The 288,358-nt window shown below is 39.4% G+C and overlaps 2 protein-coding genes across 6 annotated transcripts; one reads left to right on the forward strand and one right to left on the reverse strand.

The window, feature by feature from the left end:
• Positions 1-25,202: 25,202 nt before the first annotated feature.
• On the reverse strand, positions 25,203-26,954 carry LOC309882184 (C2 calcium-dependent domain-containing protein 4C-like). Its single transcript, XM_082768999.1, has 2 exons — positions 26,838-26,954; positions 25,203-26,631 (listed from the first exon to the last, which is right to left on the reverse strand). Exon 2 carries the CDS (start codon positions 26,575-26,577, stop codon positions 25,276-25,278), a length of 1,302 nt encoding a protein of 433 aa, XP_082625125.1. The 5' UTR covers positions 26,578-26,631; positions 26,838-26,954; the 3' UTR covers positions 25,203-25,275.
• Positions 26,955-57,180: 30,226 nt separating this feature from the next.
• Positions 57,181-231,172, forward strand: TLN2 (talin 2). 5 transcript variants are annotated; one of them, XM_082769058.1, is made up of 59 exons: positions 57,181-57,215; positions 89,617-89,715; positions 112,627-112,709; positions 127,550-127,720; positions 130,545-130,642; positions 130,917-131,046; positions 132,364-132,516; positions 133,420-133,562; positions 135,046-135,173; positions 139,584-139,647; positions 141,841-141,945; positions 144,198-144,353; positions 145,232-145,333; positions 148,566-148,642; positions 150,322-150,502; positions 152,312-152,425; positions 153,117-153,225; positions 153,897-154,105; positions 154,606-154,704; positions 155,549-155,716; positions 157,188-157,482; positions 158,779-158,945; positions 159,897-160,025; positions 161,411-161,524; positions 163,378-163,491; positions 164,884-165,018; positions 165,978-166,106; positions 166,719-166,821; positions 168,630-168,838; positions 169,559-169,678; positions 170,726-170,923; positions 172,825-172,964; positions 177,497-177,590; positions 179,349-179,438; positions 180,620-180,742; positions 182,000-182,143; positions 182,330-182,491; positions 183,587-183,727; positions 184,879-185,060; positions 186,198-186,330; positions 187,273-187,374; positions 187,472-187,642; positions 188,695-188,841; positions 189,456-189,557; positions 190,939-191,058; positions 192,731-192,877; positions 194,215-194,381; positions 196,067-196,250; positions 198,357-198,482; positions 199,725-199,841; positions 202,235-202,420; positions 207,480-207,587; positions 212,080-212,185; positions 214,316-214,440; positions 220,474-220,599; positions 223,751-223,813; positions 223,929-224,111; positions 228,282-228,407; positions 229,329-231,172. In XM_082769058.1, the coding sequence occupies exons 4-59, from the start codon at positions 127,585-127,587 to the stop codon at positions 229,455-229,457; spliced, it is 7,629 nt and encodes a 2,542-aa protein (XP_082625184.1). In that variant the 5' UTR covers positions 57,181-57,215; positions 89,617-89,715; positions 112,627-112,709; positions 127,550-127,584; the 3' UTR covers positions 229,458-231,172. The 5 variants fall into 5 exon arrangements, with proteins under 5 accessions (XP_082625184.1, XP_082625182.1, XP_082625185.1 ...); XM_082769056.1 differs by lacking the exon at positions 57,181-57,215 and adding an exon at positions 57,363-57,470 and having other exon boundaries at positions 89,614-89,715; XM_082769057.1 differs by lacking the exon at positions 57,181-57,215 and adding an exon at positions 57,422-57,470.
• The last annotated feature ends 57,186 nt before the right edge of the window (positions 231,173-288,358 follow it).

Below are 288,358 nucleotides of genomic sequence, written 5' to 3' on the forward strand. Positions count from 1 at the left end.
ACCACATATTCCGCAGCCCTAAGCACCAGCATTCAATAATCAAGCTATTTATAGATTTAGCCTTATTTCATAAGCTTGCCTTTCTCTTGGAGCCATTAACCCTCTGAACAGTCAACATACGTGACTTAGAAAGGTTCAAGGTTGTGGATAGGAATTGAATTGTAAGTTGTATGTATTTCAAGCTGTCCCTTATCAAAAGGAAGTAAAAGCTATGCAACAATACCTAATAAAAATAACAACATAGCAACTACTTTTCCAGATTTATTTTTTTTAGGTGAAAGGTAGTACTTGGCAGATGAGAAAGAAATGAACAGCCACTGCTTGTTTTTCTTCTAGGTCTTTATTTTTGACAGCAGCAAACCATATGTACTTTTTTTTTTCCCCTGTTGTTACTGTAACGCAGAAGCACTCTGTTAAATATTAAACATGTACATGAATTAAGCACTCATATGCTGTGCTGCAGGAGTCTGTAGAAATCAATGAGGTGATCTAGACTATTTGAATGACAAATCTTCTGGCTTACGCATTTTAAGAATTCAAAATAGCAATTCTGAACTGCAGACGCACATCAAAAGCCCTGTCTCCCTACACTTTATACCAAATCCTAGTCATGTAGACAGGCTAACTGCATGAGTACAGGGATCCATCTGAATTCCACAGCTAGATCAAAAACCTGTCACATTCAAACATTTACTATTTACATCTCAGGTTAAAAGTCATTTAAAATATCAAACTAAATGTTTTTCCTCCAGGTGAAACCTCTGAAGGAGTAGTGTCCAGCACAAATATCTTTTAGTCTGTCTCCCAATATTGACCTTGTTCAGCTCCTATTTGCCTTTATATAATACCAAATAATGTCCTGGTTAGGTATCTATGTATTTTCCCCAACAATAAACATTTCTCTTGCAAGTCTGGGAATTAGACAGTCATTCTCATTTCAAACTTTTAAAAAATTATATTATTTCCTCTAAAATGCACAGATGAAGATCTAAGCTGGATTTAAATTAGACACTGGCTAGTTCCAAAAATAGGCTAGTTCCAAAAGTCCCATTAAATGGGAAGAGATTAGTAAGAATAGAACAGCCAACCCTCACTGTAAAAACTGAAGACTAACAAACATGTAAGACATCTTCTGATCCTCTGAACTGAACTAAGCTTTTTATTTGCTTGAAGAATATTTTGTGCTCTCTCACAGAGAAGCCGGAGTCAGCATGGAGACACATGGCCTCTAAGCAAAGTTGAATTCTTGAGCTGGCAAACTGCTGCAGGAAGCAGTGTGCTCTGCTTAAAACCAAGCTGGCCACATGTAAGTAGTGTGTGATTGACCACATAACACACATTGTCCACTTTCACTTTACAAGAAGAGTTATGATTCAAGCGCTTGCCTTTATGGCAACTAGCAGAACAGGTTCTGCATTCGGTATTTTGGCGTAACTGCACAGGAGTAACACACAAACCAGAACTGTGGTATTGCAATTGCCTGATCTGCAATAAGTCTCATTCCCTGTAGAGGCTGTTGGACCTGTGAAACTGATAATTGCTAGCAGAAAATTCCCAGGGGTAAAAATGGGAGCCTCAGATTTTACGTCCAAAGTGCAGACCAGGTATGATATACAAAGCTTTCATGAGTTGAATTTTGCCACCATCCTACCTCTGAAATTTGTCAGCAGCATAAGAGGCAACCCACCAAAGTTTAGAAAGTTCCTTACACTATCCTAAACTTCATGTGTGCTGTATGTACACCTTTGCCATTAAAATAATCGAATTTGAAGATGATGCTACTTCTGAGAATAAGAAAATATTTGAAATAAGTGGAGTCCTAACCTTTTCCATAACATGACAGTTTTGCTCATAACTACATCAAATTTTACCTACTTCAAGCATTTACAATTCTGAGAAACACCATTTTAAATTTTATCTGTCTCCAGGATAGAGCTCTCCAGAAGCAGATAAAAAGGCTTCCTTAGCACTTAGGTACTAAAGGTGGTAAGCACTGAAGCTTCCCGTCACCCAAATCCCTGAACTCTAGTTGGCATTTGTCAACATAGGTATCATCTGTTAGAACTAACATCACCTGATTTCCAATATCACTATAACAAGACAGTCTGTAAGAGCAGTCGTATTTCTTACCTAATGCCCTCAGTCAGCTGCTTTTACCACTGAGGTAAAAGTTAGGCAGGAAGGAAAACACTGAGCAGATGGGTATGTTTACTGGGGAGTTAAACTGTGGTCAGAAGCACCACTTACAATATTTCTGGGAATTGGTGTAGTCAGGAAAGTATAAAAGCATATTATAATTAATAACTGTATCAGCCAGCTCAGTCTTGAATGTGTTTGTCAGGTTGTGATCAGAAAACTTTTTTTTTCCAATTTGTCTTTAATAATTAATACAATAATTAACACCAATTTTTACTTATGAGATAGTTTGAAAAACTCTTTTTACTGAACATTTGAGAAGTACTGAGAATATTTAACTGTCCAATGCTAGTTTGTGAACTAAAGTAGATCAAATTCCAAAATACAACCTTTTTACATACTGTAAAGATAAGAGTTGGCAACTCAGACACAATTCCAACATTTTAAGAAATCAATTTAGTGGTTTTTTGCTTGTTTGTTTGTTTTACCAAAGATAATGAGCATTCAGATTACCCATAAATTGTAAAATTTGGGTGGATGCAGAAGAACTATTTCCTTGAAAAATAGATTTGGCATGTAAGTTATTGTATGTTCTCCAAAAAAAAAAAAAAAAATGTTTCCAGTCATGTGGATTCTCATTATATAACAGGTGATTATGCATTTTAAAAGACAGATGGATCCTTTGTAAGGTTTTTTCCTTGGCATAGGGTGATCAAGGTCAGTTCTGAATGAGACTCATGTCTAAAGATTTCCCAGTTGAAAAGTACTGATTCACTCAGTTCGTGTCCGGAGTGCACAAATAACTTTACTGTCATCCAGTGCAATAATGTACAAGGAAGATCAGACAGTGCTGGTTTGTATAGGAACTCATCATTCACAGAAAAATGAACCCCTGTTGTTTAAATTGAGACCAAAAAAGAGACATCTGAATGTAGGCTGTGTTAACACACTGTTGTTAGTCTTAAGGCTGGTCCAGAAACTGACCTCATTGCAAAACCCTTTGCAAGCTTTGTGTTCACGTGGGTAAAGGCAGGTAATAATTAAGAAGAGTAAACAATAGCTCCACAAATGCAATGAAATTTTAAGGAGAAAGCGTTGAAGCAGAAAACTACAGAAGGCCTGCTTAGATCTCTGTAGTTCCTCAAGATTATCTAAACAGGCTTTATCTTTCAGGCAATGTTCTTTGCTCCATGAATCCTGGCACTAGTAATCCCCAGGTTGTTAAAGCCCTCTATTACTGGTAGGTCTTTACCAGCAGGAAACAACTCCTCTTTCAATCACCTGATGCAAAATTAACACATAGCAATTCTTCTCTTTGTTGGACACACACTGTGATTACACACTGTACTAGCTTTATGATTTCATAAACTAGTGAGCTAAGCCAATATAATCGGTCACACACTGATCTAATCTCGGTAGCCGTTTTGGTTTGATTATAATATTGTTCATTTTAAGTTCATAGTAGTTGAGTCTATGTAATGTGCTTCTGTGATGTTAATATTTACTTATCTATTTAAAACAATAAAATCAGAAAAAGCACACAGAACTAGACTATGCCTTTGTAGCCCTTTACAGGTACCTCATGTAACACAAATTAGGACTTTTAAAAACAAAGGCCTTTATTAGAGAAAGCCACCTCTTATCAAGAAAGATGAATTTATCTGATAGTATGATCAGAGGAGACATGATCATATCTTACCGGAGAAGAATAAAAGAGCATGTCTGGATTAGTCTAGCAAATGGAAGGGTGATAAGGATACGGTTTTTCTTCACACCCGTTCACAAGTGCTATGGAGGGAGAAGAGCTGGAGAGTCCAATGCTGCCAGCTGTCAGAGATTGACCATGGGTGAAGTTGAGGAGCATACCTATCCAAAAAACGAGGCTCTAGACAAATTTTATAGTAGGGCAACACCTAAAAATCTGCAAAAATGTGACTGCTCAACAACCAGGTCTACATATCCGGTGTTTCTGAATGTGTTAGCAATTTTTTTCTCTATTGATCTTGTCAGTGTTGTACACCTGATACAGACATAAATTTCCCTGGAGATATCAGATAAATTGTCATGCTTTTTTATTAACTTGAATTAAAAATGTAAAAAAGTCTTTTTCTGTCACCAAGTAAGATTAAAAATTGTTTCTTCTCCCAGGAAGCAGATCAAAGGCTTTTTGAAAGAAGGGGAGTACTTCCTGAATGGTTCAGGTGCATAGCAACGTGATGTAATTCATAACATAAAAGCAATTTCTGAATGTTCCTCTTATCCTGGTGCTTGGCAGGAACTGTATTTCACTGGCAATTGGTAAGAGACATGCAACTGCTGTGAAAGGAATAAGTTCCTTTAAAAAGATACGTTTGGACTAATCAATGAATAAGATTTTTAAGTGGCATGACTGATGAGATAAGTCTTAAAATAAGATATTTTTACATGTGTTCAATGTAGAAGGATGCCCACAAGTGCCAGATGTACTGTTACATACAAGAACTTCAGTTTTGGTTTTGTGTCACAGACTTGTCTTACATCTTCATCAACATATGACAGGTTTGTCATATTGTGCTCTGATTGCCTTCCCTTCACTGTGTGCTCAGGTTTGTCCCAAAGTTTCAGTCATGAAGACTTTCTGTTTCTGCTGCATTAGGATTGCTGGACCTGCATTTCCTGAAAGGTCCTTAAAAGTAACTCTTTTGCTAATGCAAGCAGAGACAGTCTAGTACCAAATATTTTTTTAGACCCTGATAAGCAGGGTTGTCTCAAGTTTAGACAATTGAGAGGGTTAATTTCGGCTTTCACTAATGATGTTCTGAAATTATTTCTGTGCAGTAATACCTAGTCTCAGTTATGGGCTCTTAATTCTGGGCCAACACAACATTGAGCCAGCTTCTTCAGTCTGGGAACTTGTTAGTGCAAGCCTATTGCCTGTGTGCATAGGACAACTCATAATTGCTTTGTACCTTGAAGGTGTTTATATCCTGCTTGCAGCGCCTCTGTGTGGTAAAATATGCCCAAACAAAGTGACCAAGAGAAAGAGGAGGACACCACCAGTATGCCAAAAACACCAGCATGGAGAGGCTGCCGGATGAGATGTCTTTCTCTGAATGACAGGAGAAATGACATGTTCAGCATTTAAGCAAGGAAGAATCATAGAATCAGAGAATGGCTCGGGTTGGAAGGGACTTTAAAGATCATCTAGTTCCAACCCCCCTGCCATAGGTAGGGATGCCACCCATTAGATCAGGTTGCCCAGGGCCTTGTCCATCCTGGTCTTGAACACCTCCAGGGATGGGGCATTCACAGCTTCTCTGGGCAACCTGCTCCAGTGCCTCACCACGCTCCGAGTGAAGAATCTCCTCCTAACCTCTAATCTAAATTTACCCTCTTTTAGTTTAAAACCATTCCCCCTGTACTGTCATTACCTGACTGAGCAAAAGGTTGCTCTCCGTCATTTTTATAAGCCCCCTTTAAGTATTGAAAAGCTGCAATGAGGTCACCCCAGAGCCTTCTTTTCTTTAGGCTGAACATCCCCAGCTCTCTGAGCCTTTCTTTATAGGAGAGGTGCTCCAGCCCTCTGATCATCTTCAAGGCCCTGTTAGTGCTTTGTTACACACAGATAGATTGCCTCTAGATAGAAAAAGCAAAAGCTGTTCACTTGTAGAAAATATTGAGGTAAGCAAACAAACAAAACCACACCATTCACATCTCTTTCCATCTGAATATTAAGCTTTATGGTTTATCAAGGCCACTAGCAGCAAGTTACTCCCTCCTCATAGCTGGCATTACAGGACATGGAAGCACAGCTCAGGAATGCTGCCAATGGTCAGCAGTTAGAAGGTTAAAGTGGTAGCTGCTGAAGTGTAATTCTGCTTTTCAAGGAGCAGCACTCTTATTTCCTTGCTTTATCCATAACACTCCTTAACTTACCTGTGTGGCTATGTTAAGTTAGTCACATCTGTCCACAAGCCAAAGGGAAACAGAGATTGATGTTTCATGTCAGACAGAAGCTGAATCATTGCCTAAACCAACATAAATTAACTGCTCTATAATCTCTCAGTAAATTAGTTTTACCTTTTCATGGCATGAGGAAATGCCAATAAGCTTAGAGACAGGAATCTGAAAAAAAAAAAAAAAAAAAAAAAAGGCATCAGCACAATCATATCATTTGCTTAACATAGTAGGAGGTAAAATTCAAGGACTACTAGCAGTCATAATTTAATCATTTTCCCCTCTCTTTTGTCCATAAATTGGATTTGAGAAACTAAATGAGTGTGTGTTGCCTGCAGACATTCTTTGCTAACACCAACATCCTTCAGAATAGCATGGGAAACTTCTGTCCCAGAAAAGACCTGGATGTTTCTCACTACGGTTGGAATGGTTGATATTATTCTTTTGAAATAGTTTGTTTTAGAAATTAACTTTCAGAAAACACACATTTAAAAAAAAAAAAAAAAAAAAAAAAAAAAACTATCGACCTTGAATATTTTATCCTCAAAATCGATAAACTGTTTTTGCTGCTTGAAAAACTACTACTGTTTCATTCGTTCCCTTCCCTTGCCTGGACCACTGCAGCTGTGGTCCTTCCCAAATCTCCCTTGCTTTTCCTCATGTCCCAGTTTGGCTCTCTGCCCTGCTCCTCCTCTCCTTTTGTCTTCTCCAAGCCCCAGTTCTTTCAGCTGTTTTCCTGCTGACTCTTTGGCCAGATGAACTGGTCCTCCCAGCCACAATCAGCATACCACTATCATCAGCCACTCCTGCAGGGGCTGTCATGTCCTGCCACCTCCCCAGGGCAACCCATCAGCCTCCCTCCCTCCCCTTGGCCTTCACTCCTCCTCCTTCTTACACATCCTGCAGGAGGATCAATGCAAGTTCTGAAAAGACGAGCTCTGTGCTGGAGCCAGAATAGCTTTGTTGTGGGAAGTCTGACTCTGCTTGTATCCAGGGACTGAATCAAGCTTAATGGCTCTGCAGAGTTCATGCACGCCCAGCTTTATCAAAATAGCAAAACGTAGTTTTGTCAGGCATGCACAAGCCAGACAAGACATACTGAGCTTTTGGCAACTAAGATCTACGTCTGCATGGACAGTGTGCAAGTTACAATTTATCAAGGCTTTCTAACTTGCACAAGAGCATTGAGAGCCTGCTACAAGAGCCATGCCAATGCTGTATTTGAACCATTTTCCCAAGCCTTTGGTGGCAAGAATCAAAAAACAAGGTCTCATTCCTAAGACTGGTCATTAGGCTGTGCCTTTTTATCAGTGTTTCTCACTAAATGGTAGCCTGGGCTAAGCATACAGGCTAGAAAACTTAAGGCTAAACACTTAGAGTTTGGCAAAGTTACATGACTGAAATCCCGCTCTTATGACAGGAAGTGTCAAGCAACCTGAGCAACTAAGTGAGGAGATACACTTGTAATCAGCTTCCTAATGTTTCTGGTACCAGTACATTACCTTTCCTGCTCTGAAGCCATTTTTCAAGGAAAGTTATAAAAAGACTCTATTTTCGTAGGTTATGTTTTCGCATTATTATTACAGCTGTTTAGACCATTATACGTTCACTTGTTGAAAGGACATTAAATGAGCTTCACAAATATTTAATCTAGCTGCAGCACAACTTAAGTTTACTTCTCTTTCTGTAAAGAACTAATAGCCATGCCTGGTGGTTGCTGTAGTTACCCCTTACTGGAAAAGCACCCAGGGTGCTCTTCCCTTTGGGTCTAAAACTTCCTTCCTGGAGCTTTGTGTCAACTGAAACATTAACTGTAAATTTTTAGAGGGTAAATCTACTACAGCCAGGCTATTTCACTGAAAGGTTTCTATGCAAGGTTTTTTTCTCCTAATACTACCATGGAGTGCTGAAATAGTAACTCTGTGAAGTTCACATTTATTATTGCATATACACTGAAATGAAAGCTCATAGACTGTGTATAATTGGAGATATATATTTTCCCTTTTATTCTTGTCTTGTGAATTCTGTTAAAGCTGGTCAAAAACAAACTGGAAGGCATCAGCAAAATAAATCAAGGCATCAGCCAAATAAAACAAACTTGTTTTATTTGTTTGCTGTTTTTGTTTTACTTCCAACAATGACCACTCAAAGAGGGATGATTAATTGTTTTCTAGGTTGTAAGGTATCACGTTTCTCCTCTTGTTCAGCCTTAATTAGATTGTTGAATGTTGCTCTCTGGCTATTTGCATTTGTGTGACTGAAAATGAGCTCTCTTCTTCAACAGCTGGTGGTATTTCAGCAGGGAGGCAGTGTTCCACTGTGCAGCGCCAGCCCTGTAATGCTGAAGATGTGCCAGACTTTTCGATAAAAGGGACCTTGTTCTGCTTCAGCTTCATCCTTGTCCAGCATCATGCTGTGACACTTGGAGATCTTCCAAGAACTTGTGTCACAGGCCCTGCTAGAGCAGAAGCCAAAGTAGCCCAACTACTACACAGCTTTTGTGCTGTAACTGAGCTTTTCCCATGCATGCCTATTTAGGAAGTTACTACTGAATATGAAAAAGGCATTTAAAGCATCTCCATCCAGAGGCACGTCTGAAATGGATGTGGTTTTTTTTTTCCACTACTAAATTTAAGTGAAGAAGAATATAATAGAGGAAGAAGCAGGAGATGAAATTTGGTTTGGGAGAGTACCAAGGAAGGAGGAAAAGGTAAGCAGCACTTAACAGATACGACATGCTTGTTAAGCTGTGTTAAACAGCTTCTCTACTTCACTAAGCCGAGCCATACTTGTTCATCTATGTTGTTTCAGAAGCTACAACTAGCATCTCCTGAACAGGTCACATAAAGATGGAGATGCCCTTCATGAAATGCAACCGTGAGACTCCAGCTGCAGGGCCAAAGCACTACCTGCTGCACAAGTTTATCTGAGAATAAATAAGATAGGTATGCAAAAAAATACTGATCAGATAATAGAGAAAAAGTGATAAAGAAAGGTATGAAACTCCTTCCATACCAGAAATAGTATAGAGTTTCTCAGCCTGGAAAACACAACAAATGATAGAATAGACTTACAAAAAAAATCACAGGAGGCAGTGAGTAAGGAACAATTGTTTACTGTTTCTTCCAGTGCAAGACCTGCAGATTGTTAAATGAAGTTAATAGCAAGTTCAGAAGAAGGGGAGGCATTTCTTCCATGTAATATGCAGCTAAGGTATGGAACACTTTGCTACAGGAAATTGTGAATGCTGTATGTTTACATTGATTCCAAAACCTCTGCAACAAATTCATAGAGGAGAAACCTGTTAGGCACTATTAAATACAAGGAGACAGGCTGCAGTTCAGGAAGACCTGAAGCAGCCTAAGCTGTGTCATCTGGGCCATTTCATCTGAGCTGCTCTCATATTCCTTCTTAGCCAGCCCCTACTGCAATGTCCTCCATCAACACAATATTGTGTTAGAATAGCTTTGAGTTTGACCAGGTATGGCCATTTTTATTTTCTGGCACAGCTGCTTTGCTTGCAGGACCATAATGGAGGACCCTGGAGGTCTTTAAAAGACATTTAGATGTAGCACTTAGAGATATCGTTTAGTGGAGGACTTGTTAGTGTTAGGTCAGAGGTTTGACTAGGTGATCTTGGAGGTCTCTTCCAACCTAGATGATTCTGTGATTCTGTGACAATCATTTGTGGGCCATGTAGCTGCTTCAGTTGGCAGTACAGCCAGCAGAGCACACCACCACCCTGTTGCTCTTGGGCTGTCTGTCCGGTAAAAACTAGTTTGCCTGTGCTTTGAGCCCACCACACCTATAGATATGGAGAGCCAAATTTAACCCTACTGCTCTGTTTATTTACAGTAATTTGCTCAAACGTGGACTTTCACCATTAAAACATACCAGCATGAATATGCATGTAGTAAATACCAGTCAAAAAGTAAATTAGCAAGATGCCAGCTACCTTATCTCTCCTCTTCATTTACATCGTGACTTATCACAGTTGACATTTCAGTAAGGCTGTAGTAGCAGATCTGAATTTGAACATTCATAAGGGGAAGATGTAATACACTGGCTTTGATGTCAATAGAATGTCAGTCTCTGTCTACTTTGTTCAGACTGAACTTAATTGCAGGAACTGCATTAATAGTCAACATAAGCCATCTGTTTAAACATGTGTGTTTTGGAAAGAACTGCCATGTACAATAAACACACTTGCTGTAATGACTCATATATCTGTTTATGTGAAATGCAGATTTGTCACTTTCCCTCAAAAAAACATTAAATTACAGGTTAAAAGCATTTTTATAACAAGTTCATTTGTTTACGTGGCAGGTCTGATGGTACAACAGTTTTGATGCAGCCTGGGAAATGTGTTAACTGTGGGGCTGCTGAACCTAACTGTCAGACTTCCCTCAAGAACCTCAGTCAAACTGCACCAAGAAGTGTCATGGAGTTCCCTGGCTGAGAGGCACATAGAGGTATGTTTGCAAAATGTTCTTCAATGCATTTGACCAGGGTGCACATGGAGGAGGGACACTACTGCCTATGTCTGATGCAGCAGTTAACTCTAAAACATCCCAAATAAGCCTGGTGTAGCTGACAGCCTGGCTTGGCAATGTCTGGAACTGCTGTGGGCCTGTGAATAAGCTACCTTCATAAGCATTACACTGATGTTCAATCACTGATCTCGCGTGGGGGAATCTGTTTGCCTCTGCTTTGAAGACTGAAGCTGCCTTGAGCAGCTGACACAACACCTGAGCAATTACATGCTAATATAGGAAAAGTCAGAAATACATGTATTCAGCCTCACATTTCATCAGTCAGAAAAACACACTTTCATCCCCTTGTTCTTCCTTGTAAGTATATATTAGATGTTACTTTTAAGAGTGAAACAACATGCCATTAGGTATTGCTTCTGGTGTCATTTCTAAGTTAGCTTTGTTAAATTAATCATGATAATGCACTGGTGCCTGGACTTCTTCAGCAGCATCATAAGTGATGAATCAACCTATTCCATGCACACTGAGCAGGGATGCAGAGCCTGGATGCATGCTTCCCACTCACATGTACAGAGTAGGGTTCTGCTACGTTTATCAGTCACAGATATGCAAAATAATTGTGGGTGGCAGTTTAGAGGGGAGGCTCAGAAAGTGGGTGGCGAAAGAAACATTTAGTAAAGGCACATAGTGAACCAGCAACTCCATCAGCTTTTCTCCATGCGAAGTTAGCCTGTCAGTACTATGGCCCTGCTTTTTTTTTTTTTTTCCTAGAACTCTTTTAAATTCATGGGAGATATAAAGAGGCCTAATTTTATTTCCTTAAACTTGCTATTGCATGGACTACTTGTTCCAATGGGGTGTAATATTTCATTAAATGAAGAGGATAACAATTATGTTTTAAGATGTACTCTAATATCAACGGTTTCCTTGTTAAATGTTTTGTGCTTCATATACCTGAGGGATCCCCTATGTAGGGGATTTTGTTAATGTTTATATTTCTGTGAGTTGGAAGTCGACTTGTTGTGCAAGAAACCTGCAGGTGTCTTTGCATGATGTTCTGTGTTTCTCTACTCTCCGTTTGCATCTTCTTACCTCTCCTGTCTTTTGTGGTTTACAGAAATTTTGGTAGCATGGACCTGTATGGGTTGAGCTGTATTTATGTAGCTATCAGAAATCTCCTAGCACCTACCACTACTCAGTGTATAAGAGCATTGCCAACAAGTCATGTTGCAGTGCGTTGCCAACTCTTTCCAAAGCAAATGATTGTTACACACATCTTCAACATCAGTTACCAGGGCAACATGGGGCACTTACGTGACAATCCAGTAGTTTTACATAGCCCAAAATGCTCCCGTCATTAAAAATTAATCCAATTGGGGCTGATCCCCAGCTTTCCTTATGATGTATCTCCTAGAAAACAATCTTCCATTTAGGTCTTTTAAAAAATTGTTTCCAAGAGAACAATATACTCTGAGATATTACATGTTTTGTCTCAAGACCCAATCCTCCATTCAATAGGCCTAGATTTCTGTTGCTGCTTCTTTTATTTTATTGTATTTTCATAGCTAAGTTTTCTTGGGAGACCTATAGAAACCCATGCTGCTTTCTGTTTGTCTCATGGTCTATACAACGTGATAGGTGAAAATAGCGTAATATTCAGGTTACTCAGCCCAATTTATCCACTTAAGTCTACATACACAGATGGCACAGAACAACTTCAGATTACTGCTTTCCTGCATACAGCCCACAGCTGAAATGTCCAGCCTCTTCAGATAACCCTCACGTAATGAAATGGGAAAGGAGAAGAGGCACACTGAGGCAGATGTAGAAGGCTGTATGGTATCAGAGGAAGAGGGACTGATGGAAATTAAAGAGGAGATGGTGAACTTTGTCTCCAGTCACACAAGGGAAGATAGTCATTACCGCTACTACCACTAACTCAGTTTTGCTTCTTTTATAATAAAAAGAATGGTACTCAAATGGCAGCTGTAGGCCTGATATACTAGAGAGCATGGTAAACTGAAGTTTCCCTTCAGAGGTATCCTGGGCAAAAGTTTCTCTTCAGACTTTACTGTATCACATGTAATAGTAATGCATGTTTATGCAGTAAATTGCTTTGCACTGAGGGCTCTGAGTCACTCCTCAAAATGCATCCAACAACTCCTGTCTTCCCTTTTAAACTGCTGTCACTCTGGGTTATTGAAACAGAATTCAGGAAAGTGCTGGGGGAGCAGGGAGCTGGGGATGGGGAGAACTTTCCTGTTTTTGTATCCGTCAGACAAGAACCTAATTACAGAAGTTGTCTAATGGAATTCAAAACATATTGACCTAGTTAATAGGCTCCAGCTACCAAAGACCTCTAAAAATTAAGAGAAGCCTTTTTTCCAAGTAGCTTCTCAAAATCTTACAGCAAGTAAAATTCAAGAAGCAGGATCATAAATGGTACCGTGATTACAAGGAAAACTGTTTCTTCTCTGTTGGGAATAAAGAAAATAATAAAGAGAACAGGTAGGCACAGTAAAATTCTAAAGGGTTTTTTTCACTCTCAACTCTTTAAAGAAAACTCAGGTCTGGTCACTTAAAAAAAAGTCTTGTCCCGTTCTCTGTATTTGTCAACATTTCTATATCTTAACTTTGAAAGCCATTCTATTCAATTTAGATAAAAGTGGTTTCTAAGTGCAGATGAGGGATGGGTTCTTTTTTTTTTTTTTTTTTTTTTGTATTTTTCACTTTAACAGAGGTGTGCTTTTATCACATACTGCAAGTCTTTTTATCCTTTGAGGCCTTAGTCCTGCAGTCTGTGCAGTAAAAGATCTTGTTAATTTAAGCACAATGAACAGCGAGAAATGAGCCATGGCTGAATCCCATGCTGTGCACTGGTAATTTATCAGAAAGGAATGTCGTCTGCCTTGTCAAATTACTTTCTTCAATGTACTTGAAGTAGGGGAGATGCTGGTCTCAGAGGAGCTGAGGGTCAAAGGTTCTATCAGGGAAGAGTCCATCTCTTCTGTCTTTACAACTAAAACACAAAATAAGCTGTAACATCCGAGATGAATGTTCAAGTACTTGGTCTGTAAGGAGGTAACAGAGCCGAAGGCATAGGCAAAGTAGAAATGTACCTATGACAGTAGCATACTACCTGCTGTGGCAAGTCTCTCAGGAGGAAGAAAGAAAAAAAAAAAAAAAAAATACAAAAACCCAAACCAACCAACAGAAACAAACACCGTGTGCTGTAGCCTTCTCAGGGAGAGAGGTATTGGCACAGGGAGCAATCATCTCTTCTGCATCAGTCAGTCATTTTATTTTATCAGGGATTTGTAAAACCAGAGATATTGTGTTAAATAGCTTGAAGCAGTCTGCACAGTGAAGTATTTCATTTTCTATGCAAGTCAGTCTGACCATTAGTAAAGAGAATAATTTTTAGACTTTTAAGCCTATCTCCGATGTACAACGTGTGAAGTTTCTAACGAGAAAAAGTACCAGGTCTATATTACTATATACCAATATTGCCCTTGTATTGTAGCTTTAGGTTTAATGTAAATCAACAGTCTGCATGCTTGGCATCAAAGCTCACACTTAGATTTACTCCAGGTACTCTGATATTACCAGTCCTGTCTTTGCGTTGGAACTGATGACTGGAAACAATCAGATTTGTGATGTCAGTGCTGTGCTGCATCACCTGCAAGGCATGACATGTTTCATAGCACAATTGGAAGTGACCCAGTTCTAGTAACCCATGGGTAAAAATACATTGTCTGGAACTGCATAGTTCTGGAGCAAAAACAATACTGCCAAAGGCAAATAAAGCACTTGCAAAGAGGCCAAACAATTTAGGAGAGAGTAGGGAGATGGACACATGGAAACAGATAAAGGAACACAGACTTTCAGTTCTGTCCTTATCCAAAAAAGATTTATGGCAAAGAGGACGCACCAGAGAGAAGTTTACTGTGAGCAATGGAGAGAGGTGGGAGAAAATAAAACATTTCCAGGAGAGAAGAGTCAGCAAAAATAGGGAAGTGATGTGCTAAAAATCTGAGATAAAGACTCAGAGGGTCTGACCTTTGCATCAGCGACAGCTGACAAAAGAACAAGGTATGAGCTCATAATACATTGGTTAAGAGTGCACTGCAACACAGTTATGCCATTACAGAATTTACCCTTGAAATATGTACCGGTTTGTCTACAGAGTTTTCTGTTTATTATGAATAATTTAATTTAGTATCCATTGCTTTTAAGCTTGCCTGCTAATCCTTCAATAGCAGCTCCTGCTACAGCCTGAAGGGCAGCAGCAATTGCAATTTGTGGCTGTTCAGTGTCCCAGGAGAGATCTGGGCTGGCTGTATAGAGAGGGCTTCTTCTGCTGTTAGTATGCCAGGAAGCACTGCCTCTGGCCCAGCCAGTGCATTCACTGAAAGGGTCCTTTCTTCTATTCCATTTATTTTGGTCAAACAACAGAAGTTTGATTATATTTCTTAGGAAACTGTTACTGAAATAGGTTATAATTTACATATATTTCTTGCAGAATGTTCTCTGTATTTTTGCCTCTATAGTCCAGAGCTAAAACAGGACCTAGGCATGTTATTCAGGTGCATTTCTTAAAATTAAATCTGTGCATAGCTCATGCGTATGAGCTCTTCAACACAGCAAATATACCAAGAACCACAGGAACCACCTGTGTTGGAATAAGGTCTGTAGGCATAAACCACCGGCCTCAATTTTAGACTGCAGAGATGAAATGTTAAAACAGTAAAGTCAGTCTTAAAATGTAGATACTTTAAACTGTTCAGATATGTGTATATTTACACCCATCAGAAATTCACAGCATGGAGAAACTTATATCCCATGCTGCCCCATATCAGCACTAAAGGTGCACTAAGGTCTTAGAACTTCTTGGTGACATATTTACTTTTATTATCAAATACAGCTCATCACTAGAAACACACAACTTAAAATATTTTGATTCTTTGCAAACCACAATCAATCCAAATAGCTCAAGGTCTTTGTTGACTTTTCCGTACAGAATGCAAACAAACATCGGCAACAATTTTTAGTGTTTAGTACATCAGTCTGATTAACCTCTCTACTGTGCTTCATTTTTGTATCTTTCTTCGTAGATTTAGCAGTGCCCCATTGTTGGAAAATGCCTGTTTTTAATAAGAAACAAGACTATTAGCTGTACTGGAGTCTTATGATGGGACATATTTTACTGCTTTTGTATTTCAGTTGTAAACATGAAGTTTACAGTGGAATAATGGAAGGGGAGGCTTTTATACTGTAATGTTTCTCACAAGAATAATGTGCAAAGCTTTCTGCTTTTTGGATTTTAAGACTTAAATTTTACACTGAAGACATTACATCTCTTTTGGGTATTACAAGTAATTTTCTAACTCAGCATTTGTGACATTTTCCTGAGATTCCCTTTACACATAATGTAAGCAGGATCAGGCCAAAAATATCTGTATTCCTTTAACAAAGTCAAGATGGATGAGACATCTTACATTAGATTTCTGGCATTAGCAAACATACAAGCAAAACACATCCAGGAAAGTCACACCTTCTGCCTTTGAAAGGTGAAAGTGACTAAAAGCAATGATGGAGGGGGCAAAGAAGACAAAGCCAGACTCTTCTCAGCGCTATGCAGTAAAAGGACAGAAAGAAGTGGGCACAAACTGAAGTACAGGAAGTTCCGTCTGAACATAATAAAACACAAAAGTGGTCTGAAAGTGGTCAAACACTGGGATAGGTTGCCTAGAAAGGTTGTGGACTCTCCATGCTTTGGAGGTGCAACTGAATATGGTCCTGAGCAACCTGTTGTAGCTGACCCTGAGCAAGGGGTTAGATTAGGTCTTTAGGTCCCTGCCAGCCTCAACTATTTTGTGATTCTGAAGCTGGCAAAAAGTCAATGCCATAGCAAGGACTGATCTTCATTAGAAATGAGAGTTTACCTATTAATAAGTTGTTATCAGGAGAAAGTGAATTCTAAACATTATCCAGACTTCAAATAATATTTATTTGCTACAAGAACACTGAGTGGAAATACAAATAAGTGAAGCAGATTAGTTCCATACTGATAATCCTAGTTTCACATTTGGTTTTACACTTTATCAGTTTCTCCTACAGTAATTTCCCTCATGGTATGCTGAATTTCAACCTTTAAGAAGGTCCCACAAAGCAAGTATCCCTTTGTTTTCCTTTGCATTCATGCAGTTGTCAAGTGCTCTGCTCCCATGGGCTGTTCGACATTAAAACCTCATCTTCTGTACCCATATTGTAACTTGTTGGCATGGCAGATCATTCCTGCCAGCTGGAACATATCTATTGTCCAGTAACTTCCATCCAGTCCCATTCCTGAGAGAAACTTAACTCATTCATTGCTAGCAAAGTATCTTTAAAGCAGACGTCTAAATGAAGCCACGTGTATTTGTAGGACAATACAGAAATATTCCAGACTCACATAATCCTTCGGGTCCACATTTACTAAAAGTGCCCAATCCTTCCCAGTAGAAATATTTAGGACAAGTCTTAGGAAACTCATTATTGAATTAGATTTGTACTCAAGTCTTACACAGACTTGGATAATGTCTGGTGCTCCCAGTGGATTAGGAATAACTCTCAATTTTACCAGCTTTTTCACATTAATGGTTTTGTTTCAGGTTCCTATGGATGAGGCACATACTCCAGCATCCTGATACAAAGGCAGCTGGGTGAATAAGTGACAGATCTGCAGAATAGTTTAGGAACTTTTCTGAACAGAAATCAGAAGTTTAAAGATGTAACATGATTTCTCAGCTACATCACATTCTCTGTCAGGGCACTGGGATAATCGCCCTATCTGAGGAAACATTTCTGGAGCCAGTTTTGCACCTACTTAGATATTCTTCTTTACAGCACCCCACAGGACAACACCTCCACTCCCAACCCAACCACTCACCATCACCAACAGACTACACGTGACAGATAAACAATACTTCCCCCTGGCTGTGCCAAGGACTTTGTTGTCTTGGTTGACAACAGGATTAACTATTGCTCCACCACTCTCTCCCAGGTGAAAAAAGACTGATTATCTCTGAGGGAAAGGAGACTATAGAGGTGTTTACCTGGGAACTTGGTAATTAGGAAGCATGATTCATACTCCGAAGTGTATGCATCTCTTTCCCCGTAATTCCACTGCATGCAGCTTCTCATAACCTTAATAGAGTTTCATAACAGTGTCTCAAATCTTAGACAGACAAACCTGTACCACTGAAGAAGCTTCATTTCAAAAAGTCAGTTACACACTTCATGTAAGGTTAGGAAAATGCATCACCTAGCAGATCACCTACACACACAGGACAAAGGCAGCCACTGGACAAATTTGCAGTACATATCAGAGCCACGTAAATGCACCTTGCAGCTATAGGTTATAGTTAGCTCAAACAAGGTCAGTAAGTTGTTATGTTTGGCAAGATTTGTGTCCTGGATCTTCCCTGTGACACCACGTGAGCCTCTTAGGAAGTGACACTCCCTGCTGAAGGTCACCTTTACTTCTAACAGCCCCTTCCCCTGAGAACACAAGGGGCACAAATTCCAGGTGCAACTCTTTTGTGGCATCAGATGAGACTATCTTGCACTGCTCAGCTATCCACAAAAAAGTAGCTTTCCTTGTGCCCAGCAATAAGCCAAGAGACTGACAACGAGCAAGTATTAACAACTGTGGATGTGAGGCTACAGCCCACTGAGCAGAGGGCACATTGCCACACTCCTTCCTGGTTTGTGCTTCAGGCACGCTTCTGCCCTGCTGTCTGCAAGGGATGAATTCAAAGTCTGTTTTAGCTGTTCCAAGATGTGAGGCAATGAATATCGAGTACAAAGCTGGGCTAACCAAGCTTAGATCACATCTCTGAAAAACCCCAACAACAATTTCAGACTTTTCTGTTAAAGATCATCTGTGGAGGCTTGGCTCTTCCTGCAGCCCATGCCACCACCACTACCAACCCCAACTAACTGATCCAAATCTGCCTAACCAAATTACTGTCTTGGATCAGCTTCAACACTTTAGGCAAAATAATTAAGGCTGTGAGATTCAGCATTGACCACAGCTGCTCTTTCATCATCACTGAGAATGCTTCTGCTAACACTCAGCAAGAGCTATTTGCATTCAGCAAGCCCTAACAGGTGATTTGCCCACCTGGGCTTCAGCCTCAGCTTCAGCACAGCTCAGCAGTCCCTACAGGCTGGGCATCAGGTTATGTGGAGCCCTTTTTTAACATCAAAGTTTTGTCACACCAAGTAGGTGTGGGAGCAGTGCTGGGGTCTCCAGCTTAGCTGTAGCTCTAGCATCCAGAACAGCAAAAGCCAGCTGTGCCTACTGCCCAACTCCCTTCCCAAAATTAGATGACTGGGATGCCAGCAGAAAGCTAATCTGGCAGGCACAGCTCTGCTATGGGCAAGGGGCTGCTAGAATGGCTCAAGCTAAAGTGCACTCAGCCAGCGTATCATCTAGAACCACAGTTACATAAATAATATGGTGAAATCAGAGAAACCTCGGACAAACTTAGGCTGCCTCTGGCATTTCAAGATAACGTCTGTTATTGTTATTGTTTTTACTGGGATGATAAATTGAGGTTTATTGCTTGCTGGAAATCACTAATGGTTAGGACAGGAAGGTTTGACCAAAAACAGAGCAAAGATTGAAGTTAGATGGTTTCAGTTTATGGAACTGTGCATTTTGATAAGGGGATGACAGAAATAATGATGGGAATTTGAGCAGCACCACTCTGAGCTACCCCTTCTCATCCTTCAGCTCTTCATGTGAGAAAATGAGCACTTTTAATATGAACCTCTTACCCAAGTGTTCTTCTCAGTGTGTTTCTCATCTATTATGTCAAGGCAAGGAAAGGCTCATCCTTACAGGCAGCTGAGGAACCTGGTGAGACAGCCACAAGTAACACACAACAGCACTTAGGGTTATGCAAACATTGGAAAACTATACTTGTGTGACCTCCTGGACTTCACAGCAACAGTTTAAACAGGCTGTGACCTGCTTCCCTGTACGTGGCTCCTCAGCTAAGCAATGTAGTGAAGACACAGAACTTTGGCTGGCCCTCTTACTTAAAAACAACAACAACAACAACAACAACAAAAACCAACAAAACAAAAACAACAACAACAACAAAAAACACACTACTCTTTTGTTACTTGCAGTGAGAAAAAGCCACAGCCTTCACATTTACCTTGTGTTCTTTCAAATGCTTCCTGATTTTGCCCTGAAGAGGCTGAGAAATGCAAGTGGAGAAATCATTTAGCTTTAACAGATAGGAAATGAGCTGGAAAATCTTGTTCACTGTTTTCTGTCCAGTACATGCAATGCTTGGCAAGGTCAGGTTCTCACTGTACCACTCAGGATAGCTAATTTTGTAGCATGACAACATTTATGGCCAGAAATAGAAAAGGAATAGCAGAGGGAATTAAAAAAAATATCAGAAGACATAGCTGTTTGGTCACTTGTGGTGGTATCAAGGAAAAAAGAAGCTGTCATTTCTTTTAATTCATTTGTTAGACCATTCTTTTCGTCTTTGGGACTGTGTTCAATTTCCAGTTGCCAAATACCACCAGCAATGTGAGCTGTAGCCATTTCTGTTCCTCACAGGAGCACAGAAGTTCTGGAAGATCTTTTCCTCTGATAAGGATTCCCTGAATGCGAAGAAACTGGCAGCATAAAGCATGACTTCCATAGCAATCCCAGTGGATGCAGACACGAAGGACCAATACAGAAACCCAAAGCAGCCCCTGTCTGCAGGCAATGCGCTTCTGTGCACAGACAAGGCTGAGTTCTGGCTTCAGTCATCTGCAGCTCTATCCCCTCCTGCCACCTGGGTTTTCTGTCAGTCCCTTTTCTGCACAGTACATCAGTTCACAGACACTTCTGCAACATTCAACTTCCTTTTACCTCCACTGTGATAAAGGATCTTCCAGAAAGATTTAAAAAGGGAAAAAAAAAAAGATCTTTTTTCTAACACACTGTTAATAATGTTAATATTTCTAGAGTACATTTCATTGACAATCAGCAGTAAGTCTGTACTGAAATGCCATCTTATTTTAAAATGCAGGCAGAATCTTGTGGGTTTGTGTGTGCATGTGTGTGTGTGTGTGCGTGTTCAGAACACATAATGATGGAAGACAGATAGCATTTAATTATGCCATTCATTTTGTGAGCGCAAGGCTGCTGTTTGTTTTAATCAAACATCCTGCTACAAAAAGCCATCAATAGATGTGACTCATTACCTTTCCTACCTTGTCCAAATATTGTGCCCAACAATTTGGCCCCCGAAGCAAGCTGGAGGACCTCTGACCTAGATGCAGGACAAGTGGGCAACTCTGAAGCAGGTGGTAGGTGCTGGAGAGCACTGGGACAGCCCAGCGAGCACACGGACTGCGGCACGAGGTGCCAAGCAGTCCTGAGGAGAGCAATCCTATTTACATAGATACCTCCGGGACAGCTACCCTAGCATGGGGGAAACAGCCTGGCAACATGAAGATAGGTTTTGCAAAGATTTGTACATTTGTTAAGCTGTTCTTTTTTCCTCAGTTTTCTGAGGAAAATTAAAGTTACTTCCAGCAATTACTAGTTAGGTGAAATCAGAAGAATTTCTGCCCATGAGACCCCACCATACTTTCAGTCTTTCATCACAGCCACTGTAGTGGACTGGAAAAGCTGAGGGGCTGCCTCCTGAAAGAGCTTCTTCTGTGAAGGGCTTGGAGACAGCGGGGGTGCCATTTCCAGCAGTGCCTTTCCAGAGCCGGTCTGAAAAACAGGAGCAGCTTAGAACAAGTGGTGCAATACATGGAATGTGATACTGCAGTCACTGAGCCGCCTAATCCCTGATCTACACATCTGTCCTCTTAGGCTTTTGAGGTCATAGATATTTGCTTCCCTCGGTGTTATTCCTGAACTTTACGTGAAAAGCAGCATGGTTATAGGGACTGTTTTACCCTACTGTACTTCAGTATGTTGCACCACAGAGTGGAATCTGCACAGATTTGTTTCCGGACCTTGGATTTATAATCAGAAGAATGGCATCAAAATAAAGGAAAACATAAGACTTTCTTTGTGGTAACATTTGTCCCCAACCATTTGAAGAGGCATGCCTAAAATAACTCTATTTGAAAAGGCCAGCACAATAAGTACTTCCCGTGCAGCAGAAACAGATAATATTTGCTTAGCAAAACAGGAGTCCAGGACCTTGGCAGAAAGAACTTCTTTTCTCAAATATTTGTAATTCTTTTAAAACACAATGTTACCAGGTGATCTTCTGGCCATCCAGCACCACTGAACAGCACTGACCAGACTACCCACAACAGGAGTTCTGCTTGAGAGAGACATTTAGGGTAACACATTTTATATGTGGTATTTAAAAGTTAAAAAACGTCTGAATGGGGTATTTCTTCACTCTGAGGAGTTGTTTTCTAGTGCCAGGAGGTGGATTTTCTTTCTGCTGTTGACTCTCATATCAGCACTGAAGCATCATGAGTCTTTTCCAGGTTGAAGTATCCGGTTGCCTTCTTGTTTGCTTATGCAGGTGTTTTACGTAATAGCCCCAAGACAACAGACGCTATTGGAAAGCAGCTGCAGCATAGGCAGTGTTGTACAGTTCACCATTTACAGTTCAATTGACCTCTAAGAGCATAAGAAAATAAGTCTTACAATATTTGATATTAAGGCAAATCAAACTGTTCAAGTTGTATTATGGCTTTGCATTGCTAACAAAAACAGTGCCCTGATAGGCAACACTCCAAAGCTCAGAAGTTATCGAATACCCCAAAATGTAAAAAGATCAAATAAACCCTGGGGAGGAGAGAAAGGGGAGAAAGGGAACAAAACTCCTTTCCTTGCAGCATTACACTCATACTTAGTCCTGAGTCTGACTAATGAAGCTGAATAAGTATTTTTAGTTCAAAGTTCTCGTATGAGAGAAGAAAATTATCAAAGAAAAACTGAAGTTACATTATTTACCAGAGAAACACAGGCAAAGTCCAGCTGTCCCTCCCAAGCTTAAACTCTGCCTTTGAATTAGGTCTGCAAGTCTGCTGCTGCTGTCAGCTAAAGGAGCAAGTCATCCCCTAGCAGGCAGGTCTGTCATCAAACCTCTGTAAGGAGACTTTCTCAGAAATTAGTCATTTTTAAAAAGCATTAGAAACAGCTCAATTCTCTTTCAGCTGACCAGAGACAAAGAATTTTCCTCTCCAAATACCTGACTAGATGAACTGGAAATTTATTTTCCTAAGGGAGGGCTTTCTCCAAGGACTTAACTCCTTCCCTGCAAGATGATGGATGAGACTTTACAACCACCTGTCTTTGATGCCAGAAAATACGCTATGCCCATTCACCTGGGGAAGAGAAGATTCAGGAGAGATCTCATAATTGCATATATTGGGCTGATGGGCAGCAATAAAGAGGACGCTGCTCACAGCAGCAGTCAGGGGATTCAATCTCCAGAGGCCCCTTTTCAGCTCAGCTGATCGGTCGTTCTGCATCCCTGTCACAGGGCAGGTAGATAGATACATGCTGTAGCGTGACTGTGCATGAACCTCTGAACTGTTCTCCTCTGTATATCTCAGCCTCTTTCTCCATGTGGGTATACCTGCAAAGAAACCTTAAGGACTAAAATTGTGATGGTGGATGAGTGATCAGCCTGAAGCAGAAGCATTTGACTTCCTATGGGGAACTCCATATGATATGGGAGAACTAGGAAGAAATGTCTCCTTTGTAAGTCAGTTTGTCATGCAATGACCATTTAAAAAGGCTTCATTTCATTTGCAGCACTCTTAATTCTTCCTTGAAGTCACACTTTTTAATTTCACATCTCCCCACTACCTTTGTATTTTTTCTTATAGTCAGTTTGCCCAGATTCAGGGATACAGGTGACAGTGTCACCTCCTGCTGCACAAACATGTATTAGTACATTTAATTCTCTCCTTTAGCACAAAGGAATTATTACTACATTTGGTTTTAATCAGCTTCTGGGAATATACTCAGCCATTCCCCTGTGCAAGTTGTGCTTTGTACGAGGATTCTGTTTTAAACATCTCACATGACATGGATCAAGGACTAACAATGAGTATTTCTGACCACTCATCATCACATCACAGTTAACATCCTTTGGGCTTTTTCTGCAATACCAAGGAAGAAAATCCTTCCTGGGGTGGTAAAGCCTGAAAGAGAATCAAATGTTTAGGTGACCAAGCAATACCACAACCTCCCATGAATAGGCTCATGGTTTGCAGGCAGTTATACTCCTGCCAGAATAGGGCAGGGGAGGATCTACTAGAAATCCTTTCGAAAGAGCCTTAAAGCTGTTGATTTTGGTAGACACAATGCCCTATTTCTACAGCCTCACAATCAACTCCGAAAAAACAACAACCCTTCCTTTTCTGTGCCCCAGGCCTGTGTGGACTGCTCCCCCATTAAGGCTTATCTACCTTTCATATAATAAAGCCTGCAGCTTAATCAAGTGAGGCAGCAACAGGCCTGGATTTCCAAGATTGAGCTTCTGTCTCCTTACACTTGCACAGCTGCAGTTTCTACAAGTTTATTTGTTCCACCGAGCTCCCGGTTCACCAGACCCAAAAAAAAAAAAAAAAAAAGCAGGGGGGAGGGAGCCTTCAAGCATGCAGAAGCTCTGTACCTTTGTGATTCTCATGACATTGAGACAAGCACTTCAGCCACTCACCATTTGCTGGTACAATATGGAGAAAGATTATCCTAATTTTACCATAGTGCCTTGAACAAGGTACATAACAAGTCATTAGCTGAACCAGGAATTCGACCTGAAGATCCAAAGCTATCTTTTACCCATTCAGCACTGATATCCTATCTGCCTCAGTTGAAGAAAGGATGCAATAGCTGAATTACTGAGGGTCATAGCTCCAGGGTACATTCCCGACCAAAACATAATTACCTGGCAACTTCATCCTGGCAGCTGCAAAATCAACCACGGGAAAGAAAGGTAAATGAAGATATTAACGGTGCTACAGCGATCACCCTCTCCATAGTGACGCAAGGCAGGAGCCACCTGACTGCTTAGTGTTGACAGTACAGGTCTGTGAGAGAAAGAGCCGAGCCTGCAAGCAGTGACTTTTAGCTCGTGCTCAGCAGAAGCTGATCTTGTTATCCTCAAAACACGGAAAACTGCTAATGCCTGCTTTGGGAATACAAATCATCCTCCCACTTCCTAGGAGAGTGGCTGTTTCCTAAGCAAACCTTTCTCTCCCTCCCCAAACACAGGGCACATTAAACCTTCCTTTCTGTAAATGAGTGCTGTTTAAACGGTCTATTTAACTAATGTAATACCTAGGAGCTGTGAGAGTTCAGCGCCTACTGTGTGCACATGCCACGTACGTGCTTAGGGACCAGAGGGAGTGAAAAACAACCCTCCCACCCCCTCAAAGCCATATACCAAACAGCTTGGACTTGGTAACTGCTTGATGTTTTATCCTAAAGGCAAACTAGCACTTCTCTCCCCTCCTCCACCTTCACAAGCAGATTTGTTCCACAGCCACCTTTGAATTTAGCACCAAATGCCTTACAGAGCTTGAAGTGTTAAGTAAAATAAGGCACAACAGCATGAGAGCAATACCGAACACCACAGTGCTTTGAAGTACTGTTTAACAAAAAGAACCAAAACTTTATTCAGTACAAAACTTTCAGAATACAAAATAACCATTTGAAGTATTACAAGGACAACATGCTCATTAAAGACACTTCCCGTTCTCCTAAGGTGTAATCCCGTTTCATACTGCACCCTTTGTTTGTTGCTTTCATCCTCACAGAGAGGCTGTGAAGCTCTTCTTCTGTAACACCATCAAAAAAGAAGTCCTCATTGAAGATGGGATTCCTGCTTCTCTTTATAACAGTGCTTCTCTGCTTCTGTGTTTTCCCTGGTACCAGGGAGAAGGTGATGCAACAGTTTATGTTTTTGGGGTCTACAGAGTCATCATATAAACCTTCTGCACTGATCAGGCGGATCCGCAGCCTTTCGTTTTCTGAGCAGTACTCAGCTGACAGCCTCAGCATGCCTCCCTTGTCCATTAGCACTGTGCTCTCTCCCACCAGTCTCTCCCGGCTGTGGGTAAGGTCCAGGGGAAAGATGGGAGAACAGGACATGCTAAAGCTCCGCGTGGCAAGCAGCCCCTCTGAGGCCCGCCTGATGGCACTGGGGCTGTTATCAGTGGAGCTGCTCTCCTCTGTAGACAGAGAGTTGTTCCTGGCCATGCTGGATTTGTTCTTGGCTTTCAATGCTCGGCAGAGCAATCCCTCTTGGCTTCGTGTCTTGACCAAGGAGCAGGGTTTGGGAGGCGATCTGCTGAGAAGTGGGGAGCTGAAAGGAGAGGAGTCGCTGGAGGAGGCAGTATCACTGTCGCAGGCACTTTGCCTCTGCAGGGAGAGGTGCTTAGGAGGCAGCCTTACAGAAGCAAAGCTGATTGCAATAGGATTAGACATATTCCCTTTGCCACTGAAAGTGTTAGCTCTGGACCGAGGCAGCATCAGGCCGGGCAGAGCACCACATGTGTCACCATGGAAGATCGACTCCTTTCTCCTGGTGTGGGGACTCTCCAGCAACGTACAGAAGCCGTAGGAAGTGGGGGCTCTGGGGAAGTGAGGCAGGGAGAGTGCCGCCTGGGACTGTGGGTCTGAGTTGGTGCTTTCTTCCTCCAGGGTTGGGATCTCTTCAGCACTTTCCACCTGGATGAGATGAGGCAAAGAAGAGCTGGAGCTGCAATCAGAGGCATTAAGATCTGTGTCCTCCGAACCGTGGTGTTGGTGGGAGCCAGGGCCCTTTGCAGGAACAGAGGTGGCCAGCCTGGGGGGGATGCAGAATTCCGGGATTCTGTCCGGGGTGAGCACGTTGGGAAAAGCAGCAGCCCCCAGGCGGCCTTTTTCTAGCACATTGTGGCCAGGAGGCAGTCCCAGGAAGGCAGGGCAAGGGAGGCTTCTGCTTTCATGGGATGCTCTGATCTTTTCCAAGAACCACATCGCTGTAGCCAGCCTGAGCGCCCTCGGAGGGAAGAGCCGAAAGCACAAATCCACCTGCAGACACAGGAACACGAAAGTACGTGAACGCCTTCCTCGGATGCACAACAGCAAAGGGGGCGGCGGGGACACCGCGAGCGGCAGGACCGGCACCGGCGCAGCGCTGCAGCAAGCGGATGGCGCCGAGAGGGCGAAACGAAGCCACTCGGGAGACCCCACGGCAGCGAGCCCTGTCTGAGAGCAGGGCAGAGCTCTGCACGTACCTTGCCGAGGGAAGCCGCGCCCCGCAGCCCGCTCCTGCCGCTGCCGCTTCCCCGCACCGGCCGCCGGCCCTTTTCTAGCGGCGCCGGGCGCCTCCCACCGCGCCACCGGCGGAGGGAGGGAAGGAGGGAGAGGGGGCGGCAGCCCCAGCCCCAGCCTCAGCTCCAGCCTCAGTCCCAGTCCCAGTCCCGTCCCGTCCCTGCTCCGCGCTCCCAGGGGTGGCCAAACCCGGCTCCGGAGCCAGCCCCGCAGCGCGGGGCCCCTCGTCCTTGCCCTACCGCCGGCGACCCGAGGTATTAACTAACAAACCCGGGACAAAGGCGAGATTGTCTCACTGCTCCTTTTCTTCTCGAGATCCTGGCGGTTGTCCAGCGTGAGAGCAGTAGGAAGCGTGGATTGCAGTTTTGCAAGCTCATTTGAAAAGAACTTGGTCTCTTTTCTGCATCTGGATATGTGCCCCCCTCTCCTTGTTATCTACAAAGAACATGAGACGACCAAGCCCCAACCCAGTGTCCTATCACTGATGCTGAGCAGCAGCAGAAATGGGCATGCACGCGAAAAGAGGAGAAAGACGAGGCAAAGGAACGCTCTGGCAGGTCACCTTGAAATGGAGTATCTCCAAAGCGCAGGCATGCATGACCCTTAACAGACACTGCACAGAGTGGGTGGGATCCATGAACTTTCCCAGCACAGCTCTGTGGTGCAACAGGGCACAAACAGGCCTCTGCAAACTCTAATTTTGCTGCAAGCTGTTAATAGAAACCTTAACAGCAAAACCAAAGCAACCTGCCAGAGAGGTCAGCCGAATACTCAGTTGAAGCTGTATGCCTGTAACACACTGACAGTAGACAATTTTGTCTTTCCTTTTCTCCCTGAAGAGCTGAAGTTCATGTTTACTCAGTGCTTGGAATAGACTGGATATGCTCAGACGAAGCAAATCTAGTGGGTTTCAGGGGCAGGGAACATTTTGAACCTGCTGAAAGGTCTAGATAGGAATGCACACATTCTGGGGCTGTGCCTTGTCTCTCCTGCTTGTTTTACAATTGAACTTCACTTTTATAGTAGTCCTCTAGGGGTTTAAATGAGGGACAAAAATCTACCATGCTTTGTAGGAGAGTTGAGGACACCCCAAAACGTCCTAATAATGTTTCAATTGTTAGTGTTTCTGCAGTTTACTTCAGTGGGCTTGTGTTGTGAGTGTGGTTCAAATCATCTCCGACCGAACTGAGAGGCTTGGAGGGGGGCTGGCCCTTTCCCCAGCTAATGGGACTTTTTGGTGGCATGGCAGGAGAAGACAGGGGCATGGCTCCTCCAGGAAGCAAAGCTGTGGGGCGCACACTGGAACTGCTTCAGACCAGGCAATATGGTCCTATATGTGTCACACCTTACGTACCATGTAGTTTCTGCAGAGTGAGCTGCTTCCCAACGTGCACACCTCTGCTTTTAATAACAACAAAAGATTGGCTTCTAAAAATGGAGAAAAATTAAGGAATTGGAGATTTTTAGTAGGAACGTTATTACTTCCAGTGGTGGTTCACACACATTGTCCTGATACAGCAAGTACAGCAGCTAGCATCAGGCAGCAGTGACAGAAAGTAGCCACCCTGTTTTAGGTATTTACTTTCCACTTAGTCTCTTGAGGTTTCCTGTACACCCAGTGGAAAATCCCTCGGGTTTCCCTGAATTCCCCCTTCCCCTAAGGCCTGCGCATTACAGCCATTTGGCAGATGGCTGGCGTGCTGGGAGCTCGGCAGCGCTGGAGTGCTCGTACATCCCCCCTGGAAAGAGGCACTCAAACGGATGATTAGCTCTTTAGCTTCCTGCGTTCAAAAGCTTCTCCTTTCCTTGATTAGTTTCAGACCGTAATTAAAAACCGCTGCCAACGAGGCTTCCTGTTGCTATAGCGAATTTCTGCAGCGAGCCACTCTCAGGCCGGAAGGGATGCGGCTGGGGCTCGGCTCTACCGCAGCTCCCGGCCCGCTCCCTGCTGACCCGCGGGGCCCGGGGGCTGCGGGAGCCGTGCCGGGGTTGGGGGGGGTTGGGGGGCGTCTCCCTCCCGGGGAGGGGTCTGGGACCCGCCGGCTCCGTGCCCGCCCCGAGCCCAGCGAGGGACCGGCCCCGAGCCCCCCCTGGTGGCCGCCTCGGCCTTCCCGTCTGCCTGCCCAGCTCCCTCAGGGGCTGAGTCGGGACTTGGCTTGCCCCTGGTTGCAGTCTGCTGCAAGCAACAGCAGCGTGCTGCTTATTTATTAAAAAATAAAATAAAATAAAAAATGGTGCCTCTACACCCTCCCACACACAAACTACGCAGCCTCTCCTATACCTGTCAGGGGAGGAGAACAACATCACCCTGCACAACTGCAAGGCCTGTGCAGTGCAGCTGTTTCGGTCCCAGATAACTGCTGGAGTAATGACAGAAATTCAGAACTGGTTTCCCAATCTCCATTGCTGGCAGTGATCGGTTCCAGGGGCTAGGTCCTCGCAGCGTGCAGGGAAAACTGATCCGCAGGGGTAGGCAGTGGGGCACGGGGAGCGACAGGAGGCCTCGCGCAGCAGGTGGGCAGCAGGGATGGGGAGTTCCCCTCGCAGGGGCTCAGCACGGCCACCTCCTTCACACCCCTGGGGAGGGGCTGAGGTGGGCTCCCCGCAGAAGGCATCAGAGCCCATGGAAAGCTGAGCTTGCTCACCACTCAGGCTCTGTCCTTCCTGCTCAGCATGTCCAGTCAAGATGAGTGGGAAGTGAAAGAAAAACTTCTGCTCAGCTGTAAATAGGGAATGTGCAAGGCAGGCACAGATGAGGGAACACAACATCTAACATTCTTAAAGCAAGAGAAATGGCTTAGTACATTATATTACCTCACATGATATATGTAAAACTTCCCCAGGCTTCTGTAAGAATAAATAACCCCATTCAGTTTTATTTTCCTAAAGAGAACAGCCATCATCCAGCTGTAGTTTCCTGAAAAAAGCCTCAACAGACTGAGGCACTTACATTTTTTTTCAGAGATCAATATGGGAAGCAAATATTTAGCACATTGATTCATTCCTGTCATTTTGACATAGGTGAAAGATAGCTACTAGCAGTCTGCTCACCATTTCCAGCTTAAGTCACTCCGCATAGCTTACATAGATAGTAATGCAGAGTAGTTACAGAGGTCCAGAAAATTTCACCTGAAAACTTGATCTTTCTTCTGTTATTTAGTATCTTGGAACAGCTGTTATTTTACCTCATCAGCAAAGGCCGATTCCCATACAGTTTTCTAAGATGTGTCTGTGCTCCTCTGAATGCGTGAATGAAACAACGGATGACTGCATGCTGCTTGGCAGCAAGAGCACATGAGTGGCAGGGCCTTCAGGCACATAGGGACTTTATGCAAAGTATCTCAAGTGCCTAGTATAATTCTCCTCCTGAAAGGCAAATCTGCTAGGTTGAACTGAAGAATTCTTTCTTTGTCGCATACTAGATGGTCTTGTGAAGAGAAGCTAACACTTGCCATGCAGAATCCAAAGAGATTTTGCTACCCCTAGTTCCACTGCTACTGAGCTCGGTCTGAAATATAGTACTATGTGGGAATCTAACCCCATGTTGCTTTAAATGCTTTCCATGTTTAAAATGGAAATACACTGAATTCCAGCCAGTACCTACTTCATATTTATTTCAAATCTGAAAACATTTTCATTGTTTTGTACACATTTTATTTCTGTTCCCTGCATACATTCCAGGATTTAAGTCCCCATAAGACAAAACAGTTTCTAGGTTGAAACACTTCAGATAAAAACATGGTGTCCAAGTCCATTAAAATTCAGATGCTAACTATAGAAAAGCCAATCATCAAAACAAGTCAAGGAAATGTTTTCCTTCACAACAATTTGTCTTTGGTGCCAAAGAATAGGTGAGCTGCTCTAGTCTGTTTTCTCTCTCACAAATTTTAACATGAAGGTAGAGTAACTTTCACTAATTGCAATTTCCGTGCTCAGCTGTGTAAAGGAACTCTCAAAGCAGGCATGAATATGTATAAAGCTGGAAGAAAAAAAGATAATTCCCCTTTTCATTAGAGCTTTTAAGTTGGTCTTGCATTTTCTGTGTTCAAGCAGCCTACCAGTAACGACTACCATCCCTTCTGAAATTGCTTGTCTTCTTTGAAGCTTAAATGGGAAATATTTTATTCCATTCTTCCAAACACTAATAGAAGTTGAACTACAAACATGCACCAGTAAATAATGTTGATTTCTGATTAGCTTTGATTACGTTGGTGCTACTATATGAATATTTAGCACTGATTTTACCTGAAATCATAAAGAATACTCAACACAACTCCAAAGTACACCCACATCACTTGTCAACAGTCAGTAATTGTACCCATTTGAAACCTTTTGCCTAGATTTTATTCTATTTGTGAAGCATAGAAAACAATATACTATCTTACTGTGGAAATTTAGTTTCCATAGCCATCACTAACAAGAGGGAACACTTCTGGCATGGAGCAAGTTCTACCATAGGAACAGAGCTGGTCACAGAGAAAGGCAAATCGCTGGCTTTGCTTGCATTGACCGAATAATCTGAAAGTAGCTGGATGTGAAAATTAATTCTTTATTATCATTGTCCTTGCCCTCAGAAAACATTTAAAAGCTTTCATTTAAATTAACACATCATTTATTAAAGTGCCTACAGGCAATAAAGCCTGTGGAGCAGGCAGGCTTTTGATGGTAAATTATTTTTTTCAGTATTCCCTATGTCTCTACAAGGTCCATACCACCATATCAAAACTAACAAGATGAGCAGATTCTGAATACACATTCTTTTCTGAGTGAGTCATCAACCTCTTACAACAAGGAGATGAGATATTACATCTGAATTCCTTTAAATTTAAAGAAAGAGATGGCTTGGGGATTATAGAGAAAGCATTATAAATATGTAGCAACTTTATAGACCTTAAACAGGAACTAAAAATTTTATATCAACCATTCAATGAACTGGAACATGCTTATACGAAGTAGCAGGTTATCAGACTTGTCTCCTGTCCAATGAAAATAACAATTATGTATCCTGGGAAAAGCTCTGTGAAACATTCCTGGTGAAAGCTGGAAGCATTGAATATTCTAGTAAAACACCAATAAAAAAATAAACTCAGCCTAGCGTATACCAATATTGTTGAGGGAAAAAAAAATCTATAACTCTGCAACTATCTTGGGATCTAAAGAATTACTTAGATTCAAAAATGGATATTTGTTGTCTGAGTCTGATTGATCAAGTTAAATTATTTTCTATTGTTTCTATGACAATATATTTCCTTGAATTAATAAGATGTTTCTCTGCTTACTGTTCAGCTGTAGTTACAGTGTTGTGGCCAACACAGTACTAATGAGCAACCCAACAGCCCAGAGTGCTGTTACACACAAAGACCACTTCAGACATTAATGGAAAAACACTTGCATCTTTCATGCCAGTAGCATCTAAAGAGCTCAAGACTGCCAATAACTTTGTCAGGTAGACTTGCAACGCGATAGGAAAGGCTGGAACTGGAAAATGTTTTAAAGGCTATCAGCATCATGAAAATATATCACACAACAGGTACTTCATTATTTGCACTTCTCATGCCTGTAGTGAAACAAGCTTCACTGCTCAATTCAGCCAATTACCTGGAAAAGCAAGCTTCTGCACACAGATGACCAGGATAAAATTCAATAGCAGAGCATAATGGATTTCCCAGCACCATCAGAGGGTTTGACAGGCACCCAATCAGCCTGTGCAGCTTAGGTACACTGATGAAAGGATCTTAAAAGCAGCTGGAACTAGTTTGAGGATAGAAGAAGATAGGGGACAGAGAGAGATTATTTAATTGAAGGAATGATGGGCAGGATGACTCAGTTTGTTCTGCTTGCTTAAAAAAAAAAAAAAAAGGGGGGGGAGGGAGAGAGGGGACTTTGAGCTCGGTTGCTCTTGTGCAACTTCAGATGGGGCTTGGTAAATTGCTGCTCTATTTATTTGAGGGATTCCAGAGGAGATCAGTAGTGCCCCTGTATCTGAGGCCACCATTCTGAAGGGTGACACAGGAGTATCTGATACTTCTCCCAGGAATTATATTGTCAGTATGGTTAAATGATGTCTGATCGGGAAAGCAGGCACAACTGCAGAGAATGGAAATAGATTATCTTCTAGAAAAAAAAGATCTACAATCCACAAGTTACTCTGTACATGCCCCCAGTTCTCCAGTTCTGAAACCAACAGCTGCAGAGCTGGGTGGATTGGCCATACATTCGGGCTCACAGGTCCTGGAACACCAAAGCTACTGAGGAACAGGAGATGACAATGATGTGTTGTCAAGAGAGACAGGGCATGCTAGAATATGCTACAGCTCATCTTGTAGTAGTGACAATTTAACATCAGTAGCTGGAATTAATGAGCACAAATAAGTCACATTCCAAAGTAGTGGTCTGGGATGTAGAGGCTTACCTTAAAAGCAGTGGTGAGGCAACACTGCCATCCCTGCCTGGGCTTTCTGTCACCCAAATTCACCAGGCTTGATCTGTCTATTTCATGGCTATTTCAGAGCTTTCCTTCCCGAGACCTAGATTCCTTGTCTTGCATTGACTTGACCTTTGGGTTGTTTTTTCCCTTTAGTACAAATATCTAGCCTGGTTTCAAGGCAGGCTTCTCTCTCCACTAGGCCAGGTGAATGCTTCTAAGGATTTCCTGAAAAAGTCCCCTAAACTGGTCATCTCTTTTCACAGGAGCGTGTTCTGTTACAGTAGTAATGACCACCATTCATCTCATGGCTCTGAAGACCTATTATGCTGTGACTTGTACCTGGATATGCCACAGCGCATGACATCTGAGAGTTACAACTCACATTTCCCTCAGAGTAAAAAATAAAATAAAGTTGGGCAGTCCAACTTTATCTAATAATTCTTCATTTCAGATTCCCTTCTTGGAAACACAATCATAAAATATCCAAGCACTTCATGCAGCTGTCTCTGTCCTGGTAATGTTGACAGAAAAACATTGCCTGCACTTTGGCCCAAAGCTCACCATGAAATAACACTAAGTTAATGCTCATGTATTCTAAAAGAATTTATTGCACTTAAAGGCTATACTGACACCTGTAAGGCAAATAACACATTCAGCAAAACTATTCTCTGTACCCTCTTTGTGCTCTAAACAAACTTAAAGGTGAAAGAATAAATATATTTATTCTGAATTTTAGACTTAGTAACACAAGATTCCAACAAACTTAGTAAAACTTCAGTAAGAAGTTCAGTAATGGTCACTTCTATCATGGACTTACAAAAAATGCAAGATTGAGAAAGAGAAGGGGGGGGGGAAAGAAAGGAAAGATTTAGTAGCCTAGCACACAGCCCAGCACTATGCTTGTCCAGATCAATCATTGACATCAGTCAGAGGGCAAAACATTCACCAAAAATATCAAATTTCAGAAAAGCTATGGATTTATATGCTGATTTATTGATATGTTGTTTTAGTCCTCCAAAAAGGACTGTAATAGTCAGCAGTTAACTACTACATTAACCAGGCATTATGATGTCGCTAATTGTTCTTTGGAAGAAAAGTTGCCAGGATTTATCTGCTTGTCTTCTTCATTTAAGACTTAAGGCTCAAGTTGCCAAATTAGACACAATGCCCTATGGCCCACGACTTGCACAAAAAGTAATACCAAGAGCGTCCTGTCTGATTGCATCACACCACGCTCTGAAAGTCATCCAGAAACCCACAACAAGGCGATTTGGATTCCCTGTATGTGGAGAGATTGATCTATGTGCAGCAAAGGATTTACTGGCAGGTTTTATTAAACAGTTCTCAGTAACCTACATACATACTGTCCTCTCCTAAAGAGCACAGATCAGAAACAGCCTTAAACAGAAGGGAGGAAGGATTAGTTCTCTAATGCACCTGAAACACAGGTTCTTGGGGCTTCCTGGCTGTTTGCAGTATGTCCTGCAGGTACAGTACGTATAAAGCTTAAAAGCACTAGGTGACGTTGCTGTGTTGGAGCAGCAGCCTGCTAGTACAAACAAGGCTCATGAGAATGAATGAGACATCTAGCCAAGGCCATTTCAAAAAGGATAACTTACCTTGTCAAAACATGCTACCACTTGATTCAGAGCATTTAATGTTTTGAAAAACAGGTGTGTTGGCAGACATCCCTTTCCTCTCATGCCACAAGCTACAAAGACTGTCAGTGAGCAAGGAGAGTTTCTAGGTTCAGCTATGCCAACACCAAATGCAGTTGCCTACAGGCCACACACTGACACAGCTCCAAGGAGCCAGGCTGTGGAAGCACCCTGGGCATTCCCAGGGCATTCCTTCCCCAGCCCCCACCCAGCCACACACTGCAAGGGGAGGCATCAGGGAGCAACTCCCAAATTTTGGGGGGGAGAATTCTGATGGGGAGCTGTCAGGTAGATGGCTCCTATGACATAGGCACAGGGGTACATCAAGGATGCAAGAACAGCCTGCAAATAGTGCGTGCAAACATGGATTTCAGAGCCTGGTAGTGCAAAAGCTATTTTTGCAGAATACTAATTACATCTGTATTTTGTGCTGTTTAATTATACAGCATCGAACAGATTTCTCAGGGACAAATGCTGAGTTGAAGATGTGCTATTTAAGACACAGAGAAGCACTTTTTAAGCAGGAAGAGATTTTAAAGGCAGAGCTGTCTCCCTCCTTTCCAGATCCTATGTGGTGAATGCCTAGTTGCTTGTATCAGCTTTCCCCTAGACTTCATTTGATGCAAAATTTGACTTGGAAATATTCCTTCTTTGGAGAAGGTTAAGACAGACAGCCAGTCCAGGCAGCTTCACTTAGACCCTGCAAGTAGAATATTAAATAGAAAGCTTATGAATAACAGAAGAGTATTCTAGAATTATATTTAAGTGCAATAGATTTCAGTGGTATCACTAATCAGCAACACCTAATTAGAGACATACTGCTTTTAAACTGCTTACTGCTTCAGAAAATGTTTGAAACAAGCCACCTACTCCTAGCTCTTGCATTTGATTCTAGCATGAGTCATCACTGTTGTTTTTGAATCTACACCCCATAGACTGGCCTCTCCCACAGGGAAAATGTTGGAGATGCTGAAGAAAGAAATAATTGAAAGAGATTATACCTGGAGTTCTTCCCAAACTGATGGATGCCCAGTGCAATAAGGAATGTTACTGTTTTCTTACACCTATGGCATTTGACCTGTCAAATCTAGACTATGCTCTTTCTTGCTCACTCCATCTATTTTGCAGCAGCCGGTCCATTGACAGAATACCAACAGCAGGTGACAGAGCTTTGCCACAGAGTACCTGAATACAAGTCCTCTTTGTGCTGAAAGTGTCAGCTCATCCAAGATCTGTGTCACTGCAAACCTTTTCATTTTCCTTTTCTATATGCATCATTCATCATGCAACAGCAAAGGTGATGAGAAGAGTAAATAACCTGGTTTATATTTTGTAAGAGTAAATAACTTGGTTTATTTTACCAAGCTGTGACCTGTCAGGAAATGAGAAAATTCCACATGCAAAAGACTTTCAAACCCAAGATGACCAAGTAAACTACAAGCTTCTAAGATGTGTTTTGCTCTCCAATATGCCTGTGTGATTCCACAGCCTGTAGCACAAGCGTATAAAAGCTTACTGGCTTAAATCTTTTATCTAATGTGTGGCCAGAACCACATATTAGATAAATAGTAGCTCAAAGCTTGGGTCCTGTACAAGTCTGAGATACCTGGTATTTTCCCATCAGGTAGGCAGCTAGGGAATTGGTCAGAACTCTATCCTCCTTTGTTGACAGGTATCATCCTGTACAACCCCTTTTTCCCCTGCCTCTCTGCATGAGCTGTGAGCCAAATAGAGGCTGGCCAGATGTTAATTGCTGAAAACATGGTGTAAAACAGGAAAACAACATAGTTAAAAGGATTCTGCTCTTCAGTGTTAATGTTGTTCTACAAAGCATTTTTTCCCCCTTAACATCATTTTCCCTTGCATCTTTTAACAAAGCTTCTGCCATCTGAATGAATTCAGCACTTTAAGAAAGTTGGAAGGCTGGCAATTACTACCTAAACCAATGCATTTTTTCCACTTACAGCAGGTTTTGTTTGTTTGTTTGTTTTTTATTTTAATTATTATTGCTTTATTTATTTACCATTTGAGTTCTCACCAGCAGTTCCTTGTTTTGGAGACCACACAGAGAAAAACACTGAAAACTAGACCCTCTGTCTCAGTCTGTCCTCTGCACTTCTGTGCACAAAGGAAGGACATTGCTTTCTAAATTTTATTTATGCATGAAATGCAACTGGGTTGCATTTCAGCAGCTGTACTGTGGTTTTCTGTACACCAATTTGTTGTGTTTCTGCAATGAGAAGAGTGTTCCACATTTTTACTTCCCACCTAAAAACCAGGGCCTGCTAAGTCCTTGACCCTGTAAACCTTCATCCAGATCATCCATGATTACCTCACATATGCCAGAGCTCCTTATGCCCACAGACTACTTGGAGAACAGAAGTAATTTTGAATATCAGTGGTAGAAAAAACAAAGCCATTAATGAAATTGATACCAGTAAGTAGAATCTGATTTCAGGAACCACTAAAGAGTCCTATAGACTTCAGGTGACTTTGGGAGAAGGCTCAGGATCTAATGGAGGTGCTGTTTGTGGTCCTAGGAAAGAAAAGAAGAAAAAGTGACATTTTTATTATCAGGAGGCGATTATCAGGAATTTCATTTAACAGAAAACTAGAAGAAAGTCACAGGATACTGTCATAATACCCAAGAAAAGTTTTGCGGGATTTTGCTGCTCCTCTCCTCTCCTAAATCCTTGTGGGAAATAACTGCCATTAATGATTTATCACCAGAAAAGTAGCAAAATGGGTTAAAAATGTTTAAAGAACAACACTGGTTCTCAGCAGTGAACAGGAAGAGTATGAGAAAAGCAGGGATATTCTCTGAACAAACTGCTTCCAAGTCAGGGAATCCATAGGCATAAGAGAACAAACAGCTTAAGTACCCCTCCCAAACACAAAGCGTTTAACATATGGCCAGATATTACTATATAAAGAAAAACAAGCTATTGCTGTCATGCATTCCCACTGGGAAAAGTAGAAACAGGCTCATGTGACCATAAGGGATTCTCTGGCCCTTGGTAAGAATTGTTGCATGGTGAGGAGCTTCGCTTAAGAGGGGAGGACGCAATAAAACCCTTGGTTGTTTAGCTGCCTCACCCCCTCAAGCAAGTCTCAAGTCTGAACCCAGCCTGAGCCTCCTCCCCTGCCCCTGGGGGCTGGCAGCCTCCCTGCTGGAGCAGGCAATGGGGACCACATGGCACTGGGAACCCTCCCTCTCCACCCAAAACGCTTAAGAGAAAACAGGCTGCAATTTGCTTGCCATGCATGTTTCACACTACCCAAAAGCATGGCAGAACCAAATGCTTCAGCTGTTGGGATCTGCTTTTTGCTGCCCATACATGGAAATTAAAAAGCAATTTCCTCTGTTTTGTAACACCTGCAAGTATCTTTTGCCATTTGTTCTTGTCGTGGTTTAACCCGGCCGGCCCCTAAACACCACACAGCCGTTCGCTCACCCTCCCCCCTCCCTCTCTAGGGTGGGAGAGAGAAATGGAAAGTGAAGCCTGTGAGTTGAGATAAAGACAGTTTAATAAGACAGGAAAATAATAATAACAATAATAATAATAACAATAATAATAATAGTACAATTATGATAATAGTACTACTAATAATAATGTGTACAAACAAGTGATGCACAATGCAATTGCTCACCACCTGCTGACCGATGCCCAGCCTAACCCCGAGCAGTCCAGCCCCCTCCCCCGGCTAGCCACCCCTATATATTGTTTAGCATGACCCCAGATGGTATGGATACCCCTTTGGCCAGTTTGGGTCACCTGTCCTGGGTCTGTCCCCTCCCAGCTCTTGCTGCATCCCCAGCCTGCCTGTTGGCAGGACAGAGCAAAAGGCTGAGATGTCCTTGGCTTGGTGTAAGCACTGCTCTGCAACAATTAAAACATCGGGGTGTTATCAGCACTCTTCTCATCCTAAGCCAAAACATAGCATTCTACCAGCTACTAGGAAGAAAATTAACTCTGTTCTAACTGAAACCAGGACAGTTCTTACTAAAAATAAGAAATGCAACAAAAGATGAGGAAAATGTTTTTCCAACATCAGTTTTATAGGAACTGCATGGAGAAGAAAGATGGGATATCAGGGAATACCTTTTCCAACCCATACTTATGGGAAGCACAGTGATCAATGGCACCGCCTCAGAGCTGAGTGGGAAACCAGACAGGTGATCCAGCAGGTTTGTAATCGCTCATTCAGGTGGGAGGAAAGTATGAAAAACTTCCTGGTCAGCAGCTTTGCACTCTCTCATCTATTTGGATGCAGATGCTCAGTCATGGGTACATGTGAGTACAGGGAGGGCAGAGGCAGCCCCTCCCTGGAGGCTGTGGGGCTGGAAACACCTGGCAGTTGTTTCAATACCCAAGAGAAAATCCCATCTGTGGCCTCCAGGACAGAGACCACTTTGAGTCAGTGCTGGAGCCATGTCTACCTCATCAGCATTCCTCAAGCAGTATGGCCAGGATCAGAAAGCCATGAGCTTGTTTCTGCTGCTTTTAAGTAAGGAAATTGAAGGCCAGCAAATTCACAGGCACCAGCAAGTGTAGCTCTGGCTTCTGATAGTTCTAGCTTTGAGCTGCATAGCAGCAGTAATCTCACTCTGCATTGTTTGCTCTTCACTGTGATCAGTTGGAAAGAACAATTAAAATATTATACTCACCAATTTACTGCTCGTTGCTTTAGGAAAGTTGTTCAAGTGGAAGCATTTGACAGCAGACAAAGTGGCAGCCAGGCCAGAGAAGCTTCAGTCCCCAAATACCTGACTGGTTTTGCCCATTCAGAGATCAGCCTTTTCAGGCAGTCTGAAGTCATTAACAGCTACCCCACCTCACCTGTCAGCAATTCAGCCCTTAGATTTGTCAAATCCTCTTTGCAACAACCCACTTAAGCTCTAAGAACATAATACAAATCTCTTCTGCTTTCTGTTATACCAAAGCCCCTTCGGAGTTGTGTAGAGACCTCGCCTTACTCTAGCCTTAGGTCAGTTTTGTGAAGAAAATCTGCAAAATGAAATATGGGTTTGTATGTCTTGTTAGCTTTGCCCTGGACAATCATTTACCCTAGACATGCCAAGGTTTTGTGTTTTTTGCACAATTGCAGTGTTATCAGGGAGCTGTTAACACCAGTTATGATATAACCCCTTCAATGATTGTTTCAGGGGTACATGACACTTCTAGGACTGTGCGGGCACAAATTTTGCCACTCTGAAAAGAGTGGGGAACACTGAACTCTTGGATTTTATGTTTTTGAAAAGTGGCTTCAGTGTGCTGCTCAGTGAAAGCATCAAAAGACACTTCATAAATCAGTTTAAATTAGCAGCACTTCATGTCCTCCAGGCAAAGAAACTCTTTATGGTTTATCTATATGGTAAGACATCATTAAAGAAAAGCAATCTTCAGTTAATTCTGTGAGAGAATGACTGACAATAAGATGAAGGATTGATTTGATCACAGGAAATGCAAACAAATTATACCTTTAGGGGGTCAGTGAAAAGCTCAGCAGAAACCAACAGTTTGTGATGAAAATAAATCACCCTCAGAACCTGGAGCCCGAGCAGCTGGAAGTCAGTGCTCCCTCAGTTGTGTTGGATTTACCTTTGTGTAAGGCTACTGGCTTCACGCTTTTATTGCTTAAATGGGAAGAGAATCACACTCCGAATACACGCCGTGCTAGCTCTGACCAAACTTGGTAATGATAACTCCGGAGTTTCCAACAATAATGTTCCTATCCATCCTGGTCACCTTTTGCACTAGGGCACTTGAGCTCCTCTCAAAAAATGCAGCACTTTGAGAGGAGGCTTCCTGCCAGTTCTTGTACAAGGCAATTGCTGGCATACCCTCGCTCATTTTATTCTGTTTCTTTTGAATCATCTCATTGAAAATCTCTAACATGAAGAGCAGCAGTAATTATCCTTTTTCAGAGCTTCCAAAGTAGAGTTAATGTCTTCATTTGTACTATATTTTTTTCAGTGTCAGTCCTTTTATGAAGCATAATTCCCATGCCACCCTTTTATCTCTCCAACTAGACTTGTGCTAGTCAGTTGGTAAACCCATTTATCATAGTTCTTCTCACTCCCATTTCAATGCAACTCACAAAAATACTGGCCAAAGGAAGCTAGTCTAGTATACTTGGAACATTTCTTCTCAAAAATACATTTTAAAAAGCTTAGTAGATAATATAGCCCGATTCCATCCGTTTCATCTCTTCTCCAGCTGTGTATTACACCATGCTCCAGAATTCTATTTTCTTCCTCTCCTAGAAGTCAAATATCTGTCAGTTTCCTGTCATTTTCAAATCCAGCCTGTCTTAACATATTAAATCCATTTTCTAAACCCATTCTTACAGGTCCTGCAACTATCTGAAACAGAACAAGCAGCTAAGAAAAGGCTTTGGCTGTGTATGACTGATCTAGAGATCCCTCTCCTGTTACCAAATACTCTACTGCTGACACTGGAGTTTCTCTGAATCCCAGACTATTTATACAGGGCAAACATGCTGAGTAGGCCATTTCTGGACTAGCAGTGTGGAGCTGGAAAAGGCCTCCTAGATCTCTGAACATGATTCCTTGCTATTGCAGACACCACATTATCCAATTCCCCATCATAAACTTACACCACCTCATGGAAAAACAAAGACAAACAAACAAAAAAAATCAGGTTTCATCACTATTTTTCTCAGAGGAAGCTGTTCCAGATCCCAAACACTGCTGCAATCTTTTCAGGCTCAATTTATTCACAGCTGCCCAGGCTCATCTATCCTGATGCCGACATTTTCCTGAACCACACTCAGTTCTCCCCCTTCTTCCCTCCCACCAGCTTTCATCCTCTGATGCTCTACGAAGGGCAACTATTTCAGCCTTTCTGCAGATAATCACACTCCTTAGATATTTTCTTGTAGAAGAGACTAGCCCTGTCCTTCCCTGCAATAGGAGTTCTCACTGGGGTTTTACGTCAAAGAAACAGCATTCTTTGTATCTAAGGGAAACAGATATCCTAATAGATGTATTTTTCACAACTGCTTTACATTGAGTGCCCGTGGAGATTTCATGATTGACTTCATACCCCAGCCACTCCCCCGAATGGCTCACATTTCATTGCAGAGGGTTTTATTCTTGTTCTTAATTGCAAGACCATGCATTTTGCAGCTCTGAATTTTTTTTTTTGATCCCTTCAGTCCTAGTGGACAACAGTTCTTTTCCCCTTGTCTTAAAGAAACACTAGTTTTTCCACCCTCATCCAAATCCTCCCACACGGGATGTTTCAAGCAAAGGTTTTCTTTGTTTGAGGGAAGAGGGAGAATATTTTGGTCATCAGAAATCCAAATAAACTGCTTTCTGGACAGAGGCCAGAGGAAAGCTGAGTAGGAACAGCCCATTCACAGGGCTCAAGTGAACTGCCATCAGGACTGTGCAAATGAAGAAGTATGGTCATGTCATTGGTCCTTCTAAGTGCAGGTGTGAGCATGTACACATGGAGGATTTACTATGTGCAATGCAAGCCCCTAGAGAACTCGTACAGTTCCTTCACATCAGTCTCTGGGCCACGAGCTGCATGTCACTGATATAGCAAGTCCAACAGTCAGGTTTACTTATAATGAACCCTGCAATGGACATGCCATTATTTCTCCTGTCAGCTTGGCACCTACAACCAGCTCCTCTGAACAGTGAGTAGTCAAAAGAAGAACATTTCAAACAAGAAAAAGAAAACATCTCACTGCTCCTAGCTGCACAAATTACTCTCATCTATAAAGGCAGTAATTGCTTGAGCCAGAACTTTCTCTGTCATTCTTTTTACTCCCCTCCTTTGCCTGAATCATGATCAAATTCCTTACTGTTTGGTAACCGGATAGCAGATTGCTGGACTACAATTAGACATACATACGTGGTACCACCTGCTACATGCTTTTTATTTTTGTTGGCTCTGGAACAGCTGTTGGTCTCAAATTTTGCAAATTCAGAGTGAATCTCTTTTTTTGGCAAATGCTTCCATTCTTCTGCAGGGAACCATAGCACAAACTCAGAAGAACATTAAGATAAGTGATAATATATTACACTAGTTTTACTAGTCAAAAACTAGGCATTTATTAAGTTAACTTAAGGCATACCCAAGTGACACAGAGTTACCACCACATTTGTCTGTATTTTTTTTTACAACCTTCCTCTACTTATAGTAACACAAAATAAGCCAAACAGCTCAAAGTTTCATAAAGCAATACTTAGGATATAAGATAAAGCAGCCAGTGCATCAAAAACCTCCCAAAAGATGAGGTGGAAAAGACTTTATTGCTTTATCTCGAATTCCTTGCTTAAAAGTGAGAGAGACAGATACATAATGCATAATTTGTATGTTTTTCAACTCAAAACTCATGTCAGTCCCTCAATCTATCAATACTATGGGATAATTTTATCAGAACTATTAATACGTGTGATTTTAATCTTAGAATCTTTTGTGAAGTCAGCTGTAAAATGCAGATATCAGAACTTCATTCTTCTTTAAGTTGAGAAATACTTGAAATTATCTGGAGGAAGTAAATCAAACCACACCATTAAAAGCACAGAGCTAACCACACTCACTGAAATACTGGCCCTTCCCCCTTGGGAAGAGGGGGGAACACACAGGCTTACCTGAAGTATTTGGGCTGGGCTACAGGCAGCAGAATCCAGTCTGCAGTCTTAAGGTCACCACCCAAACTTGAGCTATTCACTGTTGACATGGTTCCAACTAACAAGGATAAATACACCTTACTTCACTGGAGTAGGTAGCTTTTGTTTTGGCAATTGTTTTCCCCTCAGAGACTGCATTTAAAAACCAAGTCCAGAGTGGTGATCAGCATAGCTCCCCTGCTTAGAAATAATTGTGCTTCGGTGTCCAGTAGAATACTTCCTATTTCCTCATTGAATTGAGGGGGCAGAAGCAGTGTCTAAGCACAGAAGAGACATCTGCAAAACCTGTCTGAAAGCCAGAAGGATTTAGAGTTGTGAGACTGGTAGGCATTGTTGCCCTGTGGCCAAGCTCCGAGGCAGAATAAATTCCTACACTAAACTATGAAGCTGTAACTGACTCCCTCCACAGTCACTAATGCCCAGAAAATCTAATGCCATGCTCTCCCTCCCTTTTCTCTCCCTTGTCTAATAGCTTTGTTTTTCAAACCATAACCAGTTCATGCTCCTTCCCCCAGCACTCCGTGTTACCTCCAGCCACAGATGTGTTCCCAGAACACTTCCAGCCAGCGGAGCACCTCATGACAGCCTACTTTTACAGTCAGTGATCAATGTCTACATACATTCTTAGGTAGCCACATGCCTTTGCCAATTTGCCACTTGAACAGCAGTTCAGATCTCACTACAATCATTGGAGACTGCGTTGAGGTTGACTGAGATGCATTGCAACAGGATGGCATCCCAGAATCCAGTTTCCTAACTCTAGTCCTTCACATATTCAGAGAAATCTTCACTTTCTTCAAACGCTTGCAAAGTCACCTCAACATTTTTCATTTGGCCTTTATCTCCTTGTTCTTAAGGAGCACTCTTTCCCCTATTTGGTTGAGGCCTGGCATCTGACTTACAGCTTACCAGCACTTGATTTTTACTTCCTTGAGTAATTGGAAAGCAAGTCACAGTGGAGGCCTGATGTGCAACCGAAGTGCTTGGGATGGGGAATGAAGCAGTACACCATACAGTGTCTCTGCTACCCAAGTGTTAGTTTAGGAATCATTCTTCCTGACACCCAGCAACATCACAACTTAAAGGCACTAAGATCACACAAAAACATGATCTTCTGCATCCTACACTCCCTGATTCCATCTTGCTCTTATTAGCTCACAAGCTTGCAGTATCAGTTTTGGGGGGGCTTTCAGCTAGGGGAAAGCATTCCATAGAGCCTGCTATGTTACTGCAGGAGGCAAACTCCTATCTCCCTAGGTAATTAAATATTTAACCACTTCAGTTTTATGAATATAAACTAATACAAAATAAAATTGAAGTAGAACTGTTCATGTAAATTGATCTAAGGATAAAATTGAATTAAATCCTTAAGGACCGCACAACACTTCTGGGCAAGCTCTGCTTCTAATTAGCATAATGGTAGTTTGGCACTTAGATTCCATTGACATAATGCTAAAGTCATCCCTAAGGCAGAATGGTTACATTTAATAGTACTGTCCAGTATCACTTGTAATTATGCAACTGCCTGATTATATAAAATGGCCCTGGCATGCTCAGCAGCGGGTAACAGAATAGGTGAGAATTATGCTCAGAAAACAGTTCTTACCCGTTTAAACATTTTTTTCTCCAAACAAGAAAAAGGGATGCTATTATGTAAGCCTCGATGACTTTACCTGTCTAACACCAGCACACTCATAGCTCAACTATAATGCTGTTCCAGAGACATTCAATCCTGATGATGGTTGTTAAACTTGGACATCTAAAAAGTATCAGTGACACACTGCTTTATCTGAGTGATAGACAAAAGCAATGCAAAGAAATAGCAAGCAGGTAGAGGTCATGAAGTTGCCAGTAGTTAGTGAAAGCCTGGGGGAATACATGTAACAAAGCAAACTACATGTAGATCAATTCAGTACACATTTATGTGTATGGATTAGTTATCACCAGATGATGAGTGTGGTATACTGTGGCACTTGCATCATTCCCCAAAGAACTATAGTAAAGAAAAATCTCATAACATGCTACCATTCCAGCCAAATCCATCAATATTTGGATTAAGTGGAGGTGGCTACATCTGAAATTGTGTAAATAAATTTGATTTTTGAGACTGTTATATTTAGACATGCAGAAGAATCTGCAGCCTGGACTTCTGCAGAGAAACCCAAGCCTCTGGCCAGTTTAAAGGCCACGAAAGAGATCATCCTTTGGGCAAGGGAAGAATATGCCATCATATAAAGCACAGAGCAAAGAACGTTGGATGTGAGCCACTGGGGAAACTTACTCATTGCACTCAGAAGCAATTGGAGATATTATTACAGATAATATCACAATTCTCTGGATATAACTGTAAAAAAATAAAAGCAACATTTCTTAATGAGATTAGTCATTGATCATCTTTATCCCTTCCTTCCTTCCCTCATTGAGAGTTGGCTGCACCTGAGTCTTCTCACAAAGCCTCACAACTGATGCAAGAGCCTTCTCTGCAGTTTGGATGTGTTGAATAACTCTCCTGCATCTCATCAGTTTTCCTCCTGTCTTCAGACCTTAGAAGCATTCACATTGCTGCCCTTCTGACACAATCAAGTTTCTCCTCAATAGTTCTGCTCATCTCCTCTATTTCATTCCATGTACGTCGAATTATGTCCTCTACCTCTATGTCTGAAACCATTCATAAATATTTTATCTGTTTTTTTTATTAAAAAAAAAACTTTGTGTGAAACTGCTAACTGTACACACTTCATCTGGAAGGCACAGGCAATGCAAGTCAACCACCAGAGCTGTCTCAAGGCTTCTTATCCACTTAAACTAAGTTTTACTGCCCTGAGGATGAAGTACCTGTGTTACACTCAGAGTTAGCTGCTTCTATCACAGACAAGTGACTAGGATTTATGAGGCCCATGTGCCCTGTTTTCCAGAAGTAGCTGCTGTTTCATTCATTCTCATCCTGGCATCACTAGTGCTGCCTCCTTTGCCTGTGCCTGGACCTAGCCCTGTCGAGCACTAAGGGATTAGCCACATTCAAAATTAAACCTCAACAACTCCACCTATGCCTTCTACCTAAGTAAACACCTTCATCTCACTAGAAATTTATACATCAATAATCTGGCCTGCAAGCTTCCAATAGCAAGCTGTGCGTCTTAATATCCAGTATGTACCAGTTTCCATCTTGTCAGGAGTTTTAACTCTTACATCTACAGCATTATTTTCAAAAAAGTCTCAGAAGTTGCCAAAGTCAGTGCTACTAACTGCTTCTCTAGTAAACAGATTACATAGAGACGTACACATGCATTTGCACAGACACTTACTATATCCATAACAGAACATGCTTATTTTATGCTTTGTCAGTGATCATTTGTTGCAAAGGCAGTTAAAAAATATAAACTACAAGCCAGATATACACAGAGGGTGTAGAATGGCATGTAAGAGCTAAAGTTTGCATCCATTTCCTACTAGGCTTTGTGCCCCAGTGAAGTCCAAGCTCATGCTTAATGATTAAGGAAAGTTTACTATACTTTGACGACCCCAAACACACTTATCTCTGAACATAAGGCTTGGTACTGCTCCTCTGCTCTGGGATACCTTTATTTCTTAGCAATTGAACATGAAATGAGTAATAGCTTGCAATCCAACGTGATATATTCCAACAAAGAAAGCTTCAGGGTTTATCCCTGAAGTTGTTCAACTGGTCCTTTTATGATGCTCTCATTCCCCCTTCTTCCACAGAGGAGGGCGTAAGCACACAATACAATAAACTAACCCATTCTGGAAGGAATGCAAGTCTGCACTGAAACAGTTAATTTTGCCCTTGAGGGGATAAATAAGATGAAAGAAGAACAAGCTATTGCAGAAGTCATTACAACTGTAGAAAGAAATCCATGGCTCTGTTTTCAGCAGTTGGAACAAGCTGGCTGCCTCAGGTCCAACTCCACAAAGCTCTGTCAGCTCTGGAAAGGAAGGGGTGGCTTGGCAGAAATAGTAAAGCTGATTAGGGAGTAAGGGAAAACCGCCAACTCCACAAGTCCCGATTACAATTAGTAGATTTAATAGACTTTTCTGCTATGAGATCTTTAAAATGGAGGAAAGATTAACAAACATCAGCCCTTCCCTAATATATGTAGTTATCCCCACATACATTAAATGCCCCATGGCATCCCACTTCATTTGCATTACACAAGCAGCAGAAAAGGATTGGAAATGGTTCCCGAAGGGACTACTGACTAGAGAATGGGCTTCATATCTGACACAGGATTGGCAGCAAGGCTTCCTGCAGGAAGACAAGGGACAAGTGAAATGTGGAGGATAGGAGAAGGATCAATGCCAGCTATACTCATTATGCCACCATCCAGCCTGAAGTATGGGCATCTGAACATAAATGAGGCCAGTACTTGGCAGTAAAATGCCAAGAACACAAAGGTGTCTTCCAGTTAAGCATAAAATTAAGAGAGTCAGGGCTGTTACATTCATGTTCCCTCCAGACCCCAGGCATGCTAGAAGTAGTACAGTTCTCATTAATATCTGCTGTTATTATTAAAAAAGGCCATTAAATCATTACTGACAGAATACATCAACAGGAGACCACAAACAGACATGAGATTTATTGATGCAATCATAGAAAAGGAAGCTTACTTTTGAGGAAGCAGCCTAAGAGAAGGATATGTAGGACACAAAGGATACACTAATCTATTTTTTATAAAACTATTTCCATATAAGTTATATTTTGTAATAATTACATGCTGTCAGTGATTTCATGTGAAGAAAGAATTTTTCATTTTGCTGAGGGAAGATCTAATATGCTATTCCCCTGGGTAAAAAGCTGATTATGTACAAATTTGATATTCAGAAGTGATTAATTACTTGGTTGCAAGTGTTCATCTTAAAAACCAGGTTGGGTATGCACCAGCAGGAAAAGACATCTTAGATTAGGCAGCGGCAGAAAGAAATACACTAGCACTAGTATTTTAGAAATGCGTCTGCAAAAGGGAAAATACCAGAACATGAAGACATTGAAAGTGTTAAATACAGGCCATCCTGAACACCAAGGTCAAGGTTGCACGCTCAGCATTGGTAGGCAAGGACTCCATATGCATGCTTTTGCATAAGTTTTATATAATTCTCTCCTATTTAGCTTATGGAGTGGCTCTTACCCACACAGTACTTGCACAAGCTGATCTACTTTTTTTTTTTTTTTTTTTCAAATGTATTTTTTATCCAGCTCTGTGCAAATGGGTGAACTCATGTAAGGCATGAAAGTAGAAAATAGTCTACAAAGAACTTACTGCCCTCTTTATAGTAACTCCTTTGTCCCCCTAAGTCACGGATAGCCTAGTTCTATCCAGCCACTCAGTTTATGGAGTGAAATTCCAAGACAGATGTGGGGATGAAGTGCTCCTGAGCCTACTCGAAGCTTTAGCAGCCACAATAACTTCCTTTGCCTCCCCCCCCCCCAACATTACATTAGTGTTTGTAATTTATGAGTATTTGAGTCCATGTCAGCAATACAATAGAATACGTTTTAGCAAATACCCCAGCATATTTCTGCCATAGATTAATCTACATTTTTATATAGGCAACACATATTACCAAGGAAAATGCTACCCAACCTGTCATGCCTCCTGTTTGAGGAGGCCTCAGGTTTTGATTCACATATAACAAGTGAGAGAAAGCCAGAGATATAGAAGAAATTCCAACAAGATTCCCACAGGGTTTGGGTAGAGCTATTTTAAAAGGCAACCTGGCACAGCAGAAGTAAGCATTCAGCACAGCTTCTTTCTTGCTATGGAAAAAGCCTTTGCAGAAGATATAAGGCCACATGCCCAGCTTACAGCCCCGTGCACGTACCCACTAATTGCTATACAATTATGTATATGGGGATGAGGAGGAGGAACAGAAACAGGGAAGGGATAAGGGGTTCAACAACATATGCAGCTTCTCAGCTGCCAGAATGACTGATACCTTCAGAGCACTGCTCTGCACCTTACCTTAGAGGAGGTCATCCCCACGCAGAGCTCCCCGTTCCTGTGATTTCATTCCTTGGCTGTCCAGTGGCAGTCAGTAACGGCACCAATATCAGCTGCCTGCAGAAGCCTGGGGCCATGCCATGGAAATCCCTCTGATAAAGTTGCAGGAAAGAACAAACCTGACCTAACGCTGCAGTTCCACATAAACCTGTAGTCATGCTAAAACACTGTGGCCCCAAAGCCAGTATCATGTTGGTTGTTTTTTTTTTTTTTTTTTTTCATTCCTAAAAAGTGTGCAAATAATGATTTTAAAGAGAGCTATGCTGTTTGTACCCAGAGTTTACCCTGTGGGTCCAGATGTTAGTGCTTTATTAAACATACAAATTAGAGGAGATTTGCAATAAAAAATGTGACTGCTGCCAATTTTTCTCTGGCAAACCTCCAGCAGGAAATATTCCTGTGTCAACTGTAGCACTCTCCTTTGGTATCATACAGACTCAGACAATGCATCTGTTGGATTCATTTCAGTATCTCCAAGTGTGCTTCATTGTTTTAAAGCATCAAAGAATTTTGCAGTTATAAATCATAACAAATAATCAGTAATTCCAAACAATAAAACCACATGAGAAAAATGACATGCAGATGTTGCCATTCATTGAAGGAGACTGAAAGAGAAAGGAAACAGTTGTATATTATAGTGCTTGTTATCTGAATGATTAATTTGACGAAACAGTGCTAACATCACTTGCTTTAAGGTGAGGATTTTTCTTTAACACTGAAACACTGTACTTTAAGAAATTCAGCAAGAGTTCCTCTATTACAGCAACAAGTTTAATGTACTGTAACATCTGGGGAACCATGGAAATAACAATAAATTCTGTAAAATACATGGCATCACTCCAGTGCTTTATCAACATCTGCAAAATATAGGCAATTGAGAAAATATGATTTTATTGTTACAATATGAATTTCAGACAATGCAAAAAGTTCAAGTTAATTCCATACAAGTAGCATCTGATTTAGACCAGTGTACTACTCAAGCAGTTTGGAAGACTAAATCCTATTTTGAAAATTAATACAGTATCTCCATGTGTACTTTCACAAAAAAAAAACTTTGCTCTTTCTTTGGATATGGAAAAGAAAGATGAAGGGCCAAACTTTGAAAAATAAGGGCACCTGCTAAATTAACACTTAAAAACAAGGAGGAAGCATGTATAATTATATTCCAGAGTATCTGGAGCTTAAAGAATGGTACTCACTGTTCACATCGAGAATTATCAATTAGCTAAATTCATGTGGGTTTGTGGACAGTCATGATGCTTATTTTCTGATTTTTCCCACAGCAGTTTTGCAAACCTGGAAGCATTCATCAGATCAGATAGTTCAGCTACAAACACCAACATTAAAAGACATTTGTCTGAAGCCACAGGGAGCTTACAAACAAAAGGCAACATCAGTTGCCTTCTGTGAGAGGTTATTACAGAAACCACCACTGTTGAGGCATTAGGATTATTCTGATGATACAGACACTGCATAAGCACAGCCAGACTGACTGGGACACACATTTATGACCCTTCCAATCTGGGTGCTGTGCAAGATATAACTCCAAGGGAGACTAGTTTTGCTCGCAGTCTCCTGACCTCACACATTGCCAAATCTGTGTCCCATTAACTTCATCAGGACTGACATTTTCTGTGGGAACCAGATTTGAATAACAATCCTATTCTTCATGCTCTTTGAGCCCTTGAAACTGCTCTTCCCCTTAAGATTAGGTATCAAAATGTGTTCTTTATTTTCTGCAGTCTTAGTCTTCAGTATTTCATACCAAGAAAGTTAACTCTCTAAATGCATTCTTTAGTTTATAGTGGCCAAAAGATTTTCTGCAGATACAACCACTATCACACAAGAGAAATATAATCACTAGGCTTACCTTACAGTACTGTAACTACAGAGCTAAAAAGGAATTTGATGAGATCAGCTGATCCTGAATTACAGACATCATTCTGTGCCTTGTATTTAAGGCAACAAAAATTAGTAGAGCTGCGAAAAACTGGTAAGGTCATGACAAAATTGCTACAACTCTGAACACAACTTTGAATGCCAAGTCTACTAAGTATACAGTAAAAAAGTACTCCATTCAGTAACACATATTGTTAAGTATCACAGCCTAAAGTTTTCTTTCCTAAATAATTAATTCCTGGATATTACTATGCAATCTGAAGACTGAGCAATATTATAATGCCTCTTATAATTGTTATTTCAAAAGGAAGATGGATTAGTCTGGAATAAACAAAATAGCATTCACACAAGCAAGCAGTAGCACTGTTACACAAAATTCCCTCCCACCCCAGATCTTCACTGAATCCATCTAACATTATACATGGTACAGGTCTTACAGCTGCTGGTGTCTCATACCTGTAAGTAGGAATGAGTGACGGGGAAGAAAGTCATAACATACCTTGTTTATCTCTCCCTTTTGTACCTGTAATGTAAGGGCCATTCACTGCCTCTCAGCTCAGAGAGGTCTTGGGATATTGCCCAAGAAATGTAGGAACAAACTGGTAACTTGATTTAAGTCTCATTGCAACAACATCAAGGTAGCAGAAAGACTTAATCTTTGAGAAGCCCCTGAGGTGCCCACAATACCAGCTTTCATTTCTTAGGCACTATTGCATCAAGAAAACATCCTTTGTGCACTCCTGGAGTTAGCAGTCACAACACCTCAAGTTTAAAATACCTTACTGAGAGTACTCCTGGAAGAGAGCTAAACTATCTGAACAAACGAGGTAAATTGCCCAGTATCAAAAAGCTCAGTTAGCAGAGAAACATTTGAAGTGGAAAAAGAAAGTCCATGTACAAACACAAATTAGAAAATAGTTAGCTCAACATGAGAATAGTAGAAGTTATTTAAAAGATAGATTTGAATGAGAAATAAAAGGTAAAAAACAATATAAAGATGTCCATCAGATTTTTTGAGTCATATATGTGCTAGTGGTCTAATAAGAATCTGAATAAAGATACAAGAAATTATCTTTCAAGAACACACAATACTTTCAGTCTAGCAAAGAAAAAATGTATTTTAATAATATGTATTTATTTAATATGTATTTTTAATATTTAACTGTGTGAAGTTACATACATATTATATATATTTATAATATTTAACTGCATGAAGTTCAACAAGGCCAAGTGCCGGGTCCTGCACCTGGGGCGCAATAACCCCAAGCAGAGCTAAAGGCTGGGAGAGGAATGGTTGGAGAGCTGCCAGGCAGAGAAGGACCTGGGAGTATTGGTGGATAGTCGGCTGAATATGAGCCAGCAGTGTGCTCAGGTGGCCAAGAAGGCCAACGGCATCCTGGCTTGTATAAGAAGCAGTGTGGCCAGCAGGGCTAGGGAGGTGATCGTCCCCCTGTACTCGGCTCTGGTGAGGCCGCACCTCGAGTACTGTGTTCAGTTTTGGGCCCCTCGCTACAAGAAGGACATCGAGGTGCTCGAGCAAGTCCAGAGAAGGGCGACGAAGCTGGTGAGGGGCCTGGAGAACAAGTCCTACGAGGAGCGGCTGAGGGAGCTGGGCTTGTTCAGCCTGGAGAAAAGGAGGCTCAGGGGCGACCTTATCGCTCTCTATAGGTACCTTAAAGGAGGCTGTAGCGAGGTGGGGGTTGGCCTGTTCTCCCACGTGCCTGGTGACAGGACGAGGGGGAATGGGCTAAAGTTGCACCAGGGGAGTTTTAGGTTGGATCTTAGGAAGAACTTCTTTACCGAAAGGGTTGTGAGACATTGGAGTGGGCTGCCCAGGGAAGCAGTTGAGTCACCATCCCTGGAGGTCTTTAAAGACATTTAGATGTAGAGCTCAGTGATATGGTTTAGTGGAGGACTGGTTAGTGTTAGGTCAGAGGTTGGACTAGGTGATCTTGGAGGTCTCTTCCAACCTTGATGATTCTGTAAATATATGTAGAGTTACCATTTGAATAACTGCACAGCCAAAACCATGACCCATTGATTTACCCTGCATTCAAGAACAATACAGGTAGAAGACAGCTAAATTAACTACACAAACCTGGGCTAGGTCCTTAAATAAGCCTTCTACAGGAAGGTGAAACATTGGAACCAGCTACACAGGGATACTTCATTATCTCCTACACTGATGATTTTAACAGTGTTTGTTTTTTTTGTTTGTTTTTTGTTTTTAAAGCAGCATTTAAGAACCTATACACCTTGCTGTTAGGTAGAATGGTAGTTTCTTTCAGATTTCTTTTTAGTGACTGTGCAATTAGTTACTACCACATACATTATGACAAACCTCAGCTATTTCTGCAGGCACTTGCAGCATCTCCCACGTATCTCTTCAGGGCCTCCCTTGGCAACAGCATTTTCTAAACTCCCAGTTTTTCAGGCTGGCAATGTACAGAATTTTATTGTATTTAGTATCAACATCTTACTCATCATTTGAGTCACTCCATGTAGCTAGTATTCCTCACTACCAAGTTCATAAATAAGCTGTTTAAGAACAGTTAGTTTTTATTCTATGCTTACTTAATACCATAGGAAGTTTTAACTTTCACAGGTTTAACATCAGTAGTAAAAGTAACCTTAGAACAACATGGCACAGTTTAGCACTCTAACAATTTGAAGAGTTTGTAACCATGCTATTAACTACCAGAAAGAAATAAGAGTTAGCTACTTCCTAAAGAAGGGCCACATACAGCAACACTTCTAACACAAAATCCTCAACAAACAGAGCCCATCCTACAGCAACATAAATAAAAAAAAAAAAAGCAGAGCAAACCTTAAACTAACAGTTAAGCTCAACTAAGCACTGAAGCATTAAACAAGATCAGAGAAAGAACATACATGACAAAGAAAACTTAAAAACAAACAAAAAAAATCAATAAACTAGGTCCTACCAAGACAAACTTCCCAAGGCTGAGCTTAAATAGAGCCCCAAGACACCCATGGTAGAGGGTGTGGGGTGAAGACCCCAGGTGAGGCAGGTCAGAGCAATTAAAGACTGTTAGTGCAGTCAGTGCCCTGATAATATCACTGCCTCCTCATGCTAAAGTAGTAATGACAGTACTGATGTTTGCCTGACTTTGCTCATCAAGAATGATTTTGACTCAGCATAAATGCCCCCCCCCCCCCTTTTGTTTTTAAGCTATCTCTTTCAAGTTCATCTGTCCAAACCTAATGCAGTTATCAGTCTGGTTACAGCTTAGCCCAGCTTCTTCTAACCAGCTGTTTCTGTTTGTTTGTTTGTTGTTTTTTTCTTTTCCGAAGCAGTTTATTTTGCTGGAATTTTGCTTCCCGAGCCTTTTAAGTGACATCATTTCCACTGAGGTGTTTGAATTATTTTAGTAAATGGCAGAACACTCATTTATATAATGGGAGAAGGTTATTTTATCACTGTCAGTTTTCTCAATCTGCCATACCACAGTGGAAATGCATATGCTGATTCGCACACTCATACACACACACGCAATCCAATTTACATGCTTGGGGATGATTCATGTTGCATTTTAATGGATGTGTTCTGAGATAGTGATTTAAAATGTATTTGAAATGACAGATTAGAAAACTGTTTATAGCACACCTCATTGAAGGCCCCTGTATGCATGCTTGACTAAGTTCTGCTTCACCTGAAACATCAGTAAATATGCCAGAATTGCTGTCATCCATGGGCTATTTTAAGTAGCAGATGCCTAAAATATTTTCATCAGGATTATCACAGGGCTATGAACAGGTAAGACAGCATTTATGGATAGTTTGTGTAGCTGTTTAATTCCTCTGGTTTGGGGGATTGCCTAACATCTGCCTCCCAAGCTGAAGGAATGTCCCCAGCCTTACTCTCCTACCTGACAACCACTGGAGAGCATCCCTGATGTGCATGTGCCAGTCCCAGTTTGTTTTGTACGAGCACGTAAGGTTGTTGTATCTCTGCTCTGGCAATGTACACAGCACACTTAGCACACTTACTGTTAAGGCTCTGGGGTTTGATGATTAGGGAGATGGAAAGGAAAAGCATTAGAACAGCTGAGATGGAAGGAAAACATAACTTCAGAAGTAAAGTCAGATGCCTGATAGAGTGTTTCAATTTTACAAATGTGTCTGAATACAGGTAAAGCAAAAAAAAAATTCTTAAAAAAAAATAAAATTATTTTTCTCATGTCATTACAAATCATAAACTTTACTTGTCATGGCTGGTAACTGTGACTGACATCTGATTTAATCTCAAGAGATCATTTTGTTATGCAGATATTCAGATCTCAAACTCAGCAGGTATGACTGGTAGAATTGGTTTAATGGTACTCCAGGAAACCAGTGGCAGACTGAATAGAAGTGAAATGAGAGGCCAAAAGATTTCTAGAAATGCTAGAGAAGTTTACACGAGTACACTGATGTAAGCATTTTCACGTCCATCTCTATATCCACTGTACTGCAGTGAAAATAGGACTGTTCTTTATTACTGGAGTAACAAAAGCTGGATCCTCAAATGGCAGATTGATAGATCTAATTTATTATTAGAACATTATTCTTATATTACTATATATTTTATAATATTATTCTCGTGAATTATTACTGTACTGTACAAGCAAAAAAGGGGAAAAAAAAAAAAAAGTTCTGTGCTGCAAAACAAGTCAATGGCTGGTTGCAAAGACATTAGGCAGTAAATGGGTCCAGACACACAGATGGGCTGGGAGTAGCCAGAAACTGAACTGGTACAGGCTAGCCTGGTCCCATCATTGCACTGCATACTACAGGAACATTTCACTGCTTGGTATTTTTGCTGGCATTTCAAAGAGGAGGTCTGGGGGGCATTGTGGTACAGAGGCTTACATGGCCTTCCTGTGAGCGGTCGGGCCGGGAGACAACAGGAGAGCACTCGTCCAAAATGAGCAATAGTCTAGAACTTGCGTGTTGGTATGTGCATGAACATGCAGGCTAGAGAAAGGTTAAAAAATGAGGCAGAAAAAGGCAATGCAGTGAAGTAAAGCAACGAGCATGAGGAATTTTCTTTTGAAGTATTGTGGCCAGGAAATAAAGTAACACAGCACAGGAACAACGTTGGCGTGGCCGTCATGTATTTTGTGATGGCGAAGCTGATCTGTGTGCCGAACAAGGAAGGCTTCATCATGTTTGGCTGTGGGATGTTGAATTGTAGCGGATTCACTGACAGAGGCCCCGGTGTGCATGCAAGTAGCTCACGCGAGGGACTGGGTTTGCAGTCGCCTCCTTTCCCATACAGGTGTTGGCATGGAAACCACCTGTCCAGCCGTGAGTGCAGTGCCACAGTTAAAACAGGACCCTCTGAGGAGCCCCAAACCCCTCCTGTGGAACCACAGCAGCCAAGTTCTCGCCGGTGGCGTTGCAAGCGCTTCACGCAAGACCCGTGGGCGGTTTAGATCGCTGCGGCTGTGCTCAGGTGCTTGGCAGCCGTCGCCTCCCCGTCCCCGTCCCCGTCCCGGGGCTCCTCGTCCTGGCGGAGGAACGCGCCCGGCTCCCCCTGCCTCCTCCTCCCGCTCCTCCTCCTCCCTCAGGAGCGGCCGGGGAGCGCGGCTGGGGGCGGGCAGGGCGGCAGCGGCGCTGCCCACATCGCCTCAGCGGCGGCCGCGGGGCCGCTGCGGAGCGCTCAGGTACGGGCCCGGGGGCGGGCGGCGGGGCCGCGGGGCTGCGGGGCTGCGGGCCGGGCCGGGCGGTCCCGGAGTGATGACGCGCTTCCTGCCCCCCCCCGCCGGGGGTCTGCGCCTCGAGTCCGCAGCGGCGGCAGCTGCGGGAGGCGGCGGCGCGGGAGCGGGGCGAGGAAGGACGGGAAGGGAGGAGGAGGAGGAGGAGGAGAGCGGCGGGCTCGGGGCTCGGGGCTCGGCAGCGCCGCAACCACGCCGTTCCCGGTAGGAGCCCGCGGGGACCCCCGTCCTGCTCCGCCGGTGCCCGCTCCGTGCCGAGCCGAGCCGCCGGGAGGGGACGGCTCCGAGCCCGCTGCGGGCAGGGCAGGGCAGGGCAGGGGGCGGCTGCCGCGTCCCGGTGGCGCTGCCCCACCGCAGCCCCGTGCCCCGGGGCCGGAGCGGCTCCCTCGGGGCTGCGGCCGGGTGGTGGGGGGCGGCGGCGGGGGGAGAAAGCTCTGTGCTCGCAGCACGCTGCAAGTGACGGCCTCACAAGGACGATCGTGCCGTGCATGCAGCTCCGTGTGTGTGTGTGTGTGTGTGTGTGTGTGTGGGTGTGTGTGTGTGGGTGTGTGGGTGTCCTCGAGCCTCGCTGCTCCCCGGCTGTTCCTCGCCCCGGGCTGCCCGGCGCGGTGCTCCCCCGGTGCCTCCCCGCCGTGCCCGGGCACCCTCCTCCTGCCGGGCCGCCCTGCCCCGTGGCTGCGGGATGTGCTGGTGCCTCGGGGGGAACCCGCCCCGGGCTGGGCGCAGCGCCTGTCCTGCAGCTGGGGCTCCTGCTGTCTTCGTCTTCCGAGGGGCTCTGCCGTGCCGACCGGCAGCTTTGATTTATTTGGGTTCTGCATCGGGTTTTGTGTCAAAACACTGCTGCAGTGTCTAGCTGGAAAGACCATGGGAATGGTCAGTGATTCAAAAGCTCTGTCAGATTAAATAGCTGCCCGCTTTTCTCCAGCTCTTTTATAAGCTTATTTTACAGAGCTGTGTTTTAGAGCCAAGTTTGAGCCATGTTAAATTTCAAGCCAGAAGGCCAACTCTGGGTTTGAAAGCATGGTACTTCAAAGCATCAGATCTGCATGGTTGAGAGAGCCCATTAACTATGGAAAATGCCCATATGATTAGAAAGCAAACAAACAACAGATCTACCAGATTGCTCTTGCTTATGTACCGCAACATGTATTTTTATGTGTGTGTCCATGTGTTCTAAGTATAGGTGAAAGCTTCCAGTGTTAGTTTTAAGAATACCTTACAAATCGTAGTAAGTGAAAAACTTTACCATTTGTTTGAGGTAATGGTCAGACGGTGCACCTGTTAGCTAGGTTGATGATGATTGACGTTGTCTGAACTGCTACTTTTGCTTTATCTTTCAAAATATGAAATATTTGAGGCAGTTCCCTGTGATTGAAGGCTACCACAGAGCTAGGAAAAAGCCTCTTGCTTCTGGCAAGTGTTTTTCATATCAGTTTAACAACAGTTCATTTAGCTCACTGGTACTGCAGAGCTAGAGAATTAAGCTGAATTTTCTTCCAGCTTTCCCATTTTTATTGAGCCTAAATAGGAGAAGAGCTCTTGTTTCTGGTTGTGAGTCTAAGTCTCCGTGTTAGCTGTGACAAACTTGGTCAACATTTAAGTTTTGAATCTTTGTGTAAGACTTGATAATGAGTATAACAATTTCTAGTAGGATATCCATTTGTTTTATCATCCAAATTATAGCACTTTGCCCTGAATGCTTCTGAATAATTGTCCTGTGTGTTCTTAGAGTAACATCTGTTGCATGATATCATGTAATGGAATGTGGTACAGCTTAATTTAAGTTGATTTGAAACGTTGCCATTGCACTGTAGTAGTGCCTCAGAGGGCGAGAGGTTTTTTTTGAGGGGTGTGTATGTGATGGATTGGATAGGAGTAGAAGATGCTGAGAAACATCAATTTGCATTTGAACTGCAAAGGATTAAGTACTTTAACTCTGAGCTTGGTTTGCTGTGCAGTTTTTCTTAGACTTCTTTCATGATCTGCCAACTAATCTAATCACCAAATTCTACTTACATTAGGAAATGCATCTGTAGTTAAAAATATAACTGATTACTGTAAAATAGCACTGCAGTCTATTCAATTCTTTTTTTATTTTTGGAGAGGGAGGTGTGGGCTTGACAGAAGTATCTGGCCATGGCATTGCTTGAACTGCATAATCTTCATGATGACTTGTTTTTTGCTGTGAAAAAAAAAAAAACTTTATCCGATATTGCTCTGGAAAGACTTGACCCAGCATAGCAAGGATGTTCTGAAGCATGCGTAGTTGGACTATGTCGCTTAGTATGCTTACCTGTAGAATATATGTTTATCAAATCTGTGCAAGTGTGAGGTCTGGGCAGCTTCCAAAAATGCCAGCACTTAATTAGTCATTACAGCTAGACAGGAGTAGACATCCACCTCCATTCCTTGTTGTGGCATTTTAGGGTCTGACAGCTGCTGCAATAGCAATACTGTGTGTTTGTGATGAGATGTGGGCAATGCTGCTTGCTGAACCATCATTCCAAGACATAATGTTAGCATTAAAATACCAAAAACAACGTTTGAAGTAATCCTCATCTCCTCTCTAAACTTTGGGGTTTTCAACAAACTGCCAAATGTGTAGACATCCTGATTTTTTTTTTTAAATAAACTAAATTTCTTGCTAAGTTCTCATCCAGATGTTGCTTTTGCACTGGATCATAATTAAGAAGGGGAGAGATGTGTGAGAGCACTGAATCCAGCTTTCCAAAATTCATTTTTTTCCCTGCTCATGAATCCTTTAAAGATTTGGCAAGTCTGTTTATACATGTGTCTGCAGACAATAGAATGCTGATGCAAATTGAGAAGAGCAAACAAAATGGTTGGGTGTTGTTGCAAAGCAGGGGGGGGAGGCTGTCTCAGTGTGTAATATTTTGCATGTTAGGTTTCATTTGTTTGCTTTTGCATTGCAGTATGTCAGTCAGAACACATGTTGCTGGTGTGTAGTTGAAGTTGTTTCTGGTAGTTTTGTCTGTTTGTACCCAAAGGAGAATGCCAGGTTTTCCTTAGTGAGTTTTCCTTTTGACCACATGTGGTAATAAGAACAATAAGTAAATTGAACTGAAGAACTTGTGGTGGCAGGGACAACGCAAATAAAACAGCAGAACTTTTTTTTTTTTTTTTTTTTTTTTTTCTTTTTCTGTTAGGCAGAATAGTTAAGGTCTTTTTATCCCTGGATGAGACTGTTAGGAGTATGGACATCACATCTCTTTTTAAGAGATAATCTTTTACTGATTTTAAGAGAGAATCTTTTACTGAGCTACTTAGACCTGTAAATGCAAGGCTGATCCTCACGATGCTGAAATTTTGGGCCTGCTCAGTTGTTAGAAAACTGTGGCCTTCTATCTCTGGATGCAATAGGCAGATGCCTTTCAAGTGAGGCTTGGCGATGAGCCTGTGGTTAGTTTTTGTGTTAATCTTGTAACTGTGAATGCTGATTTCTGTACCTGCTAATGCTGCTGAAAACCCATTTCATGGTAGTGGCAGAGAATCTTTTCCCTGGGCGTGTTACGTGCACACATGATTATATTGGAATTGAGTTTGAATTAGCCTGCATACTTAAAGCAATTGTGATAACATTTTGATGTTTCCCACTTCCAGCTGCAAGTTGGTATTCCATCCCCTGAGATCCACCCCCTCAATTCTCAAAGCTCCAGTGCTTTTTTGCCAAAGCATATTCATAAAGCCAGAGAACACAGACTGACTTGACAACATGAGGGTGGCCATACAATAATAAGTCTTGTCTTAAAATATCTTTACAGTACTATGCTGTTGACTTCTTACTCGCAGTCCCTTTACTTGGCAGCAACCAGCTGAATTTCTGCCAAGGTGGGTCAGACAGGCACTTGAAACTGCCTCACTTGCATTCTCTGTAGGTAGCTCATCTTTCTGCGTTTGGGCAGCAGGAAGAAAGTGGCAACTGAAGTGAATTGTAAATGAACCTTGGGTCTTTCTGTCTGGCAGCTTTTGTAACGCTGAGATTTTATTTCCATAGAAAAGTGACATTTAACACAGGAAGAGGCCAGGAGGGTTTCACTCTTCTAAATCACAGCAAATAACCATTAGGGTGATGAAGAATTAGTGGTACTATATGGGACATTCAGTTTTTCAAGCTGAATAACAATTTACATTTCTATCAGCTGAGGTAGAAGTGTTTGTTACTGCAGTGTGTCAGTGTTGAGTGGGGTGAGAACTTAAATGATAGGATTGTCTTCAGTTGAGGAAGGCCTTCAGAGCTGCATAGGGATTTTCTTAGCACACATATGCTTGTATATTTGTGTCTAACGATCTGTTATTTTTCTTGGGAGCTGGTATCTGTAATATTGTACGTTTGCCTTTGTTGCAGATACGTGGAATCTAGCTTTTAATGTAGTCGATATACAGAGGTGGTATGTACTAATGGGAAAGCTGTTTAATTTTTTGGAATGTGATACTTAAAGTTCAAATGTAGACAAAATACATAAGCGTAAAACAATCTTGAAAACGTACTGGTGGTAAAAATCAGGCTTGAATGTGTATTAGTGGAAACATTAATTAGCCCTAAAGGCATTGATGGGAAGTACCTCTTATCTTTGACTGTCCAATTTCAATATGCCAAGTACTGTGTTACAGGAAACAGCAAGGTGGTACTTGCTGGAGAGACAGAGAAGGAAATCAGGGAATGAATTTTTGGCAGAATTGATAATTCAACTGTGTTGAAGAAAAGACCGGTAGTAATCGATTTGGAGGGGTGGTGGTAGCAATGTGATGGTGGTGTAGAACTAATACACAGTGCATTAGACAGGATAAAAATGTTGAAATAACAGGACAGAATTGAAATCCATCGATGGGCCTATAGATGGATGTATGAATAAATGAGGTCAGGAATCAGAACTTGAATGCTGCATTTCCCTGTAGCTTGCAAGTTCTGTGTTTCCTTGTAATCATCCTGTTTTTGGCCACAAATTTTCTTGTCTTAATTTTTGTTCCTGGTTTAAGGAAACATTTCCCGTTGGCAAGAGGTATCTGAGTTACCTGGGGAAAGGATCGAGTATTCGCTGCTGCTGCATGGCAGGACTGCAGGGTCAAGCAGAAAGAAATAGTGGCAGGCCTCCTGAGCCAGAATATCACTGAAGGAACTACTACGGGGAGGGAGAGAGAAATGCCCAGCTTCACTTTAAAACAGCAAAGGCTGTGGGAAATGAGATAATTTTGTTGTGATGTTTATAGCACTCCTGGGAAATGTTATGTGCATTAGCTTAAGATGTACAGTCCCCAGAGGAGAACCCAAGGTCTTATGTGCACCTACCCTGGAAAATGTTAATATTTTGAATTAAAAATTAAAAAAAATCATTGGCTGGTTTTGCGGTTGTAGGTAAGGCCTGGGTCAGTGTGGTTGTAGGTGAATTGCCTAATTCCATGTTCAGCTGCAGCATGATGCTAACCAGACTTAAAAGCAGCTGAGGATGCCAAGAGAAACATAACTGAATGTACAGAAGAAAAACCCATGAAGGAAGCGAGATTAACTGGATTTTGCCTAGTGAGGTAGGAGAGGCCAGACTGTGCATTAGCGAAAGCACAAACCCAGGCACCAAGAGGACAGAAAGGGGATTGCAATGAGTTAGATGGGCCTTGTCTAAGGCCACTGCGTGTAGAAGATATAGTTAAGTATGGGATAAGTTCAAATGGATTCATGGGTTCTATATGGGTGAGTGACATTTTGTCCCTTGAGATACAAGAAAACAAAGGCCAGGGGCTAAACAGAACGAACCCTTCCCAGGAGCAGGAAATAGTTTCCTAGAGATGCTACCTGTATCCATTGCACTGCCTGTGGTAGTTGGACAACATGGATGCTTGAGTTTTTCCTCCTTTTCTATGCTGCCCTGTTGTGTTGTCCAAGACAGCCACCTCGTTCCAGAAGAAGCAGATACTCAGCTCTTATGGGGAGACCCGTAGCTGTTCCTGAAAGAAAATGGTCCAGGCTTGAGAGATCCCATGGTAGTGATCACAAGAAACCATCCCATGTTAACACCAAGTCTTTAAGTACCAAAAAGTGCCATGGAAAACAATACTATGAAGCTTGATGATCTCGAGGAAAAGAATTACGTTTAGTAGCTGACCATGTAGTGGTACAGTATGGTTTACAAGTCCAGCTGTGCAAATCAGATAAAACCTGGGAATTTTTCATGTTGCAGGGTTTTGAGTGTGCCTAGCAGTGTTATGGTGTGTTATTTTTTTCTGTGTCTGGGGATCACGGTAACCATGCATTTGGAATTGTATTATCTGTCTTCATGCTTTACTTTGTAGGCAATTCATGGCAAACCCTGCGGTGTCTGGCCAGTGCTGTGCTAAGAACGCTGCAGGCCACTCCAGGTGACAAATACTCAGCAGCTGTACCACTTGGGGACAGAAATCGTGGAATCAGGCAGGCCTGATACTGGCCATGCTAGCCAACCATTTCTGCAATAGTTGCTCTGTTCATTAGTGTTAGGGAATCTGGTGCTTAATAAAATTATCAACTTTTTATGAAGTTGCTTTGGGAACTTCTGTAAGAGTCATCTTAACACAAAGCTCGGCAGCTGCTCGGTGTGTGTGTACATGTACATCCGTATTAAATCACTTTGAGTAGTCTGCTTCCTAAGCATGCTAACTACCCTGTTTTAACCAGATACTTGAGTTTTCTTTGGTTGAGGCTTTTTTTTTCCCCTTCCATAGAGGAGGTTGTTACAAGGAGTACTGTTAGCCCAGCTCCAAACCAGAGATTATTGGTTTTATGAACAGTCTGGAACAAGGGATGCTCTTTGTTAGTAACTTGTGCCTGTTTTGATAAAAAAAAAAAAATTATCTATGTTTGTTTGTTCATGGAGGTTCAAGTCATGTTCTCTTAGTCCGATTAATACTTTGTCTTTAGCTCCTTGTCGTTTGGTCTTGATAAAGCATTGCTTTATACAGTTTACCATGCTTGGTTGTCTGACAAGCCTTGACCATATGAGGTATTTTTAATTCTGTAATTGGTGGGATGGTGATGGCATGCTATAGCCCATCGGTGTGGGTTTCTGCGTTTTCACGGTCTTGCAGTGGGGTAAGATCACTTGCTTGTTCTTAACTTCCAGAACTTAATTTTAGTCTGCAGCTTTGGGTGCTACTTCTTGCTTTGTGTGCCCTACACATGAACAAAAAAACTTTTTTTTTTTTTTTTTTTTTTTTGCCTCACTTTGTGAGATCGAGTTCTAGTGTAAGTGATATATTACCCATTTCCTTACATGGTAACTCGCAAGCTACCGATGAAGCCGTGAGTAGTGTTGTAGTCATGGTTAAACAGAAGTTATTGTGTTCAAATACTGATGATCAAAGCAGAGTGGGAAGGGGGATTTGAAGTCTGTTTGCTCAGGTGTTGAACTGAGGTGTTCAGGATCCTGTATTCTTGTATAGCTGCATATTAGAAAAGCTGCTAGCCATGCATTGATCCTGCTGGTTGATGCACATGGATTTTGAAGGAAAAAAACAAATCTGCCACAGTATCTTTGCATGCAGCAACGCTTTTCAAGCGAGATGAGATGAATAAGATCATCTGTAGGGTCCCTACAGAGGGCCCTAAACCACTTGTGCATTTCCTTGGTTAGAATTCCTTGTCTTCGCTTGCCTCGCATTCTTGTACTTTAAATGGGCTGTTCAGTAGTGTGACCCCTGTGTGTTGTGTTAACAAACAAATTCTAATGATCACGCCTTTGTGAAGTGTGGCCTCAGGTCATGCCGCATAAACTTTTAGAAGTAAGCATTCCTAAATAATTGAAGTATTTTTTTCTTTTGTCTAGGACTTCTAAGACAGGACAGTAATTCTTAACTCAGTTTGTTTGTTGGCCAACACAATGTAGTTTTCATCTTGCCTTAGGCTACAGAGCTTCCCTTAAAGATAAGTTTCAAGTACCTGCTAAACATCTGCTATCAGGCGGCAATACCGTCTTGGTACCCACCCAATAAGTGTATCTCTGCATGTACAGCTCAGCTTTTCGTAGCTGTCATGGGAGTTGTAAGGAATTAAACACAACTTCAGTCCCTGGAGAGGATGCAGAAGCAAGGTGGGCTTGCTGATAAGTCCCTTCGGTAAAAAGGGAAGATTAAGGAGGGAGTTGCTTTTTCAGTTGTTTACAAGGAACCTCATAAAACCAAAGGAAAAATTTAGAATGAGGACAGAAAATACATGGGTAAAAGAAAAGAGAGCAGTTTTTTGTTTTGTTTTGTGTTTTTTTTGTTTTTTTTTTTTTTTTTAACTGTAGCTTTGTAAAGACAGAAGATTTGCAGTATAGTGCAATTGGTATTGACTGATTGGTATTGATCTTTTATTTCCTTGACTCTATACTTAAAATTTCTTGCTCAAGTTGTACCTTACGTTATTTAAAATAAAATTGCATTACTACCTCTGAAGTAGTCTTTGTACTAGTATGATCAGACAGTGAAAGCAATCATCTTAACTTCTAGAAAGTCTGTTTCAATGTAGTGAGTATGTGGTACCAACATGTATTTCTTAAAGGCTTTTTTTTCCTTTTAGAGTTAAATTGTTTTTTAAGAGGAGAGTCCCCAGTTTACCATATTTTATTTGTGACATTGTTCTATACATTTATTCTCTGGGATCCCTCTCTCCCTCATTCGGAATGGGTAAGAATAGCAGGAAGCAGCTGTGGGTGCTACTTCACATGTCAGGTGAGTCAAGATTCTGGAGACATGTTGTGCAAGTGATGCTTACCTTCCTTCAGGTAAAACCATCTTCCTTGGTGTTCATTAGAGGACAATTGTTTGTTTGTTTGTTTTTCTGCCTGGTCAATTTAGAGATACTTGAAACATTTGTACTTGTTGGGAATTTGCTGTTGGAAATTCTAGCAATTCATGTTTGAGATGTCTCCAACTGGCTTAGAATTAGAAAAGCTTTCTTCTGACAATACTTACAGAATATTCAAATGCGCGTAGGAAAATGCTCGTTACTCTGTACCACAATTAGGTAGTATGTAACTGGGTACTTACTGAGTACTACGCTAATGAAGACCTAGTAGTTGTACAACAAAGCTTGTCTAAGAAGCGTGACTCTTGGAAGCAGCTGGTTGGATCTAGGCTTGGACAGTGCTGGTTGACAGAGCACTGTGAGTGTGTCAGTGACCACTAGGTAGGGAAACAATGGGCACATGTGATAGTGGAGCTGGAACAAGTAGGGCAGAGGTTACCCTTTCCTTCTGTTTCTTGGTTTTTGTTCTTTAGGGTTTAAGGAATGCTTGCATGAAAGCAACTCTTTCTTCAAAATGGGGCCAGACTGAAGTATTTGTATAAAAAACTTCAGGTGATATGGTTTGGCGAAGAATGTCAACAAGTGAACTTGTGTTACTGTTCAGCATACTTTGATTAGGTAATGCAAGTCTTGGGAACAAGGAAGTGAGATGTGAATGGTGTTGCAGAATCCTGGTGCTAGTTCTTTACCCTGGAAATTCAAGGGGTTATAACAAAGGATCTGTTTGTGTTCATCAAAAAAAGTAGTAGTGTCACGTGAAAGATGCAAGTCCTGACTAATAACTATTAGAGTGAATTCAGAGCAGAATTTCAAAAGCTAAAAATGTGCATTTCCAGCAACCCTTGGTTTCCATTGCAGCTTTGATATTTATTCAAGAAATAAAGTGGGGATCAAGGGCACACAATCAATAAGCATTGGCCTCTTTTAAGTGTGTGGTGTCCAGAGACATATAACCAGCTTTCTGGAGATATCCACGGTTAGATGTGTGAAGACTAAGGCATTTGTTTCTCCTTGTTTAGTTGCATCTACTTTGGAAGGCTTTCTTTGGCACGCAGAAGGGAAAAGGTTCTCACCTCTTCTGCAAAATCCTTTATGTAAAGAGGATACCTTTTAGGAAGGTTTTGACTATAATAGAAGTTCTGTCAAAGACGATTTCTGTATTATGTAAACTTGAAATTATATGTCGGATACATGAGCAGATAGTGGCTGTTGTTTCCACTCAAGGGGGGTGAGGTTTAAAGACTGTGTGCTTAACCATCTAATTGTTTAATAATAAAAATTGGCTAAGCCTTGATCTTAAGGTTCTCTCATCTCAGTGTTATACTGCAAATGAGTGATACAGTGGTGTGTCTTCCTAGTGGGATGAGTCAAGAACTAAAGCATTTGAAATGCCTTTGCTTTAGAGGAGTCTGATTTTCTTGTGCTGGAGGAAATAAGCTGATGATTATACTGCTCTGAGACGGTCTGGAAAAGTCTGCAGAGTGCTGCAGCTTATGAGTATAATAGATTACAATTTAAGTTTGCTTATATTGACAGTTAGTGGTTTCAAGTGGTCTCTTGGCTTGTTTGGCAGCAAGTCTTGCAATAGTTAATGTCTCATGCAGCTAAACAAAGAAGCAGTCTTTCTTGGGTGTTTGGAAGAAATATATAGGCCAAAGGCAGTGCTCACCAAGTAGCACAGAAAATGAATTTGTCAGTAACATGGCTTTGAAATCCCCGAATCAGGAAAAGAGGAAAAGAATCTAATTGTTTCATGTATCTTCTGTTGTCCTGCTGTATCTTCTGTTTAATGGTTTCAAATACATAGCAACTTAGTGTTACATAAAACAAGGTGTAGATAGGAGGTGGTTTCCATGCTTCTAACTTCAAATGAAGTGTGTTGATACCATCTCTCATTGAATGGGGTTGTTCCAAGTTCTAGTCCTACTGGAATAGCTGTGCAATGGTGTTTGTGCTTACTGTTTGTTTATTGAGGTGTTGCTAACAATTACACAAGATAGAAGTGCAAAATGAAGTTTGACAGGGCTCAGTAGCAACTACAGGATCGTGAACACTAAGAAAAATGGTGTTCAACTTGCTAGGGCCCTAGGTTACGCCTAGGATGTAAGGATTTAGGTTTACAACTTGGAAAAGTGCATCTCTAGGTAATGTGGAAGACTGCATATACAATGCAAAACTGGTTTACACTTGATATTTGTAAGAAGGACTGCAGTAGCATTCAAGCAAAGAAAGCTTTTTTGATTGTATTTTAAGAAGGTAGGGCTACCCTTGTCTTATGACTGTTACTATGCTTGAGGACAGTGCAGATTATTCATGAGGTGGTCAAGTTGTGTTTTCTGTCACATATACTTATGATGTTCTCTTCTATCGAATGCAGTTTTTCTGTTATCCGTGGAAGCAGTTGAAGTCTTTGAAATACAAGGGGAATCTGTGTACCTGTAAGTACGCAGAACCGTTGCACCCTCTATCAATGAATCACTGGCATCTATTTTTTGTTTCTGCATTCTCATTCTCTCCCTCTCTCTCTCTCCCTCTCTCTCTCTCTCTCTCTCTCTGGGAAAAGTGAGCTTGGTAGTTTAAGGCCAAGTTCTCCTGTCACTTGATATTTCGCTCTTTTCGCATGTAGCCAACTGTGGATTCCAGGGCGCTGCTGGGGATCAGAGCTGGGTAGCCATGTGGGCAGGACTGATGTGGTTATACATGCTACAGTCTAAGTCCTCAACTTAGCACAGTATTTTCAAATTGTTGCATAAGTAAATTAAAAAAATAATAAAAAAAAAAAAGCAAACAGTTTCCAGATGTGCCCCATCAGGTTTGGCTGATGATAGATGTTACTTTAAGTGTATTCAACAGATGCCATGCCTAACATTACTGTAGTAGGGATTTGTTTCCTGTACATCTGACATTCAGAATCCAGTTGTGTCCATGGTATCACTGAATAGGAATTACCAAAAGTATAATTCAAATGTAGTAACATATTTTTATGAAACTATTTGTTAGCAGGATAAAACGAAGACTATATAGATGAACAAGACTATTGCATTTAACACTGGCGTTTTAGGTTAAGAACGTCTGAAGCCCATCTTATTATAGGCTCAGATATCCAAAGTACTGGCCTAATAATCCGAAAACCACTTTGGCAATACTTGTTCAAGAACTTGTTACTGATGATGCTGTACGTGACAAATTAGCTATTTTTTGATAATGAAAGTGCAGCTTTTAACCTTCATGGGTGAATTGCTATCTATCACAACGAATATTGAAAACCAAACCTAATGATACTGAGCTAGGTTGTGTAGCTAATGGTATTTTGTCTTGATAGCTAGCAATTTGGGAAAGATTAAAAGTGTGTTGTATCCATTTTACCTGCGAGTTTATTCCTTTGTATTCAAGAGGATATAATTGACTTCATCTTGCAGTGATGTGTAACTTTTAGTATATTTTCTTTCAGCTTCCTGAGTGTTAATATCACTTTGACTGGGAGGCTTTTAGCATCTGGCATGCTCTCTACTTGTGTGTTGTTTAGCATTTTATAGGTTCAAATTCTGTTAAACTTAGTTAAGATGAGCTGTTATGTGTGTGCTTTTAATTTTCTTGTTCATTTTTAGCGGCAAAAAGAGGAAGCTTTAAGATTTTGTTAATTTTGACTTGTACTTGGAATATGAGGAGCCCATTTTTTGGTGCACTGTAACTGTATCATGTATACTTAAGATGAAAGTTTGTTAGCCTTTGTTACTACTTATCGCAAAACTCAGAAATACATTTCTTGGATTTTGGTGTTAATCTTTTGTTTCTTAAATACTTGTTTTTTCTTATTTGTGAAGCTTTAATTTTTAGGGCAAATATGTACGTGTTTTTCCTTTATTTTCTTGCCTTCCTTCCACCCTCCCCAGTTGTTGACGTGGTAAACACTCCCAAAATATTTAGTAGCTGCATACTGGAGTGCAGCCTGTAAAAATAAAGGTGTCATTCCCTGGAAAATGAACGCCTGCAAGCACTGCTGCAGTTACTGTCCTATTTTCCTATTTTGAGAAGAGCAAATCCTATTATACCTCAACTTCAATAATTTTGTCTCTTCAACTAGGTGTTTCAAGACTTCAGATGAATGCCATTTAAAAAAAAAAAAAAAAAAGAAAGAAAGAAGCAAACAAAATCAACAACAACAAACCCTCACAAATTCAGTGTCCAGTTATCAGGGATAGAGCACTTGGCCTCTGTAAAAAGCTGTTTTCTTTGATGGTTGGCAGATCACAGGACAGATAGCTGCTCTTTGATTCTCCTTTTGCTACTCTAAATAGAGAGCATGTATTTCAATTGCTTGGTGCTAATACTAAAAACAAGCCTTGCTTTTTCGTGTTGGGTGTGGTTTACAAGAAGTACTTCGTTCCAAATCCTGGTGAGAAGAGCTCATTACCGAGTTGTTCCAGCAGCACGAGATGCACCATCCAGACAGAACAGTTGTCATTAATTCCACTTTCTTCTCAGTTCATTATGTTCTGTGTGGAGATAGGGAGTTTATTCATGGATTAGCAGGTATTGATAGCAACAATTCTGCAAGGTTCAGATCTTACATTAAGGGGGTAGGGATTAGACTTCTATGCAGTGAGGAGCCTAACTTTGCTGTGGAATCTTAAATCCTGTGTGGCAGTGCACACAAGAAGTAGAGTGAAGCTGGGGGTGCTTGTGTTATATGAGTGACTGGCTTCTCCTCTCTTTCTCAAATACAATTTTTTGATATACTTAGATCATGTAAGGTTGTTGATTGAACCAGTGTAAATCTTCAAGGTCCATTAAAAGCTGGATTCTACCCCTTACATTACATTTTAAAGCAAATCTCACCAGCACTTAGTATAATTTCATGCATGCTTTTCTCTGGAAGTCTTTTTGTTTCCATTCAAGAGTAGGTAAAGCGTTTGCTGTTGGTACCAGGTTGTAATAGCTGCCTTATCAGAAGACATGAAACTTCTCATGCAGAACTCTGATCACTTCTGTGCTAAGCTTTGTAGTAAATGTGGTTGTAAAGCCTGTTTCTTCCTTCAGGTCAGCAACGAAAATGCAGGTTCTGTGCTGGTTCTTGTGCTGGCAAAGAATTTGTGGTGATTCCAACAGAGCAGCAAGCTGATGTTCATTCTCTTGCATGCAGGAGCATCTACAAACCAGCCTCCTGACAGGAGTAGCTACAGTGCTCACTACCATGCACTTTTTCCAGGAATTAATACCATAAATGATCTATAGTACAACACTTAGCTTCTTGATGCAGTTAGGGCAGAAAAACATTTGGGCAATGAGTTGACAGAAGACTTGTTTGACTTGCAATGTGCCTAGCAAATTAAATCCCCTCCTAACTCTTCAAAATTCAAAACATTCTTACGTTTGTAATTTGAAGTAGTGTTAATTAATTTGACATTAGGACGGAAGTCATGATCAACAGTGTGCTTTGATATTTATTTTTATATTTTTTTTGTTATTTTTATGGGTAAACAAATAGATGTCATTAATGTTCCCCACTTTTTTGAAGTTGGACTAGAAGCTGGAGACTCCCTTTGAAAGAATGTTTCCTAATGTTGAAGTTTGCTTTCTGAAGGATACTTGCAGCCAAACAACATTTTCAAATAAGCCAGAATAATGCAAAATCTATTCCTACAGCTGATAAGGAAACTGGTGTTAGTTGTGCTTCCTTACTCCACATTTCAATGCCAGCTACTTCAGAGTTCATTGCATTTGGCATTAAAAGAAACGACACACAGAACACGAACTGCTGACTTTGTTAGTGGTTTGTTGTAGAGATGGTCAGTGTAGTTTGTCTCTCCAGTTTATGAAGTTTTCCGATTGTTGCTTTAGAGCATTTTATTTGAAATACTTGTGCTTTTTGTTTATTTCTCCCTTCCCAGCAGAAGTAGCTTAGAGAATTGAGTATTAATTTGGAAATGACCTTACTTGCCTTCATTTATAAATAGCAGTGAGAAAGAAGGGGATTCCCCTGCTGCTCACACCCCATTCATAGCTTCCTTTTTGTGTTCAAACTGTGTCTTACAGTGTGCTTTGACTTCGAGTCCTCAACAAGTTGCAACAAATTCAGATGTACTCCAAAAACAATGCACTTTGGGTCATAAGCTGGGAAAGTCACTATGATATGTGTTTATTTTATTTTATTTTATTGTTTGTTTTTGTTTTGTTTGCTTTTTGCCTGGGACAGGATAAAAAAATTAGGTAACAGGAGACTTGTTTAAATGATTCTTTTGATATTAATAGCTACATGTTATTTTGTGTATTTCATGCATTGATCTGCTATGCCTGAAACTTGAAGAAAATAAATCTTGAATGGGTGATAGAAAGGAAAAAACTTTTTGTTTATATTACTTTCCCTTGCATGGCTATGGTTCTTGTACTGCAGCTGTCATGGAAGCTAAGTTCTTGGAATAAATTATGAAGAAACTTTGCAATGTTTTGATGTGTGTTCTTTCTTTAACATTAAAAATGAAAAAAATCTTCAAAACTGTGATATAAAACATTAATAAAAATGCACTCTTATTAAATCAGGTATTTTAGTATCACTATTGCTAAGTGTTCTGAACCATTCAGTTACAAATATTGCAATGCTAGTTAGTTGATAATTGTCTTACTAAAATGTAGCTTTGGCCAAATACAGGTAGGTGCTGGCATTTACCTTGTATGCCATCTTCAGATCTTACTACTTATATCTCTGACTTTGCAATGCAGTAAGTGTTGGTGTGTTGGAAGCAGCTGGTTACTTAAAACATGATTGATACTTGATCTAGATCCTTGATCTTGAAAGTAATACCACTGGGACAACAAGAGTCCTAAGTCAGCGATTTCTAGTGGACTGAATGAAAAACACCTGTTTGCTGCACTGCTGCGTAAAATGTTCTGTATCTGGCAGGTGGATGATAAAGCAGAGTTAGTGGTGATGATGTGATTCAGTTGTTTAAGGGAAAATGGAGTTAGCTTGGTTTCTAACTTGACTTAAGGGATAATGAAACTCATTTGGCATAGGTATTTGTTTTATATCATTTATCAAATCAAGGTACGAAAGCTGTGGGAGAAATTAGAATTAGTCTGAAAAAGGTGAGCTGCGAATAGCCTCATGCCAGTCCTTCTCTATCCTTTCAGGCACTCTCATCAGACAAGCTAAAATCAGATTTGTCTGATTCAGCCTCTCCATGACTGACACAACTAGGTCAGGAGCAGTGATTGTTTTTGCACAGCATCTCTTGCTCATGCCCCGCTTCCCTACCCCCATCCCTTGGGTGCCCATTGGAGTGTAATTCTCCCTTATTGGACATTTTGTAATTTCACGTCTTGGATCTTTGTCACCTATGTCTTTTAATTCACAATGCTGGACCTAAGACTGCTGAAACAGTTAAGAACTCAGTCCTTCAGATGTGATCATTGTTTTCTGTTCCCTTCTGCTGGCTTCAGTACTCAGTCTTTGATTCTACACTCAGATCTGTTCCTAGGTTTTCATGCTGTCAGCAATACTAGCCAGAATCTTCTTTTTCACTAAAGATACACTGGAAGTAACATGATTCATGAAAATCAGTACTTAACTTTTCATTTATTTTAGTTTCAGGTGAGAAATCTGCCTGCTAATATAATGTTTAGTTGGCTTAAAACTTTTTTTTCGTTTTGTTTTGTTCTTTCTATGCTGTTACGTTCAGTACTCTGTTGAACTCAGTTTCATGGTATTTTGAGAGTACCACTGAGGGAATGTAATTTTTCAGCAGGGCTTGATATTGTGGACCCTTAAGCTGTTGCAGTCAACCTCAAAAACTCCAACACGTAAACTTATTTGTTAGCGTGGCAAGAGCTAGAACTTTTGTTTTTCAGGTTTTGTTAATGAGCATGGTTACAGTTACAAGCAGATGAGTTCTCAGTAAGCCTATCTTTTGGCTGCAGTTCAGTTGTTGAATGTAAAAACTGAGGGGGTGTGCACTGGAAGTGCCTACGTAGCATAATGTATGACGTCCTGATGGCTTTCCTAAGCAAAGTTATTTTTAGGGCAATGAGGCAGGCAGTATCTCTACAGGCGTTACTGTGCATACATGGCTTATGAAACATGATTTGTAGTAATAGGGTTCTCAGTGAAGAAGCTACAGCTATCAGGAGCCCTGGATCTTACATGTTGCTGTTTGTTGGACTTCACTCCAGCTGTATGCAATCTTTATGAGTCACTAATGCCTCATGCAGGCAGCTGGTTGACCAGTAACATCACTCCTTTGAGAACTGAAAAAAATAAAACTAATTGTAGAATCTCTTCTGTTAGGACCTGAACAGGCCTGCCCAGAAACCCTCTAACACCTTAGTTTTAGCTTTGAATACCTCACAGCTTTAGCTTTGAATGCCTCTGTGGGCATTATTTTATAACTTGCTAGGCAACATGCTGTTAAAATCTTGCTATTGCTTTAGTTAACTTTATATCTACTCAATTTTAAGTGACTGAAACCCAGAAGTATTGTCATTGTTGGTTATTGTTTTCTATGCGCCAGTTCTGGTGCATAGGTCTAGAGGTGGCTCCGTAATTGTGTACTGCATCTGTAATATGTTGGTTAGAGCCTGGAGAACTTACAAGCTTGTTAGGCATCAAACAATGGTTTGAAAATAGTTATGTCCCCTGGTTGGACTAGTGGGGAAATTCCAGCTGCACAATTGAAAGTACAGTGGAAAAACCCTTAGGAAGTAGACTTGAAAGTGAGTTGAATAGTCCATGTCCTCGGTTCTTGATCCTTAAGGTCAAAGGAGATGTGCCTACAATTTTCCCTTACCTGTTCATGCATGTGGGCATGACACATATATATGTGTGCACACAGAGCTAACCTCAAGTAAGCAATTGCTGAGTCCTCTGCTCTGTCCAGTAGAAGAATGGATTTACAGAAGCTGTGGCCTGTCACTGTAGAAATCCCTGTGAAAGACCTAGGTTGGTTTGATATCTGAGGTCTACTTGCTTTTCCCTCTGTTTCTTCTCCTAGCATTACCAGGCTCCCCAGATGAAGCAAGGAGGGTCTGTAGCTCAGGCTTGGCATCGATTTAGTTGGTAGCTGTGCAATCAACTCCATTCACAGAGCTGTTTTTTATGTGTGAATGAAGGTGGAAATGCTATATGCATTTTTCAGAACTATGCGACAGGACAATTTTTTTTGTTGTAAGGACAGAAATGCAAGGTATCAGAAGTCAGTGGCATTGTTTAATAAGGGAGAAGCTGCTCCCTTATTTATAGTTGCCTCAAAAAATGGAGTTTTACATCTTCCTTGCATTCCCTTTTCTCCTGAGCTTCCCAGCTATTGTGGGAACTCCACGTGTCAACTACAGTGTATAACGCACCTGTGTTTTAGGAGTGTAGTGAGAAAAGAGGTTGCTTGGACTTGCCCGTGTGAGAGAGGAGAGGCAAACGATGTGAACAAGAGACCTGCAGCATGAGGTGGGTGGCAATGTTGAGCAAGAAATCTAGAACATGGACAAGAAGGGATGAAATGTGAGGATGAAATGTCACTTTCTGAATGAGGGGTGGGGGTTATGGTGCCAGATGTGAGATCAGTTTTTATAGCCACTGGTAAAGCTGTAAAAGCAGCAGAGCAGTTTATTTCAGAATGTTAAGTATTTTTGGTCAGAGCTTTTTGATGGACAAGGTACTAGTATCAGGCAGTGACAGGTAAGAAGTCCTAGTAATTAGTCCAGGGTTTTGGGTAGGATGATTACACTTTAGTACTTCTGGTTCCTCGATCTTCTCCCACTCTGTGGCTGAAAAGCTCTGTCTAGAGGGATTCCTCCCTCACCTCATCACAGGTTGCTGATAGGAGGAGAAAAGTCCAAAGTCGTCTTCACCTGAATTGTTATCAAGTTTAAACACCTGGAATGTGGGGAAAATCTAGACAAATGAGACTGCTTTGATATGAGTTTGTCTTGTGGTTATGAACTTTTTTTGGATGCACAAAGACAGCTTTTGGGCTTGAACTGTCAAATGGCTGAAATATTAAAGATGTATTTTTTTTTGGTTGAATAGCAGCCTTTGTTTCCAAAAAGCATTACAGAAACTTGAATCACCCATTTAGTCTTTAAGAGAAAGATTGTAGACACTCCAAATTCTCTCTTAAGGCCAACTTCTCTTTTCTGGTAACGTGCACGCCCTGTGAACAGATATTTGCCATTAAGCCAGGACTGTTACTTTCATTTGCTACTTCCCAACTGTTAGTTGCTGAAACCAATCTCTCTTCTTTTTCACTGTTCTCCTTAGCCAATTCTCTTCTCTCTCCCATGTAGCTCTTCATCTTTCCAAGAAAGGGTTATGGATTTTAAAGGTAGATGAAGGGGAGAGTTTGCTCTGTGGTGGCCATGAACAGAAATACTGGAGCTTCTCTTGCCTAACTTAGGTCGAGAAGCAACAGGCACAAATTGAAACACGGAAAGTTCCATCTGAACATGGAGAAAAGCTTCTTGACTGTGAGGGTGCCCAAGTACTGGCAGAGGTTGCCTGGACAGGTTGTGGTGTCTCCTTCTTCAGAGATATTCAAAACCCATTTGGATGTGATCCTGTGCAACCTGCTGAAGGTGACGCTGCTTGAGCAGGGGAGTTGGGCTAGATGACATCTAGAGGTCCTTTCCAACCTCAGCCATACTGTGATTCTGTGACTGAAGAGAGCAAGTGTCTGAAAGGTAAAGGATAGTGGTTTGGGTGCCTAGGGGTTTTATGGCTGTCTTTGTTTTAAGGTTCCAGCAGAGGTTAGCTTCTACAAGTTGGACAGCAAAGCTGCTGTTCTTCAAACATTTGAAGTGTTTTTTGCATTCATAGAGCTAAGTTTTAGATGAGCTGTAATTCAGAACCGTGGAATTGGAGTAGAGCTGGTGCTGCTGGTATTGTTAGCTCAGCAGCATGATGGGTTAGCTTTTTTGTAGTACTGAGTACAAATATTATTTACAGAAATGAACTGGTCGCCTTACTGCTCTTCTTCTACCTCTGTTGGTGATCTCTGCCCTACTTTAAGCTTATTTGTTCTAATACTTTTCCTTAAATAAAGTAAAATAATCAAACTGAATACAGAATAGCTTGGTAAAGAAACCTTGAACCCATATGTTTTCTATGGGGAAAATAAGAAAAGCTTAAGTCATTATTTTGCCTTTGGTTAAATATATTTGAATGTGACACTACTGTCAAAATTGATGCTGTTGATTCTCCAGACCATATATTTAGGAATTTTCCTTGCAAATGTCTGGTATATAGAGCTGGTTAATAGAAGAAATCACTTTTGTCACTTGAAATACTGCAGTGAGATGCCTTTCATGCTTACAGAAAGTATTTGTCTCAGATCTGAAGTACAATCTTATTCAAATCTACTTTTTGCTGCACAACAACAAATTCCTTAGGGAAGCCTTAGTGGGAATTTTGAAATGGGCTGAGGAAGCAAGACTAAAACCTTTATGTATAAGGTTTTAGAATAAGATGGGGGGAGACGCGGGGGGGGGGGGGGGGGGCGGAGAGGAAGGGAGGAGGATGTTAACAGTGGAACCTTTTTGGTTTTAATGCTGTTCAGATTCTTTGCAGTGCAATCGAAGTTGCTGGTCTCAACATGCTCATTAATATGTGAACAATTATCTGACACTCAAGTAGACTAAAAGCATCTGTTTTAAGCTACTAGTAAATATGTTTGTGGTATATCCAACACTTCTTTTAAGGTGGAGAACAGTTAATGCATTAACTCTTCAGCTTTGACAACTTACTGACAAACTTGTATCTTGTAAATGTGAAGCCGCTAATAGTTGAAGACCTTTATGCTGATGCATTCCAGTTGCCTTGCACAAATGTGTGGGGTGGGCCTTCATTCTGTGCTTGAAAGTTATTAACAAAGCCCCTATTTATTCCAAATGAATGGCAGCTAAATAAAGTAGGCTGCAATAGTTTTATCTATGGCATTTATAGGGAGTTAAGGCTTAAATGAGAGCTGGGAGAAGGACAAAGCCAGCTATCATTCCAGAGCAATATAGCTTGCAAATACGCCTGGTTTTGTTGTAAGCCAGGCTGTTTTCGTGTGTTCACAAAGTTCTGTGCTGGGTAACAACCTGCACTGCAGACTGATGATGAGGACCTTTGGCACCTATAGCATCTGTGAAACTAGAAAGATAGGTTCATATGTTTATAGGGAACCTGCTTATTCAGTGCTCCTTCAGCTATCATAAAACATGTTGCTAAGACATGATAAATTCAGTTCTCAGTAACATATAAGCTACTGGGAAAATTTGACTCGTTTCAACACTGGGAAGATGTTTCATATTAAATGTTCTAGGGATAGGATGGTGAATCTTTTGCTATCCTACACTTTAGCTTCTTTAGCTACCAGTATAGAAAGGATGAGTCTTCTCTGGTTACAACTGTACAGCTAAGAAAATAACGTGCAGTCTCCCCAGATATGAAAAAATCATTCTCGGGCACAAATGTAGAAAGCAGAGGTGACTTATCATATCCAGTAGGCTAAAAAAACACTATTCCTTTCTACATGTGTCTTGAAGTCTTTTATAAGCATTGCAGTGAAGTATCTGTAGTCTTCGTGTAAATTCATTAGTCTTATTCCTTTCATTCCTGTAGATGCATGATATAAATGGTTTGGGCTGAAATCGAAGTGAGCGATTTTTGGAAGTAAAGTAGCATGATAATTTGTTTAAAAGAAGAGCTAAGCTTGTGCCATCTGCTTTTGGCAGAAGTTGCCATAAATACTCTTAACGTGAATATAAACGTAACACTGATTGTGTTGGAAAAGCTGTGATGGTGAAGTCTGTTAAGCAGATTTGCACAATCCTTTGCCTGAAAAAGCTCATTCTAATGCAAAATAACATCCAAGTTCACCTTTTCCAGTACAGTTGACAGCAGTGAAAGAATAGCCTAACTTTGAACATCTATGTTGTTCATAGACTTGAACAATAACCTTATCTGTTAGAGAACCTCTTTGAGCTATTTCCTGCTTCCTTTAGAGCATCTGTGCTTGGATACTTTGTCATAAAGGGTTAAAAAGGCTGGGTCAGCACTGTGGGTCTTCTGAGTATCCTTCTCCTTAGACCGCAAAATCTGTTCTGGTATGTTGTGTGTCCTTCAGCTCGAGCAGGAGCAGTTTTGCTTTGCTGTTGACTCGCTATACCTAGGTTGTGTCATCTGCTGTTGGAACTGTTATTGGGATGAAGAGGAGGCTTTACCCTTTTTTGTTACCATGGGTCCCTCAGGCCTACCTTGTATCCTGAGAAGCACCATGTCAGGAAGGAAGCACACAGTGCATGAAAGAAATGCTTCCTGATACAGAAACACTTCTCTAGTCTGAGGGTGCAATTTCAAGGAGGCTGGCTTAGATCAAACCAAGGTCAGTTGCTGTCTGTTCTTCCTCCTTTCCCCCTTGTACCAGTCCTAGTATTGACCTGACTGCTTGTTAGGGTGGAGATGGTTATGTCCCCCAGCTTTATGAGCTTCCAACTTGGATTGGTGAAACAAGTTGCTTCTGGAGTGTAATTATGATGCTGAAGTTTGCTTTAGTGTCTTCATGTGGGCTCAATTATGCATCATTGCTTTCCTGCAGCTGGCATCACTCAGTTTTTCTGTGTATATTATTATTCTAGTTTGTCTCCTTCCTCTGGGAAGGAAATAGTTATTTGAACAGAGTTTGGTTTCTTGTGTAATTGTTTTAAAGTAACTTGTAGAACGCAAACACTTATAATGGCCAGTTTTCCGTTCATGTGTTTTTTGATACTTATTTTCATCTCTACTAATACTTCTGTGAGACTGACCGGAAGAGTGGATAGATTTAAAACAAATAAAACAGAAACAATAACCAAACTTAGTGGGAGCACATTTCCTACGGGGGACATTTATTCTTTCTTAGCCATCCCTATGTCTTGTATAATTTTTTAAAATAAAAATAAAATTCCTGATAATTGATTTTGTGTATCAATGTTATTTCACGTGACTTTTATTATCTATTTTTGTCTTCTAATTCCTTTCAAAAAACATAGCAAAGGACAAGAGAAGAGAAAATAAAGGTATTTTCAGCTGAAGAAAAGTTATCTGTTTTAAAGGTTTGAAGGTTGTCTTATTTTGTACATTTTAGCTAATTTGAATAAGGGGTGAAAAAACAACTCTCATATGTCATGTGTTGCTGTGGGTAAACTTTTTGCTACCTTGCTGACCTGGGCTGAGTTGTATGGGCATAGTAACAATGATGAACGTTCTTGACTCACAAACCTAAGCACAGGTTGTGTGAGAAGTGAAACAAGTAACTCCTTGTAACCCTCTATAGAACCATCCAGATGGCAGTCTGCTGCTGCTCTGAGTGTTGCTATGAGAATGTCTCTGTTTTTACTTCCATCACTTCTGGAGCTAGAACAATGGATGGGAAAAGGTTGGGAAGAGCAGACCTAAGATACCCATTTTGAGTGCTAATGCAATTGGCTCAGCAGTCTTCACAGTTACACTTCCATTTCTGTGTTAATGGTACTAATGGAAGTAATTTTTAAATAGCATTTGGTGATTTGTTAATTGAGGCGTTAACTGAGCTGACAAATGTGTTTCTTGTGCTAGGGGCCCCAGAGCTGAACACAGGGCTTCAGCTGGGGTCTCGTGAGAGCAAAGCAGACAGGGAGAATCCCTTCCCTTGCCCTGCTGGCCATGCTGCTTTTGGTGCAGCCCAGGTGTCCTGGTTTCAGTTAGAACAGAGTTAATTTTCTTCCTAGTAGCTGGTAGAATGCTATGTTTTGGCTTAGGATGAGAAGAGTGCCGATAACACCCCGATGTTTTAAGTGTTGCAGAGCAGTGCTTACACCAAGCCAAGGACGTTTCAGCTTCTTGCTCTGTCCTGCCAACGGACAGGCTGGGGATGCAGCAAGAGCTGGGAGGGGACAGACCCAGGACAGGTGACCCAAACTGGCCAAAAGGGTGTTCCATACCATCTGGGGTCATGCTAAACAATATATAGGGGTGGCTAGCCAGGGGGAGAAGGGCCAGACTGCTTGGGGTTAGGCTGGGCATTGGTCAGGGGGTGGTGAGCAATTGCATTGTGCATCACTTGTTTTGTACACATTATTAGTAGTAGTACTATTATCATCATTGTTGATATTATTATTATTGTTGTTATTATTATTGTTATTATTATTATTGTTGTTCTTATCATTTTCCTGTCTTAATAAACTGTCTTTATCTCAACTCGGGCTTTACTTTCCCGTTTCTCTCCCCCGTCCCAGAGAGGGAGGGGGGAGGGTGAGCGAACGGCTGCGTGGTGTTTAGCTACCAGCTGGGTTAAACCACTACACCAGGATATGTTTGACTTTCTGGGCTGCAAGTGCACATTGGTGGTTCATGTTGAGTTTGTCATCAACCAGCACACCCAATTCCTTTTCCTTAGGGCTGCTCTCAATCCATTTTCTGCCCTGTATTTGTGTTCGGGATTGCCCTCATTCAGGTGCAGCACCTTGCACCTAGTTTTGTTGAACTTCATGTAGGCGCACCCCTCAAGCCTGTCTAGGTCCCTGTGGATGGCATCTCTTTCCTCCACCATGTCAATTGTGCCGTGCAGTGTGGTTGCTGGCAAACTTTCAGTACTGTTTACAGCCAACTGCTAATATTTGAATGTAGAAAGACTCCAAATACTTACTGTTCCCTGATCTGTGGTGGGCTTCAGCTGCGCAGGAGATGGCATTTCTGAGTGTTCACTGTTTAATTTTGTAGCATAATACATTCTCTGTCTTCATACAGAGTTTGTAGTTACCTGTTTGGGGCAGCCAAAACCACCTGAGCATGAAGGAATACTACAAGGGTATAGTGTGTCCACCGAGTGCTAGAACAGCACTGGCAGTCCTGCAGTGTCCCTCATTCTCATCCCATGGATTGATGGAGTCTTACAGTTGTGGTGCTATAACCTCGGAATTCAATATGGCATTTGATACTCAGGCAGTATTTCACCAACATCTCTGACAGCTTATCGGTATTTAACTAGACTATAGCTAAAAATTGTGTTAAACTGAAGTACTACATTTTCAGAATGCTATTCTTATAACTTGGAATTCAAACTGACCAAATGTGCAAGTTGAATGTTACAGGACAATATCAGGAGTGTTACTGAGAGTCTCTGATGTTGGAAATGACAGCTATTGTTTTTGTAAGCTTCTGTGTACCAAAAAAAAACACCACAAAAACAACAAACAACTCCAGGGTTGGAATACAATGTCTTTGCAGCACTGAATGCTTAAAGCAGGTTTTTCAAGTGGTTATGCCTACTGATATAGGTCTGAGAAAATAACCAGCAAGGAAAGTGTTTAAGAGTGGTTTTTGGCAGTCTAGAAGATTGTGCTGCAGTAGAAAGCCCAGTAATTCGTGCTGTTAGCTCTCAAATGTGTTAGGAAAGAGAACATAGTTTATCACTTACCACTTTATTTTTTAAGTAAATGTGAAGCTACAAATGCTAGTCCTGGTAGGTGATGGAAATATAAATTTTGTTCCATGACATGGAGGTGTAAAGTTTTTCTTGTGGTCTTTTCTTCTCTTTTTTTTTTTTTTTTTTTTTACTCCAGTGCTGGAAAGGGCTATCTCAAATTGTTGCACGTGCTGCTGAGGTCCCTTAAAGTGAACTTGTACCTGATGTGTAATTAGCAAAGCACTCAAAGCAACTGAAAGATTGAGTAGAGGGAGGAATGTGCTTGTGTGAGCCAATTATACATGTGAATGAATGTGTGGACTGCTGTGAGGGACGGTGGCTATGATGCCACTCAGTCAAAGTGGTAGCTTTTGCTTTGTGCGGCTGAGCAACTGGTAAGCAACACTAACGGCTGCTTTGACATTTCTTGGCAACCTTGTGCCTGCACTGTTAGAAGGCTGGATGTGAAATGGTGGTGAGAAGGGAAAATATTTCTTAAAAACACTTCAACTGTTCAGTGTAAGATTTCTGGTAGTTGAGCTACTTAAAACCAACAAAACAACAGCAACGAAGTCCAACAAAACTACAGTTCTGTCTTAGTAAAATAAGGGAGGTAACTGCAGATATAGGGCAAAGAGTGGTTGGCTTAATTTATAACATCCTTTAAATGACAAGCCTTCTGTTGAGCCACTTCTTTTACGTGGGTATCCGTGCTTTCCAGTTTCTCTTAGGATGTGCCCCATGGCACAGCTCCTGTCATTCCCAGCTGTGCAAGTCATTGCCACCTGCTGCAGTACCTGTCTCAGTATGTGGCTGCATGATGGGTGCAGGGGCTTGCATGGTACCAGTGAAGCTAAACAAGGTGCATGTAGTTATATTTCACTTAAAAATATGTATTCAGAAACATTTCCAAACTGAAAGGGAAGAAAGTTATTTACATTGGCCTCTGAACAGCATTGGAGTTATTTCATGTTGAGGGGAGTCATTGTAGCTTTATTTCTGTGAGGTACAGGGGGGTTAAATGCAAAAGGCTGTAAATGAAGGCAGAATTAAGTCAGTGCCTGTCTGATACCGGACACATAATTGTAATGTTGCTTTGCAGAAGGTTGAGAGGTAGTATCTTTGTGGAAGCTATTCGTAGCATGAGAATTTGCTGCTTAATATGCATTTGGGTTAGCTTTTTCAAGTTACTTAGTAGCATAAACTGCTGCTGTAGTTGAATTCAAATATGTGAAAAAACATTGCTTGTGCCTTAATGTACTATGATGCTAGCTGACAAATGCATGAAAACAGAGGAAAGAATATGACTTAGCATCCAATGATAGATACTGAAGAGTAAATTTGACTCAATTAAAAAAAAAAAAAAAAAAAGTTTGGTAGGTGTAAGGTAACTTCTGTCACATAACTTCAACAAAAATGCTGACTTGCTTTAGTGGCAGCTGTACAGGCTGAGTGTCACACTGCCATCAGTACTTGTTCCTCCTGGAGGTAATGGAAAGTCCCAGGCGTTGCCTTGCTTGTACTGAATGATGGTGAGTTATCCTGGCCTACACAGCAACCCCTCACGTGCTGCAGAAGTTACCCTTAATTACAGACGTGGGCATCATCTGACATATTTGCCAGGAAGGACCAAAGTGTTGTGTCAGTTAGTCAATACTTTTATCTTGGCACTTGCACAGGAATACTGGAAAAAAACAGGTTGTATCTTCTCTCTACTCCTAATTTTTGTAGAGTGCTGACTGGCAGTGAAATCCAGGGCAGAGAGAATTTGCGAGGACAGCACAAGGTGCATTCAGTGAAACTTGTGAAGCATCAAATACTTTCAGTCTTTCATAGTTGATATCAGTGCTTGTGACTTCTGCGGGAAATCACCTGTATTTGAGAACGTCTGTACAATACAATACAAAGCTGCTCTGTATGCAAAGGTATCACAGAAACAGTCTTGCTTCTAGAAGGCTGTTCTTGTGTTGATTTGTGTTGTTTTAAAAACTTTCTTCATTCACTATATCATTAAGCTATCCATAAAAAAAGCCAAGCTTTGTAAAATGGCTTTAAATTGTTGATTTGGGTGTTACATGGAAGTAACTCTGAGCACATATGAACGTGATGTACATAAGCAAACCCCGTAGGATTTCTTTACATGAAAACAAGCCCATGTCAGTGCTTTTTGTATACCTCTGTTTAACATGAGCATAATGTGATTTGGTTAAGGTCTTCAACAACACTGTGGAGGCATGGAGTAAACTACAAGAAGTCTGAAACAAAACAGATTGCAGCATGGTTATCACAGTACAGAAACAGGTCAGGCAATATTAAGCCATCAGCTTATGTTCTTGAGTAGCTAAAATCTGTTTCTTTTGGATCTCTTGGTATGGGGAGTGATGTGCCCTGTTGAGAGGGGTTGCCAATCCTGGGTGGCTGACAAGCGGTCGTTAACTCTATGGACCAAGTCAGTAATGCTTGGCACAGATTGGTTTGACAGTCCATTAATGTCTGACTCTTGCAATAGTTTCACACACAAGTCTGCTCATTCTTCCCTATGAATTTGAAATTGCTTGTTAAATCAGTTTTAGGTCAATTATTGTCTGCTTTGGGAATAGAATCTTACCTGTTGGTGTTCTCACCGATCATGAGTAACTTAGGAGGGAAGCACTGGTCTACCAATTTTTTCTTTTATTTGAAATCTCTGTTTACTGACTAGTACATCTGTGTTTACTGACTAGTGTAAATAGAGAAATTAGACTGAAGATAGGTGTGTGTTGCTATTGAATCTAAATTTTCCTATTGTATTAGCTGCTGGGTGGAAGCGTGTTTAGAACTCTCCTGCTCTGAGTTGATTCTATGGACACAAGATCATAAGCTGTTTTTTTTTGTTGTTGTTGTTGTTGTTTTGTTTTTTTTTTTTTTTTTTGTGGCTGGCGTTTTAGTAATGCAGAGGTAAGAGGCATCAATTGTAGGATGACTGAATATGGCATTTGAAGAAGCCACATCTATCAGTGTTAAACATCCACTGTTTGAAAATGGAGCCTTTACAAAAGTACCAACTCTTTTTTTTTTTTTTTTCCAAAAAAGGTGGAAATTGCTGTTACTGTGTTCAGAGAACATGTGGTGAGAAGGTGCTACATGTAAATTTATTCATCTCAGGAGTTTGTGCCTGGAATACTTGATAGTGATAGTTTAGTTGGTAATAGATATTTGTAGTGGAAGGGTGGGGGTGCAATAGCTTGCAAGCACACACTTTTTCTGCAAGAAGCCCTCTGCTTCATTCATTTAAATAGGAATCAAATATTGAAATTCTCATAAAAGGAATAATGTTTTAGTTTTTAACCATTCATTTTTTTGGTGTCTTCTTCAAAACTATCCCTGCTTGCAGTCTTGTTATTTGTAACATTAAAAACTTATGGGATCCTTTTTTTCATTCTGCTTTCTTCAACACTTATTTTCACAAGTTGTACTGCAGAAGGTGTTACTTTAAGGTTTGATAACACAGAACTTTTTTTTTTTTTTTTTAATCCTGGAATCTTGTAAATGTTATTATTGATAATGACAATTCAGTGATCACAATTGAGTATTTTTGTAGTGATTATTGCAGCAATCATGGCATCTAGACTCTGTAAATTTCCCCTAGTTACTTATACAACAAAATTATTCTTTTTGTACATCTTGGAAATGAGTGATGCTGTTTGGAATACTACCCATGTCTCTAGCTTGATGTTTTATGGCTTTGGGATATGCGTGTTGACTAAAATGTATATGCTCTGGTAACTTTTGAATCTTTTCAGTGATTTTTTTTTCCCATTTTTCAGCTTGAATAATTCTCATGAGTTACAGAACAACTTCAAGACAGTTCTGAGAAAGCTAAGGGGAAACAAATGTATAACATGTTTGGTTGTGATAAAACAGCGAGACGATATCGATAATGACTTATCTACAGTCATATGACAAGCAAGTGATACGAGGGTTAGGGATTTTTCTTAGATTAAACATGTATGCTTTTCGTTAATTTTTAATATGGTGAGAAGATTTTGTTGTAAGGGAGATACTCAGTTCTTAATAAGTGATGAAGTGGTAAAGGGCAAGACTATTTATACCTGTAGTCATACACCTATAAAATTTCACATTTTAAACAATGTATTTCCAGTAGCCTTCTGAATATTAAGCGTGGGATACTAGGATATGTTGAAGACTTTTAGAAAAACTTTTTCAAGTAGATAAAAATTTTTCCCCAAAGGTAAGTTTTTAACCAGTCCTATATTCACTGGAGAAAATGTCCCTTTGTTGAGTATTTAACATCAGAAATCTAACTCGTTTTTTTCTGATTTGTACATTGTTCTGTAGATTGTATGTATGTATCTCTCTAGAGAGTACATTAAGTGGGTGATGTGAAAAAAGACTTTCTGTTGGTCTTGCTGGTTTGTGTACAGCACTTCATGTGTTTAAGAACGTAAGGTGAAAGAAAAGCCTGCTTGTTCTTGTTTGGTGTTTTCACTCATATGAGCAGTCCATCAGTGCTGTGCTCTAAGTATTTCCAGACACTGTAGGTTTGGTGGGAGAATATTTCACAAGTAGCCTGTGTATGTAGTGCTGCAGGACAGTGCTTGTGGGAGTTCAGGTGCCTGAGCTTTAGATCTGCTCTCAAAAATGTGAGGTTTTCAGAAGTGCTGCCATATGGTCAAGTGGTATGAGTGGGCAGTTAGATTATAATGAATGCAGTGCCCAAGTAGTGGTATTGCCCATGTACCAGGACTGCCTGGCTTTCATACAAGTAGTACTGGCATTACAAAGCAGCCAAGACAAACTATAGAATCATAGAATAAGGAATCATATCCAATGATTCTAGAATCACAGAATATAGGAAACATCTGTAGTGATGTTGAGGAAATTGTTGAATGTGAACAGCTATCACCTTGTTGAAAGGAGTCTGCTGAATAGTTTTCCACACATAATGATATTTCTTTCAGATCATTTTCAGTGCTGCCAGGCAGAAGGCTTTTGTGACCAGTGTCAGAATTTTAATACGTATCTTTATACAAGCTGACTGACTGATGGCATATCACAAGTTCATTGATTAAAGGAAGTGACACTGCTTCTAGGAGAGATGCTTCTGCTGATGTATACAATCAACTTGGTAGCAGAGAAGGAGCAAATACTGTCTCATTATTTGCATGAGTTGAGTATGGATGTGAGGAAGGATCCTGCCTGTCTTTTTTGCTGCATGAGGAAATAATACCAAATGTCAACTCAAATGATTTGTATGTTAATCTCTTGTTAGTGGTACTCTAGCAGAGAAGGCGCATGCAATTTTCAGTTACAACTGCAGATATTTAATTAGTATAGAAGTCAAAGTTTTAGGATTAATTTAGGCTTTATCTGTGTCACCCTATATTTCTGTTGCTAAACCATGCAGTCCACAAGTTTGTAGAAGGAAATAAGGTAAGGTTACAGTCTCAAGTTGGCAAGCATATGATAGTTTTAGTAAGGACTAAAGGGAAACTAGTTAACTAAAAGTAGATTGCAGTGTAGGTTTGCTTTGAATTCTCAATTATTTCTGGAGTGCCTTCAGCTTTGTTAGATGAAATTATTATCTCCCTTATTTGTAAACCTCTGAGAGGAAATGACCTTAAGTTCATCTATCCTTGTCCATGAAATACCTTCTGCTGAGCCTTAAAACTGAAGAAAAGCTACGAATAAACTTAAGATTTTTTTAATCAAAGGGGAGAAGCTAATATCTTACATTACTTTCTTAGTTTTGTGATTACCCTGAGTAATTTGAGAATAGTTGAATCTGATCCCCTTCTGTATTGGAGGGGAAGCAGTTGGGCAATCATGCTGTGAATGACTGATGTCTTCTGAAATGGCCAGCTTTACTACACAGATGAGCAGCAGTGCTAGACTGAATAGTAATGACAGCTGCTATAGTTTCAAGACAAACAAATGACTTCATTTCCTAGATCTTTTTTTGTGAAAAGCTAACCACTTGTATGATAATCCTTGAGGCCTCAAACAGCATGTAGTAGTTCAGCATGTTCATTACCGAAACTGGGAGAAATGAAACCAATGAGGAGTAAAAGGTACACTACGTATTGTGCATCTGCATGCATATATATAGTCGCGTGTATATTTGCATCACTGAATAACACAGTCAGTAGCTTCTAAGTTGTATTTGAATACTGCAAATTATTATTTATTTATTTATTAAATTAATGAGCATGTTCCAAGTTCCAGAGGCAGGCACTGAAATCAGGAAAGTTCTTTGTTAGACCTATGTAATCTGGACATCAGCTACTTGAAAGGGAGGTGAGGTCCTAGAAATAGCACCTCAGTTGTAGACAGTGCATTTCTCCTCAAATTAATGCTTTAGCACCAATGTTCTAATATTCATGTAGATGGAAAGTATTTCTTATGATTACAGTGTTTATTCCTTTACTGGCTCTAGTGTAACTTCTCTGCTTAGTTTGCTTATGTTATGTTTAAGCCTAGAAATGTTCATGTCAAATGTTTGAGTTGCATGAAAATAAAATACAGCCTTTTCAAAGTCCTGTAAAATATGGCATTTCTTAAGGGTACTTTGTTATAATTTGGACAAAACACCATAGTTTTTGACTATCTCAGTCTATGTGACCTTCAGACTCACAGATGTCAGTAAGGACAGATGACTGGTATTTAAGGGGAACTGGATTCACAAGCAACTTCTGAGTGCATGACGACTTGCAGGTTTGCTGTAGTATTTTATCACAGTCACCTTGAAAACAATGATCGTTTTCCTACAAACAAGCACTGGGTGATATAAAGTAGTGACACTGCAGATGTTAAAATTATCATCTATCAGGAGTTTCTTTTTTCTATTCACATCTCCACTACGCACATTCTCAGGAGTGTTGACCAAACCCTGTAGTTTTCCAATTCCTGCTATAGGTTTGGATAGCAGTTGCTGCTGTCAGGTCACTCTGGCTAAATTCTGCAATATGAACTGTGCTGGTTTGTTAATAAATTCACTTTGAAGGACTGGTGTATGGGTCATTTTACTGCCATATTTCAAGATTTTTATTTGTCATTGGGTTTGGTGTGCCTGTCATTTTGAAGAGCGCTGTCATAGCTTGATATTTGTTTTGCTAACCTTTTCACTTAGAATACTGAAACAATTTTTTTCCTCCCTATCCCTCTTTTTTTTTCCTAGCAGTACTGCATTGTGGGATAACATCAAGGTCTGTCTTGCTGCTGGACTGTTCTGTTGACCTGTTTCAGTATTCTGAGACCACAGACTGACACGAAGGAATCTGTAAGTATGATGGTATGGGGGAATACTTTGCTGCCACTTAAAGACATACATCCTATAAAGATAGTTAGTGTGATGTTGTTTATGAAACCTTGTAAAATAAGTGGTGAGTGGCAGCATTTGTTTTATACCATGTAGTTGTCTCTGATTTAGTGCGTGCAGTTGATCAATAAGCAAAGTTCAGGTATTGCTTTATTAAAATTCTGTTTTGTATTTTTAGCATTTAATGAAAATATTAGATGAAAAAGGAGAAAATTCTGTTAACAAAACCTCTCTTTGGTGTCTTACAATCTTAAGCAAAGCTAAAATAGGAGGAAGAAGACTATAGGGAAGCATGGTAACTTTAAAATAACCAAATACGGTAGTTTATTTGATAATCTGGAGTTACATACTAGGAATTTTAGGTTACAGGGGATAGTTGTATCCTTTTAACACAGCCTGTGCTGTATTGATTGGTGTGTTATTGCGAAGTAATGCTGCAAAACGGACTGTGACTACCATATTTGAGCACATAATCTGGAAGAAATGGCATGACCCACAGATGGAGAATGAAGATAATTGTTGCTGTTAGGGTTTAGCAGAAATACTGGAAAAGAAAAAAAAGTATGTCTCTCGAGAGATTCGTCAGCTGTTTGTTACTGGGAATGCCATACTAACCAATACATGGTATTTCAAGCAGCTGCCAGCCTATAATAGTTGGATTCTGGAGAAACCTTTAAACAAGAAAAAAGTGTTGTTGCAAGTATTTTATACTGTGGCAGTTCAGAAATAGGAAATACTAGATTATGTTTATCATCAACTCTGATTTCAGGAAGGAATATGAAAACACTTCAGTCAAAACGTGGTTTACATGTGACAGGAAACTGCAGTTCTTTTCCTGGCACTTGCAGAACATAGTCCCTTTGAGAGAATCTGTCTTCATCAGTTACACTACTCTGAAAATGACATTGCTTCATCGAGTAGCAGTGTTTTGAATTTCATTAATGAAGACTGGCATGATAACTCATCTTTCCAAGTGTTTTGTTTGAGACTATTTCCAGGCACAAGGATTCTTAGGTGTAAATAAAACTGTCACTTTTTCCCCTGCTGTCACTCCTGTCTCCATTGACGTAACTTTCTTGTGTCAATACAGTTAATTCTTCATCAGCTTTGCTTATTTGAGTACTAGCTTCAGTTTGAGTTACTAACTTGATTATGAGGTATGACCTTCCAAATTTCAAGCTTTGTTTGGAATTTCATCACCTAAATATTGCTACAAGTACATACTACCATACTGACACTTAGTTCTCATTTTCTGGGCTGTGACCATTGATATGTTGTTGATCACAGCTATTGCAAGGAAGAATTGACCGTTTTATTACAGAGAATAGGAGCACATACTTAAAAGAGCTTCATGTTGGATAGCAGAAGTTAAAAACAAGTAGTGAATTTTGACTGGATCTTGCTTGTAATGAAGTTGATAGTTGCTATGTTATCCTTTTAGTTTGGATCAGTATCTGTCTCATGCACATGTATGAACTCAGAACTCTGGCTCTTTTTCCTACAGAGCTATGAAGTCACGAATAAATTATTTGATTGAACTGCTCTGTAGTTCATTTTGCAGGTGGATGCTAAAATATCTTCACGTGTCGATGTTTATTGTGCAAATAGAAAATAACTCGGACAGTTTATTTTTAAATTGAAACCATGGGTTAAAACTCTTGACTCCTAGATACTCTGAACAGAAAGGCACTGAAAGTTTCCAGATTTTAAAACAATGAAAATACCACAGAAGAATGCAAATAGATTCTTCTATTTATAAGAAATGCTAACTTTCTTGTGTTGTTACTTTTTTTTTTCTTTTTTGAAAGCTTTAGGGAGGAGGTAAGAGTTATAAAGTGGCCAGTCCTACTGAGGAGGGCGTTATCCTCCTGACATACCCAAATATTAGGCAGCCAGCACCAAACCAGGGATAAAGCTGCTGTTTAAGCAGAGCTTTCCAGGCTACCTTTTTTTCTTTGTTCATTTGTGTAGGCTGAACATGAGTGAAGTTTGTCATAACTGTAAGCTTGCTTGGTTATACGTAGGGTTTTTGTTACACTACTAGTCCAGCAGTGGTGGCAGCATCCTTGACTTCTTTTCAAAATAAATTCTAGGATCATTGCCAATGGTTTGTAGTTTAGCTTCTTCAGAGACTTAATACAGTGTCATGTTATGCATTTGTATACTGCTGGCAAGTATTATTTGTTGCAAGTATCACAGTTGGCTGGATGTTGTGATTACAAAATGCGATTTTTGGTTTAATATTTTTGTAATGGCTATCCTAACCAAGTGGATTAAAAGAGGTCTGGAGCTCAAAGTTAATTCTAAAGGTTTTTTATGAGGAATATTGAACCTTTCAGAACTGCTCTGAACTGCACTCTGAGATCCGAGCCAGTTGATACAGCATAATGAAGAAAAATTAAATATTACGGTCAAATTTTAGAAAGTGGCATCAATTTATTTATATATATGTATGTATAAATTTGAGGAAATGTAAAGCTTGTGAGAAATTGTGTAGATTGCTGTAAAGCTAAATGGGTATTCCTATGCTTTTTTCTTTTTTTTTCCAGCAGTGGTGAAAGACCCCTCAGATATAGCCTTGAAGTTCAGGCTAAGGCATCGGTATTACTCAAAAACAAAACAATACTGTTTAAACAAGTATTAAGTATCATATATTTTAATTCAGCTTTGTGCACTTCCGTTCACATTCTTTGAACATCTTAGACCTTCATACATTTATAAGTAGGAGAGCCTGACATTTCTCTTGTGTTTATCCTATTTTAAAGAGGGCTGTTATTCCTTGTTGTAATGGTTCAAGTCCATATGCATACTGTATTTGAACAAGAAGTTGTGTGGGGCTAATGGGGTTAATTAGAGTGAGATGCTGACATGTATCAGGTATGAATTGATGCTTTCATTCTGGTAATGCTGCAGAGCCCTGTGTAACCTTTTGCTTTACAAACCACTGTAGCCGTTGTGAAAATGTGGAATGATCTTGGATCTTGTCTTCAGTGTCCACTGTAGCTTCTGTGTGTAGCACAATTAGCTTGTCACCTGCATGCTGTCAGCTTTGTCTTCGTGGCAGCCTGAATGGCCTGACTTGGCCTTTTTTGCCTGCTTGCTACAACAAGGCTTCTGAGGGACAACTTCATCAATCTTGAATTTCCTTTCTCTGACAATTGTAGTTTTTTAGTTACTTTACTTCTTTCCTCCATCTTCAAATCTTATAACTTTTTTTCCATTCTCAGAATATTTTTTCCTGTTGTTACTTGGAGTTAGTATTAATTAAAGGTATTCGGCACGTGTGTATAGTCAGTTGCTCTGATAACAACTAAGCATAGCTAGTATCTGCTTAATACTGTTAGCATTCATTTACCTACAACCAGGGTCTATTTCTGGTCACATCAAAATGAAGTTGGTACAACCAAGTATCTGAGCTCCAAGCTTGATCATAAAATTGGTGACTGTGCAGGAGTATTCAAGAGCTGGATGAGCTGGATGGAGGCTCTGGTGCTACAACAGCAAAAGGAGTAGCTCTGTGACTTGACTTGTGTAAGGCAATTGCACCAACAGCCACAAATTGTGGTTTGCTAGTTCAGCCTCCTGTGGCTGAGGTACTGTTCTCAAGCTTCATATCACCAAGTGGGAATGCCACTGACTGTCTTTTCAAAAGCACTGTCCAGAAGGAGAAATTGCTGCCAAACTCTTTCCAGTGTCTTTCCCGTTAGCCTACTGTTTTCTCCCCTTTGGCTTTCAGGTTCCATGTGTGTTACTGGTCCTTGTAAAGGCTGTATGTTTCCTTTGAGAGCAGTACTGTTATGCTTTCTGTATTCAGAGAATGATCCTGAACCACCCTCAGACTCTTGAGCTCCGCTCTGTTAGGCTGCTAAAGATTCCTTAGTTTGGGCACACAAAATGAGTACTGAGTTCTGATCTTCTTACATGGTTTGTGTGGTTTTTTGCCCTTTCAAGGGTGAAAGGCTGGGAAAGAAAGCTAAGCTGTGGCCTGTGAGTGGAGGTTATGGTGTGTCTATTTCTATATTCTCAACTTGCTTTGGAAAGGCTTTTCTCCACTAATGAGAACTATTCATCTCTTCCCATCTTAAATTGAGGAATGAGTTACAGGTACCTTTTGAAAGCTGTGATAAACAAGACACCAAAGTACTTCCCTGTAATGTATAAATTTTGTATGTACGTATGTCTTAACCTAGTCCACAAAGACTTCACATTTGGACTTGAATGTTTACTCTAACAGCTTTCATGAACACATGCGTTGCTTTTAGATTTAAATAGCTGTGTAATCTGAGATGAGAGCTGTAGTACAGCAGCTAAATATATCCTTGCAGCATAGTTGAGAAGTCCTGCATTCAGAAATTAAATTTGGCAAATAAGAAGGATTTTGTTCTTTTTACAGCTACAGCAAGAAAGCAGTCATCATTTATGTGGTCATATTACTTAGTTTCAATTTATTCATATGCTTGGCTGAGACAATATTAGGTGCGTAGATATCAGTATAGTAACATTAATGCGAAGCAAATCAATATAGACTTAATGGTAACGGTTAGATTGCAGTGGGTAAGCAAGTGTTTAAGTAATAAGGTGTCAGAGTGAATATAAATGGTTGTAGGTGGCTGACGTGTTTGTCTTAATGCCACTAGAAACACCAGTTGAGAAGATCTATTCCTTTTAATGAGAAAAATGGCTGAAGTTGTATTGAATCTTCCATATAGAAATGTGTTAGGTGAATGTTAATATGGGAATGCACGGTTAGTGTGGATTTCCATATAATTATTGCATAAAATGTTACCTGCTAATTAAGTAGTTCAATTTTGTTCAGTTGTAAGTAATGTGAAATGGGGAGGATCAAGTCATCTCTTAATGAAGCCTGAGTGGTCACAATTGAGTATTGTGGCTTTTACAGTGTTACAGAGAGAAACGGTGCTGATTTTTTAACACTTGAGCTGGTATTGTATTCCAGAAGTACAATAATTACCCGATTTCCTGGCAGCTGGATTGCGCTTGGATTTTGAACCATATCAGTTTTCATGTAGGATTCTCCTGAATGACGCTGAGCATGTTAAGCGTTGTACTGAGGAGAGAGAGAGAGAGAGGGAGACAGAAAGCAAGGAAGTTTTGCAGACTGAACTTTGCAAGTGATGCTCGTAAGAGCATATCACTACCGTTAATGTCTTTAGGTAGTTAGGTAGCAAACTTCAAGTTTTATTGGTATTTTCTATATTGCAGGTGTGCTAGATATGAGGAATAAATTCTTTACCAGGAGGTGGTGAAACACTGAACAGGCTTCCTAGAGAGGCGGCTGGTGCCCCGTGCCTGTCAGCACTCAAGAAGTGTTTGGACAATGCCCTCATGAATAAGCTTTAACTTTTGGTTAGCCCTGAGGTGTTAAGGCAGTTGGACTCAGTCTTTGAAGGTCCATCTGTACTATTCTATTCTAATGAATGTACATTGCAAACCAACATCAGCAATTGGAAATGCATGTCAGGCCTTTTTTTTTTTTTTTTTTGGTTTTCCCAGGCAGTTCTAGCAAAGTTAGAGATGTATCTAGCGAGTAATGGGCCAGCATAAGTGACCTCATCTCTGTGAGACAGCAAATAAGAATGGAATAGGATGCCTGATTCTTACAACATTTGTGTAAGTTGGTCTTGGTTTTCCATTCAGTAATGAGTGTTTCAAATACTGCTATTTGCAGTTGAGGTTGTTTATCAGGTAGGCTAGAAATGTCCTCTTCTGTTTCTATGTCTTTGCAGAAAGGCCACAAGAGTGTTCTGGCCTGAGGTGATCTGCTGTGTAATGCAGCAGTTTCTGTTGTGTGCAAATTGAATGTTAAGAGGCGTAAAACAGGTGATTTTTGATGCCTGACTTTATGATTAAATACAAAAGCTTTCTAGAGTGTGGAGGAGCTGTTTTGCTTTTCAAGATAGTAGGGAGAGTATATGTATATAGAAACTGTTTTTTTTCCAGCACTTCTTCAAAAGCTAGCTTAAATACTGGCTCAGTGTAGTGGTAAGAGATGAGCACGAACATGAGCCTTGCTGAATTGTGCTGATGGTTGCTTAGGAGTGACTGGCTTTTCCTGACCTCAAAGACATGTTGCTTAGTCTGAAACTGGGCAAAACAAACCGTACTGGAGTCTTCGGTTAGAAGTGGTTAAACTGTGGCTTCAAACAGTACAGTTGTCAAATGACCTGCTCAGTAGAGGGCTGAATTTTAATTTTATTGTTTGTGAGTTCTGAGAGAAAAAGCTCTCTGGGTAAGTGTGTGATTTTTTGCAGCTTTGACTAGTGTCTGTGCTCTGATCACTAGTGTCAAGCTGGTAGCTGGGCTGTTACGTTGGTTGACTTTCAGATCTGGAGGTTATACATCAGTTTCATTTATCATTAACTTGGGTAGACCTGTGTGTTAACTGTTGTTCTTGTTGTCTGACATCAGCTGTGTATCTGGGACAGTGAGGTCAGTTTTCACCTATGTGCGAGCTTAATTCAGTAAAACTAAGTGCAGAATTGGACACAAGTCATGATTATCAAATTTTGTGTTTAGTGCGAATTCTGAATGTAGTGCTTCAGATTCTTGGCAGAGAGTGGCAGAAAGGTTAGGGCTAAAGTATTACATGCAGCAACTGAAGTTTCTAAATATTTTGCAATTGTTTCAGGCACATTGCAATGTAAATGCTGCTGTGTTCTTCTTCCTTGGTAAATGGATTGTTCTGCCCAAGACTTGAGTGTGAGTTTTCTATACTTGGAGAAAAGTAATACACAGGAAATGTGTGTATTCTGAAGTGAGACTCTGTGATGAAAACCAGAGAGGCTTTAGCAGAGCTCTTAAGACAACCCAGCTGAGTTATAACAGTAATTTCTCTTTTCAAAATCTGGAAGCAATAAACACTTCAGATGTGCTTTCAGAATGCAGAGGAATCAGTCCCTTGGGCAGATAGCATATGAGAAAAAACTTTGGAGTTAACTTTGGATATCAACTATATGATCTTCTGAAGATACTTAAATGTTATGGCATACAGGAGGCTGAGGATGCAATGATTTTTCTTTTTCTTCTCAAAGAAGAACCTTAGCGAACTGGTAGGGAGACTTGAACTTGAAGCAGTCCCAGTATGGGGAGCAATTGAGAGAGTTAGTGCTTGCGTGCACACATCTGGAAGATTGGTTTAGTTCAAGGATTTGACAAAGACTATTTTGCTGCAGAAGTGTGATGGTGTCCTACCTGCTCCTTATGTTATCGGGTAAATATAAAATATATGTAAAAAGAGACAAACAAAAGAGCCTTAGTCTGAGACCATGTAGCTAGAAATTGATAAGGCATCCTGAAAGAGTTATTTCATGTTTTCCTACATAGCTCAGACACTGCCTCAGCCTCAAAACACATGCTTGGAAAGCTTAGTTCTGTTAAGAGAAGACATCTCTCTTCTTTTTATTGAAGGCACATGGGGGTGGGGGAGAGTTGAGCTGGTCTTACGTTTGATTTTAATGAAGAGTATAAGCAGCATGCATTTCTTATGTATGTGTTTTCAGCATTCTCTCTCCTTCTCCTATTTAAATGGTGATTCCAGACAGTGTTCTCCCATGGGACAGTGTGAGTGCTGTTCAGACTGCCTGTGAATACTGCAAAGCATCATTTTTTTCCTAGGGGTACTTGAAGTGAAGCAATTAAAATGACAAGAAGTGCTTGAGACTGAAAGATATATGTCTGTGGGAAGACTTTATGAAATTCAAAGTGTATTCTAATCAGAATTGATTTGGCAGCTGCATAGTTAAAGTAATAGACATAAAAATGTGATGATGTCAGGACCTGAAGATGTACTGGTTTTTTTTCTGAAAAGTGAACGTCCTGTCCTGTCCTGTAAGACATAGCAGACAGAAAGAGAACAGCTTTATGCTATCTGGTATAGTGTACAAAAGTCATATATATTCTTCCTGGAACTACAAATTTTTCAGTCACTGAAGAGCTCTAATAAGTAGTAGTGAAAAAGCTGCCTTTTAATTTGCTTTTGTTTTCTTATTTTGCTCTTGTTTTCAAGTGATATCAGAAGACTAGTACCTCCTGCAAGAAAGTAGATTACTAATCCATGAAATAGCCACTAGTCGTCTTAACCCATTTGGTGTGACTTTGCTTACTTGTATAAATGGGTGTTATTTAGAGAAGGAGGCACATTGCAAGTAATGTAAAAATCATAGATTGTTGGGGTTACAATACAGAATCACAGAATTTCTAGGTTGGAAGAGACCTCAAGATCATCGAGTCCAACCTCTGACCTAACACAAACAGTCCTCCACTAAACTATATCACTAAGCTCAGCATCTAAATGTCTTTTAAAGACCTCCAGGGATGGTGACTCCACCACATCCCTGGGCAGCCCGTTCCAATGCCTAACAACCCTTTCAGTAAAGAAGTTCTTCCTAACATCCAACCTAAAACTCCCCTGGTGCAACTTTAGCCCATTCCCCCTCGTCCTGTCACCAGGCACGTGGGAGAACAGACCAACCCCCACCTCGCTACGGCCTCCTTTGAGGTACCTGTAGAGAGCGATAAGGTTGCCCCTGAGCCTCCTTTTCTCCAGGCTGAACAAGCCCAGCTCCCTCAGCCGCTCCTCATAGGACTTGTTCTCCAGACCCCTCACCAGCTTCGTCGCCCTTCTCTGGACTCGCTCGAGCACCTCGATGTCCTTCTTGTAGCGAGGGGCCCAAAACTGAACACAGTACTCGAGGTGCGGCCTCACCAGAGCCGAGTACAGGGGGACGATCACTTCCCTAGCCCTGCTGGCCACACTGTTTCTTATACAAGCCAGGATGCCGTTGGCCTTCTTGGCCACCTGAGCACACTGCTGGCTCATATTCAGCCGACTATCCACCATCACTCCCAGGTCCTTCTCTGCCTGGCAGCTTTCCAACCACTCCTCTCCCAGCCTGTAGCTCTGCTTGGGGTTATTGCGCCCCAGGTGCAGGACCCGGCACTTGGCCTTGTTGAACTTCATGCAGTTGACCTCAGCCCATCGGTGCAGCCTATCCAGATCCTCCTGCAGAGCCTTCCTACCCTCGAGCAGATCGACACACGCACCTAACTTGGTGTCATCTGCAAACTTACTGAGGGTGCACTCAATGCCCTCGTCCAGATCATCGATGAAGATATTAAAGAGGACCGGCCCCAGCACCGATCCCTGGGGGACGCCAGTAGTGACCGGCCTCCAACTGGATTTGACTCCATTCACGGCGACTCTTTGGGCCCGGCTATCCAGCCAGTTTCTAACCCAACGAAGCGTGCGCCAGTCCAAGCTAAGAGCAGCCAGTTTCTTGAGGAGAATGCTTTGGGAAATGGTGTCAAAAGCCTTGCTGAAGTCAAGGTAGACCACATCCACAGCCTTTCCCTCATCCACCAAGTGCGTCACTTTGTCATAGAAGGAGATCAGGTTCATCAAGCAGGATCTGCCTTTCATAAACCTATGCTGACTGGGCCTGATGGCCTGCTTGCCGTGCAAGTGCCACGTGATGACTCTCAAGATCATCTGCTCCATGAGCTTTCCTGGCACTGAGGTCAAACTGACAGGCCTATAGTTCCCTGGGTCTGCCCTCCGGCCCTTCTTGTAGATGGGCGTCACGTTTGCTAGCCGCCAGTCAACTGGGACCTCCCCCGATAGCCAGGACTGCTGATAAATGATGGAAAGCGGCTTGGCCAGCTCCTCCGCCAGTTCCCTCAGTACCCTTGGGTGGATCCCATCCGGCCCCATCGACTTGAGCACATCTAAGTGCCGTAGCAGGTCACCAACCATTTCTTCATGGATAGTGAGGGCCACATCCTGCTCCCCATCCCCTTCCGCCAGCTCAGGGTACTGGGTATCCAGAGAACAACCGGTATTGCCGCTAAAGACTGAGGCAAAGAAGGCATTAAGCACCTCTGCCTTTTCCTCATCTTTTGTAACAAGGTTTCCCCCCACATCCAGTAAAGGATGGAGATTCTCCTTAGTCCTCCATTTTGCGTTGATATATTTGTAAAAAGATTTTTTGTTGTCTTTAACGGCAGTAGCCAGATTGAGCTCCAGATGAGCTTTGGCCTTCCTAATTTTGTCCCTGTACAGCCTCGCAACATCCTTATAGTCCTCCTCAGTGGCCCGCCCTTTTTCTGAAGATTACAAACCCTCTTTTTTCTCCTAAACTCAAGCTGCAACTCTCTGTTGAGCCAGGCCAGTCTTCTTCCATGCCGGCTCGCCCTTGGCCACGTGGGGACAGACCGCTCCTGTGCCATTAAGATTTCCTTCTTGAAGAGCGCCCAGCCTTCCTGGACCCCTCTGCCCAACCGCCTCCCAAGGGACTCTACCAACCAGCGTCCTGAGCAGCTCAAAGTCAGCCCTCTGGAAGTCCAATGCAGCGGTTTTACTGGTCCCCTTCCTGGCCTCGCCAAGAATAGAGAACTCCACCATTTCATGGTCACTCTGCCCAAGACAGCTTCCGACCACCACATCTCCCACCAGTCCTTTTCTGTTGGTGAAGAGAAGGTTTAGCGGGGCACCACCCCTGGTAGGCTCACTAACCAGCTGCGTCAGGAAGCTATCTTCCACACTCTCCAAAAACCTCCTAGACTGCTTTCTCAGGGCTGTGTTGTGCTTCCAGGATATGTCAGGGAAGTTGAAGTCCCCCACGAGAACAAGCGCCAACGATTTCGCAACTTCTGTCAGCTGCCTGTAGAACTCCTCATCCGTCTCCTCATCCTGGTTTGGCCCCGACCAGGATGCTAGCCTTGTTGGTCTTCCCGCCAATCCTAACCCAAAGGGACTCAACCTTGTCATTCATAGCCTCGAGTTCCACAACATCGAAAGATTCTCTAATATGGAGAGCCACATCACCAACCCTTCTGTGCTGCCTGTCCCTTCTGAAGAGCTTATAGCCAGTCATTGCAGCACTCCAGTCATGAGAGTGGTCCCACCATGTCTCTGTGATGGCAACCAAGTGGTAGCCTGCCTGCTGCACGATGGCTGTACATATGTTGTACAATACTGTACAGAAAACTTGGTTACCAAATGATTGTGCTGTGAAGATGACCTTCAAGCATACAAGAGGATGATAAGAGGACTGTCATAGGAAATCTCACAAAATATTATTACTGGCAATCTGTTTAAAGAGCACTTTTCTTCCTATGGAAAGACTTAGAACAGTTGTTGATGCCAGTGGGCTTGCTTTGATCTAGGAGACTAGTGTTTGTGGGTCAAGAAGTGCTTTGCATTTGTTCTAGTCAATGACATTCACTCTGGTCAATGTGTAATGCTAGTTGGTTTTGATCTTGATTTCTACCATCTTAAAAGCTTGACTGGAGTGGGAACTTTCCTTGGCAGAAAGTGGCCATAGGCCTCAGGTGGCTGCTTGTAATCTCATTTTGAACTCCCGAGCTGCTGATGGCTGTTAAAAGCACACGCTAGTTGCATCAGCAGTTGCTGTTTGTTAAAAAGTTTTTTGTGGGTTTTTTTTTTTTTTTTTTTCTCCATTACTGTTTACTGAGGAAGTAACAGCCTAAAACAAATTAATTTTCAAGTGCAGAACATTTCTTTATCTCTTCATCTTACCAGAATATACTTGTGGAAATAATTTCCTGGCACTGAAAGTTTGTTTTTTGCCTCTGTATGTCATTATACAATATGCACAGAGGGGAAAAAATGTGTAACGCTATGTGTATGTGATTGCATAGCTTGTGTAGCAGTAGTCAGTGTGGAGAATTCCTGGCATTTTAGCTCTTCTAATTCTCAAGTGATGTGAAAGTAAAGATAAATAAATGATACAATAGCATGCTTCCTAACAATCCAGTGTATTTTGGTTTTTAGAAGTAGATAATTTGATCTACAAAGGCTGTTGTAGGGAGAAATTTTAAGGAGGAAAACTATTTACCATTGAATTTTGGAAAATAAACCTTTTGTTATGAGTTAAATAACTTCAATTTTAGTTCTTAAGTAGCCAGAAAAATTGCAAACAAATTGTGTTAAGATGCCATACTGTGAATTAGATTGCTATGATAAAACATACATACAGAGCTATAGCTTGCATTCTTTCTGGAACAGCATTTTGGTACCTTATTGGTCTGGACAGCTTTCTGCATGTGTTGTTTTTAAGTAGACACTTCTAATTTGTGTAGTTTGAAGGCAAATTGTAGTATTACTTTTGAGATGTCTTGATAAATTAATGACTTTTCACTGAAATAAATATCTATATTTTTGAGGAGAATTTTATTTCAAGCTGTTTAGTCTGAAGATCAGACATATTATGCCAATTTTTATTTTCTGCAAAGGAATTGTGTTTTTAGAATAATTTTCTGAAGTGCAAGAATGCAATAGAGGAATGTGTCGATTTCAGAGTACTAATTGAATTTGGGCCCCTCTCGGGAGTTCCTTAGTAGGTTGGTATATCCTGGTATAACATTTCTGCAGTTCTACAAAATCCTATATTGTATTTGATTCCACATTCTTCCCTTTCAGCACTCTGAATTTGGCAGCATAGGTCTGCGTACTGGCTGCTTTTCAGAAATATATGTAGTTTTAACAGCTGAATGATAACTAGAATTATATTCATGAAATTCTCTGTTGTATTTTCTAGGCACAAAATAGTTACATACTTAGACTATTCTACTAAGAACTGAAGTTATTGAATGTTTGTTCCAGAAATATTTAAATTGTATAAATACGAGATAGTAATACTGTTACACTGCATATAATGCAAAATACAGTGACTTCTAACTCCCTCCTTTATATTATGTGTTTTCAAGGTAAGAAGTGATTCCTTTTTTTCATATATGCTTGTTATCCATGCATGTGGTCAATGCTTAACAAAAAACAAACAAACAAACAAACAAAAAACACCCTTTAACTCAACTTAAAAAAAAAAAGAAAGATAATAAAGGGAAGTGCATTTTTAGTTGCACTTTAGTAAGTATACATCTTAGGGTTCTGACTATCTTGCACGAAATAAAATTTCAGTGTGTGTATGGAAAGTGAATGGTGGAAATCCTTATTTCTAAAGTTAATGTTTATGAAACCTGCAAACTGAATCAGCTAAAAGGCCTTTGTAGCTTCTAATGTAAAATATAGATAGAGATCTATTTCAACCAGGCTGATTTAAATGTAAAACTGTCTAGACTTAGACTGTAGAGACAGTGCTTTGCATTGGCATAAATTTGCAAGTTCTGCCCTTTTTGTTTTTCTGTTGGAGCTGCATCTAGTCTCCAAGAGTACTGCTACCCACTAAGCCTAATAGAAACAATAAGCCTAATACAAACAAGGGATTTAGAGCAGATACCTCATCTTAGAACTTAAGTGGCTACTCATATATTAGTTGTTCTAGTAAAATAATAGCTTGCACTTCAATGCTGAGTTTCATTTTAGAAATGCATATTATTCTTTGTTTTAACTATGCTTTTTAGTGCTTGTTGTGAAGGCAGAAGCTAGCTATGTAAATTGCCTCTGTTCTCACATAATTACCTACTAACTTCATATGCCTTCAAACACATGATTCTTCCAGACCTGCTTAGCAGCAGATGTAGGTGGATTACTAGTATAAAACCTCCGATTCAGCTAAGCCTTCTTATATCTTCAATTATTTTTTGTTTTTATATAACTAACTGGGATTTAAAATCTTTCCGTAGTGTACATATGTTATGAATTCTTATGGTCTCTAAAATGTATATATGCTAATTCTTGGTGATCAGTGCTGAATGTTTTTGCACTTAAATAACTGCTTCAAAGGCTGTACCTGTAACTTTGAAAGGCGAGCATACTTTTGAAAATGCATAGTCACCAGCGTGTTTAGGACATGTGCTGCAACAGGCGGTGTTCTGGACATCTTTCTAGGCTCACTTGGTGTGCTTGCCTTTTTGCAGCATTAGTCAAAGCTTCAATATGAGTTTAATATAAGACTTGGTTCTGGTGATAGTTTTCGTGGTTTTTTTTTTTTTTTTTTTTTTGTATGGGGCTAAAATCTACTGTACACACAGTACATTAACAAGAAAATAAATATTTTGACTAAACTTTTTTGAGAAGAAACATGAAAATCAACTTGTTAATGAGTGGAGGTTTAAATATGTTTTTGTGAAGAGGAATGGGGATTGGGAGCAGGACTAGTGTTATCGTGTACTGATAGACCTTTCTTGGATGAATATCTTGAAGGGGAAACATGAACCTCTTTTAAAGGATGCTTATTCAGGAGAAATGTTTGCAGCCTGAGTAATTCATGACCTAATAGTACAGAAAAAGTAGAAGCTCCTCTATGTTTTTTTGTTAGTGATTATTTATGACAGCTGAATTTGCGCTTCTTTAAAATGAAAACAACACAAATATATTGCCATAGAATTGCTGAGGTTCAATAGCTTCCACAGAACCAGTGAGCCTTTGTAAAGGATTGCTGAATAAACATTGCTGTAGTGTATATCAGCACAAATGGGTAAGAAATCCATTGGATTCTGATTTGAGTGCAAGTAAATATTTGGATATTCAGAGTGTATGGCATCACAAGGTGGGAACAAAATAAACCCTGTACTGAGAAGTTTCTTTAATACTAAGGGGTTTTTCGCTGCTGAGGTGTCAGTAGCCAGCAGAGAAATAGCCAGCAACTGTTCTAAGGCAAGCTGCTCTTCCATTTCCAGGACAAATAAGCTTAATGTCTTGTTCACAGTTGCTTACAGTTCATCCAGATGTAAATAAAGGATGACTTCAGTGCAGATTCCGAATCGAGAAAGGTGAGATTTTACAGTTATTGTGTATAGTACCTTGATGTATAAACTGCCGTGTACTCATAGTTCAAAGGTACGTTATTTCACATCATGAGCTGTCATTTTCAATTACTATGTTTTGTATCCCCTTATTTGGAAAAATGTTTAGTTCCATTTTTAAAAGCCAATTTCTAGGCTCAAGTCTATAGCCAGACCTGTTGAGTTAAATGAAGAATCATTGATAATAGCTGTAGTGAACTCCTTGCAGAGACTGTGAATCTGGCATGCCTAAGTAGTTGATACTTGAGAGTCTCTGGACATTTTGGAGGGTAAATATCATTCACATCATGACGGAAGAATACATGAGTTTGACATGTGACACGTTTTCAGTGCTTGGTTTTGCAGGAAGGTGGTAAAGCATGACTGCCTTGTACTTCAGATTACTCTGGTAAATCAGTCAAACTAGTTTTCTGTCATCAAAGGAAAGGTATTGCAATGTGATGCCAGGATGACATACTGTTCCGGGCAAATGCCTTTTAAAGAACTTAAGAAGTGTGACTGAATGTGACTATTTGCTATAGCATTTAATGTAATAACAATAATTAAGTTGAAGTAAGTTACTATTTCTTGTTCGGTAAATCTCATTTTTCCCCCTTAAGAGGAACAATTATACATGTTAAACAAGATTTTCTCTTCCTATCAGACAACAAAGTTAGAACTTGTTTTTCTAATGTACTTGGAGAGTAAGCTTGGAGTTCATTGGACAATTCTGAATAAAGTTTGAGTAGTTGCTGCTTTGTGGAGAACTTCCTACCACTCCTGAAGATCTGTGAACAGCAGGAAAGTAGTGTTTGCCTAACCAAGAGTTAGTGAAAACACAAAGAGATTTATCTCCGATATTTATTTCAGAAGGTTAGTTAAGCTTCATCATGTAAGATATATGAGATTTATATTATCTTAAAAATGCAGCAGAGTATAGTTGGCTTTCAATGGTCACAACATGCACTCTTTTGACCTGGATACAAACATGCATCCTTAAGGAGAAATTAATGGCATACTTGCCTCTTATTTTAAAAAAACGTACCCATTGTGCCTTTTCAGACCTCTTCAAAGCCTATTTTCATATGCTTTACATTTTTAAAGGAATAATGCTTAGTTCCAAGTGCATGAGAAGAATTATATTTGAGAGTCCAGTTTCAGCTGCAGGATAGTCAAATTTCCCTACATGCTGAATACATTGTTCCAGTAGGTGATTTCTGTTTATGAAATACCTGATACAGCTGTAGATTATGTGGTATCAGTAAAGAACATGTTTGTAATGGTTGCTTTGAACAGATAAGATTGAAGTTACAGATGTTAGACAAAAAAGACCCAGAAATATTTGTTAGTTTGAACAGATGAAGTGGAAGACGTTAACTAAGACAGAATTAATTTCTGCCTTTTTTACCAAGGGATGCCCAAGAAGTTGAGGTCACTTGCACAGTCCAATTATTGCAGCAAGAAGTGGTTCTGTATTGTTACAGTGTTAATTAACAGAAATTGGCTATCAGGGTTAAATGAGCATTCAAACTCATTGCACAGTTTAATAGTACCACTTGACTTATGAAAAACAGTGCACAAGCAGTTTATGTGCCTGAAACTCAGTCAGGTGAATCAAAACTCCTAAATTCAAGGTGGGGATGGGAGTAGATGAGTTTTTGAATTTCCCTACTAATCTGGGATTAACCAGTTTTGCCTACATTGGTAGATACAACCTCAGATTCTTGAAGATCCTGGGGTTGTCTTCTTTTAACTTCCATTGTTGGGAGTCAGTGTAAATATCTGAGCATGTCCCACTTCAGTCTTGGTTGCTTTTCTTCAGTGATGACTTAGGTATGTCAAACTTGTTCAGGAACATAAAAAGAATAAAAAATACCAAACTGTAATTTAATTCTTTGTGACAGTTTTCATACTTGTTTCAGACCAGCTCTCTAAGATAAGTCCCTAATACAAAATTATAACCTTTTCTAAATATTTGCTCTTCAGATGCTGTGTTTATGACAACTTTTAATCTCTTCTGTATGTCAAGTTTGATTTGATTCTCAGTGTTTACTGGCAGAAAATTACAGAGAAAAGCTTGTTGTTGAAAGAAGAAATGCCACCTTTCATCTTACTAACTTGTTTCTCAATCGGTAGCAGTCCATTATGTAAAAACTGTGAAGGGTGGGGCAGGGGGGATGATGTGATCTGAGGAGTCTGACTAGGGAGATGGGGCAGTCTGTACTTGCATGATAAATAGTAGTTTCTCAAATCTGAAGTGTAAATAATAGACCATTTGTTTTGGGGTGGGTGGAAGAGCAAGAATTGACACAGCATATTGGTTTGTGTTGGCACACATGAATTTCTAACTATAAAGTCTCCTGTAATGTTTTGTTTGGGGGGTGGTGGTGAAGTTAATTAAAACTGTTCTCATATTCAAAGGTACCTTTCATGTTTCTGTTCATACTACTAAAAACTGACTTATCTGCAGTAGCTACTTTGGGGTATAGGGTGCTTATTGGTCACTTTTCCCCATTTGTTGCCTGCTTTATTTCCCATGAATAGTAAACATACTGCCAAAGCATGTGGGTGTTGTGTGTCATTGAGGAAGTAATATGATGAAACTAAACGTAGGATTGCTAGATCTATACACAATGTTCTTCTGTTTACCTTTTGTAGCTAGAACTTCTTTCTGGTTTCCAAGTAGTTCAACACTTAAAACTTGAAAAAAAAAAACACACTAATTGAAAGGTGGCTTTAGGCATAAAGTAAAGTTCAGCCTTATAATTTAATAACTTCTTTGTATTAACCAAGAAGAATACTATAATGGTTGTGCTATGATTGCTCAACCTTTCACACTTACTCTCATTGTGGTACCCTAGAGGAACATTATATAAAATATTTAAAGCTTTATCTTAATGGCTTTTGGTAATGGCTTTTTGATAATGAACCCGGATTAAAACTGAACACAAACCACTTAGGAAATTTTTAAAAGGAGAGCTTCTTCAAATAGTACCAGCCTAAGTTTTTGTATTAGCTCTTTGTTGGACTCTAGTTGTTGTTTGTACTCTTCAATTCACTTCAACTACTGTGGTTCTCTGAGAGTGTTTCTGCAGTAGACTCTATGTACCTGTCCTGGCCTGGTGTGCACATACCTTTATTCTTTGTCTCAGAATGGCCCACTGGATACCCCAGATCTTTGGCAGTTGTTGCCGTATTACTTCCAGGTACTAGGAACAGGTAGCGTATCACTTATGGGAAATCATTTGCACAACTATGGTGGTAATGTACAGAGATGTGAGTTGTTACAAGAATATTTAACGTCATAAATACCAAATTGCTTTGATTGTGGGAAAAATCATGTATGAATCCACAGCACCAAAATGTTGGTGGTACATTGTAATGTCAGTTTGATTAGTTAAGTTGTATGACAGCTCAGTTTTACTAAGATATGTGGCTGTTTCCAGTACATGTTCAGATCTTTAACAGAACAGATAAATTGAAAGTTACTACAGCTTTCAAGTGTCACATGACAGGAAATCCTCCCAGTTCTATTAAGATACTGGCCTAGTCTCAAAACTGAAATGCCAGCTACTTGGTATTTTCTCACGGTAGCAAACTAACTTAGGTTTGTAATCATTTTTCTTTTCTTTGTTTTATAATCTTGTTATAAGTAGACATGATGTGTGAATGCTACATTTACCAGTAGAAGTTAACTTAACTGCTGGTATGTGAAAAAGAATGAGAAATAGAGGCCTAGAAGCCTGGTCATAGCTTTCATTACAAGTCAAACTTTTGAGTGATTCTTCTTTTGTGTTCATTTGTGTGTGTGTGTGAGTTTTTGTTTTTGTTTTTTTTTTTTATATAGAAATGGGTGGAGATCCTTGTCAGTGAAAGTGGAAAAGATACCAAGCATTAAATCACAAAGGAATTTTGTTATAAAACAGAATTGAATTTTACAGATAACAGTCTGCTACATTAATATGTCCTACTTAAATCGTGTTTGCTTTAGAGTGTGCTAGTACAATCTCTTCTGTGTTGTAGCTGAATGAGAATATAGGAACTGATATATACTGGTCAGTAGGTCGTCTTTGCCTAGTGAGGACAGTTTCTGTTTTGCTGTCCAGGCTATCTTTTTGTTGTACAGTGCTGACTAAAAGCAATAGCTCTGTTGTTCCCTTGTAAACTCTGCAACGTTATTGAAAACTCATTGAACTGTGCATGTCCTACCTCAGCATGTTGTAGACCCTCCGCAGGAGTGCATGTAGTGGTGTGAGCATGTTTTCAGAATGTTGTTTTACAGAATGCAATTGTTTGTTGTGGTTAAGGATTAGAACCAAGTTTTGAAAAAAAAAAAAAAAAAAAAAAAAAAGAGGAAACACTTGAGGATAGGAGCTATATTCACATGGGTATTTTTAGAGTTTGGAGCTCAAATCAATATGCTGGATGCCGAGGAATCCAGTTATTGAGAGCAGTTTTGAAGGAAGGTGAAGAAACTACAAGCTTAAGATGGTCATTATGTGCTGTTCTTGTTTACATGGAGCAAAATTTTGAGGCATTAACCCTCCAATCAGAGGACTAAACTTCTCAATGTTGTGAGAGGGGTGGGGGGAAGGAACTATTTCCCCACTTATCGCTCAAAAATATTAAGCTATTATCAGATTCATGTAGCAGGATTGGTACAGTAATATGGTGATGAATGCCAACAGGACTAAAACACTGGAATCCGTGCTTTGTCTAGTAAACCATGTATTTTGATTTCCTTTTCGTGTCTGCAGCAGTGCTTGGCTATCAGTAACAAAACCAAAAAGCACACATCATAGCAAAACCCATATAAACCCAAAGGAAAAACCCATATAAACCCAAAGGAAATATATGGGCAGAAATAACAGCATGCCAGGATACTGGAATTTATCCTTACAATCTCAGTGAGCCTCTAATGCAAATACTACTGAAGTAAATTACAGTAATGTGATGAATTTTGAGAATACAGACTACCTGGGAAGTATCTATGAAGGGCAAAATTGTAGTTTACCTCTAATTCACAATGTAGGATTCTGCAGCGAACTTGAGAAAGCGTGCTAGTTCAGTGTTTTTCTTTTTCACTCAACCTTCTTTTTCTGTAAATAACATCACTAGCATTTGAACTAAAATCCCTTCACAGATATGCAGCTGCAGCTAAGTGGGACTGGAATAGGAACTGAAGGGCAGGGGTATACAATGGAAAATACTACTTACGGTTTAAAAAAAAAAAAAGTAAAATATTTGAAATGTTCAGCCCTGCTGCTTCTTGTGGAAACTCGCGGAGTGAGGTGCTTTATGCACTCATTGTCCTCACCCCACGGTAGGTTGAGTGCTACTAAGTAGGCTCACACAGTGAGTAAATCCAGGGTTCAGGGCAGCTAATTTGCTGACAGGACTTTTGGGCAGTACAGTTTCATCTCTGGCTACATTCCAAGAAGTGAGGACAATAGAATAAATAAACAGCGATTAATCATTTTTAGGCTCTGTTTAGCTCTGATTGTCACTGGGTAAGTTTAATGAAAAGGAAAAGTGTATGGCTACTTCAGCAATAACTAAACCACTTGAAAAATTAATGTTCTTTCCACAGTCGTACTTGTTCAAGCTAACCTAAAAATGGAACATTTTCTTAAGACTCCAGATGATACATTCATTTTTCATATATTAAATATGCAGATGACTGAATGTAGTGTTTTAAAAGTAGTTTTAATTATGAAACGTGATATTCTACTCATTAGGTTGCTCTGGCCATATGTGCAAAAGCATTGTTTTGTTCCTTCTGTTGATATAAAACATCAGAGGGTGGTTTATTCACCTCAGTCTTATGTAGTTAGGTTTTGGGTTAACACCTGCATGAGTAGATAGACCCTGCTGATACACTAGAGAAAAATCTATTTTGAGTTCTGTCAGAGCAGGAAAACTTTAACATCATGTTTGGTTTCTGGCTTGAAAACAAGAGTTCATTTTTCCTTTGCAATAGAACTAAATTCTGTTACAGGATTGCATCTGAAAAGGGCAGATTTCAAAGCAGTTTCCCAATTATCGCAACAATGGTGAATGAATCAGCTTGTATTAAATTTGAAAATTTGTTTGGAGGACTTTGTCAGGCATAACTAGAAAGTAGCAATATTGAGATGGTTATCTCATTTCTCTGCTACATCAGGTAGAGTACTGTCATGTGATGTTCTTTAGACGTTGATTTTTGATGCAAGCCTGGTAAGTATTAGCCTTACTTGATGAAGGCTCTGAGTAGGGCAGATGATTCCAGTCTAGTGTTTGATGCTCTCACAACTTCACATTTGAAAGGGATTATGATGCCTTTGTCAACTAATGATGAAGAAAGGTATAAATGTTGAAAGTAATGGAAATACTTTACAGTTGTATTTAAAATGTATTTTAGAAATTTGAAGTATGTGCAAATATGGAAAAGTAAATAGTGGTTTCCGGAAAATATGGTGGCTAGCAAGTTGATGGTCTGTACAGAAAAGGACTCGGATATGTTACAGTAATACAAATATTTGCATTCTAGAGAAATTCTTTGTACGCTGGTATAACCACATTAAGGGATTAGATATGCATGCATTAGATATGCAGACATTCCGTGCACTGAACTTGCTTTTATCCTAACCTTAAATCTTAGCAGGAAATCCATGTAGTGTAGACTGCTGGAGTGCATTATAATTAAGCTTAATTGTAGATTCTTGCACGTTACTGGAGACTTGGTCTGCATTGAGAAATGGAATGTGTGGATTAGATGTCTGATTTGATAAGTCGTAAACTATTGTAATGCCACTTTCAGTGCAGATGATTGATTGGATGCTGAAATAGTTAATATAGGCTTCATTTACTCTGACATGCAATATATCTGTTGACCTTCAGTTAGAAGCTGTGTTGGCATAGTTGGCAGGTTGCTTAAAAGTCACTTTAAACAACAACAAAAAAAAAGTTTCACTTTTCTAACCAGCCTAGGCAAGAGAAATATGATTAACTAATTCTTATAGCAATGTATTTGCCAGCTTTATATTGGTTAAAAATTATAGGGATTCTTTTGTTGCTGGGGGCAATTGAGGCATTTTGTATCATGTAAGTGTATACACATGTAACTTTGTTCTCTAACTTCTTGGTCTTTCTAAATTGATAAGTAAATTATCTTCAAATTTGAATATCAGTTGTGGATCAGAACTTTCTCTTTAATTGTAGTACGAGAGTACGCCAAGAGATCAAAAAGCGAGGATGAACAGCTGTGACTATAGTCTGCACACATGGGACATACACAGGCCATTCATAGCAGCAAACTTTAGGCCATATTCTGTTTGTCCAGATCTATTTCTATGCCTCGAAGAGTGAGCAGTCAATCCTGTAATCACTGACATACTTGGAAGATGTTGTTCATCGCATAGCACTGCAGGGAAAAAATGATAAATTGAAATTTATTTTGATGTTCCAACTGATTTGGTCATCTGCATGAGATGAGTATTAAGTTTGCATACTAAATTGGCTTTTGCTTGAAGTAAAAACAAAGAACAGATCTGCAAACCCCTCAAAGCAGAAGGAATGTGATGTCTAAAACCTACTCAGGAACAAAGCTCATCTCCTCAAAACAACTAAAACTGTGAAATATTTTTTTCTTCTTTTCTAAAAAAACAAACAGCACCTTTAATTTACTTTTATTTTTTCTGCAGTAATACTCTGCAGTGAATGGAGGTCACTGTGCAGGGAAATAGCCCAGAGAGTCTTTTGCTGGGCTGTTTTCTACACTAAGGTAGTTGACAAAGATACCTTAAACCACAGAAAAGCAGTGTTATTGCAAAATAGTAGTCTGTCATAGATCGCTGTAGCTGTTTTATTTAAGTTTACAAGCTTTTTGTCCAGTCACTAGACAATTTCAAGGTATTTAACTCTATAAACTCAGAGTTAAGTTATTATGAACTTTTAAGTGTGAATTATTTGGAAGCCTGGATTGAATTTGATTGTCTTAAGATTGTATTTTATTTTTTTCTGCAATGCTAATTCCAACTCTCAAAGAGAAAAGGAAATTCATAACTTCCTGAGTTGCTTCCTTTTCAGTGTGTTGGCAGTAAGTACTTCAAAATTAGAAATGAATGGACTGGGGATAAGAAAGTAACTTGTTTGTTTCCTGTGTTACAGACCTGGCTACTGGAAACATTCTGCATGGTCAAGCAATACTCTCTGACAGGCTTATTTTCTATGAAATGAAGTTTAATCTTGAGGTAAGGTTCTGTTTACTTTTATCTTTCTTTATGCAATATGATGTAGAATGAGAAATTACAGAAATTTAAAACCTTTATCTGCTGCCTGTACTTATTAGTATAGTGTTGTTTTTTTTTAAATAATCCATATGAATACATAGATCTTTTGCTGTGTTTGTGAAAAGAGAAATCAAGGTGAAAATTAAATGCAATGCATGAATATCGAAGCTCCAAGTAAACACTGCGATTAACAGCCAGGAGACTAACTTGACCATTACAGCTATTGACTATTTTTAAACGGTTTCCAGGGAGGAAACCTAGATACTGGAGGATAATATCATAAAATAAATGAGTTCTCTAAGCCTTAGGAAAAAAGGGCTGTGCCTTTTACTGGTATGAGAACAAATAGTTGAAAAGACGACTTTGTTCCATCTTAATACATGTAAGAAAAGTGGCAGAGAGAACAAAGGAAAATCAATACTAGACTAAACAGATATATTACAGAATCACAGAATATTATTTCTATACCATAATGTTTTGATAAGTGAATGTCATTTAGAAAGTGTTAAGACTGGCTTTGGACAAAATGTTGATAAATCCTGGTCTAGATTCTTAATTTGTCAGAATTATTTTGACCTTGTACACATTACTGTTATAAGTGTGTCTCTGGCTCTGACTTCTCATCTGGAAATGATGCTTGTAATACTAAAAGGTTGTTAATGGAATTTTGTCCTGTTACTGTCCAAAATCTTTGAAAAATACCTTTAGTGAGCTTGGAAACAGCCTATAATTAAAACAGCATGTCTAAGGACAAGATTAAACGATGTAAAATTGTTGAAGAGTAAATAGTTACTTACTGGATCATAGTTGCAAGTCTTAAGGCTCGATGGTTAGCAACTCTTTAATTCTTATTGTTTTATAGGTAGAGCTAAGTATAGGGAATTCCTATAATCAAGCCTAACAGAACCTTGTAACTAGTGTAATTCTATGAATTAATACTCTATTAGGTCCTCCTTTGCAATGCCACCATTTTCCTCACTTTAGTGATACTTGTATGAAATCACTGTTATCAAGTGTGATATCAAATAGTATAGCTAAAGATGTTAATTAGGTTTTGATTTAAGAAATTCACTCTTAAAAAGTATCATACATCTTTTATCAGTCAAGCTAATTGTGTCTGGCTGTGCAAGTGATTGAACTGGATTGGTAACTCCTTACATATCAGACATAACAGATGCTATTGGGAATACTCCCTGATGCCTAGCTGTGAAAGCAGATGTCCCCAAGGAAATGTTTTCAGTTCATTCATGTTGACCTGTTTCATGAATGTATTGCTTAGTCTGCAATCATTTCCCTTTTCTCTGTCAACAATATCAGCTTCTGGCTGTTCCAAATGTGAGCAAAAATGTAAACAAATGGTGGGAGAACAAACTGCTTAAATTCACTGACCTCTTCACATGGGATCTTGGTTCACCGATGGCAGTAAGACCTGCTTTAGTATCTGAAGTTAACTAAAGATCTTTCTGAAAAAGCTTCATACTGAACTAGTCATGGAAAACATAAATCTGAATCTAAAGCTTGTCTAGGCTGTGTCTCCTTCAGTATATGGAGATTAATGGGGAGTGTATGTGGAGACTGGAAATTGAACTGAAGTGATTGTGAGCTAAAATAATACCCAGTAATAGGAGAAAGTAACTACTAGTGGAATCACTGCCAGAGGAGTATGAATAGTAAGGAGTGCTTCAAGTTCTTCTTGGCATGCATATCCTGGATGGAAGGAAAACAGAAGCTGATCTCTTAAACTTTTCTTGGTTACGTTTAATGTTGTGGTTGTTTTGCAGAAATCTAACTCGATATAATACTTTTTGAGCGTTAATGGGCATGTGGTTCCTTGGAATTTACTAATACAAAAGTGTCCAAGGAAGCTGATATTTCCTGTCTGCCATGATTCAGAGTTTTTTCTGTATCAGACAGTTCAAGATACTAAGACGAGAAGTTTGATGTTAGAGAAAATTTGCCATTATATGGCTTTGAGAGAGTGATTTGCTTATCAATAGCTTATGAATTTAAAAAAGCTATGTATTCTATTGCGCTTGAGGAAATTGGCTAGCAGTTCTCCAGAAAGAAAATCTTGACCTTTCTTAATTTCATTAAAAGCTTTATCAGTTTGTAAAACAGCAGAGCCAGACTTGTTTGTATCAGATGGTGAACAAGGTAAATAGTATTTGCTGTGGTGATAGTTGAGTAGTGTTTTTTAAAAGCAATACCGTACCTTGATGCATGCAACAATTGTGAACTTAATTCAAATATAAATAGTTGGTCAGCATGTAACTTTGGTTGCAGCCATTAGTCTCACAGGGCAAGCAGATCAGAAATAGGTCTTGTGCTGCAGGAATTCTTGAGTATTGCTCCCTCCATTCTGAGTTTTCTTTGTGGATTTTTTGTTGTGTGTATAAATTAGTCACCCCTCCCTCTTTTTTATTTTATTGTGCAATAACCGTAGTCTTTGTAAACAGTGTTATTGTTAACAGTGAACTGGTTTTAAGTCCCAGTTTTCAATCATTGGATTGGTAAAGGGATTTTCAAATACTGGATGTGTGTTGAATGTTCCAAGTTTTTAATCTGCTTTTCTTCTGTTCTCTTGACAAAATTCTCAAAGAAAGTTCTGTGGACTTTCAGAGAGCAAGCACCAGCTGATAGGCACAATTTTAGTGCTGGTTACACATGGCCAAAAGATGTAAATGTTCAAAAGGCTTTTGGGTGATTGCTTGATAATTTGCTATCAAGTCATTTTGTTGTGTTTTTTTTTTTTTTGTTTTCTATTAAGATTGGGGTCGGAGAAGAAGGTATTTTCAGACTGTATATTTGGAATCATTGGTGAAAGTGAAATTTGTGAAATATTGTTGTCCTACTTCCTGCAGCCTGCCTTGGCAGGCTCTTTTTTAATGGACAATTTTTGCAGGTAGGAACCCTACAGGGAAATAAGTCAGAGCGTGTCCCCAATTTGGAGCTTAGCTGCTTGATTTGCAGGTTTAGTTCAAATATTCTGACTATCCCCATTTTATGTATTCCTTTGCTTCCCAATTAAAAAAAAAATAAAGGAAGATGTTTTTGATCTCAGAAAAGCAGGTCCACTTGGTAAGTGTCTCTGAGGTGGCCAAACTGGTAGTTGTTGAAGGTTGAGACCAGCTGAAACAAGTGGAAGTCCAAGCTAGAATCATACATGCTTTCGTAGGAAATAATACTTGTAGTTGTAAATTGGATCTCAGGTTCATTTCCCATTTGTTGCTGGATATAATCAATAGAAGTGGTAACAATAACAGATTATTTTTCCCACTTGGACTTGGAAAATAACCTCATACCTTTTTTTTTTTTTATGCAGTAACATTTTTATTGCCCTCTGATATTTTTGTGTACATTGCAAAGGGTGGTGGCTTAAGTCTTCTTGGAGGTTGAATCTAGTATATAAAATATAGTGAATTTCCTTGCTCAACTGCTTTCTCCTTGAATGCTTTTGTCCATGAGCTGAGGTGAGGGAAGTCCTGGTAGGGTACTTCATTGTGGATTAAGAAACAGTTTTCTGGAGGGATGGTTTCTGTAGAGAATGTACTTGGTAATCCTCTTCTGGATATTGAACTTAAAATGACAGTGGTAGCATGAGTTCAACACATCTTTTCTTATGAATTCATACTTCTGTCACAAATACTAGCCTAATATTTTTTTCAGTTGTATGCACAAGTGTGTGTTCCATATACATGTGCTCATATGTACTTAGGTATGCAGGTGCAGAGTACGTGTTCTTCCATACTTAGGGCATATGTAATATTTTTTTAATATGTGTGAGTAACTCATTTTAAGATGTGAGCAGATGGTTATGAGCCATAAGATTAATCCAGCATTTTAGGTGCATTTTGAAATAGGCTCTGTCAAGAAAAATAATAAAATATGTGAATTGGGGCTCAACCAACTGAAGAATCTGCTGATTTGACTATGAGCTTTTAAGTAAGAGCATCACCAGCATCTCTTAACGAACATATTTGCTCGTAAAGGTTTGCACAGGTTTGACCTGAGATTAGCACACAGTTGGCAATGTACTAGACTAATTATCTTCTAATTGACTTGCAATGTGTGTGCATCCTCTTAAGCCCTATAAAAATCCAGCAGCATTTTATGATCTTACCTTTTTTATCTCTATAGTAGTAGCTGCTTTGCGCTTTTATCCTGGTATCTTCAGAGACTGAGGCTTTTCTCAAGCTTTAAATCAGTTTCAGGAACTGTCATGGGGATTACACCATTCTATAATGTCCTCCCCTCCGTATCCAGTAGTTGTGAGCATTTACTATGGGGGAATGGAAATAGTCTTAAAGCTGAAAATACATGAATATAATGGTGTTTGCTTGAACCAGTTGCTGATGAATGTTGCTTTTTCATGTCTCAGTTTCTCTGCTCTCATATTTTGTGGCTGCTTTGTTATGATGCTAGTCCATTAGACAGAGAGAGAACTGGCTTTGAGGGATTATTTTTCCTAGATTTTCATGTTACTTCCCTCATAGAGTGAAGTAGTCATCTCTTGATCAGTCTTAACAGCTTTCATCTTCAGCTTGTATCCATTGTCTTTTCATGTGTAACAATTCTGTGAATGTATTTGAATCCTTCCAAATGAGTTAGAGCTGAAATGTGAGAGGGCTGTGATGAAGGCTTGCTAGAGTAACACATGGCTGAGTAGAGCTCCTGACTCTACCAGTGTGAACCCAGCTGGCATACAGAAATTCTGAACACCTCAGGAATGTTGACTTGATAGGTGCAAGGACACTATCCTTGCTTAGCTTTCTTGCTAAGCAAGGATGGTGTTAGCAACTGAGCCTTCTGCTTGCTCTCTATTACTTCGTCTCTTTCATTTACTATTACTCTTTCTGGTACTCTACATTTCTTACCTGGAGTTCATCTTGTTAGTCATTTGTTGTTGTTCTCATGTTGAAAAAGTAGTGTTGTTGTTTTTTTTTTTTTAAAAATCTATATTGTTTATTAATAAAAACACAGGAGTCTGTTGGGTGTACCAGAAACCTTGATGTTAAAAAAAAATAAAAATAAAATAAATAAATATTACAAGGAACATTAAACTTCTATGATGGCATGAAATGGTTAAGTATCAAGACACTGGTTTTCCTTCCTTTCTCCTTCCTCCCTGTTCAATCTATCATTTATTTGGATATAATGGAAGTATCACAGTTCTGTGGGACTACCTTTGTAGTGAGGGATTTATGTTGGATTATTATTGTTGTCCTCACCATTTTATTTATTTATTTGTTCATCTATTTAATAATCTTTTTTTTTTTTCTGTAAACATAATCTCCATGACGTGAACATTGATAAAGAAGGATAATTTATACAGAAATGATGATAATCTCATAATGATTCCAAATTGTGATTGGTCATGAGAAAAAATTGTTGGGGTATTATTACAGTATTACAGGATCAAGAACAGAGTATTTAAGAGGTAGAAACATAAGCGAATTAAGAAAGTAGATTCAAGCAGTGATAGGCTAAGCATTGAATTTTTCACTAAATATTGTAAGGCCAAAAAAAAGAGTATTCTGAAGACCCACTTGGTCATATTAGCAGTGTAATGGCAATACACTGTCTAAAGAAAAGGATTCCTTTTTTTCCATTTGAATGGGCAGAACATATTGTGGTGTAAAATACATAACATATTCTACGCTGTGTCTATATGCCACTTGAAAAAGAATAAGGAAATGCTGAGTAATACTTAGACCACAGTAGATGAACCCAGTAGGTCATATCCTAGCTGTGTCACTTAATGACTAAATTAACAGCTCTGTCAAGTGGTTTATCACATCCTACATTGGGGTCGTTGCCAAGAAGTGGCAGACATAGCCGGAACTTTGGGTGGCTGCTTTGAATTAATGAAGCAATGCTTTAAAGCAAGTATGCTCTTAAAGGTTGTAAACCCGGGCATAAAAGTATTAAAAAAATAAAAAAAAGTCCTTCAAAACATGATAGCATTTCATTGGTTGAAAACAGAGTGAATATACAGAAGTCTGCAAGACTGGATTAAACAGCCCAGTTGGTAGTTTGACCTATTATCATTGCCAGTGTGACTTAGAATCTGGAAGTAATGCTTAAAATAATCTGCTGTTTTGGAAAAATCAGTCTCATATTGGCTTAACTCTTCCACAGAAAAAATATTATTATCTTCATTTATTCTCTCTATGCCATTTAATTTATATGCATGCTCTTAAATCACTAGAAATATATTCAAAACTGTTTAACTGTCTGACTGTAAGCAACTTTCTGCTCTTTTGATGGATATAGATCAACCTTTCAAGCAGTTATGTTTTTCTTAAATACATAAAATAGATCTGTATCTCAGATATTGTGTAAATTTTGCTCTAGACATCTCTGAAGATGTTTATTGCTATCCTCCCAAGGGAGCCTCTTAAAAGGGCTTATCTGTACAATGGAAGCGCTTGATTTAGAGAGGAACTTAGCAATAGGATGTTGCTTCACCTCTTCTGGCTTCAACAGAAACTCATATTCCCTGTTTTCAACTTTGTTCTGTGGTGTTCTTTCCAAATAGGAGCAAGAGCCTGGAAGGCCTCTTCAAAGAGTTGTGTTGTTGACTGCTGTGTCAGAGGCTTTTACTCCTGAGGCTAATGATTTCCACATTTTAACTAGTTTCAGTCAAGCTCTCTGCTTCTGTTACCCAAAAGGCACCTTGGTTCTGTTCAGAACAGTGATATTCCCATATCATTGTAATTCATGTTTCATCTTGAAGGTACATTCATGTGAGTTAGCAAATATGCCTTTTGACTTGAAAAGCAAACTAGTTGAATTGCTAATAAACTGACTGTCCTATAAACAAATCTTAGAGTCAGGTATTTTTGTTTCTTACATAATTTTGCTTGAAGATGCTTGCTTGCTGGATATGGAACAAAATAGATGATGTTCCCGTATGACTGCGTGAACCACAAATGGCATGATTGATGCTTACTAATGATTCCAAAGGTGGTCCTAGTTCACCTTCATTTTACTGGTTTTCAAATGGCTTATTTTTAAGACTTGGTTTTGGACACTACAGATGAAATCTTAAAAAAAAAAAAAAAAAAAAAAAATCAGCAAAAATTCATAGCATGTAAGTGTTAGCTTTTTTTTTATTTTATTTTATCTTATTTTTTTAATTTATCAGAATGTGTGGTATATGTATATAGGCCTTGTGGCTGAGTAAGGCTTTTCTTAGGGTATGGTATGTTTAAGGTCTTGCATTTAACTGTCAATGCACATTTTACACACAGGATAAAGAATGTTCTTCGGAATAGTGTTAAGCTTCTTGTGTTATAAGTGATGGAAGGCTTATAGTTCTTGTTTGCTTGTTCACGCTTAAACAGTTCTGACTAGCTACCCCAGACAGCATGTAGTACTTGAGACTTTGTCTACTTCTGGACACCCCTATGCTGATACCTTTGTACTCAGAGACCAGAAGTTAATACTTGAAATGGGCAGTTGGTTTACTGCTGGTGCCTTCATCTTTAAGCTTATTTAATCAAAACAGAGGTTTTTGTTTTTGCTTTTGTTTTGTTTTTGTTCTGTTTCTGGCTGCCAGAAGAGTGCATGCTGCTCCCTTCTAAATTTGTTGATGAAATACAACTTCTAGCTCAGCATTCACATGTGTGATATTTGGACATCAGTGATAATTCTTCCTGAAGCACCTCTCTGCAGTGTTCTCAGGGGAATGGCAAAGCAACCGGTCAGTCATGGCATCTTCAGTGTCTTGTCCATCAAGGAGTTTGATGAAGGCCTTGCTGTGCCATATGACCATGTTTCAGGCATGCAACCCACAGCTTAGTCACTTGCTCTACTTTGAGCTGGTGGAGAATCAGCCTAGTGTTCTAAGAAAATATATAAATAGCACCCCTTAAGCACTTTTGAGAGCTGCCTGGTACAAATGAGTTACAAACAGACAGCAATGGAGCACTGTAGAGAGGGTGGTCTTCTTTGGAAAGTGTGGCCTTTTACAAGATAAGCACATAAGGTGGCAACAGCGACCGACTGGTTTAACTGGTGCCACTGTGAGTTTATAGTAAAACATGTTTTGTTGATCTTAATGCCTACGCAGTTGCTTGCCTGCCACGTAGTGCCATCGTTACTGATTATGAAAGATGACACTTCAGTTTGCATTCATAAGTTGGGAAATAAGAAATGTAACTAGAAGGACAACTGAGTTTGTTTTTGATTACGTTTTGCTTAGGAAGGTTTTAGCAGGCAGCAGTCCACTGAAGAAGTGCTTGGTATGTTGCAGGAAAATTAGATGTTCAACTGTTGTGACCAGTAGAAAATACAGTGTGCTGTATTGCTGGTGCCGTGTGCCAGCAGTAGGGTGGTGCGTATTGAGATGAATACAGAACTTCTGACCCACTGGGTTGTCTTACTAAGTTAGTCTAATATGAAAATACATAGCTTTGCCTTATACCATCATGTATACATGTAGGCTTTTAGACTTTGATACTCCCATAATCTAGATTTGTATTTTCTCAAGCCTAAATGAACAAGTTAAGGAACATCTCTGGGGAGACAGACCTCTGCTAAATCATAGCAGAGCATTGATTTTCACCAATAGCACTAGCAGTGGCAACTTTGACATGTCAAATATGGACTATGTCCATAATCAATGTTATCTGTTCCATGTTTGCCTGGTTTAAAAATGCAGATGTTTTGGCTTGTTTTACTTCAAGCATTCTATTGGCAAGGATGTGAAATGGAAGCAAAGTCATGTTCATTTCATCATAGCATTAAGCTGAGATAGTTTAAAAAAAACAAGTCTGCGTCCTCTGTTTGCTTAGCAATGTAGCTCAAAATATATAGACCATGTATTTGCCTCATCAGCAGTCAGACACCCCAAGAATTGGGGTAGGAATGGTAGAAATTAAGCCAGGTAAGTATGTGAATGCTCAAGGAGATCGGTGTTAGCTAAATGATCACCCCTGTGCCTCTCATAAGCTATGCTTCTGCTGTTTTGTTGTATGCTTTTAGCTTGATGATAGTTAATTCTTGCTTGAATTACAGGATGCAAACTCCTGTTCTTGTTAATATTCAGAAGCACAGCCTTTTATCTTGGGTTATACGTCTCTTGAGAGTCCTTGTAAAATGCTTCTTGAGATAATTATGCTTCCCCCTCTATCTCTTTGCACAGCAGCTGATGAGGTAGTTTTCATGTCAGTGCCCCCTTTCCAGTCTAGCAGAGCTGGGCTCTGTTACCATTTAGCTCCTCAGGGAATGTGCTGTGAAATTTCTGTATTAGCCATGTGACACCAGGAGGGAAAGCAATTTTAAATGAATTGCCAGTGGAAGTAAAAGGTGAGTATGCTTTGACACTCAGCTTTCTTGTTGTTACTTTGGGAATGTTAACAAGTATTTGCTTGATTTACTATCTTGTGACTTGTCCACCATTAATCTTGTACTTTTCTGGCTTATTTTGTACCAAACAACTAAATCAATAGAAAAGCATTTTACAAACTTATTTAAGGGAAAATAGAAATGTTCAGATCTGCAGATACTTATATTTTTTTCAGTATAGATAATGTATTTGATCAAACTTTCACTGAAAAAAAATTTGACATGAAGGGATGTTTATTGTGTGCACGCATGCATATGTGTGTATATATATATAATATAAATATATTTTTCCCTAGGGAATTTCAGAAAAAATCTTCTAATGGAAAAAAAAAAAAAGAAAAAAAAAGATTACTTGTTAACTGAGCATGTATCTGCATCTAAACCCAGACCTCTTGTAGCTTAACAGTACCAGCATCGTAGTTCTAGCTGTTGTTGTGCGAATGCATGTCTATGCCAGGGGGCTTTGAGGAAGGATAAAATAGTATCTGCTGAAAGTTGAAGTAAGGCTTTGCAAACGGAAATACAGTGTCTGCTGCAAGTTTTTTCCTCCCAGGTTAGTGACTGCAAGCTATGGTGACATGCTGGTCTCTTGGTGACCCAAATGGGACAGTGATCAGCCCTTCACCACATGGTGCTCCTCTTCCTCTACTGAAGATCACTACTGCCTTGGATGATTTGGCATGTCATTTATATAATCACTCCATAACCCAGTTCTGTCAAAACTAAGGAGAAGATGCTCTTCAAAACATGATGGTCAACACAGGAAAAAAAGCGTCAGAACTGAGTGAACATGGTTGTGCAGACAATTGTTGGCAGCTATGAGGGAGGCTGTTAATGTCTGCAGCTGGAAGGTAGCTGGCTATTGTAGTGGTTACGCCAGTGCTGGACTGTGGCCGGAATGGCAGGCATCCCCACAGCCTGATGTTACTTCACTCCAAAGAAACTTAATATTGTCTCATTCTTAGCTCATACTTTTCAGTATTTCATTGTCTTTTCTAATATGTAGGAAATATTTTCTCTTATTGTCATGATCTATCCAAGGTGTCTTTGTGGGTGCATAGGCACTTGCTCATCATTATTCAACCACTGTTTATACTCTTGCTTTGTTGGGATTTCCCAGAACATCGGTACGTACCTGTCAGTATTGGGTTCTCAGTGATGATTCTCTTGTTTTAAGAACTTCGAGCTGCTGCTGTCTTTCCCTTGCTGTCTGGACTGTAACTTATTTCAATCTCCAGCCTTGCAAGCATGGATCAGGTACAGTCTAATTTAGAAATTGCCTTCTGCAGTGCTTACAGGGCGTTAGATTTAGTACGAGGTGAAACATTGCTTCCAAAATCCTTTTGATTTCCAGGAATCCTTTGATTTTTCATCACCTGCTCCAGAGAGTAAGTGATATTGGGGAGGAGAAACAAAGTGTCTGATAGTTGCACAGAAAAATATTTGAATGTGGTGTGAGTCAGTGTATAGAAGCTAAAGGGAACATGGAAGGATTTTTTCCATTGTTTTTCTCTGTGGTGTCAGCCCTTTTTCTTAACCACGTTCATTTTTCTTTTGAGGAAAAACAGCTCTCTTATTTTGGCTGTTACCCAGGAGATGGAAACTGCCTGTCCCAGTTACTGCTGAAAACCAGGTGGGAAGGTTCATCTTGAGGCTAATCTGAAGTAGACACATGAATACCCACTTTGGATTTTTGAGAACACAGTGTTGAAGGAAGCTGATAACTCATGGGCTCTTTTAATAAGCTATTTTTGGAATAAAGTATATTTTGGCATCTCTGAAAACAGGAGCATTGGGTTCAAGGGAGATTAGACCATTGCATATTTAGGTCCTTCCTTCTTTAAGGAGTAGTATCTGAACCTAGAGGGAAAAAAAAATAACAAGAAGGCATTGGGAGGCCATGGTAACAGGTTCATAACTTGTAAAATTGTAGTAAAGACTACAGGGATTAATTTACCATGTCTGTGTATGTAGAGCAGGGGGAAAAAAAGGTTCTTTTGCAGCATGGAAGACCTAGGTTGAAAATTTGCAAGGTGAGGTGGTGGTAAGATATAAAAACTAATAAAAACAAACAAACAAACAAACAACTAAATGAGTGGTTCCTTGTGGATGTTGTGGACTTGATTTCAATAGAGCTTCGTAAGAACAGATAAAATAAGCACCTGCCAGGGACACCATAGGGATGCACCATTTTTCAGTAAAAGGGACTAAACTAGACTGCCTCTGCAGGTTCCTTTGGACACATGCTTTTATGGTGGTTCTCCAATGCACAGTCACAAAGTGAAAATATTATCAAGCTAGGAAACAATGTAATGCATTTAGTAGGGGTTTTTTGGTGTAAATATGAAATGATGGGTCATCACCTTGTTTTGAAACTTATCAAGTATATGATGAGATCATACTGGTGAAGCTGTTTCCAAGTTCTGACTTACTCTGTTCTGTATCTTACTAGTGAGATCCTGCCCAAAAGCTGTGTTTTGCTAATTTTATACTAACCTAACAAAAGAAGTAGTACAAACTGCAAAATCACAGCAAGTTTAGCAGAATATCTTTCATTATAGATATTTACCTTTCCCATTAAAGTTTCATACTCTAGCTTCACCATTTGGCTTTTCTCTATCCCCTTTTCTCCATTCATAGACGGAGATCAGGCACTGTACTGAATTTAAATGCTTCCTCATAGTGTGCCCTTTTAAAAATCCATTTTTGAGTGATCCATATGAAAGGGTTAATTACACTTTTAAAACTTATCTGTTGGAATTAACTGTGTCTATTTTCATGCCATTACTTTGTGACCCTTCACCTTAATAGAAAATTTTGTTTTCTGACATGATATAAAGATTCAGAATTAAGAAGCATAATAATACGTCATCATAACTTACACAAGGCCCCACTGACTACTGCCAGTGCTGATAATAAAGGATTTGTATGTATGTCAGGAAACTTTCAACCTAAGTGCTAATTTATGACTATTAAGTCCTTGGTCTAGTATTTCTTAACAGGAAACAATGAATCATTTCATTAGACATGGTGATGTTTGACTTCTTTAACCTTAAAAGAAGGTGGCTAGGTGGATCTTGGAGAAGGTGTTGCCATGTGCCTTTGCAACTGTATTAGCTATAATGTTAGTGTACAGATCGGTTGAATGTATATGTTAGCAGAAGAGAGGAGACATCTTTCCATGTTTCTACTCTTTTTTTTTTTTTTTTTTTTTTTTTTAAAAAGATGATTGTTGAATCCATTTATATTTTTTTATGAATATTTCCCTTCAACCAAAGGCATTCATACCCAAAGCTAGACTGTATCTTGTTCATGGAAAAGTTGAAAAATCCAGGAAAAGGTCAACATCCACGTTACCTTCTAATGGACAAGACAGCTCAAGTTTTAAGATGATACTTGTGGGTCCCTTCCAAATCGGGATATTTTATTTAATGTGAGCGGCTTGCAAGCCTCACCTTTGGCTTCAATAAAAAAGCAAAGAGGAGAGGAAAGCTTTTTTCTGGAAAACGTTTTCCAGTACTTGTATTCACTGGTGTCACTTTCTCTCTTAATCTTTTTAAGAGGAGTAGCAACTGGGAGAGAGTGAGAGTCCTAAGGGCTGCATTTAATGTCCCTGCCCTAACACATTCTCCAGACAGAGGAGGGAGCAGGAACTGTGGCTCACCATACTGCACCAGAATCAACGGACAGGTTTTAGAGGTGGCCTGTGAGTTAGGGTTGCTTTCTGAGCAACTTGCTCAGGCTGTTTTTCAAGCTGATATGTCTTTTTTCCAGCTGTTAGTATGCCACTTGTTGTAACAGTGCATGTACATACACATGAACATGTAATTCTCCCAGGGAACCTTCTGGATGGTGAAAACTGCTCCAACCTGTGTTTTTTCCAGATAATTTTGTTTTGGTGATGCTCTGGCGTAAATTCATCGATGTTTCCTGTACATTTTTCCTCTCACTGACTTTTTTTTCCATTGTCAGTCTGAAAATCTGGCATTGTGTAGTATTTTATACTGGTGGTAATAAGTGGTTCTGGAAGTAATAATAATAATAATAGTAATAAAGTAGAATGATTTAGCTTATTGAGAGGCAGCTGGGTGGGTTGCCCCAGTAACATGTGGGAGTGTGACATTTTAGAGCTAGAGTTACTCCTAAATGGTATTAGTAGAGAGATGATTTGTCTGTGCCTTGGAGAAGGGTGCAGTCATGGAGCTCAGTACTTTGGTGTTGTGTTTTCTTAACACCCTTGAAATATAAATGGTGGTTCCTTCTTATTGCTTTAAGTGAGTTTGCCAAATTGAGTATTTGGGCTGTAAAAAGATGCACAACTGGCCTTTAAATTTTTATCTAGTGGAATGTGTCATCAAATTATCAGCAGCAGCTAATTTGAGTCCTTAGAATCTCACACCCTCCTATTTAAAAACATGCACATGCATTTATGCAGAAAGCATTTTAAGATTTTGTTGTTTCTGTATTTATGCAGAAAGGGTTTTAGTTCTGAAGAATTTTTGAAGATCCCTATGGAAAGTCCAGTGATGGAGGTGTGATTTGGAATGTGAGGAAAGACACTTGAGACAAACCCCAGACAATTTACAAAATGAAACAAAAATCATTTGTATCTTCCTGTTTTTGTAGACAATAGCTGTCATATTCAACGACATTTCTGAAATAGAACTGGAATGAAAAATAACTTGTTCTTGGAGCTCTGGGTAGGCACATAACAGGATAGAAAAAAATCTAGTGGATTTATGCAGTCTTGAAAAGAACACACAGTATTGCATACTTCAGAATCTGTGTTGTTTAATGTAGTTTTTCTAAGCAGTTTATTACCAGCCAATCTACATGTTCTAACAAAAGGTGCTGGTGAGAGTCATGTTCATCGTTAGGGGAACCAGTTAATTTCTTCATCTGAAAATATGTAGCCTTTGTCTTTGGAAAGCAACCTACTCCTTCCTGCACCCACTGATTCCCATGTGTCAGGATCTAAAAAGGAGGAGGAAAAAATAACCATTTTGATTTGAGTTTTGCATATTGAAAATTTGACCTCTAATTTGTATTTGTTATTAAATAAATCTGTCATATTGAAGAGTGAAAAATGGATTTAATGGAAATTATGCAGTTGCTTTTCTGTCACTACTAAATACTTACTATTGGTGATATACCCAGTGAATGTATTGTTTTCTTATGCAGCATTTTTGTCATATCTCAGACAAAATATTAATCTTTAGTAATGTGTACACATCTCTTCTGAAAATGAATTTTCAGTATGCCAAGAATAATACGTGTTTGGGGACAGTTTCTAGCTTGAGGATGCTAGTGGGACTGTACATGTATAGGCAGCTATTGAAAATGTATCATTCTTTTAAAGTCATTCAATTTTTTTTTTTCTACAAACAGTTTGAGCATATGAAAGAGTTAAGTGGAAAATTCTGAGCAATAATATATCACTGCTTTTTCAGACAATTCAGTAGAAACTTGCAAGATTTTGAACACCATGGTAGCACTTTCCTTGAAGATCTGTGTCCGCCAATGCAATGTAGTGAAGACGATGCAGTTTGAACCATCCACTGCAGTGTATGATGCCTGCAGAGTTATTCGTGAACGAGTTCCAGAGGCTCAAATGGGACAAGGTGAGTTCCTTTATTTATCCTTAGTCGATTCACTGGCTGAATTGAAAATATACAGACCCATGCTGTTTTTACTGTCTGTTGTGTTCCTTCATTTATCTTTATGGTTGTAGGGTTTGTATTTTAATTTAAAGAAGACTCCGGAGTAAAAGACACAGAGTTGAAACAGAATTTTAAGTGGCTGAAGTTAGCTGAATTCTTGAAGTTAGCTGAATTCTTTCTTCTTGTGGTGAGACAGATTTTTTTCTACAATGGGAACATTTTTTGGTGAAACTTTCACTTTCTATGTAAATTGCTTGTTTGGCTGAAGGATCGCTTTCCCTTTGTGCGCACATTCACCAGCCTTCTTGAATCTTGCTCTGTTCTCTGAAAGGCCAAGTTATTGGAGAACAGATTTTGTGGTATCATCTTAAAGCAAAGCTTGTGGTTACGCTTTCTAGGAAGGTCTGGGTAAACTTTTTTGGTGCCTCACCAAAGAAAGGGACAACGTGGATTACCAAAGAAGGTTGGACATCTCCAAAAAGCAGAAAAGGAAATGCTTTAAACTGTTTAAGTTTAAAAACAAACAACAAGAACACAAAAACAAAACAAACAAAAGAAAAACACACCATATTCAGAATGGTGTTACTCATTAATCAAATCTTTCTGAACATATTGAGCAAATTAGATGTGAAAACACTGAAATATTTGTTCACTCAGGCAGAAAATCTGTTTTAAATTTAGTCAAAGTTGTTCAAAAATCCAGATTCTTCAGAATCATTTGGTTCTCTGCTGTGTATAATGCCACTAGAATGTAATTGTTAGAACGGTTTGAGTTTTTTGCACAGCTTTCCAGTATTAGAGGTCTTCTGAAAACCTTGTCTAAATGTTAAAATAAAATAAAATAAAATCCAGTCATGTATGATAATTGGTATTATTTAGTAATGCTTCTCCTTTGCAGAAGCCCTTAGGAGGTCTAGTAACAGAGCTTCTATTTTTCAGATATAACCTGTGTGTTTCTGATATGCTGATATCCTAAGGCAGTTGTTTTGAACAGCTGTTATATTCAGTGAAGTCAAGTAATAAATAGCCCTGAATATCATAAACTTCAGAAAAGCCTGGGAACTCTCTTGATTTATTTATTTTTTTTTTGTGATTGCAGTGCAATTACAAACTTTAAACATCTTTCTGAAGTTGCAATGCATGACAATATATACGTGTGTGTGTATATATATATATATATATATATATATATATAAAACAACATATCCTTTCCCCTTCTTTGTGGCTGTTAAAACATTTCTTTGCCTGTTCGTTAGGAAAACTCATACTGGTGCAGTACAGAGTGACCTAACCAGTTCCTGCACAATAGAAAACATTGTCTTGTAGTTCTACTATCAACCATGTAAGTTTCACTTCTCCAACAAGCTTACATGCTGGGACAGATGCGACTGTGATACTCATGTGCAAGCTGCACAGCTACTGCTATTTCATTACTAGGGTGCGCTCCCCAGAAGTGAAAAGTAGAGCAGTCAACGCTTCCTTGGTAATTCTGCTCTCAGTGCAAAGTCCCTTTGTGTGCAAATGTCACAAGCTATTTATAGGCACAGATTCTAAAATTTCATTTAATTGATTCTGTACTGAATTTGTGTCCATAAACATCTCTGTTTGGATCACTTGCCTTTTCAGTGGAGTTTTTAATTATGGTCTGTAGGAGAAGTTGTTCTTACTCAGTTTCTTGGAAGGGTTTTTCCTTTAAAAGTCGGTATCTTTCAGCTATGTTTTTATATCTTTGCATAAGTAACACTGTGTTTAATGTAAATGTAGTTGAATAAATGTGAATTGTATCTTTAAAATACACTTAAAAATGAAACACTGTCCCAAAGTTGTAGCTATGTTTACTTGACGTTCTAATCAGAGGGTGTGATCACATGGCTGAAAATTAAGAGGTATGCCGTCCCTTCATGGGGCTGTTGTAACAGACGGTGTGCACACAGGTGACTAGCTTTTATGGAAATAAGCATTAGCTTCAACTTTAGGACAAGAGTTAGAGCAGGCTCAACTGAAGAACAGTAGCTTTTTCTGTTTGTGATAGTGGATTTGTCTAAGAATATGCTGTGTATCAATTCTTCATGCTTTAGTAGTCTTTCAATTGACAGTCATGATATTCATTTTGTGTACCTGGAGTCTAGGCTTTGAAGCTTAAGCCTGAATTTGTTCTTCCGTGGCCACAAGAGTTTTACCATTTACTTGTGTTTGTGAAAGAATCAATTGGTTTGTGCTTAGCCTTCAATATACGCAGATTTTTTTTCCTGAGATTGTTACCACAAATATGATTCTGAAAACCTCTTTTTCACTTTATAAACCTGAAACATCTACCAAAAAAATGTTTTGGATGTTCAGCATAGGCAAAGTATGTTAAGGGTTGAAAACAATGTTTTGAAATAGAACTACTGCTTGAAATGGTATACTATGATTAAATCCGAACTGCTTGTATTTTTGGATCTCTAAGGATATAGGTCTTTAAGCAGGACCTATGAGCATTTTAAAAAGGTCTTATTTGTAATAAGTTCTCTCTAATATAATATAGATGATCCATAATGGATGTAATATGTGCATATTTAGTGAAGCTTTTGTTCAAGTCTTCTGTAATGCCTGATATACCCTGCTATCTGCTGCTAAATTAAATATTACTCTGAAGCACAGCAAAAAATAAAGGCATACTAGTTCATTAAGAATGAGGGGTAAACATAATGGAAGCTTAATCATGAACCTGAATAATCTTGAATAAAATGATGATTTGATGAGGTTTTATATTTTTCAATGAACTGTCTTTTCTGTTACACAGCCTCTGACTATGGATTGTTCTTGTCAGATGAAGATCCTCGTAAAGGTATATGGTTGGAGGCTGGAAGAACACTGGATTATTACATGCTGAGAAATGGGGTATGGTACAAATCTGTTGCTTTGTTCATCAACATGTTTTCAGAAAGCTTGTTTCCCAAGTAGCAAGAACAATATTTAGTGTTTGGAGGGGTAGGAGAAATTTGAGTCTTTTCTTGAAACTGATCCATTTCAAACACATATACATGCATTTAAAAAAAAAAAAAAAAAAAAAAAGACGGGAGGGGGGAGCATCTTGCTTCAGGAATCTACCCTGTAGAATTGTTTTTGTGGTGGTTTCCCTAAATGTTTAGAAACAGTATTGTTTACTTCATAGGATATATTGGAGTACAAAAAGAAACAGAGACCTCAGAAAATACGTATGTTGGATGGTTCAGTGAAAACAGTCATGGTGGATGATTCTAAAACAGTTGGTGAATTGCTGGTTACCATTTGCAGCAGGATAGGTAAGATTTTGGGACCTACATATTCAAGAATATTTATTTGCTTATTTCCATATTGACATCTTGAAATTTAGGATGCCATGTGTGTTATTGGATAGAAGTTGACACATGTTGACAAATGTTGAAATAATGTTATCAGTTAATGTTGACCAAACATTTGTTTCAAAGCTATTGTCCATGCTTTCTTGTGAAAGTCAGTAGAGAATTAGCTATATCCTTTAACTTCAGTATTTAACATTTGAAGGCACAGGTATCTGACAGTACTGTTTTAACTTCTTCATTGTGTGTTACTTATACAAGCTTTCCTGCTAGGAAACTAAATTTTTGCTAAATATTAATGACATAGAAGTTGTTGACCTTGAAATATATCTAAACTTACATTTCTATGTTATGATTTAGGTTTAGTTACAGTATCATGTTACTTCTGTAACTACATATGGAAACCATCCAGAGCAGCTGGCCTAAAATGTATCATTTTGGTTATAGTCTGTTTTTATATTTATCTAAATAAAGACATTTTAGGAAACTAACTCAAATTTACCTATAAGCAGGCATTCAACATGGATTACTTTAAATTATCTTAATCTCTTGCTTCATTCTCATTTAGAATTAATGATCTTAATTTGACTGAGATAGATTTAGATTAATTCACTTTCAAGGTAGATTAAAATGTGTGTTTTAATTGTGTGAGTGTTTCTGTGCTGGATTCCAATGTTCTGAAATTAATTTGCTCTAAAAATTAGTTTGACTAATTTTCATGAATGTGGTCATATATGCAAGCATTTATTTAATTTGCTTTCTTGTATAACATAAATATGCTGTGGAGGAAGATGATGAGAGAAATGAGAACAGCATAGCATATATACTAAATGCTGTGAACTCTCTCTTTTTTTTTTTTTTTTTTTTTTTTTTCAATTCAGTTTCATGCAAAATTCATAGGAAGAGTTGAGTTCTGGAACTCTACTCATGTGTTTTTTATTCCTCAGTCTGCTGTGCCACATTTCTTCTGCACATTGCGGGCAAGCTAAAATCACCCACTTCTCAGGAAACAATTGTAGGCATCCGCGAAGGGAAATGCACCTTCAAATATGATATATTTGAAGAATAATGCCAAACATTAGAGAAACATCTTCAATGCAGAACTTGTAGATTATTCTTGGGATCCCCTTCCCCATGCTTTGGTCTGCATTTCATCTGGAATATCTTCATTATACTTGTAATGAACCATTGGTGTTTTAATACATGGAAAAAAATTTTATCTGTGTCTTAAATGTATTAATTTTTTTTTATTACAAACACTGGATTTATTTCTAATTCCAGGAATAACCAATTATGAGGAATATTCCTTAATCCAGGAGAGCATTGAAGAAAAGAAAGAAGAGAGTACAGGAACACTTAAGAAAGATAGGACATTGTTGCGTGATGAAAGAAAAATGGAAAAATTGAAGGCAAAGCTTCATACTGATGATGATTGTGAGTAGTGAATTCCAGGATGATTCTTTCACTACTACCTTTCCGCAGAACAGGGCAAGAAAATCATACAGGACTGCATTTTTAGCTTCTTCAGTATGACTCACTTGTTCCCTACCTGTATTGTGTATGTTCATATATGGTGTCATCTACTACTGTGCATTTTTGAGTTCAGTTAAATAGACAAATTGTTGCCTCTAGCTATGAGAGAGAGTATGTCTTTTTGAAGTGTTTTTCTTGCTTTTTTTTTTTTTTGTGGTGGAGTTATAACTTAGAGTGGGAAGGGAAGATTGTTTCCATAATGACCCTTTTAATCCCTTCATTCAAGTTGGATATTTAACTACTGATGCCTACTGAAAGCCATCCAAAGTTATGTCTAGTTTTGTCTTTGAAGTGTAAATGGAGTGTGCCAAAGAACTAAGACAATATTTGATCCGTTCTATATGCAAAATGATGAGAATTAGTTTGTTTTAACATCAGGGGACTAAGATGAACTTTTACTGGAAGGAAAATGTTTTAAAATGTATTAAGGGATAAAAAAAAGTGAGCAAAGCAATTGGTTTTTGGTGGTGGTGTTTTGGTAATCTTTCAAGTAGTACTGCAGTGCAGCTTTGAAGGTCTGAATCTAGTACTGAAATACTACTTCTGCTGTAGTTGCTGCTTCAATGGTATTTGTGGTGTTTTATACCACGGGGTAAATTCCTGTTTTTCAGCAGTGCTGTTCTGTTACTAAATTCTCATTTGTAGCAACCATCAACACTGACTATAAAAACATAAATAAAAGGAACTCTTTTTGCTAGGTGTCCCCCTCCAATGGCAAGGCCAGTTATCATATGATGTTCTCAATAGCTATTAACACTGGCAACGCTGCAGATTAAACACTTTGTCTATCTGGTTCTGTTGCAGTAAATTGGCTAGATCATAGCCGAACATTTAGAGAACAAGGAGTTGATGAAAATGAAACGTTACTGTTGAGACGAAAGTTCTTCTATTCAGACCAGAATGTAGATTCAAGAGATCCTGTTCAACTGAATTTGCTTTATGTTCAGGTACAGTATGTGAACCTGGAGTACCAGTTCTAGCTTGCCTGAGGAAACCTGTGTAGGTTAATTAGAAGAAAAATATTACAAAAACAAGTGCTAAATAACTAACTTATTTGTTGCTCAGGTATTCCTATCTTCTAAACTCCTTGTTCTGAATGTGGATTGTTTTGGTTTGGTTTGGTTTTGGTTTGGCACTCTTGATAGTGTAGAGGCTTTGATTCTCAAAATCAATACGTTCAACTGCATAATGGACATTCAAAAATATAGTGATTTTCATGTCATTCTTGTTTCCTTAAATACATAAATAAATGTGTTCAGTAATGCCTTGTCTTTAGATCATTCTTTTCAGGTATCAGGTATAGTCTTCCCCATTCTGTTGTATGGGTGATGCTTTCTCTGTAATGTCAAATCTCATTTCAATCTTGCAGATGGCTTTCCACTTATCTCTTTCTGCCTGAGCTGCTTCTGCACCTTCTTTACAATATTCAACATAAACAGCACAGAGCAGGTGGGCTTCCTGTTTGAGATGGACCATATCATTTAACACAGTGGGAGCCCACCCAGGCAGGTTCCCCAAATTGTTAGAGATGCTTATACCTTAGGAAGCTTGAGTTTTTCTGTTGAAGATAGTTTCTAACTGTAGTCTCCAGTGTAGTTGGCTGTAATTCAGTTTGAAATCATTAGGGTTGATTTTGTTAGTTGAAAAAAATCCATTGAATGTTTAATGGGATGCTCAGTTGTTATACTTGAAGCTGATTCAAGTAGGATTGCTCTAAATTGCATTTTAAAGCTCTGAGGCAAATTATAAAATGGTTTTAAGATGATTATAAGATGGTATTGGTTGTGGGACTGCACTAAATTTTCAGGAGTTTTAAAAAAATTATCACGCTGTGCTATTCTCATGTCCATTAGATACTTCTTCCAGGTTACTGTTGCAACAGCATGCACTGATACTATCTTGTTTTCCGTGTGGATAGACGAGTCTTCCCATGCCAGAACTATAAAATCCATCGTCTTCTATGACTTCAAAATGTAAACAAAAAGAAAGAAAATGCTGTTTGCCTTCACCTCTTCCTATTTCTGTAACAATAATTTGTTGTTTACTTGCAAGTTAGATCATTTTCCCTGCTATTACAAGGTGGCAAGATAAGAGTTATGTTGGGTGTGAATGCGTACACTTGTGTCTGTGTACATGTATGTAAGTTGAATTTGATATATATGTGCCACAGGAAATATATATCAAATTGTCTTTTTGATCATAGTTGTTACAATCATGGTTTTAGCATGTCTCTGTAGATACTCACCAGAGAAGAATCTATCCCTTTGTTTATTTTATTAGTCATAGACACATCCACAACGGAATAATGAAGACATTCAGACAGAGAAGTGTGTTGCTGGATTCTTGGTCTGTGTTTTAGCTCTTGATGAATTTCAGAGATGGAGTAATTCTTTTGGATGTCCCTGATATGTCTTTGCTTACTTCTTACAGGCTCGTGATGACATTCTGAATGGCTCCCATCCTGTCTCCTTTGAGAAGGCTTGTGAGTTTGGAGGCTTTCAAGCGCAGATCCAGTTTGGACCTCATGTAGAACACAAGCACAAACCTGGATTTTTAGAGTAAATACTTACGTTAACTTATAAATTCAGGTGACCTAAAGTGTAACTATTGTTAGGTTTTCATAGCCTAAAAGCATGTTAGTACTCCAGTTAGTGGTAGCCAGATCCTGTGTGTTTTCTGTGACCAGGAGCCTTGCTGCATAAATCAGCACTTTCAGCTGCTGTGAAGGGGACATTTGGCAGTGACTTATTAGGCAACACAGGGTGCCAGCTTCCCACAGCATGCCAGTTAGGTATGCAGCTGGATTTTCCAACCACATGGTAATGTTGTCCATGGAAGCCCTTTCTGCTTTCTCTGGAAGCCAAGGTTCATGTTACCCAATAGTCTCCTCTCCTTTAATGTATCCATCCTCATGTCATATGCATCCTTGATTGGACTGAGTGTACTGGAAGTTTTGTTATGCCTGCGTTACTGAGTTAGGGAGAACTGGAGTTTTGTTCTTGCTCAGATGTCATCTTCTGCCTGCATTTAGTAATGCCATTTGTGAAGTAAGTGTATGTTAGTATATATCACACGTTTGATTTGTTATGAAAGCGCATGAATGGAAAGATACTTAGTCATTTTACTGAAGTTAATGCTGCTGTGTGTAGATATTGAATTTTCCTAACTTTTTTAATTATGTTAATTAATTGTGTGGATTCACCCTCTCATGGCATTGTATGAATGGAGATGTAGTATTGTGCTCTTTGGATACAAAGTCCTGGCCTGGAGACCCATCCTTTAACCTTGATTGTCATTCTTTACTTTCCTGTTGTCAGATGGGTAAACTTAGTTTGGCTGACTTTTAGAGGTTCCATTTCTCTACAAATTTTGATTGTTTTGCCTGCAGTGGAACAGGGATGACAGGCATTATTTAGGCATTCTTCTTGATCTTCTAAATTTAAAGTCATTTTTTACGATCCTCTATCATAACTGTATTTTATGTTCAACAAGAACTGCTGGTTGGATGACATTTCTGCTTTATACAGAATGCTGGCTAGTTGGAAGTCCATAACAGAATAAAATGTTAACACAAAGTGCAGTATCTTTATATGCTAATGTGAGTGAAAAGTATAAATAACCAAACTGCATGTTAGAAAAGAGAACATTACTCCAGTGGGAATAATCTAGAACTGGAATTTCAAATTATTTCAAATTTTAAAACCTTGGCTTTCCTTTTTTTTTTTTTTTTCCTGCAGTGTGTTTTTACTACTTAATGTATAATTTTAATTTTAATGGGTTTTGACTGTATGAGGATTGAGCGTTGCAGGCCACCAAGTCTAGTCTTTTGCTGTCCAGGTGTATAACTAGTTTCATGAAATTAAGCATTTTTGATTTACAAGTAATTCTTGTTGCCTTTTTGTTCTCTGTGGAGAAACTTACTTGAGAACCATAAGGTCCTAGTCACTGTCTTTTGTTTTACTTTTGTTTTAAAGTATAGATGCTTATGATTTAGCTTTACATATGTTTGGCTGTACTAAGCCTTCATGACAGTCTTTTTGTGAAATCTCATTATTCTGTGTTGAGTCTAATCAAGCCAAGCTCTCTTATTTTGTTATGAGCAATATGTAAAAATAGTATAGATGAATGCTGACTGAAGAGTACATCTCCTGTCATTTCAGGAAACACTTCTTGTTGTTGAAGTGTTTATTCATTCGCTGCTGGGCCCTAAACATGCCTACAGGTTCCCTTAATGGAAGTCTCTGCTCATATAGAAAACAGCATGTAGCAGAATAGTACTAGCATATTTCAGTATTATTTTAAAGCAACTTGGCTTACTTTGCTATGTCTGCAGTATGCAGTGTGCAGAGCTACTTTTTATCCTTTTTTTGCCTTTGATAAGTCATTCTTGGCACGGGTGATGATTACTGCCTGTGTCTTGTTAACCCTTTGATATTGACTGTTGGAATTTCCCTAGAGCTCATGCCAAAGTAAATTGTGAAAACTACCTAATTGCAAATAGCCCTTCCTCATGCAGTTGAAGTTCTGCTTTGCATCCAGAGGCACCCCGTGTTTAAATTTGATGAGAGATTATCTATTAAAGAAATCTTATGATTTGTATGTAGGTAAGAAAGGAGCAGCTAAACCTTGCTAGCGTCTGCCATTTATTTCTAAGCATGCTTGGTGACCACTAAGTTCACTTCTACAATATAGCCTATTTTACTGTCTAAAACTTCTGCAAGAATGTCCAATATACCTTTATGCTAATGAAAAACAATATGCTGGCACTTGGTATAATTGTTTTTGAAGAACTGTAGGAGTAACTCTAATTAGATGAAGTTATATATACGCAGCTTGCTATTAGATGTTTATTAATCGAGTTCATTGTACATTGTTACAATGTGTAATTAAAGATTTTAAAGAAGGCTAAATGAATAATATATTTCATGTGGTTTTGTGAACTCGTTACACAAACTGTTAAATAAAGTAAAGCCATGGTTTGTTGCAACATAAATAAAGAAAATATTATGGGCAGCATCAAAATAATTTGTCTGCAGCTAGTATTTCAACCTTTCAGTTGAGGTGGTTGCTTCTCTATTGATCGAAAAATGGAAGATCATACAAGGAAAAAGTTCATATCTAACTGCCAGCTGCATGTACAAGTGTGCCAATTGGCACTTGACAGACGTAACTTTTTCTCAAGAAGCTCCAAATAATGTTTATTCAGCTATCACTTCTTAGTTAGCTAACAAGATAAGTAGACATGCTTGAAAATCTGATGTTCTCAATAGCTGGTCGGCATAAGAATAGTTGAGAAAATCAACTTAGCTAATAAAAGATGAGAACTGAAAGTGCATGATTATCCCTTCTCTGTATAAATCCATTGCTAGATTGAGAGTGCATTCAACTCAGTTATTTTTGGTTTTCTTAGAAGTGAATGTAACCAAACTGGTTTGAACGTATGAAATTCTGTGTTAAAAGCACTGTTCAGTTTTTGTTTTGCTTTTTATTTTTAGAATAGATGTACTAGCTTTTTAGGATAATAAGCTGCATTCAGACCTTATCTATAGAGTTCATTTTGTAGAAGAGATTTAATTAAGATGTAATCAGTTGAGACACAACTACTGAAACAGTGGAAGGCAGATTAGCAAGCGCAGTTGCTCTTACTTGGATTGAAATTGCTAGAGCTTTATGGCAATAACAATGAAAATTCTAACTACTAGAGAGTGTTTTCGAGGAGAGCACAAAGTCATCACAGTCTTGAAGTTCTTCTGTTTGTTGTCTGCAGTGGCAGGCTTCCTTTAAAGGGAGCTGGAGGGGAGGAATGATGGGACAATTTTTTTGCCAATCTTTTTTAGGAAATCTGGCTAGATGTCCTTCTCAAAATCTGCAGCTTTTCATGATGTTAGTTGTTTCTGTGTTAATAGTGGGCTTGTATACTCGATAGACCAAAGTGAGGATAAAATCCTCTAGTCCTACTGGATTCTTAGAAACCTCTTTTTTATTATTTTATTTTATTTTTTATCTGTGTAAGTGCTGTTTTTTATGTTGAACTTTGGTTAGAAACCCAAAAATTCTCTTGAAGGGCAGAATTTTCTTCAGACTTAAGGTGAACTGCTGAATATATGGCATAATTTCATCAGACTTCAGTGTTGCAGACAGGAAGATAAAATCCAGAAAAGGACTGCATTTTTTTAATGCACGATGCTAACAAGTCTTCAAGTTGGGTTGATGTTTGGCTGAGATAAAAGTCTAATTTAATTGCAAAAAAAAGGAGGTACATACAGCTAGACAGTCTTGTGAGGTGTTCAAGGATTCTTTCTGACTGAACTTACCAGGGAGGCTGAACTTTTGTTTTGTTTACTTTATATTCTGAAAACTTAGTATTTGAGTACTGCAAAAAAATAAATAAAATAAGGCTAGTTATTTGTGACCTTGGTTTTGAGATAATGGCTGGTATTGTGTCCACTTAATGGCTTTGCAGGTTTTCAATAAAATACGTGTTTTAACATGTCTTGGAACATGCAGAGGAAGAACTGAACCACAGGTCAGTAAATCAAAGTGCTTCAGGACAGTAATAGTAGTGTCTGGACTCAGACACCTAAGTGGCCTAAGCTTTGGTTTCCAAGATTATAGCAAGTGTATGTGGATTAAATGTGAACTCCTTTGAACTGCTAATAGATATTATAATGCAGCTAGATAATAATAGACATTATATAGATGAACAATAGAAAGTGTCCGAACTTTGTTTACTTTTGACTTTTCTAAACATGAAGAGGGTGTTATGTCAGGACATAGCTGAAGTGGTTTTTATTATTATGCCAATTATCCTCTTGACCTTACCCTACTTAGTGATTGTAGAGAGATTTTTTGCCCACTTTGGGAATGTTGTGGAACATAATACCAACAATAAAGTGTGGAAAGTGTCTGTCCTTAAGAAGACACCACTAACCTGTGGTATTCTTCTTTTTTTTTTTTTTTTTTTCTAGCCTAAAAGAATTCCTACCTAAAGAATATACCAAACAAAGAGGGGCTGAAAAGAGAATATTTCAGGTAATTGTGAGGCTGAAAAACTTACTGCAGCTTCATTTCTGTTATAACAAAAATTATCTCTCTTTCACAGGTGTATGATCTCTATATATTTGACTTGTATAACTACCAGAAAATCAGGTTTGAAGAGTCTGATAGCTTTTCTCTTTTCCTTTCCCCCCTTTTCCTCCCCTTTTTCCCCCATCTCCACCCCAGTTCCCTCTCTTGTTCCCCCTCTTGTCCCCCCTTCTTCAGCAGATTTATTGTCCTGATCCTTTTTTATTCACTGATTACTCTTCAGTGTACTTTGTTGAAGGGGACAAAGAAAATATTTAATATTCTTAAGATCATTTTCTCAGTTGCATTGAAATGTAAGGATGTGTGTTTGTGCTAAAATAGAAGCACATTTAGGAAAATCATTAAAACTTCTTACACATAGCCTGCCATGCATTCATTATTCAGGCATGAGCTTCAAATAATATGTAGTTCTGCTAGCGAATGCTTGAATTCAGTGGTGTGCCTGAGAATCATGCAGTTGTAAAAGATGTAAAGCAGTTGAGTCTCCAATGTACTGATCCTATTGGAAATGTTCTCCAAGCTGAAGTGGTATAAATGCACTAAATGTCTGTGCTGATTAACATGTGTATTTGGCAATGTAATCTAAACTGAAAAAATCTGAGGTAAACAGCTGAAATAGTACAGTTTCTGGAAAGACATACCAGTGACCTGTGATTTTGAAATCATGTGAAGTCACATCCTTTTCTATGTCTGTTACATTCCTAATGTAGGAACTCAGTAAATCCTATTCTATCCAGAGCTTGTAATACATCTTATGAAAGAGGATGTGTAACACTTCCCTGTGTATACCTTTAGTTGGTGGTGGTGATATTACACTTCAAGCAAAAAAAGATTTATTCATTTCTCTGTGGGATTCATAGCAAATGATTTGCCTACGTCAAATATGATCTGAGTAGTTTCAGTTCCTGACATACTTCAGTGCATGGATGAGAAATTAATCACTGAGGGCTCTAGATGATGGGTGATAACACAACAGCAAGGCAGAATATGCAAACTGATGCTTTGAAAAACTTGTATCTTTTCTTTATAAAATTCTTGAGTTTTTGACATGACTTTCTCCAAATATTCCATCTGCAATGACTGGGTTTCTTGCTCTTCAGCGATCCTGACTCTGTTCTGTACTGAATTTGAGTGGTCTAATCAGTCTGTGTTCTTGGGATGCAAAAAGGTTTTTGGAGTTGCACTTGCTTCTCCAAGTGCTCCTCTGTGAAGTGTTGACAAGAGTGAACTGGAGTAGGCAAGTGTTTCCCATGTTACTGGTGCTCCCCCTGCTGCCATCAATTAGCATGAAGGAGGTGGTAACCAGCAATTCATAGGACAGTGGTGAAGAGATGGGGGGTGCTACAGAAACCCACAAACAGTATTTCAACAGGAGGACTTCAGGTCAGGGTTTTCAGCAGAGTAGGAGAGCAGATGCTGAAATGAAGTTTGAATAGGTAATATTTGTAATTCTCATTAGTTAAAGGTATGAAAATTTACTAATGAGTAAATTGTTTAAATAATAAAAATGGAGTTTTAATACACCTAGATGCACATTTCAGAATGAACTACTAGAAAAAAATAACTGCTCCTTTCTCACCTATAGAATTCTTGTCAACTTATGACAAAAATGTGGATAAAGGTGCAACTGGCTAAATAAATAAATAAACAAACTACAGGAAATCCATTTAAAAGATGACAAATGGTCAGTTACAAAGCATGAGGCTTCAGTGAGTCGGAGGTTTAGGGTACAAAGCAGAACTATTCTTCTGCTGGAAAAAATTGTAGGCACTGAGAGTTTTAAATGATTTAAGCCAAGTAAGTAGACATTGACTGTATGAAACATAATGGTGTCACAGAGCAGCAATACCAATAATTTAAAACTGTTTCATAAATGGCTTAAATCTGCTTGACTGAGGCACAAATAAATGGATGATGGTCAAAGAAAAATGTTCCATTTCCACATGTTGCTTATATGTTTTGATAAGGAATTACGGGATATCGTCACACTAACATTTCTACACAGTATTGTTTCAAATGTCTTAATTGGAATGATTATTAACTGAACATTCTTAAAAAGAGAACAGCTAACACCCCATTTTTGTTAGTTACCAGAAAGAGTATTACTTCTGTCTAAGTGATACTGAACTCTCATTACAGGAGCACAAAAACTGTGGTGAGATGACTGAAATAGAAGCCAAAGTGAAATATGTGAAGTTAGCCCGCTCCCTGCGGACCTATGGCGTGTCCTTTTTTCTTGTTAAGGTAATGCAGATCTTGGTGACCATATTGTATGGTTGGTTATGTATTATCATAGGTTTTCCACTAATCAAAGGTCAGAGGTGTTTTTAAGCTTTTTTTTCTGAAAGCAACATCTGGAGGAAAAATAGTTGAAATGACTACCTAAGAGAGAATTGTGATCTGAGTTTTGATGCTAGTCATGCTGAATTCCAGAAAGACAGTTTAGTCTTGATTTGACTTCTTTAAATTGACACTTCTCTTTTTAAATTTTGATTACCATCGAAGTACTTTCTTCATAAAAATATTCACAAAAAAGCTCTGAAGCTGCTTCTGTTGAAAGTTTAATGATAATATGAATTGCATGCTGAAGCCAGTATCTGACCAAGAACTTAATCAGTTGCATGATTAATTTCTCTTAGTCCTTACAATAAGGCTGTGATCTAAAGGTGTTGAAACAATTTGATACCAAGATACTGATGTTTTGCTGTGAAAACTGGACTGAAGCACTAGTGCCTCAGTATTTAGTTACCACATAATTAAAAGAAGGCTAAATTTTGGCTGAGGTTTTTATTCTTAGTTTGCCACAGTTACAGTTCTCAATTTTGTTTATCAATAGGCTGCCTTTCCCTAAAGTACTTAGTCACTGAGAAATTCTAGTGAAGCAGATAGGTGAAAATAAAAAGAAAAAACATGCAGAGCTTAATACTATTCATACAGTAGCCTCTGAAATAATTACCTTTTATTTTTCCTTCTTTTAAGGAAAAATGTTTCATTAGCATCTTTAATGAAGAAAGCAGTCTCAGCTCTCTAAAGGAGCTGTTGAGCTAGCATCCTGACTGAGAAAAATGTTTTCAACTTCATCTGGAGCTACATTCATTTTCAGTGTTACAGGCTCATGTCAACTGTACAGAATGTATGTAGCTCATCGGCATTTTGGAATAGTATGAATCATTAAATTAGTGTAATAAAGAATTACAAAAAAGCTTATTGGTTGTCATTACTACATCTGAATTTTGCAGCTTCTAATCCAGTTATTTAGGAATACAAAGCTAAATATTCTGGATTTTTTTTTTAAATGTGCTGTGGGCATAAATCCTTAAAATGCAAACAATTGGAATTAGATAAAACACCATAAGGAATAAACACTTCAACTTCACATTGTCAGGCTAATATATTAAGTTTCATCTTGGAAACTATACTAATGTTATGGTGTGCCATTTTCAGTAACTAAAATATTAAAACTAACAAGCATGTATGTTTAGAACCACTAATTCAGAGGGATTTGTTAACACAATCTAGACAGCATGTATGGTAAAAGGTAACCTAGCTATCTTTATATTTTTATATTTTTCATTAAAATCTTACTTTTTTTGGTCATAACTTAAAGCAAGCAGTAACTGAAACAATTATTTTGTAATTTTGTAATTTGTAATGAAACTTGTTTTGAAAGGATAAATTGGTCTGTTTTGAAGCCAATCAAATGGCCAACTATAACTAGGAACTGATTTGTTATGGTGTACATAAATTGAGGGAAGTGGGAGGTGTGGATTCATTTCTATTTAGAATAGTTTATGTAGCAGATTAGTAGTTTGGGCTTGTGCTCTACAACCTTAGAAAAATGAAGAGGTGGAATGCCCAACAGATTATGACAGAGCAGTTCACAGCATGCAGACTGACCCTCTCCTTTCCCCTTGATTAAACTGCTCTTGTGGATTGAAAATAACTAAATTTTCAAATCCAGAATATGGGACAAATTATGGCTGATCTTGCTTAATTTACAGCCCAAGTGAACCCCAACAGTCCTTTCTTTTCTTTCTTTCCCTCTCCAGATATTTTTTTTGAGAAGTGGTTAGTCTGAGTGCAAAAATTTATGGCAACTTTTCAGTCCTTCTGATGCCAATTTCCCGTTCTGCTTCTCTAATATGGTGTTACTTTAAAGGCTTGTCTCTGGAAAGACTGTCATCTTGTGTTTTTCTTTTTTAAAGTTACTTCCAACAATTCTTTCCCTAAAATGCTCCTATTTGCTGGGGGAGGGAGAAAAGGGAGTGTCTTATGAACGGCATAGTAAAAATCATGTAAAGACAATAACTTCATGTTAATGCATTACTTGAAAATGACTTGATATGACCAGAAAAACTGAGTCTTGAGGCTTAAATTGTCCTCATCTGCATGCTATTTTTGCCCTTTTTCAGTATATTCCATCATGACTTTTTTTCCCCTTTATCCTCTGGCATGCTGTGCTTTAATGAAAAACAATCTTTCACACCCTGTTACAGGAAAAAATGAAAGGCAAAAACAAGCTGGTTCCTCGCTTGCTGGGAGTCACCAAAGACTCAGTGATGCGTGTGGATGAGAAGACCAAGGAAGTGTTACAAGAATGGCCACTGACAACTGTGAAACGCTGGGCTGCCTCACCTAAAAGCTTTACCCTGGTAATCTTTCTGTACATCTTGAGAAGGAAGGGCAATCCATGTGATGTGGAGAAAGGAAGATGAACTTGCAATCTCAACGTTTTTTTAATACCTCTTCTATCTGAAAATCTCTAGAATTACGTAGAGCTGCAAAGTCCTAAACTGTTAAATTGGCTTATCTTGGTGTCTATGGTCAGTCTGTATTCTGATGTTTTTAGACAGACCATTTTCCCAAAAGCAGTGTTTAAATCCCTTCTGTAACTTAGAACTAGTGCTGTTATGAAAAATACCATTAAAACCTGCTTAATCGATCACTGGGTTCCATTCAAAATGCAAGTTGTGACTTGTAGGATATGAACATAAGCAAAGTTAAGTTGTCATGAAAACATTTGATAATTACGGATTTAAAGAACTCTCATGAATATGACGTATTTTGTTAATTGTTCCGTAGGAATCCACTGCAAAAAGAGTATTCTGGATATAAAAAGGTCGTTAAATGTGCTAGAGTAAGAGGCAGTGACTAGCAGCTGATATTCACTTCAATAATATGCATTTAATTTCCACTGACATAGTTGATTATGCTTTAGAATACAATTCTTTAGAATTTTCTCCATTATTTGGTGACTAAGGTTGATGAAGTTAGACTAAATATTTATTGGTCCCCTGGTATTTCAGTTTGTGATCCTTCTGTGAAGCAGACATAAAAAGTATCCTTCCTCTCTCCTTCCTTACTCCCCTATATAGTCTGGTTTTGAATCTTGGAGTAGTTTCAATTATTGTTGGATATAAAAAATACACTTATACAAACAACTTTAAAATGGGAATTAATCCCACATTTGACACTGGTTATTTATCTTTCATTTGCCAAGAGTTAATTTTTCTTTTTTTTTTTCTTTCAGGATTTTGGTGAATATCAGGAAAGCTATTACTCAGTACAGACCACTGAAGGAGAACAGATCTCTCAGTTAATCGCAGGTTACATTGATATCATCCTGAAGAAGGTATAATATTGGGATGACATCTAGTAAAAATGCAGTAAAATGACTATACAGCAGTGCAAAAGCTTGAATGTGTGCAAGCTGCAGTTTTTTCCTCTCATGAAGTCAGTATTATCTAGTGTTTTGATGTTATTTAATTTTATCTTTAAGTATCATAAGCTCTTTCAGTTCAACCTCAGCAATTGTTTCTGAAAAATATCGAGGCTGTTAACTACAGTAGTTAGGCTCAATACAAAATGCTTAGGCTTTGCTTTTCCATCTGGAAGATGAACAGCTGGCTATGAGTGTATATCCATAGAACAGACAAAAGTTGTCTTGTCAACTGTGGACTTTAAGCTATGGATCAAAATGGTGAATTAGATGGGAGGAAATGATCACATGGTAGCAGCCTTTAAAACTACATTAAAGACTACGTAGTAGTTGTCTTCTGTCTGTTGCATATACTGCATCAAAGCTGAGGTGGTATTTTGGCAAAAGTAAAGAAAAAAGTCATTTTTGACATATTGCTTAATAAATACTGTGGTCAGTAAAGCAAAGATTTATATTTCACTTCTGCAGAGAGAGAGAGGGAGGAAATTGGTATTTGCAAAGGCACCAGACTATTAGAAACACTTTTTAACAAAATGTTAAGAGAGTAGAGGCTGATAAGCACCTACAGAAAAAAATATTCACAAGTAAATAAATACAACAGCAAAAAGACCTATTTTGCCAACAAATATGAAGTTAAAAGATTTTATTCTGAGCATGTTGTGTACAAAAGCCAAGTGTTTCAAATAGCACTTTTTGCTTCTTGACAAGATTTTACTTGATGCAGTTTGTTTGAATCTGAATAATTTGCTCTAACAGATCTTTACTATTAAAGAAATGACAGAAAGCTAAGCAGCTCAGGAGAATTTTTGGCCTTTGTTCATGCAAACAGTGTGGGATGTTAACATCAACTGTTGTGAAATCAGAGGTTGAAGGGGGTTGCCAGAATTCATCAAAGTACTTGCCTTTTTCTCTGAGGCTGTTGATCTCAGACTTAATGTGTTAAATAAATGACAAGCTTCTATAGAAGGTTTAAAACTTGATTCTAGCTCTCAAGCTTCACAATTAGTTTTGCTTTCTAATTCAAAACAAAAGCAGCTTTTCCACCCTGATAGAATAGATGTGCATATTTCCACCCCTTTCCGTTCCTTTGATTTCTTCTTTTAAACTGATTGTGTCAGCAGATTGTAAAATGAATGAAATAGGAACAGGTTAAGCAATAAACACCCATGATGCTTCATGACACACGTGAAAAGCACACAGTTTCCAATTGTTGAGCTCAACTTTGCTCATTGATGCATGACTCAAAGTATGGGTCATCCCTCTCAGTTGCATAATGTTAATTTTTAATGTGTTTTGGACTATTTCAACTCGTTTGCTCTGGTGTGGATTAGGGACACATTTTTTTCCATGCTTAAGTATTATTACAGTATTAAATTAAAAAAGCGCACACCCATGCATTAAAAAAAAAAAAAAGAACAAAACAAAACAAACAAACAAAAAAAACCTCTTGTCCTGCAGTCCTGCAGCTTTAGTAATAAGTTGTTTGTTGTGGTTTAACCCAGCCAGCAGCTGAACACGACACAGCTGTTCACACACCCTTCCCCCTCCCTCTCTGGGATGGGGGAGAGAAACGGGAAAATGAAGCCTGTGAGTTGAGATAAAGACAGTTTATTAAGACAGGAAAATGATAATAATAACAACAATAATGATGATAATAGTACTACTAATAATAATGTGTACAAAACAAGTGATGCACAATGCAATTGCTCACCACCCCCTGACCAATGCCCAGCCTAACCCCAAGCAGTCTGGCCCTTCTCCCCCTGGCTAGCCACCCCTATATATTGTTTAGCATGACGTCAGATGATATGGAACACCCTTTTGGCCAGTTTGGGTCACCTGTCCTGGGTCTGTCCCCTCCCAGCTCTTGCTGCATCCCCAGCCTGTCCGTTGGCAGGACAGAGCAAGAAGATGAGACATCCTTGGCTTGGTGTAAGCACTGCTCTGCAACAATTAAAACATCGGGGTGTTATCGGCACTCCTCTCATCCCAAGCCAAAACACAGCATTCTACCAGCTACTAGGAAGACAACCAACTCTGTCCTAACTGAAACCAGGACATTGTTAAACAGTTGACAGGGAATCCTCAACCTGAGTAGCTTTTACTTGTTATTTATTTATTTTTTACTTCACACTAATCTGGAAGTAAGACACAATCTTAACTAGAAATAAGCGGTTTCATTTCATGCTTAAAGTCAAATTATTACAGTAAGAACTTCTGGGGAGAAAGCCGGGGTACATGTATGTATGGACATGCATGAAGAGTTCCTGTTAAATGTACCTAAGATCATAGTGGGTGTTTCCCTCTTGTTGTCTGCTGAATGAAGTCGTGTAACAAGGTGGAAAGCAAACTGCACTTGGTTACTGGAGGCAATGGACTGCTTTTACAAGGCTCTGTTTTTATAACTGCTTGTTGTTTCCTGTTATTTCTCATATTGTAGTTGCCTTGTGTACATTTGCCTCTTTTATGTCATTATAAAAAAAAAAAAAAAAAAGCCTCAAAGGCAGATGCCCAGACTGTCCAGATATATGAAATATATGGTAAAAGGGCTTGGTACCATGTTAAACATACTCTCTTTCATATGGATATGTGTTTCCTAAAGGTAGGTAGCACCTTATAGTGATGTTTTAGGATGCTAAAGATGGCTTGTAGCTGTGTTCGAATTGGCTGAGTTAGTCTGCTGTTCCTGAGTCAGAAGAGCAGGGGTTTTAGTGGTTGACATGTGCCTGTCTGTGCTGTAGTTTGCTGTTGTTGCATATCACTGTCTCCAGAATGTTTTTTTCAGAGAGGTAAAGATAGTAACCTCAGCACTTTATTCATACCCGTTTGTTCAAAAAAGTCTCAAGTTTGCTTTCATTGCCAGTTGTGATAGGCTTTTTTCCTTTATGCACTGAATTTTCCAAGGCATAGAACTTGGTCTGTTAGATGCTGAAGAGCAACAACTCCTCTTCCACAGCTGAGATTATATTGTTACACTCTACCAACCCCATCCCTCCCCAAAAAAATAATAAAAAAAAAAAAAAGTATCCATGGTGTTGAGTACTGGACAAGTCTTTTTTTTTTTTTTACTAAATTTCTGATAAATGGCAAGAAAATGCTGGAAAGCAAAAAGCAATATATAGAACTTTGTTTGTTTTTTCTCTAGAAACAAAGTAAAGATAGATTTGGTCTTGAAGGCGATGAGGAATCAACGATGTTGGAAGAATCTGTTTCACCAAAGAAGTGAGTGGAAATGCTTTTGATTTAACAGTAATCTTTTAGCTATGGTAGTTTTTTCATCCCTCGTAGTATAGTTATTATTGTATATATAGTAATAATTATAAAAAGTATAGTTATTACCTTTTAAAAATGATTTTCCACAGGGTAGTTTAACAGAAGGAAGTACTATCTCAAGAGACAGTTCTGTGGACTTCCAGCTTCATCCTAGGATTGCAGAGCAGGCTTTTCTGTCTTAAGAACGCTGGTAAGGGCAACCAGCAGTAGTAGCAATTTGTAGTAACTTGACTCTTTAACAATGGAGTTCAGGCTGTAAGTCAATAAGATTGAAAAAAAAAAAAAAAAAAGCTGAAAATATCATATTAGTTTTTTGATCTTCATACAAACAGCTAGGATTTGCAAGATCTTAGTTACTTGTCTTTCTAGGTCCATGGTTTCCTGCAGAATTTGACTCCTGGCAGTTTAATTGTACACTGTGTCATTAACAGAGCTGGCTTATTACACCAAATCACTTTAGCCAAACCAGTCAGATGTGTGGTGTGGTTCAAGGTAAGGTTTTGGCTCTAGTAGGTCAGGCGATGGTTCTGGTGGGAAAGTAACTGAGTATAGCAAAAAGTACAACTGCAGAGATGGATATACTCTTGGAAACAAATATTCAGTGTTTCCTTGCTGTGAAGAAATAGAAGCAGGTTTGACATTTTAAGCTGTAATGAGCCCCTCAAGTCTCATGTTTGTACTTTAAGGATGACAGCATCTGCATTATATACGTAAAAGTCTGATTTATTGTTCAACATGTGGTTCAGTGGATATCAACTGGTGAGATATTTCATTGGCCTTATGTGAAATTTCAACTGTTGATGAAACACATATGTTCAGATGTTTGCTTTCAACATTGCCCTTTCCAAGTTATTTCCAGAATATACTCTTAGTTAAGTGCTGTACAGCAAAGCCCAAAGATTTTAATAAATGATTACAAGATTTTCCATAATTAAAACTACTTTTTCCTCCAGCAGATTGCTGCTGCTAAAGCTAAACGTCCTGTCAATACCTCTAGCTGTTAAAGCTGGAATCCTATTTAAATATGAGTGTTACATCTGGCAAAGGAGATTGTGACCATGGATGACAATAACTTCATTATTCTTGAAAGCATCCTACCTCCTAGTCTATAATATTACAGGCTTCCAGGTTATTAGCAAGCATTTTGCGTGTATATGCATATAAAGAGGAGGGAAAAAATGTTAGTTTTTATCCCAAACATTGGGCTTGCTTGCAAAAAATGTCTTCAGAGGGTTGATGCTTCTATTTTCTATTCATCAGCCTATATCACAGTTGAAACAGAGCAGTCTGTTATGCCATAAACCCTGTTCTGTCTGTAAGGCATGTTAGAGGAGTAAATTTATTGTACCACATATACCAAAACTGTATCTTCTTTCCTTGCTGCCTGCTTATTAGTGCTATTAATATTTGATCTGTCAAAAGTGGCACGTATGTTTTTCCCTAAAATGTTAGAAAATGCTTGGTAAAAAAGACTGTTAAAACTTCTCTAGCTTCTCCAAATATTATGAAATGCAGTTTAAAATCCTAAAGGAAGAACATCTGGCAGGACTTGCAGGAGATAACTAATTTTGTATTGCATTTTTCTATTTTAATTATATATACATATAAAAATATATATTTTTTTTTAGGTCCACCATCTTGCAGCAGCAGTTCAACCGAACAGGGAAGGTAGAGCATGGCTCTGTGGCACTACCAGCTGTTATGCGGTCGGGGTCCAGTGGCCCAGAGACTTTCAACATCGGCATCATGCCTTCTCCCCAGCAACAGGTCACCATTGGTCAGATGCACAGAGGACATATGCCCCCGCTTGTGAGGAACCTCCTTGTTTTGTAGTAGCATTTGAAACTTGTTGGTGCTGCAAGTTGTCAGAAACAGGATGTTTTCCATGTTGCTAAGTGTAGAGTGTGGTGTCCTGGCTGTCTTACTGAACACGTTTTGAGCTGAAATACTTAAGTTACCACATTTTCAATGACTTGCTCATTTGTCCTAACAACAGCTCTTCAACCCTTTTCTTTGCTTTTAAGTAGTTAAACCAGTATTCAAGGGTTAGGAAAAAAGCACGTTGAAGATTGGCAAAAGTAAGCAATTTTAGGGAAAAACTCATCTTTAGCTTGTCACTAGTCTACAATTTAGATGTTTCTAGATGGTTTAAAGCTGGTGCTGAGTTTTCTCATTTAAATTTAACACTACCAAAAGGCCTAAATGGGCTATAGAGAATGTACTCAGTGCTTAAGCTCATGAAATATCATTAGAAGCATGGTATGTCTAGTGGGTTGACTTTAGTGGCTGTCAGATTCTTTGATTACCCCTCCTCAACCAGACAGGAGGAGAAAATAAGAAAAAGCTTTTTATTTCAACATGGGTTGAGATAAAAGCATAGAGATCACAATTTACCATCATGGGCAAAATGGACTTGACTTGGTGAAAAGTAATTTACTACTGGTTAAAATAGAGTTGGATGTTAAGAAACGAAGACCAAAAACTAAAACATCTTTACCACACTGATACCTCCTTTTTTTCCCCACAAACTCAACTTTATTTCTTCATTCCTGACTACTCTACCTCCTCCTCTCATCAGCAAGTGGTCATTCCATAGCAATTCCTCTCTGCTGCTGCTTCTTTCTCACATCTTCCCCCTGATACAGCATGGGTTTTCCGTCATGGGCTACAGTCCTTTAGCTGCAGCTAAAGGTGGGACCAGCTAAAGCTAGGTGCTCCAGCATGGGACCTCCATGGCCCTGCAGTTCCTGGCAGGAGACCCTGCTCCACTGTGGGACCTCCACAGGCTGTAGTTCCCTTCCGGGAATGTCCACTTGCTGCAGTGTCGGATATCTGCTCTGGCACGGTCTCTCCCACAGGCTGCAGAGGAACCTCTGCTCCAGCACCTTCCCATCCTTCTTCTGGCACCGGTGTTTGCAGGGTTGTTGCACCTTTCCCTCCCAGTGTTCACTGCCATGTGGTGAGGAGTCCACGTGCCCTTTCTGCACTGTGCATTCCCAGAGGCACCTCTCGCTTGTTTGCTGGGCTCAGCTGTGTCCTGTGGTAGGTCCATTGTGGAGTCAGCTGGAACCAGCTGCACCCAGCACAGGGCAGCCCCTGGCCTTGAACTCAGAGGCCACCCCTGCAGCCTTCCCTGTCAAGACCTTGCCACGGACGCTCTATAGAGATGGCTATCCTGTCTCACTTAAAACTCTTCAATTTTTCATTAGCTTATGCATATTAATGGTAATTTAGTTTTAGAGTTGTTCTTTGTAACATCTGTAGGCTGTTCCAGGAAGTCAGTCCTGTACAGTTCAGTATGCAGGATGCAAGTCAGTAACACAGCTCAGTGATTTGTGAGTGTCTGTTGGGAATTGTTTGATCTGTGAATGTTCAGCATCTTACGCATGTGTGCAAGTATAGAGGAGTGTAAAGTGGCATGGGCAGAATCAAGACTATGAGAGAGGAGTTTCAGTGAGCTTAAGCTGCTTTCTTGAGTGCACGAGGGAAGTGCTGTTTGTCTGAAATGGCCTGGTATAATTGTTGTCACTCACAATCTTTTAATGCCTAAGTAACAACACCTGCTTGAGTTGCCATCTGGAACACAACACACAGTCATTTCCTTGTTCTGACTTTCAGACCTCAGCTCAGCAGGCCTTGATGGGAACTATTAACACGAGCATGCATGCTGTTCAACAAGCACAAGCTGACCTCAGTGAAGTTGATAACCTTCCACCTCTAGGGCAGGACATGGTGAGTTTTTCTTGTCCCCGTAGAAATGAATCTTAATATTTTGGGGTGTTTGCAGATCAGTTTAATTATTGTCTGTGGAGGTGAAGTGGTATCTGTAAAGCTTCCTAAATTAGATTTAAAAAAAAAAAAAAAAAAAACATGCTTGTGCTTGCTATAAGGAATTCATGTACACTGCTCCATCTCACTTTCATCAATCTTCTGAGATTAGTTATAGCAAACTTCCTTGCATAACTGTGTCCATAATTCTATTTGTTTCATGTGCATATGTAAAAGTAAAAACAAACTATAAGCAATATTTGTGATGAGAGTGACTGTCTCCCAGACACCTGAAAAATATGAACAAATGAAAAAAGAACAAAACATGATTCTGTCACATCTGATCCAGGCTGAGGTAGGAGGACAGATCAATAAACTACTGTTCATGTGGGACTACCAGTCAAGAATCATCATCCTTGATGATGCACTGGTTATGGTATTCACCTTAAAACAGCAGCTGTTGGACTAACAGCTATTCTGTAGCAAGAGATTCAGCAAAAGAGAATGTTTGATTTTTTTTTTCTCTCTAAAGGCTTAGTAGTTGTCCTCTGTTTCATTTTAAAAGATTGATGAAGGAATGAGAGATTAATACAGGATTTCATCTTACAGAACTTTGCTGCAGTCCTTCATTCTTGTTTTTGTTGTTGCTCTTTAGGCATCAAGAGTATGGGTTCAGAACAAGGTTGATGAATCAAAACATGAAATACACTCTCAGGTTGATGCTATCACTGCAGGAACTGCATCTGTTGTTAACCTTACGGCAGGTAAATTTCAAAAGGAAGGACTTGCTTGCAGTCTCCTAATTATCAGTCTAATTCAAGTATCATAGGGACAGACTAAGAGGGGGCTGGGGAGAAATTTTCTTCAAAATAGTCAAATAGTTAAGTGCATTGACATGCAAAACAAGCTTTATGTCCCTCTCAACACAATTTTCTTATATTCAATTTATCATCTCTAACATTGAAGTTACTCCTGTTGATGAAAAGTATAGCTTGCTTATTCAACTAAGCAGTCTCTGCAAGGTTACTATGAAAAGCATTAATTGTTAGACAGTTGTTAGAGGTTATAGATGTTTATTGACAGTGGTTTTGCTTTGGCAAATTACAAATTGAAGGAGCTGTGAGTGACCTAAAGGGGTTAATAGTGTGTGAGCTTGGGTTCTTTCAAGGTTGAAACTGGGAAAATAGCTCAAACTGTGGACTTGTCAGCAAATTGCATTGGATGAAGAGAAATTTATATTAGAAGAGAAATGTAGAGACTGGAAAAGTGATAGCTGACCTTAATTTTTAAATGACACTGAAATTACTTAGTAGACGTTTATTGGACATCCTTAGATGTATCTGTTCTCTCACCAGAGTGTAGTCTGTGGTGGCTGCCTCATTTTCCCTTTTAACCACTGAAGCATTCTGCTCATGAAAAACCATTTATTCTACAGGTGACCCAGTTGACACGGACTATACTGCTGTAGGATGTGCAATTACAACCATCTCCTCCAACCTCACTGAGATGTCTAAAGGTGTAAAACTGCTTGCTGCTCTCATGGATGATGAAGTCGGAAGTGGAGAGGACCTCCTGAAAGCTGCTCGAACATTAGCCAGTGCTGTCTCAGACTTGCTGAAGGCTGTGCAACCTACTTCAGGGGAGGTGAGTGTGGTCATTAAACAGTGATGGGTAGCTAAGCACCACCATGCTGCTGTCTTACTTCCTCTTCTCAAAAAGACATTTTCAGAAAATATGATGGAGGAAAAAAGTTCATGGGTTGAGAGAAGGACAAGGAAGTTCACTCACAAATCACTGCCACAGGCAAAAAAGACTCAGCATAAAAGAGATACTTCTTTTGAAGACAACTGAAATCTGCTGCTATTTCATATCAGTTGGCCTATTGGCTGTCCATCATTAATTTTCCTTGGAGTTATTGCAATAATGTCTATTCAGATTCTTCAAAGTTCTTCACACATTCTCAGGGAGCACTGCAGATGAAACTTGCAAAATAATCCAGCTGTGTATATAGAAAAGATTTTTCTGAAGTCATTTTGGTTTAAGTTTTTGTTCGTATTGACTGCATGCTAATGTAGAGGCTCCTTGAAGAAATCCGATGTTTAAAGAAAGTGTGTTGTCTCTATTTTCCGCAATTATTTTTCCAGCCTCGACAGACAGTTTTGACTGCAGCTGGAAGCATTGGGCAAGCAAGCGGGGAGCTACTGAGACAGATTGGCGAGAATGAAACAGATGAAAGGTTCCAGGTAATAAGGGGGTTGCTTGTCTTTGCCAGAGCTGTGTAGCTTAATAATGAGGAGGCCATTGCATCAAACCAGGCTTTGCCAAGTGCAATTTGGAAATGTTTGCTCAATGGTAATTGAGGTTAATCCATTGTGAAATTATTTTAATTATATGATCATAGAATGCTGATTTTGTAGGAACTCCTTCATTTTATATGTCATACAGATGGTTTCTTGCTCCATGAAAAGCTGTTAGTGCTATACTCCCCTGTGTTGAGAATGCATGGCTCATAGTATATACATACTAGTCAGATCCTTGCTTGCTCTGTAAAACACAGGGATTTTATGGGATTAAAATTTGCACTTGCATGCAGGCAACTTCAATTCTTGCCCTTCCTCATGTTTCCCTGGTTTTTCCAAACTATTAAACCTATTGAATGTATGTATTTATGAAGATTAATAAACAATGAGTATTTCTTTTCATTAAATGTATGTGTTTACTGTGTGTATATGTATGCATGTGTACAAAACTTTCTGGCAAACTGATGAGGAGAAAATTTTTATATTACAAATCTAACTTCTTGGTGATTAGGTGATAAGTATTACCAGATGTGAAAGGATAACCCCTATTTGGCTTAATCATATAATAACCTATTAGCAGTTTAAAACTGTTGTCCTTAAATGCTCTGTTATAAATGCATCTTTTTCACTCAGGGCCTATATATATATATATATATATATATATATATATATATATATATATATATATATATATATAAAATTACCTTGAGAAGACTTGATCTTGTATAAACAAAGTATATACTATTTGCTTATAATACTGATTTTTTTTTTCTGTTTATTTTATCAGGATGTTCTAATGAGTCTGGCCAAAGCTGTTGCAAATGCTGCTGCCATGTTAGTGCTGAAGGCCAAGAACGTAGCACAGGTTGCTGAGGATACAGTCCTGCAGAACAGGGTCATTGCTGCTGCTACACAATGTGCACTCTCTACTTCCCAGCTCGTGGCTTGTGCCAAGGTGAGACTAGCAGTGTTCATGAGATTGCTTCTGTGTGTTTCCAGTAGCTCAGGCAATATACTGTCATAATATCATAGTTGGAGGCTTGTGCAATATCAAACTTGATGACTAATAAATTGTCACCCATAGGAGTGGCAATCGAATATCGGCCCAGAGGATGTGAGGTACTGCTGTAATCCCCAGGGGAGATTCCGTAGAAAAAATAGATCATCTGATGATAATGATCAAAATAGTAACTTTAAGAAAAAAAAGCCCTAGAAATACAGCATGTCTGGGGAACTGTGCAAGTTTTCTGATGAAGACTAGAATGACACTGAATTCACCTAATCTAAAATTCAAATAATTAAAAGTTGATTTTAACTTCAGCATGAATATTAAGTTAGTAATCATTGATACTAAATATATTTGCGTTGTTTCACAGTAGCCCAATTGTTTTAATAGGGTCCATTGCTTTTGGCCAGGTATTGTTTCTCAGTATAAGAAAAGTACAAAAGATTTGATCAGATCCCAAATTCTCAAGTCTACACTTGCAACATTGCGTTGTCTGTAGCCTTTTTTTTGATTTTTAATGAAAGCAATTCACACTACTGACTTCGGAAACTGCTTTCAAAGTCTGCAGATTTGGTTTTCATAAGGTTACTTGTGATTGGAAAATGTGTATTCAACTATTCGGAAACATCCAAGAGGCTTAGAATAAAACTAATAGCCAATTTTAGCTATTACATTTTGAGTATTTTCACCTTATATCTTTGGCTGTAAGGGCTTTTTGTAATGAATATGTATGAATTTTCATTATCTCGACTTGATGTTCTTACTGCCTGTGAATTTCTTCAGTACAGAATTAGATGACCAGTGGCATCCTTTTTTTCCTTATAAGATATGCACAGTTTTCCCATTGCTAAAAACTGTCTGGATAGGCCTGGACAAAATGGGGAAGGGTTGTTTCTAATCCGTAGATTACTGAGTTTATTACGTGTAGCTTCAGAAATGGTGTTGTATGGCTTCTGACAAGTAATTTATTTAAACAAACAAACAGAAGGCTGGTATGAGAAGGCTATACAAAATACCAATTCCAATTAAGATTTAATTTTACTTAGAACTCTAGAGTGCACAAGTGTGTTAAGTGTACTTAGTGGTTTTTTTGTTGAGGAGTTTGGTGAATGCCTGTCTTCCAGAACCACTGTTAAGTGATTGATCAGGTCAGCAGCTGCTGAAGAAGCATGAAAGAAGCATGAAGGTGGTGGCTTGTGTTCTTGTATCTAAGTGAAGATTAATGTCATCCACAGCCCAGATTCCTAACTTAAATCTGTGACGCTACCTATCTAAATACTTACTACAGGGCTTTCTGTCTAGGGAAAACAGATATGTTAGGGATTAAGAACTCTAATACAGCAGATGTTTTGATAACTAGTAATTGGAAAATTTGCAAATAAGCCATTTTCTGAATGTTTTGTCTGTGTTCCCCATGTAGGTTGTGAGTCCCACCATCAGCTCCCCGGTGTGCCAGGAACAGCTGATTGAGGCAGGGAAACTGGTGGACCGTTCAGTGGAGAATTGCGTGAGGGCCTGCCAGGCTGCCACAGATGATACTGAGTTACTGAAGCAGGTTGGTGCGGCTGCCAGCATTGTCAGCCAAGCCCTGAATGACCTCTTGCAGCATGTCCGCCAGTTTGCAAGCAGGGGAGAACCTATTGGTCGCTATGATCAGGCCACAGATACCATCATGTGTGTCACGGAGAGTATTTTCAGTTCAATGGGGGATGCTGGTAAGTCTCTCTAATGGATAATAGCTTTTCCTGATTTGGAGATTTGTACATTTCAAATAAATAAAGTTTAAAACCTCTGCTAGCGCTCTAATGGGTCATTCAACCCGTAATGTTAAATCAGTGAAATGTACATAGCTGTGTGCTAGATAGAATGAATATTGTATGAAAACAATGAATACCATGCTAAAGGATCACTGTAATATTCAGTCTTTCTTCTTTTCTACTGCTTCACTTCACAAAATTGTGCAGTAAGTCCTCATCTCTGAATAGGAGGACACGTACCTAAGTGAACACTCGCCAGTGATGGATTTCTTTTTGCTTAGATTTTGTTGTAGGTTTTAAAAATTATTTTGCTGCTTGTGATGTTTCTAAAATGTGCAAATTCTAGAACTGGGCAGACTTGAGATACTTAATGTTGTGAAATGACCCAATATGAACTTTCAGAAACAAAATAAACCAAAACCCCACAGGAAATTAAATAGAGCAGTGATATCTCAATGGTTAAAAATGGGATGAATTATCAACCGCATAAAGAGGCAGTGTCTATTTGATAACAAGATAATTCATATAACGTTTCAAAATGACACAACTTTAAAAAAGCGGTTGTGGTACCTCTTGGGGACTATATGGTGTTCATCTCCTCCCTCTTTTGTGTTATCTGAACACAAGGACAGGAAATTAAATACATCACTGTCACAGTTTTATTCACAGTACAGCCAATATGAACCAAGTAATCTTTTCTTGTAGATTCAGATTCTTTCAGATATTTTTTTTTCAAGGAACTGTCATTTCAGCTGTGCAGTGCTCTTCTGGAGGAAATTGTGTGGGGAAGTAATATGAATTCTTGGGGTATTTGGGCCCTAAAAGCAGCTTCTCTGAGAAATGAAAGATCAAGATATTTGAAAGACATACAGGGACATTGTTTGCTAAAACCTTCTAAATCTCCCAGATGAAAGCTGCCAAAAAAAAAAAAAAAAAAAGCTAATACTCTGCTACTCAAAGGGGTTTAATTAGTGTGTACGTGTATATTAAGTCCTGTGTTCAACTGTCAATTATAAATCATTTGGCTTCTGTACAGAAGGATTTAGTAAAAGATAATCTTGGATGACATTTATTTTCCATTTATTATTGTCATCCGAGACTTAGTGAAGCTACTGTGCTATGAACTACTTATATATCCTTGTCAAATAAAATGAGTACTACAGCAAATGTGACTTTATTTTTATCTTGTTGACTTTTTAAATCAAAGCTGAAATGTAAAGATGGGGACAGTAAAAACATAATTGTATATCATAGGTGAAATGGTACGGCAGGCCAGGGTACTGGCTCAAGCTACCTCAGATCTTGTCAATGCTATGAGGTCGGATGCTGAAGCAGAAATTGATATGGACAACTCAAAGAAGCTCCTAGCTGCTGCAAAGCTCCTAGCAGATTCTACAGCCCGCATGGTTGAAGCTGCAAAGGTACTGGGTAATTGAAGTAACTGTCCACTTAAAATTGTGTAGTTAGACACAAAGTAGAGATAATATGTGGTATATTTTAGATTAGATTCGGCTGACAGTAGACCGTTTTTCTTGTCCCCTAGGTGTTTTGAATGTAATGGGTTAGTCTGCTCTGCCTCTGTTTCTTCTGGGGACAATTTCCTAGAGTTGAGGAATGTTTGGTGTGTTGTATACCATGTACACCTCCTCACCTTCCTGCTTCATGTTTGTTCTCACAAGAGGCAAATATCCGAACTTCTCTTTCCTTTCTGTGCTGGAAAATTATTTAAATCCACTAAGTTAGGCCTAGATTCTTTGAGTTGAGTCCTAGATCTTGTATTCAAAAAGACTTTTATAGATCATGGCCAGCAATTGTCCTAGGCCTCTAAAAGACCCATGTCCCTGGCTACAAGCATATTCTTGACTTCCCAGTGCTTTCTCAGCTTTCTGAGACTTCAATGGGAAAAAACGCACTGTGTTAAATCTGAGGGTTTGGACTACAGTTACTGAAATGCATACTGAATTAGGAATTCTGAAATGTGTTTTTTTTCCAAAGCCAGCATCCATATAATCAAAGTATATTTCCACAGATCACAACAGAAACATTTAACAAAACAATTTCTTCTCCAAACAGCTAAACTAGTATGTAAATCAAAAAATTGTATACAAATAAATGAAATCTTTCCTGAAAGCACTTTACAATCAGTAAGAACAGAAACTATCTTGCACTAGCATTAAGTTTTTCTGCATATGCTTTTAATGGTTTAATATTCTTCTAGCAGTCAAATGTTCTTCTAACTTTGGCTAAGGTAATATATAGAAAATAAAGGCTGATGTAGCAGACTGTCTGTAACTAAAGGTTTGATATTCATCTACATTCTCTCCAGGAACAGCTTCTGAGGCTGATGGTTTTTGCTCTGAAATTTTGTGCAGGGAGCTGCAGCCAATCCTGAAAATGAGGATCAACAACAGCGTCTGCGAGAAGCAGCAGAGGGATTGCGTGTTGCTACAAATGCTGCTGCACAGAATGCCATCAAGAAGAAAATCGTCAACAGATTAGAGGTTGGAACCAGATACTGTTTAATTTTCAGTTCACTATATTTTGATAAATCTCTAGCTGAAACAATTAGAAACGCATACTTCAGGAGGAGTTCTAAGTGCTGTAAGATCAGTTCCAGAGTACAGGGCTTGAAACTCACAATGGTAGCATAGGATACCATAGTTGTCAGCTACAGGAAATTTGAGTAACTTCTATCACTAATGTAGTCAACTGGTGTAAGCATTTGATTCAGAAGGCATTGAACTAAAAGTTCACTGTGCACTGAAGGTGAAATTTATCTGAAGTTTGTTGTGCAGGCAGGGTTCAATCTTCCTGTTTTCAGCTAGAATGTAGAAACATTAAAAAACAAAACAAACTAACAAAAAAAACACCTAATTTCACTAATCTCAGGTTTCCAAATATTATTTTTGGTAATCTGAAAATGTTTCAGGTACAATTAGATTAGACAAACAGGAAGACCTTAGTCAATAACCATATTCCAGAAGTTCATTTAAGCTCCTCTGTCTGTATAGAACAAAAATTAGGTGTATTTTAGGAAATTAATCATGTCTCAGTTTTCTAACAGAATGCAGGAAAACTTTATAGAAAAAATGTTTATTTTATACTGCTCTGATAATGCATAATGCCTTAAAGGGATGAAGTGTGTAATGATGAGGATGAACTTTATGCTTGGTTGTGTTTAGTGGGCCAGTTAACGAAGAGCATTGCACAACATTTCAGAATGTCTTGGATAAATTGTTGAATTTTTAATTTTGTGAGAGGGAGAATAATAAAATAAATAATGGAAGTCCTAAATATTTGAGGAAGACCTTCTCAGTGCATCTAGACTCATTAATACCAGAACAATTTGTACCTCTGCATTAGTTCAGTGTCTTCACTTCTGCCGAAGAACCATCTCAGTAGAAGAAAGCATGGGTTCCCTTCAGTCTTTGGTCAGAGATGTTAATGTAGCAGTATTCCATCTACTTTGCTTGTTTTCTCTGGCTTTCTTTCTAAGCAGCTAACTGATTAGAGCATTTCTGTTTTCTGTGAGATCTTTTGGTAATACTGCAACCTAAGATACAAATGGCAGGAGCTCACAACCACCCTTTCACCCAAGGCAGAAGCTTGTTTTCACCATTTGCTTTTTTGGCAAGATGGATCATACAAGCTGAATGGTTTGGGTCGGAAGGGACCTTCAAATCGAATAACAAATTGGGTAAACATCTGTATAACAGTGTTCAGCTCATCTTCATCATGAGACCTAGTTCCTTTAAGGCAAATCAAATTAATCAAGGGATAGTGTCTTAATCTATCTAAGTTGTTAGCTTTAAAGTTACTTAGAGTATGTATTTCATCCTCTGAATTACTATAATCATTGTTTTTATCTATTTCTTTTTCTCCTAAGATTGCAGCTAAACAAGCTGCAGCTGCTGCTACTCAGACTATTGCAGCTTCTCAGAATGCAGCTGTTTCAAATAAGAACACTGCAGCCCACCAGCAACTTGTGCAGAGCTGTAAGGTAAAATCTATCACTACCTATTGACAAATAACTCTCTCAAACCCAGTTTTATGGGGAGATGAAGACAAACCTCTCTAGTCGTATTGTTTTAACCTCAACGGAGATTGAAAAAATTAAACATATATATCCCCACATTAATCAATATGGATTTGTCAGAACCATCATTTGTTGTCTTTCCCCCTGGTTTATATGTTTTAATACATGGAGAGCCTTAGAAAGCTGAGCTACTGTAAGTGCAAAGAATTGCTTCCTACAGTATTCCTGAAAACATCTTACTAGAAAGGATTGCAGGTTTATATACCTCAGCATGTATCCGAGTAATAGACAAGTCACCTTAAGCAAGCGTTTTTAGTGGAAGTTTACTGCAAAACAGTCAGCAGTAGTGTGCATGCAGAGCTATGCTGAAAGCACTGTGCATATGAGTCGGGTTGCTCAGATTTGTACACTGGCAAGAAGTCTTGGCCATCAGGTCAGTGCACGGTTATGCTCTTTGGCAACTTAGTAGCTCAGTGGTCATAAAAACAGGCTGCTGAATGATGAAAGCAGTGAAATGGTACCGAAGTCTGATGTGGAATAAAAGTAGCTTTTGAATTTTCCAAAACAAAGGATGGAGTAGAAATAGTGACTTATAGGATAATGCAGTGAAATCTTTATTTAATGTATTGGTTATATATTTAACAACACTGATCATCCTATTCTGCTGTTCAGTCTACAAGCAGCTGCGGCCTTAAATGTCACTCAGAACTAAGGTGTAGACCACAATTTTTGTTTACATGATTGTTGTCTTAGCAGCTTAAATTGCAAGCTCACAGATTTCAAGGTATGCCTAAAGTCAAGTATGTTTTCATAGTTCCAAGCTAGAATTAAGAGTTCCTGTGGTGAAAAGCTGTTCTGCTTTGTTCTTGAGCTACATTTGACAGCTTAATTTCTAACAAATGTTAGACAGTTGTTTCTTCACAATTCTAAAAGAAATTACATTTAAAAAAAATAAAAGGGTAATAGAAGGCAAAAGTGTATTCTTGCAGAGAGAACAGTTATGCAGGGAATGAAAACCAAACCATGAAAGAAAGCATCTTTTAAAAACCACATTAATATGTAGCAATTATTTCTTGTTATGGTGGTATTCCTACGAAATTTGGGAAATAAATAATGCAGTATGTACCAGGATTGTACTGTAGACAGCTGCTGTTTTAGCATGAATAATAATAATAAAAAGCTGATCTGCAGCATACATTACAGTCCGTTCTCATTTGATCTTGATGGTTTATTAGATAATAGAGAAGATCAATACCTATTTTTGTACTTTGGGGATTGAAAGCAGTATTGCACTGCTGAGATAAGATTAATGTGAAGTGAAAGAGTTATATGAGATTGAATTTGGGCAGCCCAAGAATATTGTTTTGATAATCTACACTTCAGAATTCTATAGTTATACTATAAACTTAGTATTAGATGTCAAAGAAAAGAAGCATGAGGTACTCTATTTTGCTTTTCTGAAAACGGGACTCTCTTTTGAAAATTTGTCACTTATCTCTGCTACTGGCATGTATGCATACAAAGGAAGTCATTCAAAATGCTGTATAAATACCTATTTTTTCACAAGAATCTTGATTGTTTAGTAGGATCTTTCAAATAATGAGTGGTGGAAATAAACATTTCTAAGTAAAAACAGAATGTCTCTGAGAAGTCCGATCTTGAGTTTCATGGACTCCTAAACAAATTCTTTGAAGTCATAAGAGTATTATACCTGTGAGTTTTACCAGTTGTATTTGAGAGGGACAGGGAAAGGGCTTGTTTTAATGTTAGAGGGTTCATATTTTTATGCTGGAAACTTCTCCTTTTGTTTATTATAGAATGTTGCAGACCACATTCCTCAGTTGGTGCAGGGTGTACGAGGAAGTCAAGCTCAGGCAGAAGACCTCAGTGCTCAGCTTGCTCTAATAAATTCCAGCCAAAACTTCCTTCAGGTGAAGTAAATCAATCATTGTAGTAGATTCCATGAAAAGAAAAGGCACTTCTTAATGATGTTTTTGTTTGTGACAAATAAGCAGTAAACTGTTACAAACAGTGTAAAGAAGTTCTTTGCAGGGGGATTTTGTCATGGCTAAGGACAATTTAGCTCCTCAGGTCACGTGGCTGAAACATGTTGAACCTGTGGAGAGTGAGAACTGCCAAACTTCTGGATATAAAAAACAGAAAAACTGGAATTTATGAAGAAAAAAACATTTGTTGTAGTAGCATTTGCTTTCTTGGAAAGTTTTATGATCAAGGTAGTGACAATTCAGCATCTTTCTAAATGGGGATCTTGAATATAAGAGATGATGTTGTAACCATCTGTAGTGAAGGTAGAGTCGCAGTGCTGCAGCAACAATCTTGAGAATTTTTCACAAAGGGAACGACCATTACGATGATTTTTAGATATTAACCTACAGATATTATAGATCTTGATTTGGCTTCCGTTCAAAACAAATCTTGACTCTGCTTCTTCCAAAACATCTCCCCTCCCCCCCCCCCCAAAAAAAAAAAAAAAAGTAAAAAAAACCAAGTCAAGAGGGTTGATAATGCTATTGGGTTTACTCTTGACAAGAAACAAACTGAGGAAATTAATTGTGTAATGACACTATCATGACACTATCATTAATAAGCATCAGTTATGCCTTCAATATGAAGTGGAAGTGAACTCTTTCATTAAATACTGTTAGCAGGTTCTTTATGGTCTCATGTACTAGAAGCATCACATACAGTTCTGTCACTATTTTGCTGTATGATTCCCTCTGTAGTCATTAAAATGATCTGCCTCCTCTCTGGCTGTATGTACGTACCAAAGTGGTGGTGTGAATCAGGAAAGCAGCTTAACTGCATTAGCAGGAAACCAACCCTGTGAAGAGTCATTGCTTGTATTAATTTTTTTAGTGTACATTTTGAAATAATTTAGTATTTGGAAATGCTGAAAGAAATTTCCCATTGATACCATCTGGACCTGATCATACCACCTAGAATAGCAGAAGAAATAGCTTTTAAGCAGTCTGTACAAATACTTTAAGGTCTCTTGGCTTCCATTGTTGCCTACAAAGTGACTGGTGTACTAGTAAAGAACAAATGTTTTCTGCTGCAGACAACACTGCAATTTGGAATTATGATCGGGTGTAGCATGTGAATAAAAAGATTGCAGTCTAGGAGGTTCATGGATAAGGAGCAGGCAAGTGCATGAAGTGGTCATTGTAGATGTAAAAAGCTCATGGTTGTGCGCATGGGGGAACCAGCAAAAAAATGTGTGAATGGTGGAACCAGCAAAAAATCCTGTCTTATTTAAAGAAAATGAACTCATAAAATTGTGTTCCGGGTTCTTCTTTGGACAGCCTGGAAGTAAGATGGTGGCATCTGCTAAAGCTGCAGTACCCACTGTGACTGATCAAGCAGCAGCAATGCAGCTAAGTCAGTGCGCGAAGAACCTTGCAACCAGCTTAGCTGAGCTACGAACTGCCTCTCAGAAGGTAGGATAGTAGTTTTAATTAGCTAAAGCAAGATGGCCCAAATGGTTGTCACAGGTTCACTCCTTGCCTCTACTGTCTTCTCCCCCTTCCACCTAAAGGGAATGGTTCATGCTCAGGCAGTGTTAGCTTCAGTGTTGCCTTCATGCATGGTTTGCTCAGTCCCATGTGGCTTCTGTGTTGTAGTGGACAGGGGAAGAAAAACTGAGAAGAAAACTGAAAAGCTTGTGGTACTACTGACATACCAGAAACATGGCAGGGAGGTATGCACACAGTTAGCCTGGAACTATTCCCTTTAAATATGAGGGGTAGAAGGTGTCTTTGTTTGACACACCGACTTCTAAACTTGATGTTCGGTTTTTTTTTGTTTGTTTGTTTATTTGTTTTTTTGTTGTTGTTGTTTTGTTTTGGTTTTTTGTTTGTTTGTTTTTTTTTTTTTTGTTGTTGTTGTTTAAAAAAAAAAAAAAGAAAAGTTGTAGTGGAAAGCCTTATCTTGTGAATGCTGAAGCCCCAAAACAGGATTGTAGCAAAAATTACACCTCAAATTACACCTCAGCAATCTGCAAAATTTTCAGCCAAGTTACTGATTATTGTGGGCTGCCAGATTAGAGAGTTCAATGTGACTTGAAATATGTTACGCTATCTGTCAAAGGTGAAGTCCAAACTGCAGGAGTTACTTTCTCAGTACCTGGACTACCTAATGTGAAGATGTGTATATACAAGGTAAGTGCATCTCATTCCTGTGGTGGCTCTTACCAGTGTTATTCACTAGCTAAGATACTCTATTCACAAGCTAAGAGTATTATCCAGTAGCTTGGAAGCCATGATGTGTAGAGCGTCCACAGGGGCTGCTGAAGTCATGAGACCAATAGATATTTTGGAGGGATTGTATCTGAAGCATTTACTGTTTCTAATAGTGTCTTATAGGTGCTAATAGTGTTACTGATCTGATTTCTGAATAGGCTCATGAAGCGTGTGGCCCGATGGAGATCGATTCTGCTTTGAATACAGTCCAGACACTCAAAAATGAACTGCAAGATGCAAAGATGGCAGCTGTGGATGGACAGCTAAAACCTCTCCCAGGAGAAACTGTAATTAATGAAGGGTGTCCTTCATTGATAAACAAACTTATCTGATAAAAAATTAAGTGTTTGAGGCAAAATAAATCGTGAGGCTTTGGATAATTATCATGCTGGTGGGATTTTGCACTGATTCTCTTGAAAAGATTCTATGTTCCTGCTACACCAGAGGAATGTTTTTTTGTAGCAGAAGTGCTCACAGGACTGTAGAGCCACCTCCTATATTGAAAAAATATTATTTAGTAGTAGTAATGTTTCAGTCTTTCCAAAATGATAATGTTTTTCATAGAGGACAAAGATGAGAACTCAAAAGTTGGTGTTCTTAGAAACTGAAATATTTTATTCGGTAAAAACTGCCTTCTCACCACAGTTTAAGGTAGTGATTTCCATTGCTGATTATTAAATGTTGTAATTCTAATTTTGTTGTTCTTATGACCTAATATATAAATTTATTTCAACTTGGGCAGGGAAAACATGCTATAAAGGCTTCAGAGAAACTGTGTTCAGTTGCTGAGATAGAAGCTTGTTTTTGGTAGGAGAGGAATTTTCTTAACACTGTTTAAAAGGCAAGTGTGTTTTAGTAAAGTTTAAGTGAAGAATTCTGTCCTTTGCACCTTTTCACAGCTTGAGAAATGTGCTCAGGATCTGGGAAGTACCTCCAAAGCAGTTGGTTCATCAATGGCCCAGTTGCTAACTTGCGCTGCTCAAGGCAATGAGCACTACACAGGTACCACTTTATTCATAATGTCTGTGAGAATGTCTGTGTAGAACACTACACAGGTACCATTTTATTCATAATGTCTGCTTCCCAAATGATGTTTGTTAGAAGGCTCTCTTATCACAGAGTGCTGAAGTCAAGTAGTTGTTCACTTCTTTATTTCTATGCTGACAGTGAATTTTGGCAAGTTAGTAGGAATTGCTAATGTAAATAATGTGCTTCATAAAAGAGTAGTGTTCCAATCTGCTGTATGTACATAACCAGATTGAGACATCTGCTGTTTTTGAAAGTGTCACAAACTCTTTCTGGACAGAACTGAAATGTAAAGCGATTTAAAGGCCAGTGCCACTGAAATGTTGCTGTGTCCTTTCACAAGTCCTGAAAGGGTCTTTGGATGTGTTTTGCAACACAAGATGCAAACATACTTGGGATGATTTGGTAATGTTTAAAACATTGCATCTCTTACTAGATGTTTCACCATTTCCCATGTATAATGCAGCTATCTTCTCCGGCTCATTAATCACATTTGTATAGTTTGGGGGTAAAGCCAACAGGGAATGTTGGCATGCGGATTCTGTGATCAGTTCTCTTTATACATTGCCCCAGTTTTTATACCTGTGCTTTTAGGGACTGAAGCACTTAATAAAGAGAAAGCTCCTTGCAGGGGGTTGCTGGGGAAGGTTTACATATAAATGATAAAATGTTCCATTCCCTCCTTTATGTAAAAAATGAAAGCTGTTGATGCAAACGCTACAGTAGAATTTTCATTATATTAGTGATAAAACCTGTTACGGCAATTACCACTTCATTAGATATAACTGCATCATGGCTAAGTAACTTACAGTTGCTTTCATTTGAAGCAGATGTAATTGGATTAATAAGGCTTGTGTTTCTATTACATAGTTATGCAGAAGTTAGCACTGGATATCTGGTGAAGGAATACAGGTACTTGCAGCTGATATCTAATAATCTAGTTCTCTTAACATCAAGCTATAAAAGCTGTTCAGTTGGGAAGTTTTGCAATGAGTTCCTTTTCAGAGCTCATGTAGCTATTTTCTATCATGGTATTTTGTTTTGCTTGAACAAGTGCTGAGTGTTTGCAGGTATTGTGGCATATTCTGCTGTTCTTAGTGACGAAAAGTCTTTACAGCTTATCTTCACTAATTAATCATTCCCTCTTGTCTGAAGCTGCAATAGTAAGTTTCTTTTCACTATGTATTTAAAAGCAATTTCATGACGTTCTCTCACTTTATTTTTATCTGCTTGTACTCACAGTGGGGTTAAGTTACGTGAAGTTACCTCATTCTTAATGTTTTCTTTGTATTTAATTTTTAATTGCTTGAACTTAAGCTATTTCTCTGTTGTTTCTATAAAATCCCAAAGCCACGTTTTCAGAAATGACAGGTGCTCTGGCTCTGAAATCATATACACAGTTCTTGCAGACAATCGCTTCCCCCCTTTGAAGTCATGTACACAGTTCTTGGAGACAATCACTTTTCCCTGCAAGTTTTATCTTCTTTCCACTTTTTAGCTTTCCTTCTTTACCCCTGCTTCACTTATTTAGGCATTGATCTATAGCTGCTCTGGAATGTCCTCTTAGGGGTATAAGATTTACTTTATGGCTTCACTACAGGCATTTCTCTTGGCAAATGATGCTATGTATTTCAAATGTGGTCATGTTTGAAGGTTATCTTTTAAACTGCATTTGAAATGTTGTGTTGCAATGTGATCATAACCTGCAAATTCAGCTGTCATAAAATAAAAAAAAAAAAGTCTTTAAGAGTGCTAATAAACTCCTTGATGAAATCTGAATATAGGAGTTGCTGCAAGAGAAACTGCTCAGGCTTTGAAGACTTTGGCTCAGGCAGCACGAGGGGTTGCAGCATCAACTACTGACCCTGTAGCGGCGCATGCAATGTTGGATTCAGCAAGGGATGTCATGGAAGGCTCTGCTATGCTTATTCAGGAGGCAAAGCAGGCCCTGGCTGCACCGGGGGATGCGGACAGTCAGCAGAGATTAGCCCAGGTAAGTTGTGGCGATGTGAATTATGGAAAACCCACTAAAATTACATAGAACACAGCCCTAAACAGTAAAAGAATACAACAGATCAGGCCTCAAGAAATGTCAGAGAGCTGCCTTTTACTGCCAGTAGCTCTCAAATAGTAACATTATGCTTATGTCAAAGAATGTAGATGGCGCTTAGTGCATTTTAATCATTTTTCAGAGAAATCAACTTATGCAAAGATGAAATTAGATGCTTTTACCCACAACATATTTAGAGTGGGCTGCTTGATTGCAAGATGAAACACCTGTTAAACTCATTGCCAAAAGAAGGATTAGTACTCGTGTTATCTTCGAAAAGTGAGCACACTTTTTTGTACATGAATAGCACAACTGCTTTTAAAGATTGTAAGGAGTAATAGGTTCTTTAACTGGTTTGAAGAGATCTTTAATTGGCCTGTATTTCAAATAATTTCTTAGGAGGTGAGATATGATTTAAATAAGTATCTGGACTTTATCTGAAATAAGTGGCACACAAAGGATTTTTCTGTTTAGCATACAGTTAACTTCTGTTGCATTTCCATAGCTAGGGTGGTACCTTTATTCCAAGCTTCAAATATGGTTTTGCTGGAGTCAGAATTGTAAAAATGACTTCTAGATTGATGGCTCTAGACTGTTCCTCCTGTTTGTTAGCTAAATGCTTAAGTCTTTCTCAGTGTCAGTGTGTTTACTTCTGTGTCGTAGGTGGCAAAAGCAGTGTCTCACTCGCTGAATAACTGTGTAAATTGTCTACCTGGACAAAAGGATGTCGATGTGGCTTTGAAGAGTATTGGAGAGTCTAGCAAGAAGCTCCTTGTTGATTTGGTGAGATGTCTTTTACCATACAAATAAATGGAGAGAATTGAAGAGCTGAACTGGGTTTTCCACATATCAAATTATGTAGCAAGTGTACATGAAGTATACTTCAAGTATGTTTTATTTGTTTTGCAGGTTTAAGAGATTAATTACTTGGCTAAAATGCTGTTTTTCTAGTTCATGGGAAAGTTGAAATGTATCTAGGGCTTATGAAGGCAGTATTAAAATTGCTGTCTTATGTCACCATTAGGGTTTAGTTTTGTTTTTGAGAATGCTAACTGTAACTTCACAAATTGAATATGAAAATGAGAATTATGAATTATAATCCATTTCACACCTAGGTGACCAATTCAGTTGAAGGAGAATGGTCCTTTAAGAAGTTTTAGTGCATCTACAACCGTTTAGTGTGAAGAGATGAATTGTTATATTTATCTGCATCCATGTCAGGGAAGGGTGGAGGGGGGACAAGAAAACAACTGTGAGCACTGCTAACTTGCTTGAATGTTGCATGATTTGAACAACTCTGTCTCATCTACTGGTGATCCTGCTACCCTGTGAATGAAGGCGGGATTATATTTAAATATTAGTGCAATGATGCTTGGTTGAACCAGGTCAGGACTAAATTTAGTCATTGAAGAACAGCCGATACTTCTAGGTTGTTCTGGAAGGCTTGTTTGTAGAAGTGAAGGATGACTTGAAGAATAAATTTCTCCCACTTTCTCTACTGAGTTCATTACTTTGAGTTTCATAGTTGGACTACAAAATAGCTGTTATCTTCTCTGTCCCTAGAAAGGCTTGCTTGATTGTCTGTCCATTGAAAGAAACAGCAAGACAAAGCTTGCTGGGTAGATTTCTGGTTGATAACTATCCCGTAGTTGGACTATTCAGCTTTTTAGGACTGATTAACTGGCAGTTCAGATGCAGTACTCCATTTTAGCTTGTATGGGGGGCCTATTGCTGTCTTGAGTTTAGTGTTCTTGAATTGTGTTGGACTCTATCATCACAAAGGGTTGGTGTGACATGGTAGACAATAAAATAGTTATTTGTCTCTTACAGCTACCTCCAAGTTCAAAGTCATTTCAAGAAGCTCAGAGCGAACTGAACCAGGCAGCAGCAGATCTGAACCAGTCAGCAGGAGAAGTTGTTCATGCTACACGGGGCCAAAGTGGGGAACTGGCTGCAGCATCTGGAAAATTTAGTGATGATTTTGATGAATTTCTTGATGCTGGGATCGAAATGGCTGGTCAAGCCCAAGTAAGCGTGTGTGCTTTTTTTTTTACGTTGCTAACTGGGACCAAGGTTAATTTGGGAATACAGTATAATATACTAGTGTAAGTGTATCCAAATATAACAGGGGATGTATGTTATGAAGCAGTCATCTGGACTGAAGTGAGCTTAGCATTTGCGTTTTCGTTTCTGTGGCCAGTCAGAAATGTGATTTCATGCTCCTTCTGGCTGGTTTGGGCTGTTAGCTAACTAATATATAAGCTGTATATCTGAAAGTACAAAGGCCTGCTGAACCTCTCACAGGTTATGGCAAGAGTTGTTTCTATTTCAGTAGCACTTGAAGTCTGTTTGGTGATTTACCATCTATTCTAGGTCTATTCTGACAAACTCAGTAACATTCAAGAGTGTTGTCACATTACCTAGTTTATTCCTAGTAGTCTGGGTGCTCATTTCAAGTTGGAGCTATCTCATTCATTATCTTACTCGGTTTAGGTGTACAGATTTGAGGAAGTGGGTCAATTAAAGATGATTTAACATAGCAAATGCCAGCATAGAAAGAAGGGTCACATACTAGGTGAGCTAGGAGGATGGAGAAAAAAGAATTTTTGGACTGTATTGTCTTAGTAAAAGGAACTTTTAAACCTAACAATTGCTGCCAGAGGAAATAGGAAGGAAATCTAAGGAGTACACTAGTCCTTCAAAGTCACTTATGAACTGTCTCTATAAAGCAAACGCTTTGTAGATAATGCAGAACAGAGAGATCAGGCAATAACTGTTGATTATTCTTCATTAAACTTTAATCATTCAGGTTCAGATCCATGAAGTGAAGTAGGCACCAAATATCAGCTGATTCTCTGGAATTAAATAGGAGTTTGATATCTATCTCTTCAGCCATGGGCTTCATTAACTTGTAAAATATTTTATTTGAATAAAACAATCTGAATAAAACAGTTGAGTGCAGGCAAGGGTAGAAATTATATGAGCTGGTGCAAACAGTTAATTGAAAAGAGAATTCCAGGTGCTGATGACCTTGTGGACTGCGAAGATTTGCTTCTCCTGCTGTCATAGTGAATTAAAACCATCTTAGGTAATACTGGCTCATATTTCAATAGAGAATGCCTTTTGTCTGTGTCTAGTTATTTGGCCTGAACAGAAGCCATACCAGATACTTTGGATGCTTTGTGAACGGGCAGAAGAGGGTAGGGAGGAGAGCAGAATGTAAATACAGATTAAAAGCTATTCACATCATCTAAGTAATATACAACGTCTAAATTTAAAACCCTAAACAGACTATTAGAAGGAACAAATGAACTTCTACCGATGACTGAAAGAAGAATACTGGTATAGCTATTTGCAGTGCTTCCCTGTAATTGTGCACACATGAAGGTTATCCTTTTCAAGCAATGGTTTAAAGTTAGTGAAGAATAGTAAGCATTCTGACTTGGATGTTCTAAAGTAAGATTATAAAAATTTATTTTCTTGAGGCAGAGGACTTTCTGTAGATATCTTTGTGGGATTAATCCCAGTTAAATGCAAGAGAACTTATGGGTTATGCAGGATGGTAGAATACAGACAGTACACACTGATGGAGTAATGAGGATCAGTTGTGCCAGGCAGAGACGTATGAGAATCTTGACAATGAAAGCATTGTTCAACAAGTAGTAAAGTTTCTCCCTTGCTTGTTTATGAATACTGCCATTGTTAGAAATAAAGCTATTTGTTATATGGGTTTCTTGTTCTGTTATGTGAATGGAGCTAGAGGCACCTGTCTGGGTGAACAGAGGCTTTGGTCCATGTCCTCCTTTGGACTGAATTCCCTTGCATGCCAGTGGTTTCAGGTGGATAGCAGACTGAGTTTCCAGATGCTGTTTTAGCACACACTTTATTGCAAACTAGGCGTTTAATGTTATGTGGGTATGGTCTTTCAGACTAAAGAAGATCAGATTCAAGTAATAGGTAACCTCAAGAGCATCTCTATGGCTTCAAGCAAACTGTTACTGGCTGCCAAGTCTCTGTCTGTTGATCCCGGAGCTCCTAATGCCAAAAATCTCTTAGCAGCAGCAGCAAGGTAAGAATGTATTGCTTATTTTGTTTTACTTAACGTGTTTGCTTTCCTCAGCACTACTTAAAATGTGCTTAGGTATTCTTACAGATATAGTTAACTGAATGGTTGGAAACTACAGTTCTATTTAAATTAATGTTGGTCCAAGGCAAATTGCTTATTTCAGGGTAGTCCCTTATCTGACGTAACTCGTTACCCTTGGTTGAAATATGAACTACTAGTTGAAGAGTTGGCCTGTTTTTTTGAAAGGGACTAGTGTGCTCTACCTGCTTCTCTTTCCATCTATTTTCTGACAAGTCTCAATCCTTAACAAAGACAAGAAATTGAATAATGTCCTTATATAGGCTGTTTGTAATAATCGTGTTGTGGCTACCTATCAACAAAAGCGTGTATGATCAAGAAAACTTTAAAGGGTTACCTGATAGGGTATGATTATTTGATGGAAGATACTCTCTTACTTTAAGGATTTTTAACCACACCCTGAATTTCATTGTTTGGACTCTGTTTCTCAGCCTCAGTGTCCAGTGTTTATTTGAATACACACCTTTTGGTGTTTGGATAATCACCTTTTGTTCATTTTCCCAAATCCTTTTCATGTTTTTTTTTTTTTTTTTTTTTTTTTTTTTTCTCAATTGAACTTATTTATGTCTTTAAATTGAATGTTCAACTGTCAAACTGGAAGGGGACTGCTGAAGGACAGCTAGGCACTCAGACCTAGAAATGTCAATATTATCATGTGAAAATCTGAAATAAAGTTCGGATGTCACTCTCAATACTGTCTTCCAAAATGTTTACTCCCACAAAGATTAGCCTGGAGAGCAAGTGAGTAATTTAAGACTTACTTCTTTGAGGATAACGCAGTTGGTGTTTGTCCTGGACCCTGGAATCATCACTCCTTTAATGTCAAATAACTTAATTTTAAAAAGTAAAATCCAGTCTTAATAAAGGAATACTTAAAGAAGTAAGGTATGCTACTTTTTGTTGTCTTCTTTACAAAAATACTCTGACATTTACCTTGTCTCCTCAGAAATATGTGGACTTGTAGAGAAGTTGTAGATAATCAAACATATACTGAATACAAATGAAGGAGTCGCATGTGTTTGTGTTACTGGCACAGCACCAGACTGCTATGGATTTCTGCTTTAGACTTGGAACATTGCTGTTTCCGTAGAGTGTAGAGTGTAGTTAATATCTCCAGTGAAAGCCAGTTGGTTGCTTGTTTCTTCCAGGCTGGTATTCTCTCTGTAGAAACATTTAATAAAAAGGAAGACACAAGCAGCATATAAAGTATAGAGTCATCAGAGATAGTCTGTTTTGCCATGGTGTTTGTGTGAAGGCATGTCTGTATGACTAAGACTGTGCGTAGACATTAGATAGCAACAAAAAGTAAATATTTCATCAATTCTAGGTTTGTGTTTGAGACACAAAGGACCATCGTATTTCCCTTCTTTAATCCCCTGTGGCTTTGCAAATGCAGTTGTTCTGACAAGCTTGCCAGGGCTCAGTTTGCTTTGCTGCTATGATGTGGTCAGGTCATATATTTCTACTTCATCTTCTCTGAGGAAATGAGGAAAAAAAGGCATAACTTCATTGCTTCTCACTGGCTTACCTTCTCATGTTTTCTCTCATCTTTTATGGTTCTATGATTCATCTTGTATTTTCCTTCTGTGGTGTGTAGTATTAATGTTAGTGAGACCACACTGCATCCTCTACAAAGCAGACTATGAGTCTGCTATCAAGTTTTTTCTTTAATCTTTAATATTCTCCAAGTCAGCTCATTTCCCTTAGGTTACAATCAACAGAGAATGAAATATTTTTATATGAAGTTTCTCTGTGAGTTAACAGAACCATTCTTCTTTGTCATCTACTTATATGTCTGAATGCAAAGAAGTTTTTCCAATTTGTAGAAATCATTGTGACATTCAAGAGATTTTAAGAAAGAATCCATTTTATTGATGGTACATTGGTCAAGCCTGGAAAAATGACTCCACAAGGACACCAAAGCATACCAAAAAGGGTAGGTTTCTCAATTAAACAAATAGATATAGAGCGGTTCCAGCTGGAAGGGACCAGCAAGTATCATTGAGTTTAACTGTCAGACTATTTTGGGGGTGACTGAAAGTTAACACATATCGTTAAGAACTCTATCCAAATGCCTCTTAAGCATGGTCTATCAACCACCCCTTTAGGAAGCTTGTTGCAGTGTCTATTCTCTTGGTAAATAAGTTCTTCCTACTGTGTGGTTTGAGCTTCCGCTGATACGGCTTTGAGCCATTCCCGTGCATCCTGTTATTAGTTACTAGGGAGAAAGGATGATCATTTCCCTCTCTACTTCCCCTCCTTGGGAAGCTGTAGAGAACAAGTTTACCCTTCAACCTTCTTTGTTTCAATTCTTGTTGCCCTGAAATATAATATGTCAGTTTTATTTTTAAAGTAGGTCCTCTTTCCTTTGTAACAGTATGATAACATCCATCTAGATAATCATGCTATTGATGTTGTAAGTCACTTTTATCCAGCGTCAGTATTCTGAAAAGAAAACTACCCATATGCCATGTAGTTTTTTCAAGGCCAGAGGAAAGCATGTTCACCATGCACTCTTCCTTCACCCTTCTTCTAATTTGCCATGAGATACAATGCAAACTTGCATTCCCCTGTGTCACAATGTAAGTCAAGGTTTTGCAAGTTGCCTAGCATGCCTAGCTATAGAAAATGATTTTTTGACTAGTAACAATGAAAGGTGGACTTGTTCCCCCTACTGCAAAGCCTCTTCTAGAAGCTGCTTCCCTGACTAATTAGCCACCAGTCTAGTGTGTTGCTAGGGATAATGAATATTGCAGTGGAAGCACAAATAGTGACTAGATCATATGTCAGACACAGGCTGTGTTCAACAGCACAAGCGCTGTGAACTCTTGGAGAAACTCAGTGCAATGAATACCTTGATCTCTGCTGATTCTAACTTAAGTGCGATATGTTGACTCAAAATATCAATGATCAGCTAAAGAAAAAAGATAACTGACTTTATATAGCAGAACCACATGTGTGTGTGTGTGTGTAATACAGTATGTCAGGATGGATGACTGCTAGCAAAAGGTGTAGTACTCCTCTACAGGTAAACATTTTAGACATAATGGACACTTGTTTCTGTGTATTTTAAGATGTCTGGAGTGCTAGTTCAGAAATTCTTCAGCTAATATCAAACCAGGAAAACCAGGAAAAGATATTGGTAATGTCATAAATGCCTTTAAGCAACTGAGTTATGTCATTGTGCTAGTGTAGTGGGTTGACTTCGGCTGGCTGCTTCGTGCCCAGACAGCTGCTCTCTCACACCCCTCCTCAACAGAAGAAAATAACATGAAAAAGCTCATGGGTTGACATGAGAAGACTGTGATTACAATCACAGTTTAAAAAAAAAAAAAAAAAAAAAAAACACGTGAGAAAAATGTATAGCTAATTAAAGTATAGATGGTGAGAAACAAAGACCAATTTAAACCATCTTCCCCTCAGCCCTACTCCATCATCACTAGACTCAATTTCACTCAATTTCTGACTACTCTGCCTCCTCCTCTGCCCCGAGCACTACAGGGGATTGGGGAATGGGGGGGTTGCAGTTGGTCTATGACAGCTCCTCTGCTGCTTCTTCCTCCTCACATTTTCCCCTGCTACAGTGTGGGTTCTTGGTATGGGCTGTGGTCCTTCACAGACTGCTCTAGCATGGATTTTCTCTGCAAACCACAGTCCTTCAGAATAAGCCTGCCCCAGCATGGGTTCTCCATGAAGCACAGTTTGTATCAGGACCAGCTGCTCCAGAGTGTGTCCTTCACAGACTGGTTGTGACAGGATAAACCTGCTCCATTGTGGGACCTCCACAGGCTGTAGTTCCCTTCCAGGAATGTCCACTTGCTGCAGTGTCGGATATCTGCTCTGGCACGGTCTCTCCCACAGGCTGCAGAGGAACCTCTGCTCCAGCACCTTCCCATCCTTCTTCTGGCACCAGTGTTTGCAGGGTTGTTGCACCTTTCCCTCCCAGTGTTCACTGCCATGTGGTGAGGAGTCCACGTGCCCTTTCTGCACTGTGCATTCCCAGAGGCACCTCTCGCTTGTTTGCTGGGCTCAGCTGTGTCCTGTGGTAGGTCCATTGTGGAGTCAGCTGGAACCAGCTGCACCCAGCACAGGGCAGCCCCTGGCCTTGAACTCAGAGGCCACCCCTGCAGCCTTCCCTGCCAAGACCTTGCCATGCACACCTAATGCACGTGTCACTGTGAAATAAAGCTGTTGCCTGGGGACTAACTTCTTAATTGTTTGCAGTTGTCTCTGATGTTGATCACTATTAAATGCTTTATTTTTTTTCTGATTCTAGGAAGCTTATTAAGGAAAGGCCAATTACTTTACAGCAGAGTTATTCCCCAAACAGTGGAAAGAAAAATAATAGAACATCAAAGCTTGAAAACTTGATAGTATGCACTTAGTGAAACAGAAGCATTAACAAAATGAGTAGTTCAAGTTAAAAATATATATCTTGTTTCTTCTACTTTTCCTAGAGCTGTGACTGAAAGTATAAACCAGCTCATCACACTGTGCACCCAGCAAGCTCCCGGGCAGAAGGAATGTGACAATGCACTCAGAGAACTGGAGGTATTACTGCAGTCCAGAAAGCTCTTTTGAAGAGCACTGGGCCCAAAATGTTTGATTTTCCTTTTCCTTTGATTAGCTGCTGTCACTGTCTTCTCACTTAGATATATGGCAGGGGTTTTACTAGCATACCAGGTAAGCGCAGAACCTCTCTGGACATCTCATAGTTTTGGCCAGAGTGAAATTTGCCCTACTGTCCCCTTCTCTTCCTTGCTCCCCATAAAGTACAGTTCAGTCATTATTATTCATAATTGGTGTGAATTAAAAAGGAGTCTCAGTGGGCTGGACATTCCCAGTGCCAGCAGGGTACTGAAGGGAGTTGTAATTCCTTGATTTTCTGTTCTTAGAAGGTTGTTATTTATGGTGTTGCTTAAACACTTAGTGTGTTTCAGCCAGGACTTTGTTAGGATGCTCTGTAGTCTTTCCTGGAGATTCTGGATGGCTGTGTTTTGGGAGGACCTTCCTGTATGGCCTCCAGAGAGACAGCTAAACTTTCACAGAATTTCAGCTGAAAGGGTTATAGAATACACAAAGATGTTACAACAATAGCAAATACATGTTAGCTGTTAGTATGAAGTTGTGCTGGCTTGCGTTCTGCTGTTGTTTCTTTATATTTTAAGGACTTCTGTCTCCATAGTAGTATAAACACTTCAGGAACATGGCTTATTTTACAAGAGTGTTATTTAAGGATCAAGAGTAACAATGAGGAATTGCTGCAGTTGCTGTGAGAACTGGGAAAGAGATGGGAAGCCACTGGAAACTGTTCTAAATACAGCCTTTCCCTCACATCGCATTGTTCTCACAGTTTCTTAATTGCTGTAAGGATGTAAAAGATTTAAAAAAAAAAATTCTTTTACAAATATTGTAGGTATGCCTTTATATTAGGAGTTTATTACTGTAACAAGTCTAATAGTTTACATGCATTCCTGGACTTCCTTCAGGTGCAAGGTAAAGGTCAGATAAAGATACTAGTATCTTTCAGTACTTACCTAGTTTTTTTTTCAGAAAGTTCAAGTCTTTCCTGCCTGATGCTTAGTGAGGTGGTTTTTCCAAACTTGGAAAAAGGCACCTTACAAATATTTTAAGCATCAGATAATTACTGTCTACAGTATTTTGCAGCTTATTACAAGTTTCTTCATCTAAATGCATTAAATTGTCTAAATGAATATCTGATGAACTTCTTCATTTCCAGGAATCAGTTTCACTCAAAAAACTAAATCCCATTTGTGCTTGTAGTTTTTTGGCAGAGGGAGGTGTATTGGTGGGTTCTGTTGACAGTAGGAGGAAGCAAGCAGATGGATACTAGCATTTAGTTTGGTAGCCCTTTTTATCTCTAGACATTACTTAAATGGTAGCTTGTTCTCCTATCTCTTTTAATTCCAGTTTTAAAATGTTAAAATATTACTGAAAACATGTTAGACTACTCAGAACTGATGCTAAAACAGGTTGCCTCATGTGAGCCAAGCATTACTAACTGACCATAGGCCAGCCATAACAAGTGCATGGTAAACCACATTAATACATACTTCCAACAGATGGGTAGTGCAAAAATGAATAGCTACTGTAGTTCAGTTGATGTGGGGTAGCATTTCATGTGTAGTGCACATATCTGTATGTGAACCCTCAGTGACTGTAGTTTTCTGTGCTGGCTGGAGACAGTTACAACTACATTGGGGTAAGCAGAACAGTTGTGATAATGTACATTTTTCTCAGCTCAGTCTTTGGCTCTGTCAGTAAGCCAAGTTTCTTTCCTTCTTTCAGACAGTTAAGGGAATGCTGGATAACCCCAATGAGCCTGTGAGTGACCTCTCATATTTTGATTGCATTGAGGGCGTAATGGAAAACTCAAAGGTAACTTCCTTTTGCTACCTCTGTGCCAATTGTGAAGTATATTTTGGTTATCATACTTTTCCACATGTATATCAAACATGTTAGAAACACAGCACACTATTTCTAAAGTGTGTGTTGCTGTTGCATTCCGTGGTAAAACTTAGCCTGAGATCAGTCTCTTAGAGGTCAGTGCATTTTTTGGTCACTTTGAAGTCTTTTTTTTTTTGCATTGGTAGTATTTTTTATTATGGCATGCAATGCTGGTTAAGCTTTCACCTCTCTCCCTTCTCCTCCAATTTATTAGACAATTTACAGGATGTCTATCATACACAATGATATGTTTTGACTGCAGCTATGTTAGAAATGGCCCAAGTGTAAATGGGAGCCTTGGCAATGAAGTACCATGGTATTGTTCTGTGTGAAACAGCTTAGTGAAATGTCTGAGCAGTCCAGATATTCCAGCACACCAGAAGATCTGTATGAAATCTCTGAAGTTATTTTTGAGCATACCAAGTCATACATCTTGCTTTGAAGTTTTGCTTTTGGTGTCCTTATTACTTGATGTGTTGGGATTGTATCAAATTCTTTGCTCACTAAAAGAAAAACAGAATGCTTAAGGGGTTGGGAATATGCATTTCATCTTGTTCTGGTGCTTTACTGTAGTCAGACCTTACTTTGAATTTTAAAAAGAACATAAACTGAATTTATTGAGAGATGCTTTGGGAGTTAATGTGCATTTTGATATGCGGATGGTTCCAGCAGATTAGATACACCTTGATCTCCAGTGAATTTCAGTGAGTTTGGGGGTAAAGAAGATCCAGGATGTATGAAAGCAGTTGCTGGTTTGGTTGCCATGTTCTAAAATTCGTGAAACATACCTACAGCCAGGCTACCTGTGACAAATACTGTATGGCAGAAGAAGTAATGCGTGTTATTTCTGTACCCTCATATTCAATTGAGCTATAATAGTGTTAGCCCTGTAAATCCAGTGCTGATCTGTATGTCTTATCCCTCATGCCACACAAAGGAATGTGCTCAAATCTACGAGCTTGTTAACTAGCTAAAATTTCTGAAAGCCAGGTCAAGCATTTTCATGAGCCTAAACAGGTTCATGGCTAGGAATCACTTGCCTTTTACTGGTAGGGAAGCATATTGGAAGTTTACTTTTTTTTTTTTTTTTTTTTTTTTTTTTAATTTCTGAGGTTCTTGGAGAATCAATGGCAGGCATTTCCCAGAATGCAAAAACCGGTGATCTTTTAGTCTTTGGAGAATGTGTTGGTGTTGCATCCAAGGCTCTTTGTGGCCTCACAGAGGCAGCAGCTCAGGTAAGCTATTGAAGTCTGTGAAGCAAATGTACGTATTTAAAAAAAAAAAAATCTTATGCATGTGTAATTCTGAGATTTTTTTCGTCTTGGCCAAATATTGGCCAAATAATGACCTTGTACTTGACAGCGTGCTCTGTGTAGGATACACATAAATCATGAATATGCTGCTGTATGTTGCAGGAGTAACAGAGTACAATAACATGCAAATTTTTATAAAGAAAGGAAGTGACATCAGGAAGGTAAGTTTTCTTGAGGATAAAGCAAATGTCAAAGCTGCAGTCTATAGAATTCATGTTTGCAGCTCATATTACGTCATAGAGAAGCACACAAATTCAAGCTGCAGTAAAAATAAATGATACAGTTTTGGTTTAGTTTGCACTCCTAATCTGAGACTGCATTTCAGATTATAAGCCATCTGCTTTCTAGCTCTTCACTTCCTGAATAATCAAATATCTTAAGCTATCACAACAGTTAGAGTTAAGACAAAGTCACTGTGGTTTGATCTGGTAACTGGCTGACTTGTACTCATGAGATTCTCTCACTTGTGCTTCAAGCCCATACAGCCTTTTCAGTGAAGCGTCTGGCTGTGGAAGATTATGCTTTGCATCTGGAAACTGCTTTTTGAGTTCCCCAGTACACAATCTCATTCTGAACTTAATCTTCTCCAAATCTAACCCTGGGTTGCCTTACCAGCATGTGGAGCTGACAAATACTGTATCTGTAACGGAAATTCATCAAGCAGACTTCCAACACTGTTTTGCCAGTCCTGACAAAGGTCTTTGTTCAGAGGCATGAAACAATCTTATATTGAGGAAGAAAAAAAATAAGTTTGGCCAGAAGACATCTTGAGCTGCAGTGAGACCATCACCTGCAGATATGATGGTCTCCCTGCAGCTCAGGACGCTCACCTGCAGATGTGATGGTCAGTAGTAGTAGTCCATTTGCTGAGGTGATCTGATGTCAGTAAGGAGGAGTTGGGAGAGGCGTTTGTTTGCTTTACAGGAAGACTAGTTGCCTAAGCAAACGGGATGATTTTGTTTTGCCTAATTAAATTTCAGAAGTGCAATGGCTGAGGTGTCTTGGTTTCAGAGGTTTGTGGAGATGTATTACTAACAATAATGTTACTAGTACTTCACAGTATGATTTCTAGATGATTGCTGACTACCAAATGCAATGACATTTGGCAAGCTTATCAGAAAAGAACGAGGTGGACTTAGCATTGCTTCATCATTTTTGTCTTCCTTTCTCCATTTCTAGGCTGCTTACTTGGTTGGCATTTCAGATCCCAACAGTCAGGCAGGTCAGCAGGGTCTTGTTGACCCAATTCAGTTTGCCAGAGCCAATCAAGCAATCCAGATGGCTTGCCAGAACTTGGTTGATCCAGCAAGCAGCCCATCACAGGTAACTGAAGGATTGCATTGAGCCTAGCATTGCTAGGACACATGACTTCAATTTGTTTGTGACCAAGCAAAGGAGTTCTGTTTTAAAACTGTTGCCTGGCTTTGACCACAACTTTGCAGAACTAAAATGTAGTAACTGTCCTGGTGCTCTGACAGTCTCCTTATTCTGTGCTGTCTGTTTTTACAGGTATTGTCAGCTGCCACAATTGTGGCTAAACATACTTCTGCTCTGTGCAATGCCTGTCGCATCGCTTCATCAAAGACAGCAAATCCTGTTGCCAAGAGACACTTTGTGCAGTCTGCCAAGGAAGTTGCAAACAGCACAGCTAACCTGGTGAAGACGATAAAGGTACACGTGCTGCTTAATCATGCTGCATTTTTCCCCCTGAATCAGAACAGCTGTATCACTTCAACTTCTGTGATATGTATGTTTTAAGAAATTATTAATTACATTTTTGAAGGTCTGGCCTGCAAAATATGACCAGTGGTATAACTGTGCCATAGTCAAAATAGATAGATCTAGATGATGTTAATGTTAGAAAATGTTAGAAAAGGCGGCTGGCCCATTCATTATGAGATGTGGTGCCTGTGTATTGATATGCTGAATGAGCTTGCACCATCAGAATAGTTTGTGAACAAGTGAATGTGAAGGTTTTTTATGGTGTTAAATTAGTCGATATCCAGAGCTATTTGGAGGTCTTTGACAGCTGTATCATTAATTAAACAAACAAAAAGTAAAATAATAGTAGTACTTGGAACCGAACAGAAGCAGTTAATATTGCTCCCGTTTAAAAGTCTTCTGTTAATGGTAATAATGTGTTTTGCAGATAGTTGCCTGTGTTTTAGCAGGGAGTAGCTTTACTTCTTATAAGCAAAAATAATAGTAGTTAAGGCATAGAGGACTAATGAATTTTAGTCCTTCTTCTGGAAGCCATTAGCTGATACGCTACTGAAATTCTTTTAAAAATAGCTATCCTCTTAAGACTGGAAAGTTACACAGAAGGTCCTTCATTTTGAAATATTTCTGTGGGATTATGAAAGAGGTTAGTTCATGTGAAAATGAGAGCAATAAATTCATAGTTTCTTTTAAAAAAGAAAAGCTGTATGAGAATACTAACTTGTTAGCCATTTCTACCTGTTGGAGCAGGAGATGTACTGAGACATGATTTATGAGAGTCATCTGACTGCAATGATTTAAAGCATTTATTCAGTCTTGTGAAGTAAAGCAGCTGTGTCAAGTTTAGGGTCAATAATCAGCTAAGTTTGGAAAAAAAAAAAAAGTTTAAAGAATCACATTCTTTGCCTCAGTGTTGTTTCTGGAAGAAGTTTCAATTTTCAGATGACACAAACACAACAGTTTAAACCTATGAGGAATTAAACCATATTCATTGAATTTCACAAGGAAACCCTTTCACGTAGCGCTCAATTGTGATTTAATTTCCAGGCCCTGGATGGTGATTTCTCTGAAGAGAATCGCAACAAGTGCAGAATTGCTACTGCACCTTTGATAGAAGCTGTGGAAAATCTGACTGCATTTGCTTCAAATCCAGAATTTGTCAGCATACCAGCACAGATCAGCACTGAGGTAGGCAGGATTTTGCACTTCAGTCCTGAAAAAGTTGAAAACGTTGAATTAATCCTCTGGTGGGAGACATGAAGCGGGTGTAGAGACTTGGCCATGGAATGTGGCTGTGCTCCTGAGTGTTCATAAGACATTCTGCAGTCTTTCACTTATCCTCTGATCTTGATTTTCCACCAGTGAGATAAAACTAGTTATGCTTCAGCAAGCACTGGCCATCTCCTGTTAGTAAAGTTATATGGTACAAGTGACTTGCTTATCTTGTTAGCTGGATTCTTGCATGTGATAAAGTGATAAATGTCCCTTTTCCCCCTCAAGAACAGCATTAACACACAAGGTCTAATTAGTCCTGAAAAGGACTGAATGGATATCACTGTGCTTTCTCCCCTCCAAACATGATGTAGAGTTACAATGACAAGAAGCAGTTTCTTTGCAAAGAATAACTTTTCGCAGGTCATCTGTATTTTTCTCCAGAGTTTTGTCGTCAATCCCTGTAACTACAACAGATTATTATTTAAAGTAACTAATAAAAGTCTTTAAGGGGGGAAAAAATCCTTCTAGCTTCATAAAAGCTTAGAAGTGTAGAGGTCAGTATTGTTACTGCCTTTACAACTGCTACTTCCTGCTTTTGGCAACCTCAGTTCTAGCTGGCAATATTAGATGATGCAGTAACTGTTGCATCTTCAAAACTGTGGGGCTGTAACTGAAATCTAAGCCTGCCTCCCAGGTCTGTGCTCCTTGGGTTTACCAGCTTACTGGAGTTAAAACAGATATAAAAATGATGATCCAGTAAGCATTGTAGTCAGAGTAGTTCCTTTGAAAAGAGCATACTTGCTTGGATCTTACACTTTTTGTGACAAGAGCTTTGTTAAATATCTCTAGTTTACAAGTGTCTCTGTTTTGTCCTGTTTATCAGCCAGATGGTGCCTTTACAAACTTAAACACTGTTTTCTGAAATATGTTAGAGAGAAAACAATTTGACAGCAGTGACTTTACTACAATTTGCATATTGCTTACTAGTAAATATTGTAGTACTATACAAGAAACAATAATGCCATTTCACTGCTTTTAATTAAACCTATTTTTAGTAGCAGAATGCATGTACAAACTCAAATAGCAATATAAATGTTCTTTATCTTGCACCTTTCTGACCACAGGGATCAAGGGCACAGGAGCCAATTCTAATTTCTGCTAAAACAATGTTGGAGAGCTCATCTTTATTGATCAAGACTGCTCGTTCTTTAGCTATCAATCCAAAAGACCCCCCTACATGGTCTGTACTAGCTGGTCATTCCCATACTGTCTCAGATTCTATTAAGAGTCTTATCACTTCTATCAGGTATGTCTTTTGTAGTAAGTACATTTGTGTCCATATCTGTGCTAATTCTGCTGTTCCAATAAAGGGAAAATAAACTAACACTGTACAGCCCATGGTGTCATGGTATTCTTCACTAATGTAAATTACTTGTTTTCCGATGCATGAGATCTCTAGTCATGCTGGCTGTTTAATCGTAACTGATGACTGCAGCACTGTGCGGCATGGGGTTGATTTTTTGTTTCTACTCTGTTCTCCTTCTCCAGTTACAGCTCTGATTCAGTGTAAATCAAATGTAAGAGGAAATGCTGTGGAGTAACAAATTTAGCTAGTATTATTTCCATCCAGACTGCTTACCTACACGGGCTGTGTGGAAAACTGTAGTTTTTGTGGGCAGGTCAGATAGTAAATAAATTCTCTTCTATCTGTTCTTTACTATAGTCTTTTTGGTTTATTTGTAAGAATGTCATTGCCAAGTGTGAACTTTTTTTTAATATTTGAATTAAACCACTCTATCCGTTTATTGCAGACAAATTTTGAACTCATTAGGAGTGTACTCTGTCCTCAACCTCTCGATATCAATGAAGTCTAAGTTGTATGAACGTAGTGCACTAGGGAGTGTTACAGTTGAGTGATTTTCTGGTAATGATTATACTGATATAGCAAACTGTTCATCAGGACAAATTACTTCAAAACTATTTTTCATTAAGAGATACTTGGGACTGACTTTAAAAGATAATGACCAAGGAATTATTTTCTGAGATAGTTGCACTGTGCAGAAATTGGAATATATTTTCCATTTGCCTGTTTCCAAGTGTCTGTTGCATTTTCATGTTGACCTGATTGGGCTAATCCTCTGATCATAGTGAGGAGGTTGTGGTTTCCCTTCTCTTCTGAGGCAACTCATTTATTTCTCTGTAATGGGGAATATTTCCTTCCGTGCTCCCTTTTGTCTCCAGCCCTTGTACTGATTTTTGCAAAGTGTTTGGAGTACTTGGTACATAAATCAAATTTTGTCAGTACCACAAAGCTCACTTAGGTCCTTGTTGTCCTCCTCCCCTGTGCTTTATGTATCATCAGTTAATGAAGTGTGCTGGTGTGCATTCAGGGTAGAGCCTGCCTCCTTCCCATCATGCTCAAATTACTATTGCTGTCTTTCAGGGATAAGGCCCCAGGCCAGCGTGAATGTGATTACTCTATTGATGGGATCAACAGGTGCATCAGAGACATTGAGCAGGCCTCACTTGCAGCTGTCAGCCAGAGTCTGGCCACCAGAGATGACATATCAGTGGAGGTAAGGGAGATGGCACAGTAACAGAGGAGCTCTGAGCAGCCTCGCTCACACTGCTGCTTTCCTTTGCATTTGAACATGTAAAGCTGAGCGCTCAGCACAATCTATGCCTGAGGGAAGAATTTTTCTTAGCAGAATCTTTCTAGGTAAAATCACATGATAGCTGAAGTGCTTTGCTTCTGGGAAGGTAACAGAATCATCAGTACTGGTCAAAGTAGTTATTTTTAAGAACCACCTGTGTATTGTTTTGGTTTCCTTTGGTGATATGACTGCTAGTTAATGTTTCTGTGGCTTCTGGCATCTGACGCAAAACTTTGAAACCCAGTGTTTGTCTTAGGGAGCCCACTAGTATTTGCTTAGAATTCTGTCCCACAGAGTGTATTTGGGGGTCAGTCCACATCTCTGAGATGTCATCTTTGTCTTTCACTACTGAGGAATTTCAGCTGTTGGTTTCAAAGTCTACAGCAGAGCTCTTGTGCTGTATTGTTTGCTTTGAAAAATATATCTATATTTAAATGGGAGCTCCTGCTGGTTTTTCCTGATTTCTGCAGAAATATTAACCCTTTGCAGGGCAAGCAATAAGTGTTTTATTTGTTTGCTTTTTTTTGTTTGTTTGGGGGTGGGGGGTGTCACATTGCAATGATAAATGGCAGCTATTTTGCTACTATCAGCTGGAGTAGGAGACAGCCAGCATTCCCTTCCCTCCCTAGACCTGCCATAGCAATCTGAAGAGCAGCAGGGCCTATCTGTGTTTTCATATTTTGAAGGATAAACTAGAAGAAATGATCGTGGAAATCAAATGGACAGCATGGATTTTTGTGTCATGGTATAGTTGGTCATTTAACAGTTGGAAATATTTCAGTTGGTCAGTCTGATTGTTATGGTACAGTATGACTTGATAAGTGAACGGCTGTAACAATAACTGACAACTTCTCTTTTTATTAGGCTCTACAGGAGCAGCTAACATCAGTAGTTCAGGAAATTGGCCACCTAATTGATCCCATAGCTACCGCAGCACGGGGAGAAGCAGCTCAGCTTGGGCACAAGGTACAGTCCTACATTTTATAAATGTATGGTAGTTAAAGAGTACCATTCTTCATCTTAGTTCTGAATCGGAGTTAAAAGATTATTTTGGCTTTCCTAGGTTACACAGCTGGCAAGTTACTTCGAACCCCTGGTTTTAGCTGCAGTTGGTGTGGCATCCAAAACTCTAGATCATCAGCAACAGATGACAGTGTTGGACCAGAGCAAGACACTTGCAGAGTCTGCCTTACAGATGTTGTACGCAGCTAAAGAAGGAGGAGGAAATCCCAAGGTATAGTCACTGTGTGTAACAAGCAAATTGCAAGAGGAGGAAGGGTGAAATGAATGCTGCAGTGATGTAGCCAAAAAAGTGTGCATGACAAGGTGAAATTGTCGATAAGTTGGTTCTGTAATACTTGTAAGGAGACGTAGGCTGTGGTACAGTCATTGATGGTAGGGATGTTAAAGACGAGGTTTGGAATACACTTGGACAGAGATTGGATAAATGAGAAGATCTGCCCACCAAGTGCTTTGATGCAAGTGTGCACCTGCTCACTAAGGGTCAGGCACAGTGTGCCCTGTGTCTTGAGGCACTTGTGCACCTGCTCGGTAACCTCGTATTAGGGGTGTGTGCAGCAGGCCAGTGTCCTTGAGATGGCTGTGTGCACCTACTCTGTAAGGGGCATGTGAAGAGTGTCCAGTGTCTTTAGGCATACATGTGCCTGAATTGTAAGGGCCACATATGCCTGCTTTACTGGGGGCAGACAGTGGGCATGCTGCACCCACCCCTTCCGAAATGGGTGCAGCCCATGATTCCAAGACAATGGGTGCATTGCACATGCCTCTGTTAGAGTGGGTGCAGCACACCACCTCCAGGGCACTGTGTATGCCCCTAATAGAGTGGGTGTGTACACTGTGCCTCAAGAGACTGGGCGCTCTGCGCATGCCTCTAATACAACAGGCTCAGCAGGTGCCTCCAAGATACTGCGAGCACTGCATGCAGTCCCTTAGAGCAGCCACAAGCAGTGTGCCTTGTGATACTAATAAACTATACACGCCTTACATACTTCCAAATTAGGTGTAGTGTGTGCTTCCAAAACATATAGTATGTGCAACCCACCTTTTATAAAGTGGGCACATTCCCCCATTAGAGCATGTGTCTCCAAGACACGTGGTATGATCAGTGCGACTCTTACACAACAGGTTCTACCAACCTATTTTATTAGAGAGTCTTTGTATTAAGATAAGATTTTCACATATTTTGTTTATTTTTAAATCATACAGGCTTTTGTGTTGTCTTTCTCTTACAGAATGTTGATTTTTATCTTGTCCTCTTTGTTTCAGGCATCACATACACATGATGCAATCACTGAGGCAGCTCAGCTGATGAAAGAGGCTGTGGATGATATCATGGTTACCTTAAATGAAGCTGCTAGTGAAGTAGGCATGGTTGGAGGCATGGTAGACTCAATTGCAGAGGCAATGAGCAAGGTGAGGAGAGAAGTGAAGAGCACCCTTATTTCCTGGCACTTAAAGCAGATGCACAATGTAGGATTTTGGAGAAGTTACTGCTAATTCATCTCAGTGTTATGTGGTAACTGATATGCAACAACAGACAATTCAGTGAGCCTGAGGTGTCTTGCTGTCTTTTGAAAGGTGTCATGTGTTACATTGCAATTGTAACATGTAAATAAGCTGAACCAAAAAAGTGAGCTTTTTTTTTTTTTTTTTTTTTTTTTTTTGTTCTAATGGGGTGCAGAGCTGGGAATCTAAAGTAATTTTTTCTCATGAATAAATCTAGCCTTTACACATTCATTTCTGCATTAGTGGAGAACAACAAAAATTGGTATGAACTTGCATAGAAAGTTGGCCTTCCACCTGAAAACGCCTTTAACCAGGCTTTATTTCATTTTCACAAAATATGATAAAACATTTTTTGAATTTCCATGTATATATATATATATATCCCTGGTGCTTTGTCTTTATTTGCAGATTTGGAAGGAATGAGATTATTAAAAATACATAGATAATTTCAATATTATGTGGGAAGTTGCTATCTATTATGAGGTTTTTACTTTTTCCATAACTTTCCCACATTCTTGCAGCTGGATGAAGGCACACCTGCGGATCCCAAGGGAACATTTGTTGATTATCAGACCACTGTGGTGAAATACTCTAAAGCCATTGCTGTTACAGCACAGGAAATGGTAAGAAATTTGGCTAGACCTCAGTAAAAACTCTTTTGTGTACCATAAGCATCACGTAACTCTTTATGTACTGTTGAGTAACTCCGTGTAATGCTGTTTTCCAATAATCTTGCCTATTTAGCAGTAATTCTATAAAAGAAGCTATGATTTTGTTAAATCCACTTGTGTACCTTACTGGTTTGCTGATAAGGTTGCTCTTTAGAAGAGGACTGTTGGGTCTCTGTATTGTGTTGCAGCTGTTGTACAAAGATATTTCTATTTAGATTGTTTTCTATTAGAAATACAGGGAAAATATTTTTATATTATTTTTAGTCCGTCTGCTTATTTGTTACTGAAATAATGCCCTAGGTTTATTGATGACTGCAGGTTGCCCTTTCACAGTGTGTGCTGTAATTTAACTTAGCCCATGAAATAACATCAGTTTTTTCAAATCACTGTAATACTTATGAATGCAGTTCAAGATGTTAAATTGTTTTTTTCATTCATTTGTGAGATTTATCTGCGTTTAAAAACAGAACAAAAGAAACTTTTTTTGAAACTGTTTGTTTCACTATACTGTTTATGATAAAGTGTTTTAAGTTTTGAAGAATACCTAGTTTGTTTTTAAGAGAGATGGCGGATTATTTGTGTATGTTTGATGCAAGAATTTCCTGTGGAGATGATTTTTCAGAAATTGTTTAGTTTTGCAGTCCAGAAATGTTGATATTACTGCTCTCTATGACGTGTCAGCATATTTGTTAACAGTAGAGATTTGTCTAAAACAAGTTTTGTCCCAAGGATGGAATTTCATGGCTTTTGCTAACATAAGTTGGAGAAAGAAGAAATAGTTTTATTAAAAGGTAGGTTTTTTCTAGAGAGATGCTCCGTCTTTTATACTGATGCTGTACCACGGCATTCTGCATATGTGGCTATTTCTTTGTACTCTTTCTCCTATCTTAGACACGTTTGCATTGATCCTGGGACTTTCTCCATTTTTATGCTCCTATGCCACACGGGCTGAGGCTGATATAGGCTACTTCACTTTTGCCAACATAAGGTGGCTCTGAAAGGCAAAACCCACATCACTATTCAGTGTGAATAACTGTGTAGCTGGCCTATTGCCCTGCTATGCCAAGGGGGTGAATTACCAGATCTAACGGCTGCTCTTTGATTACTCCGGATGTTCTGCGAGTGCCTGGTTACTGTGACTCTAATAAAGCATGCTCGCTTGGGTTTCCTCACAGAATTATTGCTGGAAGACAACTCCCTTATACTTCAAGCATTTTTCCCTGTTTCATCAGTGTGGCCAAACAAAGGAGTGTGCTTCTAAACTGGAGTGTATTAACAAATTATTCTCATGCCTGTCATTTTTCTTTCTCTCTTGCTTGTGTTCTTTTTTCAGATGACTAAGTCGGTTACTAACCCCGAAGAGTTGGGAGGACTTGCATCACAAATGACCAATGACTATGGGCATTTGGCTCTCCAGGGCCGAATGGCTGCAGCTACAGCTGAACCAGAGGAGGTCTGCAGCTTTTAGACCTCTTTATTCTGTGCACACGGTGGCGTCAAATGGGTATTCTTTTACTGTAGGGAATAAGTTTTCTATTAGTAGAGCTATGAATCAGCAGATTTTTAACAAGCATTAGGGATTATGCAAAAGGAATAATACTTCAATTTGTTGTAAGAAAGTGGTGTAAGATCAAAGAATAGAAATCTTCAGTGAAAACCTCTATCCAGCTTCAAAAATCAACAGCATGTGATGATAGTTAACAATCCTGTAGATCAGGTCAGAATCCTCCAAATCATTTGAAGATATCACTTACAGACAACTTGCAAACCCGGAGAAAGCTCTTATTTACTATACAGTTTTTCTTTATCTCATAGGATCTGATGAATTTCAAATACGTTTATCTATCTTGCCTGTAAGAGATTTCAAAAATAATTTCCTGTTATACTTGGGAAAAAAAAAAAAAGTACTTCCTGTACTTATTTACAAGTATAGCTTCCTGACAGCAGGATGTGGGCACAGTGGGAGCACAGTTGTCTTTTACTGCCAGGCATCTTTCGTACCTTAGAATCGGAAAACAGTGTTGGAGGAATGGCTTCCTTACATGGTATTAAGCTCCTCATGCTTACTATTTGCCTCAATTGGATTAACCAGCGTAGTAGGTGCTGCATATTTTGTGAGCAAAAATAAATTTTTCTCTTCTTTTCATTGAATTCCTCTGGTTATGGAGCATAGAAGCACTTGGTTGAGATGGAGTAAGAGGGTATCTTAGCATCATGAGATTTATCAGGTTATCTAGATAAAAGATCTCCGCAGAGATTTTGACTTTGTAATTAGGTTTCACTACAGATAGACTACTTGAGTGCTTCATGATCAGTGGCTAAATGAAAAGCAATGTCTTGCATTCAGCTTTATATTTTTAAATTGAATGACCATTGCACGTTACTTTTTGCCTGAAGTAGAAATAATTTAATTTGTGATACTAATGGCTGTGAGTCCTGCTTACATATTAATCCAAATACAAAATTATATGCCTCAGTACATGCAGGTAGTAGAATTAGCACACATTTCCAGTCAGGGACACACCTTATGCTATATAATTATTAATAAATCAGAAGTAGCTCAGTTTTCAATATCACATGTGGAAGTAGTTACTTCTGGAGAGATAAGAATCTGTGCAAGATTCAAAAACAAATGAAAAAAAGTCATGTATTCTTCAACCCAATTTCAACAGTGTAGAGCAAACGTTTACTTTTTACCCATCATAAATACGTTTAAGACAGCTCCTGCTGGCAACAATTTCTTTTTGCTTTTTGATTCTGGGCGATTAAATAGCATTACTCAAATTCATGCAGCCTTTTTGGTGAAGTTTTGTGTGCTTGAGTTAAATACTCTTGGCTTGGATAAATGCCTTATGCTAACCAATTTAGACTTACAGATGTGTTCTCTTTCCCAGGGTCTGGTTCACTAGCCCTCCAGTTTTATCAGTAAGCCTTTTTTACGGGCTATGTGAGTAGATGACAATAAATCAGTCCAATCTCTGCCAAAAATATAGTGATGGGCAGAAGTTTGGTAATAAGGAATCACCAGAGTGAATGTTTCCATTTGTGTTGACAAAGTGTACCAGCATGACATTTACTTACTTTGCTCTTGCTCCCTTCTACCCTGTACCTCCTTTATCATGTAGATAGGGTTCCAGATCAAGACTCGGGTGCAAGAACTTGGTCATGGCTGTATTTTTCTTGTGCAAAAAGCTGGTGCTCTCCAGATTTGCCCTACAGACAGTTACACCAAAAGGGAGCTGATAGAATGTGCTCGTGCTGTGACTGAAAAGGTAAGGCATCCATCTGTATTGCCCCACAGAGTTTGTCTACTAGACTTCACCAGGGAGTAATTCAGTCAAGTTGTGTGTATATTCAGGAAATATATATATATATATTTTTAACTTCCCATTATACTATGATATTGACTGAATTACTGGAGGTTCTTACTTCTTTTCTTTCAAGTGTTCGGTACAGTTCATGTACTAGATAAGCCTCAGTCCTGTTTCTCATTTATAATAAAACATTATTCTCGTACCAGAGGGAGTGTGGTCCAAATCTGGTCCCCAAGACATGAGATGCCACTTGTCTTACAAGATACTTGCCTGGAAACAGTAGGTCCATATAGGTGGCAACAGTTGTTATGGTGAGGTTGATTGAGGATGTGTTCTTTGTTCATCAGTGTTCTCTGGTTTTAAAACTGGGCTGTTCTCATGCACTTAGCATTTTCAGCCTGCCTGTGTTTTCTTGGTCTTTGGAAATACTTGCTGCACATGCCTTGCGTAGCTTGCATATGTAGGTTGCAGTTGTTTGGACTGAAGTTTCATTTGGATGTAGATGTTTGTTACCAAATGGTGACTGTTTTCAAGTGACTGTTTGAACTGGAGTGGCAGTGATGTCTTAGCACTGTAGGACTGCACTGTGACTACAGTACAAGACATGGAGCCATTATTGTCTTCACAGTTTTTCTGCCAAGTGTTTATTTACCAAAAAGGAGGGATCTCAGCTCAGCAGCAGTTGTGTAGCATCAGCCAACAGAAATTCACCTCTTTTACTATTGTCTGTATGACAACATTGAATCACAATGAGAATTTTTTATCCTCGTGATCATATTACCAAGCAGTGCCAGAGATGGAAAAGTGGCCCTGAAGTAAATGTAGCAAGGCCCTTTATTGACAATACAAAGTATTGCAAGATAATTGGAATTCTTATTTATTGCAGCTTTTCTTTTCTTTTAGATAATAAAGAAGATGACTGCTTATAGTATTGATAGCCAAATGCCATTGTTTATACTCAAAGCAGATGTAGATAAGACCTTCATGATCTGCTCATTTATTGCTTATGCCTGATGAAGAGACAGCCTGTCTTAGCATGAATGACAAAGGCTAGTAACAGGCTTCCTATGGTGGAAAACATAACCTATGTGACTAATGCACACATAAAGCAAGAAAGGAAAAGGAAAGTTTGGTTAAAGTTCACAAAATAACTGTGCAGGATCAGTTTCAAATGTTGATTGCAGTCATTTTAAAGAGCAAAATTAACTCCTATCAGACAAAAAGGGTTGTTAACTCCTACCAGATAAAAAAGGTTCGTTTCATTGATCACCTTGTTGCTTTATTGTCATTTCCAGGTCTCCTTAGTGTTGTCTGCCCTTCAAGCAGGAAACAAAGGCACACAAGCTTGTATTACTGCAGCCAGTGCTGTGTCTGGGATAATTGCAGATCTAGACACGACTATCATGTTTGCTACTGCTGGAACCCTTAATGCTGAAAACAACGAATCATTTGCAGACCACAGGTCAGTGTAACTGAAAAAGACAGAAGAGTGCAAGCACAGGGGAACAATGGAACTGGCAGAAGCAAAAGGCACGTGCAGATAAATTTTCTACCTTTCTAGATTCCCAGGATTGCAATCAAATGAAACAGCGGAGTGAGAAGAGTAATAGGAAAATTAGGTTATGGGTAGAGGACAGCAAACCTCACTTCGGTTATTTCTGTGAGGAAAGTATTTTTAACAGCTGGAGAACATCTGCCAAGAGCAAGCAGCAGTTAAACAAATGGCACAGCTACGCCACGTTTTCTCCTTTGGGAGAGAAGCCAGTTTTTCCTTCTAGTAGCATCTGGGATATAACAGTCTTAGTGTTTTTCAACACATTAAGAGATTTACACCATCTGACTGACTACCTTTGCAGTAAAACTCAGAGCTTCACAGACACAATACTGAATTTTTGCTTAGCAACCTAGCTGGCCAACACAGCAGTTGGATAGCCTTCATTTATTTCTCAACTTGTTACCAGCTGCTCAAGAAAGAGGCAAGATGTAATGGTGTTTAAGTTGTTGCTGTTCAACAGAGTGAAAGTTGGTGCTTGTTGTCTTTAACTTCACCAGGCTAATGTTTTCTTTGTTGCTTTATGGGTAGATATCGAAGACTGGCCTCAAACAGTTTTCCCCTTAAAGAGATGAATTATAAGGATATTTGTTAATTTACTTTCAGTAAGCTAAACTAAGGCTAAATGGTTGTATTATACCAGTCCTTTAGTTTCTTAATGTGCGTTACTTGTGGTGCAAATACTGGAACTTAAAGCCTACCTGAAGCACAACCCTAGGATGAGAGTCTCTCCCTTTGTTACACTGAGTGAGTTAGAAAATAAGTTGTTGGTTTTTCCTGTGGGTGCCAGTAATTTCCAGGCAGACATTTTATATGGCTACAATTATAGTTCTCTGTTAACTTGTGTCATTTGTGAAGTATGTACTCAAAATGGTTTCCTTTTTTTTTTTTTTTTTTTTTTTTTTTAATCTGAATGTTGCTGTGGGTTTGTTTGCCTGATGTGCCAAAACCTAGGTTGTGGTGAAGGGGAGCCCTGATAAGGTCACGTTGTTTTCTCTTTTAGCCAGACTTGCTGCTGCCTCCCTCTGTCAAAATGATTGTTTTCGTTTCCCTATGGTATGCTGGTTAAGGTGGAGGTTTGACACCTGTTAGTTTGTTCACAGTATGGCTTGACTTCAGTGTTAAAATGCAATGTTTTGTTCCAGGATTTCCCCATCTCATTTCTTTTCAAGACAGGGTAACTTCAGTGAACTGAATTGTATAAGTTATATATATGTATAAGTTATATATATGTATAAGTTATATATATGTATAAGTTATATATATGTATAAGTTATATATATGTATAAGTTATATATATGTATAAGTTATATATATATATATATATAAGTTTATATATATATATAGATATATATATTTATATAATGCTGCCACTTTAATTTTCTTGTTATTTTATTTATTTGTTTTTAAATTGCAACCTAGCTTGTGATACATGGTCATGACTGGTGTGATGACTTACATCAGCTCTTTTATGAAGATGTTAGTCAGCAATTGAAAATCACGTTTTTTTCCTCTTCTCCTTTTTACTCACTTCCCTGCTTTTTTTTTTTTTTTTTTTTTTTTTTTTTTTTTTTTTTTTTTTTTTTTCCCTTTAGGGAAAATATTCTGAAAACAGCAAAAGCCCTAGTTGAAGATACAAAATTGCTGGTTTCTGGTGCTGCCTCAAGTCAGGACAAATTGGCTCAAGCAGCTCAGTCATCAGCTAACACCATCACTCAGCTTGCAGAGGTTGTAAAATTGGGAGCAGCTAGCTTGGGATCAGATGATCCTGAAACGCAGGTGAGATGTCTTAAGGTTTTTCTGATACTGTGAAATAGACCAAAGGTGTTTACAGACATTGAAAAAGAGGCTAAAGGAATTTTTTGTTTGGTAAGACCTTATAGGCCTTATATTTTAAAGCAAGACAGTAGGATTTATCACTCTGGGGACTCTTTTGGGTCAGACATTGCTCATTTTTAAAAATACAATCATGAGTCTAGAACACTGAGTGGAAATAGACAAGCCTTTATAGAAGACTTTTGGTTTTATTTCACAGGTGTGTTACGGCTTGGATGCTTTTGGCAAAGTATTGTTTTTGCTAAGTTATGATAGGACTCCTGAGTTATTACTTTGTTGTAAATACATTGCATCACTTTAAAGCTATTTATTGAGCTTACAGCTGAGCTAGGCACTGTGTTACTTGCATAGGCTAAATTCTCAGCATTCTATAGCTATATCTGAATTTTTCAATTTAATGCAGCAACTTAAGCTTTCAGTGTAGGTTATCTCAAATATTTCTTAAGTTGTTTCTAGGGATCTTGGTGAAATGGAGGTTGACAAGTGTTGCAGATGTGCCTGTGGAGGCCAATTGGTTTGAAAAAGTCTGATTGTTTGCTTAGGGCTCTGAAAGGGATGTGTGTTCTGCTTTTGCATGATTTCTGTGATGGAGTAAACTTCTAAGATGTTCCTCTCTGGAAAAAACACTGTTGGAAATATTTTCCTGTTTTTAACATTTCCTTGACTAGTAACATATCTGCAAATTTTAAAAGATTTATCATTGGTTTACTCTCTATGTAAAATGAGAATGTAGTATCTAGAATAAAAGCTATTGCACAAAAGTAGGTATTTGAGGGAGCAAATTTACATTGCCAGTTGAAAATTTTAAGTGCATCATTTGTCCTAAATGGAAAATTTATAATAGCTTTAGCACACAATACCATCACAGCATTTTTCTGTGTAAGCAAAACTGACTTTTAACTGATGTGGTAAGAGTTTCAGATGTCTTATAGTGGCAAGGGCTTCACTTCTATAAAAGTTACAGTAAACTAAAAACAGGCATAAAAGATCATAGAATCATTTAGGTTGGAAAAGACCTCTACGATTACCTGGTACTACCTGTAACCTAGTATGGCCAAGCCCACCATTAAACCTTGTCACTAAGCTCAATATCTACATGTTGCATTTCAGATGCTGGGCACACTAGCATTTATAGAATCGCAGCTTTGGAAGGAAGCTGCTGTTACATAATGCTATAGAAATGCAGTTATTGAGAACTGACTGTACCTTTTTTTTTTTTTTTCGCCTGAGCTTTATTTTTCTTGCATGTGTTAATATTTTTTCTTAAGATAAACAAATGCTCTGAAACCTAGGAAAATTACCTAGCACGTTTTCTGTAAGTGGAAAGCACAGGAGAGAAGGCTTTGGAGAAGTTATTTCAATAGTACCTTATAGTATCTAGCAAGGCTTTAGTGTCTGTATATTGTCTATATATAACTTCTTGTAGTGTCTGTATATTGTCTGGGAGTTCTCTACTTGAGCTTGGTTTTAGGAAGCAATATCTCGAGATTTGACTTTTCCTGACCTTAATGGACAGCTAAGTTATATGGCACTTAATTCTGTAAGGCCACTTAAGGAGACTCAACATCCTTTTCCCGAAAGTAATGTCTCCCTCTAATATCTAGCTGAAGCAAGTACACTTGCTTTTTTAGTAGCTAATTTCGCAGTTGCTATGTAGTGGTAGTGGTAGTTTGTAAGCATATAATCAGTCTGTTTAATTGCTGTCATCTGAAGAACATCAACAAGAACATGGGGAAAAGTAAACCTCTTACAGAAGTTGAGAGGAAAAACAGCCTACTTGCAATCAGTGTTTCAGTTTCTTCACAGGAAATAGTCATTTTCATAAACTGACTGGTTGTATGAAATACTGTAGCTATAAACACAGTTTTTTCCTTTTCTAGAATGTTACATGTTTTATTGGGGTGGAGAGAGGGAGGGTGGTTATATTTGTGTATGTTTGTGTCTTTACCTATCACTACTAGGCTTTGTTTAGCAGTTCTCTAAAAATCATGCTTTCATCCAGGCTGACATTTCTTGGCTGAGACTCATGGCTATTGCTCATTTCTATAGGTTGTCCTGATTAATGCTATCAAGGATGTTGCAAAGGCCCTTTCTGATCTCATTGGTGCTACCAAAGGAGCTGCCAGCAAACCAGCAGATGACCCATCCATGTACCAGCTGAAGGGGGCTGCCAAGGTGAAAGCTTATTCTTATTTTTTATCTGAAAGTATCAGGTACAATCACACTTCCTAGGCAGCTGAAGCTCAGATTTCAGCAGTGTCTGGTTCACTGAGATATCATCTCTTCCTTTGTTTCATTAGCATTCCGGGGTGATACAGGAAAATAGTAAGATACTATTGGGTTTCCCTGAAACTATCAGCTTTTGTAGGCTGTCAGGTAACTTTTGGGTTTTTGATGGAAGAACTGTAATCTTTCTAAAGACAAACTTGCATCTTTTGCATGTCTGAGGGCAAGTTGTCATCTAATAATGTTATAGACTAAATTGTATCCTATAAAAAAAATGTTACCTACATCCTGGAATCTGAATAATGCTCAAGATAAGCATGGTATGCTCATTTAGACCTTGCAGGCTGGGGGGGGAATGACACCACCAAGAACTCCACAGTAAGATGTTGTGCGTGTCCAGTCCTTTTCTCCGAGATGTTTCCAGGAAGTAGTACATGAGAGTCAAAGCTCAAAAGTCATGTAGATTCCACCATATCTATGCTATATTTGTGCTATATTTTCCTCGCACCTGTGATGTATTATGACAGTGGCTCAGAAAGATCTTTCAACTTTGTGTCTACAAAATATTTCCAGATGTGGAGACTTAAGCAGTATTACTTCTGCTATCACATTATGAGAGTGTAATGATAGCTTTTTGTCTACAATTCTTACTTGTGTCTCTTCCTTACCTGTAAGACCTGCACCTCTGTTCCTTTCAGAGCAGATGAGAATGGCATACTGTAGAGGCACTACTTTAAAATGACCCATCTAGACAAGAAAAGTGGTTTCTTGGCGCTTTCTGCTCTGAAGAGCTATCTGTGTTGCAATTCCTAAAGTGTCTACAAGCTGACCTTTCTGTCTCTTAATTCCCAAGACTTCAAGTGTGACTAGGTATTGTTTGTATATCAATGCACCGGGGTATAGGAAAGACAATGACAGGTTATGCTGTATTAGAACTATTAGGTTTGTAATGGGAACAGTAACTGCAGTATCAGTGCAGTACGTTGTGCTATGCCTCTGCAACTTACAGGGAACACTTATAAGCTGGAAAACAGAAGAGTTGATATTTGTTCCTGTAACAAATACAGTTCATGAAGCTTTTTAGGCCCTATTAGAAATAATAAGAGTACTTAGATCAATCTAATCATACCATGCTCTAAAAAATGCAAAGGAGGAATCATGCATCTTTCTCTCTACCTCTCTCTTTTTCAGGTGATGGTAACAAATGTCACATCGCTTTTGAAGACAGTTAAAGCAGTAGAAGATGAAGCTACTCGAGGGACAAGAGCTCTTGAGGCCACAATTGAGTATATCAAACAGGAACTCACGGTAAAGAATAGAATAGCCCATACATGACAGCTTCTGTAAATAAACTTGTAGCATCAATCCAGGCAGCCTGGGGACTCCTCAAGCTATACTTTACCTGCCCTGTAATGAGTTAGATGCAATTTGGTTCCCTCCATCTGTTACAAATCATCTTTGAAAGTACAATTGCATACCACTTTAGCCTATGTACTTTCAGATGTTACCAGTCCCCACGGCAGGATTTGAGATGCTACTGTCATGTAAAAATCTGGAAGCAACTGGTTCTTTGTTCTTTAGACACAAAGTGTTCACTGCAGATATTATTTTGAGTCAAATGCTCTTTGCTTTTTTATTGAGCCTAGCTTTCAAAATGTCTCTTTACTATCAAAGCTGTATTACAATAATAGTTTAATCTAGTATCTTTTTTCTTTATTATGATATGATATTAGAAACGCTAAATAGCCTGGTATCCAATATTTTGTCTAAGTAGGAATTAACAATAGAATAGAATTTTCTCCCAAATTAGGTGTTAGACCATGACAGTTGTTTTTCTTCCTCTTTAAGATATAATAGTATTACCTACAACTGCACCTTTCAGTTACTCTTTTACTAGTAGACTGGTCAGTGACGTTAATCGATACTTGTGTGTTTGTGAAGAAGCCTGTTTTGTTCCCTTTTTGGTTAAAATCAATTTTTGAAAAATATAGGCGTTTTCTTCAAAAAATACTTCATAGTATTTTAATGAATTGTTTGCTGTTTCCCACAGTATTCTGGAGAAACTGGCTGCTCATTGCATGGGCAGGTCTCTAGTTTGCTGGGTGGATGGCTGAGCTCAAAGAGTCCTAGTGAATAGAGTTAAATCCAGTTGGCGGCTGGTCTCCAGGGGTGTTCCCCAGGGTTCAGTACTGGGGCCAGTTTTGTTTAACATTATTTATCAATAATCCAGATGAGGGAGTTGAGTGCGCCTTCAGTAAGTCTGCAGACAACACCAAGTTAGGTGAAACAGTCAGTCTGGTTGAAGTTAGGAAGGCTTTGCAGAGGGATCAATGGGACAAGTCCAATCACATCACATACACCAAGCACCAGACTTGGCTCATAACAACCCCATGCAGTGGTATAAACTTGGGAAGAGTGGCTGGAAAGTTGGAGATATTCAAGAAACATGTGGACATGGCACGAAGGGACATAGTTTAGTGATGGGACTTGGTAAGGAAGAGGCCTGTGGTGGTGATGTCATTTCTTTTTTAAGGGGAGAAAACTGGAATTTTAGGAGGATGTGGGAAGAAAAGCAGAGTGCTGAGAGGGCACAGAAAGGAATCAAGAATGGCACATATGTGCTCATGAAAATATCTAAAACGTGACCTGGAACTCCATGGATTAAAGCTGAGCAACACCAAGGAATGTTGTTCGCATACTTGATTTTTAACATCAGTTCCATTTCTGGAGAGAGCAAGTTTAAAAAAAAAACAAAACACTGATGAACCAGGAGCATGGGATAAACCAGGCTAATGTTTGTCAAGACATTTGGATTCTGTAACCACTAGCATGCATAAGATTGAAATACTCCCAAAGCATTGCTTGCACTGTGTGTATCAGAGAAAACTGATTAATTGTACACTTGGAATTGCTACTGCAGAGTAAAAGATTGGCGAGCAAAACAGATTAAAGCTTGAGAACAGGAAATATGAGCTAAATCTAAAATAACCCAGCTCTTACCTATCTCTTACAACAGTTAATGTATTCCTCTATCCATAAGTGGTATGTACCGTCAAACAGTTTGAACTGTTTTCAGACAATTCTCCATGGAAAATTATATCTTCAGGCTTTTAAGGGACACCAAGTGTAGAGAAAGAGAAAATGGTCTACTTTTTTTTTTTTTTTTTTTTTTTTTTTTTAATCCCTTCTCTACCTCCATTTTTTTTTAAGAATCATTTGAATATTTTGGTGATGTTCTCAGTCTTCCCTGCATGGTGCTGGTTTTGGCAGCAAGGATTTGGTAGCCCACAGCCTTTGCTAAGGAAGGATCTCCTCATTTGAGTAGAGCAGCATAGGCAGCAGTCAGGATGAAAAAATAAATGTAACTGAAGGAATATTAATTCTTTTGATATTGTAACACTCTCAACAACTATCTGTAAAACTGTGATCTATGTACTTAGATGTCAGAGTTGTCCTTTGAGACAAGTGGGTTAAGCTTTTCTTGTATCCTTTCTCCAGCTTATTGTTTCTCTCTGTCTTAGGTGAGCAGGCTTATCAGAACCAGACTGATGACCAATGAGAATGATATTGAAGTACTCTGAATATGTTTCTAATTTCCAGCTATTTGAAGGCTGCTTCCAGTTGTTGTCTCTCTTTCGTGGTGTAAGTTGTTCTGGTTTGACTTGAAGGGTGTCAGGCTTTCCTTCTGTTTCCACTTACAGGTGTTTCAGTCAAATGAGGTTCCAGAAAAGACATCATCACCTGAAGAATCAATCCGGATGACGAAAGGAATCACCATGGCAACAGCCAAAGCTGTTGCAGCTGGGAACTCATGCAGACAGGAGGATGTGATTGCTACAGCAAATCTGAGCCGCAAAGCAGTAGCTGACATGCTAACAGCTTGTAAGGTAAAGATTCACTTCCTTGCCTAAGACTGATTTTTTCCTCTCTCTCTAAATCCCTTGAATGTTATAGACTGTGTTCAGTTTTCTTTTTATTAATGTTTTACTTTTCAGATAAGGAAGTTAATGGTTATGATAATTCTAAGGTAATGTAGTAACATCCCTATCAGAATTTTCAGTGCTAAATAAACAAAAACCCAAACCAACACTAATGCTCACTATTTTATTTTTGTGAAAATGAAGTTTTAATTGACCTAATTTTCATGTTTAAGGTAGTCATTTAGGTCTATTTTAGTAGTCCTTTTTTCCCTAGCCAAAGGTGTTTGTTTGATCAGTTTTTTTGCTTTACAAAAAATGTGTTTGATATTTGCATTAAAAATATTGATACCCTATTTTCTAAATTTACTTCAGCTAGACAACTTTTAAAAGCAGATGTACAAAACTTGGGGCAGGCATGTGTATGTTGTATAAGTGACTCAAGAATCATTTGTCTCTTTTCTAATGATAAAAAGGATCTAGGCATAAATAAAAATGTTGGGATTATAAAGACCATATGAACTAACTCATTCTTGTTGGTCTTTGTCTATAAATTGTATTTATTATGTCTTTACATGCATGGAAGATGACAGGAAAATGGTGTTCTCTGTGACTTGTGAATTGCATTATTTCATAGCATTCCTGCCAAAGTCTGTCCCAGATTACTTTTAGCTTAATACTAGCCAAACTGGAGGGATAATTTTTGATTAATGATCATGTTAAAAAACAAAGTGGAAGGTCTAATATAGCATAAAGCTGGATTCATACAAACTGTTGAATTAAACTTTTTATTTTGACTTCATTTTCTTAGAGGGTTTTTAGTGTCTGACAATTCTTGAATACTTTGCATACTTCACATTTTGATTCTACTCTCTCTACTTGCTAATCTCAGAAGCATAACAAAATGAAACAGGTATAATTTGCACAGGAAAACTAAGCAACCATGCTAATTACACAAGAACTATTCCATATCATGTCATAGGCAGAATCCAGTTAATTGAAACTTCGAGGAGAGGGTAGAACAATTTGTAATTGCACAATGTTATGACAAAAAGCATCAATTCAGATACTTAAGTTCACTCATCATCCTTTGTCATTCGGAATTGGCTAGTGTAGACACATTTTTGTTTGGATCTCTCTCCAAACGAGCAACAAATTCTCAGGAAGAGTCATCTGTTTCTAAAAATATTATATGCACAGTGCAAAGCTTGGTATGTAGTTTTGAACATTTGCTTTGAAAGTATTCATCTTCCTGTGTTCATTTTTGCTCCCAGTTAATTTAATGATTCTGTAGTTTGTAGCTGGTGGCCTACCAGATGAAATTTTCTGCAAATTGAATAATGTACTAAGGAATGCCAGAAAAGTGCTCACGACCTCTCATGGAATTAGCTTCACAAAGCAAGCAATATGCAGAAGGAAAATGTCTGGAAATCATTTTACCTAGCTGCAATAATACACTGAATTGGGGGCCTTCTCAGCCAATTTTGAATTCTTTGAATTAGGCTCCCTTATTTAGTAAGAAAAATTCAAACTAATAACCGACTAGCTATAGTATAGTTTAGTTAAGGTAAGGGCTAATAATCTAGTTTTATCTTGTCTAGCTTTCATAAAATCGAGAGATTCTTGGGAAACAGGAATGAGTCCACAGGAGTGCTTATTTTACGAAAAACCTAAAATGTGGGACAAAATTGTCACGTCATTTAACAAAGCTTTTAAATGAACAGCTTATATCAGACTTGATTTAGAAAATCCCATTTCTGAAATTTTTGCTCAGAGATTTAGATACCATATGCCATTAATTTTTACGAACTGTACGTGGCATTTCCATAAGTGATATCCCTTGAGTTTTTAGAGTGGGAACTGTGCATTGATGTGCAACCTATTCTTTCTGATACTTGAAAAATACTGTTTCCTTTTTCAGAATGATATAGCTCATCTGTAAAATAACCACTGAAAAGTATTTGAGGTTCTTTGGGCTACAACAAACGTGCATGTATGTGAGTTATAGAACCGTAAAACATTGCACAGACTTCACCAGCGTCAGTAATTTAATTTAATTTCAAGATCTATTTCATTGTCAGTTGCCTAAACCAAATAGTATAAGGGATTTGACTTCTTAGTAGCTATATTTATATATGTTTATGCTTGTTAATATTTTATGTCTGGTATAAAATGATGACTCTGCAGTAAATAACGAGTGTACAATATCAATATTCTTATGGTTGCTTTTGGGGAAGAAAAAAATAAAAAAAAAACAACAAGAAAAAAAAAGTACGAAAGGTATGTCAAAAGCATAGTAAATAATGGAAGTAAGTAATCACTTAGATTGTTACTTAGCCAGGAGATTGAAGGAGAGGATTATTCACTTTCCTCAGCACTCACTAGACTGCATCTAGAAGTATGGTTTTGGGCTCCCCAGGACAAGAAAGGCATTGATTACAGTGGAACAAGTTCATCAGAAGCCACACAGACAGTTGAGGCTGGAGCACAGGTCCTGTGAGGAGAAGCTGAAGAGCTGGGACTTGTTCAGCCTGGAGAAGAGATGGCTTTGGCAGGACCCAATGGCAGCCCTCTGAAACCTCATGGGAAATTACTGAGAAGAGACGGAGTCAGGCTGTTTGCTTGAGGTGCATGGCACAAGAACAGAACATAACAGTCCAAGATGGAAACATTGGAAATTCCATCTGTGTTTCACTCTGGGGATGATTAAACCTTGGGGCAGAGACCGAAGAGGAATATGAAATTTCCATCTTTGGAGATTTTCAAGACCCAACTGCACGAAGACCTAAGCTATCTGGTCTGAAAGTAATGTTGAACCTGCTTTAAGCAGGAGGTTGGACTACGTGAATTCTCAAGGTTCCTTCAAACAGCAGTGATTATTATTATTATTTTTTTGGTTCTAAGACTGTTTTGATATATTTAATGCCCACACGTGCTGACGGGTTAGAATTTGTAGAGTGAAAGTCAGGTAGTGCTTCCTCGATGCTTTTTAAAGCACAGAATGAAAATGAGGATTGATATCAAAGAGAAGCCTTGGTGTGAGAAAATGTCTATTCTGGTTCTTTGGAAACATGTTTGTTTGAGAAACTTTGTCAGGCTTTGTTTGCACATCAGGGAAGGTAAAAATTTCTGTTACAAGTCCTAACTGATGTAGTGAGATTTATGTTAGTATATTTCTAGATTACAAAAATGTCTTTTTAAAGAAGTTTATCAGAAGTTAAAGAAGTTTATCACTTCTTTAGTCTGCTGTGAAGTAAATGGTTTAAGATTTATCAAACCTTAGAAATACTTCGTAAGTATTTAGATATTAGTCTTGGTCATGTGTGCAAAGCACAGAGGAAGTTTATATTTATCTCCCACAGATGTTTGTTCTAATTGCATGTATAAAAATAATACTTAAGTACACAAGAGGCATTTTAGAGTATTACGCAATATTCATATGGCACACTGGGGAAGACTTCTGCTCGATTTGAAAAAGGAAAATAAGCAGTACTGCATTTTCAGGACCTCTAGAACTTATGTGAAGTATGCTGAAGGTGGGGAAAAACCTATCTTGTTTCTAAGTTCTCATTTCCCTTCAGATTATTTATTTATTGTAAGATGAAGGGTTGGATGGTTTCTGTGCTCTGCTGATCCTGAGTTTACCAGCAGAGGGAGCCCGTAGACCAGCTCCAGGCCTAGCTGACAATAGCACTTGCTCTGGGTGTGGAGGGTTGCGGGGAGCACCTCAAATACACGTGTAGTGATAATCTCCAGTCCTAATCGAAGGCAAGAGGCTGCAGGGGTGAACGGGGCTGTTCAGTGAGAGAAAATGCTGGTTTTTTTTTTTGTTTTTTTTTTTTTTTTAACTTTTACATGTCTACAACCAGCACTTAGGTTCAATTTAGAAGATCCCAATGAAACAGACATTTATTTTAGAAAGTACAAGACTCGAATAGGCTGCAGTTTTCACTTTTTATTTTGATTAAATGATTGAATTATTCAGGCTTCTGTCAGACATTATACTTAGTGGAAATCCTTAAGAAGTCAAAAGCTGCTGCTGCTTGTCTGTATTTAAAGAGATGGTTCTCATGCTGTCTATTGCTGTATGAAATCCCTATTTCAAGTTGAAGCCATGAGTAAGCTTTTACTTAGAATGTCTTAAGATAACAAAAAGCAGCTAAGTGTTTTTTGGTGTTGGTTGGTTTGCTTTTTTCCCCTCTCATGTAGAATAACAACATCGTGGTGCTTCTAGCGCACTTTTCATCTGCCGTTTGCAAAGCTTTCTACGAGGAACAAACCCTTGTCTTTGTTTTATGGAAGGGAGAAGGGAAAGTGAGAAAAAGAAGAGCACTAGGATGGTGCTTGAACTCTGGTACAGTGCTTTCTGTCTGTGTCCAGACTTTGGCTTCTAAACCAGATGACCATTTCTTTATTGATTCCTTCAAGACTGACTGCCCAGGCTTACTATAAAATAGGGTTTTAGCAGTTCTGTGACCTGAAACATGCATATACCCATTTTTGGGTTGCAAAACTACTCTTATAATTTTTATTTTTGTTGATATTAGTAAACAGGAAGAGCCACAGTGGCATAAACCTTGCACTGTGGAACACCGGGTGCAACCCAAGAGCCAATTCCAGCCCCAAGATGTTTTCGAAGTGATACATTTTCATTAAAAGAAATCATAAATATTCTTCTATTTTCAGAGTGTTCTTCAGGGGTTTCTGTATTTGGCTTTAACTGTTAGAAAGTAGTACTACTGCTGACAATGCCTAAGGAAGGATGCTGAGTAAGACTGATGAAGGACAGCCAGAGAGGAAGATGTGCTAATAAAGGGAAATGTATTAATGCTTTTCTGAAAACTGGAACCCTGCTACTTTTGAAGCTCAGTTTGCTCACCTATTTTACAATAGAAATAGGTGGCTCTCAAGCTCTAACGTTTTTTGTCTTTTACAAGAAATCTCTTCCCCTCTCCTTCCTCTGTCCTCCTTGCATTGACCTCCTCAACTGGGGGCAGTGGGGGGTACTAATGTTGTTTTGCCTCCGCAGCAAGCATCGTATCACCAAGAGGTGAGTGAAGAAGTTCGAGAGAGAGCCCTGCGCTTTGGAACAGAATGTACGCTGGGATACCTGGAACTCCTGGAACATGTTCTCCTGGTAAGCAAGCAGTGGTCTCCATGCACGTGCTGGGTCCCTTTTGATGGAAATAACATCTCTGAACTTTTTATAATAGTGGCTGTTAGTGACATGCTTTATGAACAGTTCTGTTATTCAGGAAAAACAAGTTAGAGCAAACTCAGTACTTCAGCTCAAACTGCAAGACATAAGGAAGACTGGAAGTAGCTAAATTGGATTGCATTCTAGAGCAGATATGGAGGTAGTAAGGGTGCTGACGTAAAAATGGTCCTCAGCAAAGAAATTAAAATAAGGCATTTCAATATTTTTTTTTAAACCTACTGTAAGTTCTAGATTTATTAGGCACACTCCGGTTCCCCACACCAAAGAGGTTGTGAAAACTTTATGAAAACACTTAGACATGCTTTTTGCAGTTCTGATTCCAGAAAAAGATGAGGCACCTACCAATGTCATCCCCAAACTCCAAGTTAGCACCATATCACAAAGAGCTTTCCAACCCATGGCACCCCAAAAGCTCTGAATAAACTTCTCTTGTGAAATCCATACTCACGAATCCTGTATTCAGGTGTCTTTTCTTGACCGCAGATAATTAACAAATAATATATTGCTCTTCTGCTGCTATTATAACTGCAGGAAGCAATAATGCCTGTTAGAAAAAAAGGTTTCTGAAATATTCAAGTTTCTGGAGATGATTTGAATCAGCAGCTACATTCACAGATTCCTAGAGATTTCTTTTAAGTGGCTTTAAATGGACATATTAAAGTATCTGAAACTGCAGTTTGCAGCCACAAACTACAGATTAGCAAATGTAAGCCTCACTTACTGATGAGAATACAGCATGTCTAATCAATTACATCAACTTATTTGTTTATACTTGCCATTAGCAAAGAAAATAGTTGAAGAAAGTTTGAGTTTCTTAATGTAAGTCATAGAGCTACGTAGCAATAGAATCATAGAATCAGAGTATCCCGAGTTGGAAGGGACCCATAAGGATCGAGTCCAACTCCTGGCACCGTACAGGTCTACCCAAAATTTCAGACCATGTGACTAAGTGCACAGTCCAAACGCTTCTTAAATTCGGACAGGCTTGGTGCAGTGACCACTTTCCTGGGGAGCCTGTTCCAGTGTGTGACCACCGTCTTGGTGAAGGACCTCTTCCTGATGTCTAGCCTAAACCTCCCATGCTTCAGCTCAACACCATTCCCATGGGTCCTGTAACTGGTGACTAAGGAGAATAGATCGTCTCCTTCCCCTCCACTCCCTCTTGTGAGGAAGCTGTAGAGCGCAATGAGGTCCCCCCCTCAGCCTCCTCTTTTCCAGGCTGAACAGGCCAAGTGACTTCAGCCGCTCCTCATACGTCTTCCTCTGTAGGCCCTTCACTAACTTTGTAGCCCTTGCAAAATTTTCACATTAGATGTGTAAATGTTTTTCTTTGTTTAAAAGAAATCTGGGTATTTCTTTAGATTTGGTCTCCCATACTCCGTCACAGTACTTGTTTCAAACTGTACACCAGAACAGATTTCAAACTATACGCCAGAACCTGTCAATTTTTGCTCATTTTATTCTTCCCTCTTTGCTTACGTTCCACATTCTGTTCTGTTCTGTAAGTCAAACAGGCGTTTCTTCCCTTAAGCCTTTTTTTTTTTTTTTTACCCAAAAGCGCTGAGAATATTCTCCTTCCCCAAATACTTGCTGTCTTAGAAAACTCCCATTGACCCAGATTCCAACCAAAATTGAAGAGGATAATGACTTTATTGAAAAAAAAGATGGGTGGAATGATAACTTCATCTTGACTGTTTGCAGAAGGCTGTATAGAGCTAGTCTTGTATGTAATACATCCATAATATGTTCCATAAATACAAACAGGATCTGGAAAGTGCATGAAAAAAAGATCTCTTCTGGAGGAGCACTGAACCAAGGAGATGAACAACTTTTTGATCTTGGGACTCTTTCTCCTGAGTTCTGTTTGGATTTGAGAGATGCAGTCTGGATGTGATCCAAATGATTTGTTTTCTTGTTCTGTGTTTACCTGAGCCGTTCACTTGCCATACACATTCTTGCCATTCACATCCTACCTCAGGTTTGTTTTCCTCAGATTAAAGGAAATGACAGCAAGATGGTTTCAGAGTCAGAAATTCTTTTGCTTCCTGCTCTGTTACTCTGGTATTTCAGCACCCCTAGGTCTACGATTGCATTTAATTTTTAACCTCATAAAAGACATCACAGATTAGAAATCTGTAATTAGTCTAGGTGGTGTTTTGTAATACAATTATTAATCAGTTCAGTAATGCCTTTGATAGTCGGACTAGAGATGACTGTGTCCGTATCTCAACACTGAGATGCCAAGGAGTAGTACTCAGCAACTGTATTTCATAGAGCCATAGAATAGCTTTGGTTGGAAGGGGTCTTTAAAAATTGTCTAGCTCCATCCTTGCCATGGGCAGGGATGCTGCCCACTAGACCAGGTTGCCCAGGCCCCCTGTCCAACCTGGCCTTGAACACCTCTAGGGATCGGGCTTCTCTGGGCAGCCTGTGCCAGGGCTTCACCTTCCTCTGAGTGAAGAATTAGGTTCACGTGGGCCCACTTCTCAAGCTTTGTCCCGGTCTCTTTGGATGGCATCCCTTCCTGTTGTTGTATCAGCTGCACTGCTCAGCTTAGTGGCGTCTGCAAGCTTGCTGAGGGTGCACTTGATCCCACTGTCTGTCATTGCTAAAGATGTTAAACAGCACTGGTCCCAAGTTGGACCCCTGATGGATACCACTGAGGCCAAGAATTTGAGCACTTCAGCCTTCTCCATGTCTGTTGTTACCAGTTCTCCCTTCTTGTTTATCAGAGGGGGTACATTCTCCTTGTTCCTTCTTTTGCGATCAGTGTACCTATAGAATCCGTTGTTATTCTTTGCAACCCTTTCCAAGCACCATGGCTTTCTTGGGCATGCACAAATTAGTCTAAAACAACTTGTAAGCTGTGTTCTTAGGAAGGCTGAGGACGGATCTGCTCTCCTATGCATATGCCAGTGCTTGCTCCATCTCAGTATTGATGTGTGCTGAGTCAAGTGGAACTCTGAAGCTTTCATTGTTATTCTCATGTCATGTCTGTATGTGGGTCTGCAGGGGATGAGGGTCTGTTGCAAGTTGTAAATTGCCTTTAGAACAATGTAGTTGATAATCCTTTCAGTTTTAACATTTGCATCCACTTGTTCAATTCCAACACTGTCCCAGCAATCATATAGGTGGCACTAGTGTCACAGTTGCTGGAGCAGAAAATGTTATTCCTTTCCTTGCTATGGAGCCTGACTGCACTTACGCATTTTTTGACGTATTTGCTTGTTTGAAAAGATCACTTTTGAGATGCTCAATTTCTGCTGTTCTAAAGAACTATGCAATGAATAAATCCTAGTTATAACCTTGTTGTTACAGGAGGCATTCATTTTGACAATACTGCAGATTGTTTAGCTATTGAGGATTCACGTCCTTCTGTTTACTGTGGAAACTAGTTGACTAAGGATCATCCTGAGGAAGCAGACCAGTGTGCCCATATGTTGACCCAGCGGTTCCAAAGAGATCAAATTCCTCATGTGTCAGAATTTTCATCAGGCAAAATTAAGGAAACAATTAGGTTTAGTTTATTCTCTCGGAGTAAGGGGCTAGGCATTTCACTGCAAAACGGGAAACAGGCTTACAAAAACATTAGATGTACAAATGTATTTTCACTGTGTGTCTAGTTTTCAAAGCTGCTGGGAGGGGGGGGGGAGGGATTGCAAGTGTTAAGAAAACACAGAACTGAATGTGACTTTGGAGACTCAATATCTTGTTTTGCTCCTAAATCTTTCCATGTATCTGTCATTCTCAGAAGCAGTTGTTAAGTATAAATTAATTTCCAGAACTTAATCTTCTTTCTCCTTACAATGTGGTAATTAAAAATGCAAATGTTTTTTCTGTTTAGAGGAAGCCAGACATCGTTAGAAGTCAAATTCACTGTCTATGGATTGCTTTCCATTTGAAGGACAGTGTGAAGGACTTGATGCAAATTCATTTCAGAGGTTTCTTTCTTTCCCATCAGTTTAAGGGTCTTGTCAGGGTTGGCATTTCCATTGTGTTCACCATTGCTGACTTTTTCCAGGACAGGCACAATTGTTGACTCTTTCCAGGACAGGCAGCTAGCACAAGTTTGCACAACTCCGTTTCTAAGAAAGGAACTTAAAGTGTTCAGCCAAGTTGATAACACTAGCAAGTGGTCTCTTCTCCCACAGTTTAGAAAGACTAAGCTTGATACCTTAATATAATGACTGTAATATCTGAGAATGGAGTGCCCAAGCTGTGCATTCCTCCCACGTACTCCCACATGCCTCAGGTTTGAAGGATTTTGCCCTAGTTTTAGTATTGAGAACTTCCAGACAACATTGGCAGTTCCTGTAGAAATGGCCAGCCCTGCCTCTTTCCTAGTATGCACCAGCCATCACAGTATAAGCCTTGCTCCTAGTGATTCATTGACAATTTTACTTTTTTCTAGATCCTTCAAAAACCAACTCCAGAGCTGAAGCATCAGTTGTCAGCTTTCTCCAAGCGGGTTGCTGGTGCTGTTACAGAGCTCATCCAATCAGCAGAAGCAATGAAAGGTGAGTTGGGTAGCCTGGTTACTGGTGTGGTTTTTAGAGAAAGTGATCCATGACTTTTGTACTTTAAACAAAAACTAACGAAGACCATTTTACTATGTTCTAGGCATCTTGGTACCATCTAATTTAATACCTTTAATTTCTCTCCCAGCACTCACTTGTGTACAAGTTAGTAATGCCATTGTCATGATCTTAGTCATGACACTTCCATGTAAGCAAGCTTACACTTAGATGGCAGTAACTCTTTGCTTTTTTGTACATGTGTAGCAAAGAACAAATGTTCCTCTCCAGGAAAATAAATTGAATACTCTAGTCTTTTCTGCAGTCTTTAGGATGTTCTGAAATTTCTCATTTCATTTACTAAGAAGCCAAGCCAATATCAGAGATTTCATATGCCCTAAACGCTTTTTAAAAAAATCTTGTTGCTATCCTCATCTTCAGAGATATTTTCTTACTTTCAGCAATTTCAGGATTTTAATTCATATACGTTAAAATTAAATTTCACTTTTTCATTTTTGAATTCCTTTTTTACTTACTGCCTGCCAGCATTTTTTTCTTCACTTTAGAAGTTTCTTTGTGCAAAGTAATTTTTTTAACCATTTACAGTTATCTTTTATTGATACATGGTAAAATTCTGTCTCCTAACTGATCTAGATTGCGAATGTTTTCACCTTTGTAAAATGCCTTTTTTTTTTTTTTTTTAAGAGGAAATCCTACATTTTAGAGGTTTGGATTTGATTGTGTTTCTGTATGCTGCCTCTAACAAAAATGCCATTATTTTTTCCTTGTTTATCTGGACGAGGTTAGTGTTTAATAAAGAATTCCTTTGTCTTGTACACCAACTAGGCTGAGAAATTGTTTCTAGTAATATTTTGGTCTTTTATATATAAGTTTGTATGAGATGTACCTCACTAGGATTACAACACAAATGAACTTCTGCTTTTTTCCAGCACATCATAAATACGAGCGAGTCATTTTGTATTCTATGATTTGGTCATCCATAGCAGAAAGTGCATCATTCTGTAGCTGGTGTGAATCCATAAGCATTCAAGGTTCTTTTGTTTGGTGTTTGATGAATCAGAAATGGGTTATACCACTCTTGATGCAAAGTGCCAGTATCCTTCTACCCCTTTGTCCTTAATAAGGATTAATGTTGATATTTTATTAAGTTTACATAAACTTCCTAATCAAGTCTCACTAAATTTAACAAGGCCCAAAGAGATTGTTTTCTTTATTTTTTAATTTTAACTTAGTCTTCCTTTGTCAGTGTACACTGCTTCCCATCCTTTTCTGTTTCCATCCGTGATGCTGCTTTCTCCCTTTGCCTTTTATGAACTCAGAAGTTTCCTTTTTCCTTTCCTTCTCTTCCCAGAAGCTGATTTTTCTTTTCCGTTTCATTGCTTCCCTCAATTCTAAATATGGATGGTTTCTAAATCTTGTCACCCAGAGAATAATGTTATGAAAATGAAAATAAGGATGCACTATGAACTTAACAAATTGGGGATGATCTGTAGCCAAGTATTCACTTTGTGGACCTACAACATTTATTTGAGCCAAAATTAATGCCAAAAACTCAACAAAAAAACTGACCTTTGGATATGTTACAGAAACTGCTATTGGCCTTTTCTAAAATGCATTAGAAACACATTGCTGAAAACCATGCTTTCTTCATTCAGTGCTAGCTTCATCTCTAACCAGTGCCAGAAAGAGAGACTCTGAAAAGCATGCTGTGGAGGATTATCTATTGTCTGTAACTTGTCATCTTTAGCAATGTTAGATTTCTCACTGTACCTTACAATTTGATCAAGGTTTTAGTAAGAGCCCAGATAACAAAGTTGAGTGAGAGCTAGTTTTGTTCCCAGTGTGGACAGTGTTCCTCTTTGAAGCTGCTTTAATTGTGCAATTCTTAATTAAGTTATTTTCATAACAGATTTGCCTGCTGAATACTTTTATTATTTTTTTTAATTATTTTATCCCATTATGTTACTAAAATTAGCTTTTTTTTTTTTTTTTTTTTTTTTTTTCCAACACTCATGCTGTATTTGACACTTCAAGTGTGTTTGTAAATCACCCTGTTTGAATGGCAGCTTGCAGTGGCACTGAAGTTATTGTCTTCGTCTCTGTTAATTTCAGGGACAGAGTGGGTGGATCCAGAAGATCCAACGGTCATTGCAGAGACAGAGCTACTAGGGGCTGCAGCATCAATTGAGGCTGCAGCAAAGAAGTTAGAGCAGCTGAAACCAAGAGCCAAGCCAAAGGTGAGTGTCTATCCCAATTGTTTCTTTGAATAAAGCAGATGATGCAAATAGCCCATATGTTGGCTTAGTGTTTGTTACCATCCATGTTCATGGTATAAACAATCAAACATTTGCATCAGTCTCAGTGCCACTAGATGCTGCGCTGGGTGGGACTCACCCCTGAAGGTAGAGGTTAAAAAGATGCTTTTCAGGGAGCAAGTCAAGCACAAGTCATGAGCAAACAAAGGAAGAAAAGCCTAATGTTAGAAATGCTTGTGTCACGGTATCATTACTGTTGGTCATGTACCTTTCTGTTTCCAAACATACTTTATTGATGTGAAAAGTCATTTTTACTTGCTCTTCTTTGAAGACCCTTTGTTCTCATCTCAATGTGTGTAGTATAGTGGGAGGAAGCAGCAGCAAAACAGAAAAGATAGAGCAGAATGCGAAAGACCTTCAGGATTTTATGAGATAAAATCCATGATATTTTATTCTATGATAAAAGAGTAACTACTTTGGTACCAGATCAGATATGTGGTATAACCCTTCTTCTTCGATTTTCCTGAAGGAAAATAAATTCACAGTTCACTGTGAAAGCAGGTAGTGCTGTATGTTGCCAGGTCATTTCAAATGTGTCTGAATATGTTATATAAAATAAAACCAACTATTTTCATGAGTGGTATGGAGGGAATGTATAACACTGCTGTTACTTCTGGCTGTATGCATGACTGGATCACCCAGAATTGCTACCTTTTGCCTAGTGTGGAATAACAGGTTTTAGAAGAAATTACCATGCTGCCTACAATTCTATCTCTTCAAAATGAAATTGCGCTTTAGCTTTGTAATTGAATTCAGGAAGGACTATGTATCTCTTTCCTTGCTTAAGCTGCTTTGTAGGTACAGAATTGTTTTCTAACTAATGCTAACAGTAAAGCTAATGAAAAGTCTCTCCAAAAAGCAGGGCCTCAAGAACATTCAGTGTTGGATTCTTGTTTTCAGTGCAGAGTGGTATTACGCCATTCAGGAATATCAGATGAAATAGTTCTTGGTAACTTCACAGTTTCAGGACTTTTTTCCCCCTTTGGTGACAGGAATAAATTAGCTCATGGAAAAGAAATGCTCTTTGTACTGCATTTTTTTTTTTTAACAAGTGCATCCGTTTTGTTTATAAAGAAAAAATGGTCCCTTATAATGAGACTCTACAGAGCAGAGGACACAGGCTGGGTTGGAGGAGAGGAAGAGTCCTCCATCACCTTTTCTATACAATCATTGCACAATAACGTATGTGTGTTGCCTAGTAACTGCAGAGCAGTTTCCTTCCAACATCGAAGCCACTCCAGGGTCATTGTAATTTTCTAGTGAATACAGAAACTACTGCCCACACCTGCTCCTCATTTAACATGTTAATTTGAGTATCCAGTCTGTGTGTGATTTATTGGTCTGCTTATTTGTCATTTTCTGAAAGTAAAATTCATATTCAACTCTGTTTAATTTGGGAATTAAACAGACTTTACCACGTTTTCTTTAGATGTTTAATCCCTTTCACAGTACGGATTGTAATGCACATCAAAGGTACAGGGAAGATCACAGAGTGGTTCAAATACCATTTTTTCTCTTGAAGAGCTTGGACAAGACTGGTGTTCACTAGTGTCTTCCCAGAGTAGGATTCCCTGCATTTAACAGGCTCTGACTTTCTGATGCTCAAGTCTTTGACAACATACATGGTGTTGCAGAGTGAATGCCTCAGCTAGGTAACAGGGTTGATACAGTTGATTTTTCTTATGCTTAGTCTACGAAATGCACCAACAGTAGTGATTTGTTACAATGGAACAGACTGCTGGTCCAGCTACACCAGTATCTTGCTTCAGTTAATAGTAATCATCATTAAGTGAGCCTGCAGATAAATTCTCTGTTAATTTTAGCATAATTTGCCTGTAAGAAACCACCATCTTCTTCCTTATTAATTGGTGGCTGATTCACTATTTCTGGGTGAGCCTCTTTTAGACTTGAAATTTTCATCTTTGTTTTCCAGTTTGTCTGTTACCTCTAAAGAAAAAATCAGTCGTTGAAGGTAGGGTTGATTCTCATTTGTTCCATCTGATTATTTTTGGTCCTTTTCTACTTCTTAATTCTTTTATTTTGCTTGTTTTCTCTTCATATTTTTGCAGTCATCCTATCCTCATGATGTCATAGTCTAAGAGCAATAGTATGAGGCTTTTTCACTTTTCACTACTGGAGAATCATTCTTTGTTTAGAAGAACAGTCTCTAGTAAGACACGGCCCTGCTAACTGCTGCCCAGATTTCATTGTATGGTGTGTGCATGTTCTGTTGGCTTTGCAGCCTGGTAGTTTGGCTGCAGGTGAATATCTAAACATCCTAAGATGTTTAGACTGCTGCTACTTCATTGCCCCAGCAATATCTTAATATCTGTCTTCTGAGTTTGTATCTTGCAAGCGCTTTGAGGACTTTCCTAAATAGGCTTTGCTACTCCTCCCCGTAACATGAAAACTGGAAACCTGATAAGTATTTTCATTGCAGTGTTGAAGGCGGGGAATCATCTGTGAAGCAATGAGATCTTTATTTATTAAGCAAGTTTTGGCTGTCATATTTCCTTTAAATAGTTGCTTTTTTGCTTTTTTTTTTTTTTTTTTTTGAGCTTGGAATTTTTTTGTTTCCCTTCTCTGGGCAGTTGTGTCTTGCAGCGCAGCCACCTGTTGACCCTTGTTCTGTAAATATGCCACTGGCTGTTAAATAACAACCTCCCAAATTCATTTTTGAACAAGAAAATCAGTTTAGCTACTAAAAACTACATGTTTCAGTAATACTGGAAAGAACACTTTAAGGAAAATGGTGCTGTAGATGTAGTACAGCAACTGAGAGCATTGCTGTACCCGCACTATTCTGTTGGTATGTTCTTCGTGCTACTTTGCAGGCACGTGCCTTCAAACATAAGTGTCTTTAGCAGTCAATAAGAGTTCCCTGCTGTTAACTTTCAGCAGTTTGTCCTTTTTTTCCCCAAGATGAATCAAATCTGGATGTCTTTTTCTGCAGGACTCTGTGTGATATGTTTGATATATTAGGTTGTTATTTAATCCAACTATATATCAAACATATTCCTACAGTGTCCTGCCCTGTCTCCGGGGGTTTTAACATAGTAGAATGCAATATGAAGGAGTACATTCGCTCTCAAGCAGGCTTAGAAGACTTCCTGCAGACTCCTAATGTAATCCAACTTTAAATATATACACGAAGTGTTCCTCTATCAGTAGATGTGCTCATGGAGGGACTTGTAAGTTATGTAGGTCTTTTTATGATAGCAAGCAGCAGCTATGCCAAGAATTGACTTTCACTGAAATGGTTGTGTTTTCCATGCTCAGTGCACTAACATTACCCATATTGGTTTTCTCTTTATGAAATAGAAGATGAGAGCTGCTTCAAAAGAAAATGGTTTGTCTTTTGTAATTCTTTCTAATGTTTAGCAATCTCACTGGGGGTTTATTTGTTCTTCTATTAATCATGACTTTATGCTACCCCTCATAATGGAGATTCTCTAGAAAACTGGCTAAAAGACAGTACAAAAACAAGGATTTTTTTATCAATGGCACAATCAACTTCTTCAGGATGTTTTATATTACAGAATGTGTAGCTAGCCTAATCATTTTGGCTTTTCTGTTCTGGTGACCTTGTTTTCCAACTGACCTTTCCCATACATAGGCAGTAATTAGTAGCTTATTAGTTTAAAGTTATGGAGAGAGTGGTTCTGGTCTTCATGGTGGCAAATTGAGGAAGGAGAAGCTAATCACTTCTCTCAGATTTGTGATTTAAAAAAATATATATATATAAATAGCTCTCTGAAGTAACTGAAGTCTTACAATGCAAAATATTCTGCCAAATATCACACCATTGTTGCGAACTTTGTTCATGAAGGCTGTGAACAGACACAGGTTTTGAGAACACTGATGAGTGTGAACCTACCATGACACAGTCTTCAATAACAGGAATGAGGACAACAATAACTGCTCTTGTAGGGCTTTCAGTCTTGGACTTTGGCATGTACTTATTGCTAAGGAATACTCTTAGGTGGGTACAGGCAGGTAAATATACCCACAGTGCTGATTAGGCATTGTGTCTACTTCATTTCAGACATAAGCATCCAGCCATTAGATATAATACCTGAGAATGCTGAAGGAAAACTACAGGGAATTACTAGAAAACAAGTTGTTAGAGAAGATGAAAACTCAACAGAATTTATACAGTTTGAGTGCTGTGTAAGGCCAGTTCAAAAATCATTTCTTCACAGAGGATATCTACTGTCAATAGATTATTATTTTTCCCATAAATCAAAGGAGTTGTGAGATGACAGGAAATGTAGGATTTGGAAGTTTGAGAAACTCAGTGTAATTACCATTTAGATATAAAATTGGTTATGATGTTACATTGCAAGCATAGTCAAAAATACAGGTGGGACATGAGTTACTTGCTTTACGAAGACTTTTCTTATCATATTTCTGTTAGAAAGACATACACTTCAGTTGATGACATTAGCCCAACAGCAACACAAGACAAATATTTTTCTTTGCATTAGGTGGCTCTTCCTAATGGTTAAGAAAGAATTTTAGGTGCCAAACAACTTCATCTGCACATCAGTTTTTATTTTTCAGATTATTAAGTTTTTCTGCTCTCCATGGACAATGCAGTTTCATCTTCTGGACTTTGTTTTAGTTTTATACGGTGGCAATTACATGAAATGTTGTAGGATTGAGGCACCACCTGATTTGCAAATTTATAACTAATTGTCACTACCTATTTATTATTTAATGATTGACTAATATTACATCAGATAGTAGTAACAGCAGAACAAAACCTGCATGAAATTTAGATGGATGCACTTAAAAAAAACTGAGCATTTGATCTGCAAGGCTTAACTCTTCAGTTCACATAGCTTGTGTTCCTAGTTATTTGACACAACAATGTGATGGTTGCATAAGTTGGACGAAACCTGTATTTCAAAAGCTTCATCTCACAAAGTGGTCTCTTGTGGTATTGTATCCACTAGTCCTACTGGTCATACTGTGTTGGATTCTGGTAGGTTTGTGATTTAATCACAATCAAAAGAAATTGTATTGGTTTATTTTGCGTGTGTATGTATATATATATATGTATATGTATATGTGTATATATATACAGAACAACAACCAATCATAACCATTTATCTATCTATTTTGTTAACCATTCAGGAGACTAGTAAGATGCTTAAATGAATAAGCATTTTTAGTCCGTGTCTAAGTGATTAGCAAGTCAAGGAAGGTTTTTATTTTTTTATGGCACAACAGATTTCCCTTTCAAATAGCAGGAAACTTCATTAGGAACAGTTGATCTGTCTATTCACACATGCCTGTTGAAAGACATGTATGGATGATTGAATTGTTCCAGACAGACCTTTGGACCCTTGTATCTCCCAGATGACTAAAGTGGACTACTGCACAGTGCTGCTCTCTATGTAATGGCAGCTCTTACTAAAAGATGCTAAATCTATGTGTTTGCTTAGTTTCTATTACACTTCTTAGTACAGGTGAATGGGATACTATATGGCTACTACTGTACCTTTTTTAATGCCTTATGTATTTAAGTATTTAGAAAACCCTCCCGTTTCATTTAGTGATTCTGGAAGCCAGTATTGTAACACTACAGAGATGATTTTGATATGTAAAGGCAAGAATTTCTTTTCAGACTTGCAGGTTTCTGAAGGTAGTTTTGAGTATCCCTGATGGAGTGTAATGTATTAGAAAGTTTAAGGCAGCTTTTGAAATACCTCATGTGATACTCAATTTCACATGTGATCAGCCACAAGAGTGTTTTAATATTTAAGATCATTTATGTTGATTTTTAGCTGTAGACCAGATGAAACTCCTTTGCAGAAAACAACGTTGTACCTCTTTTTTAATGTACTGGTTGGTTTCAAAATCTTGTTTCAGCTTACATATGTTGTGGATCTTCAAAATGCAACTTCTTTCTGGTGAATAATGTGTGGCATTGTTCTTTCTTGGTTATAGCAAGCAGATGAGACTCTGGATTTTGAAGAACAGATCCTGGAAGCAGCTAAATCCATTGCTGCTGCTACCAGTGCCCTCGTGAAGTCAGCTTCAGCAGCACAGAGAGAACTGGTGGCACAGGGAAAGGTGGGTAAACAGGAAAAGTAGCAACAGTGTTGAGGAGATGTATTGAAACTGCATCTAGTCTCTTAACTGTTCTGTGTTGAAAGAGTACAAAAGAAGCTGAGGAATGGACTAGTAAAAAAGTAAATCTTTTAATTCCTTGTCCAGAATACGTGGCCCAGGCCTGGATCTGCTTAAAATAATGCTTCTAATTTAAGTCTAGCAACTGTAATCAAGTAGTTGGCTTCTTCAAAGGTTTCAGTTGCAGAGAGGTTGTGGGGTCTTTTTCATTTCATGAAGAGATGTGATTCAAGCTAGTAATGTAGAGTCCCTTTGTCACAGCCTGGGGGTCCAAACCCAAACATCACAGGATACAATGCCATTGTGGACAGGAATAGCAAAGAGCCTCACTAGTTGTTCCCTCAGTGTTTTGTCGTCTAATCCAATGGGGACACAGGCCTGCATGCAAATTGAGTACATTCAAGTGGACATGCTTGTAAATACCAATGAAACAGTGCTAATAACATGCCATTATCCTTTTGGTCTTGTTAGAACTGAACTCTTTGTAATCCATTTCATATCTGTCACTGTCTTTTTTTTCCTGTTAATATAATTTGAAATGTAAAATTTGAATGGGTATGTTGCTTGTGAGAACAATTTGTTTATAGGATCATTGTTGTTGTATAGTTATGGTTTCTAATTTCATCTAAGTCTTTATTCTGAGCAGACTGCATCATGGATCCTGTTACAAAAGAGTTTCTGTCTACTTAAACTGTAATTCCTGTGGAACTTTTTGCTTTAGTTCCAGTAGGAATACAACACACTTGTTTTGGAACAATAGCAATGCAATTGTTTGAAAAGACCCTCTATAAGCTGTAGCTATTGAACTTTCTGATAACACATAAAACCTATTAATTCCTATTGAAATTGACTGTGGAAACAGTCCCCCAGTGACAGTTTTGACCTACCTTACTGTTTCATGTAGACTATTGAGCAGTCTACTTTTATGTGATAAGACCTGTTCTTAGTTTCATTATATATATACAGCTTGCTTTACTTTCCTCACCACCAGCACTATAGAGTTATAAATTGTGTACGGGTGTGAGCCCTGCATATCTGTCTGGTAGTTATGGATTATTTGCTCTCTCAAATATGTTTCCATTTGAATCTTTCAGACTGAGGCTAATGTCACTTGCATGCTTTCTATCCAAGTTCAGAAAATCGCTAAAAAACACCTTTATCTGTCTATTCAAGGAAAGCCATAGTCTACTATTCTAACAGAAGCACACCTGTCAAATGCAGTACCATAACAGCAGATTTGTTCAGCCTGCTTTACTGAATTTAGTCGTTTTGCTTTATCTTTCATTATTCTATGGTGACTTGCTGTAAGATCATCAAGTTTTTGCATTGAATAGCCTTTACTGATAATTGCTTGCCTGCTAGGATCTCATCTCTTGAGCCAGCAGACAATGCAGTGATCTCTAAGGAAAGAAATTAATCCTAGCCAAAATGAAAATGTAATGAAAAAAACCTTCGGAATTGTTTATGCATGTTCCTCTCATGATACACAAATAAATAAGGCCATAAGATATTTCTGACACAAGGAAGTGACAACCCTTTCTCCTTCTCTCCTTTCTGTCTTTACTAATTACTTGTTTTTAGATGATTGTCACTTCAGGTTATCCTCAGACACGTATGCACCTCTACCTTCAGATTAGTCAGCAATATGGGAAGCTGGCTCCTAAAATTGATGGAATTCTTGCCCATATTGAATGGCTCCAACCTGCCTGCTGGGAGGATTTAGTTGCTGATGCTGAAGGAAGTGTTTTGCTTTTGCAAGAAACTTTCTGAGGCATGTGATATGGATGCTGGTACATAGGAAGGAAGGACAAGTTTGATCTGTTCCACATCTGTCTCTTTAGTACTGAAGAGTAATGACTACTGATTTCTCACTGACCTTTTAGTTGGTCTGGAGGCAATGGGAAATACTAAGACAACTGCATGGATATATGTGAACCAGGCACATTCTTGTCCCACTTAAATTTCCCACATTACATGGTAAAAGCTGTGAAAATAACTTAAAGGGAAAACTGGCACGATATTGCAGTTGAAGAAATTTTACTTGAAATTATTTTATAGCAATTTCTGCAGAACAGATGAAGTCTGTGAAGTTGGATCTGATCTACCTTATTTTACCACACCTGCCTGTATATTCTCCCCCTATTCCCCTCTCTCCCACACACTCTGGACACCAATGTCTATAATGCTTTATTTATGGACTACTTCAAATTATTTTTCTGGGAATGCTTAGGCAAGAAAACTTGGAAACTTTACAAATTCAGGAACTCTAGCATATTCTGTTGTATAACTGAATTCTCTCATAATGTTACAACGGTGTCACCATATCCATGCGTAAGGATTCAGTTCTGATCCCTGGGATCCTCATTATGCACAAATCCCCGTTTCCATTTCTTTTAAAACATAGCAAGGTTCTGGACCATGTTTACATTTCACATCTTCCAACTATTGTCCCCAAAACTCCCAAACCCAGGCAAACTGGGGGTTGGTGACCAACTATAAGCTTTTATTTCTGGTTTTTCATTTGAAATGGGAAGAAAACTGTTTCTTGGTTGTTGCCAGTACTGCTGATGCTATGGACTCAGCAGCAGCAGTGAACCATGCAGAAAAATGGGATGCTTTCCTCAAATGCTATTACTAGAGTCAAAGGCAGTCAGGGGACATCCCTGGGGAGCTTTCTGTTTTGTACCCTTCCATAATGCCAGAATCAGAACAAATTCAGAAATCATGTAAATCCAAATGTGTTGTGGAGACAGAAATAACTTGTTTGAGCGGTCCAGAGTTAATGAGCAACTGCTTAGTGTTGCTTAGGCCAAAGTCTCTGCTGCAACGGGTATTACTGTGGGGTTTCTAAATGTGTTTCAAGGTGGGGCAATTGAAGCAGCATAGCAAGTTGGACACCACCACACAGCAGGCAGATGTGTGCTGGAAGCACACTTAGTGATAACTAACTTCCAAACTTTCAAGTGGATTTTGTGCTCCTTTATGTGTTGTGCTCAGTAACAGCTGCAGATGTCCTTTTTCACTGATCTAAATCAAAGACAAAATAGCTGTATTTTCTGTTGCACTGTAAGCCATCTCTGAACTGTTTTTTCAGGTTGGAGCAATCCCTGCAAATGCAGCTGATGATGGACAGTGGTCTCAGGGACTTATTTCCGCTGTGAGTAACTACTTCTCTTTTTTGTTAGTCCTTAACGTATCAGGCAAACTAGTACTTTCTCTGCAGAAATAATATCCTGTAAGAACACACAGTGACTTTCTTTACTAACTCCTAGGCCCGAATGGTGGCAGCTGCAACCAGCAATCTCTGTGAAGCAGCTAATGCCTCAGTACAAGGCCACGCTAGTGAGGAGAAGCTCATCTCATCTGCAAAACAAGTTGCAGCTTCTACAGCACAACTTCTTGTGGCTTGCAAAGTAAAGGCTGATCATGACTCTGAAGCCATGAGGAGGCTACAGGTACTTGTTTTCTTCATTACTGAAAACCCACAGCAATGCTGTGTCAACACTGTTTTAGCACTGCTGAACAAATCCAGAATTTCTGGACATTTCTTGAATTTCCAGACTTATACTCACTTTTTCTTGTGGGATTCTGGGGGACTTCAGTTCATTAAGGATGAAGTAGTGGTGCATTTCTTATTACTCAGCAGTAACTAAATCTCACTTCATTGTTTTATTCTTCATTTTTGAAAGATGTTGAGAGATGCAAACATTGACTAGTCTTTGCCTAGCCTGGTTTAGATGCAATATTCATAGGTGTATACTTCTTATCAATTACAGGAATACATGAGCTGAGAAAGTTTGTGTGTATTTTTACAGCAACTGAGTGTAGTGAGTTTCTCTGCAATTATTCTGTGTTCAGTTAGGCCTCCAGTGAGAATCAATCAGAGAATCATTTAGGTTGGAAAAGACCTCTCAGATCATCAAGTCCAACCATTAATTAGCACTGCCAAATCCACCACTAAACCGTGTCTCTAAGCACCACATCCACACATCTTTAAATACCTCCAGGGACGGTCACTTAGCTACTTCCCCAGGCAGCCTGGTACAACCACTTCAGTGAAGAAATTTTGACTAGTATCCAACCTAAACCTCCCCTGCTGCAACTTGAGGCTGTTTCCTCTTGTCCTATCACTCATTGCTTGGGAGAAGAGACCAACCTCCACCCTGCTACAACCTCCTCTGATGTAGTTGTAGAGAGTGATAAGGTCTCCCCTGCACTTTTTTTTCTCTAGGCTAAACAACCCCAGTTCCTTCAGCCATTCTGCCTAAGACTTGTTCTCTAGACCCTTCACCAGCTTTATTGCCCCTCTTTGGACACACTCCAGCACCTGGATGTTGTTGCAAGCCAGGATGCTGTTGGCCTTCTTAGACACCTGAGCATGCTGCTAGCACATACTCAGCCAGCTATCAACCAATACCCTCAGACCCTTTTCTGCCAGGCAGCTTTCTAGACACTCTTCCCCTAGCCTGTAGCGTTGCATGAGCTTGCAAACTATTAAGAAGGCTTAACTTGGTTGCACATGAGTATTATTCTGACCTGTGCAACATTATGCATATGTTCAATGAAGCATTTGCTTCACAGCCAGGGATGTGGTCAGTTTCAGATTTTCTTTGTTTCTAGGTGTCAAGAGACCCCAGTTGTGAACAGAAATTTTCTGAAATGGAGAGTCATTGTCAGACCAAAAAAATAAATAAATAAATAAAAAATAAAAAATAAAAAAATTGGATGCAACACCTCAACCTAAGTCCATTTGTCCATTTTAACACTTTTAAATGAAACTGGTTCATTTTTACATTACATATCCCTTTCATGTTTAGCTTGTCTGAACTGCTACTGAATTTAGCATTGTGTTATGAGGGGTAAAGTCTTTCCTGGAGCTTTGTTTGAGGGTGTTTATTTAAAAATGGCTACAGCCTCTTCTGACTTCCAATCCTGCAGGCTCAGCCTGGAATGTGAGAACTATTTCAGCTCCTTTTTTTTCACACCAATATCTAGTATCTGGTGACAGTGGAATTTCCTCTTTTTCAATTTTTACCACAGATACTGCTAATGGATGCTTATATTATAAGCTGTCCAATATAACAACTAGCATATGGATAGGTAGAATCAAGTCTAGCAGAAATACGTGACTGAGTAGCTGTCTGAGCAAGAGGAACTGATATTGTCATTTTTTCAACATAGAAAAATGGGTTAAGTATTTAGGAAGAAAAAATAAATGTATGAGGGTATGAGATGTGTTTGTTTCCACAGAAAGCAGTGGCATGTTAATGTTATCCGTAGGGATGAGATGGTTTTAGTGCTTCAATGTGGATTCATGTGGACTGGCTTTGTCATGGGTCTGTGGGGGAGGTATCAGTAACTGGAAGATAGTTCCAACTGTAACTCAACCTTTACTTTCATATCCAAATGCCAAGATGGGTTTCAATGAATTTTAAATGCAGAACAAAGAATAGAAACAGGAACAAAATCATGTACTAGAGGCTGTGTTTTCTCAGCTCTGCCAGGAAATTCAGGGTACTCAGTCACTGTAGGCAAATATTATTAAATAGCCTTGGAATGTGAAAAGTTGGAAGGGAATGTGAAAAGGAGACAAGTCTAAGCATGGGTTGAAAGTGAACTTTGCCACTTTATTAAGCTTTACATTAGTCTCAAAATGAATAATGAAGGGAAAAGCAGTTTGCACTTGGAAGTAATGTCCTTTATCATAGCAAAAACAGTGAGTTGATGTCTACCAAATATTTTTACTGGTAGATTTGCCAAATCTACTATGGTTTTTCAGCTGGCTTTTCCCCCAGCACAAATGATTTTATATAGCTTTAATCAGTAGTCTAGGTACAGGAGTTTGAGTATATTATTTTTCTCTTTTCTAGCCCCACAAACAGCTGCAAGCTTTGGGAAAAGGCATTTGAACTGCATTTCCCATGAATGCTGGCTTGGAATGCACTGTTAGGGAGTCTTTTCCAAAACTTAAGGAAATAAGTGAAAATGTTTCCATTTGCTTTGGATCAGGTCCAGACTAGGCAAAGCAAATTTCAAATGACTTGTTTTTTGGGTCGTTTCAGGTGGAAAAAGAGTTAAGTTGAAAGGGAGGTGATATTTGAGATATGGAATAGGACAAGAGGGGATTTAAGAGCTGGTCCATGTGGCTTCCCTTCCTGCTGCCTGTGTGCCTCCGGCATGTCAGTACAGGCTGTCTTGGCCAGTGGCCTCTGTGGGAACAAATGTTCTCACAACATAACACCCCGGGGACATCGGGAGCCATGGAACAGAGAATGGTCTTCTTATTCTCTCTTTCTTCCTGTCACAACACTGCAAGTATCTGCCTTCTCTCTGCAGTCTGTGATAACATTTCTGTGTGTTGATGTTGTTGACTGATCTGCTGTATGAGCAGGAGTTAGTGTGAGATGTTACGCTACTGGATCAGATCAAAAGTTCACTAACCCTATGTAAACTTTTCAAGTCTTGTTGGTCAATAGATTAAGCTTTACCTACATCTGCCCCAACCTCCTCATGCTCATCATTCCATGCAGCAGGAATATCTCAGTGACATGCAAATCCACTCCTGTAGCTAAAAGGTGTTTAAAATTTAGTTTGCAGGATAAACATCTTCCCAGTCCCAGGGTTCAAGTACGGGATTAGGAGATTTAACCATTCACATCCTTCCCTTCACGAAGTATTCAATTACTCTTGAGAGTACTTGATAAAAAGTAATGCCATACAGGATTGCAGAAGCAAGTTTGAGTAGTGATAAAGTCACATCAATTTTAAAAGATGTTCCTTCTGGTATCTCAACTAAATTCTTCACAGGTGTTTCTCTTGCACAGAAGGTAGAAATATCTTTGGTGTTCTGCCCCATTTCATAAAGTTGTTCCTTTGCTAAAGCACTTAAAAGGTGGTCCCCAAACATGTTTCAGTATTTGTATGTACAACTGAGTAGCACGTAAATAGATAAGTCTCCCAGTCAGTCTCTTAGAATGAGTGACCTATGACGCCTCTTAGCTCTAAGTCCACAGCAGCCCAGAAGTTTCTTTTCTTGCCTCTGTTCTGACACTGATGATTAGATAGGTGGGAAGGAGGAGGATTCCAGTAAGAGCCAAGAAGTAGGCATAGGTCAAATCTTTGGTGTATCAACCAAGTTGAAATACAAAATATCAGACGCATGTGTTATCTGGGACAAATTTTAAGAACCACCAGTGATATATCAAAAATCTCATTTACACCTCCATGTGCAGTACCTCTTAAACCATGGGCTACTCTTTTAGAGTCAGCTTTTCATGATTTTCACCAGCTCTTAGTACATTAGAGCAAATTCAGTGCCAGATCATATGATGCTGAGCACTATGCTAGTCAGCTGTCTGCACACGGTGTTTCCTAGTAAATGGCCTTCACGACCTGAGTGCTCCAAAACAAGGTGTCAGCACCACCTTTTAGCTCTAGTAGAAAAGATTGATTTTGATCAAAGCTTAGATTTTTGGAAGGATTAGTTTTCTTTTCACTGGAAAGAAACAAAAAAGGATGCCTTCCTGTGAAGGTAAGCAAAAATGTTTTAGTTTTGGTGCTCAGAAGAATCAATGCTACAGTTATGCATTTTTGTTATTACTGAATTTTCTCTGTCTTTTCTCAAGGCCGCAGGAAATGCTGTCAAGCGAGCATCAGACAATCTTGTCAGGGCGGCTCAAAAAGCAGCATTTGGAAAAGCGGAGGATGACGACGTTGTAGTCAAAACAAAGTTTGTGGGTGGAATTGCTCAGGTTGGTACGATCACCAGTAACTGAAGTGGAGAAAAACTGTCATGGAAACATAGCATAGCATTACAATGTTCACGTTGTATTTCTGACTGGACAAAGCTACATAGAGATCTATGATAAATCACTTGCCTCGGTTAAGTAACTGCTGACATAACAGCAACATGAAATGCTCTAGTATGACTACATTTCTTTATTGAGTGGTTACCATAAGAGCAGTTACAGTTGTCCAATATCTTGTCAATTTTCATCCTGATTAAATTAATGGCTCTTTTCAAACTTCTATTATGCAGTTTAAATATCCCCAAGTCCTAATGGAACACCAGTTTTGTGTGTATATCATCAAAGACAAAGTGTGAGAGATAAGAAATGATGACATTTCATTATATTGACCTTACTAAATATGGTGAAATAATAACAAAGATTTCAAGGCTCTGATGTTATACCAAATTCTGGATTCACTGTTATGAATAAGAAGAAACAGCATCAACTGAGGTTACCATTGAACATACTGTAACTTGTCAATTTCTGTAGTACTGTCATTTCTCCTTCGGCATTTCAAAATGCAGGAAAATACTTTGGTTCCATGCAGCAATGAGTATGCAATTCTACTGTCACACAAACAATATGTTAAGAGACGGTGTTTGTCTAATTTTTGCTAATTGGACAGTGAATATTGGAGGAGCACAGCATTCTAAAATCCAACTTGGATGTATGGTAAAACTGCTAGAAGATACTTTTTTTTTTTTTAATCCTCTATATGTAACAAGTGGGAATCTGGGAAACATTTGACCAATTCCTGCTGAAGACATTGAAACTTCGGTGGGTAATGCTGGGGGCCCTTTCTGTGACTGGTGCCATAGAAAAAGAAAGATGGATTTACAGACAATATTTCTTGCTATCCTAATTCATGCTTCTTTTTTCTAGATCATTGCAGCCCAAGAAGAAATGCTGAAGAAGGAAAGAGAGCTGGAAGAGGCAAGGAAAAAACTAGCTCAGATCCGCCAACAGCAATACAAATTTCTACCCACAGAGCTGAGAGAAGATGAGGGTTAACCTGCTGAGATGTTCTTCTTTCCTTTTTCTCTCTTTTTTTTTCCTTTTAAAGAAATAAGCTAAAGGGGGACAGTACAGTGAGAACTGGTCTGACAACATTCTGGTATGCCAAGCACTTACCTAAATAAACTGCTTATCATATCTTTGGATGAGCAGAGGGCAATAAACACTTGTTCTTTGTCATCTGGTCAGATGAGGTGCATGATGATCAAATAATGGTACAGTATTAAGTTCATTCCTGTTCCTTCCTGGACTTGCATCTCAGGACAAAATATTTTACTTTTTATTGAAGATGCTAAATCAGTATTATTGTCACTTTCCTGATGCTTGACATAATTATTGTTCCTTGACTTGTTATAAAAACTTGTTATAAAACATTCATAGTATTAATAGGAAAACAGTCAAGAAATCATGCATGTGATAAATATCACATGAGCTGGTGGCTCTCTCCCTACCCTTGTAATGAGAAGATAAAGTCAGAAAAAGATATGTCTTGAGTGGGAAAGATGCACGTATGTGGGTTTGAAGAAGATGCCTGGCCTCTTTCAGTGTTATATAGCTGGTTCATCCCAAAACTGGAGGAAGTATCACTGCACCTGTTTGCACTAGTGTTATTAGTCCTTACCTGATACCAACAAGCTTCTGCTTGTACAGTATTATGGTTCACAAAATGTGGCAATAGCCATTCTTTAGAGAGCGCAGAAAACAAAGAAATGGAAACCTTGTCACTGCCTCAATTATAGCAGGTTCATGAAGGAAGATGCTGTTTGAATTATATACCTCTAATGTGTGACTACTTTTACAGTATTATACACACATACACATGCTCTCACATTGGACTGAATAGTTTGTGTTCTGTTTTGTAATTGAAATTATCTGGTTTGTACTGTGGGATTTCTGTTAGAATGTATGTTAGTTAAAAAGGGAAATACCCAGTACAATGAAAGACTATCACAACTCTTGCTATTCTTTTAATAATTGTAATTATTTTGTTTTGAAACCAGTGGGTGTCGTAGGAGAAAAGAATAAGTGATTTACAAGTAGACCCCTCCTGTAATGTAAATAATAAAGATCTGGACTCTAGGGAGTTTATTTTCATACTTGGTGTTGATGAAAATGTACTCACCAAAGAATTGCAGAGAAGGAATAGCAGCAGTCTGAGCAGCAATCTTTGTCTTCAGCTGCAGAAAGGTACTGTATGTTCTCAATATCTCTGTTGTGACCTAAACAATAGCAACATGGGTAGAGTGAGTAAAAACTCTACCTTTTATCCTGTCAAAGAAGGAACATGAACCACAGCAACTTTAACTAGCAAAAGATAAACTGACTAACTGCAGAAACACCATCCCTCTTAACAGCAATTTCCAACATACCTACACCTCCACTCAAGCCTTCTTAATAATGTCAAGTCTACTTAGGTCAAAGGATGATGCCACTACAGTGCTTCTGAAGGCTGTGCTGTCATTTAGATACCTGTAAAGTACCTCCAACTGAGCCTATTATGTTATATGCAGACTCATCTAGTCAACATTGTTGCAGAAATACTTGTCTTGTAGACTCAGAAGTAACCCCTAGTGGTAGGTTTACCAGTTTAGATAGTGCTAACTCATTTAAGTTACTTGCATGACATATAATTAACAGGAATTTTGTCACACTAGTGTTAAATATATAGGAAAAATGATTACAAAAATAATAAATATTAATGTGTACAAATATTTTCTTTTTGTTGTTGTTAGTCTCTTCTCTGGTACTGAAATATTTCAGACAATAGAATTGTTGGAGAATCCATGCTGATGAGAGGGGATAAAAGGGAAATCCCAGATAGCACATCTGTCAATAATCAATGATTCTATGATTGTGTAAGCTTTTGTGCATACACAACCCTTATTGTTAGAGACGCAATTCTAAGTTCTGTATTATACAATTCAGCACAATTGTATTTTTTTTTTCCACTCAACTTTTACACAGTGAATTCAGTGAGTGGTGTAGTGTCACAGAATCTCAATGTTAAGAATTCCTACACACACAAAAAGCCTTCATGCAAAGTTTTAGGTCAAAAGGTAAAAAAGGTAAATCACTATTACTGTTGTAAGACCTAAATACAGACAGCTCTAACTGATAGGGATTTTCTGATGATGATGATGGTGGGCCAAGCTTCTTTGCAATCTCTCTCTCTCTCATATGTTCCTATCTTTTTTGGAAAAATCTGCAAGACAAATTTGTTGTTGTTCCCCTTTCAGCCTATTTTTATCCCATTATTTAGTCTCATTAAAACAAGAAAAAAGATGGTGCTGTCCTTAGTACCTTGCCATTATTCTACCTTAGATATATATAATAATGTTGTAATGTATTTTGGTCAAAATGGTATTTGCCAGTTTGAAAGAAGCCACAAGCCTGGTCAAGTTCAACTTTATGCAGAAAATGCATAGCTAGAAAATTTTATCAGTTCATAGATGGAAAGAGCCTGCTCAAATTGTGTTCCAGATAAAGTTGCTTGGGAAGTCCATTTCAGCATAGTTATTTTGATGCCTCTATATTCCTGATTTAATGCTCGCTCTCTCTCATTTGACAGAAAGTATTGTTCTTTTTCTCCTCAGCTATGTGCTCCACAGAGGAACCACAGTCAGCTAAGTAACTGAATAGAACAATTCAAGGAGTATTTTTTTTTTTTTTACTGTGAACTTTGGGTCTTGATTTGGGAAACATTCAGAGGATATAAGCACATTCGAGGCATTCTATTTCAATTTATTCTTGATGTTATAATTTGCAGTACCACTGAAGTCCACATGTGAACATCTGTGGAGTCAGGATCTAGTCCATGCATTTATTTCTCATGGAAACTTGCAGCAGTAAGTGACAAGTTGGGGTAAGGGATGGAAGTTAGTTAATAGGGACAACAGATGTTTACTTTGTATTGTTAACTTGTGACATGGTAAATGGGCTCTGTTGTATCTCACCCTTCTTCATGTGGATTTCACTTTAAAGAGTTGTATGCAAATTAAAAGCAAAATGCCTCAAAGTTGTTTGTGTACAAATAGTCTAGTGTTGTTTTCCCTAACTGTCCAGAAAATAACTCAAATGGAACATTTTATAATGTCTAAGTTTTTCCTTTGCTACATCAGAAGCTTCAAAGTAAGAAAAGGTTTAAAACAAAAATTGAGGGCTAGACTCTTGTTTTGTCTGTCCCTTCCCCTTCACTTTCTGCATCTTCATTAACTAATTCCTAGTGAAGGAATGGATAATTGTTGTAGAAACCTCCTCACTCTAAATGTGTTTAGCTCATGAGCAAATTTTTGGCTCTCAATCAGACCAAACTGATAAGATGTTTACCTCAGGAGTATGGCATCCATCATCATTAAATTTATCCCCCTCCACTTAGTTTTTTTAAACTATAGTTTTGGATATTTTTTTGACTTGCGCTGTAATTGTTGTCCTTACATAAGTGCATAACAATTAACAATTTATCGCCCATATTTGTCGTGATTCCTGGAACCTGTCTTTCAGTACTTACAATAGTGTAAGTTAAACATGTTGTAGTTGTACCTGTTAATGGAAGAACATATATCTGTGGCACAAAGTTTGATGCCACATGCAGAAACTTAAATTGTTTGAGATGCTAGTCTGTTACAGATGTCTCTTTCGTTTGACCTTAGTATCTGTGGTGAAGTCTGATTTAAAAAAAAAAAAAAAATCAGAGGTGACAGTTGCACAGACTGGATCAGGCTCATGAGCTACTTTACTGTTAACATGTGAACTCTGTCGTTGGGCACCAAGCATCATTCACCGGAGAACAATACAGGTGTCACTAAGTGCATGAAGCACAGGGTAAAGCTACCTGGGGGTATTTCCAACTAAGAAGCATCATTACGGCTTTCATCAGGATGGTCATGGGGACAGATGCACCTCCAAACTTATTCTGCTTTGGAGGACCTGGTACTGAGGCACAACAACATTCATTTCTTCAGTAGCTGCTAGTTCTGATACTTCTGGGCAGAACATAGACTATGTCAATTGCTTGGTGCTTGCTGTCCTTGTTTTCAGTGTAGCATCGTTGTAGTATGTGTTGAAAAGATCCTAGCCACGACCCTGGAGACTCTAGGGAAGTTATTTTTTTCTGCTTGCCCAGTAATGCCTGAAGACTTTAAGACTAAACTATGTTGTTTTCTTTTTTTACATGCTTCGATCCCTTTTGACCTTAACACTTCTTACAAGTTGTTTTGTTTTGTTTTGTTTTTCCCTTTCCCTTTTGTTCCAAGCATTTATGAGAGCTGGTCTTTCATCCTCAATTATCTCCTAACAATATATTACCAAGTTTTCCACCGATCAGCTCTTTCTAGCATTGCTTAGGACAAATACTAATACGTTGGATTTATCCACTCTTAGTTTGGATAATGGAAGTCTTATATATCAGATCTGATTTTATTTCCCTACTGATTATTTTATGTAAGTATATTTACTTATTTAAAAAATGGATAGCATGGGCTGGTGACTACTTGGTGTCCTGAAGTGTCCACCACAAGAGTTTATCCTAGGTGAAGTGGTTTTCTTTTTTTCTGTTACCCATAACTGCTATGCCTATAAAGTCAAACTCTATTTATTAAAAGTGTTAGGTGGAACATGAAGTTCATAACTTCAGAACTACTGAACATGAAAATTCCCTCACAGTACAGTCAATTGTTGATTTAGCAGTCTCAGAAGTGTTTTGAAGTCTGTGGAGAAGATTGCATGAAGACAGAAAAAGTTGGCTATTTCCTTAATACAATTCTTACTTTTAAACTGCTGGATTTAATAATATCAGTTGGAATTTGTAAATCCACACAGATCAATATTCAGTACTTTCTGAGCTGTTAGTATAATCTTTCTGTTCTGAAATAATTATCTGTAGCATGTTTTGTCTTCTCTGAATATGGTTCACAACCAATCTTTTTGCTGGCTTTTTGTATTTTGTAAGGTGCAACTGATCAAGTACAAAGATGAAAACAGAGGTTTGTTCCAGCATTATAGTTGGTGATATTTCGATTCAAATTGCATTGCATATTTTAATTTATCGAATAAAGTGTTTACTTGAACATAAGTAAGCAAACTGTTGACCTGATTAAGAATAAGACTGGTTAGTCAGGAACTACATAGATCAGTAGTGGACATATCCAGGAAAGGGTTAATATTTATATCCCATTTAGTCACTAACTGGTTTACATTATTTTATTTTATTTTATTTTTTTTTACATTAAAGTTTCTGTATTCTGTCAGCTCCAGAGAAATCAAATGCATTCTTTTCCTGTAACTATATAGCAGAGGGACTAAAACAGTGATTGTGATTGGTGCCAAGAACAACCCTGTCTTTCACTGCCAATGCTTTAGACAAACATCCTGTCTTCCAGAGTTGAAATTAATCTGCAAGAGTTTGTGCTCAGTGCGTTGGCTTTGCCCCATGCAAAGGCTTCTGGTAAGGCATTAGCCTCAGTTCTCCTCCAGCTTTTACTTAATGCTTCATTTTTTGTCTTTTTCTACAAGAGAAGTGACAGCTTTAGGACTTCGGCCCAAAGCTCTTGCAGGTTATTTAAATCAGCCTCTTGCTTTATCAAAGCTGCCTGCAAAATATGAAAATCCTGAGGCACTGAAGCCTTTTATTGTGACACTTTATCCACAGAACCAGTTTTGAAGTTTACTCACAAATGCCTTTAGTCATCTGCAGCTCTCATCCATGTGAGAGACATTAACAGCACCACACTAATGACTCCTGTCTGTCTGCAGTTACTTACTTTTTGCCTTTGGTTATATAAGGATGAGAATTTTCTCGTCTAAAGATCCATCTTTTGTTTTCATTTTTAACAGTAAGGGAGTTGAAATGACACTATATTTCTAAAATAGCACCATTTCTCTAGATCCAGCCTGAGGATTATATTTAGTTATAGTTCTATGTAAATTGTTGCCAGTACTGTAAAAAAAAAAAAAAAAAAAAAAAAAAAGGCATATGTGGCAAAGCTGGTGTGAGACATCTAGTAGCTGCTCAAGCACATATTAAATGCTTGTACTTGCGACAGTTTTGTATATTTTACTGGGGGGAGGAAGTTCATTGCTTTACTTAACAATTCAAAGATTACTAGATTTTAAATGTAGAGAGTTAAAGCAATACAGTCACTGTTGGAATATTTGGGTTATGATCTAAGACAGAGGCATATTAGGAAACAAAATGAGTTTGTTCTTCAAGCCTAGACTGAACTTTCGTCTCATGAAATCACTGGAGACTTCAGCTAAATGTTTATTTCTCTTCTTTTTTTTTTTTTTTTTTCCTTGTAATTGTTTTTGCCTGCATCTGTTTTTGCCTGCTCACATCTACTTGTGGTTGGCTTTTTTCCCTGCAAGTCAGTATGTTTTAGTATGTGGAGCTTTAGTCACAGTTGTGTCTATCTGGGGAGAAACTAGGGCTCTTAGCTTAGAGATTTATTATCAAAATCAGAACCAATATATTTTCTGAATTAAGAACAAATCTATCAGTGTTTTTTATTAAAACTGCCATTACTGACAAAAGACGCTCAATCCTGAAATTCACAAAATTGCATTATAGGAACAGAATTTGTCCCCTCCTCTGTGGTCATGAACTTGAATAATCACATTCTCATTAATAGATTTGAAATGAATAGGGTTCAAGCAACCCACGCATTGTAGGAGTATCTCTTATGAGGAGTGTTAGGAAACAAATTGAATATATTCGTCAAACCAAGCCCCAAATTTTGCTTTATGAAATCGATAGTGTTTTCAGCTAAATGTTTGAGTGTCCACCTGCAGCCTAAGTTTGAGCATGTTTCTTTTTGCCTTAGAAAAATTAAATGAGAACTTCAGCATGAATGTGTTACAGATCTTACATATTTTGCTGATCTCTTCTGCCCCAGGACTGTGTTAATGAGACATTATTTCACATACCAAAATTGTGGGGAGAAAAAACCAAACAAGTTCAAACAGAAGACCTCAAAAGAACAGCTTCATAGATCATTTCATTGTCCGTTGTGTTTGGCTTACAGTACCATTATCATCCTCTATCATTTGGTGATAATAAAGGCTATTTAGGGTAATTTTCTAGCCCAACCACTTCTGTGACATGTCTGTGATGCCTCCCGATCCTGTAACCCTTCAATTCAAGCCACAGGCCACAAAGAGAATTTTCTGGTTAACGTCTTTGATTGTTCAGGAGTCATCTCTGATCTCTTCCAAATCATGTGAGTGGCTCTTTATTACATGTACAAATCAGTCGTATTTTGGTTTGCTCAAGATCTTGAGAAGAGGCTAGATGCAAAAATTTCTCGAGGAGTTTCCTATTCCACTGGAATATGCTGAGCATCTCCTAGACTAAATGACTTGTAAAACAACCCAGGCTGCCAGTGCATTCATTCCAGAAGAGGTCAGACTCTATTCAGATCTTCTTCACTGTCCATGAGGGTAACAGCCACTAGACAGAGAACCTTCAATCTATAGTCCCTTTTCAAATGTATTTGCTAGCAGCAGAGTTCATGCTGGTCCCCAAGTAGATTTATGAGTAAATTTATAATGTCAGTAGATGAAGATAAGAGGTATTCCTTTGCATTTTGTTGTTTCATGTTCTTGTTCCTCCCTGCTTAGCACTTTGGATGGTTTCTAATGTACTAGTAACCTTTTGAGTGGAGGGAGAAATACTGGATAGAGAATAAGAAGTTGCGTATTGCTTTCTTTGGGGTTGTAAAGCAGGCACAGGTTAAGAAGAAGCTTTGGATTTTATAAAGAGGTCTCTAGGTCTGGTGGGTTACCTTAATACAGTGGAATTGAGTTGCCAGCACAGCTTTGGATGTGTGCAAAGGTGTACTGAAAATGTGGCTGAAGAGGAGCCAAACATCAGACCACAGAAAAGTCAAACTTCTGTGTTGGAGAATAGAACTTCACCATGAGCAAGAGCAAGGTGAAAGCATGAGATAACAGCTTTGCACCCTTTTATCAACACTATAAAAGATATTGCTTCATCTGTGTTGTTTTGCAAAAAGGAAACGATAAGGATTTGGGGGGGGGACATACTTGGATTTTCCTGTAAAAGGTAGATGCTGACACAAATCTCAGGGCCAGGAAGTGCTGTGATACCTTTATATTCCTAGAGAAACTCTGAAAATACATAAATTAAGACAGAAAAAAAGTATTTGATTTTTTTTTTCCAGATTTTTGCTTCCAGGCAGGGACTACTATCTGTAGTTGCTCCCTGCTGGTCAAAATTAACCATGGAATTCATACAGCAAATGTTGCTGTCCTCTGAGCGCTAGTGTTGTGCGATGCTGCGATGGCCTTGTTCTGGTAACAAGTTTCCTTAAGTGTTGAAGGAGTAAGTCAGACCTGCAGTAACACTATTGATGGTGAAAGGGCACTCGTCTGCTGAATTACAGGATCGTGTTTAAAATAAGGTAAGCTGAGATGTTGTTTTGGTCCCTTTTGATCTTGCAGGCAAGTAGGTGGTGGCTTTTGAGACTTCCATGCATTTCTGAGAGTCAAGGCCACCTTCGAAGTTCAAACAGAAACACATGATATAACTGGGGCCTGTTGAAAGCCATGACTTCATTTCTTGGAACTTTAACAGCTGTATAGCTCAAAGACAAATAACTCATCCCTGGTTGGTCCCTCAAATAACACAGACATCCAGAAAATGTCTGGCTTTTTTTTTTTCCCCACTATTTGGCATCAAATTCTTCTGATTTTGTTCCCTTCTAGACTGAGAACAGACCATTCTTAATGTTGCAGTCCTACGGAGTAAACCTGCATCCTGCTGAAGGTTTATTTCCACACCTATTATACAGTCCCTGGAAAACTCTACTAATTTAGCAACATTTGTCCAGTCTCATGTGCAACCCATTCCATCAGCAGCGAGTTCCTGTTGTTTCATTTGTTTCTTAAAGAAAAGGACATATATTTGCTTGAAACCCTCTTGGCAGCTCTTCAGGCCAACTGCTTCCACAGACCTCCAGTAGCTCTGTAATGAAGCTAGCTCCCCCGGAACTCATTCCAGGTGCCAGTGCTGAATGCCCTGATTTTTTTTTTTTTTCCTGCAGAATCCCCTCGGTGAATAGAAATATTGAGCTGGCAAAGCACAGCATTTCTAAGGGCGTAAATTCTGAAATTGAAGGGAAAGAAAAGTCTGCTGTGGGAGTGAAGGGGAGACATGTTTAAGCTTCAGAGTCTCATAGAGGATATGACTGCATAAAAACAGCAAGAAGGTAAGTGCAGAGTTGGGACATAGGGAGCTATTTAAATTCAGAACACTGTTATCAGTAAGAACAATTGGTATGTACCGGTCCTGAATAAGTTTAGGCAGGAAGAGAATTCATGGCCATGAGAGCAAGGAAATTCTGGACTAGTCTTTAAGTATGGCTAGAGGGGAGTAGCAATCAACCTGCTTGTGACATCAAGACTGAGAAACAGGCTTATACAATCACAAAGGATTTGGCCTCAGGGCCCTTCTGCTTTTGTCCCTTACAAATTGTCACTGAAATGTGTGATGGGAACCCAGTGCTAGTTCTACAGGTTTATCAGCCTGAAACCTAAATAATTTCCTGGATCGGGCTGTGAAAACTTATCTGAGCCTTTGGGGAACTGTGTCCCTGCACAATGCTGTGCTTTCTTCAATGTAATTCATGGTGACATGCTTCTCACACATGTATCATGTGAGTGAGACACATACTATATAAGATCAGATACAATTTTAGCTGTACATGGCTGAAGTTAATGTTCAAGGTACTTCTGCTGACTGCTGTAATCTTAAAAGCAGTACAGACTTCAGGATACTTCTTGTGCCTGCAGTCAAGCCAAACCATATGCAGTTGTGTCAGTGCGTCCAGTTCATCTTTCTGCCATTGCGAGTACCACCCAACAGAACATTTTCAGGTGCTTTCATCCAACTTAACAATTGTAATAGACTTTCTAATACTTTCCTGGAGGCCTCTGCAGGCTGTGCTGGGAGTTGTTTTTTCTTGTCTAGTCAACTGTAGTTGACTAAATCAAGAAGATGGAAATTACAGTGTGCAATATCTTACAGGATCCCTCTCATGCAATTCTGAATTTTATAAGCCACCTTTCACTTCCTCACAGTCAGGTTTATGTTGAATTCTTTGCCCTTGCACAACCTAGCCAACTCTTATGAGCTTTTTTTCCTGTCTTATTCTTTCATGTATGTTATTTACTGCCCCAAATCAAGCGTAGTCTTGAAGATGAGGACTGTGGAGAAAGGAAGAGTGAGTGACAGTCTGTAGACAGTGTGGTCACAGCAGAACATCTTTGCTGTTGCTGCAGCGGCAATGCTTCTGCAGCCCACTGTTTCTTACAGGATCCACTTTCCAGCAAAGCCTGAACTGCTTTTGAAAGTTGCATTTCCTGCTACACAGAGCTCTCAACCAAAAAGCAAATCAAAACAAGAGCAAACCCAGCATGGACTCTGGCAAAGATCACCCTCTCTTCATATATAAAAGGGAAGCATTTAGCCTGACCTCATAAAAGACAGAGCTTAAAGGACCATTCCACACTTTGAAATCTTGCCCTTGATGGAATGGAAACAAAATGCTGATGTGGGAATTTCAGCAGCTCATTTCACATTCTGCTCAGCCCGCTGTACTTCCTGAGTGTGAACTGGCCATTGCGTCATCCCAAGAAAATGAAGGTTATTGGGTCACTGGCTGTCCTTGTAATCTGCTCAGTAAGGAATTTCCCTAGGGTATAGACCAGTGCCCAGAATAATATTTTACAAGGTTTAGAAAATGATGCCTGCTACAAGCAGAGAGCTCTTAAAAGTTTGCAGGCCTACTGTTTGGATGAGTTAGCAGCACACACCCCTCTACAAACAATACTTAGAACAGCTGTTTATAGGAACCACGAAGAGTCTAGATGACTTTGCTAGTTGTTTAGTAATTTTCTTAATGTATGTGCCTGTCCTACATGGAGAAAAATTGGTTTAAAGGTTTTCTTGACCCTATTTGCCTCCAGAATATGTCAATCAAACTTCTCATACACAGCCTCTCTCTACATGCAAACTCCACATTGCAGTGCAGGTATGGCTTAACTGTCACGCAAAACAAGACTGCCTCTTCCCTTGAAAATGCTGTGTCTTCTCTGCATGTGCTGTATATAACTCCTTCCTTCTGAGGAAAAGAACTATCTGTTTCCTATGGATTGTTTAACAGATGGCAAAGGACAATTCAATGGCTTTGTTCTCCAATGGACTGCACCAGTTCATCATGGAATATAGCCTAGGATTGAAAGTAGTCTCCCACCTGCTGAGCAAATGCATTAGCAGATAAGATTCATAGAATCATAGAATATCCTGAGTTGGAAGGGACCCATAAGGATCATCAAGTCCAACTCGTGGCACCACACAGGTCTGCCCAAAATATTAGACCATTTGACTAAGTGCACAGTCCAATCACTTCTTAAACTCCAACAGGCTACTTCCCTGGAGAGCCTGTTCCAGTGTGCAACCACCCTCTCAGTGAAGAACCTCTTCCTGATGTCAAGCCTAAACCTCCCCTGTCTCAGCTTAACACCGTTCCCATGGGTCCTGTCACTGGTGATTACAGAGAATAGGTTACCTGCCTCTCCACTCCCCCTCACAAGGAAGTTGTTGACTGTGATAAGGCCTCCCCGCAGCCTCCTCTTCTTCAGGCTGAACAGGCCCAGTGCCCTCAGCCCCTCCTCATACGTCTTCCCCTCTAGGCCCTTCACCATCTTCGTCGCCCTCCTGGGGACACTCTCCAACAGTTTAATGTCCTTCTTGTACTGTGGTGCCCAGAACTGCACGCAGTGCTGAAGGTGAGGCTGCACCAGTGCGGAGCAGAGTGGGACAATCACCTCCCTCGACCAACTGGCGATGCCGTGCTTGATGCACCCCAGGATAAGGTTGGCCCTCCTGGCTGCCAGGGCACACTGCTGGCTCATATTCAACTTGCAGTCGACCACAACCCCCAGATCCCTCTCTGCGGGGCTGCTCTCCAGCGTCTTGTCACCCAATCTGTATGTATAGCCAGGGTTGCCCTGTCCCAGGTGCAGGACCCAGCACTTGCTTTTGTTAATCTTCATGCAGTTGGTGATCACCCAGCTCTCCAGTCTGTCCAGGTCTCTCTGCAAGGCCTTTCCACTCTCAGCCGAGTCCACAACTCCTCCAAGTTTGGTGTCGTTGGCAAATTAGCTCAGAACACCTTCTAGTCCTACATCCAAATCATTTATAAAAACATTGAAGAGGACTGGCCCTAAAATGGAGCCTTGAGGGATCCCACTAGTGACCGTCCACCAGCCTGATATGGCCCCATTTACCACAACCCTTTGAGCCCTGCCTGTTAGCCAATTGCTCATCCATCGGATGATGTTTTTGTTTAGTTGTATGCTGGACATTTTGGACTGGTATTCAGCTTACTGGTGTCTGAAAAGTGCTCTCAGTGTAAAGACCCAAATATGTTTTACTGTGCTATCTCAGGCTCTCTTTCCACTTACTCTGGTGATGATTTGACTGTGAACTTGGAGGCTTGCCCTAAGTGCCTCTACAGAGCCCCTTTCCACTCAGCCATGCCTGCTAGTGCTGACAGTTCGTATGTGCCTGAGTGAATGACCCACTTCTGTTGTCTTTTGCATTTCATCACTGTGGAAATGTTTTATTTGAAAGCATTTCCTGCCCACATTGATCTGTTGACACTCTCTTTGCCCACAGGAGAGAGGTGAACTGTTGAGCAAGTGATTGTTTCAGGAAGCTATTTTGGGTGAAGGTTACTCTTTTTTTTCTTTTTTTCTTTTTCTTTGTTTCCTATTTGTTCCTTGCCTGTGGACTGAACACAAGAGAAAAGCAAATGCAAACTCCATCAGTCCTAACCATGCTTCTGGTATACTGGTACTTGAGACAACTTACTTTGCTTGAAAGGAATTGAAAAACTGAAGAGTACAAAGAAGGAAGAAAGTGAAAAACCTCCTCATATAATAGATTCCCAGAGGATTTTTCTCCCAGTCCAACTCAGCTTCACAAGCCCAATTAGATGCGTTCATGTTGCTCCAAGTTCCTGCTTCCTATCAGAGCTGTTCTGACTTGTTAGCACCTCTCTGTGAGCAGCAAGGTGGTCTGAAACCTGATGAGTCTTCCAGGTAGGGTTTGGGTTCCAACTGAGCACACAGTCCAGGACTTCATCCTGGATAGGGATAGAGAGCAAAGGTAAACAATGCTCTCACATAGCTGACTCCCGGCCACAGATGCTGTGCAGATATGCTGTAAAAAGCAGAAAGACTATTCCTTTTTTCCAAGGAATGATTCTGACTTCTCCCATTCCGGTCTTGCAATGTGAGCTGGTCTTGTGCTAGAAGAGCTGCTGCTTGTGCTCTGTCACCTGCAGTATGATTACTGTTCATTGCTTTTTCAGCAAGCAATGTCAAACTGTATCACAGTTTTGTTTTGTTTTTTTTCCAGGCCAAGTGTGAAATGTCAAATATACTAGTGACCACAATTCCATATAGTGCCCCAGTGCTATGATAGATAGAAATGTGTACAGATACAGAATGGGCAAAACTTGAAAATACTTGTGGAATAATTTCTGGCTAACAAGCCCACTTTATAACGTGTAACATATGAGAACAAAAAAGTGCAGGGCAACATAGGCTTTGGAAAACTGGAGCTTAATAAAAAAAATTATATATTGCATGTTGTTTAAAAAAACAATGTAAGTAGTGCTTAAATGTGATTAGAAGAAATCTAAAACATCTGCAAGAGCTCTTAAATCATGGAAAGTGGGAAGAATTCAACAAATGTTGGGGAACAAAAGAATGAAGAGTTGGGTGGAATTCATGCCTCTGCCTCAAGCTTGCCCCACTACTTGTCACTAGTGCTAAGCCAAAACTGTTCTCGCACAATTTCATTGTGCAAAACTTCTATTAATAACCTACAGCCCTCAAACCTGAGAGCTCAATTTTTACCTTCAAGCTACATGGCTCTTGGCAATTTTATCTGTTTTCTTACTGCGTATAGAAAATGGCGCTCATTTTTCTCAGTAGAAAGATGCATTTAGGGCAAAGAGTAAATTTGGCATCACTTTTGAACTGTTTTTAAATAAAAATGATTACATAAGCATTTGAAACATGGGATAAATGTCAATGCTATTTTAGGCTCTTGCTATATTATATTTTAACTTCTACATCCTCTAAAGATATTTGGGTGAAGCAGATCAACTAAGGAACTCTGCCTTCCTTAAACCTTACCTTGGAATGGCCCAGCATAGTGTTTGTCAATACTGCTCAGCAACACAGCTGTGTACCGTTCCTCTCCCTTCCTTGTTGTACCCACACCTGTAAAATTCACAGAAGCACAAAAGTGATGCTTCCTTCACATGCTACACATGTAGCACACAGTAGGCATGTGGAAGTTTGTCATCTACCTGTGGAGAACTTTTCCTATAACCTGTTTAAGGGAAGTTTAAGGGAAAAAAAAAAAAAAAAAGAATAAAAAAAAGCATTTTTCTTGAGGACTCTAAGGTAAGAGGGCTTGGGAGAAATCACCTGTTTCATGAACAGGCTCTAAAGCTTTGCACTATTTCAAAGACTTCTGTTTTCTAGTTTTTTAGGTCTTCATGTCCAGCAACACTCTGAAATAGTTTGGCACAAAACACTGAACTGCACTGTAGGAATGGTCAATATAATAATTTCTCCTCATTTAGTTTTCCAGTTGTTGCAGACAGCTCTGTTTAAACAGTTTATCTTAAATAAAATCTATTCAGAACAGTATTATACAGAGGCATGAGATCCAGGAAATGAAACAATAGATAGCTTCTTCCCTTTTCCCATCCTCCAAATTAAAATAAAAGTGTTATGGTTTTCCTGCTGCTCAGCTTAGAATCAATTGCTCTTATCACGTGGAGGAAACAAATGAGGGAAAGTTTCTCAGTTGTGGTAACCTGCAGCATTAACCACAGCAAAGAGAAAGGAAGGTCTTCCTCAGAAGCATTTTACTTATTGTATAACTACATCTGGTGCCCAGTGTCCCATTTAGGACTTATTTGGGTACCTCTGGATGCTGTTGCTCTGAGAAATCCAGCTGTATAAATGGAGGAAGCAATGCTAAGTCTACGCGTTCTTTCTTATCAGGAGTGACTCTTCTTTGAGGTACAAATTGTTGTGATAAGGCAGGCAGAGATCCATTTTGTGCACAGAAATGATACTGTTAACCCCTTCCTTCTTTATCAGAATAGTCTGGGTGGCAATCCCACACAATACTCCTCTTCTGTCCTTTGTCTAACTTATCTGCAGTGTCCACATTGAAGCGCTGACTGTTCAAATAGCATTAAACTGCAAAGTTGGAAGCCAGCAACTGTCATCTTGAAGCACCAGGTTGCTCTGTGAAAGCTGTGAAACCCTTCCAAAAGCTGTGCCAACAGACCAAGCCCCTGGCAGGAGCTCAGTTGCTGTAGTGCTGACGGCACCACCTCTAGCTATCACACTGAGGGCTTTCTGAGCCACTATCTTCACTTTTTTAAAAAGGATGAAGGGATCGGGGAGGGTACACCAATTTGTAGTTTTAATTGTAAAAATGCAGCACGAAATGCTCTCTGTAATAATCCAGGTTTTGAGCATAGTGAGGTGAATTTACTGCTACTCAGGCACATGTAACTCTCAAGGCATTTTGGGATGCTGAAGCAGCACCATATTTGGCCACTTCTCTCCACAGTCCTTGTCTAGTTGTAGAAAAGGCTTTTGCATCTGCTGGCATTCCTGGCACTGCTGCTAGATGTGCATTAGAGAGATCTGCTTTCTGTCATCAAAGCTGTCACAGAACTTTAAAGAGATGCTGATTGTTTAAATGAGAGAAAGGAAAAAAAAAAAAAAAAAAAAAAAGACTTTCAGTACAATATAAGAGAGTTCCTGTGTACTTCTCCCCCACCCAAGAAATAACTTTGTTTTCTCAATTTTCAGCTTTGAACTTGTATCTGTTTGCATACATAACATTTTTATAACATTTTTAGGGGCTGCTCCAAATGACAGTGTTGCATAGTAATCTGAATGATCCAAGTCAGGAGATACTTGCAGTTTCTGTAGCTAAACTATCTAAGATTTGTAACTTTCTTCCATCAATCAGGGTGTTTACATGTAGACTGATCTCCTAGAGAAACTTCGGTATGTAAGAGAAAGAGGGAGTCACAAAACAAGAGCAGCTTGTTTGGAGTAGCAGTTTTGAACCATCACGTTTGATGGTTCTAAGTAAACATCTTTAGCAAACAACTGGGATCACTAAGTCCCTGAGAAAATTAGTGTATGTGCTACAAAACAAAACATCATATTGTGAACCTAAAGTGCTCAGTAAAGAAGGCAGGGAATTCAGAATCCAACTCCAACAGTCTGGTGGTGGGGAGGGTGCCACTTTGTTGGTTTGATTTCCTTTAAATAAACCAAAAAACATACAGAGGCCTCTTGGGCATGCGGAAAGGCTGACCATAGAAAGAAGGATTCTTCACCAGAGAAAAGGTGATGCATGCTGTCCTGTCATCTCATAGCAAAGCGCAGCTCTGTGGCCATCTGTGAGTTTTAACCTGCCACTTCAATGAAACAACTTTAAACCCGCCTCATTATTTACATGGATAGATGCAGATAATCTGAAACCAGGTTACGGCTCTTTATATAGAAATGTCAGCAGAGTTGGGCAATGTCCAGTGACATGCTGGACAGTGTGGAAGTCTTTGATTTCAAACACCCAGTCCCCAGACAGAAAGCAGAGTGGGTGTCAGAGCTGTGAGCAGTCTGGTTTGCCCTGTGCTGCCTACTCTGACACCGACGCTCCAGGATATACTCACTCCCTGGCTCCACGCAGCTGTGCTGAGGGACATGGATGTGCCTGCAGGCTTTGAAGGGGAGGAGGGCAGAGGCAGAGTGCCTGTCATACATAAGACATGGGGATCGTTCTTACTTCAGCAGTAACAAAGAGGTAGTCCCTCTGACTGAGGGATAAGCTGTATCTTGGCCCAGAGGTGTTGTAGCTCAGCACTTCTGAAAGTACAACTACAAACTTGGAATGAGTCTTGATAATAGCTGTGGCGTTCAAAGAAAATTCACAGTCCTTGCCTTGAAGCGTAAAAAGCTTGTTAGTTTTTTCAGTCTTTCTATGTTTTATAACTGAAGATCTAATTTTGTTGTTGTTTGTTTATTTTTACTAAGAAGCTGTATATTGTTTTCTGTATTCTGGTAAAATTCCAAGCTGAATAACCATGTTCTTAATTCTCACCACTTTTCCTTCCTTCAGCAACAGCAGCATGGTGTGCTGCTCTGCTTGGAGCTCTTCAAGTGTCAGCATGTCAGCAGTGGGTAATGTTATGACTTCTAGTACAGCAGTTCAAGTGTGTGAAGTGTTGGAATCAAAAGCATTGAAAAAGCATCAGCTATTATTTTTAGTCAAGAAATACCTTGCAGCCTGTTGGATGTCCACCAAGACTGTTCGTCCCAAGGACTTTCAGAGCCCCCCATGGAAGGGCAAGGAGCTGTATTCTTTAGGTTTTCCAGAGCAGAACCTCACTCTTCTAAACTAACATCTTGTCACAGTACCATACACAAGCTGGTCAAAGCTGTAAGCCCTCCCAGGCAATTCCCTTCATCCCCACCCTGTACGTATACATGCAGATGCATTCATACAGCACTGGAGAGAATTCAGAAAAAAAAACAATGAAGGCTGTGGCACTGTCAGCTGGAGCACTCCTTGTCTCCTCTGAGTCCAGTGCAGTGACAAAGGCTAGGCTCCAGTGCCATGCTGGAGATGGTGTCTCTCAAAGGTGAGGATGTTGGCCTGTTTGATACCTCATCCTCCCACTGACTTCCTGTATGATCTTAGTCATAAGTTTTGTCCTCCACACTTCTGACCCCATTTGTAAAATGGAATAATTATACACAAACCTCACAGAGATAGATGGCAAGATTAAATGTACTGAAGACTTGAGGAGTGTTTTGATCTTATGCTAACTTCATTCCTAGAGAGCTTTGCAGAGGCGTCAATATTACTCTAACTTAGAATGACAGCAACCAGTTCTCCTGGAAAAGAGGAGTCCCATTGACCATGCTGGACAGTCGACTGATTGTCTTTTTGTTTAATATGTTTGTCCATGTGTTCTGAAGGACATCAAAGCAGCCTCTAATTTGTACCCATGTTTTATCTCTACAGATAGTTGCAGATAAACAGGATTGTAAAGGATATCCCATGCCAGAGCCATTCTACTCAGGCAACAATACTGGAAGCATTTCTACAGCATGCTAGATGTTTACCAGGTTAGTCAGAAAGAGGGAATAGTCTGCTGCTTTAGTATTATCTGGGAGCGTCCCTATTTGTACTTGCCAGGATTTAAAAACTAAAACTTAACCTGGAAGCAGTAGTAACAAAGTGAAGCTTGTTCCCTACCAGTAATGCTGTTAAGAATATCTTTATAGAAACAAGATAGAACACTGGTAGGATCACGATAAAAATAAAGCCAAGTTATCTAGTCTAATCCCTTGTCAAATTCCCTATATCCTTTAGGCAGCGTGTGTGCAGTTAAAATGTTAATTGGTCGGGGAATGTGCTGGGTAAGTTACAGCCGCAATTGCTACTGGAGATATGCTTATCGTCCACAGCTCAGTAATGCACTCAGCCTGGCACTCGCTGGTGCCAAGTGCTTTGCAGGGGTTACTGGGGACAGCAGCTGCCTTATCTGCTAGATGTCTCCTCCACTGAGGCATACCTGCCTCCTGCTAGGACTAGGGGAGCTAGGTGGCCCAGAACCAACAAGCTGTGTTATACCTGATTCCCTGCTATTTAACTCTCAGACAAAATATTCTGGACCACAAGGAAAATGCTCCCCGCCCCTCTCTTCCCCCCCCCCCCCCCCCCCCCAAAAAAAAGAAAAAAGAAAAAAAAAAAAAAAAGACTTATGAATGTCTGGTTTGGGAACGTCTGATTTTGAATGCAAGTGGCCAGATGAGCAAATGTGCCAAAATGGAATAACGGCCATTCTGGGGTTGGGGTTTGGGGCCAGATACTCAACCAGTGTAAACTGAAATGGCTTCATTAGAATTAATTTAACATAGGTCATGCTAGTTAATGTCACCTGGAGATCTGACCCACTGAATCAGTCCTTCCGTACTTGCTCTTGAAAGAGAAAAGGAAAATGTAGAACAGATTTTAGAAAATATAAAGATGAAATCAGCTCAAACCCCCATGTCATTACTGGGATTCAGATGAAAAGTACAGGACCACTGGCCAAATCTGGCAGTTCTTTGGCTGGCAGAAGCAGTTTCAGAAACAGAGAAAACATGGCCTTGCAAGCCTATGGTACAGCACAACATTCACACCCCAGGCCCTCCTGTGCTGAACAAATGTACTAAAAATCCCTCTCTTAGCACAGCTGATGCCTTTGGATTTGGAAAACCTTTGAAAGCTACAGAGAGTTTTTTCTCCCTAGCAGCTGGTTTGCTGTGGCATTGCTTAATAACAGTTATACTTATCACCATTTCCTTCCAGTTGCCCTCTGCTCCTTTTCATATGCTGTCATCTGCTGGGTTGAGTCTTTCTTTGTGGCTAGTGTCTATTTTGACTTCCCTGACACCACAAAGTTACAATTATAGGATACAGTCAATATTACTGCATTTAGGGCATTCATTTCAGATGTGGGAGACATTGCTGTAAGTTCCTGGCTGATTCCTACAGTGCAGGGACTTGAAACTGAATTGCCAATGTCAGAAGTCAGTGGCTATTCCTGGGTAAATATCAACGTCTGATCTCAGAAACAGACATGTAAATATAAACCATGATCTCAGCAATGCAGTGCTATCCTTTAAGAAATAACCTGCAAGAACAACTCTGCTCCTCTTTCACATCCATAGGCCAGAGAGCTTGGAGCTACCCTAATCATCCAGTCTGTACCACCATCCGTTGCTATACACGTTCCTAGAATGTTTGGCTTCTACTCTGCATGTAAATCCAATATCCTTAAACTTTACTGGAATTGATGTGAACAAAGGACAGTAGGCTGCTTCTCAGGGGGTAAAATACCTATAGCAAGTGAGCACAAAGTTTGGTTAAATCACAGATGTGGAAACTTAAATATGCATTAAAAGTTCGTCGTTCAGCTTTACTAGCACTGTGGCCAGGATTTTCATTGTAAGTAACAGGACCTGTAGATTTTAAAACTGTAGTTTGGAAAACTAAATTCATCCAGATTCAGGAATATCTTGGAGTTCTGTAAATTACATAATCTCTTTTTGTAGCTCAAGTAACACACCCAAATATTGTGTCTCATTAATACCTCTGCAGCTGGCATACAAGTTGTGCTCATGCCTCAGCAGCAGAAATTCAACACTGATAGTTACCAACATAATTTTGTGGATACAATCACTGCGCAGTAGCATAAATTTTGCACTAATAAGGCATCTGTGGAAGGCTGTTGCCAGGTAAGCTGCTTGAGTCAGCTCTAAAATATCTCCAGCCTAGGGGCTTTTGATTAAAGCTCTGTTCTCTAGCTCATTCCAGTGGTCAGTAAGAAATGCTCCAAAACGTGCATCATCATCTTGCTGTCTGCCAGATCTTGCTTACTGTTGCCGTTTGCCTTTTGAACCATCAAACCTCAGTACTCTTAGGCAGCTGGTGGTAGCCACTAAATGACTATATGGGGAGCTGGGAAAGAGGCGCTTGAGAAAAAAGCTACTCAGATTGCCTGAAAATTCTCTGCATGTCCTGGAAAACATTGCCAGCTGAAGGTTTTGGCAATGCCTGTGTTGTGTTTGGGAAGCTTGGATAGCTGAAACCTCAGTTCTATCTGCAACTGAAGCAGGATGGCGATAGGAAGAAGAAATGTTTGCCAAATGGAGCAAAGAAAAATTAAATCCAAGTGACTATGTACAGCTGGAGGAGTCTGTTCTTTGGTGCATATATTTGGCCAAAAGGTGATTGAATCAGTTCTTTTTTTCACTTTTAAAAATATTCACAGGAATTATTGCAATAATAAAAATAGGTCTACCTATACCAGGGATACTGGTGCGTGGAGTTTACCTGAGTCCATGAGATTAGGATGCTCAATAGGAATTATGACAGGACGAAACTGTTGGGTTTGTGGAGCTCTGAGCTTACAGTGTAAGCAACTTCAGATGGTCCCTCTCTTCCAACTCCTGACTGCTGTGGCTCTTCACTATTGCAGCATTCAGGCTGTTTTGAGATCTGGGATTTTACTGTTCTTTTTTAAACATTCCGGCCAGCTCTGGGCATTAGAACTTATTTTACTGTCCTTGGCATTGATGAAGCAAGGTATTTGCTATGATAGATCAGAATTATCTACATATTAATACATGCTGTCTTCTGGGAGGAGGCAGAGAATCTGCATTCAAGAGCAATATATTTTTTTGCTGTTGATTCCCTTGTGACAGTCTGCCCATGATGGAAGATGTCTTCTGGTGAGGTACTTAAACACAGATTTATTTTTTCTAGGGAAGTTAACTGAGGCTGTGATTCTAAAGGCCTGTAAACGCTGTGTTGTGTGTAATGAAACTTTGGCAAAGGCAGATTATATGATTCTGGCACAGAGCAGCTTGCATCTATAAAAGGCAAGATCTGTCCTTTGTTTATTCCCTAGTAAATCAGTGAAGTATGTCATGGTATTTTAGCATCAGCTTAGCATATTTTATTTTGCCTTCTAAATTACAGGCCAGTGGAAAATAGAGATTGACCGAGTTAACAACATAAAGACTGTTCATATATATGTATATATATTAAAAAAAAAAAAAAGGACTGGAAAGGAAACAGTTCCTCAGCTGTAAAGACAATGGGAAGCACAGTACATTTATGGTGTGGTATTATAAGCTTCAGGTGCCACAAGAAATCTAAACGTGATTTAAAGCCCAAGAAGAAATGAACTCGAAATGGCATTTAAGCACAAGGGAAAAGTCAGGCTGCATGTGCTTTAGAGAAGTTACTTAAGATTTATACAAATATCGTTTACATCTAATAGTGCTGAAGGTTTCTCTGCAAACTGTTATCAGAAGAGCGGTACTGCACTGCTTCACCCACTGAAGTTATGCACTGCCACTGGGGACGTATCATGTATCTTCATTAGCATTTTAATTCAGATTGGGATTGTCGTTTTAATGTGGATCTCTGTCAGCCTCTTTTACTGTGCTGCTGTTTGTACTGTTGGATGGCCTTGGGGCACAGACTGGGCAGCTTTTTAGATGAGCCCAGAAGCTGTGGCCAGACCACAAACAGGCATTCAGTCCCCCCTAAAAATAGAGAAAATCTGAAATAAAACTCCTTAAAGTGTATTTAGGGCAAACCATGGTCTTTAGTAACAAAAGATTTGCCCTACAAATTTGTCACTTCTACACATTTCTTCCTAATGTAGTTACAATAGGACCTGCCTATCAGTGCATAGGTGTATGTATATAAAGAGCTCCCCTCTGTCACACTTCGGATTTATTGGATTGGACATTTAGCTAGCATGAGTCAGTGCAATGTCACTGAAAGCAGCTATTATCAGTAAATAGTCTGTCCTAAATATTACTGTAGCTTTATAGCCTGCTACTGTCCCCTGTTCTTTTAAATACGAGCTGCAGCAAGCCCAAGCACAGATAACTGGAGCTGTTCTCAGTAGCAGGATTTCCAGTCCCAATGCTGAGAAACCCTAAATTCAAAGAACATGGCCAGCAGAGAATTGTGTGTTCTGTTTGCTTTGTTGCCCTGCAGTTTGACATGACCAGCAGATTTTTCTAGTTGATATTTTGGTATGGATTGAAATGGGTAGAAACAGTGTTTCTTCAAGCTCTCAAAAAATACTCATGAAATGGATTAACTACATGAAAAAAAATGAGTGCCAAGATTAAACTCTGTCAAAGGACTACCAGATGAACCTTCAGAAAGAATAAAAAAAAAATCCACAGTAAGAGATGTATTAAAAATAAAGCCCACTAAATGGAATGTTAGATAAGTTAATATTTGTCGTTACTCTCAAGTTATGTGAACAAGAGCACGATCACTGGCTTTTAAAAGAGACATTAATATTGAAAAAGGAAATCTGGGGAGGTATGAAACTTATAAATGAGGTTAATGTCAAGAGACCAGCCTTGCCTTACCTGAAGTTTTCCACAACAGTAGGTTTCAGAGATGCCTATTTAATTCCAGATATAATCTGTTTAGCTCAGTTGGAAACTAGCTGCAGCACTGAAAGAAATATGCTTTGATATTTATAGCTTTTCCACTCAGACTACTGTGGAGAAATGCCTTCAAAAAAGTAATTTCAGGCAGGAAGAGAGGAGAAGGATTCAAAATGAAAATTTCCATGATACTGTTTTGCCACAGTTTGATCTTGTCCTGTCATTGTCTAGGATGAGATTTCAAATACTCCCAATATGAGAAGGGCAACGTGAGACAGTGTTCACTCACACTTCCTTATTCAGCTTGAGAGAGCAGCTGGAACCTCAACCCAGTGAGAAATCCCAAGTATGGCTATGAAATCGTATCTGCCAGGACTGACTGCAGCTGTGAGCTCAGTATGATGCTTTTGCCTCTCTTCAGAAGCTGTCTGCCAAGACCTATCACTTGCACTGGTATCCTACAGGCGAGACGGGCTGTGTGACTCTTGGCTATCTCATTAAGATTAAATTCCATCAAACGATGCTGTGCTCTTATTTACGCATGTTTGTCATTTGCTTGCTTTGATGATTGTGAATTGCCATTTGTGGTAGCTGTTTCATTTGTGTTGAAATGAATTATGAAAATTGAATTATGTATGCAGCTGACAGCAGCTTTAATGTAGGCAGGCAACATTTTAGCATTCAGAGAGGGGAGAAGGCACAGGTGGAATGAGCTACTGCTATTTGTAAACTTTCTCCACCACAGCTGTATTATTTTGAAGTGGGAGTGATCTCCAAGTTCTCCACATTCCTGTGCCAATCATAAAAAAAAACACATATCATTCCTGAAGAAGTGTGATGTCATGAGTATCCTGGGCCTAATTCTGAAGACATTTACCCTAACATATTTGGAAGTAATTCAGCTGAAGTCTGTGAAGTCAATTTGGTGTGAAATGGTTTGTGTGATCAGAATCAAGACTTTCCTCTTGTTAAGGCATTCTAACTGAAGCTTCTTTTGACAAGAAGGGAAATAAAACAAAAGCAAGGGCAAAAGTCTGCCTCATGCAGACATCCCAGAAGACTTCAATTTCTTCCTCTACCTTAGGAAACAATGAGTTTCAAATTTAGACCAGTGCAAGCCAGATTCTGAATCAAGCATTGAACCCCCACCCTTTCCACTACAAGTCCAGTCAAATCACTGTTTGCCTTATGTGGAATTTTGGCTAAAGGCTTAAGGATCAATCCATGGTCTACATGTGATTATTGACTATACAAGGAACTTGCACTTGGAAAAATGTGCATACAGTTACTTTGCAGGTCACCTTTCCTGCAGTGTATAGCTTGCATCTCATTTCTATGTATTGTTCCTCTTCTTCAAAATCCACCATGATTTAACCTTTTGCTCTTTTTCAGCAAGCTTGTGCTGAATTACTTTGTGGTTGTTGCACATGCTGAGAAATGGTCACCCTTCTAGGAGCAGCATCTAGTCCTCTCTGCTTGCTTTTTATTTCTCCTGTTTCATCCACCCCTCTCTGCTTGCTTCCTATTGCTTCAGTTTTATTTTTCGTGCCTCTTAATTGGCCCCATTGATATCTCCAGTTGTGCTGGCTGTATCTCACTCCAACATCTCTGATGTCTGCTCAGCCACCCTCCTAGCAAAGCTGTCTTTGCCCAATTTAGTGAGATGAATCCTGCCTTTCCCAAGCAGATGCTGATTCTCAAACAGGGTCCCATGGTCACAGAACCCAAAACTCTGTTGCCAACACTAGTTCTGCAGCCAAGTGCCCTCTTCCTCGTATCCTTTCATTTCACTGGCAGAACTGAGAACACTGCTTGGGCCCCCATGCCCTTGACTACCTCCCCCCCCCCCCACCCAGAGCTCTGTAGTCCCTTCTGATACTGTTCAGGTTTCCCCTTGCGGTGTCATTTGCTCCCATGTGGAGTAAGAGCAAGGGACAATAGTCAGAGAGCCCGACCAGCTTCGGCAGTGCCTCCGCACTGTTTCTCTGCACTGTTGAACTGAAGTTGTTGTTAGCATTCCAGTGGTCCTACAGGCTTCACAGTGATGAGCTGTCTGCAAGATGGGTCAGGTCTTCAGTACAGAAACTATTTTAAACTTTAAATCTCACTGCAAGGTACCTTGGAGCCACATAGCAAGGACCAGGATGCAAGCAGGTCTACCACACTAACAAATGTTTAGAGAAGAGCCGTAGTAAATCCAACTAGAACTATCAGCCAAAACTGAGATGGGGGAAAGAAAGCTCAGTATACAAGGTCTTGCTCGAAGTCAGAACATTAAACAAACAGCTGGATTTGGAGCTGAATCTCAAAGCACGATTCCAGGCTCCTGTCTTACCTGTTGCCCTAGGTATAAACAGAAATGTGTCATTCTCAACTAAGTATTTTTTATTTTCTTGTAACCAGTTCAGTCCCCTTTTTTTAACCAACTCGTCCTTCGATCAGGATGGCTGCACAGTTTGGATGAAAAGCCATCCACAAGTGTATCTCAACTGGAGCTGTGGTAACTAAATCCAAATAATCAAGACATTTGTGACTGGCTCATGAAATCTCAGGAAACTGACAGTGAGTTTTTCTGCAGGCTCATCTCTCAGTGGGCTGGAAGCTTTGCCTTTCTCAGGGAGGAACAGATCAGTACACAAATGTCAGCTTTCTAATTAAGCCCTATTTTCATGGGTTATTAAACAACAGCAAACAAACAAAACCACCACAATATAAACCACAAACTTATTTTGAAGTGGCTTTACCAATTTAAACCACTTTTTGAGACCAAAAGAAAAATCCTGTCATTTTAACTTGTATACCAAGCTTTCAGCAGATAAAATTTAAATGCTAAGATTTTAACCACTGTACAGCTATATTTATACTGGAAATTGCATATGACCCTTTCAAAGAGCTTCAGATCCATGCCACGTTCAGTCCCAGAGTGCTTTGGATAGACTTGAAACTGCAGAAATGTTTTTTAATTCTTCTATTTAGCTTATAAAACCTCTGTGGATTCAATGTGCTGGACCGTAGCCCAGACTTTAATATTCAGTCTGAAGCCTTACAGGGAGAGTTCTGGAAAAAGCTTTTGGCATTGACAGACTTCTTTTTTACCTACCCATATTAGACCAAAGAAACACATGCAAAAGTATGACTCAGGCACTCTGAAAACTCTAGAGTGTAAGAATGCTGGATATATTCACCCTTATTACGGTGTAAAAAGGGAGGAAAAAAAACTCTCAAATTCCCTAGTCTAGGTATAAATCACAGAAGAAAGTTCTTGTCAGCAAACTGAGGGGCTAACTTCATTAATTTGAGTAACAAGACTCCCTTCCTTAGTTAACATCTCCCTTCTAAGTTGTAACTTTATCAGCCGCATCAACTCAAGTCATGACCTCCTGCAAGTAGGCAGGTTAGCTTGTAGACCTGAGGGGGTTGGAGATCAGTGGCATAAACAGGCAGAGCCTGATTTTTCTTTCCAAACACTTCCTAAATTCCAACAGTAAAATTCTATCAGACAAAACCTGTTTAGTGTCATTAATTAAAATTTAACAAAAAAAGTGATTAACTTATTTCATACAACTAGCAGAAATAAATTTCTACAGTGATCTCAGTAAAGAGTAGTGAGCTAGATATTCTAAAACGTGGAGAAAAAAAAAAAAGAAGAATCAGCTCAGTTTATCTATAATGCAGAAAAAAGAAAAAAAAAAAAAAAGCCTTAAATCCAGAAAGAGTGCCTTGGTCACATGCAGCACACATGCAAAGACCTCCCAAACTGGAGAGGGGAATTAGAGCCCTGACTGAAGATGAGAAACACTGAAAGTGCTATTTATTACTCTGCTTGAGTTCAGTCTAGGAACATATTGGACGTGTGGAGCCTGCAAGCAAGTACTTGGCAGAGCCTCACACAACCAGGGGCACTGCAGCTCCTCTGAGCTCAGGAGTGCTGCTCACATTCTTGGGTGCCATCTGCTGGCACCTGGTCTGTTATCTCTCTCGTCTACATAGGGTGTCATCCTTCCAGAGGTTGTTCAGTGTCTCACTGAATCTGGCCCTAAGGCTTCTGTAAGACAGAAGGCGATGCAATGGGTATTAACATCTGAGCTCACCTGTCTCCCCATGCAAACTTTGGGACAGAGGCTCTGAGTACCAATACTGTGGTGACAGTGAAGAAGTACACATACCACTGGACTGCATGGTTTGTATGAAGCAAGGGACTTGAACATACTATTGTGGTGCTGCTTTTGAGGCTGCTAAAAGAGAGGCTGGTGAAGGCTGGATGGAAGGCTGATGGGCACTTACCTAGTTATTTGCCCACCTTGCTTGAGAAGCCTGTGAGTGTATTGTTTTCATATGATACTCTAACAATTTTTCTTGAAGACACCCTAAGTCATACTACCTCTCTTACTTCAGCCAGTCAGGTGTGGGGAGGATGTTTTAGGCACAACTGTTCATAACAATGTACTTAATAATGAACAAAAAATTATTGTATTTTGGTGTTAAAACTCTACCCTACCCTATATTTGTAGAAGGCTATATATTCTGTAATTCTACGGAAACCAGAAAGCATATTCTTCTTGCAGAGACACTGTTTTTAGTATCCATATTATACTATACAAAATCATTTTTTATCGGTCCAGACATTAGACAAGTCCTTACTCAGATTGGCACTATGGGCAACAGATAATACTGGATGTAATTTCACTGACTTTTCTAACAACTCTGATAAGCAGTTGCTGTTCTTCCTAAGCTAGCCAATCATGTGAAAATAACCTGCAGTTTAAACTCCACTCCTTACTGCTAGCATAATAGTAAGCTTGGTACTTCTCCAGAAATAGCTCCCTAAGAACACTGTAATGTAACTTACCTTTCTTTTCTGCACTGTGCAGCTCCTCCGCACGAGAGAGGGACAGTTTGAGGTATGCCATTAGACACAACTCCCACACTGCCCTTGCTGTGACTACTGGAACTATACAGGCAAACAAGGTGCATGGCTGCATAGGTGTCTCCACTCAGGAGCTCCTGGGCCATCATACTGCTCTGATACGAGCAGGTGATTTAAGTACAACACTTTGAGGTGCCATGTGAGTTCAAAAACTCTCTGCAAGTTCAGGAACCTTGAAGTCTGTTTATCTTATCAATCAGAAAACAGCTACGGTCAAATAAGTTACTCCAGTGTAAAGAAAGGGACAAAAGCTGGACAATAGCCACCATCTCAAATTTATACAGAACCAATTGTTGGATTTTTATGGCTGGTATTCAAAATCTTACCTCAGCTGTTATTTCCCCAGGAAAGCATCTCAGAAGTGTTTCCAGATGACCTTGGTTCTGGGCTTTGCTCCTTGCAAGGCCTGGTGTATTTTACCCAGCTAGGGGCTTTGACAGACAAGCACCGACTCATCTCACTAAAGCAAGGTAAGGATGCACTTCAGTAAAGCCACGTAAGCCATAATGGTTCTTGCTGCCCACTCTGCCCATCTGCCAAAGCTTACTGGCCTCATGGCAGAGTCTGTGCTTGAGCCCTTCCCCTGCACTGGTTGGTATCTTTGCTCCATCAACTTATGTTTTCGTCTTAAGATGGACTACATATTGCAGCGGCTGAAGTGCAGGAACATGTCTCTTCTACTCTCTGTGCTGTGAGGGATGCCAGCTCTCGCTTGGAGGCACGGTGATTGCATGGGACCAGTAATGCTTCAAACCACTGTGGTGAGAGTCTCTCTGGAGTGCAGTCAAAGCCTTTGAGGCTTCATAATCTCCCTGTGCCGCTGATTGATGATCTCTGATGTTTACAACAGTACAGTAGTTTGCTTTATCTGTACACATTAGAAAGCTTTTTGTGGCCATTCCCATATAATATAACCCAAATGTTTTTGAGCAAAACGGGGCTTTCATGGCCCTCTTACATACAGGTTTTGGCACTCAGATTTTTTGGTATAAATGTTCCGTACTCCACAATGCAGGCAGGCAACTAAATGCCATGGCGTTTGCTCAGTCCGTGGAGTCTGGGGTGTGCACGTACACACAGGGCTGCCTCCAGTAGTGTGGGGCAAGAGACAGCACAGTGGGGTTCCCTGGCCCTCCCCTCCACTGCTTCCTCAGTCAAATGCACCGTTTTTCCTGCTGATGTGGGGAAGGAAATTTGGATGCAGTTGCTGGCCTCTTCCCTTTTCTAGCTTTAATTAAAGCGGGACTAGCACCTCACATACTTTTTATCTCTTTACTGAGGTAAAAATTTTGTCAGGCCACGCTCTTCTCCAGTCTTTTGTACCTTGCTTGACAGACCCAGAGCTTTTCCCGCCCTTTTCAGGGGACGGGCAGAAACAACGACAGCACAAAGAAGGCTCATCCGGAGGGGCCCCCAGTTGCCTGGCCCCCACCAGCTCCTTGTCCCCCCGCTTTCGTTGCCCTCAGTGTGGCTGCCAGCAGGGGGACCGCGACCTGGCGGCCGCCCCCTGCGTCGACGCTGCCCCACACCTCAGGGCCCGGCCGCGCCGCTCCCGCCTCCTGCGGCCGCCGTTAGCAGCAGGCGCTGGGGGCCCGGGTCAGCGGTGCTGCCCCTCACCGCTCGGGGCGGCACCGGAGGGGGCTGCTGGCCTCCGGTCAGCTGGTGCTCGGCGTAGGGCAAGAGAAACCCCCTAGGAAAAGCCCCTGAGGAAGGAGCACAGAAGGCACCGAAGTGGCAGAATAGAGAAGGTGAGGAAAAAAGGAGCCTGTCTGAGCTGTTTATTGCTGCCTAGCGTGCCACTCAAAAATGGGAGACTTGGTGCGTTTTTCTGCCACAAGTTCTGCTGTTGGAGGTTTAGTGTGTTTTTTGTTTTTTTCTTCTTCTTCCATCTGTTGCAATTTGTTCTGTTCCTTGTAGGTCAGAGCAATTCCTTGCATACTTGCCCCAGCTGCCGAAGGGCCGCTGACCCATGCTGTCCCAGGACCTCCAGGGCACAAGCCCGCTTCAGGAGGGAGCAGGCCAGAGTTTGTCCCATGACAGAAATTGTCGCAGAAGGGTACTGGTGGCTCTTTGATTGTCGCCTCTGGACCAGCATCTAACAAGCTGTAACAGGCTGGTGATGGCTACTAGTTCTCCACCCTCTTAATAAGTGTTGCTGTAGTTGAGGAAGGAATGGTTTAATGCATTTTGCTGAGTCCTTCCTGAGGCAGATGTCTAATTAATTATTACACAGTAGTTACACAAGAAAAAGGAGTGGTTTTCAGAAGGCAAAAGATACAGAGTTTCTCTGAAAGAGAAAACCTAGAAGAGAAAAACCTGAGACACCTTTTGTACTCATTATGTTCCTTTGTGACCATATCAAGTCTGTAAGAAGACGGGAACTTTAATGGAGGAAAATGCAGTACTGTTCGCCTCACAGCATTTTAGCAATGTGTGTTTACTAGATCTGAAACATGTGCCCTTTGCATTCAGCAAGGGTCAGTAATGGAGAGTGGTTCCTGTACTGATCAAATGCCTTCTTCCCATTAAGGAAATCATACCATTAAAACAATGTGATTCACCATACTGTCATACTCCAAATAAAATGCAGTTTTATGCAAGTGAAAGAATTATACGCATTAGTGATTTCATGCCAAATAAAGTGTCTGGTTTGGATTCAGAGCAGCAGCTTGCACTGGCAGTTTTTTCAGGTAGAAATGGTGTTTTCATTCTATCATTCAGTTGAAGCACCACCAGTATTATATTTAAAATGTGAATTTTTCAAAAGTGCCACCCTGGCTTTGATATATTCGTTTACATTTTTGAGGAGGGAATAGGAAAGTGCTGAAACCAGGACTGCATCTAAAGTAACCCTGAATCTCAACCAAGCACAAGCAATCTTCTGATCTCTTTTCTCCCTTGGCAAACGTGCTCTTACCCAAACTGACCCCAAACAAATAGCCCAATTCTTAGCACTGAGTTTTTTAAGAATTTAATTTGAGCTATGAAGCTTAATCTCAGATTCTGTTTCTGTTAAAATATGCCTAATACAGGTTTCCTGAGAAGCTTCAAAATGCTGAAGAAACTTACAAGCCACGGTAAAAACTCCTGCAGATTTCAATATGCACTGGAACGTGCCTTTTGTAAGGAAGAGATAGGGAGATGTAGTTTAACTGTATGGAGAAAATTTAAGTCAGATTATCTGCTTCACAGTTCTGTTTGGATTAACAGTCATGGTGGTAACACCACATCAGTACTGTGATTATAAATGTATGCACTAACAAATTCAAAACTTCAATTTTAGAATTGCAAAAAAGAAAACATTGATACTGTAACGATGGTGTTCTCTCTGTGATATTAGGGCTATTAGGTAATACAGTGGTCTGGAACTCGGCCTGCTTCTGATGTGCTAATTTAAGCTGTTTTAGTGCTTTAGGGTGTCTATCAATGGTGGGCATTGAGGATAACAATTGAATATTATGTAGAAGTCATAGGAGAGCACTTCCTATAACCATTGTTAATGGGCTCTCCAAACGTTGATTTGGACTGATTAGGTTTCTTTAGTTTGCATTGTTCCCTCTAGCTTGGGATGTATTCAATTATCTTGGAATGTGACTAGAAGAGAGAAAAAATATTCCTGAGTCAGTACTAAATAGCATTCTACCCTGGGTCTTGTTCTTCACAAAGTGTTTGTTCTGGGGGAGCCTTGAAATCAAATCCTATCAAGCTTTTACTTTCCTTTACTGTATGAGTGGCTCCCTAAGTATAAGCAAGCACTAAAAGCCTGTACCTGTTTAACAAGAAATAGGTGGAACCAGAGAACTGGTCTGCAGTACCAGAAAACCTGGACTTTATTTCTTGTGGCCACTGTTTGAACAGCCTTTCCCTATCAGATATCTACTTGGAGGACAAACAGTTGCACAAAGAGGTGAATTCTTCTTTTCTCCCATCTCCAAAACAACTTCAAGCTTTATAGAATGCCATATCTGAAGTATGTCCAAATGCCTCAGTAAAATGACACTCTTTCCCACAGTCCTGCCAAAAATGCTGCATTTTGCTACATAGCAATCGGTGCAGTGTGATGAAAAGCACAGGAATGTCTCTTAACATGCAAGTTGTCAAAGTATGAAGGAGATTTATCAATTTGAAAGACTAGCTGTTAGAAAGGGCTGAATAAGGGGAGGCTTTAGACAGCTGATTTTTTTTGCAAACTAAAGATTTCTCCTATTTCTCCTATCCTCTTATTTTTAGAAATTTTCTGTCTACAGATCAAGCATGCATGTCCTTTAATAGTCATGCAGTGTCTTGCTCTGCATTTCTTGTTTTGAAAAATAATTGCATAGGGCTTTCCTCCAGCTTTATCCTGTTTTGATATGGAAGTTTTCATCTGGTAACCCAAGTTTCAGGGTGAAACTCCAATAAACAAATGGATGGATTAAAATGTAATTATGCTGCTTGGAGAAATTGCAAGACGTTTTTCAAATGTAATCAGCAAGATATGCTCTGCTTCAAAGAGATCTCTAAATGCTATCGGGAACGTCCAGTTCAAACCACATCAATATGATATTGTAGAAGTTGTGAAGGATAAATGGGAAGGCTTTCAGAAATCACGCAGCTGTGCCAAAAACTCTAGTTGTTGATGCTTCTAGAGGAGGAATGGCATGTGTGTTCTGATTTTCTGAGGAAAAGAATCTCAAGTGAAAACTGTTGGACAAAGCCACACAGTAAAAATTATTAATACCCTTTGCCAATTTCATATGCTTAGCTAACCTTCTTTAACTCTTTCTTGGACTGATACTCTTCTTGTCCTTTAAATCCTAGGTTAAGATAATTGAGTTATTTTGATGCCTATGTAGGGTACTGCTCTTCTCAAGTGTCTATTGTAGTTGATATCCCCAGATAGACAAATCAAAATTATTATAAATCTTAGAGGTATGATAGCAGAGAGTATCATCTGTAAGAGCTTGTTCTTCCCTGGTCCTCAGGCTAGCTTCAAACCCATCCTGAATTGGAAAAGTAGCAGTGGAACAAGGTACTAGACTTTTTGTGCAATATACCTAATGCTGTCATTACGAATTGGGAGCAGAGCAGCTGGGATTGCATCATAGTTCATCTGTGAATCAGTGAGAACAGATTTTTCTGAAGGTGTGTCGGTGTTAGATTAACTGCTTCTGTTTGTAGTTCATGACAAGTGCCTATTTGAATAATTACTAATCTGCTCTGCTTCTAAATCCAATCACTGGGGATGTAACAGGTCTGTCTTCTTTTCAGGAGGTGAATGCAGTAATTCATAGTATGGTACTAGACTGGTAATTTAAACCTGAAATTCCAGAGACAATTCTATGCTCTGGCTATAAGAACTTGAGTTGTTTTCAGAGTCTTTTGCTTGGAATACTTTTATTTGGTTATTCATGCTTTATTTTGGATCATATATTGAGATGCATCCATAAATTAAGATGGTAATGATGCTGGAGTTTCTTCAGGGCTATGTAAGAGGATAAATGTGCTCTTTCATCTTATCTTGTAATTAAGCAGTTCTCTCACTTCTCCCCTATTTTCTTCAGGTGAACCTTACCTCGTGTGGCATGCTGGCCATATGAAATAGTGGCCTGAAAAGCAGATCTCCTGAGTTACCTTCTAAAGATTTCTTGGTTAGCTTGGGGAAGTTTATTTATATATTTTTAATTTTAAAAATATATTTAAAAAATCCTGGTTTATAAAATGCCTGTGTTGTCATGAAGTGTTTTTAAACTGATTAGTCAGAATGTGCAAAATGCCATTTCATCCTTGTGTTAGAAGTGCAAAGTGTTGCTATGATCTATACACACTGAATCAAATTAAGCTGCTTCATGGGTGACCACTGTTTCCTCACAAGCTCTTTCTGTCCTGGAAAAATCTCTCTTTCATCTAGCTTTTACTACGTTAAAAGTTCTTAGATTGTTTTGCACATTTTTCCTAATTTTATATGGATGAGGTTTCTGTTCAAAGCTATAGCTAGACCATGTGAATTCCTTTCATAATATGAAAGGACTATATTAAGTTCCAGTGGTGCAAGAATGCTTTTTTTTTTTTTTTTTTTTTTTTCTTTTTCCCCTACAGGAAACATCTCTAGTTGTGTTTTCAGGAAAGAACAGTACTGGCTCTAGTATTTCTCCTCTGTCCACAATGGTTTGGTTGCAAGGATACTGTGTCTAAATACCTGAGCGATTATACAAAAAATCCTAGGTATTACACATTTGTTTTCCTGCTCAGAATTTGAGCCAGTGGCTTTACAGTTGATAGCCTTACGTGTGCTTTGTGTGGTAATACAGCCAAGGTACAGGTGTTGTGGGGAGTAAGGAGTTACCATTCCTGCTGATGGCCTTGCAGATCTGGGTCAGCTGGGAGCCCAGAGGGGAAGCTGGGTCTGAGTTTATCAGAAGGGTGTTCCCTTCCCCTCCAGCTTCCGAGGCAGGAAGGGCAGATGAGGGGGTTTTGTTACTCTGCCCTCTGAACTGGCTTAAGATTCGCATGTAGGTTTTGGAAGTAGTCCCTGAGGGAAGGGATGGGAAATGGTTTGCAGTCAGGATTATTTTTTTTCCTGCCCTGGCTAGTGAACATTTGGAATGGCCTCTTTGGCATGTCTTTCCAAGTTACGACTGCGTGTGGAAGTGAGAAGGTTCCCTGAGCTCAGCTGAGAGGCGGTGAGGGAACTGAACTGGCAGTTTTGCCAGACTACTGGCAGTAAATATGGCATAGGATAGAATATTCTGTATGTGGAGTATTCTGTATCATTGGTGTAGAATAGAATAAAGGTTTCAATTCGTATGACTAAGCTGTAAATTCATCCAGAAGACAGATTCCATTCTGCTTTTCCTTTACTACTGTGAAAGGAAGGAACCTTTGGTAGAGATAAATGGGTAGCATGTAACCAGACAGATAATGTGGAGTGACTTCTAGCCTCAAAGTCAGTTTTGATTCTTGAAGTTTTTGTTGTCTCTGTATATATCTGGAGTGTGGTATGACTTTGTTGCCCTTTACAATGCGAATCATTAGAGAGGAACCATGTGTAATTTATTTATCGGCGCAAACAGGGTCAATACATTGACTTCTGTAATAGATACAGGGTAACAATACTGGGAAAGGAAACACAGGCAAGCAGTACATGTTGCTCAAGTAAAGACAGTGTCCTGTAAGATTGTCTTCAAATTGGTATCAGAATAATCATTTATGGTATTTCTCATGATTTTCCTGTGTCTCCATGGTGAATACATTTTAGAAATCTGTTTTTCTTTGAACTGTTTTCCTTGCACCATCACAGACCTCTGGATATTCCCAATTCACACCTGTCTTCCATCCATTTTCTGACTGCACAAGTTACTATCTGAGTTCGGTAATTCAAGCAATTTGCTTGCTTTGTCCCAAGAAGAGCATAAATCTTCAGGAACTCACAGGGAGTTCCTCGTCATTGTAGTGAGAAACGTAAAACCAAAGTCGGTAGCAATGGCATCTGTAACACTTCTTTGTCATTTTTCAAGATGTTGAAAGGCCTAACTTGCATAGCCTTCTGCTGTTTTGCTCTCAGACAGCTCTTTTGGGGTTGCTTTTTAGGCTGGTGGTGGATGCTGATTTGCTGTCCCTAAAAGTACTGATCTAAGATGCTGCTGATTTTTTTTTCTCTGTTATACTGCCTTTTTTTTCTCTCTGTCAGTACTTATCTTTTAAGTTCATTTATAATGATACTCCCGAAGCAGAAGATAGTCACAGATACACAGGTAAATTTGTGTACAATATCAAATTAAGCTGTTCTATGTCCTTTTGTTCAGTTTGTGTGGACACAAAAGGTTTCATAAATACTGCGTCTATTTTCTGCCTAGAGATTGCATAGAATGCATCCTATGTTTTTGAGCTTTCCCAGAGTTATCTCTTAATTTATATGGGTGGGGCTAGATAGAACTTCTTTATAGTGCCAGAAGTTCAAAAAATGTAGTCTCAAGAGGTGGCTGTACAATCATTACAGCTTTCAGGGGATGACCTTAGAGGAAAATATACTGTATTGTTTTTTGCTTTTGCAGATTAAAGAGCATGCCCATGGAATACGCAGGCAGCTACACAACAGATTTTTCAATGTTCAAGGCTGGAGCAAAGTAGAATGTGCAAGGTGGATACAAAAGTAGAGGCATCTAGAAAATCCAGGAGTTACGTTAACAGAGGTGGGTAAACAAGATTGAATTTCTTCTGTCCAATGTCTGTCAGCACAGAAGATACTTAGACCATTGTTGCTGATGTCCAAACCACATCTCTGTTCCAGCTGTGTATTTTCAGAATATCAAGAAGTAGAAGCTTACCATGTGCTAGAGATACTTACTGCTGGACATAGTCAGCATAGTTGGCCCTATGCAGTGCTGTTTGCTGTCTTGGGGAGAAACAGGAGGGAGAGGCTGACAGAGCATCTTTATTCTCATTACCTCTGTGAGTACAGCTATTGGAGAGTTAGCACCATCAGACTGCTCTTATGGCTGCTGAGATTGATTAAAAAAAAAAAAAAAAAAAAACAAAAAACTGGTTTTAAGATTGAGAGTTTTTTCTTGTCTCCCTGCCATCTCCATCCCATTGTCTTTCACAATAAACCAAGTAGAGGCACAGCGGAGCAATGAATAGCCTGGTGGGTTAACATCAGTGTTAGTGGCAAAATGAAAAATGTGGAGTGTTTTTTATCCTCTCGATAAAGCAAGTCAAAAGAGGAGGCCATGTTCAGGGATGACATCAAAGGATTAACAACATTCTCCTTTCTCTCAGCTCACTGTGATTTAAAGAGCTGGTGATGTCAGAGAGCTGGAAATCCAGACAGAATTGTTGATCTTACCTCGCTGTGAGAAGTTGCATAGGCTAGCTTTTCCTTTCTAGACATTGTACAGCCTTTCTTACATGAAGGATTTCTCATATTTCATTTGGGCTAATTACGCTGCCTCCCTTTCCTGCTGTCAGGAATTAATACCACCATGCCTGACTCCATCCATTCTGAAAATAGCTATCGATACAGCTCACAGCTATTTTTATCTCCTAGTGTCAACATAAAGCAGCAGGCACATGTTCCCAGAAGAAACTCTGACTTTTCACAGCTCCTGCATCAGCAAAGTTAGAAGGCTCAAAATGCAGGAGTAGCTTGGACAAAGTTTGAAGTGTTCTTTATTCTTGCCTTTCCCCTGGAAAAGATGCAGAAATTTGTATATCATGGTGAATTTCAAAGCCTTACAAAATTTGGCCAAATTTGTCCCACTTTTTTCAGCTTTAAAAACAGGAGTTTTTCAAGTCATGTTGTGTTTCCTGTATCCCCAGTGTTCAGCTATGGATTAGCTTTCTATCCAGGTATGCAGTAAGGAATGTTTTTAATTTGGGCATAGTAACTTTTGTCTCTAGAAGTAAGTCTTCTGTGTGCTTTACCATTTTGGTTCTTGAACTTCTGTAATAATAGGAGCCAGGAGCTGGACTCGGCAATCCTTGTGGGCCCCTTCCAACTCAGGATAGTCTTTGATTCTCTCTGAGATGGGGAACAGCAGAAGGGATCAATGAGACACATCTCCCTGGGCTTGAGTAACTTTTTTGGGAGCTTCCCTCTCTTTAAAAGCATCAGGAGCCAATTTCAGTGCCTGAGGGCAAGTTAGAAGCAAGAGGAACTTGACATGGGGCTTTTGGCATTTATGAATTGCAGATAGCAGCAATCCTTAAACAAACTATGACAAAGGAAATAAGTATTTTTAAATCTCAAAGAGATTTTTAAATCCAGTTAGCACAGCTGTGTATAGGGAGTGGTGAACAGGCTGGTATTAAAGAGCTATAGTATTACTTGTACTCATTTTTTCTTTTTACTTGTTTTGTGGTCAATCATGGAACTATCTGAATAATCAGAGAAGATAAAGAGTCACATTCTCTGGTGTACTTAACAGGAAATGAAGACATCTGCATGCATGAAAACCAGCCGGAAAGTGTTCAGACAGGGGTTTCTGAGTAGCTGATGAGGTCAGAGTTGGAAGCCAGTTATGGTCCGATTTGATGATCATACAATAGCAGAGGGGGTCTGAAGATTCCTTTCCAAACAGATGAGCTGGGGCTATGAAGTTAGTTTCTGTCATTTTGGTTGTTGTAGAAACAGTCCTTAAAGGTCTTTACAGAGAGGCAAAATAAAGCTATGTGAAATGTTTTTTCTTGAAGTTGGAAACCGGCTCCAGAAAGATTTTAAGCAGCTGCATTTGAGGCTTCCCTGTTCTCACCCTTCAAAAAAAAAAAAAAAAAGTGCTGAAGAGCTCTGCCTTTCACACATCTCTTCCACAGAGATTCAGAGAGGAAGTTGTGTGCTGCTGCTGCTCAGTGCCTCCAGACGTTGCCTCGGTTGGTTGTTGGAGATGCTTCTCTGAACATGGAGGGACAGTAAGCACTGGTTAGATGCAGTAATTCGAACTCTGTTTCAACGTGGCAGTTATTAGAATAAATATGGCTTTCTCAGATACTCTGACACAGCTTTTTTGAGGTTTTTGTGTTTGACAGTTTGTGGGTTTTGGTTTTGGGTGGCTTTTTGTGTTGGCATATTTTTATTGCTTTGCTTTTGTTTGTGTGGTATGTTTTTTTGTTTTTTATTATTTTTTATTTATTTATTGTTACATGAGAGAAGACATTAGAAACATTTACAGTTTAAATGCCATTCACAGAAGTTCTGTAGAAGACCAGAATGATGAAGCAGCTGGCAACAACTTAGTTTCCAGCTGAGGCTTTTGGTCTTTAAGTTCCGTAGCACTAAGGGTATCTGGTAGAGTAAGAAAGCGAGCCACGTGTGGTGGATGCTCGTAGTATCAACGGAGGATAAAAATGCTACAGCTCATTCTCTCTGCTGTATTTGAATTCATGTGAGCACTGGGCAGTGGTGAGGTGAATGCATTTTGTGCAGAGTAGCAAAATTGCAAGTGTTCACATTCACAGAGAAAAATGGAATTGCCCCATTTAATTCCAGACATGAGCAAAGGAAATAGTCATTACCCCTTTATGGCTTCTGAAACCTAAGCATAGGATTTGAGTCTATGACTTCAGTGAAGAATGAGCAAAAGGTAAAATCCCATAGCACCATCTGAAAATAAAAATTGATTTAAATAACAAATAAAACTAATAAATATAACAGATTGAAATGTTCATATCAGATCTCTGCCTAAGAATTTTTAAAAGTTAATCTCCACTGGTGTTTCACCTGGAACATTCACAGACAAACTTGTGTTCTTACTGGGAGAGATAAGAACAGTGATATGTTGTCCTGATATGATAAAGCATCTTGGATTTTGTAGCTCATTCTGATTGGTCAGGTGGTTGCTTGGTTTAATAATTCTTCATGCCTAGAATGACAAACTGCAGAATTCCCATGGCCAAAAACTCTGAAACAGTTACAGTGCAGGAAATAAACCGGGTAAATTGCATGCTGTGAATTATCAGAGCTCCCCTCCCTGACATGGAAATGTACCATCTGTTGGTTTGGGGATGCCAGTTCTGTGTCTAGGTTCTGTTCACTGTCAGTGGGTCCAGCAGTGCAACACTTATTTTTTTCTATGTGGAAGACTATGAATCTCTCAATAAAGGTTTACTGTTGTGACTGTTAAGCAATAATGCATGTGGTTGAAACATTGTCTGTTTCACCTTATTGTGCCAGTTCTGCCAGCATGCTCAGTTTGAGCACTTGTCACGTGTTACAGAATGATTTTCAGTGAGACCTAGCTCCTAGAGCAGCATGAGCGAGTGAGAATCTCAGCTCTCAGGTGGAGTAGGGTAAGGTTGTTTGTTTAAATGACTATTCATGAAAAAAAGCCTGGAAGTGTCATGTGAATTCAAAATCCAGAAAGAAACCTGACATCAAGGTATATTTCCTGTGGAAATGTTGAAATGAAGACATTAGAACATTCATTTCTTTGGAAGAGTTTATCTCAGGATTTAGGGAGATCAGCAATATCCCCATTATCTCACATAGCTGTTTTTTGTTTGTTTGTTTTTTTTACATATCCAGCTAGCTCTTATTTAGGAGGCATATAGGGGAGGTTCATACAAATGAAAACACAGAAAATGCAAAACATAGCAATTGAATTAAATGTGCCATAAGACTGATGCAGAAAGGGGAGGTGCATGTGCATAGCTAGTCTATAATCTAGAAGATCAGGACAGAGTTCACTCTCAGTCATGTGGAAGTGTTAGAAATGTATGCGCATCACTGAATCTGTTCTTCAGGTATGTAAAGCCCTTCAAAAACAGCTGAAAGGAAGAAATAATACTGTACATATCTTGCCTTGATTTGTTTTGTAGGTCACTAGTCATATTTTACTTTATTTACAATTATCTGTGGAGACCTCAGTTATATCAAAGGAGAGAACCCCTACTTTAGAGCTGTAGAAGTACTGGGGAGAGGAGGTCTGCCTCAAGGAGCTTATGCAAACGGCAGTAAAATTAACTTTTTTTTTTTATTTATTTACAATCGAAAGAGCTGTTAGTAAGCAGGTGGTCAACAAAGGTAGTGCAGATCTTCAGCAGCCCAGTTTCAATGCCAGCTACAATAGAAACAGTATCATGTACTCTTTCTCCATGTCCAGACTCAGGAATTAAGTATGTTTTCTGACTTCAGCAGATTTCAGAACATATTTATGCCTTTAACAAATAAGTGTTTGTTAAAAACATGTCACACACTGATTTGTTGCCTTCACTTAGGATTTTTGACTGGCAAACCTTTTAAATGTTTTGAGGGCCAAGAAAACCATAGGCCACTCATTAATGGGGAGTCACTGATTACATAACAGATTGCATTCATAACCCTAATTAACTACCTAGAACCTATAATTTCATTAATTATTTGCATTGAACATTACATTGAATATTTCTTTAAAATGATCAGGTATTCTTGATTTTTTTTTATAAGCTCATTATAAGAAATTGATGATGTTTGGATGGAAATGACATAGCCCTTAAAGATAGAAGGTTTTTGGTAGATGAGTGTTGTTCTTGTAGAAGCAAGCTAAGAAGCTGAGTAAGCAAGTAAAATGAACGTCAGCCTTCCGGCTCAGAGGCCTGTGTGAACTGGTGTTTGCTAACACGTAATTGTAGTGGTTCCGTGCTGCATCTCAGTCCCATTTTTCCTATCACAGTTCAGGCTGACTCTGGTTTTGAGGTTTTAAAACAAGTGCAGCTACTTTGCAGAAGGAATATTAGTTGTGCTCAGCAGAGGATTGCTATGGGATCCTCCTTGATTTCAAACAGCCACATTCTTTCAAGCTTGGTAATGTATTTAGTGATAATGAAAGCCAGTAGCTCATTGTGTTGGTATGAGCAAGGTGTAATGCAAATAGGCATTGTGCAAACATTGTCAGACTGCCAGTGTAAATTATTCAGGTTGATCCTAGCCTTCTATAAGGACAGATTGATAATCAAGGGGGAAGATCCTTGTCTGAAAGCCTAACTACTGTTAGTGCCTTGGCATCAGGAGATCTTCCCAGAGAGCAAAATGAATGACAGGTTCCCTGCCATACATACCACCTTGACAGAGTCCATGGCAAATATTAATCAATTGATTCAACCCTTTTAAAAAAAGCTTTGCTTTGTGTTTAGAAGCTTCTCGGGCTGAAGGTATAACAAACCATTAAAGGAGAGCAGCTTCCCGATGGTGCAGGTACAGTGTCCCCTTCTTAGACCCAGAGTTCTCTACTGGTATCGAAAAAAAGCATCAGAGACAAAAATGCTGTCTGTCAATCAGTGTGTTTGTGACTAGCACACAGACTGGAGAAGAGCCTTCCAAGGGAAGTCACTAGCATGCTGGTACCTATGTTAGCTGAGAGCTATATTGTTTAAAAACACGATTGGATTGATAGCAAGAAGTCTGAAAATTAATGTTAGCCTCAAGCAGAGAAGCATGTTGTAACCCTGGCTTCCGGTTTCCTTTGGTCACATCACTAACCCGTCTTCTTACTATCAGTGCCTGAATGTGTGGAATCCCTGAAGCTGTAATAAAAAGACCTGGTGAGCATGTAGAACTGGGTGAAGAGGAACTACTGGAAATCTGAGGCACCTCCCTGCATTTGCAGAGCAAACACCTCTTATAATTGATAAGTGTATTTATTTAGTGTTACAAGTCACAAATCTCTGGTAAGTAATGCCTCAATAGCTCAAACCTTTAAGGTACTACTAGTCGTTCCCCAGCATTAAAAGAAAAGCCTTCATCTGAACATTTGTGAGTGAGGAAAGTAAGTGTTTTAAATGTGTATCTCAAGTTGCTTGTTAAAACAAATGCCTGTGGTATGGCTGGACTGCATGGATGAAAGAAAAGTCACTGGGCTTTCAGACTGGAACATATATTGTCCACTCTGATTTCAGCTTTTATTGCAAGGGCTCCAATTTTACCCAAACTGACAGCAACTTGGCAGAAATTGTCCTCTGCATGTTCTTTTTATGTAGGCTTACTAGCAGTAAACTCCAAAATCGGACAACTGAAACTTCTTGGTGAGCCTGGTGAACCCAGCATCTCCTTCTGTGTGCAACCCACAGATGGAAAACCACCGTATTTCATGTTGTGTCAGCTCATGTTTTTAGCTTGGGAGATTCCAGGTTCAATATTTGGACTGTCAGCGATGTGAACTCCCTGACAGAAACGAAAGGCATGAGAGTGGCCTTCTGCCTATGCAGAAAAGGAGGAGGATGTGTCCATAGAGCAGGACGCGTGATAGACTTATCCCTGTCTTTCCCTACCTTGTTTTCCCTCCAGCTGTTCTCAAGATAATGTGGATGCCACTTCCAGGTGAGGATCTATCCACGACTGGCTCACAGGTGCTTCCTTTAATTCACAACACATCTTCTACCACATTTCCAGCTTTGTGTTTCAGCGTGTCCCTAGGAGATTTTGTATACCTTCTGCAAGTCAATATTATTAGAGTGAAAGTAATTTGATAAATTCAGCAGGTCAGATTACACAAAAGACTCTTTATAGGTGTTTGCTTGCAACAAGGACAGGCTGTTTGTTAAGAGGAAGAGGAATCAGAAATTGAATTAATAGCCCTGAAATTGAAAAGCTGTTGTGTAACTGTACGTATGCAAAACTTTTTGAATGAAAAAATCAGTCCTCTCAACTGTCTAAGATATGGCATACATAATATTTTTACAAATAGCATAATCTTTCATGAAAGAAAGGAGTTGGGGCTTTCCTTCCTTTCCTTCCTTCCTTCCTTTCCTTCCTTCCTTCCTTCTTTTGTCACTCCTTAGCAGTATCTTGGTCACTTAAGAAGTATTTGGTTCATTGCCACATACATGAGTGTCCACAGAGGGGATTAAAATGTGCAGCTCTTGCTGGACAGTTTGATGGAAAACTGCTCACATACTTCTAATGACCTCCTTGGTGGATACGTGGGTGGTTACGCTGTTGTAGGTGTTCAGTCTCCAGAGCTAGAAGCCTCCTTGTATTTCATATCCAGGGGTGATAAAGACTTGTAGACTGTTATTTGCTGTGAGCAAAAGGAAATGCCTTTAACACAGTGTAAAACCTAGATTGTGTCCGTGTTTTAGCAGTTGCTCTCAGTGCTGCTCACAAATGTAGTTTCACACTTCATCTCAGTGGAGTCCTGTAATCTGTACCTAGCTGTGCCATATGAAATGAGGTTTCTTAGGATATACATGTTTCCAGTTAGAAAATGGATACTCCATCAACTTTTGCGAGCACTGGAAAGGTGGCAGTACTATAGCTGGAGCAGTGGATGAGGCAGGACATCATTGCTTTCATCAGTTTTGCCTGGATCACTGGTTCCTGCATCCACAAATTATAAAATTTGTTAACGTGTGCTACCAAATTCCGTAATCCCCCTGCTGTTTGCTGGTGCCTATGTCTTTATTGCTCTCTAAAAGTGACCAGATGGATGTTCAGCCAAAAAGCTTTCCAGTGGTTTCACCTGTGAGTAAGACGGTAACTGTACACATGCCTAAGCTGCCAATATCCTTTCCTTTCAAACTAGTTAGTGTGGAATTTACAGTTCCACTTCCGTGGACTTAGGGGCAGCCACAAGAATAAAACCTATTAAAGATTATAATACAGCATGAACGTAGATACTGCCAACAAATATAGAGTTCTGTTTTCTGTCTTTGACTGACACTTCTGAGTACTGTATTCTTAATGTCTTTGTTTGAAGACTGAGTTGGATGCATTGGTGGAAGAAGCAGCAGATTACATCTAAAAAGATAAAGATGATAACAATGGGAGGAAGAAGTTGAGGACGCCCTCCTCCCCACCCCCACCCCCCCAAACATTAGAGCCAAGATGCCAAAGCACCAAGGTAACTGTGCAGAGTTTGATACAACACCTATCAATGGACAATAGAAGTCACAGTACATTTCCACAGATGTTTCTTTGAGATCCAAACTGTTCTATGAGCTATATTGCCCTGTAGATGGGAGAACTGCCTATTTTGTGCATAATAGATTCAGGAATGGGCTGGAGGGCTGGATCTGACAGAATCTTAAGCCCTTTTCTGGGGACGGGGGGGGGGTTACTAACTGGATAACTGTGCAACCAACCACTTGTATTCATCACTGGTCAACTGTAAGAGAGTTTGGTGAATTGGCATCAGTTGGTTAGCTCAACATGTTTCTGTTTCATGTGTTTGTGAAGGGAACTGTAAATAAACAACCTAAGAAGTAGACCAGTGTGAAAGGGGCTGGGTAGGAGAAAAAGTGATAGTGGCTTATAAAAGTGTTCTTGTTGTTGTGCTTTTAAAGAAAATCACATTATTTTTTTAAGACATTACAATAGTCTGTTTAATTAAAAATAAAAAAATAAATCTGCTTTTGCAAAAAGCACAGCCCTAGTAGAGCAGTGCATGACAATTGAGGTAGAAATGCCTTGGGCCAGAGACGTCTGCTTTCTTCTTTCAGATACAGAAAATATAAACATAAAGCACAGTTGCCAGTGCAAGAACTAACTCCAGATTTGAAAATGTTCCTGCTGAGAAATACTAGTTACATAAGCAAGGAAATGTGTTTTTCATACTTAAAATCAGTTTTCTACTGAAGTCCCTCTTACTAAAGTTTAGGAAATCTAAACGACCTTCTATATAGACAGTAATGTGAGATGTTGTTTTTTTTTATACTAAGAAAATACAACAAGCTGATTTTTCCATTTTTTCAAAATTAATCTTTACAATTTTTGTTCAACTCTAGTTCCGTATGTTCTCTCTTGAGCAAGAGAATATACAAATGTGCAGGTCTCCACACTTCTACTCTGCAAGTTGTGTGGTTCTAATGCATCTGTTAGTATAGAATCCAGAAGTAATATTCTGCTTAGCCAGCTCCAGTTCTTACTTTCTTTTTCCTTTTTCTTTTCCTAAACCAGTGCTCTAGAGAGCACCAATGGAATTTCCTGAAGACTGAGCAACTTATATCCCATTACAAGTCTTCTACATGTTTCATATTAGGTGAAAAAAATATGCTGTCAAAAAACAAATTTCCACCTGTTGCCTTTGCAAATGCTGTCTCGGAGACGGGGTGCTACTTAATGTTTCTTATGAAAATAACAATTTGCATAGTGTGCACAGCCTGTGCCACTGAATTCTCATCTTTCTTGACATCTGAGTTTCACATGTGTAACTGTTGGCGTTTATCTTTGGAGTGATGAAAGACTGTGAGAGCATGTAGAGGTGTGATAGAAATGGGAACAGCAAGCTTGCCAAATTCTGCAGTATTTGTGTGTGGTTAAAATGCTGCAAATATCCTCTTGCTCTTTGCTATGGTATGTACTATAACTTCCTACTGAGTGTAGGGATGAGCTTGTTTCCATTGAAAATATATTTAAACTGAACTAAGTCCAAGGTTAGATGCTTAGCCATATGTACTGTTGGCTAGGAGAGGTTTTTAACTGAACATTAAAAAACCTACTAACAGCCTCCTTGCAGAGCTTGCTATATCAGAAGAGAAAGAACCATACCTCCATTTGTGGGCTTGGCAGAGCTGTGATCAGAGGCACAGGCACAGAAATGAAGGACAGCATGGCTGGGCAGCTGACCAGTATTATGTTTGTCTTTTTAGAACTGCTATCAGAGCATGGTTCAAGTTCGTGTCTTTGGTAAGCTTGTTCTTCTAGACAGTTGGAAAAATTGCTGGAAATGAAGCAAAAGAAACTTGATTAAATAGTGCATCTATTTATATGTTTGTATATATATGCATAAGAAAAGGCTTGAATTATCAGGCTTCATTTTTATGGCTAGAGTGTAAAAATTTCTACAATGATAAATTTAAATTTATCACTTACACTCATTACATGAACTCTGCATGTTCCATTCCCAAATGATCATATGGAATACTTCTCAGCGATTGCTGTAGCCAAACACGTATGATGATATACTGCTAAACGGCCTTTCTTTCCTATAACCCTTGCTTCCTTGGCAAACATTACCTTTTACACCTGTTGTATCAGCAGCTGTGAATAAATTGTGTTTTAGATGAAAAGATATACCACAGTTACAGAACCAGCTGCCTCAGAGATCCACCTCTGCTTTTTCCTGGATGTCTTTAAAGCAGCATGATTGACTTCCAAGCAGAACCCATGGGTCTCGCTTGCAGGCTAGTGATCTGAGCCAGAGAGACCTTTTTGGGATAACCTGGCATCATGCATCCTTTGTAGGCCTTTGTAGTTCTGTTCTTGCTATCTATAGAAATATATTCATGGAAGGAGGGGTAAAATAACATACCTTAGCATTTTTTACAGTTTAAGCAGGGTCAAGAGGCCCACACTAACCTTCTTTTGCAGACCCTGCAAGGTGTCAGCATGATTCCCTACAGTCACTGGCAAATCCTTTCCTCGGTATTCCCAGCTGAGCACCCCTCATCTGGCAGGGAGGAACTGATTTTGTTTGTATAGGGAAGGTCTATTCTAAAGGCTTAATTTTCTGAATGTCAAGTCAATGATGGTGAAAGGGTTATCTGAAGTCAGTGGCCGATGTTCGGAGATGTGGCACGTTTTGGGAAGAGTCTTGTTACCAGTATAGCAAGGAGGGTACCATCACCAATCAAATAGTCAAATACACAGGCATTCCTATGATAACCGCACTGTCACAGCCTTCTTCTGCAGCTAGATAACTACTTTGGAATATAACACTAACTTGCTATTTTGTGGTTTAGGCTGGGTGTAACTTTTAGTTTCCTGTGTGGTGGTGGTTTTATACACTTTTACCCATTAAGTGCTACTTTTAGAACTGTATTTCTGAAGAGCCAGGATAAAATTTCCTCTGGCGCTGTAGTTGAAGGATCTGTATGTTAAAATGTTCTGGGCCTCTGCTTTTTCTCTTCTGTTTGTTTGAATGACAGCAACATGCTTGGTTTGATGTAGAGAAGAATGGGTAACATGTTTCCTACCATGTGTCCTACTGCATTGTGTAAACACTGAATCATATTCTATGATTCTGTGAAATATGGATGTCCTTCATCTATAAATGAAGACCCTCATGCTATTGATCACTAGTCATAAGATCTGATCAGCATGGTCAAAAACAAAATGAGATTTGGACTGGGGAGACTGAAGTGACAGGAGGGTTGTGATCTTTTTCTGAGTTGCACCATGCCCCTGTCACTATTTGAAATATAAGTGTCCTGTAGCAGATGTGACATCTGGGTTCTGAAACTTAGTGTAACGAAAGGAATTGAAAAAGTAAAATGTAAGGACCGACTCAGTGTTTTAATGTGTTTTAGATGATTCAGTATTCTTGATACCATATTGTCGTGGTTTAACCCAGCTGGCAGCTAAACACCACGCAGCCGTTCGCTCACCCTCCCCCCTCCCTCTCTGGGACGGGGGAGAGAAATGGAAAGTGAAGCCTGTGAGTTGAGATAAAGACAGTTTAATAAGACAGGAAAATAATAATAATAATAATAATAATAATACAATGATGATAATAGTACTACTAATAATAATATGTACAAACAAGTGATGCACAATGCAATTGCTCACCACCTGCTGACCGATGCCCAGCTTAACCCCGAGCAGTCCAGCCCCCTCCCCCCGGCTAGCCACCCCTATATATTGTTTAGCATGACGTCAGATGGTATGGAATACCCCTTTGGCTAGTTCGGGTCACCTGTCCTGGGTCTGTCCCCTCCCAGCTCTTACTGCACCCCCAGCCTGCCTGTTGGCGGGACAGAGCAAAAGTCTGGGGTGTCCTTGGCTTGGTATAAGCACTGCTCTGCAACAATTAAAACATCGGGGTGTTATCAGCACTCTTCTCATCCTAAGCCAAAACACAGCATTCCACCAGCTACTAGGAAGAAAATTAATTCTGTTCTAACTGAAACCAGGACATCTATATATCATTTTTGTTCTTGTTAATCATAAGTGCTTTTCAGGATGTTGAGAAGCAGGTTTTTTGTGTGTGCTCGGTCATATGTACAGTATCGTGAGGTCCATGTCTTCAGGTCGGCAGTAAGGTTATGTCTGTACTTCAGTGTTGATTACAGGGTTGGGAATATTGCAACAGACCACCAAAGACCAGAACAAGCACGTTTTTCCTGAGGGAGCAGACTTGTGTCATCAGATTGTTCAGGACAGAACTTCTAAAGAGAGGCATAGACTGTGCTCCTGTCTATAACATGGGGCATACTAATGCACTACTGTACTTAATTTATTCACTACTGTCTGGGGCAATACACCGACTAGATTTACTGTTATTTTGGGTCGAATAAGGGAATAATCTCACTTGTGTCCAGATTGATGTGGTATAGGAGAACAGATTCAGGATCTCTGTTCTTGATTGCTTAATGTTCTAATCTCTTTGTTTTTTTGATACTGCTTTGTCTTTACATCGCTAAAAAAGTCTTTAATCTTCTATCACTGGTTTTGAGTCCTTGTTCAGGTAGTGCTTGGAGCAATGTAAGGTTTATTTCCTGTTCCATCTTGTGTTCCTGAAACAGATGAAGATTAATCCAGGGCAGAAGCATTAGCTAGGGGAGAAGGCAAGATGTAACGTAAGGTTATGTTTGTGGAACAGAGTGCCTCTGTTTGGAGGCTGTGTGTCATGTAGGGCAGAACAATCATTTAATACTGCAGTTCAGACCTCAATTACAGCCTGTGCAAGGTGGTGGTTGATGGTTCAGTGTTCTTGGCTTGGTACAGGTGCAATAGGGCATCTACTCAACATGGATGCAAGAGTTCCTGCAAGAGAAAGGCATAGGTTAGAGGGAATCCTGCAGGCTGTCGTCTGGAGCACCCATACCTGAGAGAGTCTTCAGTGCTCCTTCTCCCTTAGGTTATCATGGCTATGATCAGCATTAAAACGCTGAAGGAAAATGTTTGTAATGGTTGTCCAAAATTTCTATCAATAACATAATAACAGAAAAAATGCAGAACGAAATACTGCTTCTCTGACACCTCTCAGTATGAGTCTCTGAGCTTTCTGAGAGGGATAGGTATATTCTATGGCCAGTTAAAGAACTGTATACAAAACGGCCTTGCATCAATTTCAGGATCATCACTGTGTCCAGGAGGCTCCAGCAACTTGTGTCAGCTCAGGAGTGAATGTTTCACCAGCCACTTAAATTCCTAGTGGTGCCCTTGGCTGTCATGTCTTACAAATCTCTTTCACAACACAGTAACAGAACTTTTTTTCTGCCATTTTAACTGTCTGTGATCCCCAGGGACACAGGCTTTTTTTTTCTTTTCAAATACAGGCTAAGAATATCAAGATGGTCCTTGTGCTTAAGAAGCATTGGGTGCATTAGCACAACCTGAGGGAAATCCTGTCTCCACAGAGCAGATTATTGGCCCTTGCTGTTATTGTGGCTCTTAACATTCTGTTGTTGCCTACTTTCAGCTTGGTAGGTGTCTTGTGAAATTAGCTCAATTTTTCTACCTTATTCATAAGTGAAGCTTCTTCTTTGTCAGTAACTACAGATTAAAAAAAAAATAATAATAAAATTCTGGAATCCCAAACTCCTGCAATAGGTATGACAAAAACGCAGGCTAAAGAATAATCTACAGTTGCTGAATCTCTAGCTTTGTCACTCTTGATATCTAGTGCTGCTCCAACCAGATGTCCCGTGGAACTCTAATTGGTAATATTCAAACAAGAAGTTTGCTATTATTATGACCCTGGGCCAGACTGGTGTCTGGGCTACCCTCTTGCACCAACTGCAAGTCTCACGCATGGTGAAACAATATTGGTAGTTGGTGTAAAAAGAACAGGCTTTAGTCTTGTTCCCAGTGCTCACTTGAATTTGTCTCATTTATCCTGCCCTGTCATCTTAAATTCTTTCCAATAAGATGTGACAACATAGCCTAAAATGTAAAAGGTCGTAGTGTTTTTTTTAAGAGTATCAGTTTCCATCTCTTGGGAGGTTATTAATAAAATTAATAATAACCTTGAAAGTGGAGAGGGAGCACTTGTACACTGAAAAGCAACTTATTTATTAAAAAAATACTACCAACATTTGTATGATCCAGGATAGGGTGGAAAACGAGGTTCACGATGCACATTGTCCTTCTCTCTTATTTTTTCCTACTTTATTGTAACAGAGATTTATGTATCTGCTGTCATAACCACAAAGGGAAAACATGGATTAAAGTGAGATATCACATGGCAGAAAATTAGTGTTCTTGCTGCACTTACTGCTGTACGCAGGCAGAACCTGTATGCAGAGTCGTGCCAAGTCTGGCTTCTCACCCAGGGGCTGATATGTCACCGCGGCAGCACATGTCCATGCCACTCTTCGGCACACTCGGCAGTTAAACGTAAATCTTGGGGTTTGATTACCACACATTGCCAAGAAGCTTAAACACATGCCATTCATAACTGCAAATAGATTTTGGAAGTTTCTACTGTCAGGAACACTTGGGGAGGGATATCTGTCTGGTAATCTGTTGGGTTTTACGATAATCAATTTTGATCATAATGGGTACTGTCTATTACTGCCTTGAAGCAGTGAACTGAAAGCATGCCCTATAAATGAATAAAAACCTACTTGGAAAGAATTCTTTTGTTCTCACATGGGTTAGCTGTCATCTCCTGAAATGTTATTAATTTCCTTTTGGAAATGGCTACAACAATCAAAGCTTGATATTCTCGCCAGCCATTTGGTTTGAATAAACAGCTGTATTGATTTACAGAGATGCTGGGCCTTGTGCCAGTTGTGTCTTTGCACTGCAGCTACAAGTATGAAAGGATCCCTGACACAGTGTGCCCTTGACTAAGCTGTATCTTGTCTGCTACATCCTACTGTATTCAGTTTCTTTCTGTATGTGAAAGCTGGCTGACTATTAAGGAATGTAACGATTTATGGTGTGAAAGCTGGAAGTGGCCAGCTAGCTCTTGGCTTGGTTCTTTTCATCCCAAACCCACATGTTTCTCAACCCCCCTGGGGATCCCAGCATTTCCTTCCAAGCTGTTTTAAGCATGATTCTGCTTCTCCATCTCTGCTTTTTCTATTTTAAAAAGAAAATGCCTAAAAAATGCCTTTATTGGAGACATTTCCTTCAAAAGACTAGACTAGAGCAGAAGATAAAATTAGAACGGAAGGCTCTGACCAAAGATTTAATACCTCTGTCCTTAAACAGGCTATTTCACCACTGAATGTAGTTACAGTTAAGGCAAAATAGGCTGTAAAATCTATTTAAGAAGCCAGCTGAATACATAAGATGCAGTCTTAAGCTAGCTCTGTACCTCCGTGCCAACAGTGCTACCAAGCTAGCTCAGATGTGTTCGTGGAAACTGATGCCATCGGAATGATGGCAGCATAGCCCAGAGGCAGTGACCTTTCAGTGCATCAAACGACATCCTAAGAAATGGCCTGATAATTTCTAAGGCCCCTTAACACTTTAAAAAAGTCTGTGAGTGAATAAGTGAGCTGGGTTGGGACTTGGATGGGTATCAGAAAGGTCTGGCATGTGGGAGCTGCTGAGGAAGAAGTATATTTTAATTTCTTATGAGTCAGGAAGACTAAATGCAGAAGGTAGCATCTGTGGACTATAGTGATAACTTCCTCTTTAGGAAACAAGTAACCTAACTTGAGATAAATGCTGTGATGCAAATGTGATCTTAAATTAGGAATTCCATTAAATCAAAGCTGGCATATATTGAGGTAGGAAAGAGACAAATGAATCTTTATATTCTAGCAGGCTTATGATAAGCAGTAAGGTTTCATCTCCGATTGCTAAGTTTTGTGATTAGTTAGTTGATACTGCACTTGAAAATTTCCTTGTCTTACCCATCTGGACCTTGATTCTATCAAATGCTTCAGATGTGCAGGCCTGGCCATCTGCAGAACCTTGCGTAATCTCCAGAAATGACATTGTCTAAAGCAGCATCTCCCTTGCTGCTTCTTCAGTCAGCTGATCCAGAACTTGATTTTGGAGGTAGACAATGCTCTTTGCTACTCTGCCAGTGGAAATCCAAGGTCTAGTTGACATGGTGATCTATTTTTAAGTTGCCTTACACCAAACTGTGATAGAAAAGGGAAGTGCTCTGGAAGCATCAAAGTTCTCTGGGATCTGAGTTAGCATTCCTTGAACTTGTAGTTCCAAATGTATCCATAGTGGAAAGAGTACAGAATGTGCCAGAGCAGTGACATAACCCTCATGCTACCCTTGCTTTTATATAGTTCATCTCACCTAGTTTTATTCTAGAAAACAGTGTTGAGATACCAAGTGCATGGAACAAGTCCTAAGCTGTCAGCTTTGCTGCGGGCTTTGCAACTGGCTTCTCTTGGTAGAAACCCCAGCAGAAGAGCAATAAAATCCTCCAGGCAGAAATTCTCCCTTGATCCTTTGATAGCTGTAAGTGACCAGTACAGCTTGTCTGCCCTTTCTGCTAAGTGAATCTCCTGTCTTTTGGATAGAGACCCGGGGATCCAAACATTTTGTATGTGAGATCTTCTTTGTATGGCTTAGCTGCAACTGAACTGAGCAGTAGAGAAGAAAGCAATCAGTTTTTGGATTCATTCAGGCTATGCTCAACTGACAAAGAAAGCTATATACTGGGCCATCACATACACCGTGTACTATGGGTGCATGGTACACTGGACTGGATCTGCCCAGCAAGCTGACAAATAATAAAATGTATTGGTGCCATAGGGCAGGTTTTTGTGTTTGTCCAAGGGCCACCCAGCTGTTTGGAAAACAACAGGAAGATCATCACACACGTTGTCACCATGACAAATATGAGAATAAATGCAAACCGTTCTTCTGTAATTTGTAGTATTTTCCATTTTACTTAGTGTCTCCTGCAAGGAAGTGCACAGGAGGCTGCAAATGCATGTTCTGTTTTGTGTTTGGCTTACTTTATTTTCTGCTGCCTCCAGACCCATTGGTCTGGGGAGTACTGGTGAAAAGACTGTTGTAAAAAGTGCGCCTCTTTGCTAACATGCTAAGCAATAGAAAAGTGATATGCTCCCAAGATGTAGTGTTGTGATTTCTGTTCCTTTTATTTTTTCAGAATTAACTTACACATCTCTGTGATGCTGTGATCCCTGAGTCCCTCTAGCAACCTATGAATTCTATTTTGGAATGGAGTCTGAATGCTGAGGAGTCCTCAACATGAAGGTATGAGGTATCTTTTCAATATAGTATTTACTCATTTAGCCGAGTTTTGTTACAGGCAGCAAATGTTATAAACTGATACTGATGAAAATCTTGATTACTGGTCCAAAAGATCCAGGCTTTCTAGTTTATCTCTTCAGAGAAAGATTTCATGTTTAGGTAAGCGGACAGCTAAGGAATCCCAACAGAGTAACAGAGTAAATATGCCAAAAGATAAGTGATTATCCTCAAAGCCATGAATAGCTTCTAAGTTGACTTCAGTATGTCAAAGGGGGTGAGTACAGCATCATTTGCCACCACATTGATGTTTCTGTATTGCTGTCACTGAATTTAGAGAGATGTAATTAATAGGATAACAAGCGGCTAATTCATAGTTTTCCTAAGAGTGAACAAACTAACCTTTTGTAGCTTTGAGACAAATTTGAACAGAAGCTTCTGTCAGAGCCGTTTAGATTAGATTTACAGATCTGTCTAAATTCTATCCCTCTCTTCTGACCCTGTATGTGTAGGAATAGGAGAGAATCTGGATTGTGGTCTTCAGTGTGCAGTTTTCTTCCTGGCCTTAAGGCTTAAAAATGGAAAACAGTGCATTTAACAAGTTGACAGCAGCTGTGGACTGCTTGAGATGTTTTTATTTTTCAGTTCAGGATTCGTGTAATTACTGTTAATTGTTGTGCCATTAGTGTCCTCTGTTAGGTTTTGAGAAATGGAGAAATTATTTGGAAATGAAAAGTAGACGATAAACATTGAAAAATGTGGCCTGGATAAGCTGGTGGGATACATGTAATTTTTGCTTTCTGCTTTGCGTATAGATTTCATAAGGAAGGTGGCCAATAGTCCCTGTGTATATGTTACATACTTCTAAAGGAGTTTTCCTGTTTGTCTGATACAGAGCACATTCCTTAGAGCAGAACAAAGGGCCCACAGGGAGCTTATTGACACCTCTGACCCTTGCTGAGGTGTTACAGAGCAAGCTGAGGTCATTCTAGGGGTTGTGTTTTGATCCTCTGCTCCTTTAGGTCAGCGCTGAGTGGAGGGGATTAAGAGATTGTTTTTAGCAGTCTGTGCAAGGGGTCCACTACTGGGGATAGCCTTGAAAAGAATGTTTGTCATTCCCACTGCCTGCTGTGGGAAATTCATAGGATCGCTGCATCAAGTGCTGGGATTGCTAGAGAGTTTTAAGCTAGAAGGAGCCTCTGGCAAGATATATCTTTTTTTTATGTTTCTGCGGGAGATGCTGTTTTACAACATACTTATTTAAGATGTCTCATTCATAGAGAATTGCCATATTAGCCATATTTTTCAGGCGATTTCTTCTATAAATTGCAAAAAATTTTTGCAAAAAAATTTTAAGTGTTTTCTCCCAAGTCTTGCTCACCGTTCTTTTTGCCCACATGAAATTTCATTTATGTCCCTCTGGATCACAGTATTTAGAGGAACATTACTTGCCATATAAATCACTATCAGTTCCAAAACCTGCCTTAACTAACTGCTTACCACAAGCACGTGCTTAAAAGTCACTTCATTCAACCTACTGGAGTTAAAACGTGATACCAAAGTGTGGTTTTGGCATGAGGAAAATCAATGCAAGGAAAACAGAAGATTCTCCTGGGGCACAGCTCTGAGCCTAGACTCTGGCATTGTTCACTGTGTATTGTCAGATGGGTGCAAAACTCTGTTCTCTCTTGCTAAATTCAGCCTGTCCAATGCAAAGGACACACGCCCACAGTGTGATGCAATATAGCCCCAGGAAGCCTGTGCTCCTCCCAGTGTGTTAGCTGTAGTGAGAAACACAGTTTATAAGCTGGTGATTGCAGGACAATGCAAGTTTCTTGCTTCCAAGATCTGAACTGGATTATGTTTTGGTAAAACACCATTTCACACAGTCCATATCCAAAAGACACCAAGGGTAAAACCATTTAACAATTCTAAAAGGATTTTAAATATGCACATTTCTATAGCTTCTGCTTTAGATGGAATACCCAGTTAGTTTGTACAGAGACTTCTGAGCCTGACGGTCTCCAGGTGCTTTCAGATGACTAGCAAAATCTTCCGTTGTTACATTCTGTCTGTTTTCTAACTTGTGCTCGATTTACCTGTTATGTCTCCCAGGGGTCTGTAGTACTGCAGTCAGTGTCAAAGCAAAGAATTTTGCTCGCATTTGCTCTGCAGTAGACTTACACGCTCTAAGAGTAATGAGAAATCTTTTGAATTAATTCTGCAGGCTAACTTCTGTGTTTAAGGACAACAGTGGAGCAGAAAAAAATCTGGATCCCAAAAGAGAATTTTGCCCTTGAATATTTGATGAAATGCTCTCATTAGTTTTTCACTATATTGTGGCGTCATAATCTTACATATTGTACTGTTCAAGCCATCAGTTACTAAAAGATGTTTGGCACAAAATCCCATTGATATTTCCAGAAATTAATTGTATTGCTTGAAAACATAGCCTCACTCTCAGAACAGCTAAAAGGAAACATTTGTGTGTTTGGAAGACAAATTCATTGGAGACCTTCTAATTTTCAGGCAGGAGGATCATTCTTGTCTTTCCATTGATAATTGTATTATAGAATGGATTTCTTTCAATGGGAATTTACCGTAAGATAATCTAATTATGCATAATTTTGATTACCTTTTTTCTTTGGGAGTAATCTAATTGAAGTCTCTCAAAAAATCTGTCACCTCAAATATACCCTCTTACTGGTTTCCTAATCCTTTGTTAATGCTTCTTTCATCAGCTTCTCTTTCTTATCCTTGATGACTGTTCCAGAAAAATTATCTCAAACTGTATCATCCATCTTCCCACAGTGAAGGTCTATCAGTTTAAATATCTAACTCTGTTATTCTTTCCATATGTGTTCCAGAATGTACTGTATGCACAGTAATGCATTTGAAAGAATACTTGTGTTCAAAAAAATGCATTTTTAAGAACAAAGTTGAAAAGGTGTTTAAAAACCCAACAACTTATTAGAGGCCTATGCTGCTGCCCATCTCCACAGAATCTGAACATACTCCGTGTAGAATAGTTTGGCCATTGCAGAGTATCTGGCATTTGTTTGTTTGTTTTCTAGGGAGTATTCTCTCTCTTCTCTTCGCATAATTACCAATGGGAAATATAATTCATATAATAAATTGGTAGCTAAAGCAGTTGAAGAATTACTGTATTGGGCTTATGCCTTAAAACAAACAAACAAAAACAATTCATTGCATCCACTACCATGCCTTAGTCAAGGAACAGTGTTCTTTAACTGTTGCCTCTCTTCACATCTCTGACTAAACTTCTACTTTGCAGTTTGTTATTGCAAAAAAACAAACTAACAACAGTTGTCACATTATTTTGAATCTTGCAGGAGTGAAAGTTGTGAAGTATGGGAACATATTATTCTTTGTACTTGCATCTCAAATGGATGGATGGCACCACCTCCGCAGGCTAGCAGTCCTATTTTTTTCCTTCCTTATTATTTCAAAATTAAAACATAAAAAACTGTCTGCTGACCAGAGCTGTCAAATTCTGGTGCCAGAGAAATGAGCCTGGCCTGACTGGACTAATTAAGTTGGCCAAGGCACTTGAGGATAGCTCAAAGAGGAGTCTGAATGCAAAAGGCAGGGAGTAACATCAACTTCTTATAAATGCACATCTTAAAGGAAACTGGCTGCTCCAAAATACACTTGGTTGAGTGAATAACACCACAAGCAGTCTGCTAAGGGAGCAAGCAGTGCTGGAATTTAGTAAAACTGGGTTTTTAAAAGGCAGTACTTAAAGAACAGAAGGATTAATCAACCCTCTCCCCACACCCCCTCCACACCAGCAATCAAGGTTGCTTTCACCTTAGCTCCTAACAAATGATACTTTTCATTTCTGAAACCTTTTTTGCAAGACTGTTAAAGGGAATATTGGACCATCCTAGCAGGAGAGCCCTGCACAAATTCCCATCAGGGATAGATCTACGTGCTAATAATGCCTTCTTCCACTTACAAGCAATTGATCTATACTGCTATGGCTCTATAGTTTTTAATGTTGCTGCTGATTTTGTGTGCTTTGTTGCTTATTCTCCACTTTTAATGTTTTTTTTTTTTTCTTTTGTTTGTTTGTTTGTTTTTTACAGAAACAAAGGCAGTACTAGCAGCCGTTGGAAAATGTCAGCTTGACAGCAAATATGAAGCTGAAATTCCCATGTCTTCCTTCCTTGATGTGCCATTACTGGGGGCACTAAGATACTACAAGAGATACTGGATGTGATAAGCAGAAGTCTAAGCTACCTGCTCTTTTTTGCAAGTGCTGATAACTCCTGTCTTCTGAATGAAGTACAGTGTGAGTAACTGTATTCTTCCTACCTAAAATTCATCTACAGTTTCAACTGAACATGTTCTTCATAGCCACAGTTACCCTGTGCAGTCTATGAGTTACCAAATGACAAGTGCCCACTCGTCCACTCTTACACTGTTTCAGATGACCAACAGTCTTGGAGGAATAGGGTTGGAGGGGTGAGGAGAGAGGGAAACTTTGTTCCTGGAAATTTAGTCTGTAGGGCTGTTCTGCACAGCTCTTAATAGAGCCCAAGACACGTCTTCACTGCAGTGAGAAAAAAATACAGTGATTGTCACATGATCAGTTGTCATGAGAAAAGAAAGTTACTTGACCTAGGGTCTCATCAGAATTCATCATACAGCAGTTTTATTGGTTTTTGTTTCTTTGTTTTGGTTTGGTGTATGTGTGTTTTTTTGTTCCTCCTGCTTGAGCTTTATACTCTCAAGTCCTTGCAAAGACAAGTTTGGTTTTTTTCTTCACTACATCAAAAATGTTTATTTTCCATTTTAACATGATTCTTTTTTCTATATCTGGCTGGTGTCTTCATCTAAATAAAGAAGTCAGGAAAGCAAGGTAGGGAATAAATCGTGCCTCTAGGAAGAGATGTTCGAGCAATTGTATCACTGTTTTCATATTTGGGAGACCAGAGTATAAGCCCATTATCTCAGGAGCATTCCTACGGTAGGTAGGTGTTTTCACCTTTCTGCACTTCAGCTCCTCAGTTCTGCAGTAAGGCTAATAGTAACGTAGCAAGGCAGTGCTGTAGTGTATACCAGCTCACTGTGGTTTGAAGAGTATATCCATTGGGTGGGAATATTTGCAGCCCTGGTGCTTCATCAGTATTGCTTTAGGGCATTGGACTGTGGTTCCAGCAAAAGCTATGCCACTTCACTCAGTGAACTCTCACCTGTTGAGAGGGGGAGACCAAAGCCATTGCTTTGGTAGTTTTTTCAACAGACTAATGAAGGAGTTAGTGAGCATTTTGCACAGAGTGGTGGGGTGTTCTTGTTTGTTTATTTTTG

Source organism: Aythya marila (assembly GCF_965140915.1).
Source record: "Aythya marila genome assembly, chromosome: 11".
Taxonomy (NCBI): Eukaryota; Metazoa; Chordata; class Aves; order Anseriformes; family Anatidae; genus Aythya; species Aythya marila.

Bases quoted from the DNA above. Each gene is read 5' to 3' on its own strand.
- TLN2 (XM_082769058.1), top strand. From the start codon at position 127,585: ATGGTAGCACTTTCCTTGAAGATCTGTGTCCGCCAATGCAATGTAGTG. The intron at 186,331-187,272 runs GTAAGGGAGATG...TCTTTTTATTAG, and splicing joins GAGATGACATATCAGTGGAG to GCTCTACAGGAGCAGCTAAC. The intron at 202,421-207,479 runs GTAAAGATTCAC...TTGCCTCCGCAG, and splicing joins ACATGCTAACAGCTTGTAAG to CAAGCATCGTATCACCAAGA.
- LOC309882184 (XM_082768999.1), bottom strand. From the start codon at position 26,577: ATGTGGTTCTTGGAAAAGATCAGAGCATCCCATGAAAGCAGAAGCCTC.